The sequence below is a fragment of the Dendrobates tinctorius genome, unplaced genomic scaffold (assembly GCF_039654945.1).
Source record: "Dendrobates tinctorius isolate UK_male_01 unplaced genomic scaffold, ASM3965494v1 ptg000203l, whole genome shotgun sequence".
Classification (NCBI taxonomy): domain Eukaryota; kingdom Metazoa; phylum Chordata; class Amphibia; order Anura; family Dendrobatidae; genus Dendrobates; species Dendrobates tinctorius.
The window spans coordinates 13,960,983-14,249,340 of record NW_027361870.1 but is presented as its reverse complement, the minus strand read 5'-3'; the positions used below and the strand labels follow the sequence as shown (position 1 = coordinate 14,249,340).

The 288,358-nt window shown below is 43.6% G+C and overlaps 1 protein-coding gene across 4 annotated transcripts; it reads left to right on the top strand.

Moving 5' to 3' along the window:
- The first annotated feature begins 101,374 nt into the window (after positions 1–101,374).
- On the top strand, positions 101,375–266,810 carry LOC141057281 (serine palmitoyltransferase 3-like). 4 transcript variants are annotated; one of them, XM_073553823.1, is made up of 12 exons: positions 101,375–101,485; positions 188,212–188,406; positions 195,713–195,867; positions 207,800–207,948; positions 215,764–215,888; positions 218,689–218,782; positions 225,470–225,575; positions 226,934–227,153; positions 243,391–243,517; positions 244,258–244,393; positions 263,197–263,326; positions 266,414–266,810. In XM_073553823.1, exons 2-12 carry the CDS (start codon positions 188,350–188,352, stop codon positions 266,525–266,527), a joined length of 1,413 nt encoding a protein of 470 aa, XP_073409924.1. In that variant the 5' UTR covers positions 101,375–101,485; positions 188,212–188,349; the 3' UTR covers positions 266,528–266,810. The 4 variants fall into 4 exon arrangements, with proteins under 4 accessions (XP_073409924.1, XP_073409926.1, XP_073409925.1 ...); XM_073553825.1 differs by lacking the exon at positions 101,375–101,485 and adding an exon at positions 101,678–101,696; XM_073553824.1 differs by lacking the exon at positions 101,375–101,485 and adding an exon at positions 127,766–127,892.
- The last annotated feature ends 21,548 nt before the right edge of the window (positions 266,811–288,358 follow it).

Sequence of the window (288,358 nt, the reverse complement as noted above, 5' to 3'; positions counted from 1 at the left end):
GACCCCCTAGGTGATCAAAATTCCTCTCTCCCCCTTACCCTTTCAGCTTTGATAATTGCAGGTCGGGAGCGTGGATCTGTGGAGGCGTATGTGGACTCGGGTGCTGCTGGTAATTTCATCCGCCAGGAGGAGGTTGATAAACTCCGGATCCCGGTGAATGTATTGAGGAACCCTCGTGCTATTTCCTCCGTTGATGGTAAACCTTTACCCGGACTCATCACCACGGTTACCGTCGAAGTAGACCTTCAAATCGGAGCACTCCACCTCGAGAGGATAGCCTTTTATGTCCTGCCACAACTAGCCCATGCTGTTCTTCTAGGGCTACCCTGGCTCAGACGGCACGAGCCGGTGATTGACTGGCGCTCTGGGGAAGTTCTCCGTTGGGGGCACTCCTGCCAGGAGCACTGCCTACGGGCTCTCACTCATCCCCGTCCATGCTCGAAGCCTGCCGACCTTCCGGGTCTACCCGCACCCTATCACACGTATGCTGATGTGTTCAGCAAAAAGGAGGCGGACTCCTTACCACCTCATCGCTCCTATGACTGCCCTATCGACCTGGTCCCCGGAGCCACCCCTCCCAGAGGGAGAACTTATCCTCTATCCCCAGCAGAGACCACGGCTATGACGGAATACATACAGGAGAATCTGGCCAAGGGGTTCATCCGGAAATCCTCGTCCCCTGCGGGCGCAGGTTTCTTCTTCTTTCGGAAGAAAGATGGGTCCCTGCGACCCTGTATTGATTACCGGGGCCTGAACAACATCACTGTTAAAAACCGGTACCCGCTCCCGCTGATTCCAGAACTCTTCGACCGGCTGAGGGGGGCCAGAATCTTCACGAAGTTGGATCTGCGGGGAGCTTACAACTTAATCCGAATCCGAGCGGGGGACGAGTGGAAGACGGCCTTCAATACTCGGGACGGCCATTATGAATACTTGGTCATGCCGTTCGGTCTCTGCAATGCTCCGGCGGTGTTTCAGGAATTCGTAAATGAGGTATTCCGGGACCTACTCTATTCCTGCGTGGTGGTGTATTTGGATGATATCCTCGTTTTCTCGGCCGATCTCTCCTCCCATCGGAGAAGTGTACGCATGGTCCTGCAGCGCCTTCGAGAAAATCGTCTTTACGCCAAGATTGAGAAGTGCCTCTTTGAGCAAACAGCGTTACCTTTCTTGGGATATATCATCACGGATTCCGGCCTTAAGATGGATCCGGAGAAGCTGTCCGCGGTACTCCAGTGGCCTCGTCCAGTTGGCATAAAGGCCATCCAGCGTTTCCTCGGCTTCGCTAACTATTACCGACAGTTTGTACCCCACTTTTCTACAGTTACCAAGCCCATCACGGTCCTGACCCGTAAGGGGACGAAGTCTAACGACTGGTCTACCGAAGCCGAGGACGCCTTCCTTGCCCTGAAACGCTCGTTTGCCTCTGCTCCGATCCTACACCGCCCAGTGGCCAGTAGGCCCTTCATCCTGGAAGTTGATGCCTCCTCCACTGGAGCTGGGGCGGTCCTTTCCCAACAGGCTCCATCCGGACGTCTAGTCCCCTGCGGGTTCTTCTCCAAATCCTTTTCTCCTGCGGAGTGCAACTACTCCATTGGGGACCGGGAATTGTTGGCCATTAAGATGGCGCTGGAGGAATGGCGATATCTGCTCGAAGGGGCAGTGCATCCCTTTACTATCTTCACGGACCACAAGAACTTGGCCTACCTGCAATCTGCCCAGAGACTCAACTCCAGACAAGCCAGGTGGGCCCTGTATTTTTCCCGTTTTGAGTTTAAGCTCCACTTCCGGCCCGGCAGTAAGAACATCAAAGCTGATGCGCTTTCCAGGTCTTTGCAGCCACCTGAAAAGGAGGAGGATCCATCATATATTATCGAGCCGGCTAAAGTTATCTCCGTGGCCCCTGTGAGATTCTCTACTCTTCCGCCTGGCAAAACCTTCGTTCCTTCGAACAAACGTCTGGAAGTGCTGCGCTGGGGACATTCCTCCAAGGTTGCTGGGCACGTTGGGATTAAGAAGACCCTTTTGCTTCTCTCCCGGTATTACTGGTGGCCCTCTCTCCACCAGGACGCAAAGGACTTTGTAGCCTCCTGCAGGACCTGTGCTCAGAACAAGGTTCCAAGGACTCTGCCCTCCGGTCTCCTTCATCCGTTGCCTGTGCCAGAGGCCCCTTGGCAGCAAATCGCCATGGATTTTGTGACTGATCTGCCTCGCTCTGCTGGATGTACTACCATCTTAGTCGTCGCAGACCGCTTCTCCAAGATGGCCCACTTCATTCCCTTGTCCGGACTGCCATCTGCTCCGAAGTTGGCCGAGATCTTTATCCACCAGGTTTTCAGGCTGCATGGTCTTCCTCTACGAATCGTGACCGATCGAGGGGTCCAGTTTACCTCCCGATTCTGGAGGGCTCTCTGTCGGCTCCTGGGCACGTCTCTCGACTTCTCCTCAGCGTATCATCCACAAACCAATGGCCAAGTGGAACGGATTAATCAAATTCTGACTACCTACTTATGCCACTTTTCTAACGCCCATCAGGATAATTGGGTCTCACTCCTACCTTGGGCAGAATTCGCTCATAATAATCATCCCAGCGAATCAACGTCCAAGACGCCGTTCTTTGTGGTAACTGGGCTAAATCCTGGGGTTCCGTTGCCCTTTTCCGCATCGTCTGGAGTTCCTGCAGCAGATACTCTCGCCAAGGAATTTTCGCAAATTTGGAGGGAGACCAGGGAGGCGCTCGAGGTAGCCAGCATCCGAATTAAGAAACACGCAGACAAGAGACGAAGGGATCTACCCCCGTACCATCCCGGGGACAAAGTCTGGCTTTCTACCAAACATATCCGCCTAAAAGTCCCTGCTTACAAGTTAAGTCCTCGATACATCGGGCCTTTTGAAGTACTTGGGCGCATTAACGAAGTAGCCTACAAATTGAGGTTGCCGGCATCGCTCCGGGTCCCTAACGCCTTCCATATCTCGCTCCTTAAACCTGTAGTTTTGAATCGGTTCCAACCAACCTCCATGTCCCCTCCTTCGCCAATTTGTTCGGACGATGTCTTTGAAGTAAAGGACATTTTGGCCATGAAAAGGGTCAAGGGTAAAACTCTTTTTCTTATCGACTGGAAGGGTTTTGGTCCAGAGGAGAGGTCCTGGGAGCCCCGAGAGAATGTCGATGCCCCCCTTATCATGAAAAGATTCCTGACCAACCTCAGAAGGGGAGGACATATGGGGGGGGTACTGTGACATCGGCGGCCGTGCCCGCCGATGCCCCTTCAGCGGCGGTGCCCGCCGCAGCGTCCCCTCACCTGCGCCCTCCTGTCCACGCGCACTTCCGCTCTGCTGCGGGTAACCGCGCCGGCCTTAGGCCGCGCACGCGCGTTCCCCCGCTCTCTTCTGCTAGTAGGGGGCGTCGCTGAGGGGCGGGTCTGTAGGACGTACTTCCGGGTTCTGGATATATCAGGCGTCCGCTCTATTCTGAGGGCGCCTGGTGATTGTGTGTGACTTCCTGCACCCATCGGCCCATACCTACTCTAGTGAATCCTGCCTATCCTTTTGCTGTTTTCCCTGTGTGCTCTGTGGCCTGCTCCACTTCCGTCTGTCTGTCTCTGCCCTGTTCCCCCTCTCTGATCCTTCCCCTGTGGACTCCTGGCCAGTATTTTCCGCTATCCCATCCTGCTATCCTTGTTCTGCCTGCCTGTCCATCGAGCCGTCCCTCCTGGCACCGGCTGTCGCGGTTCTGCCCCCTGCGGTCCAGCCCCTAACGATCCCTGTACAGGGGTCGGTCTTCACCAGGTGCGCTCGGCCCAGGGGCTCCTGATCCACGACCCAGAGGGTCCACTCTTGGACGTATTAGACCAGAATTGTCACATACACCCTAATTCAAATTCTGTTTGGCATTAATTCCCGGTATCTCCCATGTGTCCAGGTGGTGGTTTGTGTGCATGTAAATTTGGTGTTAGTCAGGATGCCTTAACCCCCCTTCATGTTTCAGGTGGTGAGTCCTCATATCGTGATGGGACACTTTCAATGACTCACCAGGGGGAGAATGTAACACCTGCACATGGAAATTTCAGAGCAGCTATACTGGAGCTTACAGACACCAAGAAGAGTTTTGCAGCGGCTGTTAAACAGGGACCTACAGACATTAACCATTTTTCCCATGAGCGGCAGTGGACTACAATTCCCAGGGTCCCTTGTTTCAGTCAGATGACACGGCTTGGAAGGACAGAGGGAGAGAAAGTGGATTGGAGAAGGAGGGACTTGGGGGAGGGTGCTGGGGAGAAAGTGAAAGTAAATGTTCAGAGGAGAGAGAGCGTGGCAGCTTGCTATGAGAGACAGAGCGGTGTGGATCTACATTCCTCTACGCTGCAGAGTGTGGCGGCCACCGCTGAGATACCCGCGCTGCTGGAGAGTGCAAAGATCTGGAGAGTTCTGCCGACACTCCCACGCATAAAGGCCTAAATCCTGCCGCCCCAGCTGGTGTCCAGAGAATCCTCTGACCGTTTGAGACACACAGTGACTGCCCTTCTGAGACTTGTGGTTCTACCAGTGCTATTTACAGTGAGTACACTACAACCCAGACTATTGACAGTAATATTCATCTAAGTGCACCCACGGTTTTACTTTGCACGCCAACATCCGTGGCAACTGGGCCCCAACGTTTGGACTGAGTTAATACAAAAGAGGGGGAACCTGCTACGTTATATTTGCAGGGTTGGAGTAGAAGTAGACTGTGATTTGTATATGACTTTTATAGAGCACCGTTAATTGTATTGTATGTTATTCCTTTAAACCCACCTCAATTCTGCTGTATAGCAATAAATCTGTTAAACGGTTTTACTCCTGTTCCCTGAGTGTGTGTACTGAGCTGTGGCAGAGGTTTCCCGAATCAGCCCCTGGCAGAAGATAGCTGTCCTTCTGCAGCCCCAGAGAGAGAGCTCCAATCAAGATTTGGGTGGAGGCACAGCGCCTTAGAGACGTGAGACGCCCCATAACACCCAGTGTATCGTGGTAGCCCTAAAGGGGTGTTACACAGAGAAACTAAAATAAAGGCACTGACAATCCTGTTACATGTCAGATATTTGTTCTATCATCATGATATCCATAATTTTTTTGGGAAAAAATATATCTGCATTATTTTGTCTGCCAATTTTACTGGAATTATCCTCGGATGCTTCTGTGGATTCTGTGATTCTCTTCTCTTCACTGTTGCTGTCTGTATGTGCGATTTCTCATTCTTGCTACTGAAGAATTTGCTGTAGATTCTTTTCCTCGCTCTCTATACCAGAAGCAACCCATGTGGTCTCTCCACTTTAAAATTTCTAAGTTAACTCCATAATAATTTTCTCTGCTGGTTCCAGTTGCTCTGCTGGTAACTTTAACACAGAGAAAGAAGTGAATAGTAGAAATAATGGATGAAGCACTGAACTAGCTGCAGCCGGGAGGAGTATGCTGCTGCAGCAACAGAACTACCAACTACAGATCAAGCGATCTTTAATATAATATACTACATGCTCAGAGGTGTATCTAAGTTTTCAGGCACAAGAATTCAGTTTGGCGCCCCCCCTCAGGCACATATGCAATTTGCACACTTAGTCGTGTTCAATGAAAAACTGAGAAAAGCAAAAGAGAAGCTTGTAGTCACGAAACAGCGTAAGTATGAAAATCGCATATGAGGGAAGCGACCATGGGATGGCTACTGGAACTTGCAGAGCTGAATCCTGCCAGTGAGGATATTACATGCTGTTAGGATTGGCTGCAGGGCTTCATTTTATAATTAGAATGAAGCCCTGCAGCCACTATAAGTGGCTGAAGTCTTCTGAATTCTCACAGTGCAAGCACTACACACTTTTAGGATTCTCCCTTGCACAAGTATGTGACTTGTATACTTCTGGCAACTAGAGTTGAGCGACTTTAGTCGGATCGGGTTTCATGAAACAAAATTTGTTTCAGAAGAAACTGGTCCGACTAGGGCAAAAAAAAGTCAGCGTTTCGTGCGAAACCCGACCCCAATGCACGTCAATGGGAAATAAAAGTCGGCATTGAGCGGATGACATTCATCCACTCAATGCCGACTTTTATTCCCCATTGACTTGCATTGGGGTCGGGTTTCGGACGAAACTCCGACTTTTTTTTGCCCTAGTCGGACCAGTTTCATCTGAAACAAATTTTGTTTCATGAAACCCGATCCGACTAAAGTCGCTCAACTCTAGTGCTCATGTTACGGTTCTGCAGCACAGGACTAGAGTAGAAGGGGAAAAACTGACCCTACACTGCGACTAGGCTGATGCCCTACGATGGAGTGGGGGCCCATTCCTTGTGAATAGACCCACTGTTCGATCCTAGGCTAAACTCAAGCGAAGACCTATAAATAGGGGGAAGGGGGTCCCTGTAAAATCTAAGGACTGGGTGCAAAAACGGATCACCTCCTAATAGAAGACACAGAGAAGGCTGCAGAAACAAACTGAAAACAGAAACTAAGACTAACAGAACCAGAGGTCCCAGAACTGCACTAAATAAACACACAGACGGCAAAGCAAAGCCAAACTTCAAGCGGATTAACACTGTTGTCCAGCAAGGAATGAGAGACAGATGCAGGTTAATAAAGGGTGATACAATCACCTGACCTAAGACAAACCCAGCACCAGGGGAAAAAGACCAGCAGCCAGAACACTACAAGAAAATGGCAGATAGTCACAAACTGAACATATTCTAACCGCCCAGCCTCACTCAATTCATTTTCATTGAGTGAGGCCACGCGCATCTAGTCTGCACATGACCACATGCATGCAAATCACCGGCACCAGAGAATCCTGACAGCCTACAATGAGCACTGTGAGAATTCAGTAGTCTGCAGTTACATAGAATGACTGCAGACTCATCATAAACTTGGACAACTCCTTTAATATTTTAACATAAACAAAAATATGAGAACTAGTCAGTATCACAAAAAAGACATTAACGTTCGGGTACCTTATAGATGCCGTTGTCTCTGGAGTTGTTCTCTTTCTTTTCTTCTTCATCTTGTCCATGACCCATGAGTATTCTCCTTCACAGCCTTCGCTGCAGACTTCCATCTTCTCCAGTTATGTGCAGCACATCCCCACACGACGCCCTTAAAAATAGCAGTGTCATTATGATGCTCTCAATTAAAAATATTTGCCCTACACTGAGCCCCTGAATAAATAATTGCCCCTCACTATATTCCCTGAACAAAATATGACCCCACGCTGTCCCTTTCATGGTACATGCTCTCCACACTGATCCCTCCTTTTCATAGTCGGCTCAGAGAACTGTCAACTCCCAGTCCAGGGGCAGCAGAATGTAGGAGCCGGGGAAGACACTTCGGACCTCCGCATTAGGCAGCCCGACTTTGCCCCTGTGCCAGCTGCACCTTGGCACCTGCCCCGGCTGCCCCAAACCCTAGATATGCCTCTGCATCCACTACACTTTTTTAGGGTATGTTACTATAATTAATACACCAATATTTCTGAAGAAAAACATTTGGGGACACTGAAGGTACAGTGTTGGGCACAAATGAGGTTAAGACAGGAACAGAATTGGAGGTCCACCAGAATGGAGAATTGAAAAAATAAGCAGAGGAGATAAACTTCTTCCGAAATTTACTAGCTTTGCTCAATTTTGCTAAATTAAATTTTTAGTGAATTGATTTGCAGAGAATAAAACAAATCTAAAGCTTCCATTTGTTCTGAAATGCATGTGTGATTGGATAGCAGCAGCACTATAACCACACTGGTCTAGCAATTGTAAGTTTGTCACAGAGACTGCCGTGTTCCTGCCCTTGAAGGCAACAATCGCGCAAAGTGAATAGTGTCATGCGTTTTTGTACATGTATTGTGATATGTGAAATGTAAACTGTGTCATGCAGTTTTTAGGACTGTAATGTAAATCATGCATAGTAATTAGGTAATGCTTCTGATTTACAAGTAATAGAAAACCAAAGAGAAATGGACCCCAGAGCTAAATAACATACTCAGTAAGTTTTATTATGAAATTAAATAACAAATATAGATTCAATAGAGACAAAAGAAAAATTAAACTACAACAGAAGGCGACACCTAAGTGCCACGTGAGAGCAGGGGAATAGTAAGAAGTCTATCTGTAAGCCTAAGCAAAATGAATTAAAACAGATATTTTGGTAATAGTTTTAAAAACACAAAAAATAGTAAGATCAAAATTCAAGGTGAATACTTAGTGTTAAGAAAGTTATATTTTAGCTTGTTATATAAAAGAAGTATATCGTCTCAGTGACATAATAAGCAGTATGTATAACCACACTGGGTGGCACTCATAGCAAGCTGGCCCTGCCAACCATAGAGGTCTCCCAGAGACCTCAGGTTGTCATGCTGGCACACCGGTGACCCGCGATCATGTGATGCGGGTCACTGGTGTGCGTTTTTTCCAGTGCGCTTGCCAGAAGCGCTTGTTAAATGCCACTGTCAGCATTTGACTTCGGCATTTAACAAGTTAATTGCCATGGGTGGATCGCAATTCCACCCGCGGCTATTGTGGGCACATGTCAGCTGTTCAAAACAGCTGACATGTCCCAGGAAAAATGCGGGCTCACCGCCAGAGTCCACATCAAAGGGAGGGAGTCCAACCTTGGCATACTGTTATGCCCGATGTCAGAAAGGGGTTAAGATCTAAAACCTTGGTCAAAGTTATCTGAGCACACAAATCTCCAAAAGTGCCCAAACTTTTGCATGGGCCCATTTTCATTTTTGTAATTTTTAAAATATAAAATATGTCAATATATTTTTTTTGTCTAAAATACAAAGGAAATGTGACATCTTTAACATTCATCCACTCAATGCCGACTTTTATTCCCCATTGACTTGCATTGGGGTCGGGTTTCGGACGAAACTCCGACTTTTTTTGCCCTAGTTGGACCAGTTTCATCTGAAACAAATTTTGTTTCATGAAACCCCATCCAACTAAAGTCGCTCAACTCTAGCTGCAAGGCTTTATGCGGAATCCCGCCTGGCCACACCCAAGGTTATATCAGCCCTCTTCAGCTAATGCAATCTTTTGTAATGTGTAAAATGTCGGCAGCATCTTTAGACTATTCACTAGAGTTGAGCGACTTTAGTCAGATCAGGTTTCATGAAGCAAAATTTGTCATCCGCTCAATGCCGTCTTTTATTTCCCATTGACGTGCATTGGGGGTCGGGTTTCGCACGAAACTCCGACTTTTTTTGCCCTAGTCAGACCAGTTTCATCGGAAACAAATTTTGTTTCATGAAACCCGATCCAACTAAAGTCGCTCAACTCTACTATTCACGCAAAGCAAATTGCATACTGTTCACATTTTTCAGGATCAGCAAATTCCTAAAAAAAAATCATCAATAATTAGATATACATTAAAACGTTTTGAACATCTCTCTTACGAAGCCCAAAAATCTTTAGACACAAGTTGTGGATGAAAAAAGTTTCTATGGTGGTTTGGACCAAATGGAAAAAAACTCGAAAAGTGAACAACGCCAATCAGATCAGCTGCCACCTCTGAATCACTGGAATTAACTGCAGTGTATTAACTCATATGGTCTTCAGAGCAACTGTGTAGAATTGATATGTTCCTGTGCTTGACTGCTTGACACTTGAACACAGGAAGAATCCACAACACTGAGTCCTAAAACAATACACAAAGCAGGATTGAGCAGTGACATTACTCCTACGAAGCATCAGTTATTTTATGAACAGCCATGGGACATTATGATATATCATAAACCCCAGAAAGTTAAGACTTTGATGACTTGTCAATAAAAGAAAAAATGTGGACTAATGTATGCAAATTGACCACCGAAGATCAATTTGATAAAATATTAATAATCTATGTATTAAAAATGGCATTGTATCGTATACAGTACACAAATGGTCTAATACACAAGTCACTAGCATAAATTTTATTTTTTTGGATATTTAAGTGAGAAATTATGAATAAAATTCACAATCACGACACATTTATTGTCATGTGCGATAATGTTATTAGCATACTCCAAGCTTACCCACTCATTTTAGAACATGTGAAACGGAATTGTAGCATAACAAGCATTATGTGCTAAGAATTTTGCCATTTTTTACTAGAATCCCAGGACACATGGGAACTCTAATATTAACAAATCTGAACAATTAGAATTCTTATATTAACTGAAGATCATTATACTTCAAGGAGTGCAGATTGGAACATGCTTAGTGCTTATTAGACTGGGATCTTCTGTGCAAAAAAAGATCCCATTGGGGTTTACATTTTACAAGTACAAATAACTAGACACAAAGTTTAAAATAAATATGTTCAAAAGTTTACACAAGTTCAGGGCTTTTTTATACTGGCATGCCTAAAAAAATCACTAAAAGTCACAATTACAACTGTAGATCAGATGAAGCAGATATTGCCCAACCAGCATAAAATCTTACAATGCAAGTTTTCTCCTTTGGCTAATTGAGCCGAGTCTCCATGGGGTTAAACTAATAGCTGTGCTGTTTGCTCCGAGCAAGAAAAAAAGAGTATGCAATAAATTTGTGTGGATAAGGCAAATTATTGCTGAACTGAGAAGGTTTGTGAAATTTGCTCAGAGTCTGCAGACATGGAAAAAGGAAAGAAAAGGGTTCGGAAAGGGTTGAAAATGCAATTTTAAGTATAACATACAGTGGGGAAAATAAGTATTTGATGCACTGACAATTTTGCAAGTTTTCCCACCTACAAAGAGTGGAGAGGTCTGTACAGTAATTTTTATCATAGGTACACTTCGAACACGAGAGATAGAATCTAAAAATTAAAAACAGAGAATCACATTGTATGATTTTTAAATAATTAAATTGCATTTTATTGCCTGAAATAAGTATTTACTCACCTACAAACAATCAAAAATTCTGGCTCTCACAGACCTGTTTGTTTTTCTCTTTGAAGCCCATCTACTCTGCACTCATTACCTGTATTGCACCTGTTTGAACTTGTTACCTGTATAAAAAACACCTGTCCACACACTGAATCAATCACACTCCATCCTCTCCACCATGGCCAAGACCAAAGAACTGTCTTAGTACACCGGGGACCAAATTGTAGACCTGCACAAGGCTGGGATGAGCTACAGGGTGATAAGCAAGTAGCTTGATGAGATGGTAACAACTGTTGGCACAATTATTAGAAAATTGAAGAAACACAAGATAACTGTTAATCTTCCTGGCTCTGGGGCTCTATTCAAGAGTTCACCTCGTGGAGTAAGGATGAGTCTGAGAAAGATCAGGAATCAGCCCAGAACTACATGGGAAGACCTGGTCAAAGACCTGAAGAAAGCAGGAACCACGGTCTCAAACATTATCATTAGTTGAACTATGCCATCATGGATTAAAATCCTTTACGGCACGCAAGGTCCTCCTGCTCATGCTAGTACACATCCAGGCCCCTTTGACGTTCACCAATGACCATCTGGATGATCCATTGTAGGCATGGGAGAAGGTCCTTCAACCAAAAGAAAAGCTTTTTGAATCAACTCCACTCGCCGTGTTTGGAGGAAGAAGAACGATGAATACAACCCAAAGAACACCGTCCCAACAGTGAAGCATTGTGGGGGAAACATCATACTTTGGGGGTGCTTTTCTTCAAAGGGGACAGGACGGCAGTACCATATTGAAGGTAGGATGGATGGAGTCATGTATAGCAAGATTTTGGCCAACAACCTGAATCCCTCTGTAAGAGCATTGAAGATAGGGCGTGTCTGGGTCTTCCAGCATGACAATGACCTGAAACACACAGCCAGGGCAACTATGGAGTAAGAAGCTCTGTAAGAAGCATTTCAAGGTCCTGGAGTGACCTACCAAACCTTCAGACCTGAACCCAATAGTAAATATTTGGAGGGAGCTGAAACTCAATGTTGCCCTGCAACATCCCCAAAACCTGAAAAATCTGGAGAAGATCTGTATGAAGGAGTGGGCCAAAATCCCTGCTGTAGTGTGTACAAATTTGGTCAAGAGCTTCAGGAAACGTCTGACCTCTGCAATTGCAAACAAAGATTTCTGTACCAAATATTAAGTTCTGTTTTTCTATTGTATAAAATATTTATTTCATGAAATAAAATGCAAAATAATTATGTAAAAATCATACAATTTTCTGGATTTTTTTAAGATTCTGTCTTTCACAGTTGAAGTGTACCTATGATAAAAATGACAGATCTCTCCATTCTTTGTAGGTGGGAAAACTTGCAAAATTGGCAGTGTATCAAATACGCATTTTCCCCACTGTACATGACAAAGTTTTGTGCATTCACAAACAAATAATATATAAATATAATTGCAGCTAAGCTTTGATATATTATAGTTATCAACAAAAATATTCTGTATTTTTACATGGAATTAATTCATAAAAATTAGAAATGGAAATGGCACTATTAAAATTTTAATTTAAAGAACTGCTAGAGTAAAGTAACAATGAGAAATACAGTGAGATAACTAAGATACTGTTTATTACACTAAATACTGAAGAGACAAAGCATGAATCAAGAATTTTAGCTGTCTGGAATTCCACATTTCCATTAATAATAATAATAGGGAAAGGTGGTGGTAAAGATGGTTCTGATGAGGCCATATATTTTTTGAGAAGAGATTGATGAAAAACATTATAAATTTTAAAAGTAGGAGGTAGAGGAAGGCAAAATGCCAATGGGTTGACGAAGGCCACAATCTTATAAGGACCAATTAACCTGGGACCTAGTTTCCAAGAAGGAACTTTCAACTTAATATTAATTGAGGACAGCCACACCAAATCATCCACACACAGGTCTGGACCCGGCAAGTGCTTCCGACCAGCCATACGCTTATATTTCGACCTCATCCTCCTTAAATTATTAAGAACCCCGCGCCATAGCGATGTAATAGATGATCAAAACAGTTCCTCCTCAGGTACTCCAGAAGAATGATTACTATTGAAGGTGCAAAATTGAGGATGAATTCCATATGCCCCCAAAAACGGAGACTTGCCAGTTTATTCATGACAATGCTTTTTTACAGTGAACTCAGCAAGAAATAAATATGAGACCCACTCCTCCTGATTTTCAGGCACAAAGGATATAAGATGTGTCTCAAGATACTGGTTCAATCGCTCGGTTTAACCATTAGACGGTGGATGAAAATGAAATATGAATCCCTAACAGAGCATAAAATGCTTTCCAAAATGTAGTAGTAAATTGAACCCCCCAGGCAGGAACAATATCATATGGAATCCCATGCAATTTCACGATCTCCTTAATAAAAACTTGGACCAAGGTCCCCCTGAGCCTCTACGATCTCCTTCCGTTCTGGACATATAGTAGCAATAACTATTCCTTTCTGTAATATGGGAACCGGCTTGCAATAACTTTCTCCCCTCGGAAAACAATGAGACAATGCATCCGCCTTAATGTTCTTATCCTCCGGCCTATAAGTCACAAAAAAATTGAATCCGATAAACAACAATGACCATCTTGCCTGTCTAGGTGTCAAAAGTTTAGCTTATTCCACATACAATAGATTTATATGATTGATAAGTACAAAGAACTGAGGGCACAACAAAACAAGTGATGGGTTGAAGAATATGATACATTTTATTTGAGAACAAGCAAACAACATACAGTAATTATAAAAAGCCAACAAAGGCTGAAAATGACCACCAAAAAATCCGTGTAAGGACTGCAATCCTTCTCCAATGTGCTTGCTAGAAAAAATACAGAATAATGAAACTTTGATTCGTTCATCCACCTTTTCACCTGAGTTAGCTACGATTTTGGTGGCGATACGCGTTGGGTCTCTCATTTCTACTCCATGTACCATGTTGCACATATGTTTCACAATATTCTACTTTATTTCATTATGAGGTTGTTGGCTTTTTGATTCCTTACCCTTTTGCTATATCATGCTTAATTTTGCATTTGTACTTATATTTTTGTAGTCTATTTCTGACTCTGGCCTTATATTGATTTGATTCAGCAACTTTGTTTTTGCTGATTTGCACATCCATTTACTCTTCATGTATTTCATTGCCACTATTTGCATCTAATTGATTTAGGCTACACAGTAAGCTTACCTGTTTATGTGTTTTGATTGCATAAGACAGTGTATAATTCTATTTTTGCTACCTCAACTTATTACTTATTTTGCACATCGCCTCTTGTGGGCTCTTGCATATGGATGGCATTCATCAGAAGGTTATTGTTATCATCATCTTGAGTAATACATTTGTGATGTGATTTCATTATGAAGGTTCCAGGGTCATAGATTTTTTCATCATTTTTGCTCATTTGCACATTGCCTTTTTCATGTCAAATAGCAGTTATAAGAAGGCTACTTTTCAAGGATATTGTATTTTTTTATTCTCATGACAACTCATTCATTGTTGTGTATTTTTCCTAGCAAGCACATTGGAGGAGGACTGTCAGTCCTTACACCAATTTTTTGGTGGTAATTTTCAGCCTTTGTTGGCTTATTAATTATTTTTATAATTATGTTGTTTGCTTGTTCATAAATAAAACGTATTATATTTTACAACTGGTGATCCTGATTATTACATAAACACTTTTTTTTTTCTGTTGCATGGTTGGTTATGACAATGACCGGATGAACTACCCCCTTCAGAAAATGATGCCATTCCTCAAAGGCCAACTTTATTGCCAGAAATTTCCTATTACCAATGTCATAGTTCTTCTCAGCAGAGGACAATTTCTTGGAGAAGTATGCACACAGACACCATTTTCTTGAAGATGAACCCTGATACAATTCACCCCCAACCCCCATCTCCAATGCATCAACCTCCACAATGATAGGCTGAGTGACATCAGGCTGTATAAGCATCGGAGCAGAAGCTAAACATCTCTTCACGGTAGCAAATGCCTCACAGGCCGGACTGTATCATTTAGAAAAGTACATGCCTTTCCTGGTAATATCCGTCAGTAGGTTGACCACTGCAAAAAAATCCTCGATGAACTTAAGGTAGTAATTAGAAAAACCCAAAAACCAGTGTAAAGTTTTAAATTTTCAGGAAGTTTCCAATCTAGTACTGCCCGGACTTTCGCAGGATCCATGCAAAAACTGGTGGATGAGAATAAATACCCCAGAAAAAGGATCTAATGAATCGAAAACATACATTTTTCTGATTTGACATATAATTAATTTTCCCTGAGAATTTGTAAAACCTGCCTGACATGATGTGACTTGAGGTCCCATGCATAAATCAATATGTCCAAATAGACTACCACAAATCTACTTGCCAGAGGAAAGAAAATGTTGTTAAAAAAGTGCTGAAAATCTGAGGGAGCACTGGTCAACCCAAATGACATAACGAGATTTTCGTAGTCCCTCTTGTGTATTAAAAACTTTCTTCCACTCATCCCCTACCTTAAAAGAATGATATTATAGGCCCCCCCTAAGGTCCAGTTTTGAAAACCACAAAGTCTGTGATGATCTGATTAAAGAAATCTGGAATGAGAAGGAGAGGTTGCAGATCCCGAACAGTGATCCGATTTAGTTATCAGAAATCCAAGCAGGGGTGTAACCCCCATCGTTTTTCTTAACAAAGAAAAACCCTGCTGCAACTGGAGATACAGTTAGGTCCATATATATTTGGACAGAGACAACATTTTTCTAATTTTGGTTCTAGACATTACCACAATGAATTTTAAACAAATCAATTCAGATGCAGTTGAAGTTCAGACTATCAGCTTTCATTTGAGGGTATCCACATTAAAATTGGATGAAGGGTTTTGGAGATTCAGCTCCTTAACCTGTGCCACCCTGTTTTTAAAGGGACCAAAAGTAATTGGACAATTGACTCCAAGGCTATTTTATGGACGGGTGTGGGCAATCCCTTCGTTATGTCATTCTCAATTAAGCAGATAAAAGGCCTGGAGTTGATTTGAGGTGTGGTGCTTGCATTTGGAAGGTTTTGCTGTGAAGGAAACATGCGGTCAAAGGAGCTCTCCATGCAGGTGAAACAAGCCATCCTTAAGCTGCAAAAACAGAAAAAACCCATCCGAGAAATTGCTACAACATTAGGAGTGGCAAAATCTACAGTTTGGTACTTCCTGAGAAAGAAAGCAAGCTCTGGTGAACTCATCAATGCAAATAGACCTGGGTGCCCACGGAAGACAACAGTGGTGGATGATCGCAGAATAATCTCCATGGTGAAGAGAAACCTGTTATGAATGAGTCACCGAGGAGTTAAAAACAAAAAGCAAGCTAAGCCCAGAAAACCGGAGAGGTTGGTAACTAGCGGATTGCAGACCCCTGATCCTATCCACAACAACTAGCAGTAGCCGTGGAGTGTGCCTACGGTGGTCCTAGATGCCTCGTCATGGCCGGAGAACTAAATAAGCCTAAAGAAAGAAAGGGAAAATCTAAACTGCCCCAGAGCAGACCCCAAAGCAATAGACAGCCCCCAACATGTATTGTCGGTGAAACAAGATGAAAACACAGACAAAGGTAGAAAGATAGGCTGAGCAAACGATGGGGCCCTCACTAACTAGAAAGGACAGGAAAGAAAAGCTGTTGTCTGCAATCACGCAAAAACCCTGCCAAAAAGAATGTCCAACACGTCTGATAGAAAAAGGCCCTGAAGTCGCTAGACTTCAAATCACTATATCAGCACTCAGGTATATTCTGAAGCCAGAGCAAAAGAGATCAACTAATCAGAGTCAAAAATGGGGATTCAGCCCAGTCCCAGCCAGGGCTGGCTACACACAAAAACTAAGTAAACCAGACAAAAACTCATATGAACAATAGCAGAGAAAACTTAGCTTTAGGAAGGCAGGAACCAAACTGGAAACCAGGAGCCACAGTCAGGAAAAATCACCAGCAAGAAACTAGGGAGTCGGCTGCCTTAAATTCAATCAGAATCTCCTGATGTCCAATCGCAGTCCTCCTCCTCAGGTGGCCGGTCTCTGCCATTTAGATCAGCTTCATTACCTCCCTTCACCAACAGAGGGAGTCCAGATAGAGAACTCACTACTCCTCTGTCAGCACAGCCAGCTCCATAACCCTTACCAGAAGCCAGAGGCAAACCCGAAAATGAGCTCACAACAGAAACCCTTTCACAACAGCCAAGCAAGTGAACAACACTCTCCAGGAGGTAGGCGTATCAATATCCAAATCTACCATAAAGAGAAGACTGTATGAAAGTAAATACAGAGGGTTCACTGCACGGTGCAAGCCACTCATAAGCATCAAGAACAAAAAGACTAGACTGAACTTTGCTAAAAAACATCTAAAAAAGCCAGCACAGTTCTGGAAGAACATTCTTTGGACAGATGAAACCAAGATCAACCTCTACCAGAATGATGGAAAGAGAAAAGTATGGTGAAGGCGTGGTACAGCTTATGATCCAAAGCATACCACGTCATCTGTAAGACACGGCAGAGGCAGTGTGATGGCATGGGCATGCATGGCTGCCAGTGGCACTGGGTCACTAGTGTTAATTAATGATGTGACACAGGACAGAATGAATTCTGAGGTATTCAGAGCCATACTGTGAGCTCAGCTCCATCCAAATGCAGCCAAACTGATTGGTCGTCGTTTCATACTACAGATGGACAATGACCCAAAACTAGTGTTGAGTGATACCTTCCGATATCGGGAAATATCAGATCGGATTGGATCGGACCGATACCCCAAAAATATCAGATATCGCAGATTCCGATATCGGAAACACATGCAAGTCAATTGGGCACAAATATCGGAATGAAAATAAACCCTTTCTTTCCTTGCACATCCAGTTCGGGAGGGGGGAAGAGTGTTGGCAGTGCGTGGGCAAAGACTGTGCGTGTGTGTGTGCAGGCGGGGTCTGTACAGGCCTCTCGGGGGTCTGTGCGGGCCTGCCAGGGGTCTGTGCGGGCCTGCCGGGGGTCTGTGCGGGCCTGCCGGGGGTCTGTGCGGGCCTGCCGGGAGTCTGTGCAGGCTGCCGGGGGTCTGTGCAGGCCTGCCGGTGGTCTGTACGGCCTGCTGGGGGTCTTGCGGGCTGCCGAGGGTCTGTGCAGGCCTGCCAGGTGTTTGTGCAGGCTGCCGGGGGTCTGTGCGGGCATGCCGGTGGTCTGTGCAGGCTGCCGGGGGTCTGTGCAGGCCTGCCGGGGGTTGTGTGTGTATGCAGGCATCATCCGATGGGACTACAAGTCCCATCGGGCTATGCTTGCTACAATGACAGTGATTGACACATTAGCCAATGATGGGACAGTAGTAGTCCCATCATCCGGCTAATGTGTTGAATGTAAAAAAAAAAAACATACATACTACATATATACAACATTCATACAACATACATACATACATACTACATACTACATACATACTTCATACAAACTACATTCATACAACATACATACTACATACATACTACGTATATACTACATTCATACAACATACATACATACTACATACATACTACATATATACTACATTCTTACAACATACATACATACTACATAATACATACACTCACTGGCCACTTTATTAGGTACACCATGCTAGTAAGGGGTTGGACCCCCTTTTGCCTTCAGAACTGCCTCAATTCTTCGTGGCAGAGATTCAACAAGGTGCTGGAAGCATTCCTCAGAGATTTTGGACCATATTGACATGATGGCATCACACAGTTGGCGCAGATTTGTCGGCTGCACATCCCTGATGCGAATCTCCCGTTCCACCACATCCCAAAGATGCTCTATTGGATTGAGATCTGGTGACTGAGGAGGCCATTTGAGTACAGTAAACTCATTGTCATGTTCAAGAAACCAATCTGAGATGATTCGAGCTTTATGACATGGCGCATTATCCTGCTGAAAGTAGCCATCAGATGTTGGGTACATTGTGGTCATAAAGGGATGGACATGGTCAGCAACAATACTCAGGTAGGCTGTGGCGTTGCAACGATGCTCAATTGGTACCAAGGGGCCCAAAGAGTGCCCAGAAAAAATTCCCCACACCATGACACCACCACCACCAGCCTGAACCGTTGATACAAGGCAGGATGGATCCATGCTTTCATGTTGTTTACGCCAAATTCTGACCCTACCATCCGAATGTCGCAGCAGAAATCGAGACTCATCAGACCAGGCAACGTTTTTCCAATCTTCTACTGTCCAATTTCGATGAGCTTGTGCAAATTGTAGCCTCAGTTTCCTGTTCTTAGCTGAGAGGAGTGCTACCCAGTGTGGTCTTCTGCTGCTGTAGCCCATCTGCCTCAAAGTTCGACGCACTGTGCGTTCAGAGATGCTCTTCTGCCTACCTTGGTTGTAACGGGTGGCAATTTGAGTCACTGTTGCCTTTCTATCAGCTCGAACCAGTCTGCCCATTCTCCTCTGACCTCTGGCATCAACATGGCATTTCCGGCCACAGAACTGCCGCTCACTGGATTTTTTTTCTTTTTCGGACCATTCTCTGTAAACCCTAGAGATGGTTGTGCGTGAAAATCCCAGTAGATCAGCAGTTTCTGAAATTCTCAGACCAGCCCATCTGGCACCAACAATCATGCCACGTTCAAAGGCACTCAAATCACCTTTCTTCCCCATACTGATGCTCGGTTTGAACTGCAGGAGATTGTCTTGACCATGTCTACATGCCTAAATGCACTGAGTTGCTGCCATGTGATTGGCTGATTAGAAATTAAGTCTTAACACACAGTTGGACAGGTGTACCTAATAAAGTGGCCAGTGAGTGTACATACTACATATATACTACATTCATACAACATACATACATACTACATACATACTACATATATATACTACATTCATACAACATACATACATACTACATACATACTACATTCATACAACATACATACATACTACATACATACTACATATATACTACATTCATACAACATACATACATACTACATAATACATACTACATATATACTACATTCATACAACATACATACATACTACATACATACTACATTCATACAACATGCATACATACTACATACATACTACATTCATACAACATACATACATACTACATACATACTTCATATATACTACATTCATACAACATACATACTACATATATACTACATTCATACAACATACATACATACTACGTATATACTACATTCATACATACATATATAGTACATGCTACATACATACTACATACATAAAACATGCTACAGACATACAACATACATACTACATACATACTACATACATACTGCATACTACATACAATACATTCATACAATACATACATATAGACATACAGTACATATAACATAGAGTACATACTCACCATCACTTGTCACTTTGATTCCCGAAGCCAGTGTCATCTGTAAAAAATATTAAAATAACAAACAACCAATATACTCCCTGATCCGCAGAAATCCACTAGTGTCCCTCGACGATCTCCCGTGGAGAACAGCAGCATCAGCTGATGCCACCGCTCTCTAGGGGCTCCAGGAATACAATGACAGGAGGTAGGTATCCTCCCGCACTGTATTCCTCTGCCACTGTAAAAAAATAGTCCCTAGTCTCACTTTTGGCATTGCTGTGTGAGAAAGTTCCCACGCAGCTTTTGCCATAAAGTGAGACCAGTGAACTATAGTAACCTCTCAGTGATGCACTGCAGGAGATCGCCGTGGGACACTCGTGGATTTCTGCGGATCAGGGAGTATATTGGTTGTTTGTTATTTTAATATTTTTTACAGTGAGATGACACTGGCTTCGGGGATCAAAGTGACAAGTGATGGTGAGTATGTACTCTATGTTATATGTACTGTATGTCTATATGTATGTATTGTATGAATGTATTGTATGTAGTATGTATGTAGTATGTATGTTGTATGTATGTAGCATGTTGTATGTAGTAAGTATGTAGTATTTAGTATGTATGTATGTTGTATGAATGTAGCATATATGTAGTATGTATGTAGTATGTATGTATGTTGTATGAATGTAGTATGTATGTAGTATGTAGTATGTATGGGTTTTTTTTACATTCAACACATTAGCCGGATGATGGGACTACTACTGTCCCAACATTGGCTAATGTGTCAATCACTGTCATTGTAGCAGGCATAGCCCGATGGGACTTGTAGTCCCATCGGACGATGCCTGCACACACACACAACCCCCGGCAGGCCCGCACAGATCCCCGGTAGCCTGCACAGACCCCCGGCAGGCCCGTACAGACCCCCGTCAGGCCCGCACAGACCCCCGGCAGCCCCCACAGACCCCGGCAGGCCCGCACAGACCCCCGGCAGCCCACACAGACCCCCGGCAGGCCCGTGCAGACCCCTGGCAGCCCGCACAGACCTCCGGCAGGCCCGCACAGACCCCCGGCAGCCCGCACAGACCCCCGGCAGGCCCGCACAGACCCCCAGGCAGCCCGCACAGACCCCCGGCAGGCCCGTACAGACCCCTGGCAAGCCCGCACAGACGTCCGGCAGCCCGCACAGACCCCCGGCAGGCCCGTACAGACCCCTGGCAGCCCGCACAGACCTCCGGCAGGCCCGTACAGACCCCCAGCAGGCCCGTACAGACCCCCGGCAGCCCGCACAGACCCCCAGCAGGCCCGCAAAGGCCCCCGGCAGCCCGCATAGACCCCCGGCAGGCCCGTACAGACCCCTGGCAAGCCCGCACAGACCTCCAGCAGCCCGCACAGACCCCCGGCAGGCCCGTACAGACCCCCGGCAGGCCCGCACAGACCCCCGGCAGGCCCGCACAGACCGCGCATCATGATAACATCATTTCAGCAGCCAATCACAGCCATGCCATTAGTTAACATGGCTAACACAACTGGCTCATTGCATTATGGGAACTTCCGATTCCGGTATTCGATATTGTAAAAATATCGGAACTCGGTATCGGAACTCCGATACAGCGAATATCGGCCGATACCCGATATTTGCAGTATCGGAATGCTCAACACTACCCAAAACATAAAGCCTAAGCAACCCAGGAGTTTATTAAAGCAAATAAGTGAATGGCTAAGTCAGTCACCTGATCTCAACCCAATTGAGCATGCATTTCACTTGTTAAAGACTAAACTTCAGACAGAAAGGCCCACAAACAAACAGCAACTGAAAACCACCACAGTGAAGGCCTGGCAGAGCATCAAAAAGGAGGAAACAGCGTCTGGGGATGTCCATGAGTTCAAGACTTCAGGCAGTCATTGCCAACAAAGGGTTTTCAACCAAGTACTAGAAATGAACAGTTTATTAACAATTATTTAATCTGTCCAATTACTTTTGGTCCCTTTAAAAACAGGTGGCACATGTTAAGGAGCTGAAACTCCTAAACCCTTTATCCAATTTTAATGTGGATACCCTCAAATGAAAGCTGAAAGTCTGAACTTCAACTGCATCTGTATTGTTTTGTTTAAAATACATTGTGGTAATGTCTAGAACCAAAATTAGAAAAATGTTGTCTCTGTCCAGATATATATGGACCTGACTAAGGTGTTACAGGCTGGTGAAACGCACCAAATAAATAAAGATGAAATAATATATGAGGTGCGTTCGCAGCCCGGGCCCACCGTGCAGAGGTGACTAACTGCAGCTAAACAATGAGGGAACGGTTTGTAGGAGAAAGCCGGACACCGGTGGATAACCACTGACCCAGTCAATAAGATGGAAGTTCCTGACTCCCCTGTTCTGAGAACACATCCTCAAAATCAGACAGGTATTTCCGCAGAGACCTGGTGGCAACCCTGGCCATACGGGTATTCCTGCAGTGCCTTTGACAGCACTCACTCCACCTTACTATCTCCTGAGACTGCCAGTCCACCATGAGATTGTGTAACATCAGCCAAAGTAGTCCTAGAACCAGAGGGGAGGGAAAGCCCTTTAGCACATAACTATCGATAGACTGAGTGCATGGCCCCTACTTGCAGACGTATATCTCGAACGGCCTGAGTAAAATGACTTAAAGAATCTATAGCTGTTATTGTTATAGCCGAGCAGGTCTTCATTACTTCTATTCCTGGGTATTCACTCCTTGGTGCTACAAGGTATGACAAACTACTAACGGGAGATCCAATTATTTGAGGCATTTCATGATCTATTTTTTTCAATGTATTGCACGTATTTATTAGACCCTTTGGGTTCGGGTACCTGAGCAGTAAGTGAACCCAAACCCTGACCCCATTCACTTGACTGAGGGGCCCGAACATCCAGGAATTGCCCAGAGGCAGTGGGTTCTAAGCCTGAAGTTGATGGAATGGACTGAACATGAAAATCTATTGCTTACTGTAGTCTATCTATAGTATATCAATATATTGATAGGAGTCCTCTGATGCTCGGTAGCAATTTAGCAGTTTTCATAGTTAAAAATGAAGGCAATAATATTTTAATGTATCCACTCTATTATCATCATTAAATATGTCTCATATTGAGTTAGTCGTTATTAGGAGAAACGCTTCTCTTTGCATAAATATACAGTGCATTAATTGTCTGCCCATTTCAAATTAAATTAAGAGACCATTGTTAAATTTTATCTATATTCAATGCTTTATGGAAAATCTAACTGAACAATTCAAGACTTTACAATAATATATACAGTATATAATATAATCATTAAGCGTGTCCAATAGGTGTATAAATTATTTGTTTATGTAGACATTCTTTTTATTACCGTACCAATTGCATATTTGAGAATATAAGCAGTTTGAGTTTAGGACACTGCGTTTGTTTCTTAAGCAATATTTCAATCTCAGTAAGATACGGCATATTATTAAAGGGGTTTTCTCAATGTCACAAATGACTAAACCTGCAAAGTGCTTGTAAAAACAACTCGGCCTTATAAATCTTGTATATGCTCAAGAATGGAGGCATTTTTAAGTTTACTGTTTACTGCCCATTGCATTCACAAGAAGAAGAAAGTTCATTCGGCACACCGGCATAAATGAAAAAAACTTTATTAGGCTAATATGCCATATTAAAATGCAAAAAACACTGACGCATTTCTGGTGCACAAAGGCACCCTTAGTCATAGGTGCTGACCTATGACTTAGGGTGCCTTTGTGCGCCAGAAACGCGTCAGGTGTTTTTTGCATTTTAATATGGCATATTAGCCTAATAAAGTTTTTTTCATTTATGCCGGTGTGCCGAACGAACTTTCTTCTTCTTGTGGATATCTGCTGTGCTCACCAGCGAATTCGTGCACACACCTGTGGATTAATGAACTCAGCCTAAAGTGGTTTTCATTTGGATGCGATGCAAGCTCCCAGTCCTCCCTCTCCTGCCCATTGCATTAGTTGCATCCTAGGCAAGCAGCAAAGCGCTCACAAGCTCTTCCCAAACTAGCTTGTAAGCGCTTTGGGGAAACTGGCCAGATTCCTGGATTTGGCCAGTCTCAGTGCCATTGCACACCTCCTATGCTACAGAAACACAGCTGCCTCTAATTTCAGCATCATAGAGAGCACAATTTGGACAAGCATCTGAACCATGCCACGGGTCACCGCTTCCCAGAAATCAGCAAGACAGAAGGCAGGGGAGCAGTGATGATTTGATGTACAACTCTTTAATCCCTTTCTGATGGGATAGTATGTCAGCGGTCAGAGTAAAAAGTGCAATCCCACACTGGTTTTTTGCTTGGCTTTTTTGCTAGGTTCACTAAATGCTAAAACTGATCTGCCATTATGATTCTCCAGGTCATTACGAGTTCATAGACACCAAACATGTCTATGTGCTCTTTTATGTAAGTGGTGAAAAGAAAATCCAAAATTTGCTAAAAAAAAAAAAATAAATAAATAAATAAATTGCAATTTTCCGAGACCTGTAGCATCTCCATTTTTCATGATCTGGGGTTGGGTGAGGGCTCATTTTTTGCGTGCCAGGCTGACGTTTTTAATTATACCACTTTTGTGCAAGTATGTTCTTTTGATCGCCCGTTATTGCATTTTAATGCAATGTTGCGGCGACCAAAAAAGCGTAATTCTTGCATTTGGAATTTTTTTCTCACTATGCCATTTAGCGATCGGGTTAATGCTTTTTTTTATTGATCGATCAGGCGATTCTAAACTCAGCGATACCAAATATGTGTATGTGTGATTTTTTTTATTGCTTTATTTTGACTGGGGCGAAAGGGGGATGAATTGAACTTTTAGTTTTTTAGTTTTTTAACACTTTTTTTTTAACTTTTGGCATGCTTCAATAGCCATGACAGTGTGGCAAACACCACTTCTGATCAGCGGTAAAAGCATCACCGCCAGTCAGACAGCCACGGTTCCCACGCTGTCAAAACACAGCGTGGGCCCACAGCTGTGATCGAAGGTATAAAGTTTACCTCCGGTCACTGGTGTCAGCTGATGGGACTACTGCTACCATCAGTTGACACCTGGTGCTGCTAATTACAGCGGAGCAGGCGGCAGCTGATGGGAGTATTCATCAGCCGTCACCTGTGCTGTAAATAATTAAAAAAAAAAAAAAAAAACAGCGTGGGTTCCCCTGTATTTTTGATAACCAGCCAGGTAAAACTCACAGCTGGGGGATGCAACCCTCAGCTGTTAGCTTCAACAAGGCTGGTTATCAAGAATTGAGGGGTCCCAACACAGATTTTATAAAATATTTAAATAAATAATATAAAAAAAGTCATGGGTCCCCCCCATTTTTGACATCCAGCCAAGCTAAAGCAGACAGCGGGGGCCTGATATTCTGAGGCTGGCAAGGGGGCATGTATATTGCCCCCACAGCCTAAAAATAGCAGCATGAAGCTGCCCAGAAAAGTGCGGTTCATATTTGTGGGGTTGATGTCACCTGACGGTCGTTCTGTTGCACACTGTAATCCATAAGACTTTTTCTCACTGTGCTAGCAGTCATCTCACTGAGCTTACCACAGATCATTGGCCCGGCTGGGAATGCAGCCTCAGTGACCAGCGGTAACCTCAATTACGTCACCACTACTTCCTGATGCTGTGCTCGGGTCAGCTCATTTCCCAGTGGTTCTCAGCCTGGACGGTTGCATCTTGGCACCATTCAGGTTGAAAACTGTTTATCCCCCAGACATGGATTACGGCGTGGGACAGAGCAACAGACAGGTGAGGGATATTGTTGGTTTTTATTTTTATTTTATTACAGGAGATGAGGGATTCAATGGAAGGGGCATTAGATGAGTTTTACTGTTTGTTATTTTTAAAAAAAATTAAAGTTTGTTTAGTTTTATATTAAATAAAATACTTTAGTCTGGCTGTGTCTTTATTTACCACACAACTATAGGTTTAATAATGTATAGGTGTCTTATAGATGCCTCTCCATTACTAATTTATGGGCTTGATGTCACCGGACAATACAAAGGTGACATCAACCCCACAAATATGAATCCCACTTGCCACCGCTACGCGGCAAGTGGAAAGAGCCAGGCAAAGTGCCAGAACCTTTTCTGGGTGGCTGCGGGCTGCTATTTTTAGGCTGGGGGGGCAATTTACATGGCCCCTTATTAGCCTGAGAATACCAGCCCCCAGGTGTTTGCTTTAGCTTGGCTGGATGTCAAAAATGGGGGGACCTCACTTCATTTTTTAAATTATTTATCTAAATAATTTAAAAAAATCAGAGCAGGCACCCTTCTATCCTTGATAACCAGCCTTATTGAAGTGGACAGGTCAGGGTTGCAGCCCCCAGCTGTCAGTTTTGCCTGGCTATTTGCCAAAAATACAGGGGAACCCACGCCATTTTTTTTTAAATTATTTATTTATATCAGCTGACACCAGTGACAGGAGGTAAACTTTATACCTCCGATCACAGCTGCGGGCTAATGCTGTCATTTGACAGCATGGGAACTGCGGCTGTCTGACCAGCAATGATGATTTTACCGCTGTTCGGACACACGACAAACACCTGGTGTTCGGTGGGCCGAATTTGAACAGTAAGGCTAGCGTCACACTAGAGAGAAATACGGACGAGTGAGAGGTGCTAAAACCACGCATTGCACACCGACTAATGTTTCTCTATGGGGCAGTTCCCATCAGCCGTATATTTCTCGGCTGTATTTTACGGGCTGAGAAAATCACAGCATGCTGCGGTTGTCAGCGTATTCCTCCAAAAATACACCAATGCAAGTCAATGGGGGCGATAAAAATACGGATTACAAAAGGACCAGATGTGTGACTTGCGAGAAATACGCACCGGTGTCCTTTAACAAAAGCCGGCAATTCATTTTGCGATACAGTAAAATCACAGTAAAATCACACTGACATGTTTAATAAAGAAACAAAAGAATAGATATATACACATAATATACACATAATATATATATATATATATATATATATATATAGTCAAAAAAAGAAAGAGAAATGCCAAGAGTGTGCAAAGCCATAATCAAAGCAAAAGGTGGCTACTTTGAAGAATGTAGAATATAAGACATACAGTATCTTCAGTTGTTTTACACTTTTTTTTGTTGATTATATAATTCCACATGTGTTAATTCATAGTTTTGATGCCTTCAGAGTGAATCTACAATTTTCATAGTCATGAAAATAAAGAAAACTCTTTGAATGAGGTGTGTCCAAACTTTTGGTCTGTACTATATATATATATATATATATATATATATATATATATACACGTCATTGAGACACACATATTATCTAAGTAATTTAAAAAATCAGAGCAGACACCCTTCTATATTTCATAGAGTTCTACATAGCAGAATTGCCACTAAATCAATTGCCGGCTTCTGTAAAATCATTCCAAAACCCGACATACAGTAAACCATTTCATTTCATTTACTTTTTTTATATGTCTTTGACTAATAATTAGATTAGGGCATGTGTGTAAAATTTGGAACATCTAGGTGTTAAATTAAGGGGTTAATTCGTTGAAAAAAAATGTGTGGGCTCCCGTGGTAAATTCTCAACCAGAGAGGGAAAGCCAGTGAGTGAGGGCAGATATTAATAGCCTTGAGAGGGACCATTGTTTTTGGCCCCCCTGGCTACAAAAATCTGCCCCCAGACACCCCAGAAAAGGCGCATCTATAAGATGGCACTTAGCCTCTCTATTCCCATTGCCCTGTAGTGATGGCTAATGGGTTAATAATAATGGGTTAATGTCACCTTGCTATTGGAAGGTGACATTAAGCCGGATTAATAATGGAGAGGTATCAATAAGACACCTATCCATTAGTTACCCTAGACTAGTAAAGGGTTAAAAAACCACACAAAAATTCTTTTAATGAAATAAAGACACCAAGTTTTTGACCAAATTTTTTCCTCTGCTAATCCAAAAAAAATCAACGGTCCTATAAAAAAATAAAACAAAAAAGCAACAATATACATACCTCTTCGCTGGTCAGTCAGGTCCCCCGCTGCAATCGATCAGAAGGAGTTAACTGGTTTACAACGGGACCGGTGCTAATGCAACCAGCCCGTTGTAAACCACTGCCAGAATAAATTGGTTCATCTCTGCGCAGCCTCCCCGGCTGACCGGAGATGAACTAATGAGCGTGGGGAAGTTTCTGAACTTTTTCCCACACTCATCAGTTCACCTCAGGTCAGCCAGGGACGTCAGTGAGGCTGTGCGGACTCCCAGCAAACCGGAGATCGCCTTGTCGTTGGCTGCTAGGCATGCATGAATTAGCCAAATTATGTGCTAAGTATCTCCATTTTTTCTTATTATCTAGAGCAGTAATGCTATTCATATATCATACATTTTATATTTTCATATTTATTTGCTTTAGCACTACAGAGTGCAATTTTTTATTTGATAGTTAGGTTCGTACCACCGCCAGATATATTACTCCACTGAGGGACTGGAGTACATTTTTAACAAAATATAAACCACCAAAATTGCATAAATTTACATGAATTAGACAGGCTGCCTTAGCCATGCCTCATCCTTTCCATGGTCCACCCATTTTGGCAAACCTGAAAATTTTAAAGGGAATCTGTCACCTGGTTTTGACAGGCTATTTAAATGAGGTCTGTCCAGTTAACTAGGCCACGGAACACAGCAAAATACTTCTGGGGCTTAGTTAACCGGCTCATGCGCAGTAAGGCTTTTCGGCTTTGCCCGCAGTTGGGCAAAGCATACTGCGTGTGCACGAGCCAAGAATGCTTAGCGCACGCGCGAAAGATGGCGGACACCTACTCCTATTCATGAAAAAACTGCGGACGGCGGCCAAGGATTGTGAGGCGGCAAAAATCCTAAACACCGCCCATCGGACCGGACAGACCTCATTTAAATAGCCCGCCAAAACCAGGTGACAGATTCCCTTTAAAGGTGTACACAAGGACTAGAATTTATACATACTCTTGTAAATGTCCAAGTTTGCTTTTTATGGTTAAAAACCCTTAGTTTACACTATTTTAGAGCACTTTGCAGAAGATTCAGGCCACTTTTTGAGATAAGAAACAACTTGACTTGCAAATTTATATATATACTATCCATCTGCACACTGTGATTAATGAATACATGAACTACAATATCACTATAAACATTAAAAATGTAATTTACTTAGCATTTTTTGATCGAAGAACACAAAAGACATCCAACAACGTCAAGGTGTACCTAAATAAGGATGAACCCTATCACTTACCATATGTTCTATGTCTCCATGTGCCAAACCAGACATTATCTGAATGTGGAATGAAAGAAACCCAGAATATTTATAGCATATTTATGCACCTGTACATTATACTAAAGGTGTGCGGGCCCTATTTATTTGCTTTTGTTTTGTTTGTTTTTTGTTGAATAACTTATAAATTATGACATTTTTAAAACCTATTTAAATAGTGTGGAATTATTATTTTTTTTGTGCTAAATAATGTATATGGTTTTCTCTTTTTCTTTTCTTGACCTCATGTTACTTCTACAGTATTACTTAGAAAAGCTAGTATTCTGTAAATCATTTTACTTGCAAGCTTAATGATTTGATGTCATTGTGAAGTCCTCCAGAGCCTTCTCTATTGTCAACTATTTGCAGTATTGGGTCATAAATATATGAGAACACTATCAATTATATATTGTTCATCTGACTTATGCACAATTGCCCTTTATGCCCTGTTCTCTACCAGAAAAACTCCCCAGATGTCAGATATGTAGAACAACTTGAAAGCTTCAAAGATCCAACAATGGACCATGCACTAAAACTCTAGTTGTTAAAGTGCTGTAGTTATGAGATGCCATATTTTCCATAATTTTCATGCTTAGGGATTATCTTTATGTTCAAAAATCCATTAGTTCTCTTTAATTAGTTTTATGACTATTTGGCCTCTAATATTACAAATATCTATATATTTAAAGCTGAGTGTATGTATGTGTGTGTATGTTCTAAGCCATGCTCACTCCACATAGCCTCGCCCACTCTGCATAGCCACACTCACTCCACATGCAAAGCCCTGTCCACACAGCCCACGTTGTTAGCGCACACAGGCGGACACACATTCACATCAAAAGCCACCCTGCAAAACTCATTGGTTGCGATGTCCCTGCGAGCTACAATCCCCAACTTCAGAGTATTAGTGTGCAGCAGGCACAGGCCACATCTTGCTCCATCGTGTCTAGAATGGAGTTGCTCCTGTAAGGCATGACATCAAGGGAAAAGGAGGAGCCTCATGGATTACACTGCTGTGCTCATAACAGGATGTTGCTGTGTGGTTCTGCAGAAGAAGTAGGCTGTGTATACGATACGCTTTATTGCAATTAGTGCAATTTCTCTCGGGATCAATTGTTTCCACTTGTATATGGAAGAGGAGTGTGAGGTGCTGCCGGAGGAGGCAACTATAAAAGAAAAGCTGTGCTGCAGAAAAATGCATAAAAGAGGAGTGTGAGGTGCAGGAGGAGGCTATGTAAAAACCAGGAGCATGAGGTGCAGGAGGAATAAGGCCCCTTAACTGCCGCCGTTAAAAGTCGTATCGGCAGTCATTAGGGGCTAATATTGTGTTAAAAAATATTGCTTCAACAAAATGGCGCCGGTGGTGTTCCATGTACCAGTGCGGGAGCGTTGCTATGTTCAACAGCGACAATTTCTTTTTCTTCTGCACGTTTCCACACTGGTCCTCGGACGACAGTGGGCTATCATTTGGTTAATTTGTGTTGCAAATCTGTAGTGTTGAATATATGATGTGAAATGTTTTTATGTGCAACATAATCATTATAATTTGTTATAACTAACCACAGTTGGTTACTATGCCCAGGCAACGCCGGGCTCTTCAGCTAGTTGATAATAAAAGCAAAACTACAGTTAAAACCCAAAGTTCTAGTCTACATATCATGCTGCCAACCTTCCCATCCACACCTCATGCTTGGTCATCATTTGTAATCTGGCCATATGTTTTCTTGTTATGGGCTCCAACCGATAAAAATCATATTATCCTTTACAGTATATGACATAAAATAAGAAGGGTCAGAACTGTACACAAAGGCATCCACAGTAAAACACATGGCATAACCTCTCTAAAAGATGATTAAAAGAAGATAATTTACATAGAGTTGGTGCACAAAACCACAGTTCCTGACAGTAGGAGCGAAAGACCCGATGCTTGTTTTTTGTTTCTCACTCCAAGGCATTGTAAAAGAGAAAGTCGTAAAACGGAGAGAGAGAAGAGCTGGAAAAAAAATAATTGGGTTGTTCAACAAGTGGTTTCAAAGTGGCTGCAGACTACAGCATGTTGGCTTACTCATGAATAGTGTTGAGCATTCCGATACCGCAAGTATCGGGTATCGGCCGATACTTGCTGTATCGGAATTCCGATACCGACTTCCGATATTTTTTCAATATCGGAATTCGGCATCGGAATCGGAAGTTCAGTTGATTGACGGCCTGACGTCATCATGATGCGCGGTGTGTGCGCATCATGATGCGCCGTCATTTCGGGCCTTCCGGGGGTCTCTGCCGGCCTGCCGGGGGGCTGTGCCGGCCTGCCGGGGGGCTGTGTGGACTGCCCGGGGTCTGTACCGGCCTGCCGGGGGGCTGTGCCGGCCTGCCGGTGGTCTGTGCACCCTGTGGGGGTCTGTACCGGCCTGCCGGGGGGCTGTGCCGGCCTGCCGGGGGGCTGTGCTGATGTCCGGGGGTCTGTGCAAGCATCGTCCGATGGGACTACAAGTCCCATCGGGCGATGCCTGCTACCATGACAGTGATTGACACATTAGCCAATGATGGGACAGTAGTAGTCCCATCATCCGGCTAATGTGTTAAATGTTAAAAAAAAAAAAAAAAAATACTACATACATACTACATGCATGCTACATACATACTACATGCTACATACATACTACATATATACTACATACATACTACATACATGCTACATACATACTACATGCATGCTACATACATACTACATATATACTACATACATACTACATACATACTGCATGCTACATACATACTACATACATACTACATACATACTACATGCATGCTACATACATACTGCATGCTACATACATACCACATACATACTACATATATACTACATGCATGCTACATACATACTACATATATACTACATGCATGCTACATACATACTACATGCTACATGCATGCTACATACATACTACATACATACTACATGCTACATACATACCACATATATACTACATACATACAATACATTCATACAATACATACATAGACATACAGTACATATAACATAGAGTAACATACTTACCAATACTTGTCACATTGTTCCCCGAAGCCATTGTCGTCTACGGAATAAATATTAACATAACAAACCACAAAAATACTCACCCACGATCCGAAGCAGTCCACGAGTGTGTCCCACGACGATCTTGGGTAGAGAACTGCAGCATCAGATGATGCTGCCGTTCTCTACGGGCTGCAGGAATCCAATGACGGAAGGTAGGTATCCTTCCGCACTGTATTCCTCCGCCACTTAAAAAAAAAAGTCCCTAGTCTCACTTTATGCCATTGCTGTGTGGGAAATTCCCACACAGCAATGGCATAAAGTGAGACTAGGGACTTTTTTTTTTTAAGTGGCGGAGGAATACAGTGCGGAAGGATACCTACCTTCCGTCATTGGATTCCTGCAGCCCGTAGAGAACGGCAGCATCATCTGATGCTGCAGTTCTCTACCCAAGATCGTCGTGGGACACACTCGTGGACTGCTTCGGATCGTGGGTGAGTATTTTTGTGGTTTGTTATGTTAATATTTATTCCGTAGACGACAATGGCTTCGGGGAACAATGTGACAAGTATTGGTAAGTATGTTACTCTATGTTATATGTACTGTATGTCTATGTATGTATTGTATGAATGTATTGTATGTATGTAGTATATATGTGGTATGTATGTAGCATGTAGTATGTATGTAGTATGTATGTAGCATGCATGTAGCATGTAGTATGTATGTAGCATGCATGTAGTATATATGTAGTATGTATGTAGCATGCATGTAGTATATATGTAGTATGTATGTAGCATGTAGTATGTATGTAGCATGTAGTATGTATGTAGCATGCATGTAGTATATATGTGTTATGTATGTAGCATGTAGCATGCATGTAGCATGCATGTAGTATGTATGTAGTATGTATGTAGCATGCATGTAGCATGTAGTATGTATGTAGCATGCATGTAGTATATATGTAGTATGTATGTAGCATGCATGTAGTATATATGTAGTATGTATGTAGCATGTAGTATGTATGTAGCATGTAGTATGTATGTAGTATGTATGTAGTATGTATGTGGTATGTATGTGGTATGTAGTATGTATGTAGCATGCATGTAGTATATATGTAGTATGTATGTAGCATGCAGTATATATGTAGTATGTATGTAGTATATATGTGGTATGTATGTAGCATGTAGTATGTATGTAGCATGCATGTAGTATATATGTAGTTTGTATGTGGTATGTATGTAGCATGTAGTATGTATGTAGCATGCATGTAGTATATATGTAGTATGTATGTAGTATGTATGTGGTATGTATGTAGCATGCAGTATGTATGTAGCATGCATGTAGTATATATGTAGTATGTATGTAGCATGTATGTAGTATGTAGTATGAATGTAGCATGTATGTAGTATGCATGTTGTATGTATGTAGCATGTAATTTTTTTTTTTTTTTTTTTTCCTTTAACACATTAGCCGGATGATGGGACTACTACTGTCCCATCATTGGCTAATGTGTCAATCACTGTCATGGTAGCAGGCATCGCCCGATGGGACTTGTAGTCCCATCGGACGATGCCTGCACAGACCCCCGGAGCCTGCACAGCCCCCCGGCAGGCCGGCACAGCCCCCCGGAGCCGGCACAGCCCCCCGGCAGGCCGGCACAGCCCCCCGGAGCCTGCACAGACCACCGGCAGGCCGGCACAGACCACCGGAGCCTGCACAGACCCCCTGGCAGGCCGGCACAGCCCCCCGAAAGGCCCGTACAGACCCCAGAGAGGCTGTACAAGGGCAGGAAAGGGTTTTTCTTATTCCGATACCGGAAGTCCCATAGACTTGAATGGGACTTCCGGTATCGGAATCGGCGATACCGATACTTTTTTTAAAGATCGGCCGATACCATCCGATACGATACTTTGAAGTATCGGACGGTATCGCTCAACTCTACTCATGAACCTATTAAATTATCAAAATCCTTATACAATATGGTAAATATATGACTATTGTAACAGCAAAGTTCACAATTAAACCCTTCATGACCGTGGCTATTTTTCACTTCAATTTTTTCCTATTCTTCTTCCAATAAACATTTGTCTACAGAAAAATAGCAAAGAGTTAGGGTGTGTGCACACGCTGCGGATTCTGCTGCGGTTCTGCAGCGGATTTGGCCCTGCGGATCCGCAGCAGTTTCTGCTGCGGTGTACAGTACCATTATTCCCTATGGGAAATGAAAACCGCAATGCGGATGCTGCGGAATTTTCCGTGCGGATTTTCTGCGGTTTCTAAACCGCATAAAGAATTGACATGTCAATTCTTTCTGTAGATTCCGCAGCGGTTTACCATCTCCTCCATTGTGGAGATGGTAAAACCGCAGGATAGTCCGCAGATAAACCGCAGGTCTTTTAACCTCCGGATTTATCTGCGGATTTTGAAAATCCGCGAGGATTTTTGCAGCGTGTGCACTAGGGTGACCACAAAAAATCAATGTCGGAATCTTGTCCGTCTGGACCCCACAAAACGATTCCCCTTTCCAGATATTGAGATAGCCAAAATTTGAGCTCGATCAAACGACGTTAACCCGTGCCGCTCGTCGCTCAAACTTTGAAAAAAATACAAATTGAGGTATTTTAAGATTTAGGTATTTTGCATAGTCTGTTAGACTATAAAGAATGTGACAACAACATTGCAGAAATAGCCCTGACCAAATTTTTGAACCATTTGTGGTATTTGAATGCAGAGTTGGTGGGATTATCGTTTTTTGATCCCACCATTACAGACAATGAAAAGTTGTTAATGGCTAATAAATTGCTCAGTAGCACAGATGAACCATCAGAGCACACTAGGGTTGTAAATCCAAAAGTTAGGAAAGAAAAATTAAAAGAGGTAGGAAGTAACCGACTTTAACGACCTTCTGACAAAAGATGAAGAACAAAAGCAATATGTCCTGCAAGTTGTAAGCAAATGCCGAGCATTATATTCTGACGTTTCAAAAACTACTTTAACAAAAGCTCTAGAATAGATTAGATAACTATGTAAAATTATCAACTCATGTAGATACAGGAAAGATGTATATCTTTGTACCGTGTTAGCCAGTGGATAGAAAAATATTCAGGATTGAGAGTCCTCAGTAGTTGATACCTTTTAATGGCTAACTGAAAAGATGGTAACACATTGCAAGCTTTCGAGACTACTCAGGTCTCTTCATCAGGCTAGACTAATACAAAATCTGAAGTCACATATTTATGCACAATACAGCCTAGAAAAAATGCAATAGATAAGACAAGTGACGTGAAGCAGAACTATCAATATGGGAGAGGGAAAAACATAAATATAAACATTGGACCAGTTCATAGATAAGGAGTCCGGATGTTTTATGGTCCTCTGATTGGGGTCTAGTTTTAGAAGGAAATTCCTTAATTGATGTAAAAAGACATAAATCCATGCGACACATTCATTCCAGCACTGAGAGTGTCAAAGTTCGTCATAAATTTGTACTCCCAAACTCGTCTCTCTCTCTGAGAATTGAAGTTACCTTTCAATACCAATAATTTCATATCCACGCTGCTGTGATCAGGGATACAGAAATGTTTTGCCACAGGTAGATCCATTCTTTTTTCTCTTATTGTGTGACGATGAGCATTCATCCTGTATCCCTGATCACAGCAGCGTGGATATGAAATTACTGGTATTGAAAGGTAACTTCAATTCTCAGAGAGAGAGACGAGTTTGGGAGTACAAATTTATGACGAACTTTGACACTCTCAGTGCTGGAATGAATGTGTCGCATGGATTTATGTCTTTTTACATCAATTAAGGAATTTCCTTCTAAAACTAGACCCCAATCAGAGGACCATAAAACATCCGGACTCCTTATCTATGAACTGGTCCAATGTTTACATTTATGTTTTTCCCTCTCCCATATTGATAGTTCTGCTTCACGTCACTTGTCTTATCTATTGCATTTTTTCTAGGCTGTATTGTGCATAAATATGTGACTTCAGATTTTGTATTAGTCTAGCCTAATGAAGAGACCTGAGTAGTCTCGAAAGCTTGCAATGTGTTACCATCTTTTCAGTTAGCCATTAAAAGGTATCAACTACTGAGGACTCTCAATCCTGAATATTTTTCCAACTCATGTAGGTTAGCGTGCTCTGATGGTTCATCTGTGCTACTGAGCAATTTATTAGCCATTAACAACTTTTCATTGTCTGTAATGGTGGGATCAAAAAACGATAATCCCACCAACTCTGCATTCAAATACCACAAATGGTTCGAAAATTTGGTCAGGGCTATTTCTGCAATGTTGTTGTCACATTCTTTATAGTCTAACAGACTATGCAAAATACCTAAATCTTAAAATACCTCAATTTGGATTTTTTCAAACTTTGAGCGACGAGCGGCACGGGTTAACGTCGTTTGATCGAGCTCAAATTTTGGCTCTCTCAATATCTGGAAAGGGGAATCGTTTTGTGGGGTCCAGACGAACAAGATTCTGACATTTCCCCCCCCCCATATGAGATCCGGTCACCCTAGTGTGCACACAGCCTTATGGCTCATCATTCCAGAGATAAAGAAACCAAAATTTCCTACTCATCCTATCAATAAATTGTATTTTTTTTTAATTAAATTTTTAGGAACTGGTGCGAAAAATGTAAATATTCTTTTCAATTTAAGTTTAAGTGCTTTCTAATTGGTTTAAAAAAGGTTTTAATGCTTTATAGATGGAAAAACCATGTAGTTTTCTGCATTCCTTTTAACATTTGACAATTTGCTAACTTTAGAGCCTGCAGATTGCCATTGTGTGTTATTGTACAGTCGTTAATCAACAGTTGCACTTAGAGCCATTATACAACGTTATTGTCACAGAAACGGTATTACATATTCAAACTAATAATAATGCAAATTTCTGTTCCTTTTTACAGCCAGCACTCATGCAATTTTGACCACCTATGGAGAGAAAGAAATAAAAATTGTAGGGGAATTTTAATATACGGCAACCATTAGAGATGATGAAATCTTTTAAAATTCAAATTCACCAGGTTCGGTGAATTTAAAAAAAAAAAAATTGCAGGTACTCCTACTGGCCTGAAAAGATATGTACAGTATAAGCTCTGATGTCTTTTACGATTGTATCAAACCCCTTTTTAATCTCTCTAATGCAAACACAGCAAAATAATGTCAAAGTAATGTCAAAGTAACCTCATCATAGAAGTGATTTTTCATCATTATCATTGCTGTCCGCAATGGGGCTCATTATATAATTTTTCTATCAGTATGTCTTGGGAGTATAGGAGGAAACCAGAGAACCCGTAGAAAACCCACGCAAACACAGGGGAACATACAAACTACTTGCAGATGTTGTCCTTGGTAGGATTTTAACCCAGAACCTCAGGTGTGCAAAGCCACATTGCCAACCACTGAGCCACCGAACTGCTACTGTATGGATGTAACATGTGATTAGGATGTGACATTGTATGTCAGATGTACAGAAAAAGAATATTTGCAACACATACCATATTTTTTGGACCATAAGACGCACTTTTTTCCCCAAAATTTTAGGGGAAAATGGGGGTACGTCTTATGGTCAGAATATACTTACAAATCTTGTGGTGGTGGCGGTCCGATGGCGGTGGTCCCGATGCAGCCTCCCTTCCCAGGCTGGCATGGCTGTGGTGCGGCGGTGGCGGTGCTCTCTGGTGCGGCAGTGGCGGGGCTCTGTGGTAGGGCGGCAGTGGCTCTGTGTTCCGTGGGGCTTCGCCGGCATTTTGTCACAGCCCGGAAGCCCCCACCTCTCCGTTGCTGCCATGTGGTGGCCTCTGGGAAAATGTTCACTGGGAGGCAGCGCATGCTCAGATTCAGATGTTGGGACGAGATCTCGTTGCTGAGATTTTAATCTGAGTATGCGCCGCCCCGGCGGCCATTTTCCCAGATGGCACTGCATGGCAGCAACGGAGCTGCGGGGTCTTCCGGGCTTTGACGAAATGCCGCCGGAGCCCCCATGCAGCATAGAGAGCCACTGCCGCCCCAGCACAGAGTGCTGCCGCCCCAGCACAGAACACAGCCACCCCACAGAGCACAACCACCCCACAGAGCACAACAGCCCCACAGAGCACAACAGCCCCACAGAGCACAACCACCCCACAGAGTACAACCACCCCACAGAGCACAACCACCGCACCAGCCTGGGATGGGATTTCCCGGAGGACACCGTACCAGCCTGGACCACCGAATGACTCCTGTGACCACTCCTCCAACTGTGATCCCTTCCCTGGTAAGCTGAATTCGGACTATAAGACGGACCCCCATTTTACATGTTATTCTTTTTTTCCCTGTTTTCCGTCTGAAAATTTTGGGTGCGTCTTATGGTCCGGTGCATCTTATAGTCCAAAAAATACGGTATACTTTGTGAGGTAGTCAGTCACAGTTATGTCGGGATTTTGCGGAATTTTCTTTTGTATTAAAAAAAATTATAATTTCCCCCTTTATAAAAACAATTGTAAAAGAAATCCATATATGCAAATATGAATGAATTATATCAAATCTATTTTTAAAATATGAAGATGTAAACGCTTTATTTCTTTAGTGATTTTTTTTATATTTTTATCTCCCATATCTATCATAATCCATCGCCTGAGAGCAATAAGAATGTAATTGTTCATTTTCCATAATGCATTATTTTGAACATTGCTCGAATAACAGTTTTAGCTAAAGTAAGAGTACAGTACATCCATCTAAGAAAGCAGGCTTTGCAGTTTATTCTTGAAGGAATACAAATGCGAAACTACAAGAAGCAAATTTATTTTACCATTGGTCCCAGCGATTTTTGTCTTTGAAAAGAGGTTTTAGCTGATATTACTTTTCTTTTCATGTTTGATACACTGATCTCAGGCCATTTAAAGAGGGAAAAAAATACAATAGGAAATAAACAGACCCTTTATTTCATTTTTTAGTTATATCTATTTCTGTAAAAACAAAGTAATAGCCATTACAACTCCTGTTTGACAATTTCGTATAGTTAAAGATTGACATGTTACTTACTTTAACTACTGAAGGGATTTAATCACAAACAGCACCACTGCTGTCTGCAATACCAAGCACTGCCCAAGAACAATAGTGGTGCTATTTCTGAACATAAAGGAGATTTATTTATTCAAATTTTGATAAGAAAAATAGTATTATCTTTCCGACAAATAATATTGGTCTAACTTAGGGCCCCGTCACACATAGCGACTCACCAGCGATCCCGACAATGATATCAACTTGTCAGGATCGTTGGTGTGTCGCTACATGATCGCTGGTGAGCTGCCAAACAGGCAGCTTCACCAGTGACGATGAGCGCTGGCATGACTGTGTACCTTAGTTACCAGCGCGCGGACGCAGGGAGCTGGTAACCAAGGTAAACAGCGGGTTTCTAAGTGCTTCCCAGCGCTTAGAGACCCGATGTTTACCTCGGTTATCAGCTCCCTGTATCAGCGCGCTGGTAACTAAGGTACACAGAGGGTTTCTAAGCGCTGCGGGACACTTAGAAACCCGCTGTTTACCTTGGTTACAAGCTCCTGCTCGCTGATCGCTGGTCTCCCGCCTGCCACACGTGATGCGTGCTGGCCAGCGGGAGACCAGCGACCAAAAAAATGTCCTGGCCATTCCAGCACGATCAGCGATACCCAGCAGGGGGGCCGGTCGCTGATAGGTGTCACACACAGCGATCTCGCTGGTGAGATCGCTGTGTGTGATGGGGGCTTTAGGCGTCTGCGAAAGGCATTACAGTTATCACTGTTCCCAGGTACGGGGTGCTGAATTAAACTCATCATTGTCTCCTGGTTTACCTGCGATCAGTGAGACCAGGCAACACTAATGAGACTTATAGTCAGCATCCTCTGTGTAGTGCGTACTAAATAAATAAATGTAAAAAAGGCATGAGGTCTCCCATATTTTTGCTAAGCAGCTGAGAGAAAGCTGACAGCAGGGGGCTGATGTTCATATTCTGTGAAGGGGACAATAGCCATAAAAGTTCCCTGGCTATTAATATCAGATCACAACTGTTTGCTTAGCCTTTACTGATTATTATAGAGGGGACCCCAAAAAAATTCTGTGGGGTTCAACTATAGTTACTACCAAACAAGGGCTAAACAGTCAGCAGTGGGCTAATATTAATAGTGTCACACTGCTGCTATGCAAGCTCCACTAGATGGCAATAGAGTGGAGGGAGGACTTCACACAGCAAGTGCAGACCTGCAGTGCAGCAGCAAGGCTGCCACCTGGTGGCAGCAGAATAGTCAAACAAACAAGCCGAGTCGATATTAGTCTGTAGTGCAGTGCCAAAGGAATAAACAAACACAGAGTCAGAAGCAAGCCAAATGGGTCAGTATCGGTCAGGAGCAGATATGCCAAAGGCAAGAGACAAAGACCCGGTCAAGGTCCAAGCCGAGTCAGATACCAGGGAGTTCTAAACATGAAAGGGAAATGCCGAGTTGGGACGGGGAGTGGGGACAAACAAACACACGGGCAAAGTCAGCAACAGCAGGAGGACAAATGAGGGCACTACCAGAGTCAGATGCTCACTCTGTAAGCAGAAAATATAACTGACATGGCCTGCAGGTTGCAGCAGGAAGAAATAGCAAACCTGAATCCAAAATGAGGCCAGGCAAAGTTAACCCTTGACATGATCAGCCCAGGAAAAGGGCAGACAGGACTCAAAACCCAGACTAGATCAAGATAAATAGCCTAGGAAGGGGTCAAGGATATTGGCCCCCTCCCAGACTAAGAACAACAGCCCCCATCCATCCCAGAAATGGCGATAACCTTAATAATGTTACTGATGATCACATGCCACTGCATTTTCAAATTCAGCTCAGTGTGTTCTGGTTGGCATGGTGAGCGGTCGCATCACTGATGTGAGCGGTCGCATCACTGATGTGACCGCTCGCATCACTGATGTGACCGCTCACCAAAAATCCAGGTCATCATGGGACATGGGCATTAATGGATTATCAGTGGAAAAGTCAAAACTCACTTCACGTCTTATGTCACCACGAGTGTGAGAAAGTTCTCACTCTCGCGGTGTCATCAGAAAGGTCCTGGGAGATCACAGACAATGAACTTACTTCACCTATCTGACTTCAGATAGGTGATGTGAGCTCATTGTCTGTGATCTCTCAGGACCTTTCTGGTGACACAGCGAGAGTGAGAACTTTCTCATACTCGCAGTGATGTAAGACAGGTATATAGGCGTTCACTCCGAGACACTGGGCAGCGATAGCAGATGCTGCTCAGTGTCTCTGCTGGATGACAGGCTGTTTGGTCACTTTATGCAGCCTGCCATCTAGATGTAGCAAAGCTAGACCTGTCATGGGACAAATGAATTATCTTCTCTGCGGACAGGTAAGGAATATTGTTGCTATTTTAATTCTTTTGCAGGGTACAATGGCATCTCTGAAATGGGTGATGTTGTAAGTATGGTTTAATTAAGATTTGTTAAAGGAGTCTGTGCCATTCTTTCAATTAAAGGACTTTTTTCTAGATGTGTGTGTTTTTATACAATATGACTATGGGGTTAGTAATGGGGGTATTTTATAGACACCTCTCCATTACTAACCTCTGGGCTTGATGTCACCTGAAAATATAAAGGTGACATCAACTCCCCCAACTATTACCCCACTTGCCATCACTACAGGGCAAGTGGGAAGATGCACCTTCTCTGGGGTGGCTGAGAGCTGATGTTTTTAGCCTGGGGGAAAAGTATCCATGGCCCCTTCCTAGGCTATTAATATCAGCCCGAAGCTGTCTGCCCAGCTTTTGCTGGTTAATAATTATAGGGGGACCTTACGTCATATTTTTTTAGATCTCCCATATTAATAGCCAGTAAAGGCTAAGTACACAGCTGTGAGCTGATTTTAGCAGCCTGGGAAGCTCCATGGGTATTACCCCCTTTCCAGGCTATAAACATCTACCCCAGCTGTCAGCTTTCACTCTGCATGGTAAGAAAATTAGGCAGGAGCCCACACCATTTTTTTCAGAGAAATAATCTTTTAATAATTAAATACATGTAAAGTAAGCTGCACATGCACTGTGCTAATTATATATGTCACTGACATCTGTATAACTATCTATTCTATGTGTATATACTGTATGTATTCTATCTCTTCTATCCTGTTGGGTCCTGCTGTGATTTTACTGTACGTGGCTGCTGTATTGCTGGCTTATCTATCTATCTATCTATCTATCTATCTATCTATCTATCTATCTAAATGTGTGTGTTTTGAAGAATATTTATTTTGAAAATGATGTGTAAACCACATAGAGCATTGCTCTATGCAAAAGCTCATGTTAAAATTGCATTGCAATTGGCTGTAAAGCGGATGCTAGGTGTCAAAAATCGGATTGGACTCACATGAAAAACGCATGACACTTGCATTACACTTATCCGACTTTGCAGGAACGAAATCAGACCAATTTTAACATACAGTCATGGCCAAAAGTTTTGAGAATGACACAAATATTAATTTTTACAAAGTCTACGGCTTCATTTTTTCTAATGGCAATTTGCATATACTCCAGAATGTTATAAAGAGTGATCAGCTTAACAGCAATTACTTGCAAAGTCAATATTTGCCTAGAAAATTAACTTTATCCCCCAAAACACATTTCAACATCATTGCAGCCCTGCCTTAAAAGGACCAGCTAACATCATTTCAGTGATTGCTCCATTAACACAGGTGTGGGTGTTGATGAGGACAGGGCTGGAGATCAATCTGTCATGATTAAGTAAGAATGACACCACTGGACACTTTAAAAGGAGGCTGGTGCTTGGCATCATTGTTTCTCTTCTGTTAACCATGGTTATCTCTAAAGAAACACGTGCAGTCATCATTGCACTGCACAAAAATGGCCTAACAGGGAAGAGTATCGCAGCTAGAAAGATTGCACCTCAGTCAACAATCTATCGCATCATCAAGAACTTCAAGGAGAGAGGTTCCCTTGTTGCCAAAAAGGCTCCAGGGCGCCCAAGAAAGACCAGAAAGTGCCAGGACCGTCTCTTAAAAGTGTTTCAGCTGCGGGATATGGCTACCAGCAGTGCAGAGCTTGCTCAGGAATGGCAGCAGGCAGGTGTGAGTGCATCTGCACGCACTGTGAGGCGGAGACTCTTGGAGCAAGGCCTGGTCTCAAGGAGGGCAGCAAAGAAGCCACTTCTCTCCAGAAAAAACATCATGGACAGACTGATATTCTGCAAGAGGTACAGGGAGTGGACTGCTGAGGACTGGGGTAAAGTCATTTTCTCTGAGGAATCCCCTTTTCGATTGTTTGGGACATCTGGAAAACGGCTTATACGGAGAAGACCAGGTGAGCGCTACCACCAGTCTTGTCTCATGCCAACTGTCAAGCATCCTGAAACCATTCATGTGTGGGGTTGCTTCTCAGCCAAGGGAATGGGCTCTCTCTCAGTCTTGCCTAAAAACACAACCATGAATAAAGAATGGTACCAGAATGTCCTCCAAGAGCAACTTCTCCCAACCGTCCAAGAGCAGTTTGGCGATCAACAATGCCTTTTTCAACATGATGGAGCACCTTGCCATAAAGCAAAGGTGATAACTAAATGGCTCAGGGAACAAAACATAGAGATTTTGGGACCATGGCCTGGAAACTCCCCAGATCTTAATCCCATTGAGAACTTGTGGTCAATCATCAAGAGACGGATGGACAAACAAAAACCTTCAAATTCAGACAAAATAAAAGCATTGATTTTGCAAGAATAGACTGTTATCAGTCAGGATTTGATCCAGAAGTTGATTGAGAGCATGCCAGGGAGAATTGCTGAGGTCCTGAAGAAGAAGGGTCAACACTGCAAATATTGACTTGCTGCATTAACTCATTCTGTCAATATAACCTTTTGTTACTCATAATATGATTGCAATTATATTTCTGTATGTGATAAAAACATCTGACAAACACACATAGAAACCAGAGGCCAGCAGATCATGTGAAAATATAATATTTGTGTCATTCTCAAAACTTTTGGCCATGACTGTAACTAGTGTGACTCCAGCCTAAATCACCAGTGCAGGTAAAAGGAGCATGATGGAGAAATTGATGCTATGAGAAGAAAGAAGCATTTTTTTCTGTTACAAGATACAAAATGACAAAGATTCTTATCTTCCATTGCAATCCTGATTTATGAAAAAAAATGTTTTCACTATTTAAATGCATTTGCATAATGATATGAATAAATCAGTAGCATTTAAGTATATAATGCAGATGAGATTTAAGGTGACTGGTGTTATGTTCTTTTGCTAGGAACTTACTATGTGAATGTTGTAATTTTTGTATTCAGCATCTCTCCTATAATGCTGGCTGTAAATGTCAATAATAATGATCATGTATTGTGAATAAGAAGTTTTGAACAAAGCATCACTTCATGATTTCCAGCATTTCTTTATAGCATGTGGCATAATTGTTGTTACGCTCCTGCTTTTTCTAATTACATTGCAGCTTCTTTGACAGATGGGAGAAAAGCATCAAATTGCCATAAACATCCAGGAAACATGGTGCATTGTCTATCCTCCCACACTGTGTCAGGTTATGTGTCTGAACCATGGTCATTCAGCAGTACAGATAGAAATTCCAATCACTCTGTGTTATTAGATTTTCTCTAATAAACAATTAATCTCCTCTGATTAAATTTATTGATCTAACTGCCCAGTGAGCACCATGCTATCATTAAAACGTTGACCAAAGTCCCAGCACTAATTGAAGTTTCCCAAAAATAGCTGCTTGTACTTTCATAAGAATGTTTTCAATTTCATTAGGCCTGGTAACACACTATATTGTTTAGAGCGTGTAAAGGAGAGTAGGAGCTACCCCCTTGTTTTAGATTATTCACACATGGTCCTTAGCTATACGTTTAGTAATATTGTGCACTCTACCTTCCTGTGACAATCTATATTATTTATTTCTTCTTTTATGAACAGCTCACAATCATCCAGGATCCAGCGGCAAGGTCCCAATTAGTGGAGCTGTCCAAGGAGGTCGGGGCCATTACTGAAGTAGGAGATGGCGACTGCTACTGATATGATTCTATACTGGGAAGAGGAAGGAGCTCTGCCTCTAGCTCCTACCTCCTTCCGTCTACACAGAATGTCATCAGTAGCAACTGCCATCTCATATCAGTAGTGGGAAAGTCTGTCTTCACTGAATACAGATTTTACAGTAACAATTGCGAATTTTGATAATGACTGATCAATTCTAGCAGAAAAAGAAGCCGATTTCTCTGATAAGGGATATTGCAAAGTTGCATATTTTCACGTGTTATTGGTCTAAGAAATAAAAATTAAAATAACGTTTTCTCATTAAGCATACTTTAAATATATATCATGCTTCAAGTGTTAAAAATAATATAAAAAATTACATGTGGCGTCACACACAAATGACCATGTGTCATGACACAGCTGTCGGATGACAAGGGCTCCTTCCCTGTCCCTAACACTATATGGGTGGCCTACCTCACCCTACTCCCTGGGATACTTCTGAAGGTGAAAATTCTGGGGCATCCACCCTTGCCTTATCTCCTCAGTTAGCCCTCCGTCTGTTCTCTTCCCCAACCCAGGGAAGAGAGGCGCTACTGTGCACCGTAGTACACCAACCCAACAAACAAGGCAAAACAAACAAGGGTTAACAGAAAACTCCAGGCATACAAAATATTCACTCAGATATAACAGAGGAATGCACCAGGGCATGGAGGTAGGGGAATAAACCAAAATACCGAAGGATAGGTAAATACCACACATACAAACCAAGCAATAGTCACTGATAACTCCTCCAACTCTCCTCATATGAACTCCTCTCCCTCCACTAGCCATGCAGCAAATGCTAGCTCTGACAAGGATTTGTAACAGAGCCCAGATTATAAAGGGTATAGGAGTGGCTAACCGAGCTCAGGGATTTCCAACATGGCCGATAAACCTTTGTTCTGCCAGAAGGAATAAACACATGTAAAATGAAAGAGAAGTGCTTCTTCTCAGCGCCGAAGTAGGAGCAATCAGACACTGTGGTCTTCTGGCTCCACACTGTCGTGGTAACCCCATGACATCATGATATACCATTAGTACAATCCTTATAAATTAATGAATAGTAGAGATGCTTGTTGAAATAAAATAATGATAGCAAAGGAAAAAACAATGATTTATCATCATATTGCTGAACAAAAGTGGAAAATAAAAAAATTCAGGCGAAAATAGCATTTTTGTGGGGAAAATTTAATTTCTTTTATTTTCAAGGCTCAATATTATAAAGTTTTGTGAAGCATGTGGTCAATCAAAGTTCTCACCACACATTTAAATACATTCCTTGAGGGGTCTAATTTTCAAAATGGGGTCACTTGTGGGGGTGTTCCATTGTTTAGGCACATCAGGGGCTCTCTAAATGGGATATGGCATTCGCTAATGATTCCAGCAAATTTTGCACTCAAAAAGTCAAATGACACTCCTTCCTTTCTGAGCCCTGTCGTGCACCCACACAGTAATTTTCTCCCTTATATGCCCTTATATGTGGTATCCGAACACTCAGGAGAAATTGCAAAATTTGTATCGTGCAAGTTCTCCTGCTACCCTTATGAAAATGCAAAATTTGGGGCTAAAATCATTTTTGTTGAAAAAAATTTGCTTATTGTCACAGCTCAACATTTTAAACTTCTGTGAAGTACCTGGGGGTTCAATATGCTCACCATACATCTAGATAAGTACTCTGAAGGGTCTAGTTTCCAAAATAGTGTCACCTTTGGGGAATTTTCACCGCTTAGGCATATCAGAGGCACTCCAAACACAACATGGTGTTCGTTAATTGTTCCAGGAAATTTTAGTCAAATGTTGCTTCTTATGGTACCGTTACACCTAGCGATGCACCAGCAATCCCGACCAGCGATATGACACGGCCAGGATCGCTGGTACATCGCTAGGTGGTTGCTAGTGAGCTGCCAAACAGGCAGATCTCACCAGCGACATAGCGGTGGTCGGGGATCGCTACTTACCTGTCAGACGCGGCGATCCTGCGTCCTCCCGCCCAGCTCCACGCGTCGCTCGTCAGCGATACAGGAAGCGCCGCAGGAAGCTGACGACGAGAAATGGCCCAGGAGCTTCTCGCGCGATCAGCAATAACCAGCGGGGGAGCCGGTCGGAGGTAAGTATCACATGCAGCGATATCGCTAGCAATATCGCTGCAATGTCACAAAATCGGAGACTTTACAGCGATATTGCTAGCGATATCGCAGTGTGTAATGGGGGCTTTTCTTCTGAGCTCTGTCATGTGCTCAAATAGTGGTTTTCCCTCACATAAAAGGTATCAGCATGATCAGGAGAGATTGCACAAAAAAATTGCAATCCATTTTATCTTGTTAACCTTGTAAAATAAAAAAGTTGGGTCTAAAGACAAATTTTTTTGTGAAAGAAAGTTAAATGTTCCTCTTTTTCAGCATTCCAAAAATTCCAGTGAAGCATCTGAAGCGTTAATAAACTTCTTGAATGTGGGTTTGAGAACCTTAAGGGGTGCAGTTTTTAGAATAGTGTCACTTTTGGGTATTTTCTATCATATAGACCTCTCAAAGTCACTTCAAATGTAAGGTGATCTCTAAAATCAATTGTTTTGCAAATTTAGCTGTTAAAATGAGAAATCGCTGTTCAAATTTTTACCCTTATAACTTCCTAATGAAAAAAATTTTGTTTAAAAAATTGTGCTGATTTAAAGTAGACATGTGAAATGTTAATTATTAAATATTTTGTGTGAGCCATGGTATCAATAAAATAGTCAGCTCGGCACAAAAAAATAAGCCCTCACTCAGCCTAAGATCCCGAAAAAGGGAGACGCTACAGGTCTCAGAAAATGGCGCCATTTTAAAAAAAAAAATTTAAAATTTTTTTACAAATGTTGGATTTTTTTTTCACCACTAAAATAAAAAAGAACCCATACATTTTTTACTACCTATGATCTAGTAATGAGTGGAGAATCATAATGGTAGGTCAGTTTCAGCATTTAGTAAACATGGTTAAAAAAAATAATTGTGGAATTGCACTTTTTTTTTGCAATTTCACTCTACTTTTATTTTTTGCCCATTTTCCAGTACACTATTTGGTAAAATTAATGGAGTTGTTCAAAAGTACAACTCGTCCCCAAAAAACAAGCCCTCACACGTCCATATTGATGGAAAAATAAAAAAAAGTCATGGCTCTGGGAAGAAGAAGGGCAAAAAACAAAAAAACTCTGACAGGTATACCACATATGAAACCCTAAAAGAACTGTGGCTATGATACAAGCGTTAAAGTGTTTCTTTGATATTTTAAAAACTACTACAGCTAGCTATGGAGTCTTTGAACAGAGCAAAAAGTTGAAGACCATATATACCCATAATTGCTCCAAACTGTGCTATACTGTTATGGGAAACTAAATAAAATCTTCTGTAAATGAGACCAAGCAAAAGGTGAAGAAATTCTGAATAGACGGGGATTATCTTCATTGACTCACTGTAACAAAACACTTTCTATGTATGAAAAGGATTTTCTCCAACCTCGATCCGCAGAAAGGGCGAGTTATATTTACATGGGAATTCAGCAAGGACCAGGTCAGTGCATCGAGGATTTAACCAGATTATTGTTCCCTTTATGTCAAAGGAAAGAAGTAGCCTTAACTGCAACGTGCTAAGAAAAAATTGAAAATCGCAGAGCAGAGGTGAAGCTATCGACTAAAGACTTCAATGTCTGAAATTTCAATGCGGAAAGTTTCTAGTTCTGCAGTCACTGTACGACGATTTTCTATAGAGACATTTAATACTTGACTGATATATCTGATTATCTTGAGAAAGAGTTCACGTGTTAATATGGATGTTATTAAGTTTACATCATTTTTCTTTAATTCTGACATTTGATAATTAAACAGTAGCCCAACCTGTGTCGATATAGCTAGATTCGACCACTGTGATTCAAAAGCATGGAATCGAATCTTAATATCTTTCTGCAGGAATTCATACACTTTTTTTTGTTTTTTTTTGTAAAAGTAAATTTTTTTATTGAAAATGAATTAAAAACATGGTAATGGTATTATTTCTGTTACCAATTCAAAATACCAATTTACAATTTGTCATTAACATTCTGCATTATGGCAAAACTCATTTTAAAAGTCAATTCTGACATTAAAAAAGAAAAATAGCTTGTGTTGCCATTTTCAGAGATCCATATTGTTTTCAATTTTTGGTCGATGGGGCTTGTTGTTTGCGCTTTGAGCCATCAATTTCATTGATACCATTTTGATCGGCTCGTATTGCAATTTCTTTGAAGTGTTTTGGCAGCCTGAAAAAACGAAATTCTGGTGTTTTGATTTTGTCTCATTATGCCATTTACAAATTGGATAAATAAGTCTTAAATTTTGATAAATCACACTTTTCCAGACGTAGCAATTACATATGTGTAATTTGTTAATGTTTTATTCATTTATTTTTTTTCAGATTTTTAATAACTTTTTTTTTACTGTATTTGTTAGTCCCCTTAGGCGACTTGAACTTGCGGTTATCCGATTGCTTGTACTATTTACAGCAATACCACAGTATTCTTATATATGGCAAAAAAATCATCATCTATGAATGCCAGTCAGATGCATAGAATGATGGTGCACTCACTGTAAATGATCCTGTCAGAAATTGATAGCAGGATCTAGCAGTTTAACAGATGTGGGAGGAGCTGTGCTCCATGTGTGGCTGTTAGAGGCAGATGATGACTGAATATCACTGACATCATCTGTCAACAAAGATGTGAAATCAGTTCCTAAGCTCGCATCAATGTCAGGCAGCCTGCATATGACGTACCAGCATGTCATATGTCAGTTAGGGGTCAATGGACTCACACCGCAAGTAAATAAAAATTGGTAAAATCATGCATAAAATAGCACAACAATTGTTTACTTGGTTATCAAGAGTTATTTTACCATAATTTATGTGTTTTATTGTAAAAATGCCATACAACTTTACTGTGATTTAAAGTGCCAGAGAAACTTTTTTATTGCCATCCCCCCCCCCGTTAGCCAACAGTAATATATATACATTGAGTGGCTTAACCCTTTAAGGTCCCATTAACTTTTGTTTTGCTTGTTAGTTTTCATTTTCATCTCAACAACCTTCCAAGACCCGTAACACTTTTGCTTTTCCAACAACATAGACCTATGAGGGCTTGTTTAAAAAAAATATTTTGCTTACAGTGATTATTGTGTCATAAAAATGAGTTAGAGTGATTACACAATACCAAACTTGCATCAATTTTTTTCTATTTAAATGAAAAACAAAAAAATTCTGAATTTTGTAAAAAAAATGTTTTGCATTATTTTGCCATTTTCTAAGCTTCTACAATATTAATAGCTGTGGCCGGATCTCAGCTGGCATCATCTATGAGACACAGAGCAAGGCTCTCATAGGCTTACATTAAAGGGAACCAGACGGGTGATACGTGCTGCCAATATTGTGGACATCAAGTACTGTATGAGCCACTGGCTGTAAGATCAAAGATTTGTTTGACTCATCTTTTAATAGCTGCTGGGGATCAAGCTGCGGTATTGACTACTCATACAGGCGGCTCCCCGGTGGCTTCTTTCCGCCCATGAACAGTGACTGGAAAACCTCTGCCTACATAAGCAGAGGCCTGTTAGTCCCTGTCAGTGGATGGGGAGACTCAGCTGTACGACTAGTATACAGTGCAGCTCAGTCCCCAGCAGCTATTAAAAGTATATTTATAGTTTTTTGACTGCTTGAATGGATATACAAGTAGACTGCGCATGCATGAGTCTCTCTAGTCATTTTATGGGAGTTGCGGAAATTGATCTCAGTGGGAAAGAAATCAGCAAAGCACAATTAGCTGAAAAGGTCCTTCACCTCCCACCTTTGCTACAAGAAGAATGTTGGTATATATCTGCCACATAATTAGATGTCCCTGAGATTTATGTAGCCCAGATAAAAGAGGAGGATATAGTTGCCTCTTAAGGCCCTTTTACATTTAGCGATGTACCAGCGATCCGACCAGCGATACGACCCGGTCAGGATCGCTGTTGCATCGCTAAATGATCGCTAGTGAGCTTCCACACAGGAAGATCTCACAGCGACGCAGCGGACGATACTCACCTTTCACACACAGCGATCCAGACGTCCTGCCGCTCGCGTCCAGCGTCGCTCGTCTCACACAGCAGGAAGCCCAGCAGGAAGCAGGCGATGAGAAATGGAGCCGCGCAATCAGCGACAGCCAGCGGGGGAGCCGGTCGGAGGTAAGTATCACACATAGCGATATCGCTAGCAATATCGCTATAAGGTCACAAAATGAGTGACGTTTTAGCGATATTGCTAGCGATATCGCTATGTGTAAAACCCCCTTAAGGGATTAGTCGGAAGAAGGAAATATAGCTATTTGTAAAGCATTACTATTCTTAATAGAGGAAGCTGCCCTAAAGGTTAATATGAGCTTGTCACCACATACTGTGTATAAATAGCGATGGCCACAAGCACATGGAGGAGAAGGCTGTGTCAAGGGTTTGTTTCTAGCCTCTTTCTGATTCTCCATGTTACACAGGAATCCATCTTACATCTTTTCATGCACCAATACATCGAGCATGAAGTAAGGCAACAGCACAAATCTGTGTTTTCCTGGTGGACATTCCCAGTCTCCCCAGACAGTGATATGTCTCATTTCAGGAGCAGGAAGCCTCATACAGCTGTCTCAATATTAGGACTGTAGAGAGCCCTGACTTCAGTCTCTCTTTCTTAAATGTTCAGAGTTAATATCGCTACATTAGGATGGATATAAGATACTTTGATTTTCATTTCTTTAAAGGACATATTGTACAGCAACACAGCAGGAAAGTTATAAATTTGAGTCTTTTAGACCGATTACTTCATCTATGGGTCGGCTACATTTGCTCCCCTGCTGCGTTTGAATGGTTATTACTGCTGATTATTATTTTGCATCTACCTACTATCACTGCCTGAAAAAGTTAGTAGTACGTAAATCTCAGCAATTTTACTATTTACTTAATTAGGTATTTCTCCAGTTCAAAGCACTGATTCTCCACACCATTAACTTGTCACAATACCAGAGGATACTGCCATTAGAAAGGAATTTCATATAAGTAGATGCATCCCGTTCTTATTAGAGTGAAAAAGCTAAATATACCATAGCTATCTGCATACCTGAATATCAGGAGAAAATGACACCAACACTGCCACTTTTATGAGACAATAAGGAATTAGTGTGCCAAACTAAAAATATATAGAAGGGGTTTTTAAGAGAGGTCATCATTTTTATGGCTACAGTTTTCCTCCTACTATAGATGAACTGATTATTATTATGTCTGAGAGAAATGGAATTGTATTTCTTCTGCCTTCGTACAAATGACTAATGACTAGAGATGAGCGGATCTTTTAAAATTTGAATTCACTAAATTTTCTCCCAAAATTTGTTTTGTGTCAAATAAATTTGTGCAAATCTCAATACTAGAAAGCATGTAATTACTTGGAAAATACATGTTGGGGAGAGAAGACAGAGGGATCCCTGCAGACCATAAGAGCTTACACTTTACAGGAGTCAGAGCGGTATGACTCTGCTGACCATAAGAGCTTACACTCTACGGGAGCGAGAGAGAGAACCTTGCTGACAATCAGAGTTTACACTTTATAGGAAAGAGAGACTTACCCAGTGATTCTGGAGAAGGAAAACGACTCAGCACTCCTCACTGTGCTCTGCTGTAAGCCACTGATCTGTGATGGCCCAGGTACTAGCGACCACTGCACAAGGTATGATAGTCTGGTAGATGTCATAGCTGCAGAGAATTATGGGGAGGGCAACGAAAAATGACATTAGCCTGCTATCTGATCCATCAGCAGTTTGCAAAATGGTGCCACGCAAATTCATTGTTTTTTTTTTTGTGAACCACATATCTCAAAATGTTTGCGTGATACAACAAATATCAGGAAATTTGACTCGTAGTCTGTCTTGTGGGGATCAATCCACTCATCTCTACTAATGACCATAGAAAGGTCTTGAAATGACTGTCAAAATGACTCCATTAAAAGAATTATCAGAAGCCCATTTAAAAACACTATGAAAACCAACCGGTATATCCAATACACAAAAGTGAACAGAGCATGTTAATAACTGTGGTGGTCTAATTTAGTTAAGAAGAAAAGGGGTAAGTAATCTAAAATAAACATTTAAAAACAGCTGCAAATGTGGCAAAGTGAATAATGAAAATGTACTTACCCTTTCTTCTCCCAGCAAATCCAGCACTGACTATCTGGTTGGCCGCCCAGTCTTTGAGTTGATGTATACTGTTTTATGTAGCCATAAAAATGAAATGATGGCACTGGCATCCTGACAGTATCAATATAATACTGAATCATTGGCCAAGATACCCTAGTAAATGGATTTGAGAGCACTTAAGTCTCAAAACGTTGGTAAACCAGTCCGTCAAGCCCATTGTTCATTTGTCTGGGAAAATTGAGAGAGCGAATTATATTAAGAATTGCCAAAACTAAACTGCTGTCAAATAGTGCTGCCTCTTCTCTTGATCTCTGGAGACACTATATTGAAGGCTAAAGGGGTGAAGGTCCCCTGTGAGGTGTGAACTGGATCTTCTCTTTTTAAGCATGTTGTGCTGATTGTATTGTCTTTCTTTGTACAGAGCTAAAGTAAAGGCCCTTTTACATTTAGCGATGCACCAGCGATCCAACCAGCGATCCGACCCGGTCAGGATCGCTGGTGCATCGCTAAATGATCGCTAGTGAGCTTTCATACAGAAAGATCTCACAGCGATGCAGCAGCGACGCAGCGCACGATACTTACCATTCACACACAGCGATCCTGCGTCCTCCCGCCCGCCTCCACGCGTCGCTGGACGTCACAGCAGGAAGTCTCAGCAGGAAGCGCCCGACGAGAAATGGAGCCGGACATTCTCGCGCGATCAGCGATGGACAGCGGGGGAGCCGGTCGTTGGTAAGTATCACACATAGCAATATCGCTAGCAATATCGCTATAACGTCACAAAACCAGTGACGTTTTAGCGATATTGCTAGCGATATTGCTTAGTGTAAAACCCCCTTAACTCAAGTGAGTTAAAACATATCTATCTTTGTGATCATCTGTTACCTATTGACCTATTGGACTTTGCTTGAATTTGATTTCAAGGGTTAGTTTACACGAGCATGAACAATGACAGATGCGATCGTAACTGACGACAAGCAAACAATGTCGCCAACTGTTTATACAGGATAAGATTCGTGAATTAAATGGCTGAATAGCGATCTAATTACATCATAGCAACAAACATTGTGCAGTGTTCACACAAGCAGATAATATAGAGTGTAGGGGTGTTCAGAGTTCAAATCCCATAAGTTCTTCTATACAGTATTTTTCAAATATATTAATTCATAAAGTATTGTCCAATTATTTCCGTATATAATGTACAAAGAATATTTAATCAAATTAAAATGTTCGATAATTTCATGGTTTTATATGGATTGGACAGTAGCATTTGCAATAATAACACTGAACAATATGACACAAAAACATATTTGTTCCATGCTCCAACTGCAACGGAACAATTATCTCAGAACACAATCAATCAGTGAAAGCCATACCAATTTAGAATTAGTATTTCCACTCTGTCCTTTTTACTCGTCAAATGACCGTTTTTATAGACATCATTCATTCCCTCAACCAATTCACATTACACAATTATGATGAACGATGGCTTAACATTAGAATCTGAAGGATTAACAGCCAGTGTAAATGCGCTTTCAGTTTTTGACTGAAATTTTTTACAATGTTTATCAAGAATTCTTTTTTTGCAATAGCAAATATAACTAGATGGGCATTTCCTGAAGGAAATACATGGTGCTTGAACAGCGCTGCCAGCTTTACAGCAGTGTATCAGGTGTCGACTCTAAAGAAAGTAAAGTTAGAATATGAATGTTGTGTATAACCACTTTGGCACATTTGGCACCTCAGTAGCCACTTTGGCCACTTGTTAGCCAGTTTGGCACATTCGGCACCTCGGTAGCCACTTTGGCCACTTGGTAGCCACTTTGGCACATTCAGCACCTTGGTAGCCACTTTGGCCACTTGGTAGCCACTTTGGCACTTTCGGCACCTTTGTAGCCACTTTGGCCACTTGGTAGCCACTTTGGCACATTCGGGACCTCGGTAGCCACTTTGGCCACTTCGTAGCCACTTGGTAGCCACTTTGGCACAATCAGCAACTCGGTAGTCACTTTGGCACTTTCGGCACCTCGTTAGCCACTTTGGCCACTTGGTAGCCACTTTGGCACTTCCGGCACCTCAGTAGCCACTTTGGCCACTTGGCAGCCACTTTGGCCACTTGGTAGCCACTTTGGCACATTCGGCACCTCGGTAGCCACTTTGGCCACTTGGTAGCCACTTTAGCCATGTTGACACATGCTGCCACTCTGCCTCGGGGGCCACTTTGGCGCTCCGAGCCCCTCAGGGGCCACTTTGGCACACTGGGCTTCTAAAGCCACTTTGGCGTCCGACTGCAGTTTTTAAATTAATCAGATCGACTCCAAAAATACACAGCACACCTGTCCCCACTGAAGGCTTCGAAACGCCGCCTGAACGGGGTCTCTGCACTGAGCGGTTTGGGCCGCACTAATTGCAGAAAACACGGAGAAGTAGAATAATAACTAGATGTGTATTTCCTGAAGGAAGTACAGACAGTGCTTTGAAATGGTGCCTGGGCTGCCCCTTTATGAGAGACTTGCCTGCTGCCCCTGCAAGACTTTCAACTCTGGATCCGTTTTAACTGTGGGTGCCTCTCAGGGGCCACTTTGGCCTGTGGGGCCCTTCAGGGTCTGATTTGGAGGGTGGGGCCCCTCAGGATCCGATTCAGTGGCCTGGGCTCCTCATGGCTTGAATTAGTGGACGGGATCCCTCAGGGTCTGATTTTGTGGCGGGGGCCCCTCAGGGTCCAATTTTGTGGCCGGGGCCCCTCAGGGTCTGATTTTGTGGGCAGGGCCCCCGAGTCCGATTTGGAGGCTGGGGTGGCTCAGCCTCCGATTTGGAGGCCGGGGTGGCTCAGCCTCCGATTTGGAGGCCGGGGTTGCTCAGCCTCCGATTTGGAGACCGGGGTGGCTCAGCCTCTGATTTGGAGGCCAGGGTGGCTCAGCCTCCGATTTGGAGGCCGGGGTGGCTCAGCCTCCGATTTGGAGGCCGGGGTGGCTCAGCCTCCGATTTGGAGGCCGGGGTGGCTCAGCCTCCGATTTGGAGGCCGGGGTGGCTCAGCCTCCGATTTGGAGGCCGGGGTGGCTCAGCCTCCGATTTGGAGGCCGGGGTGGCTCAGCCTCCGATTTGGAGGCCGGGGTGGCTCAGCCTCCGATTTGGAGGCTGGGGTCGCTCAGGCTCTGATTTGAAGGCCGGGGTGGCTCAGCCTCCGATTTGGAGGCCGGGGTCAATCAGCCTCCGATTTGGAGCCTGGGGTCACTCAGCTTTTGATTTGGCGCGCCGGCCCTTTAAGACTCATTTTGGTGCACTGGGCTTCTAAATCCACTTTGGCGCACATTCTCTCTCAGGGACATGTGTCATGTGATGAAGCTAGATTTGCATTTGTGCTTTGGGTTTCGCTTTAAGAGCTGATATTATCTGGCAGAAACTGAGTCCTTGTGGGGTCATGTAAAGTTCATAAGCGTCGGCATAGTAACTGGGTGTGCCTGCGCATATCAATGAGCTTAACTGCCGCAACTGGTCCTCAAATTTGAATGGCCTCACAACTGCCCCATGAATTCCTATGGCAAAATTTTCTCATTGAAATGCATTGAGACAGTGCATTCCAATGACGGGAAAAAAAAATTTTCAAACGCAAATTGCGCAAAAACTACAAATCTGATCGACACGAAAAATACTTAGCACACCACTCGTGGACGCTGGCTTTGAAACGACACCTCAACGGAGTCTGTGCGTGTAGCGGTTCGGGCCACATTAATTGCGGGGAGAAGAAGTTACATGATAGTGCTTTCTTCAAAGCACTATAATAATCAACTGGAGGTTATTTTCTTCACACCAAATAATATTTGTGATACAAGTAGGATTCTGTTCTGCATAAAACAATTTTGAATGGAATACCATTTTGTGACAAAGGATACGTTTTGTATAATAGAATAGCATTTTATGGTGCAGAATGATATGGAGTAGTAACTTCTTAGGGAATAGCATGATAAGAAAAGCCAAAAAGACTTACTTTACAAAGAAATCATAGAAATGAATGAATCTCCAAAAATTCTAGTTTTGAACACAAGATTTAATTTTTGAATTTCATGAAGAAGAAAAGCGCTGTTGGAGCGCTTCTACGGCCGTTGACAGCCTATCCACACTCTTTCTAGTCACGATCACAACTTGACATGTTATTCATGTGTCAATAAAGCAGCAAAAATTTATCACAATGAGTGCGACCCTTTTATTCTTCATGAAATTCAAGATTTGAGCACTACGAGGTCAAGCACCGGGGAACCACGGTGTATTCCTTCTGCCTGCCACATACTGCCAGCTAAAACACGGTAACAGCGGTGCCATCCGCTTTCTCTAATATTGAGACAAGATTCAATTTGTCCAGAGACTCCAGAATAAAATTAATCCAACTTGCCATTGTCCCAAAATTCATGCTTTATGCCATAGGGTCTCTATAGTTCCAAAATCACAATAAATGGAGAGAAAAGGGGTTAAAAACAATGGCTTTTTACGCACCCGTTGTAAACCCACCCTTCACCTATCCTTGCCATTGCATCTCCCCAGTCCTCCACATAAGTCTCACTGAGACCTGTGATTTGCATCAAGCCATCACTTGTAGTACCCCAGCATTACCAGATCTTTTGGCTGTGCCTTTCAGAGCTCAGATGTCACAGGGTTACAGGGTGGAGCTAGAAGTCCTTAGCGTCTGATTGCTCCTACTCTGATGCTGAGAACAAGATCTTCTCCTTTATTTTAAATGTGTTTATTTCTTCTGGTAGAACAGGGGTTAATTGGCCATGTTGGAAATCCCTGTGCTCACAGCTGTGCTCGGTTAGCCACTCCTTTCCCCTTTATAGTCTGGGCTCTGTTACAAATCCTTGTAAGAGCTAGCATTTACTGCATGGCTATTGGTGGGAGAGGAGTTAATATGAGGAGAGTTGGAGGAGTTATCTGCGACTGTTGCTTGGTTTGTATGAGTGGTAATTCCCTATCCTTCTCTATTTTGGTTTATTCCCCTAAATGCCCACCCCGGTACATTCCTTACTATATGTGAGTGAATATTTTTTAACAGGAAAGATCCAGCTCAACGATTAAGTGAAAAAAAATTCTTCTTTACTCACTTGAAGTGCTCAACAGAGGATAAAAACATCAACATAAGAAGTTACATTATGAATTACATCAACTTGTTTCTGGTGACTAAGCACCCTTAATCATGAATATTTTTTATTCCTGGAGTTTTCTGCTAACCCTTGTTTGTGTTGCCTTGTTTGTCAGGCTGGTGTACTATGGTGTACAGTAGTGCCCCCTCTTCCTTGGGTGGGGGAAGAGAACAGAGGGCTAACTCAGGAGATAAGGCAAGGGTGGAGGCCCCGGCATCTTCACCTTCAGAAGTATCCCAGGGAGCAGGGCGAGCTAGGGCGCCCCCTAGTGTTAGGGACAGGGAAGGAGCCCTTGGCCCAGGGTCACTCGACAGCTTTGTCGTGACATCAGGGCTCATGTGTAGACCATTGCAGAGGATTGGGAAGCTGCGACAGTTTAAGTACAGGTGATCAAGGTCCACAAAACAAGTTAGTGACTGGTCACGATTTAATGGATTCTCGCAAATTGAATATCAAAATTTTTAGCTTCATCAAAATCTGAAATTTTGAGGGAAGTTTTAAGTAATCTTTGGGAAATTTATAATAAATTTGATTCATAGCAAATTGATTCACTTAATATCTTGCAGTTATGATTCAAAAGAAGATAAAAGGCCACATGAAGCCAAAGCCAATTTTCTTCATCTAAAAGAAAAATTTCCTTCCCAACTCAAAATATGGTCTTCTATCTATAAAATTTTTGTGACAACTATAATTCTTTTACCATATTTTGTATTTAGCAAATGCATTTTTATTGCAAAAAATTCTATGCCTTATTACTTTTTTTGCTATATTACAAAACTAATGTGAAGTCTAAAAGACTCCTTCAGATCATAGTTTTACAATTTGGACAATGTCTTCTTAAATGCTATATTATTCTGAGTAACATTTAAAAAAACATATACTCACCCACCACACCAGTACCATACTATGTCATGTGAGCGCTGCAGCCGATCAGAAGCCGCCAATGGGCTGCAGTGCTCCCACATTCACCTGATTCTCAATCTTCATCTGAGGAAAGTGTTAGAACAGAAGATGATTATCGGCCACTGATCATCTGCAGTGCTCGTGTGACACAACAATGTCTCGTGAGCCTGTCGGCGCTGAAGAAGCGCCAGTGTAAGAGGTGAATGTGAGGCCGAGGCCACAATTGCGAGAAACTCGCACAAGTCTCGCACGTCAATACCCGGCACTGCCGCCGGCACTCGGGACCGGAGCATTCAGCTGCATAGAAATACATGCAGCTGAACGCTCCAATCCAAGTGCCGGCGGCAGTGCCGAATATTGACGTGCGAGTCTCGTGCAAGTTTCTCACAAGTGTGATACCGGCCCCAGGGTTTTTTGCACAAGTCTCGCACGTCAATACCCGGCACTGCCGCCGGCACTCGGGACCGGAGCATTCAGCTGCAAAGAAATACATGCAGCTGAACGCTCCGATCTAAGTGCCGGCGGCAGTGCCGAGTAATGACGTGCGAGACTCGTGCAAGTTTCTCAGAAGTGTGACACCGACCTAAGGGTTTTTGATTTTACTTGGGTCAACACAGCATTTAAGAAGGAGGTTGCCCACTACTTTTAACAAATAATTATACTCCATGTATTTACACATACAGGAACATTATAAAATGTTAGCCACTTCCCGATAATAACCATATTTATAATATGTGGTTGAATTAGTAACAGCTGGAAAATGTTGCAATTGAAAACACCTTCATGCTGCCAGCGACGATTTAAGACAAACTTTAGAAAAGCAAAATCAATTGTGCTAAGAATAGGCAGAGACACTGCCAAGAATGACTGATGTGTTTTTAAGATCGACTTGACTCCTGCTTTACATTATTGTCTACATCTTACATGCCAATTAAAAGTGGAAGAGACAGAAGACGCTGTGTTCCACTTCCCAAAGATCCTTACATCATAATTTACAGCGGCAGCATTCATTACAATACAGTGCGGACTATTAATCATTAATGCCTATTTGCCCCTAATAGTGAGTGATTTATGGAAAGCTCACTTCATTTATATTTACGTGGAAGTAGTCAGTGGTGCAGTGTACATTTGTTAAGTAGTTGTTATTTGCTATAAATTGCAATGTACATGTCTGTTCCATATGGACCTTCCTCTTGAGAAATGAAAGGTTGCCTAAATGACTTTTGTCTTTAATGAATTGTGTAGGTCAACATTCTGTTATGGAAATTGTAGCTTATGTCTCATTTATGCTGATTGTTTCAAGCAATATGGAAGCTTTTAATTCTATTTAATTTCAAAATGTTGACAAGATACTATTTTGGAAATGATAAAGATTGATTCTGAGTCTTAAAAGAAAGACTTAGCTACAACCAATAATGTAATAAATAGGAAGATCAAATATGCTAAATCAGAGGGATAACATTGAGGCTATGGGCCCACGTAGCGTTTTAAAACGCACAATGAAAACCGGACTCCTTCCCAGAAATTGCGCGTTTTTTTCCGTGCGATTTCACCGCGATTTTACCGCAATTCTGTTTGCGATTTTGTGGCGATTTTCTCAAGCACTTTCCAAGCGATTTGAAGCATCGCTTGGAAAGTGATTGACAGGTTGGTCACACTCGTCAAACATAGTGTTTGACAAGTGTGACCAGCTTTTTACTATTGAGGCCGCCTATGCGGCCTCAATAGTAAAAGATAAAATGTTAAAAATGATAAAAAAAAATAAAAAATTGGGGTATATTTACCTTCCGGCGTCCTGCGCTGCCATCCCGGGCCTCAGTGCAGTAAGTGTTACACCGCTGCTAGGTAATGACAGACAAGCAATATGGCGGTATAATGTGCACGGGTTAGACTTCACCCGAAGTGCGCAAAGCGGGCTCTGTTCACACACAGAAGCGCCGCAACATAAACATACAAAAACGCTGAGCCTGTTAGTGTCACAGACCTTTGGGAAATGCACACACGGTATCTGGTCACAGGAGCAGGACCCAAGGCAGAGGAGCTGCATCCGTCTAGACCTACCGTGTGTGCGGAGTCGCTACTGCGGATGCCACTGAGGAATGCAACTGCAGCGCAGCGTAGGACACGGCCGCTAGTCGACAAAGCTAGGAAGCAGGTGCAATGTCGGACGCTAGAGTAGAGGTGCGGTGTGCACAATGGCCTAAGGCTTGCCACTGACTGGCACTGACTGCTGCACTAATTCCCTATCCACATGCGTAATATCAGAGGGAAGGGGTTTCAAATGAGTCAGTCACCAGAGTCATACATCCGTCACCATTCACACATTTAGCTTGAAAAGTCTATACTAGCGCATGGCTGAACGGTCATGCGTGCCTTTTATAGCCGTGTGGGACCTTCCAGATCTCCGAGATGGACCAATGAGATCTGGAGCACGACCGGGGCACATGACTCCCGATCTCCAATTGGAGATCGTCTCGTGTGCAAGCCCAGTAGGAGCACAGAGGAACTTAGTCTCGGGAGCGGTCTGCTGCAAAGTAATCTTCTCTGCAGTAGATAGACAGCAGGAGACTGCAAAATGTGAGGCTATGGATTCCTGCAGAGCAAACACAGAAACCAGATGCCTAACACTAGTCATCTGTGCTTTCTAATCAAGCATGTCCCTAAGCCAGGAGGTCAGACCTGTTTGTCATACATCTCATACACTGAAAAACCTGGTCTAAGAGATTATGGAACTTACTCTTTTTACTGCAGGGTTGATCCCTGAGGATTGGTCATTATCATGCAGGGAAAATAAGTACAATCCCCCAGATAAACTACGATAATGGCCACTTGGACCCAAAAAAGTTAAACATAAAAGCATGCCCATGTATTTTTTTTATTAATTGTGTGTATTGTCATGGCTCAGTTTGAAGATTCAATCCACTGACATGTTGTTGCATGGTCAGTTCCATAGTCTGCTGATCTTTGCCTTTTATTCCTTGTAACAATGCTGATGTTTCCAATTGTCTTTGTTCCCACTTCTTGATTTGCTCCTCTATGGGTGATTTCCATTTTCCTGTTTTGATCTGCCCTATCACATGCTGGGTTGGCTTTTATATGTTCACCCTTCATGTTACTTCCTTGCTGGCTATACATCTAGGTGGACTTGAGTTTAGGAGTTCCAGCCTTTCAGCTAAGGGGCTTACCTTGCATGATAAACACCAACTGAATTCCTGCAATGAGTTTATTTGTTTTCCTTCCCAGTTCCTCTTCCTTTCACCTCTTTAGGTTTCAGGGAAGTTATACTTGTTCAGTTTACTTTTGGCTCTTCTTATCTTTTCCTCTCTACCCTATTTGAACATGTTTTGATTTTCTCACCCTGGGTTTTGAATGTTCCTGCACTTTCCTCTCCTTTTGCTAGCAGTGTTTTGTGGCCTCCCCTCTGGTTACTCAGGAGGTAGAAGAAATCCCTCAATGCTATTTTAAGGAGCCAGATGCGAGGTGATGTGTTGAGTTGTGTGGCTAGGTTATTTCTTGTCAGTACAGGGACCATTTGGGTGTGGTGTCTCTCTGTGGTAAGTCTTCCATTTTTCTGTTACCCATGAGTGAGTGTGCATGTAATGTATTGAAACTGTATTAATATCGTCCCCTACCACTGCTCACTCCAGTGTCCAGGGTTATTCTTCTCTGATTCTCAGTGACATCACCTCAGTTATGATCAGCTGACTCACTCTATGTGTGAGCCGAAAGCCTTTGAAGGCTTGTTCTGATGCTCCATAGATTTTCATTGTAAAAGCCAGTTCTCATCTGTCCATTTTTCCTCAGCTCTAACTGCACTAAGGAAACATTTTCAGCATGCTGCGATAGGATGCAAGAATCAGATTGCACTCACCAATGAAAGTCAATGGGTGCAAGAAAAAAATCGGATGGCACACGGACCTTGCATGTGCTGCCTGATTTTAATGCATACATCTCAAAATAACCTTTCATTCTATCAGCGAAATACAGAAAGTTCACAGCCCAAACCATCAGAATAGAATAGATAAAATAGATACATAGTATAGATATATAGAATAGATGCGACAAATGTCCTGTAAATATTTAATCTCACAAGCCCCCTACATATAATAAACTAGCACCCTTGCCCTTTGAAGCCTTAAAGTACAAGCCCGCAACCGCCCCAGAATTGGTGCAGCACATTATATGCTCCAATTCTGGCACTTTGCCAAGCTCTTCCCGATTGCCACCACACCAGGGCAATCAGGAAGATCCAAGTACAGTGCTAGAATTGGCACATTTAATGTGGTGCGCCAATTCTGGGGAGACTGCGGGCTTGTACTACTAATAGCAGTTGGGGTTGATGACAGCTGTAACTTGTCAAAAATCACAGCTGCCATCAACTCCTGGGATAAGTAATGGAGAGGAGTCTATCAGACACACCCATTACTAAACCCGTGTTTAAAAATGAAAAGATACATACAGAAAAAAAGTTTATTTGAATAACACTCCCCCACATATTCCTTGGTTCATCAAGATATTTAAAAAAAAAAGCCACGCAGGTCACCCGTAGTCCACCAAATCCGCTGTAGTCCACAAATGGATACCTGGAAAAACATGCACAGGACATCAGAGTCCCAGTGACGTCTTCCAGCTTCATCGAGACTCTGCCATGGCCAAAGGTGAAGTGGTAGTGCAGGGACATCAGCCCGTTGGTCCGCCCAGTGAACTTGCCAGCTTCTTGGATTAGGTGAATATATGATGCTTTCTATTTCCTTAAAACTATGGTATGGGAGAGGGTCATCTCCTACATTTTAGAGGCTACTGTGGGGAGCCCTCAAAGTGTGCGGGTCATTATACAGCATGGTAGCTAATGTGGTGGATCTCATACAGCATGGGGGCTAATGTGAAAGCCATGATATGGTGTGGTAACTAATGAACGGGGTCCTCATACAGTATGGATCTTAATGTGGGGGCCATCATATTTTGTGGTAACTAATGTGGGGAACCTCTTAGGGTATGGAGGCAAATATGGGGGTCATCATATGGTGTGGGAACTAATGTGAGGGCCCTCATACAGTATGCAGGTTCATGTGGAGGCCATCATATGGTGTGGGAACTAATGTGAGGGCCCTCATACAGTATGCAGGTTCATGTGGAGGCCATCATATGGTGTGGAAACTATTGTGGGGGCCCTCATACAGTATGCAAGTTAATGTGGAGGCCATTATATGATATGGAGACTATAGTGGGTGGCTCTCATACATTATGGGGGCTAATGTCAAAGATGCACATGGAGCATTATGGGCTATTATCATTTTCTAGGGGCAAAACATTGTCACTTTTCTAGGGCACTTGCACAGGGCATTAATATTTTCTAGGGAGCAATGTTACCATCTAGAGGCACAAAGGAGGCATTTTACTATGTAAGGGGCACAGTAATGGGCATCATTACGTAGGGCAATAAGAAGAGCACTATTTTTGTGCCACACAGCAGACTCATATGACAGCAGCTCAGTACTGGGGTATCAGCAGGATGAGGAGGTTGTGCAGGTTCGGAATGGTTGGGAACGAAGCTTGAAATCTGAGAAGTCAAATGTGTCTTTGTTGTAATTGCTGTAGATAAGTCTGAGCTGGAAAAGTTGTCAATTCGGTATGGGCCAGATGGAAAAGACGAGAATAGTGGCCAACTCCATCAGAAAGAACGTCAGCTGTAAGTCATTATCTGTAACTGTACTGTAATCTTTTAACATGTTCTGCAGGACTGGTATCTATCACTATATGGACACCATTTAGCGGTAATATCAGTGTTGGTCTTAGTAAAAAAAAATATTTTCAGTAATAGCATACTCATCTTCTAAGGTTCCCCTATACCAACTATAAGGGTCCACCACCATAGCTGTAATCAGGATTAGGGGCCCACTCAGAGGTTTCACCCCCCCCTTAGCTGAACCCCTAACTATGCCACTAATACTGAGTCCAGTTTTCAAACTGAAAACTTTGATGAAAGGTCCTCTTTAAGAGAGAGCAGTGACAAGTTGTACCTGTTTCCCTTTGTAACAGATGAAAAAGCATCCAAATGCAGAAATATTATTTGTCTAACATACAGGAAAGATATATATCTTTGTACCGTGTTAGCCAGTAGATTGTCTAAAAGGAATTCATAATGCTTTTTTGTTTAATGCATTGTTACATCTATGTAGATACTTTCATCATTTCGAGCAGACATCGATTTTTCAAATGCTTGTACACTTTAGCAGAGCAAGTGTAAAATGAATCCCACTATCTGCGCCTGTAAATCATGTCCTAATTGCTGTAATTACTGCATATTTTACCTGTCCAGATAGCACGGTTATTAGCTAATCACAGTATGATAGTTCTATCTTTGCTCCCATTTATTTTTTCATCCTTCTACTTACCATAAAAGTCTTCAAGCCAAGCAATTAGGTCATATCACACGTTCCCATTTTTCGGATCTGATTGGCATTGAGAGTGCAGATTAGAAAAATAATTGACATTTGACAATCTCCTCTGAACTTTTGCAAAATTTTGTCAAATTTAATATGATCCCCCATTGCTAAAAGCAACTATTTCTGGAGACATGTCTTGTGGCATTGCTCGTGGCTCGGTTCCTCGGATTTTGTTTTCTTCGTCAGAAGTTTGTTAATGAAGAAAAAGTGAAAGCTGAGAAGAGAGATCATGTCAACTCCGGGCCTAGATGAATAGGAGTAGAATAAAGCAGTGAAAGCTGCAACTGGAAAACACATTTACATTTTCACACTATGTTTCTGATGCTTTTGACAATGCTGGGCTTTCAGGGCTTTGAGGTGCAATGTGTGATGCTGATTGTCAAAAAACACCACAGGGGATCAAAGCAGAAACCCGTTGCATGAGCAGACATCTTGTACACTTTTAACTCCTGATTATCAACAAAGATAAGGCATGAGTTAATATTTGCACTTTTATATGGAGAACATTGAAAATAGAAAAGCAACAATACAACGTTTTATAAAATAGCAAGCTAAAGTTAGGAATGCGTGGTCAACAAGACCCAACACGATAGAGGAATATAATGGAAAGGTGAATATGGCACAATTCTGAGATTTAGATGCATTTAATTTATTGTGAATAAATGTCCAAAAATGGATACAATTGCTCAAAGCCAACGCATTACAGCAAACCTAAGAAAAACACAAAATTTGAGCTTGGTTTGAGTTGATACACATGCAGCGTATAAATGCATGTTGACATTGGCCATAAAACCTGCAAAAGACAAAGTGAGCAAAAACCCTGCTGTAACTAAATAAGTAAAAGCAAAAGTGCATCTAATTAATACAGAGTTTTTAGTGATACTGTTTTTGATCAAAAGTAGCATGAAAGCCATCCCACCACGACACAGTAGCTCTGTTCGGGATAGTCCTACACCAGTCTGGGGAAGCCTTTATGTTTTATGGCCAATGTCAACATGCATTTATATGCTGCATTTGTATCAACTCAAACCAAGCTCAAATTTTGTGTTTTTCTTTGTATTTTTTGCATTCTGTGCAAGCTGGGGTGTGGCCTCCCTCTCCTGAGCTGGAAATTGTATATAAGGCTTCCCCAGACTGGTGTCTACTGTTTGGGACCTAGTCCTTTTGTCTGCCCTTGTTCACACATTGAGGTCAATTTTGACCCAAGGCAAGGTTTTTAATATTAGACAGTGTAGGACTATCCCGAACAGAGTTACCGTGTCGTGGTGGGATGGCTTTCATGCTACTTTTGATCAAAAACAGTATCACTAAAAACTCTGTATTAATTAGATGCACTTTTGCTTTTACTTATTTAGTTGCAGCAGGGTTTTTGCTCACTTTGTCTTTTGCAGGTATTACAGCAAACCTGTCACATCATTTATCCCTGCCTAACTGCCCCCAATATCCTACAGGTCATGCAATGTTCATCACTAACATTTTGTTCTCAAATTAAACATCCCGGCATACAAGGAAATAAAACTCTTGTAATCTTTACTCAATTTCCCACAAGATCCTGGCCTTCAGTTATATGGGTGGCACTGCATATTGTTTCAGTCATGATCCTCTGGACAGTAGTCACATTTAACGCAGTGTGATTGATGGCCTAGACTTCCCTGTCGTCATGTCAATCACTGACGAAATCCCGCTCTCGAGTGTTGGCAACCAGCTACCTGAGCATCTGATAGTCTGTGCACAGGAGCGGGATTTCTGCGGCAATTGTCATGACATTAGTGCAGTCCAGCCCATCAATTAAACTGTGTTGGTCATGATTACCGTACAGAAGACCATGACTGAAACAATATGCAGCACCACCCATATGACTAAAAGCCAGGGTTTGGTAGGCAGTTGAGCAGAGCTCAATAGTGTTTTTTTTACTTGTATATTGGGACATTTAGCTTGCTACCAACATGTTAGTGATGCATATTGCATGAACTTTAAGTCGTTGGTGGAAGTTTAGTAGGGAATGGGATAGATATCCTTCCTAATATTGTGTAGGCCCCAACAACTTAGAACCTTACATCATGCATTCCACAAGCTATCTAAAGGTCTTGATAAAGACCTTACGTCAAAACGCGTAGATCTGTGCTTCCATGCAGTGTTGCCAGACATTATGTGCCTGAGAATATTTTAATCAAGGCATAGACTAGTTCTTGATGTGCCGTCAGTTTTTTCTGTCATTTGTATGTTAGCTTTCTGACTAGAGTTGAGCGATACCGTCCGATACTTCAAAGTATCGGATCGGAATGGATCGGCCGATCTTAAAAAAAAGTATCGGTATCGCCGATTCCGATACCGGAAGTCCCATTCAAGTCTATGGGACTTCCGGTATCGGAATAAGAAAAACCCTGTTTTTCCCTTGTACAGCCTCTCTGGGGTCTGTACAGGCCTTTCGGGGGGCTGTGCCGGCCTGCCAGGGGGTCTGTGCAGGCTCCGGTGGTCTGTGCCGGCCTGCCGGGGGGCTGTGCCGGCCTGCGGGGGGGGGCTGTGCAGGCTCCGGTGGGCTGTGCCGGCCTGCCGGGGGGCTGTGCCAGCCTGCCGGTGGTCTGTGCAGGCTCCGGTGGGCTGTGCCGGCCTGCCGGGGGGCTGTGCCGGCCTGCCGGGGGGCTGTGCAGGCTTCGGGGGTCTGTGCAGGCATCGTCCGATGGGACTACAAGTCCCATCGGGCGATGCCTGCTACCATGACAGTGATTGACACATTAGCCAATGATGGGACAGTAGTAGTCCCATCATCCGGCTAATGTGTTGAATGTAAAAAAAAAAAAAAAAATTACATGCTACATACATGCTACATTCATACTACATACAAGCTACATTCATACTACATATATACTACATGCAACATACATACTACATATATACTACATGCATGCAACATGCATACTACATATATACTACATGCTACATACATACTACATATATGCTACATATATACTACATGCATGCTACATACATACTGCATGCTACATACATACTACATATATACTACATGCATGCTACATACATACTACATATATACTACATACATACTATATGCTACATACATACCACATACATACTACATACATACTACATACATACTACATGCTACATACATACTACATATATACTACATGCATGCTACATACATACTACATGCTACATATATACTACATGCTACATACATACTACATACATGCTACATACATACTACATGCATGCTACATACATACTACATACATACTACATGCATGCTACATACATACTACATGCTACATACATACTACATATATACTACATGCATGCTACATACATACTACATGCTACATATATACTACATGCTACATACATACTACATGCATGCTACATACATACTACATACATACTACATGCATGCTACATACATACTACATGCTACATACATACCACATACATACTACATATATACTACATGCATGCTACATACATACTGCATGCTACATGCATGCTACATACATACTACATACATACTACATGCTACATACATACCACATATATACTACATACATACTACATACAATACATTCATACAATACATACATAGACATACAGTACATATAACATAGAGTAACATACTTACCAATACTTGTCACATTGTTCCCCGAAGCCATTGTCTTTTAAAGGAATAAATATTAACATAACAAACCACAAAAATACTCACCCACGATCCGAAGCAGTCCACGAGTATGTCCCACGACGATCTTGGGTAGAGAACTGCGGCATCAGCTGATGCCGCCGTTCTCTACGGGCTGCAGGAATCCAATGACGGAAGGTAGGTATCCTTCCGCACTGTATCCCTCCGCCACTTAAAAAAAAAAAAAGTCCCTAGTCTCACTTTATGCCATTGCTGCATGGGAAATTCCCACACAGCAATGGCATAAAGTGAGACTAGGGACTTTTTTTTTTTTTTAAGTGGCAGAGGAATACAGTGCGGAAGGATACCTACCTTCCGTCATTGGATTCCTGCAGCCCGTAGAGAACGGCGGCATCAGCTGATGCCGCAGTTCTCTACCCAAGATCGTCGTGGGACACACTCGTGGACTGCTTCGGATCGTGGGTGAGTATTTTTGTGGTTTGTTATGTTAATATTTATTCCTTTAAAAGACAATAGCTTCGGGGAACAATGTGACAAGTATTGGTAAGTATGTTACTCTATGTTATATGTACTGTATGTCTATGTATGTATTGTATGAATGTATTGTATGTAGTATGTATGTAGTATATATGTGGTATGTATGTAGCATGTAGTATGTATGTAGCATGCATGTAGCATGCATGTAGCATGCAGTATGTATGTAGCATGCATGTAGTATATATGTAGTATGTATGTGGTATGTATGTAGCATGTAGTATGTATGTAGCATGCATGTAGTATGTATGTAGTATGTATGTAGTATGTATGTAGCATGCATGTAGTATGTATGTAGTATGTATGTAGCATGTAGTATGTATGTAGCATGCAGTATATATGTAGTATGTATGTAGCATGTAGTATGTATGTAGCATGCATGTAGTATGTATGTAGTATGTATGTAGTATGTATGTAGCATGTATGTAGCATGTATGTAGCATGTATGTAGCATGTAGTATGTATGTAGCATGCATGTAGTATATGTGTTATGTATGTAGCATGCATGTAGTATGTATGTAGTATGCATGTAGTATGTATGTAGTATATATGTGGTATGTATGTAGTATGTATGTAGCATGCAGTATGTATGTAGCATGCATGTAGTATATATGTAGTATGTATGTAGTATGTATGTAGCATGCATGTAGTATGTATGTAGCATGCATGTAGTATGTATGTAGCATGCATGTAGTATGTATGTAGTATGTATGTAGTATATATGTAGTATGTATGTAGCATGTAGTATGTATGTAGTATGTATGTAGCATGTATGTAGTATGTATGTAGCATGTAGTATGTATGTAGCATGCATGTAGTATATATGTTATGTATGTAGCATGCATGTAGTATGTATGTAGTATGTATGTAGCATGCATGTAGTATGTATGTAGTATATATGTGGTATGTATGTAGTATGTATGTAGCATGCAGTATGCATGTAGCATGCATGTAGTATATATGTAGTATGTATGTAGCATGTAGTATGTATGTAGCATGCATGTAGTATATATATATATATAGACCCCCGGAAGGCCCGAAATGACGGCGCATCATGATGCGCACACACCGCGCATCATGATGACGTCAGGCTGTCAATCAACTTTGAACTTCCGATTCCGATGCCGACTTCCGATATTGAAAAAATATCGGAAGTCTGTATCGGAATTTCGATACAGCAAGTATCGGCCGATACCCGATACTTGCGGTATCGGAATGCTCAACACTATTTCTGACTGAGCACTCGGCCCTTCATCAAGCTGTAATTTTAATTACATCCAATCACATTTTGGTTCCTATCTTCCTATAAATATATGCTTTACCATGTTATTAGCCAGAGGTTAGTTCACACTAGGCAGTTAGAATAGGGACCCGTTCAATGAGATCACCTTGACGTTGGTGAATGGGCTCACATCTTTTGGTCAAATTTTGTGCTAAGTAGCTCATGTTTTTTCTAGATTACAAAAGCCATTATGCTATTCGTATTTCACATATTTCATATTTGATATGCCTTGATGCAATTGAGTGCAACCATTTCCTTATTTGATATGTAAGCTGTTTTTTGGTATGCACCTATTCAGACTAGTTCTTGATGTGCCGTCAGTTTTTTCTGTCATTTGAGAATATTTTAATGCCATTTTGACAATAAATATTTGTTTTTAACTGTCACCCGACATCGCTGGATCCTTCCATTTTTTTGTACTCCTATATTATATAGAGTCATTACAGAGTTAGCTATTTCACATGTTTATTTCTGTTAATGTTGATGATTATGGCTTACAGCCAATGAAAACCCAAAAGTCATTATCTTCGCAAACTAGAATATATTATAATAGCAGCTTGAAAAATCATTTTAAATTCCGAAATGTTGGCCTACTGAAATGTACTGTATGTTCAGTAAATGCACTCAATACTTGGTTGGGGCTAATTTTGCATCAATTACTGCATCAATGCGGCTTGGTATGTATGGAGGCAATCAGCCTGTGACACTGCTGAGGTGTTATGGAAGCCTAGGTTGCTTTGATTGTTGGGTCTGGTGTCTCTCATCTTCCTCTTGACAATACACAGATTCTATATGGGATTATGGTCAGGTGAGTTTGCTGGCCAATCAAGCACAGTGATACTGTTGTTTGTAAACCAGATATTGGTGCTTTTGGCAGTGTGGACAGGTGCTAAAGGCCCTTTTACATTTAGCGATGCACCAGCGATCCGACCAGCGATCCGACCCGGTCAGGATCGCTGGTGCATCGCTAAATGATCGCTAGTGAGCTTTCACACAGAAAGATCTCACAGCGATGCAGCAGCGACGCAGCACACGATACTCACCTTTCACACACAGTGATGAAGACGTCCTCCCGCCCGCCTCCACACGTCGCTCGTCGTCACAGCAGGAAGCCTCAACAGGAAGCAGACGACGAGAAATGGAGCCGCCCGATCTCGCGCGATCAGCGATGGACAGCGGGGGAGCCGGTCGGAGGTAAGTATCACACATAGCGATATCGCTAGCAATATCGCTATAACGTCACAAAACCAGTGATGTTTTAGCAATATTGCTAGCGATATCGCTATGTGTAAAACCCCCTTAAGTCCTGCTGGAGAATCAAATTTCCATCTCCATAAAGCTTGTCGGCAGAGGGAAGCATGAAGTGCTCTAAAATTTCCTGGCAGACAGCTGCGCTGACTTTGGTCTTGATTAAACACAGTGCACCTATACCAGCAGATGACATGGCTCCCCAAACCATCACTGATCGTGGAAACTTCACACTAGACCTCAAGCAGCTTTGATTGTGGCCTCAACACTCTTCCTCCATACTTTGGGACCTTGATTTCCAAATGAAATGCAAAATTTACTTTCATCTGAAAACAACACCTTGGACCACTGAGCAACAGTCCAGTTTTTTTTTCTCATTGGCCCAGGTAAGACACTTCTGGCGTTGTCTATTGGTCATGAGTGGCCTGACACAAGGAATGCGACACTTGTAGCCCATGTCCTGGATACATCTGTGTGGTGGCTCTTGAAGCAATGACTTCAGCAGCAGTCCACTCCTTGTGAATCTCCCCCAAATTTTTGAAAGGCCTTTTCTTAACAATCCTTTCAAGGCTGCGGTTATCCCGGCTGCTTGTGCATCTTTTTCTACCATGCTTTTGCCTTCCACTCAACTTTCCATTAATATGCTTGGATACAGCACTCTGAACAGCCAGCTTATTTAGCAATGACCTTTTGTGGCTTACCCTCCTTGTGGAGTGTGTCAATGACTGCCTTGTGGACATCTGTCAAGTCAGCAGTCAGCAGTCTTCCCCATGATTGTGGAGCCTACTGAAACAGACTAAGTGACCTTTTTAAACACTTAGGAAGCCTTTGCAGGTGTTTTTGTTAATTATTCTACTTTACTGAGATAATGACTTTTGGGCTTTCATTGGCTGTCAGCCATAATCATCAACATTAACAGAAATAAACACATGAAATAGATCACTCTGTCTTTAATGACTCTATATAATATATGAGTTTCACTTTTTGCATTGAAGAACTGAAATAAATTACGGGAACTTTTTGATGATATTCTAATTTTGTGAGAAGCACCTGTAAATGATTTATGCATCATGCTTTTTCAATTGTTACAATAAACTGTAGGTGTGATTTTACATTAGCACTTCCATAACACATAAGGCTTTAAACCCAAATTTGCTGACTAATTAAATTAAACTCACTCATATAGTTAGTGTTAAGCCCCCGTCACACACAGTGATCTCGCTAGCGAGATTGCTGCTGAGTCACAAGTTTTGTGACGCAACAGCGATCTCACCAGCGAGATCACTGTGTGTGACACCTATCAGCAACTGGCCCTCTGCCGGGTATTGCTGTTGAAATGTCTGAACATTTTTGGGGTCGCTGGTCTCCCGCTTGCCAGCACGCACCGCTGCGTGTGACAGGCGGGAGACCAGCGAGCAGGAGCTGGTAGCTAAGGTACACATCGGGTTTCTAAGGGGGCGCGCTGTGCCTAGAAACCCGATGTGTACCTTAGTTACCAGCGCGCTGATGCAGGGAGCTGATAACCAAGGTACACATCAGGTTTCTAAGTGCTGCGCACCCCTTAGAAACCTGACATGGACTTTGGTTACCAGCTCCCTGCATCAGCGCGCTGGTAACTAAGATACACTGTGGGTAACTAAGCAATGTGCGTTGCTTGTTACCCGCGTGTCGCTGGTCCTGATCGCTGGTGAAGCTGCCTGTTTGACAGCTCACCAGCGATCAAATAGCGACTCACCAGTGATCCTGACAAGGTGATACCATTGTCGGGATCGCTGGTGAGTCGCTATGTGTGACGGGGCCCTTACATTATAAATAGTAATAGAACAGATTCCATCCAGAAAACTGAGTGCAACATGTTAGTTTTATGTCTTCACGTTATTTATTACTTTGTACAGTAGAAGATTTCCGTAATATTTACTGTATATGTGTTTGTATTTGTTTTTTGACACTGCGTTTTTTGTCCCAGTTTTGTTATGTATTATATAATGTCGTTTAGTTTTTTACACTTTCTGGTATAAAGGTTTAACAAAACGCAGTGGAAATGTACTAAAAAACACATGCATTTTTCACCTATTTTCCACACATAATGCAATTCTATGGAGAAAATCCACTCATAAAGCTCATCTTACCCACAAGAGAAATTGACATGTTGCAGATTTCCAGTACACAATGCAGGTCACTGAAGACAGCCTTAAAAAAAAGCACAAAGGGCATGAGATTTCTATACATCTCATCCACTTTCCTGGATTTGTAGGATGCTGGATTAGCGAAAATACACAGCATCAAAATCTCATCATGGGAACTTAAAAGGGTGGTCTGAAGTCTGAAACATAAAATGTTCTTTCTACATATCTATTTTTACACCCTAAACACTTTTTAATTTGCTTTATTATAAAATAAACTATATTTATCCGTTTACTGCTAATCCGAAAATGTGAATTTTTTACTTCCCTTCTTGTGTTGTTTCGTTTGAGAGGAGTCTGAAACAGGACATCACAGTAGGCTGGGACTGCATTTACTTTCCCACCGAGTCTATCATCCCTCCTGGAACAGGACATCACAGTAGGCTGGGACTGCACTTACTTCCCCACTGAGTCTATCATGCCTCCTGCAATAGAACATCACAGTAGGCTGGGACTGCACTTACTTCCCCACTGAGTCTATCATGCCTCCTGCAACAGGACATCATAGTAGGCTGGGACTGCACTTACTTCCCCACTGAGTCTATCATCCCTCCTGCAACAGGACATCACAGTAGGCTGGGACTGCACTTACTTCCCCTCTGAGTCTATCATCCCTCCTGGAACAGGACATCACAGTAGGCTGGGACTGCACTTACTTCCCCTCTGAGTTTATCATCCCTCCTCAGGGCCGCCATCAGGGAATTACTGCCCTTACTACTGTATGGGGCCCCATGAACAGTAGCAAAAAGAGGGGCCCGGATGCGCTGGCAGCCCGGGCCCTCCTCTCTTGATCCTGCTGTTTGGGCTACAGTTGTAATAGTTCATGGCCGCTGCAAGTCAGATACATAACAACACTGCGGTGATTTAAAGATAAACCTACAGTGTTGTTAGTGAATGCGGCAGCCAGAAATCGGTGCTGTACCTTTAGGCTGTGTGCCCACGTAGCGATTTTTAAGCGTCTTTGCTGCGATTTTCGGCGTGAAAACGCTGCGAAAACATTTACAAATCATGTACAGAACGCCCCCCCATGCATTCCTATGGCATTCCGCAAATGCTGTGCTAATGCTGCGCTTTTTTCCGCGGCAGAATCGCATCGCTGAAAAAATTGCAGCATGGTGATTCTTTTGAGCGGAATCGCAAAGAATTGCCGCGATTCCGTACCCATAGGAATGCATGAGAATCGCTTACTTCCCGCATGTGGCTATGCCCACCATGTGGGAAGTTAAGCGTCTCATGTGCAGTTGGTACCCACAGTGTGGAGGAGAGGAGACTGTCCTCCAGGCCCTGGGTACCATACCACTGTAAAAAAAAGAATAAAAAATAAAAAAATCGGGGTATATTTACCTTCCGGAGTCACGCGCTGCATTCCCGGGCCTCAGCGTTCCCAGCAATGCCTTGCGGCAAGGTGCTGTGATGACGTGGTCTCGCGAGATCGCTATAGCAAAGCGAGACCAACATAATCACAGGTCTCGCAAGGCATTACTGGGAACGCTGAAGCCAGGAATGCAGCGCGTGACGCCGGAAGGTAAATATACCCCGATTTTTTAATTTTTTTTAGCATTTTAACATTCTATCTTTTACTATTGATGCCGCATAGGCAGCCTCAATAGTAAAAAGCTGGTCACACGTGTCAAACACTATGTTTGCCGAGAGTGACCAACCTGTCAATCACTTTCCAAGCGATGCTTCAAATCGCTTGGAAAGTGCTTGAATATCTCACGCGAAAATCGCAGCAAAATCGCGAACATAATCGCGGTAAAATCGCGGTGAAATCGCGCAGAAAAAAACACGCGATTTCTGGGAAGGAGTCCGGTTTTTAGTGTCCGGAATAAAACACTACGTGGGTACATAGCCTTAAAGCGGCAGCAGCAGGACCAAGTGCATCATGGTCCGGATCCTGGTCAGGTGACAGGCTGCATGCTCTTCTTCATTCTCGAGCAGAGCAGCAACATGTCACATTTCTGGGAGGCAGAAGATGCTGAAGTCGGCGATGAGGCAGAGGATGCGGGCAGTGTGTGAGGACTTGGAGGAAGTTGCAGAGGGGAGTAAGGTGAGGAGATGGCAATCTGCTGATGTGAGTGAGAAGTTGGGAATCTGCTGAGGTGAGGAGATGGGAGGCAGCTGAGGTGAGGAGATGGGAGGCTGCTGAGGTGAGGAGATGGGAAGCTGCTGAGGTGAGGAGATGGGAAGCTGCTGAGGTGAGGAGATGGGAAGCTGCTGAGGTGAGGAGATGGGAGGCTGCTGAGGTGAGGAGATGGGAGGCTGCTGATGTGAGTTAGAAGTTGGGAATCTGCTGAGGTGAGGAGATGGGAGGCTGCTGAGGTGAGGAGATGGGAAGCTGCTGAGGTGAGGAGATGGGAAGCTGCTGAGGAGAGGAGATGGGAGGCTGCTGAGGATGCTGAGGAGCGGAGATGGGAGGCTGCTGAGGAGAAGAGATGGGAGGCTGCTGAGGAGAGGAGATGGGAGGCTGCTGAGGAGAGGAGATGGGAGGCTGCTGAGGTGTGGAAATGGGAGGCTGCTGAAGAGAGGAGATGAGAGGCTGCTGAGGAGAGGAGATGGGAGGCTGCTGAGGAGAGGAGATGGGAGGCTGCTGAGGAGAGGAGACGGGAGGCTGCTGAGGAGAGGAGACGGGAGGCTGATGAGGAGAGGAGATGGGAGGCTGCTGAGGAGAGGAGATGGGAGGCTGCTGAGGAGAGGAGATGGGAGGCTGCTGAGGAGAGGAGATGGGAGACTGCTGAGGAGAGGAGATGGGAGGCTGCTGAGGTGAGGAGATGGGAGGCTGCTGAAGAGAGGAGATGGGAGGCTGCTGAGGAGAGAAGATGGGAGGCTGCTGAGGAGAGGATATGGGAGGCTGCTGAGGAGAGGAGATGGGAGGCTGCTGAGGTGTGGAGATGGGAGGCTGCTGAGGTGAGGAGATGGGAAGCTGCTGAGGTGAGGAGAAGGGAGGCTGCTGAGGTGAGGAGATCGGAGGCTGCTGAGGTGAGGAGATGGGAGGCTGCTGAGGTGTGGAGAAGGGAGGCTGCTGAGGTGTGGAGATGGAAGGCTGCTGAGGTGAGGAGATGGGAGGCTGCTGAGGTGAGGAGATGGGAGGCTGCTGAGGTGAGGAGATGGGAGGCTGCTGAGGTGAGGAGATGGGAGGCTGCTGAGGTGAGGAGATGGGAGGCTGCTGAGGTGAGGAGATGGGAGGCTGCTGAGGTGTGGAGATGGGAGGCTGCTGAGGTGTGGAGATGGGAGGCTGCTGAGGTGTGGAGATGGGAGGCTGCTGAAACGATCAAAAAAATTCTAGAATTCCACTTTTTTTTTCAATTTCACCACACTTTGAATTTGTTTCCCTTTTTCCTGTACACTATTTGATAAAGCCAGTCATGTCATTCAAAAGTACAACTCGTTCTGCAAAAAACAAGCCCTCACATGGCCATATTGATGGAAAAATAAAAAGTGGGTATATATGACTGGGAAACATCTTTATTTGGGAAATTGTTCTGCGCTCGCACTGCGGGGCATGGACTGGGCGCCGATCTCCTGGCCTGCATCCTCATACATGCTGTGAGTCTGCTGAGTTCTAGTCAGGAGACCCGCAGCCTGTCCATGCACTGTGGTCCGAGCGCAGATCGATATCCACCGACAGCTTCATACATGTACAGAAAACCGAATACAATAATCTGCAATCAGAAATACAGATTATAAAAAAAAGTCACAATCTGGTTTCAATTATTTAAAAAAAATGTATGTGACTCATTTCCTTATAGAAAAAGAAATATACCTAAAAAGAGTATTGGGTATTTTAACAAATGCTTAATAGGTTACAGTACAGTAGACCTCGGCCAAAAGAGTTTACCTTGTTGTTGTGGCGGCAATTCTTTTGGCCAGAACAAAAGCTGATGGCTATATGTATGAGCTGGGAAATGTTAATGTGTGATTGGTGAGGATGTGGTGCAGAAGTGGAGTTTTTCCAAGAGTGGGCGGTCGGACTCTGGAAGATTTGAGGGGTGGAGGCAGGGCTGGGGTGGAGCCTGGACGGAGTCTCAAGGGGGCCCAAAAGTTTTTACTTATGGCAGCCCTGTCCCTCCTGGAACAGGATGTCATAGTAGGCTGGGACTGCACTTACTTTCCCACTGAGTCTATCATCCCTCCTGGAACAGGACATCACAGTAGGCTGGGACTGCACTTACTTTCCCACTGAGTCTATCATCCCTCCTTGAACAGGACATCACAGTAGGCTGGGACTGCACTCACTTTCCCACCGAGTCTATCATCCCTCCTTGAACAGGACATCACAGTAGGCTGGGACTGCACTCACTTTCCCACCGAGTCTATCATCCCTCCTTGAACAGGACATCACAGTAGGCTGGGACTGCACTCACTTTCCCACTGAGTCTATCATTCCTCCTGGAACAGGACATCACAGTAGGCTGGGACTGCACTTACTTGCCCACTGAGTCTATCATCCCTCCTTGAACAGGACATCACAGTAGGCTGGGACTGCACTTACTTCCCCACTGAGTCTATCATCCCTCCTGGAACAGGATGTCATTAGGGGGCAGCGCTGCATTTATTTGTCTCCAACAAAACGTCACAAGAAGTGAAGTAAAAAAAACACATTTAGTGATTAGCAGGATAGCGAGAAGTGTAGTGCACTTTGTAATAAAGCTAATTACTAAAGTGATTACAGTGTGACAATAGATATTTAGTAAGGTAATTTTAGGTGCCAGACCATCCCTATAACCTTAATGTTTTGGAAAAATTGATGACAATCACCATGAAAGGTACACTGTCTGACATTTTATTCTTTTGACATATATGCATAAGGCCTCATTCACCAGTCTGTGTTGCACATTTTTTTTCCTGGATACAACACGTACCCATTATAATCTATATTGCCATTCATCTGTCTGTGTTTTTTCACAGACCGTGTGACCATGCAAAACATATACAGACGTGTCCATTTTTTTCAGGCAGCACAGGTGAAAAGGGCCAAAACAGGTCTATGTGTCCATGCAGGGTCGTGCTGGGCAGAGGGAATTGACCCTAGGGGCCCACCCTACAGCTATAAGAAAATGCCCGTTAGCCGTTATCCCCATCATAGTGGAGCATTGACTGTAGAAAACAGGGGGCTCTTGGACATCTACTCTGCGCCACCATAACTGGGATGTACAATTATGTTAGTTTACATTAATGGGTTCTTTGATGCAAACCAAACCACAGCTTAGGTAGGAAACCTGTCTGACCGGAAGATGGGGCACTTTTATCCCCATTTTATTACTATTTTAAAATGGAGGTTGGTGGGATGTCTGATCGCAGCTCCATTCATCCCCTTTGGGGAATTCTAAAAAAAATCAAGTACAGCCACTTAGGGAACGAATGGATCAGTGTTTGAGTCGTAAATGCCGCTTCATACTAATGGGGATAAAAGTTGCACATTCTTCAGATCTGTGCAGGTCCCAGAAGTCGGATACCCACCATTCAATAACTTACCACTTTAGTCAGTATTTTCCATCAGTATTTGTAAGCCAAAACCAGGAGTGGAACAATCAGAGGAAAAGTGTAATGAAACACGTCACCACTTCTGGATTTATCACCCATTTCTGGTTTTGGTTTACAGATACTGATGTAAAATACTGACCAAATACTGAGCGTGTGAACATGGCCTTAGGATAGGTGATTACTTGCTTTCACCATAGAACCCCAGTCCGTGAATAACACATACAGAACAGGGTTGCATGCGTGTGCTATCCACGTGCTGTACATATTTAACATTGCAAAGTACAGGAAAAGCTTTGTCATTTATTTATTTATCCATCTATGAAAAAACTCTGAGTGATGATAAAAACGGACACACGGATGGCACACTGATGGTAAAACCGGATACACGGATGGCACACTGATGGTAAAACCGGATACACGGATTCCATACTGATGGTAAAACTGGATACACAGATGACATACTGATGGTAAAACTGTATACACAGATGACATACTGATGGTAAAACCGGATACATGGATGGGACACTGATGGTAAAACCGGATACACGGATAACATACTGATGTTAAAACTGGATACACGGATGGCACACTGATGGTAAAACCGGATACACGGATAACATACTGATGGTAAAACCGGATACATGGATGTCACACTGATGGTAAAACCGGATACACGGATGACACACTGATGGTAAAATCGGATACACGGATGGCACACTGATGGTAAAACCGGATACACGGATGACACACTGATGGTAAAACCGGATACACGGATAACATACTGATGGTAAAAACAGGTACACGGATGGCACACTGATGGTAAAACTGGATAAACGGATGGCACACTGATGGTAAAACCGGATACACGGATGACACACTGATGGTAAAACCGGATACACGGATGGCACACTGATGGTAAAACCGGATACACGGATGACACACTGATGGTAAAACCGGATACACGGATGGCACACTGATGGTAAAACCGGATACACGGATGACACACTGATGGTAAAACCGGATACACGGATAACATACTGATGGTAAAAACAGGTACACGGATGGCACACTGATGGTAAAACTGGATAAACGGATGGCACACTGATGGTAAAACCGGATACACGGATGACACACTGATGGTAAAACCGGATACACGGATGGCACACTGATGGTAAAACCGGATACACGGATGACACACTGATGGTAAAACCGGATACACGGATAACATACTGATGGAAAAAACAGGTACACGGATGGCACACTGATGGTAAAACTGTATAAACGGATGGCACACTGATGGTAAAACCGGATACACGGATGACACACTGATGGTAAAACCGGATACACGGATGGCACACTGATGGTAAAACCGGATACACGGATGACACACTGATGGTAAAACCGGATACACGGATAACATACTGATGGTAAAAACAGGTACACGGATGGCACACTGATGGTAAAACTGGATAAACGGATGGCACACTGATGGTATAACCAGAAACACGAATGTCACACTGATGATAAAAAAAGAGATACAGGGATGTCACACTGATGATAAAAAAAAGAGATACACGGATGGCACACTGATGGTAAAACCGGACACACAGATGACATACTGATGGTAAAACTGGATACACGGATGGCACACTGATGGTAAAACTGGATACACGGATGGCACACTGATGGTAAAATCGGATACACGGATAACATACTGATGGCAAAACCGGATACACGGATGACACACTGATGGTAAAACCGGATACACGGATGGCACGCTGATGGTAAAACCGGATACACGGATGACACACTGATGGTAAAACCGGATACACGGATAACATACTGATGGTAAAAACAGGTACACGGATGGCACACTGATAATAAAAAAAGAGATACACGGATGTCACACTGATGGTGGAAACGGATACACGGATGGCACACTGATGATAAAAAAAGAGATACACGGATGACACCCTGATGGTAAAACAGATACACGGATGACACACTGATGGTAAATCAGATACACGGATGGCACACTGATCCAAAACACTAATGAGTCCAGTACCATATTTTCATGTTTAAACACAGAAAGAATCAACAGGACAAAGTTTATAAAAAACAAGGAAAAGAAACAAACTAAAGGTTTATATTTATTGGTGACATTCAAATACAAAAACTGACTGGTCTTTAAGATAAAAGGGAAGATGGTGGTCGGTTTCCTTTAAGCAGCAGCTAGAGCCACTCACAGCTCTTTTATGAAGTATAATTTTATTTTACATTTTGTAGCCAATAAATTATTCACGGTGCATTCTCGCGCTCTTAAAACCTTCCCTAGGAGCAGATTAGAAGAGGCGCTTACAGAGGTCACATTTATTGGCATTTAACTAAAAATATAGCACGGTGTGAGTGATAAAGTTATACAAGAAATAAAAAAATGATAAAATCTGAGGCGAGAGGTTGAAGGGATTATGTAACATAGTTAACGTCACTTTAAAAGATTAGCTCTGAGGCTATGACTCATGAACCACACAAAAAGTAAATGTTTCACTATAAAATGAATGGGCCATTTAAAGGAAGAATAAAATGATAGCTTATTCAGAATATATCTGACTTATGTTCAGTAGATGGAGATATTTTGCGGTGTCATAAACATTAGACATATCTGTCAGTTTCCTGAATGGGGCATTTTAAAAACTTCACGGAGCCTCAGAGCGAAAATAAATCCGTTTGAGCGCATTCAATTGAAACACAAAGAATAAAGTTCATGACTTTATATCAAGTCTTATTGTTGTTCAGTTTAACTTTCTGATACTTTTAGTGATGTGATGACCATTAAGTACACTGCTGCGTCGTACAAACAGCCAGGCCATTGCCACCAATGAGTAAATGAAAAAAAAATCATTTTCAAGGCACAAATTTAGGCAGTAAAAAGGCAGCAAACATTAAAAATATAGGCAGGGCATACAAGAGATAATTTATCAAGACTGGTGAATGCCTAGTAATGAAAATTGCACTTGGGAGTAAGGAATATGGGACCATGTATTATAATTAATCAGCTATCATGTGAGAATTGGGTGGCAAATTATAACATTCCTGCCTTGTACACCAAGGTCCCAAAGGGTGCACTGGAGTAAAATTCATCAAGAGGCGTGATTCTCCTAATTAATTTGTCCATCTTTGAGCTGCTATAATGGGCTGAAGTACATTTCAGTTGACTTGAAAATTACACTTGTTTTGTAAATTATGTTGGATTTGCTGACCAGAGCTGCCGTAAATATGCCAAAAAAAATGCGAAATGTTTTGCGAAGCTACAAAATTTGGTGACATTTCAAACAGTTTTACGCCAGATTTATTTCGAAAACTGTTTAATGACTTAGTAACATAGTAACATAGTTATTAAGGTTGAAGGGAGACTTTAAGTCCATCTAGTTCAACCCATATCCTATCCTAACTTGCCCTAACATGTTGATCCAGAGGAAGGCAAAAAAAACCCATGTGGCAACAGTAAGCTTCACATTGGGGAAAAAATTCCTTCCCGACTCCACATACGGCAATCAGACTAGCCCCCTGGATCAACGCAATATTAAGGAAACTAGTGTATATAACCTTTAATATTATACTTTTCAAGAAAAGCATCCAGTCCCTTCTTAAATTTTAGTAGGGAATCACTCATTACAACATCATATGGCAGAGAGTTCCATAGTCTCACTGCTCTTACAGTAAAGAATCCGCGTCTTGGGTCGCAAAACTGTTTAGGCCTCGACTTATGCAACGATGCTGCAAAGGTTCACTGTAGTGGCAACTGCCATGCTGAATACAGCTTCCCACTTAAAGTTAATTTGTCAGCAAGTTTTTGCTATGTAATCTCAGGGCAGAATGATGTACGGGATGAGACACTGATTTCAGGGATGTATCACCTATTAAACTGTTTGTTGTTGTTTCAATACAATGAATATTTGAGCAGCAGGAGTGTCACAATGTGACATGACCCAACGGGTGGTCGGTCAGCAGATGGCACAACACACATACAACAGAATTGTATTGGGGAGAGGAAGGCCCTACTGATAGGGAAATGGGGGATGGTCACCACCTGAGCTCAAACCTGAGCCTGTCCCTGCACTCCCCTAATGCCCTAAGTGGGTCCGTCCCCCCACCGCCATCAGGATACCTCATCCCTTGCTGTCACCTCACACTGCCCTGGTTAGTGCACTGGCCGGCAAGGGGCGCTAGCCTCACCACTGCAGATAGTACACACAGGAGACAGTGACAAACATGAAAGGGGACGAGGAAAAAACACACTTAGCTTCCAGACACCATTGCCAAGCTCCACACCGCAGATAGCACAGGAACAGGAATCCAAACAACAGAAGTGGCTGACATCAGAGAGCTGCACCTGCAAAGGCTGGTCTCCAGAGAGAAACTCTATCACCAACAGTCAGCTTATGCATCAGGTGACCTTTTGGTCACCACCCACATCAGCTGACCCACCAGCACTGCAGTTACACCAGATTGCCAGTGGGAAAAAAATGACATTAACCCCCGATTGTTGTGAGTTGATTTTCCCCTTCATTACTGAGGCCCGAGGAACTCCCTCTTCTGGTAAAGAAAGGTAGTGAGCCTGATTGTCAAACACCTGAGGCTGATGATTGTGACTGGCTGAGTGGAGTTACGGACTGGATATAATGCTGCCGACACCCTTCTGCCCTGCGGGTGATTTCTCTGTGGGATCCTTGGAGACCAGTCTGAATTCCTGCTTCTCCAAAGCTAAGTTTGCTGCTCGGCCTTTTGCTTTTGTGCTTTGACTTTGTTTTTGCTTTGTTTTTCTGGATTTCTGCCATTCCCTGCTGGGGTGTGCTGAATTCATTTAGCTCTGTCTTCTGAAAATACCTGAGTGCTGATTCAGTTTTTGAAGCCTAGCTGCTTCAGGGCCTTTTTCATATCAGCTGGTTGGCTTATGTCTTTGATAGGGTTTTGGCAGATTGCAGACAGCAGCCTTCCTGTCCTTTCCTATCTAGGTAGTTTTGGGGCCCCGTCTTTGCTCAGTCTATCTTTCTGTCTGTGTTAGTATTTTCATCTTGCTTCACCGTCATTATATGTTGGGGGCTGCCTATTGCTTTGGGGTCTGCTCTGGGGCAGTTTAGATTTCCCCTTTCTTTCTTTAGGCCTATGTATTTCTCCGGCTGTGATCGAGGGGTCTAGGGCATCGTAGGAACCCCCCACGGCTACTGCTAGTTGTGTTGATAGGTTCAGGGGTCTGCAATCTGATAGTTGCCAACTTCTCTGGTTTTCTGGACTTAGCTTGTATTTCTGCTTTTGCCTCCTACGGTGACTCATTCATAACACCCGATGGTCTGAAAGGAAAAAAGCTACTTTTAAAACAGAGAGGAACCAGAGCTGCCATGAATCTAATTGATCGTGACAAGGAGATTATCACTGCCTGGACTGGTGCCTGCATGAGACCTGGTCCGACCACGCCCCCAGCTCTGATTAGCAGCTTCCAGACAGTAGATTATGTACACAGAAAGCTGTTGTGTGGGCGGGGTTATCTTTCTCAGCTCTGCTAGATACTACTTCTAAGGCCACCGTCACACTAGAGAGAAATACGAGCGAGTGAGAGGCGTTAAAAAAATGCATTGCACACGGACTAATGATTCTCTATGGGGAAAGAAAGAACAGAGAAAGAGAGAAAAGAAAGAACAGAGAGAGAGAAAGAATGAGGGGAAGAAAGAGAACAGAGAGAGAAAGAAAGAACAGAGAGAGAGAAAGGAAGAACAAAGAGAGAAAGAAAAAGCAGAGAGAAAAAGAAAGATTAGAGAGAAAGAAAGAGGGGAAAGAAAGAACAGTGAGAGAGAGATAAAGGAAGAGGGGAAAGAAAGAAATAACAGAGAGAAAGAAAGTACAGAGAGAGAAAGTACAGAGAGAGAAAGAAAGAACAGAGAGAGAGAGAAAGAGAGGAAGGAAAGAACAGAGAGAGAGAGAAAGAAAAAAAGAAAGATTAGACTGAGAAAGAAAGAAAGATTCTATAAAGATACTATAGCAGCCCAGCTCCCATTGTAGTGCCCACCTGAGCCTCCCGATGCAGGATATATCATGATCCTCTCACATGGCCAGCATCCCCGAGTCCAAGGCGATCCCGCTGTCCTCGCTGTCGGAGGACACGGTGATGGATCTGAAGCATTCCCTGAAGTGCCTCCATGGTTCCGTCATAATCTACTCCCGAAATTACCTAATTTCTGGTCAGCTTCTAGCACGTCACTTCCGGTGGAACGTCATATGCGAATTTTAAAGTGCTCCTCTGGGCTTCGCCGTGTAATCCTGTGTCCACGGGAAAAGTAAGCTTCAGGCCGGGGCAGAGGGGCAGACGCTCTCTCAAAATCGGAACTGTCACGCTGGGAGGTATGGATGCTCCCCACCATACACCTTGTACACGTATGGCTCCACACACCTCATACACACACGGTTCTGCTTTTTATGCCTCGTACACACACGGCTCCGCTCTGTACACCTCGCACACACACGGCTCCACTCAGTACACACATAGCTCCACTCCGTAAACCTCGTACACATGCGGCTCTGCTCTGTACACCTTTTACACACGTGGCCACGCTTTGTACACCTTGTACATACATGGCTACACTCCGTAAACCTTGCACACATGTGGCTTTGCTCCATACACCTCGTGCAAACGCGGTTCTACTCCATACACATGTGGCTCCACTCCGTACACACATGGCTCTGCTCCGCTTCATATACACACAGCTCTCCTCCGTACACTTCATACACACAGGGCTCCGTTTTGTACGCCCCATATACACACAGCTCCACTCCGTATCCGTGCAACCCTTACACACACGGCTCCGCTCCGTACACACGCGGCTCCGCTCCTTACACCTCGTACACATGTGGCTCCGCTCCGTACACCTCGTACACATGCGGCTCCACTCAGTACACACATGGCTCCACTCTGTAAACCTCGTACACATGCGGCTCTGCTCCGTACACCTTTTACACACATTGCCACATTCTGTACACCTTGTACACACATGGCTCCACTCTGTAAACCTTTTAAATATACGGCTTTGCTCTGTACACCTTGTGCACCTGCGGCTCCACTCCATACACACGCGGCTCCACTCCGTACACCCCGTACACACACTGCTCTGCTCCGTACACACGCAGCTCTGCTCTGTACACCTTGCACACACACGGCTCCACTCAGTACACACATGGCTCCACTCCATAAACCTCATACACATGCAACTCTGCTCCGTACACCTTTTACACACGTGGCCACGCTCTGCACACCTTGTACACACATGGCTCCACTCAGTAAACCTTGTACACATGCGACTTTGCTCCGTACACCTCGCACACACGCGGCTCCGCTCCATACACACGCGGATCCACTCCGTATACACACAGCTCTGCTATATACACCTCGTACACACAGCTCCGCTCCATACACATGCGGCTCCACTCCGTACACTTCATACACGCAGCTCCGCACATCTCATGCACATGCGGCTTCGCTCCGTACACCTCGTACACACGCGGCTCCGCTCTGTACACCTGGTACACACGCGGCTCTGCTCCGTACACCCCGTACACACACGGCACTGCTACATCCACCCTGTAAACGTCTCCTGACCTCCCACAGAAACTTCCCTTCATCCAGCATGGCAGAGTCCTGCATACACTGAGAGGCCCCTGATCATGTGACCTTGACTCCTCCCCTCCTGTGACCTCATCACAGGTCCTGTGGCAGAGAAAATATAGCGTGGCAGAGAAAATATAGCATGGCAGAGCAGGGAGATGATCAATTCTCCTTGCTCTGCCACAGATACAGTTACAGGCAGCAGCGTAGCCCGGGTGGGCACCCCCTCTGCCCCCCCGGTAGCTACGCTACTGTTTCACACTGTCACACACAAACACAATGAGTGACTCACCATCACCGCAAACAGCATTGCAGGAGCATGGCGTCGGCACCACATTATCTGGTTGCAGGGGGCGGCGCCACTCTGCCGCCCTCTGTCTTCAGAGCCTGAGCGCCGCCTGAGCGGAATTCTCACAGTGACTCATGGATGTTGTGGCCCTGGGCACATGACTATGTGAAATGTTAGGAATATTGCTTGGCACATTTCCCAAAGATTAAAGTCCATTTTCCCTTCACATTGCAGTTGAGAATGCATACCTCCCAACTTTTGAAGAAGGGAAAGAGGGACAAAGGCTGCAGTGCGCACAGTGCACCATGGAAAAATTTAGGCCACACCCAGACCACACCCATTTCACAACTATTCACACCCATGTCCACGCCCCAACCACACCCATTTAGCACTGCTGATCACACTGACTGGTACTGAGGGCACAGTGGCTAGCATTATGGGTACTGTGGCTGGCATTATGGGCACAGTGGCTGGTACTGTTGGCACACTGACTGGTACTGAGGAAAAGAAAGAACAGAGAGAGAGAAAAAAGAAAATAGTGAGAAAGAAAGAAGGGAAAAAAGAACAGAGAGACAGAAAGAGAGGGGAAAGAAAGAGAGAACAGAGAAAGAGAAAGAAAGAGGGGAAGAAAGAAGAAAGAGAGAGAGGTAAAGAAAGAGAGAAAGAAAGAAAAGAGAAAGAGAAAGAAAGAGGGGACAGAAAAAAGAACAGAGAGAGAAAGAAAGAGAAAGAAAGAACAGAGAGAGAAAGAAAGAGGGGAAAGAAAGAGAACAGACAGAGAAAGAAAGAACAGAGAAAAAGAAAGGAAGAAGAGAGAGAGAAAGAACAGAGCGAAAGAAAGAACAAGAGAGAAAGAGAAAGAAAGAGGGGAAAGAAAGACAAGAGAGAGAGAAAGAAAGAACAGAGAGAGAAAAAAAGAGGGGAAAGAAAGACCAGAGAGAGAGAGAGAAACAAAGAGAACAGAGAGAGAGAAAGAACAGAAAGAAAGGAAGAATGGAGAAAGAAAGAACAGAGAGAAAAAGAAAGATGAGAGAGAAAGATTAGAGAGAGAAAGAAAGAGGGGAAAGAAAGAGAAAGAAAGAACAGAGCAAAAGAAAGAATAGAGAAAGAGAAAGAGGGGAAAGAAAGAACAGAGATAGAGAGAAAGAAAGAGAAAGAATGAAAGAATAGAGAGAAAGAACGAGGGGACAGAAAAAAAACCACAGAGAGAGAGAAAAAAAGAAAGAGGGGAAATAAAGAACACACAGAGAGAGAAAGAAAGAACAGAGGGAGAAAAAGAACAGAGAGAAAGAGAGAACAGAGAAACAAAGAGAGAAAGGTTAGAGAGAGAAAGAAAGAGGGGAAAGAAAGAAAGAACAGAGAGAGAGAAAGAAAGAAAGAGGGGAAAGAAAGAAAGAACAGAGAGATAGAGAAAGAAAGAAAAAGAAAGAAGAGAGAGAAAGAAAGAGAGAAAGAAAGAACAGAGAGAGAGGAAAGAAAGAACGGAGAGAGAGAAAGAAAGAACACAGAGAGAGAGAGGAAAGAAAGAACAGAGAGAAAGCGGGGAAAAAAAGAGAACAGAGAGAAATAAAGAACAGAGATTGAGAGAAAGAAAGAACAAAGAGAGAGAAAGGGAGAACGGAGAGAGAAAGATTAGAACGAGAAAGAAAGAGGGGAAGGAAAGAACAGAGCGAAAGAAAGAACAGAGAGAGAGAAAGGAAGAGGGGAAAGAAAGAAGAGAGAGAGAAAAAAACAAAGAGAAAGAAATAAAGATTATATAAAGATAATATAGCAGCCCGGATCACATTTTAGTGCCCACCTAATTCTCTTGATGCAGGACATATCATGATTCGCTCACATGACCAACATCCCCCAGTCCAAGACGATCGCGCTGTCGGAGGAGGACACAGTGATGGATCTGAAGCATTCCCTGAAGTGCCTCCATGGTTCCGTCACAATCTCCTCCTGAAATTACCTCATTTCCGGTCAACTTCCAGCACGTCATTTCCGGTGGAACATCACTTGCGAATTTTAAAGTGCTCCTCAGGGCTCTGCCATGTACTCCTGTGTCTGCGGGAAACGTAACCTCCCGGCCAGGGCAGTGGGGCAGACTCAAAATCGAGACTGTCCTGCTGGATTTGAGACAGTTGGAAAGTATAAATGCTCCCCACCATGCACCTTGTACACACATTGCTCTGCACACCTCATACACACACGGCTCCGCTCCGTACACCTCGCGCACACACGGCTCCACTACGTAAACCTCGTACACATGCGGCTCTGCTCTGTAAACTTGTATACATGCGGCCATGCTCTGTACACCTTGAACACACATGGCTCCTCTTCGTAAACCTTGTACACATGCAGCTTTGCTCCATACACCTCGTACACAAGCGGTTCCACTCCGTACACATGCGGCTCCACTCTGTACACCCCGTACACACACAGCTCAGCTCAGTACACTTCGTACACACAGGGTTCCATTTTGTACGCCCCGCACACACGTGGCTCTGCTCCGTACAATCCATACACACATGGCTCCGCTCCATACACATGCGGATCCACTCGGTACACCCCGTACACACATGGCTCGGCTCAGCACACTTTGTACACACAGGGCTCCATTCCGTACACATGGCTCCGCTCCGTACACACACGGCTCCGCTCCGACGTACACACACGGCTCCGCTCCGTACACCTCGTACACACACGGCTCCGCTCCGACGAACACACACGGCTCCGCTCCGTACACCTAGTACATACATGGCTCCGCTCTGTACACACATTGCTCCATTCCATACACACACGGCTCTGCTACATCCTCCCTGTAAACCCCTCTTGACCCCACACATAAACTTCACTCATCCAGCACCATGACAACCAGCACAGAAGAGTCCTGCACACACTGAGGCCCCTGATCACCGCAGCCCCTCACAGCCTGCAATGAACGCTAGGCTGTAATTAGTTCTCTTCTCTGTGCGCACAGGACCTGTGATGAGGTCTCAGGAGGCGAGGAGTCAGGAGTCACATATGATCATTTATGCGTATTATGGCCTTACAATACGGTCCGTATTTTTATACATTGTGTGTGACTCCAGCCTAAAATCTCTGATTGTATCACAATGACTGCACCCAGTAAAATAAGTGATACATCAATGGAATCGGAGTCTCTTTTCATACATTACGATGCTCTCAAAATAGGTTGCAAAAACCTGGTGACAGATTCTGTTTAACGGATATACTGTAAGGCTATGTGTGGATTCTGCAGCGGATCCGCAGCGTTTCTGGCCCTGCGGGTCCGCAGCAGTTTCTGCTGCGTTGTACAGTACCAATGGTAAACTGAAAAACGCTGTGCACATGCTGCGGATTGTTCCGCTGGTTACAATCCGCAGCATGTCAATTGTTTGTGCGGAATCCACTGCGGTTTCACATCTCCTCGATTGTAGAGGTGTGAAACCGCAGCCTAAACCGCAGGTAAACCGCAGGTCTTTTTGACCTGCGGTTTTTCCAAAATCCGCGCGGAAAAATCCGCACCACGGAAAACTATGTGTGCACATAGCCTAAATGTCTTTTAATCTTCCTCATGCAAAATGTGAATATATATGTGTAAATAGTGAGTGAGATGATTGATCTTAATTATGTGAAATGGTTTTTCTATATTCATAAGAAGGGAACAATGAATTCATTTAGGCTTCAAATGAAGCACTGCCTTTAAAGAAGCTGTACTTCCAGATTTACCTCCACACTTGCCCTAGAGTTGGAGCTCAGCAATTTGAAATAAATGAAGTTAAGCTACAAAATTAATTTACTAAAATATGGTGGGTAAGTGTACATGTAAGTACTAATGCCTTGAGGGCAAAAATAAACTACAACTTCTGTGGCGCCCCTGAGGGTTCAGTCGCCACAGAGGTACTGCACCTCTTCCTGAGGTGTGGTACCCCACCATCCAGGTAAGTGGAGACACCTGACCACACTCCAACACCTGCATCCCACACAACATAGTAGTGTAGCAAAGCAGCCTTTGGAGGCTCCCTGCTTGGAACACGAAGCGTGCTGGGAGGCGGGTGGAGTTTAGTTTGCGCTCAAAAGAGCGGGAAGAGTGTAGGATTTAGTCATTCGGGCAGTCAGTCTGTCACAGGAGTCTGTGAGAGGAGATCCCCGGAGTAGGATAGATAGAAGGAAGTGTTGCAGCCGACCTCAGTGACCTGGGTCTGCTGGCACAGGAAAGGAACATTAATAGAAAGCCTGACTCGCCATAAGAAGGAAAGGATTTATACGGAACCTAAGGAGAATAGGAGGACTAAGGATCAGGGTTGGAAGAGAGAACCCTTCCCAAGTTCTAAGCGCAAGGCCGGGGTCCGGTCCCCGAGGTTGTATGGATACTAATGGTTCTGCAGCAGACACCGGAGGAAAAGAAGTTGTCACCACTTTATTCCCACACAAGACTTGGGGGCACAACAGCAAGGAGAGTGAGCCGGGACTTAGTAGCAAGGAGTCCCCGAAGCAGGCTACAGCTGTCTGCAGTACAAGTAGAGTTCATAGGAACATCTGACAGGAGGAACTCCAGTGTAACTCAGTACTGAGAGTACTTCACTAAAGGCGCTAATAGGGAGACGTTCAGCAAAGGCACATGATGGCGGAATGTTGGAAAGGAGTACTTCATCTTGCCTGGAAGTTGGCTGAGCTCCTGACCCGGAGGACACGGCACGGATGTGGGCTCTTGTACCACAACAAACTGTGAGTAAAGCATTGGAACTACATGCCCTTGTGTCCTCCGCTTATTCCTGCGTCAACCTGCCCGGTACTGCTACATCCCCCTGCACCTGACACTACACCATCTACGTGTCACTTCACCTACTCTGCCCTGGGACTAGACTACAGCCCTGCCCGTGGAGGGCTATAAAATCATTGCTGCACCACACCATCAGTCCCAGAGGATCTGTCTGCAGCGTCGGCTTAACATCTTCATTGCCGAACACCACAGGTGGCATCACGACTCATTCATTCATAAACTCTAATCATCATAAGCACACTGAACATTCTCCTTTTACAATGGGCGCCCAGGGCCACGGGCCGGGTCCCAGCTGCCGTGACATCTCCCATTGAAGCTCATCGGGCCCGGTACCGAGTACCCCGCCAGTCCTGGGAGGGTGACCCACTTCCATCCCTCGTAAAACTGAACAACTCTTTACCAGACAATAATAAAACTAAAATAAAATTTCTCCTATTTGCAGGTTAAAATAAAAAAAGAAGCCTACCTAGTAATATAGGAGAACTTTAGGCTGCGTTCACACGTCGCTTTTTTTAGCGTTTTCCCGGCGGTTTTTAACTCACGTTTTTGCCGTGAAAACACAAAAAAACAGCATCCCATGCATTCCTATGGGATTCCGCAATGCTGTGCTAATGCTGCGGATTTTCCTGCGGCGGAATCGCATCGCGGAAAAATAGGCAGCATGCTCATTAATTTTGTGGAATCGCGGGGATTCCACCCACATAGGAATGCATTGTTCTGCTTACTTTCCGCATGTGGCTGTGCCCACCATGCAAAAAGTAAGCAGAACATTTGCGGATGGTACCCAGGGGTTGAAGGAGAGGAGACTCTCCTCCAGGCTGTGAGTACCATATTGGTCTCGCGATACTGTAGCGGGCTCTATTCCTTGCGAGATCGCTACAGCATCGTGAGACCGCGACGTCATCAAAGGTCTCGCAGGGCATTACTGGGAATGGGAGCATTGCGGAGGTCTGGGGACGCTGCGCGGGACGCCGGAAGGTGAATATAACCCGATTTTTTATTTTTTGTACTAATTTTAACATTAGATCTTTTTACTACCGATGCTACATAGGCAGCCTCAATAGTAAAAAGTTGGTCACACTCGTCAAACACTATGTTTGACGAGTGTGACCAACCTGTCAATCAGTTCTCCAAGCGATGCTGTAGATTGCTTGGAAAACGCTAGCATTCTGCAAGTTATTACGCTTGCAAATTGCTAGTTTTTCCGCGGGAAAATCAGGGGAATTTAAAATGTGATTTTCCCGCGGAATGGAATTCCTGAATTCCCGTGGAGGTTATCACAGGAATTCCGCAACGTGTGCACATACCCTTACTGCTACTGATAAACTATCATATGTACAACCCCTGGCAAAAATTATGGAGTCACTGGCTTTGGAGGATGTTCATTCAGTTGTTTAATTTTGTAGAAAAAAACCAGATCACAGACATGGCACAAAACTAAAGTCAATTCAAACGGCAATTTTCTGGCGTTAAGAAACACTAAAAGAGATCAAGAACAAAAAATGTGGTAGTCAGTAATGGTTACTTTTTTAAACCAAGCATAGGGGAAAAATTATGGAATCACTCAATTCTGAGGAAAAAATTATGGAATCATGAAAACAAACTAAGGCCGGAGTCACACTGGCGAGGAATACGGGAGAGTGAGAGGCGCAAAAAGCACGCATTAGACACGGACCAATGATTCTCTATGGGGTCCTTCGCACCAGCCGTATATTTCTCATCCGTATCCTACGCTCCGTGCCACTCGCAGCATGCTGCGATTGTCAGCGTACTACGCCCGTAGTACGCCAATGCAAGTCTATGGGTGCGCAAAAAATACGGATTACACACGGACCACACATGTGACTTGCGAGAAATACGCACCAGGTATCTTTTAGAAACCCTGTCATAGGGCTCCATTATATGTCCATTTTGCAAGCCTGCGAGAAAATCTCGCCATACGGATGCCATACGGATTGCATACGGATGCTGACATGCGCAAAATACGCGACCACACCTTGATTACGGATGACATACAGAGCACTGTTTCGGGGCCATTCATCCGTATTACGCATGTAAAATACTGACCGTATATTGCGCTGGTTAGTGTGTCTCCAGCCTAACAAAAAAACACTCCAACACATCACTAGTATTTTGTTGCACCACCTCTGGCTTTCATAACAGCTTGCAGTCTCTAAGGCATGGACTTAATGAGTGCCAAACAGTACTCTTCATCAATCTGGCTCCAACTTTCTCTGATTTACACAGCTTTATCAGGGGAAGAAAAGGAGCAAAAAAGCTACTTCATTCAACAAAACCTGTGGACCGGTGTGGAACTGTTTTTGAACTCATCTGTGGAGCACTTTCGTACTAATGAATATGCAACCTGGGCCAGTCTCACACATACGTGTTTCACCATCCATATTTGGACCGTGATGCACAGATTGGCTGTGGGATGCTTAGTAGGGGTTAGGAGACTCGTGCTTTTCAAGTGTTTCACATCAGAAAACTTTTTTTTTTTGAGGGGGGGGCGGGGGGGAGTTTTTCTTTTCCTGATGTGTTTCCTGAGGCAGTTTGAGGAGTTTCAAAGCATTTTGACAGATATTTTTCCTAAACCGTTTTTTACACCTTTTGATTTGACATTGCATAGTTGGGAGTGGATTCTATCAAGAGTTCATTTTAAAAAAAAGTCACATGCACCTTCTTTTTTTCCAACCACGTGTTTTTCAGAACCTGATGAGGAAAAACTGCTTAACAATACTCTACATATGAAAAGTAAAGAGCATTAACATTGACATGAAGAGCATATCTAAATGATTTTATGGTGTTTTTGTAAATAGATCCACTCCATAAAATTCTGTCTACACACAGCCTAATGCCCCCATTCACTTGTCAGTGATTTTCATCGATAGGACAAATAGCGGATTACAGTCTGTGTGTATGTTCATACTGTATGTCCATTTTAATTTTGTGGACCAATTGTGAATGAAAAAAAGGAGCTGTGCCTGATATTGATCCAATTTGTTGTTTTAAGTCACTGGATGCCATCTGTATTGTTGCATCCTCTAGCCGTCCTTGATTTACTGTCTGTCGCGGTTTCATCACACTTACTGTGGCCTAGGGATGTTATGAGGGACAGATCAGCCGCCCAATGGGATCTGGAGTGTGCTGGACTGTCAGTTTTGTGAATGACAGTCAAGTCATCTGTAATGTATAATAATTAGATCTGTCTCTTTAAGCAAGCCAGACTTATGGGACTTGGAGGGTGGAGACAAGAGGGATGAGAAGGAAAGTTTCAGTTTCACTTCTGGTAGCATGGGAATGCAACTGTTATGCTGTGTGCTGGAGGACGAAGAATAAAACATATCTAAAGTTTAATACCTTGAATTCTTCATAACGTGTGGATATTACAACTGGCGACGAGGATGGGATATAATCACCTACTGCTGTGAATACGGACTCTATTTTACCGCTTCACATGCCAGCACCACTGAGAGACTCTATCATGGCTGACTACTTGCACACATTCCCACAGTTTGATATGACCGATGTCATTAATCTCTCCCATAACTGGAGAAAATGGCTAAACAGATTTGAGAATTTCCTAGAAGCCATGGACATAAAGGAGGAGAAAAGAAAGAGAGCTTTGCTCCTGCATTGTGCAGGCACAGGAGTCTATGACATATACAGTACGTTACCTGCAGCAGAAACAGACACATACGGCAACTGCACTAAAGCTCTCACTGGCAACTTCAACCCCAAACAGAACATCAGATATGAAAGATATAAATTCAGGATTGCCAAGCAGCTTCCAGAAGAGTCCATAGACACTTATGTCACACGGCTGAAAGAGTTAGCACATGGATGTGCCTTTACAGATGTAGATGATGAAATCCTAACTCAAATAATTGTCACCTGCTCGTCTAATAACCTAAGGCGTAAGGCTCTGCAGCAGGATATCTCTCTACATGATTTGCTCAAAATGGCCCGTGCTATAGAAATAGCAGATCATCAGGCTACCGTAATGGAGAATGGGGATAAATTACATGTGCATAATCTCAAACAGAAAAATTTACCAGACAAACAAGCCCAGAAACAGAAGAAATGTTATAGATGTGGACAGGATTTCCCTCACCACCAGAACAAATGTCCAGCTATGGGACAAACCTGCAGTAAATGTGGAAAAGGGAATCATTTTGCAGCTGTTTGCAAATCAGCGCACTACAAACCTCCGCTGCCTATGACAAAATCTGCAGATGTAAAAGTGATAAATCAGGACACAGAAGAAATGTCTGCAACTGAGAACTATGTGTTCACTACCTCTGTCACTGGTTCAGTACAGTCTCCCTGTGTTACACTCTCAATCTGCAACACTGACATTACCTTTACAATAGATACAGGAGCTTCAGTGGATATCATAGATGGCACTACATATGAACAATTGAAAACAAGGCCAGTCTTACAACAAGTGCAGACTAAAATCTTTCCTTATGGATCTAAAACACCTCTAGCTATAATGGGACAATTTGATGCTGAAATTAGATATAAAGAAAACAGGCAGAAAACCACTTTCCACACATTACAAGGATTGGGAGGCTGTCTTCTCAGCTATCACACTGCCTTGGAGCTAGGGCTCATCCAGATTATTCATACCATAACGGACCCTGCGGATATGATGTACAAACTATGGTGAACAGCTTTCCCTCCCTATTTAGTGGTTTGGGAAAACTAAAGGACTCTCAAGTACACCTTTATGTGGATGACAATGTTCGTCCAGTAGCCCAGCCTCACAGGCGTATTCCATTTCACCTGAGACAGAAGGTAGAAAAGGAACTCCAATTGCTCATGGATGAGGACGTTATTGAAACTGTTACTGGTCCCACTCCGTGGGTCTCTCCACTTGTGGTAGTTCCAAAACCAAAGACTCCTGATCAAGTGAGACTGTGTGTTGACATGCGCCTGCCCAACACCGCTATCCAGAGGGAAAGACATATCTCACCTACGATTGATGACATTATTCATTTATTAAATGGAGCCACCGTCTTTTCAAAACTCGACCTCAATAAGGGATATCATCAATTAGAACTGAGTCCAGAGTCCCGATATTTGACCACATTTTCCACGCATGTGGGCCTCAGAAGATACAAAAGATTGACTTTTGGAGTCTGCTCAGCAGCAGAAATTTTTCAGGATGCAATAAGGAGTGTCATTCAACACATCCCAAATGCCTTTAATTACAGTGATGACATATTGGTTTTTGGTAAAACTCAAGCTGAGCATAATCGTGCTCTATATGCTATCTTCGAATGCCTGCTTTCTGCTGGACTCACTTTAAACAAAGAGAAGTGCGAGCTTGACAAGGGTTCATTAGAATTCTATGGTCACATCTTCTCGGCAAAAGGAGTACAACCAGACCCCAAGAAAGTGGAAGCTATCAGAACAGCCTCAATTCCACAGGATGCCAGTGAAGTGCGTTCTTTCCTTGGAATGGCAAGTTACTGTGCTAGATATATTCCGAATTTTTCAACAATCAGCAATCCACTACGGGAACTTACAAAACAAAGTTGTATTTTTCAATGGTCTCAAGGCTGTCAGGCCTCTTTTGAAACAATTAAAAATGAACTCTGCTCGACAACCACTATGGCTTATTTTGATCCAGCTCTTCGAACTGAACTGATTGTGGACGCCAGTCCCGTGGGACTGGGTGCTATTCTAGCGCAGTACAAGGATAACAATCAAAATCCTCACATCATTTCTTATGCAAGTAAGAGCTTAACAAACACTGAAAGAAAATATTCTCAACCTGAAAAAGAAAGCTTGGCAGTTGTCTGGGGATGTGAACACTTTCACTTATTTCTCTATGGAGCTCCCTTCACCATTGTCACAGATCATCAAGCACTTCTTACAATTTTTGGAAATCCCAGAGCTAAAATGCCTGCACGAATTGAACGATGGGGCCTACGTCTACAGGACTACAACTATAAAATTGTTCACAAACCTGGAAAATACAGCAATCCGGCTGATTATCTTTCAAGACATCCTACTAATGATGATATACCTGTGCATTCCTCCATTGAAGAATACCTACGTTTTGTTACAGATCATGCCATGCCAAAAGCACTTTCTCTTGATCAATTTATAAATGAAACAACAAAAGACAAGACACTCTGTGCCCTAATACAAATCATCCAAAATCGAAGGTGGCATGAAATTCAAAAAGAAAAATTTCCTGATTCTGAGATCGATCTGAAAGAGTTAAAACTATTCTCAAACGTACGTGAGGAATTATCAGTCACTGAAGAACACCTCATTCTTCGAGGTACCAAACTAGTTGTACCTAAGACTTTGCGTAACTTAGTCATACAGATAGCACATGAAGGTCATTTAGGAATTGTTGGCACAAAGAAATTACTCAGAGAAAAAGTGTGGTTCCCAAATATGGATCACTTGGTGGAAGAAAAGATTAGACGCTGTTCTACTTGTCAATTAATCAGTCCATCATCAAACTTAGAGCCATTACAAATGTCTCCATTACCCACTGCTGTCTGGGAGGAAGTGGCAGTCGATATATATGGACCATTGCCAAATGGCCAATACATTCTCGTAACAATTGATGAATATTCTCGATATCCTGTCATTTCATTTATCTCTTCAACATCTGCTAATAATGTCATACCAGAGCTGGACGACATTTTCTCGGCATATGGTATTCCAAGAGTGGTCAAAACAGACAATGGACCTCCATTCAATGGACATGTGTTTACACAATTTTCTGAATACTTGGGATTCAATCACAGGAAAATCACACCTTGCTGGCCGCAAGCTAATGGAATTGTGGAACGTTTTATGCGCACTCTGGGGAAGCGTATCAAGGCAGCGAGTCTGGAGCACATCCCACTGAAACAGTCATTATACAAATTCATGCGTAATTACCGCAATACGCCACACTCCACTACTAATGCTGCTCCAGCGCATTTAATGTTTAGCAGAACCCTGCGTATACGTCTCCCTGATGTAACCAGCCATCCCCGACCGAGTGACTCCTCAGTGAGATCCACAGATTTCTCCAACAAACAAGCCATGAAATGTTATGCAGACAGAAGGCGAAGGACACAGTCAAGTGCCATCGAAAGAGGGGATGTCGTGGTGGTACGTCAAAGACCAACCAACAAGACCTCACCTGTATATGGTCCTGCAAAATATTATGTTACCAAAAGGAAAGGCAGCATGATCACAGCTGAACGAGATGGACACTCCATAACGCGAAATTCTTCATATTTTAAAGTCATACCGCAGAATGATGACAATGAACTCTCTTTGGTGGAAGATTTGGTATCCGATGGTGGAGAGGACCAACAAGAGGTAGCTGGTCCATCAACAATGAACCCTCTCAATGAGCCCAGACGTTATCCTACACGAGAGAGAAGAGCTCCATCGAGTCTTATTGAAGAAGTGTATCTACAGTTTTGTTTGTTTTGTTTTTTTTTTTGTTTGTGGTTTGTTTCTCTGGTTTTAGAATTGAACAAATAAGACAAAACGGACATATGATTTCTTTGGATGTTTTCATGTTGTTGCATTTATCAGTAATATAGATTATTTATAAAAAAAAAAAAAAAAAAAAAAAGGGATGATGTAATGTATAATAATTAGATCTGTCTCTTTAAGCAAGCCAGACTTATGGGACTTGGGGGGTGGAGACAAGAGGGATGAGAAGGAAAGTTTCAGTTTCACTTCTGGTAGCATGGGAATGCAACTGTTATGCTGTGTGCTGGAGGACAAAGAATAAAACATATCTAAAGTTTAATACCTTGAATTCTTCATAATGTGTGGACATTACATCATCCAATCTGATACTGTGGTGTCCTGCGCTGTGAGCATTTTGATTGACAACCCTGCTGCTCAATCAGGTCTAGCCTGCAGGCATTTCCCCAGGTGCCTCCAATCCTCAAATGATTTGCAAGGTATTTAGCTGGCTTGCTGTGTGCAGCAGCTTGTCAGTTGAAGCTTTGCTTTAGTTAGGTGTGGGTGCTTGCCTTGTGTCTGACTTCTGATCTTGGTGATCATCTTGATTTGTTGTGGATTATCCCTTCTGCTTTGGATGCTCTCTGACTTCAGGTATCTGACCCCAGACTTGGCCTCTGACTATCTGTTTTTTGTGCTCCCTGGTTTTAACATACCCTCCTGGCATTTGACCCCATACTGTTACCTGACTAAGCCTTTCTCTTACTCCTCTGTATAACAAGCCCTCCTGGTATCAGACCTCGGATTTCCTGACTAACCTGTCTCACGGCTTACCTGTGAGTAGCAAATCAGCGTCATCTAATGGGTAAGAAAAACTTGGAACCTGTTTTTTCTTTTGCGCATGGATGTCACACTCATAGTAGGAATGGAAAAACAGACCCCAAAACTGATGCAAATTAGATAGAAAATAGAAATAAAAATTGATCAATTTTTCTCATATGTCAAAAAACTAAATAAAAAACGTGTGAATGAGCTCTAAGGCTAAGGGCAGAAGAAACAACCCTGATGCTGTTATGTAGTTTTGAAGGTGTATCAGCTGTTCTGCAAAATCATGGATCTATTTAGCAGCATCATTCCACTTGAGACTTTGATCTCAATTACATGACCATGTGCGTTGCGGAGCACAATGCAAGTCCTTATGCGCAATGTGCTGGGAGGTTTTGCATGTTCCATTTATGTATCACTCCATTTCCTTCTCTAGAACTAATGAAGTCTAATATATATCGAATTGAATGGAGCATAAGGTCATTCTATTCAAGCATCATCTTTTTGAAACAAACACCATTGTACCCTACATGAAAATATGTGCTTGAGATCTTATTCCGTTGCTACACACAGACATTAGGCATGCGAGGGTTTCAATTAATAAGCGCCCCATGTTTCTTTTTTTCTGTTGAATCCAACAATAATGGAGAAAAATGACATACGCTCTTCTATGAATGGCCTTTCACAGCTCTGTAAAAATTGAAGCTGCAACATGTATGAGCCCTTATATGTGACTAATTCCCTAATTGAATGCTGTTTTGTTGGTATAATTGAAATAAACATCTTATAATTACATACACCTTAATGATCTGCTATGGATAGAACTGTTATAGAACTGTTGCACTTGCCTATGATGTTTTATGAAATCCCATGAATGAAAATTGTTTACTCCTACTACCGCATGGAAAGTCGATAACGTAGGGCGAATGGCACATTTATGGTTCTTATTGCAGTACAGTAATGCAGTTTTTGTGGGGGGGGGGGGGTTGTGCCTTTTTTAAAAAGTAGACATATATAAAAAACCAAAAACAAAACAAATATCCTGGAATAAAAAAGTAAAAAAATATATTGCAAAAATTGCATGAAGGTAGTAATAATAATAAGGGTATTTAGTTAACATAATTTTGATCAAAATAATGTAGAAGCCATCCCGCCACGTCAAGGCAACCCCGTGGGACAGTCCTAACTCTTGTATTTAAAACCTTTCCACTTGTCAAGTGACGTAAATGTGAACAAGGACAGAGGGACTGAACCACCAGTAATAGTATAGGCCAGACAGGATGGATTTTCCAACTCAGAAACAGGGCGGTCACACCCTTATATGCACAGAATGCACAATGAAACAAATGAGAAACTGGGTCTGAGCAGAAAAAGTAAGTTAATGTGCATGCAAAATGTAATTGCATTTGAACACATGACCTTTACACAGAGAAAACCAAAAACAAAACACAAAACAAATATCCTGGAATAAAGTAAAAAATATATTGCAAAAATTGCATGAAGGTAGTAATAATAATAAGGGTATTTAGTTAACATAATTTTGGCTTCTACATTATTTTGATCAAAATTATGTTAACTAAATACCCTTATTATTATTACTACCTTCGTGCAATTTTTGCAATAAATTTTTTACTTTTTTATTCCAGGATATTTGTTTTGTGTTTTGTTTTTGGTTTTCTCTGTGTAAAGGTCATGTGTTCATATGCAATTACACTTTGCATGCACATTAACTTACTTTTTCTGCTCAGACCCAGTTTCTCATTTGTTTCATTGTGCATTCTGTGCATTCTGTGCATATAAGGGTGTGACCGCCCTGTTTCTGAGTTGGAAAATCCATCCTGTCTGGCCTATACTATTACTGGTGGTTCAGTCCCTCTGTCCTTGTTCACATTTACGTCACTTGACAAGTGGAAAGGTTTTAAATACAAGAGTTAGGACTGTCCCACAAGGGTTGCCGTGACGTGGCGGGATGGCTTCTACATTATTTTGATCAAAATTATGTTAACTAAATACCCTTATTATTATTACTACCTTCATGCAATTTTTGCAATATATTTTTTACTTTTTTATTCCAGGATATTTGTTTTGTGTTGTTTTTTGGTTTTCTCTGTGTAAAGGTCATGTGTTCATATGCAATTACATTTGGCATGCACATTAACTTACCTTTTCTGCTCAGACCCAGTTTCTAAAAAGTAGACATATGTAAATGGAAACTGTCAGCAGAGTTTTGTTCTGTAATCTGAGAGGTGCATGATGTAGGGGCAGAGAAAATGATTGCGGAAAGTGTCACTGAACTGCTTGGTGTAGTTTGGATACAATCCCTGTTCTCTCTGTGGTCAATATAGAAGTGGCCAGATTGCTGAGTTGGGCAATATGCATTGTCAGAAAGCTACCAGTCAGTGATGGAGGCGATATTACACAGATTAGCCTGACTGGCCAGCACATGAGACCTAGTCCTGCAATGAAATCTCCTGCTTCATCCTACAATGATTGTATTAAAATACACAGCCTAACAAGTGACATATCACTGGAATCAGGGTTTCTGCCCCTACATTATGCTGCTCTCAGATTAACTAGCAAAAATCTACTTAAAGGTTTCCTTTAATGAAAGCAGGCATGGTCAACCCCTATGTAGCAACATGTGCTACAATATATAGAAGAAAACTGGAGTAAGATATAACAGAAATATACATGTCATTTCTGGGGCACAAACAGGTCAAAGATGCATGCACCTCTAAAAAGCATTGACACCCCTTACTTTATGAAATGATAAATTTCCCCCAATATCTGTTAATATTGTATAGGCCAAAAATTTAACAAGGCAGCATTTAAAAAAAAAAAAATCCAGTGAAAAGGTGGATTCATTGCTTTCAAAGTCTACGCTAAGCAATAAATCTATTTTTTACTTGATTTTTTTGGATTACTGCTCTGTTCTTTTATTTGCTTATTATTCTAATACTAGATGGAGGCTCGATTCTATCACATCGGGAGGGAAGTGATGTCATGATGGGGGCAGGTTTTGCAGCATTGAGAATCTCTCCCCATGTGCTCACCCACCTATCCACTCTCTTTCCCCATGTGCTGACTTCTCCCGTCTGTGCTCTCTTCTTTGTCCAATCTACCCCATGTGCTATTCCCCTTGTCTGCTGTCTCTCTCCTTCCTGTGGTGCTGTGTTCTCCCCTCATGTGCTGTCCTGTTTGAGCTGTCTCCCCCCTGTGTTCTGTCTCTCTCGCCCCTGTGCGCTCTCTCTCTCCCCCTACAGTATGTGTGTGGTGTAACGGTGTTCCGCTGGTTGTACAGCGCAAGAGGCTGATACCACCAGCAGTTTCCATATTGAGACACCCATCACTTGGGTGTTCCAATTTGGCAGTCGGTTAACTTCCACCGCTTGCAATTCCGGGATCTTGACACATCTGGATGGAACAGGATGTGAAGACATTATAAGGTAATTGTAGATTAGATATTTGAGTTAATCATGTGGATGCCTGCACCTATCTAACTTGGATTTGTTTACAGTGTTTCCCATTATCTCTATTTTTTTGTATATACTGTATAATAGCAAAACACAAGTGTAGACTTGAATAAGAAATGCATGCCTTCAATAATTTTGTTAAATTTATGTCCAAAAGCTAGGGCTTTTCACTTCCCAAATTCAGAATTTTTTTTTCTTAAACTTTTTGCCTACTGTAGTCATATGATGCAGACTTTGCTATTTCAGTGTATTACAGTGTCAAGGACAAACTCCAATTAATATGTTGTACAGTTAAATCTTTACCTTCAATCAATATGTGCTGATGCTAGAAGGCCTGAAAATGAAAAGTGATCTGTAGTAAATGTCTTGCACATATAAGAATGGAGAAGGAAAAAAGGAAAGAAAAGAGGGAGACTACAGTAGAGCCTCTGATATCAGCAGTAACTTTTTAATTCATTCATTGTAAGTAAAGATTTGAATATTGTAAGGAATTGATATTCTAATAGTATATTATTATACTTACATGTATAGCGCCATCATATTCCATAGCGCTTTACAGAAGTTATCACCACTGCCCTAATTTGGGCTACTGTAAGTCTAAATCAAATTCCCTATCAGTATGTTTTTGTATTATATATATTATTTTGTATTATAACATGAATACATTATACTTAAAGGGGTTGTTTACTACTCGAACAAGCCCTTCATAAATACCAAATTCCCCCTTGTTATATAAAAATACTCTATACTCACCTCCTGTACTGACGCCATTCCTGTGATGTCAGCTCCGGTTCTCCGAAGGCTCTCATAAGCCCTGCACCCAGTCAGTGGCCGCTATTGGGGGGCTACACACTCACTTCATTTGGACCTCTGAGGTTCATCCAAGGGAAGTGATCACACAGCAGCCCAATGGCAGCAGCTGATTGGCTGCAGGGCTCACTTACATGGCAAAGGTATGGGAGGTGAGCATTTTGGTAATTTAAATTACAAGGGAGAATAAGGTATTTGTGAAGGGGGTTGTCTGAGAAGTGGATAACCCCTTTAAAGAGGACCTGTCACCTTGCAGCATGTCTTGGCTCCTGCGCAGACGTACTGATCTGCCCTATTGAGGGCAGAGTAAAGTGATGCAGTGTGCAGGCGCTGTACCTCTCTGACCTTGCCTAGCGCCTGCACACTGCTTTACTTGGTTCTGCCCTCAACAGGGCAGATCAGAGTGTAGGGGAGGTGGACTGATGTATGGAGCTGTCTGCAGTGGGAAGGTAAAGGTATAGAGTGACTGTTGTATTTATAGATGGAAGACAGCTGAAGTAATGGAGATGGGTGCAATACTGAAGTTTGGGCACAAGATGGGAGTAGAGAGAGTGGTGAGCAGAGGACTTAAAATCAGCTTATGGCTAAGGAACCGCACAAGTCATGGGGGCTGGGGTTATAGGAACTCTGGGAGGAATCCTCAAGGAGGGGGATAAAAGGCAGGTAGAGAGTTCTAGAAGCGTTCAGTCCAGGGAGAGGAGCTGAGGAGAAGAGTAGACGTGAGGCTGAAGCTCCAGAAGGGACTGACATCTGAGACAGGGGGTGACCCTGACAGGAGAAGCCGCAGACGGAGAGACAGTGGAAGCCGCAGACAGAGAGGCAAGAGAGGCCGCAGACTGAGAGATCCTGTGTGTACCACAAGATGGACGGACTTGGGCAGGGGAAGCGATGTAGTAGATAGGCCTAGGGCAGCTGCAGTGAAAGAGCCGCAAGGGCCGTCATACAGAAGTAAGAAGGAAGTGAAGGTACCCAGGCCTGTGTGCGGAGAGTGTCTAGCTGCTGCTGTATGTTTCTGTGGTCGTCAAGAGGACGGCCAATAAAGAGGACCTGTTGGACGCATTTCTGTCTCCGTCTCAGTCTGTTCACGGCGAAGAAAGGGGTCACCCCCCAGTCGGCTCATGTTCCTACATTTGGCGTAGTCGGCAGGATCAGTGCCGCAAATACATCATCTTCTGCGGTAAGCCTGCTCCGAAGAACCAAAGGACCCCAAGCTGTACGGGTTGAAGACTTTTCCCTGTGAAATACAAAAATTGAACTGTGTCCAGGATTGCTGGTTTCCATCAGGCGGATCCGGAGCAGAAAAGGGCCTTGTCAAAATGGCTGTGGCATTTCAGCGCCAAAAAGAAGCACAGGATTTTGCAGCCACATTGGACAATCTGGGACTATGTCGCACCCACCCCTTGGGGGAGTTGCCTAAATCTGCAGACAGCCGCCCCCTGATGCTGGACCCTGGAAGATGGGTGGAGAGGCCAATCCACGCCCCACCCAAGAACGGGAGTGGCCCAGGTAGAGAGACTGGGTGCGGCTGCTTGGCGCCATTGATCTTCTGGAACTCGGACAAGATGCGACGCTGCAGCTGCAGTGGCCTCGGGCGCCTGGAATGGAGATGGCATCAGGAGGTTAAGTCCCGTTGAGAGACCTGTCCCTGTGAGCCGCTCTCGTTACCTCGGATGCCTGCCAGGGAAGAGGAGCAAATCCGGACCTGCTGGAACAGCCGCTGGAGGAATTGTCACAGAACCTCCCTGCGGAGCCTCCGGGCCTGGAGGCTGGCCCTGCCGGACGGTGGGGTGAAGATCACCGGCTGCGGGAGGAGCAGCGGGATGGCCTGTCGGGAGCTGCGGCGCCGGGGAAGATGAGCATTCCGGCGGCACCGCGGGTGGCTCTCGCCACTCAGCCTCCCTGCGTGGCCGCCCGACCTCCAGTGACCCCGGTTCCTGATGGCTCTGTGGCCTCCGCCGGGCTGATCACCACTTCCACCCGTGGCCTCAAGCCACACCGCCCGGCGGTTCATCAGCCCGCATCACCGGTGCGGAACCTAACCTCGGCCTCCCCTGCTGCGTGCCATCCAGCAGCGGCGGCCTGCCCATCGAGGCCTGCTGCCATTTCAGCCCCGCTCCAGAACACCGCGGCGGTCGAGCCGTTGGCCTCCGCAGCCTACTCACCGGCCACCGCAGCTCCATCCTCGGCTGCGGCCTACCCCATGGCTGCTGTTACGTCATCCCTGGCCTTGAATGCGGCTGACTTCTCAGTGACCGAGGCCGCCTCTGCTCTGGCTGTGACTCTGGTTGCGGCCTGCTCCCCAATGCCGGCGGCCATCTCTATGCTGCTTCAGGCTCCGGTTTCGGCCTACTCACCGGAACTCGCGGCCATCTCTACCCCTCGCCTGGCCCCAGCTGCAACTGGTCTGCCGGCATCAGCGGCCGCCTCTGCCTCGTTCTCGACCTACCCGCTGGACTCTGCGGCCAACATCGGACCCTCCGCTTGGGTTGCGGAGGTCATAGAGCAGAAGAAGGCCAAAGAGCGGGAAGTGTGGGCACTGTTGCGTGAGAGGGGGAAGCAGCCATGCCTACCCCTCGATCATATGGCCGGCTTGTGCACACCAACACCGTGAAAGGCTGTGGGTTCATCCTGGACCTCACCACCGGCCACAAGGTCTACCTCAATGTAACCTCCATCAGACATGGGCGAGCTCTGCGGGAGGGAGACCTGGTCTCCTATTACAAAGAATATTGCCCCCGCAGGTACTATGCGGTGGTAGTTATCACTTACCCTGAGGGGTATGAACCCCCATAAAAGTGAAGAGGACTCCTGGATCTCGGGCATCAGGGACACTCGGGGCCCAGAGACACTTCAAGCATCCCGGGAACTCCATGGCTGTGGGGTTCCATGCTGATTGGCGAGACATCGACTGCCAGGAGGTGACCCGGAGTATCTTTTTCAAAGGACTGCCGGGACTGTTGTGCGCTGTTGCACATCCTGGGGACAGTTCGACGTCCCCGAAACGAGTAGATTTGGCCCGCTCCTGTTATGGCAGGGATGCAAATAGGGGGTGCGCTATAAAAAGGAAGGGGGAGCACCTATGTTTATGTCCTACTTGAAAAAAGATGATGTTATGTTCTTACATAAAAAAAATGCAAAACACAAAGAAAACTTGATTATAATAGTATTAAACATGGCATAGTTAAAACTATAGATAGGTGTTGAAATGTCATACATATTAAAACCAAAAAAATGCTGAAAATTGTTCAACAGGTCCCGGGTACTAAGTGTGAAGAGAAACGCCCACCATGACTTATTTACTTTGAAAGGACAAAGACGAATGAGTAGAAACAGACAGTGGGTCCTAGGTCAGGTCCCCAGTACCACTAACACCCCAAAAGGAAAGGAGGAAGCCTGACGACGACCTGGTAGGTTAGGACCTCGGTCATAGCGCTCCAAATGGTAGAAAGTTACAGAAGCGGAGAAAAGTGGGATTTACACACCTGTAGAGTAGTCCGGATGGACCTAACCCAACCTGAAGGTATTGTCAAGGTGGCGTACGCGCTGGCGAGTAAGCCGTAAGCTACTGGGAGCATGATCACTTCCGGTTTGGTTCAGCCACTGCGTATTGCGGGCCTGGCTCAACAACCGGTCCGACAAAAGAAGGTGGGGAAGTTTCAGAACGGAAAAGAGGGGAACAGGATTATTGAGGATGACAATGGTTAAAGGAAGGTGGAGTGTAGGGGAGGTGGACTGACGTACGGACCTGTCTGCAGTGGGAAGGTAAAGGTATAGAGTGACTGTTGTATTTATAGATGGGAGACAGCTGAAGTAATGGAGATGGGTGCAATACTGAAGTTTGGGCACAAGATGGGAGTAGAGAGAGTGGTGAGCAGAGGACTTAACATCAGCTTATGGCTAAGGAACCGCACAAGTCATGGGTGGCGGGGTTATAGGAACTCTGGGAGGAATCCTCAAGGAGGGGGATAAAAGGCAGGAAGAGAGTTCTAGAAGTGTTCAGTCCAGGGAGAGGAGCTGAGGAGAAGAGTAGATGTGAGGCTGAAGTTCCAGAAGGGACTGACATCTGAGACAGTCAGGGGGGTGACCCTGACAGGAGAAGCCGCAGACAGAGAGACAAGAGAAGCTGCAGACTGAGAGAGCCTGTGTGTACCACAAGACAGACGGACTCGGGCCGGCGAAGCGCTGTAGTAGATAGGCCTAGGGCAGGTGCAGTCAAAGAGTCGCGAGGGCCGTCATACAGAAGTAAGAAGGAAGTGAAGGTACTTGGGCCTGTGTGCAGAGAGTGTCTAGCTGCTGCTGTATGTTGCTGCGGTCGTCAAGAGGACGGCCAATAAAGAAGACCTGTTGGATGCATTTCTGTCTCCGTCTCAGTCTGTTCACGGCGAAAAAAGGGGTCACACCCGGGTCAACTCACGTTCCTACAAGTACGCCTGCGCAAGAGCTACAACTTGAATCAAGGAAGATGATGACATTGCATGAAGATGGGAGGTGCCAGACCCGGACCTGTGACGCTCATCGAACCAGACCACCCCCGGGTAAGTTTTATAAAACTTGTTTTTCTTATCTTTCAGGTTAAATCGGGGGCTTATCTACAGCATTATAGAGTGCTGTAGATAAGCCCCGAAAGGCAGTGGCTGCAGCTTATAGCTGAAAAAAGAGGTGACAGGTTCCCTTTAAGCCCATATCTGCAGATTAATAGCGTTTTTTAACATGACGGGTCCCCTTTAAGGAAGTTGTTTGCTTTAACTTTTCATTTGTTAATTTCTTTTGTAAATGTACATATTTAGGATACTAGTAAAAATAAAAAAGCACACTCACCTTCTGTGGAGGCTGCTTTTCAGCAATGTTGGTGTCATTGTTCCTGGAGGGTGATGTCACTTATTGTGTCATGTGAGGGTGATGTCACTTATTGTGTCATATGCTGGCTGCAGCCAATGAGTGGTCATGCGTCAGCTGCAGCCTTTATTATTTCATCAGAGGGAACATCCACCCTGATTGAATATTGATGAGCGGTCAGTGACAAATAACCGCTCATTTACTGCAGCCTGCACATAGCACAATAAGTCCCTTCACTCTCCGGAAACAGTGAAGTCGACATTGTTGGAATGGCAACGCTGCAGTAGGTGAGAATACACTGTTTATATTTTAATTAGGGTCCCGAATTAATCTACCTTGGGTTGTCCAGTAGTGGACAACCTCTTTAAAAGGGTTGTCCATGTTTGACACGAAAGTGGGCAGTCACTCTATGCAACTGTAGACTTGTGAATCCTCACAATTCGTGCTGTCGCGAGTCTCTAGTGTCGGTACAAGGAGTGGGCAGTCTTGTGACCGCATGTACGTGATATCCATACTCCCAGCCACACTTTGACTAGACGTGCACCACTCACACAAGTGAATGGAGCTAGACTGCACACGTCTAGTGAGAATGTGGCCGGAAGTATGTATGTCGTATACATGCAGTCTCATGACCTTCCACTACCGGCACCAGAAAATACTGGCACAAGTCTACAGTCAGAGGCAATGACACAATGAAGGAACAATAGTGCTTAACTAGTTTTGTGCCTCTTCATTCTATTATGGGTAGCTCAGAGCTGGAACTATATAGAGACTTTTCATGGGAATTTTGGTATATGGCCGTTACTATCCCTGTTGCATTATTAAAAGTTATGGGCCCAGTCATCATTTACAATTTATTGGAGTAACTTTTTTCTCTTGTAGTATTCGCTGACACTTTTTGCGCCTAATTCTTCAAAATGGTGCTAGAGACTCATGAATTTAGAGAAAAATTCAAAATGTCTTTTATTTTTGTCTTTACCTAGTTTTTGGGACCTTTTTAGCACCAAAACTCACAAATCCTTTAAAAAATAGTAAAAATGCGTCAAATTGAAAACTCTGTCTGAAACTTTACACCAGACAGGTACTGGACTGAGATGTGCCAAAAAAACAGCGAAATGTTATAAAAGTCACATTTCATAAATCTGTCTAAAACATCTTGTCTAGGAAAAATAAAAATGAAATCCCAATGAATCATATGTGGGGGCTTTTACGTCACTTTCCTTTTTTTGTCTTGTGGTATTAGTTGCCTTTTTGGCACCAAGTTAATCAAAATTGCACCCTAAATAAATGAATCAGAGGAGAGTCAAAAATTGACTTTCGCCCTGTTTTAACCCTTTTTGAAACCTTTGGCGCCAACTGGTGCCAACTGTTAGCTCCAAAATTCTCCAAAAATTGCAGCAATATTTTGGCGTGCAAAACACCTGGAAATGTTAGATTCCGCCACAAATTGGAAAAAAAAAAAAAAAAAACAGGCAAGTGCATATACAATAGACTTAGAAAAAGACGCAAGTAGAATATTGAATTGGGGGCAAACAAAACGAAGAGGCAAAAATTAGACAAAATAAGACAGAAAACAGACACAAAGACATAATGGATGTATCGGGGCCAAAGACTTAAAGAAAGACAACTTAAAAGAGGAGCAAAACGTGCAGAGAATAAGGAACAAATACTAAAGCCACTAAAAAGTAGCAAATTACTACAGAAAAGTTAAGAAACAACTATGAGGAATTGGGGCCTGCGAATATATTTACCCATGGGCTTAATCATTAACATTTAAAAAGGTAAATTTAGTCTTGTGCTTAATTAGCCAAATAATTTAAGCAATAGAATCTTTCAAAGAGATTAGTTTTTCTTTCCTTTTCCATTTTCTTTCTGTCAAAATAACCTTGTTTTAAGATAATGAGCAGATATTTGGTTTTTCACCTCCTTTAATTGAGCAGAATTGGACCGTACAATGACCTCCATGTTACACGCCTGCTAGCCACAAGAGGTCACTAGTTGCTCAGTTGTCTTCTTGTGAATCAGGCCAAGCAACATAACAGAACTTTAATTAATGCACTAATGAATCCAATAACCCAAGCTATGGTAGAAAAAAAAATTGAATAAACTAAAGCTAATAGATCATAGTTAAAGGAAATAGCAATAGCGAGCAATAAATATCTTGTGCAAATGTAGCAACTTGTATTTTGTACAAAATGGCAATTAATTGCTCATTAATTAACGCAGCTTGGATTCGCTCTGCCCCAACATCCCATCCCAGAACAAATGCTCACTTACATGTCAGTTTTTGTTATACATGTCCTGTCCATTTTTTTAATTTATTTATGGACAACACAAATTCATTAAATTGGTATATTGAAATTATTGTTCTATTTTTTGTGGACCATCAGAGTGATGTTCGTTTTTTTATCTCATTTGTGGATCAAGGTCGTCCATTCAAGTAAATAGGATTGTGAAAAATAATGAATATCGCTTGGATGCTTCCCATGTGTCATTCGAGTGCTATCCATTTCTCACATTCACCCCTTAAGAACCTGGGGTATTTTCGTTTTTGCATTTTCGTTTTTTGCTCCCCTTCTTCCCAGAGCCATAACTCTTTTATTGCTCCTTCAGTATGGCCATGTGAGGGCTTGTTTTTCGCGGAACGAGTTTTACTTTTGAACGACACCATTGTTTTTACCATATCGTGTACTAGAAAATGGGGGATAAAATTCTATCTGCGGTGAAATTGAAAAAAAAAAGTGCAATTCCATAATTGTTTTTTTTTTACTTTGCTCACTAAATACTAAAACTGACCTGCCATTATGATTCCCCAGGTCATTATGAGTTCGTAGACACCAAACATTTATAAATTATTTTTTTATTTAAGTGGTGGAAAAAAAATTCAAAGTTTGTAAAGAAAAAAAATGGCGCCATTTTCCAAGACCCGTAGCGTCTCCATTTTTCTGGATCTGGGGCTGGGTGAGAGCTTATTTTTTGCATGCTGAGCTGACATTTTTATTGATACCATTTTGGGATAAATCCAAAGTTTGAACGCCCGTTATTGCATTTTATTGCAATGTTGCTGCGACCCCAATATTTAATTCTGTAGTTTTGATTTTGTTTTTCTCTTTCTTTTTATATTTTGATAGATCTAGCAATTGTGAATGCAGCGATACCAAATATGTGTATTTTTTAATGTTTTATTTTGAATGAGGCAAAGGGGGGTGGTTTGAGCTTTTATATTTTTTTTAAGAAACTTTTTTTTTTAACCTTTTACTTGCTTCAATAGTCTTCATGGGAGACTAGAAGCTGCGATCATCTGATCGCTTGTAGTGTTGAGCGAGTAAACTCTGCTCGGGTGTCCTTCGAGTATTTTGTCGTGCTCGGAGATTTAGTTTTCGTCGTCTCAGCTGTATGATTTGTGGCTGCTGGACAGCCTGAATACATGTGAGGATTGCCTGTTTGTTAGGGAGTCCCCACATGTATTCAGGCTGTCTAGCAGCCGCAAATCAAGCAGCTCCGTCAACACAAACTAAATCTCCGAGCACGCCAAAATACTCGGAGGACACCCGAGCATGCTCGGGAAAAAATGAGCAACGAGTATACTCGCTCATCACTAATCGCTTGGCTACACATAGCAGGGCTTCAGCCCCGCTGAACAGGGGTGCCAATGGGCAGAGGTAAGACGGGCATCCGGTTTGTGCAAGTTACATGCTGTCAGAGATTGACAAGCGGCATTTAACTAGATAACAGTGGCCGGCGTATCGCAATTCCACCCATAGCTGTTAGGGGCACGTGACAGCTGATCAGATCAGCTGTCGTGTGCCGGAAAAGGTAACATATTTACATGTCATTCAGGGGTTAATAAGAGAAGCCTGATTCTTTTTTTTTTGTAGGAGAGTAATGGGTAACATGTGGACTGTAAAAACTGACACAAAGAACAAAAAGAGATCCAAACACCATGAAAAATAAGGTACATGTATGAGAGGGGAAAAAAACACTCATGAATTTGTGTATGTCAGGTGTGCCAATACTCCTTTAAAAACATCAACAATGGAGCTCTTTTTTTTAGCTACTTATTAGATTACTAACCAAGCATATACATAAAAAATATAATGTTCAATAGCAACATTTCTATTCCTCCGATTCCTCAACCTTTGTCCCCACAACACCAACAACAAAAAAAGGCGGCGTTGTAGTAGGGATCAGAGCACAAAAACGAAATCAAAAAGGGTCACACCTCCAATCATTGAAAGCCAAAGGGGGACGTATTAAGCCACTTAGGCTGGTTTCACACTTGCGTTTTTTTCCGCGGTATTTTAGCGCTAAATAGCGCATGCGGGTTTTTTTCCTATACTTTGCATGGGATGCGCTTATGTGCGCATACACATGCGTTTGTACGCGTTTTTCCGCGCATGCGTTTTTTTGCGGTATGCGGTCGGGCGCACAAAATGCAACCTGTTGCATTTTTTGGGGGGTCCGACTTGCCTCAAAAAAACGCATGAGCGCGCAATGCGTTTTTTTACAGCAAGACACCCATTATAAGTCTATGGTGAGCATATGTGCGCATTGGCATGCTTATGTATGCGTTTTTTTGCACATGCGTTTTTTTTTTTTACCATTAGTTTAGACAATGGAATTTAGGGGTTTGGGTTAGAGTTAGGGTTAGTTAGGGTTAGGGTCAGGGTTAGGGTTAGGATCAGGGTTAGGGTTAGGATCAGGGTATGGTTTGGTTAAGGGTTAGGGTTAGGGTCAGGGTCAGGGTTAGGGTTAGGGTCAGGGTATGGTTTGGGTTAGGGTTAGGGTCAGGGTTAGGATCAGGGTATGGTTTGGTTAAGGGTTAGGGTTAGGGTTAGGGTCAGGGTTAGGGTTAGGGTCAGGGTCAGGGTATGGTTTGGTTAAGGGTCAGGGTTAGGATCAGGGTATGGTTTGGTTAAGGGTTAGGGTCAGGGTTAGGGTCAGGGTTAGGGTCAGGGTCAGGGTTAGGGTCAGGGTATGGTTTGGTTAAGGGTCAGGGTCAGGGTCAGGGTTAGGGTTAGGGTTAGTAAAGTCATGGTTTGGGTTAGTGTGAGGGGCCACCTAATGTTGGAAAAAAACGCAAACGTGGTAAAAACGCACTAAAAACGCATACAAACACATAAAAACGCTGCGTTTTTTTCATGCATGCTCATAAAAATGCTTGAAAAAAAACGCAGCATCTGTATGCGTTTGTATGCGTTTTTTCAATGCGTTTTTTTGCGGGAAAAACGCGCTGCAAAAAAAAGCAAGTGTGAAACTAGCCTTACAATGTAATAGTGACCTTGCTGAAGTTCAATAATGTTTTCACCCAGTGCACAGCCCCTTTCATCATAAACAGTTTGATGGTCCTCAGTCCTCACACATTATGATGCAGTCACACAGTGTAATGGTCCCTACAGTACTCCAACACAGTATGAGGGTCACCAGTGTCGGAATGGGGTGCAAAGGGTCCACCAGTAACATTGACTTTGGGGCCCACTTTTCACCTGTATACAAATATTACACTACCCTCATTCACAAATTTAACTACGGTATATCTATATAATAATAAACTGGGTAGTTTGGTTAATGAATGATGAGATGCTGCTTTTTTCTCTACAGAGTAAGTCAAGAGAATTATGCCAAGTATTATCCATATAGTGGGATTGGGGACCCAGATCTGCACAGGGGCCCACCCAGGTATTCCCCTCTTACCCTGTGGCCAGTCCGAACCTGAGGGCCACCACAGCCAACTCGCCATACTGAAACCCACACAAACACACACTATTATGGTCCTTACAGCACTCACACACACAGTATTATGCCTCACACACACTCAGACACACGATATGATAGACCTTACAGACACCCAAAAAACACAATCTGTCCCAGCTCTATCATGGTTTTCCTCAGCAACTCTCCATACAGCTTCTGCTTCTCTCTCCCACCCAGGGCCCAGGATGCCTTCAAAGCTCTAGCAGTTATCTGGATTAACTGACCTTAATGTCTAAAGTAATGACGGATTGTCGTTTCTCTTTACTTAGTTGAGTGGTTTTTGACAGATTTTAGCTGAAAACAGTTATGGAATAGGACTCGGCACTGTATGGAAATACGTACAAACACTGACTCTGCAAAATACCCGCTGAGGGTCGCCTTCACTTTCTGAAGGCCGGTGACTCTACAAATGAACTCTTGATCAAGCATCTCTGCTTATTGAAAGCCATTCCAGGTGATTACCTGATGAAGGTACTTGAGAGAATGCCAAAGGTACATAAAGCTGTCATCAAAATAAAAAGGGGAACTTTGAGAAAGTAAAAGTTTAACACATAGTCTGGGTTGTTTCACGTTTCTATACTAGTTGTTTCCATGCATGTGTGGCGCCCCTGAGGCTCAGTCGCCACAGAGGTACTGCACCTCCTCCTGAGGTGTGGTGCCCCACCATCCAGGTAAGTTGGAGGCTCCTGACCACACTCCAACACTCGCACCCCACACAACACAGTAGTTCAGCAAAGCCACATTGTGGCTCCTTGCTTAGAGAGTAGCAGAGCACCTTTGGTGGCTCCCTGCTTGGAACACGAAACATGCTGGGAGGTGGGTGGAGTTGAGAATATATAAAAGAGTGGGAAGGTTTAGAATTTCAGTCAGTTCGAGGTCAGGAGAGGAAGCTACTCAGAGAGGAGTGGGGAAAGAAGATCCCTGAGAGAGGGATGGAGGAAGGAGGTGCTGCAGCAGACCTGAGTGACCTGGGTCACGGGAAAGGAAAGAAGGAGAAAGACATTGAACTGAAACCTGATCTTCCATAAGAGAGAGAGATTAGAACGGAACGAAGGAGTAAAAGGGAACATAGAGGACGTGGGTTAGAGGAAGAACCCTGCCTAGAAGTTCTAAGCGCAAGGCCGGGGCCCGGTCCCCAAGGTTGTATGGACACTAATGGTTCTGCAGCAGACACCAGTGGAGTAGTGGGCTGTAAATGCACTACTCCCATCTAAGACTTGGGGGCACAACAGCAACTTGGATAGTGAGCCGGGACTCAGGAGTAGGGAGTCCCCGAAGCAGGCTACAGCTGTCTGTCGTACAAGTAGAGTTCGTGGGAACATCTGTCAGGAGGCACTCCAGTGTAACTCAGTACTGGGAGTACTTCACACTTAAAGGCGCTATAGAGGAGACGTTCAGAAAGGCACATGTTGGCGGAGCGTTGGAAGGGAGCATTCCATCTGACCTGGAGGTTGATTGAGTCTCTGACCCGGAGGACACAGTACGGAGGCAGGCACCTGTGTGTACTACAGACTGTGAGTAAAGCTTTGGAACTGCAAGCCCTGGTGTCCTCCATTCATTCTTGCGCCAACACATCCAGCCCCGCTACATCTGGGTACCAGCTTCTACACCGCTTGTGCCTCTCCTCTTCCCCCACATCTACACTGCCCTGGGGCTACAGCTCCACCTGTGGGGAGCTTCACCATCTTGGCTGCAACACACCACCAGCCTCAGAGGATCTGCATGCAGCGTCGGCCTAACATCTCACTTGACGAACACCACAGGTGGTGTCACGAACTATTCATTCAAATCATTACATTCCCCCATTACTTGGTGGCCCAGGGCCACGGACCGGGTCCCCGCTGCTGTGACACATCCCGCTGATACCAGCCCGCTACCGAGTACCCCACAGCCCTGGGAGGGCGACCCACATGCTTCTTTATGTATTTGCTGCCTACGGTATGATTGTACAATGAACACATTTCAATAAGGACAAGGAAACCCATTGCATTATCAGTTGCGTCCAAACTTTTATATCGTACTGTACAACTGTATTACAGCAAAGGTATGTGACTGACCTACTGTGAAACTGCAACTACATATAACCCTATGACAAATGTTGCAACTAATATCTTGTGCAGCTGTTACGGACTACACACAAGGTTGCTTTCACATCTGGGCCTGCATTTCTGTTTTATTTAAACTTTAGAGCGATAAAAATTAAAATAACTTTAAGGGGATATCTGGGACTACCTTCCTGCCTGTTGTGCCCAACACCATTCTCCACCAGCACTGAGCTGTCACAGACTTCCGCTGCTGTCACATCAACAGAGCAGTGGTTTCTTTTCCTGTTGACAGGGCAGGACTATTGATGTCATGCTGATTGACAGCCATATCCCTGCTGGCTGTCAGCATGATGCCAGTAGTCCCACCCTGTCAACAGGAGGAGAAATCACTGCTCTGTTGAAAGGGAGCAATTGAATCTCTGGCAGGAGCAGTCAGTGACCGACATCAGGAACAAAAGTCAGGTAGTTGCCTCTGCTCACAACTACATTGCTGTTGGTCCTGATTGCTTAGGCACATTTTTTATAAAAGTCTTGAATATCTCCTTTAAGTGCTGAATCCATCATTTAATAGACACCCACAGAACCCCACCAGATTTCTATCATGATGTCTGCTGTGCTATTTTACCTTATTTAATGAAAACTATGATGGATGCTCCTAACAGTCTCCAACGCCAATTTCAACAAAAAGGGGTTGTCCACTACTAGGACAACCCCTCATAGATCTAAATTTTTTTCCCCTATAAAATAAAAATAGCTATACTCACCTCCCATGTTGGTGCCATTCCAGCGGTGTCAGCACTAGCCATCTTTGGGCTCCCATGCTGTTGTTATGACACATATCCCCAGCACCCAATCAGCACCGATGTCACTGTCTCCACATTCGGAGCCCGCGGCTGTTCTCTCACTTCCTCTTCATGTTCAATTTGACAGGAGGCAGGGACAGTGACGTCAGCGCTGATTAGGTGCTGAGGTCACATGTCACAAAAACAGCACAGGAGCTCCGGGGAGAGCGAGTGTTGACAACTGCGAAAGGTGCCAGCACAGGAGATAAGTATAAGCTTTGCTATTTTATCGGGGCCAAGTGTGGGGTATTAGAAGAAGTTGTCCAAGAAGTGGACAACTTCTTTAAGGCCAATATGTGAAATGGGAAGATGAAGTGGATGAGAACTTGCAAACTTGAAGGAGAGTTATTGAGTAATTTCAAGTACTCAGTTTCTGTGATTGCGAGAGTGTAGCTAAGTCTACATTGATTGTGATTGTTTGATTGTCTTGGTGAGAATAGAAAAAAACAGCAAAATTATGCTCAATATCAGAGGTATCAATATCAGAACCTCTCTCTGGTTCTGGGGCGGCTATTTAATGTTGGTAGTTCCTGGGTTTGGTGTAGTTGATTCTTCCGTGTACTTGGTTAGTGGTTGCTGACCCAGGATACCCATCTGTAACTGTTGTGCCTCTGTGCGTTTGTGCTTTGCTGTGTATGGGTTTGTCTCCTGACTTTTGCCTCTGTGTTCTGCTCTGTACTGCCCTGTCCTTCTTGGTTCTCTGACCCCTTGGCTAGTCCCGGTTTACTCTATGTCTTATCTCTAGGTACCTCACTCTCGTTTAGCTTTTGACCCTCGGCTCTCCACTGACTACGTTTATGTGCTATACCCTGTACTCCGCGCTCTCAACTGCTCTCCTTGTCGTCATACGCGGTGACTCCGCCCCCTGCTATCACATGACTGCTGAGTCCCAGGTCCTGTGCGCACTGCTTAGTCTCAGGTCCTGTGCGCACTTCGTGCCTTGTTCTTCCACTCCCTGCGCTAGGTCCCATGCCCCCTGATAGCGACCCCTAGGCTGCCTCTGTGACACCATTGGTGTCATTGTAGTAAGCCATAAAAGTTTGAATTGTGGTTTCTGACTGCTGAGGGTCCACTGATCCCAATGACAGGTTACCAGCAAAGAGATAACTTTGTCACTCGGCTTTTTAAATCTAGAAGGGTATCATGAAAACTCAGCCAATTTTCCACCCAAGTCCCCCATTTTCACAATAAATGGTCCTGCCAACAGTCAAAATACACTATTCTGGATTTTTGCCCTATTTAATAGAAATTTGCAGGCATAATACTAAGGGAGAAAGGGCATAATGCAAGGTAAACAGGGTGAATCTACCAAGTGGCCTAGGACTCTGTGTCAAAGGAGGCTCAAGGTACAGGACAAAGGCCTCTGTGAAATGGCTCTTAGTGACAGAGCCATTTTGCAGCTTAATGACCAGGCCAATTTTTACAATTCTGACCACTGTCACTTTATCAGGTTATAACTCTGGAACACTTTAGTGGACCCCGCTGATTCTGAGAATGTTTTTTCGTGACATATTTTACTTCATGTAAGTGGTAAAATTTCTTCTATATGACTTGTGTTTAGTTATGAAAAAAAATATGGTGAAAATTGTGCAATTTTCAAACTTTAAATTTTTATGCCCTTAAATTAGAGAGATATGTCACACAAATTTCTTAATAAATAACATTTTCCACATGTCTACTTTACATCAGCACAATTGTGGAAACAAATTTTTTTTTGTTAAGAAGTTATAAGGGTTAAAAGCTGAACAGCGATTTCTCATTTTTACAACAAAATTTACAAAAAAAAATTTTTTTAGGGACCACATCATATTTAAAGTCATTTTGAGGGGTGTACATGACAGAAAATACCCAAAAGTGACACCACTCTAAAAACTGGACCCCTCAAGGTGCTCAAAACCACATTCAAAAAGTTAATTAACCCTTTATGTGCTTCACAGGAACTGAAGCAATGTGGAAGGAAAAAATTATCATTTAACTTTTTGCAAAAAATTTACTTCAGAACCAATTTTTTTATTTTCACAAGTGTTAAAAGAGAAACTGAACAACAAAATGTGTTACTCAATTTCTCCTGAATACGCCAATACCCCATATGTGGGGGTAAACCACTTTTTGGGCGCATGGCAGATCTCGCAAGGGATGGAGCGCCGTTTGATTTTTTTCAACGCAGAATTGTCTGGAATTGAGATCGGACGCCATGTTGCGTTTGGAGAGCCCCTGATGTGCCTAAACAGTGGAAACCCAAAACAAGGGATCTCATTTTGGAAACTAGACCCCTTAAGGAACTTATCTAGATGTGTGGTGAGTACTTTGAACCCCCAAGTGCTTCACAGAAATTTATAACGCAGAGCAGTGAAAATAAAAAAATCATTTTTTTTCCTCCAAAATCATTTTTTAGCCGTCTATTTATTACTTTTACAAGGCTAACAGGAGAAATTGGACTACAAAAGTTGTTGTGCAATTTGTTCTGAGTACAACGATACCCCATATGTGGGGGGAACCACTGTTTGGGCGCATGGGAGAGCTCGGAAGGGAAAGGGAGCCATTTTGGAATGCAGACTTTGATGGAATGTTCTGCGGGCGTCATGTTGCATTTGCAGAGCCCCTGATGTGCCTAAACAGTAGAAACCCCCCACAAGTGAACCCATTTTGGAAACTAGAGCCCCCAAGGAGCTTATCTAGATGTGTGGTGAGCACTTTGAAACCCCAAGTGCTTCACAGAAGTTTATAACGCAGAGCCGTGAAAATAAAAAAATATCTTTTTCCCACAAAAGTGATTTTTTTTAGCCCCCAATTTTTTTATTTTCCCAATGGTAACAGTAGAAATTAGACCCCCAAAGTTGGCAAATAGTGGAAACCCCTCAATTCTCGCTCCAACCCTAACCCCAACACACCCCTAACCCTAATGCCATCACCTAACGCGAATCCCAAACCTAACCCTAATGCCAAACCCTAATCATAAACCTAATCTCAGCCCTAACCCTAATCTTAACCCTAATTCCAACCCTAACCCTAATTCCAACCCTAACTCTAATTCTAACCCTAATTCTAACCTTAACCCTAATGGAAAAATGAAAATAAATTTCCCTAAGGGGATGATAAAGGGTGGGGTTATTTACTATTTTTTTTATTTTGATCACTGTGATATGGTTTATCACAGTGATTAAAATGTACATTGAATGAATGAATGAATGGAATCTGCAGGCCGACAGATTCGGCGGGCGCACTGCGCATGCACACACCATTTTCTTCCCGGACCAAGATGGCGGCGCCCACCGGAGGAGGCAGGAGGGCCCAAGGACCACAAGGACAACCAGGAGGTACTGGGGGGATCGGGGACCTTATTTCTCTCTCCTCTGATGTACGATCACCATCAGAGGAGAGAAAATGAAAGGAAAATCGCACCTTTTTTTGCAGTCGCAGTTATACGGTTAATAACGGTGATCGCAAAAGCGGGGTCAGTAAAAACCAACCTGAATCATGTTCTCTGGGGGTCTCATCTACCCCCGGCAGCCGAGACCCCGGAGAAAATCTGACTCTGGGGGCGCTATACACTTTCTCCACAGCACCGATAATTAACGGCACTGTGGTTTAAGTACTATTAACTACCGCTGTTAAAACAGAGCATAATCCTAACTGTGTGTATATTGCACGTTATTAGGAGTCGGAAAATGGTAGTCAAATAAAGTGACTGCAGAAATTCATACATGTCCCAGAAAACTCCTTTAAACATTGGAATAAAAGAACAGCTGTTGGTACCAGCGCTCTCCTCCTTCCTTCCACTCTATGCTCATCACGACATGTGGGCAGCAAGTGCCAGTAACATGCAGCAAGTGACAGACAAAAGTACCACCCTTTTTAATATTTTGCCTTTGTCTAAGATGGGACTACCAGCCTACTGCCAAGGCACACGGAGACGGTAGGATGTAAAGCAGTCACTATGGCTGCTGGGGTTATCGTTTCGCCAATGCTTTGGGGATCTATGCCCGCCATGCGGAGAGTTGCAGTGGCATAGCTGGGAGAGGCAAGCAAAGAATGCCTTCTAGGTGCTGGATGCTAGAAGAACTGCCAAGAGGAATTTATATACAGGGTGAGGAAAATCTTTCTAGTTGAAGGAAATCCTAGCTACAAACCAGAATTTACAGAAATAATCATATAATCTCATGTGTAGCAGAGATATAAGTTAATATGCTTTAATGCATATTGTGCACCTTAGTAAAATATTAGTCAATGAATGCTACTCTGCTGACCGAGACAGATTAAAGTCCATTGAGAATGAAACATTATATTGTACAATTTCACAGGTTATCATGGATTAATGATTGAATATGAAGTCCAATAAATCTGATGTTTTATTGATCTGTTCCAAGAAGGTCAAACAATTGCAGCTAACAGCGGCTTACATTAACAGCACATTTAGCTGTAACCTGCACCTTTCTTAAGCGGTCTGGTCAATGTACAATTTTGGCACTGATGATGAAATATGTTTTAAGGAAGTTCTTGCTAGGAAGTGCAATTAAGAGAGGTGTAAAAGGATCTTTTATGTGATATATGTCTGTTGTAATCTTTATCTTAATAGATAACTATTATGTAAACAGAATATAATTCAATGGAACACCATTTTTACCCCTTGGAGTTTCTTTCTTTCTTTCTCTTTCTTTCTTTCTTTCTTTCTTTCTCCATCAGCATAACTGTATAAGGGCTTGTTTATAGTGGGACATATCATAGTTTTGAAAAACACCATTCATATTAGCTTATAATGTACTCATAAACAGGGTGGAATTAAAAGAAAACTACACACCCAATAAATTTCCATGCAACTTTGCTCTACGACAGGGTTCCCCAACTCCAGTCCTCAAGGCCCACATCAGATCATGTTTTCAGGATTTCCTAAGTATTGCTCAGGTGATAATTGCTTCACCTGAGCAATACAAAGGAAATCCTGAAAACATGATCTGTTGGTGGGCCTTGAGGACTGGAGTTGGGGAACCCCACTCTACGAGACAGTAAATTTTGTATGTCCACAACCCATATAGTTTGCTTAATTTTTTTTTTACTGATTAAAAAATAACATTTACAAAAACTTGGCTTAAGTCGCCATGTTTTTTATTTTTCATGTGTGAATGCCTGCTTTTTGTGTGACAAGCTGTTGTTTTCTTTAGTATCTCTATGGGATTTTTTAAATTAAATTTTTGGCCAAAAACAGCAATTCTGCCGGCTTTTATGTGCTTAGGTGTTTACTAGGGATGAGCGAGTATACTCGATAGGATTCGGTACTCGGCGAGTAATGCAGTACTCGTGGTACTTGAATCCTGGCGAGTATTTCACTACTCGCCGCGCAATATTCGGCACAGCCCAGCACAGTCCCCGCACAGCCCGGCACAGCCCCGCACAGTACCTGCACAGCCCAGCACAGTCCCCACAAAGGCCAGCACAGTTCCTGCACAGCCCAGCACAGTCCTTGCACAGCCCCGCACAGTCCCCGCACAGTCCCCGCACAGCCCAGCACAGTCCCCGCACAGCCCAGCACAGTCCCCGCACAGTACCTGCACAGCCCAGCACAGTCCCCGCACAGTATCTGCACAGTCCCGCACAGCCCGGCACAGTCCCGCACAGTCCCGCACAGCCCAGCACAGTCCCCGCACAGTACCTGCACAGCCCAGCACAGTCCCCGCACAGTATCTGCACAGCCCGGCACAGTCCCGCACAGCCCAGCACAGTCCCCGCACAGTACCTGCACAGTCCAGCACAGTCCCCGCAAAGGCAGCACAGTCCCTGCACAGTACCTGCACAGCCCAGCACAGTCCAGAATAGCCCCGCACACACACACAGCCCATGACTCGCATTTCCCATAGACTTGCATTGGACTCGTTACGAGTACCCGAGTATTAGGAGCTACTCGTAATGAGTACAGCAAGTCCGAGTATTTCACTACTCGCTCATCCCTAGTGTTTACCATTTTGGATAACTATTTTGATAATTTATTAGATAAGACAATTATGGATGCGACAATAACAAATGTGGTAATTTTGTGAAAAAAATTACATTTCTCTATTTACAGTTTGGGAAAAGAGGGGTGATTTAAAGTTTTGTCTTTTAAATAATTTTATTATAAGTCCAAGTAAGAGACTTAAACATGTTTGCTTTGTTGCTTTTGTACCAATGCAATCCCATAGCATTGCAATCTACTGTACAACTATTGATCTTCTGTTCATAGGTGTACAAACATGGCAAACATAGTGGCCAACAATAGGCCTCCAGGTGCCATGACATTGCATTGGCGCACCCGTGAATGCATTGTGGAGAGCTGGGGGAAATAATGGGTGAAAGAAGAGGCGCCCTCCCTTCTTTATGAAAATATCTGAAATCTATCGAAAACCTTAAAAATATTTTAATCCTACAGGGGCCTATTAGCTGCAAATTTTTTGTTTTTAAGGTGTATAATAAGAGAACATGAGCTCCACAATTTGTTACGCAATTTGTCACATACACAACGATACCCCCGAACTACTGTTAGCCACAGGGTAGGGCTCAGAAGACAAAAGCGGCATTTGACTTTTGGAACACAATTTTGCTGGAATAGTTTGTGGACCCCATTTACTGAGACCCTAGGGTGCTAGAAAAGCAGAAAAGGGGAAGTAATTTTGGAAAGTAAACCCTTTAATTACTTCCCCTTTTCTGCTTTTCTAGCACCCTAGGGTCTCTGTAAATGGGGTCCACAAACTATTCCAGCAAAATTGTGTTCCACAGAAAATAATATACAGTGGATGTTACAGAGTGAAAACTGCAAATATGTCAGCTTAGAGCCCAATACAATGTGTTTATGGAGACACGAACAACATTAATTTTAAAGTGGGTTCTTCCCACTAAAGCAATACAAAACATGTGTATGCTAACTGCAGTTTAGGCACAATATGGGGCTCAGAAGGAAGGGGACATTTGGATTTGGGAGTAAAGATTTCTCAGGATTTTATTTTTAGGGGGATCCATACTGTATTTCCAGAGTCGTTGATCTACCTGTGATATGGAAGTACATTATTTTTACATTGACAATTGATGGTTCTGGGGGAGGGTTTTTTTTTTTTAGATGAAATGTAATTTTTGCTGGTATCATTTTTGAGGTACACAACGCTTTTGATTTCTTTCAAAGCTATGCTCACATTTATGGTATTCTGTGCTTTACACATAATACTTACAATGGGGTTTCTATCTAGATTCCCAAAAAATGAGATGCAGATGAAACTACTCATGGAACCATTCACTATAATGAGGCATATGGAGTAACTTTGAACTCATTCTGTCCTCTGTTGCCGCAGTGTCCCGTCTTTTTAGCCATCCACTGTTTGGTGGTTGACCACACTTTTGTGCACTAAAAATACAGACACCGTCAGAGATCGAACTGTGTCCAAGGTGTCACCATCTACCTTCCTACTGCGAATGGAAGTAGGCATTTTGTCTGAATTGCATTTTTGTGGGGATATAGACTTGAAACCCCGAGGTAAGAGCCCCTTTGTCTTCCATCGCTGCCTACTTGGGACTCTTCTGAAGCTCAGGAATAGGGTTCACGTACACTTGTATGAGAGAATCATCGGATGATATGCGCAAATGACCCCCGGCACAAACTCTACTGTGAGAGTGAGCCGAGTGCCATTTAACTGTGATCAAATTCTCTATCATGTGAGAATCGAATCACAGGTACGGAGAAGATCAAGAATTTAACTTCTACATCTTCTCCATTGTGTGACTCGCTGTATATCGGACTGCATTCAGAAGACATCGGAGTGCAGTCTGATGTTTTGTACACACCTGTATGGATGCACAATGGCTGATATACAGTATGTACAGATAGTTTGCAGACCCCTATAAATTTTTCACTCTTTATTTCATTGCGGCCATTTGGCAAATTCAAAAAAGTTCATTTTTTTTCTCATTAATGTACACTCTGCACCCCATCTTGCCTGAAAAAACAGAAATGTAGAAATTTTTGCAAATTTATTAAAAAAGAAAACTGAACTATCACATGATGCAGGGGTGGCATTTATGCACATGTAATCTAAGTACATGTATCAAAGTACTTCTGGCAGTTATAACATGGATGAATGTGACACGCATCTCTATTCTCTTCATACAGGTAACCAGCTTTTCCAATCTCTGCTCTGAATCCACTCCTGTGTCTCCATTCAATGTCAGCAAGCAGTTAATCCTGAATGCTATCTATGTGTTTTCAACTCTGCAAGCTTATATCTGGTAACCAGCTTTTCCAATCTCTGCTCTGAATCCACTCCTGTGTCTCCATTCAATGTCAGCAAGCAGTTAATCCTGAATGCTATCTATGTGTTTTCAACTCTGCAAGCTTATATCTGGTAACCAGCTTTTCCAATCTCTGCTCTGAATCCACTCCTGTGTCTCCATTCAATGTCAGCAAGCAGTTAATCCTGAATGCTATCTATGTGTTTTCAACTCTGCAAGCTTATATCTGGTATATAGTTTTTTTCAACTTACTCTGCTTGTCCCCTTATGTTGTGAGGTCCAGAAACTTTTCAAAGTGCTTTATGATCCATGTAGTGTTGGACATGTGTTTATTTGACCACAACATTTTATTGGGTCCTGGTGTCTCAATTTAGTGTGATTGATTAACGAGCAGAGAGGGCCACAAAAAAAAAAACAAAAAAAAACTTAGCCTTAACCTCCTATATATTCAGACCTAGCTAGGGGGAGCATTTATGCAGGGGTGGCATTTATGCACATGTAATCTAAGTACATGTATCAAAGTGCTTCTGGCAGTTATAACATGGCAGTTGGGCAGGAGACAGGTAAGACATTTATATACTTCTACTCCCTGTACATTTGGGGTGCAACAAATATATACCATATGCATTTGTGTAATTTATATCCTGGCCGCTGCATTCACACACATCCACCGCCCTGGCATTAACTCTCCACACTCCATCCATATTGGCCCCTCACTTCTTTCCTCTCCTATGTACAGCACTCATGCTCTTTTCACATTGTTAAATTGCACAGATCCAGCCAGTCCCACCATTCAACACCAGAGACGCTCTCACAAATCACTTAACCATCTGCTCACTCTTTCTATCCTCCTTCTCCTAGTTGCAGGAGACATTGCTCCCAACCCTGGTCCCCCATGTTATAGAAAGTCAAACCTCCCCACTGCTACACTCAGAAACCCCTCTAATCTGATTAATATTCCCTGCATGCCATCTGTCTCTCTTAATTGTGCACTTTGGAATTCTCGCTCAGTGTGTAACAAACTCTCCTTCATTCATGACTTCTTCCTTTCTAATTCTCTTAACCTCCTGGCTCTTACTGAAACCTGGATCCAGCAGTCGGATACTACCGCTGCTGCTGCTCTTTCATACGGGGGACTACACTTCTCTCATACCCCAAGATCAGACAATAGAGCTGGTGGAGGCGTTGGTCTGCTCCTATCACCAAAATGTACCTTTCAGGTTATCCCTCAAGTACCCTCACTTGTCTTCCCTTCTTTTGAGGTCCATGCCGTCAGACTCTACACCCCCTTCTCCATGCGAGTGGCGGTGGTGTATCGTCCTCCCGGCCCCTCCCATCAGTTCCTGGATCATTTTGCCACTTGGCTTCCACATTTTCTCTCCTGTGACATCCCTACCCTCATCATGGGAGATTTCAACATCCCCATTGCTCTTCCCCTCTCCCCATCTGCTACTCACCTTTTATCTCTAACCTCCTCATTTGGCCTTTCGCAGCTTACTAATTCTCCAACGCATGAAGACGGAAACTCCCTCGACTTGGTCTTCTCTCGGCTTTGTGCAGTGGATGATTTTGCAAACTCCCCTCTCCCGCTCTCTGACCACAATCTTCTTTCATTCTCTATAAAGAACTGCCAGGCTGCTCAGGTCACCCCCACTGTCCAGACTTATAGAAACATACAGGCCATTAACACCCAGAAACTTCTGAAGAACTTGCAGTCTTCATTGGCCCCTATCTCCTCCCTCTCATGTCCTGATTCTGCATTGAAGCATTACAATGAAACACTTCAAAGTGCCCTGGATGAATTTGCACCCCCTATAAATAGAACACCACAACGCAGACGGCGACAACCCTGGCACACGGTGCAAACACGTTTCCTGCAGCGGTGCTCCAGGTGCGCCGAACGTCTGTGGAGAAAATCCAATCTACACGAAGATTTCATCCACTTTAAGTTTATGCTTAGAACATACAACACTGCCCTTCACCTCTCCAAACAAACCTATTTCAACACCCTCATCATCTCACTGTCCAATAACCCGAAACGTCTCTTTGACACTTTTCATTCTCTACTCAATCCAAGAGTACAGGCCCCAACCACGGAGCTCCGAGCTGACGATCTGGCCAATTACTTCAAAGAAAAAATTGACCAGATCCGACAGGAAATTATCTCCAAATCCCCTCATACCATGCACTGTCCTCCCTCCCCCACTGCATCTAACTCACTCTCTGATTTTGAACCAGTCACAGAAGAAGAAGTAAGCAGGCTCCTTGCATCTTCTCGCCCAACTACTTGCACCAGTGACCCATTTCCGTCACATCTCCTCCAGTCCCTTTCCCCTGCTGTCACCCCTCACCTAACTAAAATATTTAACCTCTCTCTTCTGGTATTTTTCCCTCCTCATTTAAGCATGCCATCATACATCCACTACTTAAAAAACCATCCCTCGACCAAAACTGTGCCGCTAACTATAGACCTGTCTCTAATCTTCCCTTCATCTCTAAACTCCTGGAACGCCTGGTCCACTCCCGTCTTATCTGCTATCTCTCAGAAAACTCTCTTCTCGACCCTCTCCAATCCGGTTTCCGCTCTTTACACTCCACTGAAACTGCCCTCACTAAAGTCTCTAATGATCTGCTAACAGCTAAATCAAATGGTCATTACTCCATGCTAATTCTCTTGGATCTCTCTGCAGCATTCGACACTGTGGATCATCAGCTCCTCCTCACTATGCTCCATTCCATTGGCCTCAAGGACACCGTTCTCTCCTGGTTCTCCTCCTATCTCTCCGACCGCACCTTTACTGTTTCTTTTGCCGGTTCCTCCTCCTCTCACCTTCCCCTTACTGTTGGGGTTCCTCAAGGATCGGTTCTAGGCCCCCTCCTCTTCTCCTTGTACACTGCCCCTATTGGTCAAACAATCAGTAGATTTGGTTTCCAGTACCATCTCTATGCTGATGACACCCAATTATACGCTTCTTCTCCTGACATCACGCCAGCCTTTCTAGAAAACACTGGCGATTGTCTAAACGCTGTGTCTAATATCATGTCCTCACTATATCTGAAACTGAACCTGTCAAAGACTGAACTCCTTGTGTTTCCTCCCGCTACTAATGTACCTACACCCGACATTGCCATTTCCGTGTGTGGTTCCACTATTACTCCCCAGCAACATGCCCGCTGTCTTGGGGTCATACTTGATTCCGAGCTTTCCTTTGCCCCCCACATTCGATCACTGGCTCGCTCTTGTCATCTGCACCTCAAAAACATTTCTAGAATTCGACCTTTTCTTACTTTTGACTCTGCAAAAACTCTTACTGTTTCTCTTATTCATTCTCGTCTCGACTATTGTAACTCTCTTCTAATCTGTCTCCCTCTTACCAAACTCTCCCCTCTCCAATCTGTCTTGAATGCTGCAGCCAGGATCATATTCCTCACCAATCGTTACACCGATGCCTCTACCTTGTGCCAGTCATTACACTGGCTACCCATCCACTCCAGAATTCAGTATAAACTTATTACCCTCACCCACAAAGCCCTCCATGGCTCAGCACCACCCTATATCTCCTCCCTTGTTTCAGTATACCACCCTACCCGCGCCCTCCGTTCTGCTGATGACCTGAGGTTAGTATCCTCAATAGTCAGAACCTCCCACTCCCGTCTCCAAGACTTTACACGTGCCGCGCCAATTCTTTGGAATGCACTTCCCAGGTCAATACGATTAGTCCCCAATCCCCACAATTTTAAGCGTGTCCTGAAAACGCATTTATTCAGACTGGCCTATCGCCTCAACACATTAACCTAACCTATCCCTGTGTGGCAGAGCCAAAAGTTTTACCATAACCAGGTTCCCAGCATCATGTTCCCACATGCTTTATGCATCCATTAGCCCTCTGTCTGTACTGTTACACACTTAACATTATGGCTGGTCCATACAATCAGGGCAACTGTTACCACCCACCTTTCGTGTCTACCTCTTTCCTCATAGACTGTCTGTACAAATCCCCTCTGAAATGTAAAGTGCTGCGGAATATGTCGGCGCTATAAAAATAAAATTTATTATTATTATTTATTATGGTCATAAGTATTGTGACCCTTTGCTCAGACACTCATATTTAAGTTACATGCTGTCCATTTCCTTGTGATCCTCCTTGAGATGGTTCTACTCCTTCATTGGAGTCCAGCTGTGTTTAAATAAACTGATAGGACTTGATTTGTAAAGGCACACACCTGTCTATATAAGACCTCACAGCTCACAGTGCTTGTCAGACCAAATGAAAATCATGAGGGTCAAAGGAACTGGCCAAGGAGCTCAGAGACAGATCTGGCCAAGGTTACAAAAGAATTTCTCCTGTACTCAAGGTTCCTAAGAGCACAGTGGAATCCATAATCCTTAAATGGAAGAAGTTTGGGACCACCAGAAGTCTTCTTAGACAAACTGAGCAATCATGGAAGAAGAGCCTTGGTGAGAGAAATAAAGAAGAATGCCAAGATCACTGTGGCTGAGCATCACAGATACAGTAGGGAGATGGGAGAAAGTTCCACAAAGTCAACTATCACTGCAGCCATCCACTGGTTGGGCCTTTATGACAGAGTAGCCCGACGGAAGCCTCTCCTCAGTGCAAGACATATGAAAGCCCGCATAGAGTTTGCTAAAAAAACACATGAAGGACTCCCAGACTATGAGAAATAAGATTCTCTGGTCTGATGAGACGAAGATAGAACTTTTTGGTGATAATTCTAAGCGGTATGTGTGGAGAAAACCAGGCACTGCTCATCACCTGTCCAATAAAATCCCAACCGTGAAACATGGTGGTTACAGCATCATGTTATGAGGGTGTTTTTCAGCTGCAGAGACAGGATGACTGGTTGCAATTGAAGGAAACATGAATGCGGCCAAGTACAGAGATATTCTGGATGAAAACCTCTTCCAGAGTGCTTTGGACCTCAGACTTTGCCGAAGGTTCACCTTCCAACAAGACAATGACCCTAAGCACACAGATAAAATAACAGAGGAGTGGCTTCAGGACAACTCTGTGTGACCATTCTTGACTGGCCCAGCCAGAGCCCTGACCTAAACCCAATTGAGCATCTCTGGAGAGACCGTTGTCCACCAACGTTCACCATCCAACCTGACGGAACTGGAGAGGATCTGCAAGGAAGAATGGCAGAGCATCCCTAAATCCAGGTGTGAAAAACTTGTTGCATCATTCCCAAGAAGACTCATGACTTTTCTAGCTCAAAAAGGTGCTTCTTCTCAATAATGAGCAAAGGGTCTGAATACTTATGACTAGGGTTGAGGGAAACGGGTCGGTCAAATTTAAAAGTCGGCGACTTTCGCTGAAGTCGGGTTTCATGAAACAAAACCCGACCATAGCGTGAGGTCGGCCACGAGGACAGCGACCCGAGCGCCAAAGTCGCGTTTCAAAAGATGCTTCTGGGTCGCCCTCCCAGGGCCATGGGATACTCGGTACCGGGCCGGTGTCGGTGGGATGTGTCACAGCAACGGTGACCCGGTCCGTGGCCCTGGGCACCCAATTAATAGGGGGAGTTTGAATGGTGGTGGAATGTAGTTAGATAAATAGTTCGTGACGCCACCTGTGGTGTTCGGCAAGTGAGGTGTTAGGCCAACGCTGCATGCAGATCCTCTGGGACTGATGGTGGGTTTCAGCCAAGATGGTGTAACTCCCCACAGGTGGAGCTATAGTCCCAGGGCAGTGTAGATGCTGGTACCCAGATGTAGCGGTACCCGGTATGTTGTCGCAGGAATGAATGGAGGACACCAGGGCTTGTAGTTCTAAAGCTTTACTCAGTCTGTAGTACACACAGGTGCCTGCCTCCATGCCGTATCCTCCGGGTTAGGGACTCAGTCAACCTCCAGGCAAGATGGAAAGCTCCCTTCCAACACTCCGCCAACATGTGCCTTTCTGAAAGTCTCCTCTATAGCGCCTTTAAGTGTGAAGTACTCCCAGTACTGAGTTACACTGGAGTGCCTCCTGACAGATATTCCCAAGAACTCTACTTGTACGGCAGACAGCTGTAGCCTGCTTCGGGGACTCCTTACTCCTGAGTCCCGGCTCACTATCCAAGTTGCTGTTGTGCCCCCAAGTCTTAGATGGGAGTAGTGCATTTACAGCCCACTACTCCACCGATGTCTGCTGCAGAACCATTAGTGTCCATACAACCTCGGGGACCGGGCCCCGGCCTTGCGCTTAGAATTTCTAGGCAGGGTTCTTCCTCTAACCCACGTCCTCTGTGTTCCCTTTTACTCCTACATTCCATACTTGTCTTTCTTTCTTATGGAAGCACAGGCTCCAGTTCAATGTCTTTCTCCTTCTTTCCTTTCCCGTGCCAGCTGGCTCAGATCACTGAGGCAGCTGCAGCACTCCTTCCTCCATCCCTCTTCCAGGGATCTCCTTTCCTCACTCCTCTCTGAGTGACTTCCTCCCTCAGACTGACCTCTAATTCTAAACCTCCCCGCTCTTTTATGTATTCTCAAGTCCACCCGCCTCCCAGCACGTTTCGTGTTCCAAGCAGGGAGCCACCAAAGGTGCTCTGCTACACTCCAAGCAGGGAGCCGCAATGTGGCTTTGCTGAACTACTCTGTTGTGTGGGGTGCGAGTGTTGGAGCGTGGTCAGGAGCCCCCAACTTACCTGGATGGTGGGGCACCACACCTCAGGAGGAGGTGCAGTACCTCTGTGGTGGCTGAGACTCAGGGGCGCCGCACTACCAGTGCCCTTTTTCAGCCAATGATGGAGGCCGCACACTGTGGGCAACGCGATGACATAGGCATCGGTCACCACCATCTTTGAGAAGGGCATGCAAGTGATTGGCTGGCTTTGTGTGGCGTCACAGGGGCTATAAAAGGGCGTGCACACCGACCGCCATCTTACTTCTGCCGATCTTAGCATTAGGGAGAGGTTTCTGCTGCTGATTCAGAATAAGGGAGAGCATTAGGCAGGGAAGAAGAACCAAAAAACTGCTTCTGCTGTTAGCGATTTCCACTGTACAGCACAACAGTTTGTGTGCAGTGACAGGGGAGGATATATTTTTGTGCATCAGCTCTGTTGGTTATTAGGCTGCCTTATAAGGCTCCCTGATAGCTGCATTGCTGTTTGCACACTGCTGAGTACTGAAGGAGATAGCAGAAGAAATTTTTGAACCCCTCTCCATAATCTTTGAAAATTCTTGGAGAACAGGAGAAGTGCCAGAGGACTGGAGAAGAGCAAATGTTGTTCCTATCTTCAAAAAGGGGAAGAAGGTGGACCCAGGCAACTATAGGCCGGTGAGTCTGACTTCTATACCAGGAAAGATCTTTGAACAAATTATTAAACAACATGTATGTCAATACCTGGATAAGAATGAAGTGATTAAACAGAGCCAGCATGGGTTTGTAACTAATAAGTCATGTCAGACTAACTTAATTTCCTTCTATGATGGTATCACTGATTGGGTGAATCAAGGAAATGCTGTAGATATAGTATATCTTGACTTCAGCAAAGCATTTGACAAAGTCTCTCATACAATCCTTATTGAAAAAATGACTAAGTTTGGAATGGACAAGGCAACTGTTAGGTGGATTCATAACTGGCTTAGTGATCGGACCCAAAGAGTGGTCGTAAATGGCTGCACATCCAGTTGGAAGAATGTCTCAAGTGGGGAACCACAGGGCTCTGTCCTGGGCCCTGTATTGTTCAACATCTTTATCAACAATTTAGATCAAGGAATTGAGGGTAAACTGATTAAATTTGCTGATGACACAAAGCTAGGAGGGATAGCTAATACTAGAGAAGAGAGAGAGAGGATTCAAAAAGATTTAAATAAACTGGAGAAGTGGGCAGCAACTAACAGAATGGTTTTTAACAGGGAGAAATGCAAAGTACTACATCTGGGCAATAAAAATGAAAAAGCATATATAGAATGGGAGGAATAGGGCTAAGTGACAGCACATGTGAAAAAGACTTGGGTATACTAATAGATCACAGACTGAATATGAGTCAACAGTGTGATGCAGCAGCAAAAAAGGCAAATGCAATTCTAGGATGTTTTAACAGAAGCATGCAGTCTAGATCACGTGAAGTCATTATTTCCCTCTACTCCTCTTTGGTCAGACCTCATCTGGAATATTGTGTCCAGTTTTGGGCACCACATTTTAAAAAATACATCAACAAACTGGAGCAAGTTCAGAAAAGAGCGACCAGAATGGTGACCGGTCTGCAACCCTGTCTTATGAGGAAAGGTTGCAGGATTTGGGAATGTTTAGTTTGCAAAAGAGAAGACTGAGAGGAGACTTAATAGCTGTCTACAAATATCTAAAGGGCTGTCACATTGTAGAAGGATCAACTTTATTCTCATTTGCACAAGGAAAGACTAGAAGCAATGGGATGAAACTGAATGGGAGGAGACACAGATTAGATATTAGAAAAAACTTTTTGACAGAGTGATCAATGAGTGGAACAGGCTGCCACGAGAAGTGGTGAGTTCTCCTTCAATGGAAGTCTTCAAACAGAGGCTGGACAGACATCTGACTGGGATGATTTAGCGAATCCTGCTTTGAGCAGGGGGTTGGACCAGATGGCCCAGGAGGTCCCTTCCAACTCTACGATTCTATGATTCAATTTCAGCCTGTTACATTGAGGTGTAATCTCCACTGGGCCTGAGACAATAGTTCAGCGTCCTCAAATCTCTAGTGAGATTCAAATTCTCACCAATACTAGATACACCCTCCACCTTGTCATACACCATTCAATTTAAGCCTGTTACATTGAGGTGTAATCTCTACTGGGCCTGAGACAATAGTTCAGCATCCTCAAATCTCTAGTGAGATTCAAATTCTCACCAATACTATATACACCTTCTACCTTGTTTTACAGTACCATATAGCTGGTGGTATTTTGGGTACATTTTCACAAAAATGAGGAAGTATGGTGGAAGAGGCGGTGGAAGTGGGTGGGGGTTGCCAGCTGGTCCTGATGGTGGTGGTGTTGGTGGTGCATCTGTTGGTAGTGGCAAAAGCACAATAGCACCTAAGGCAGGAGGTGTTGAGCCTGCGTCATCATCTGGCTCCACAAGGCCTCGAAGGCTCCCTTTTCTGGGAGTAAGTAAACCGCTTTCAAAGCCAGAGCTTCAGGAACAAGTTTTGGCTTACATTGCTGACACAGCCTCTAGCTCTCTCGCCTCCTCTTCTGAAGTTTCAAAAAATAAAAGCACCGAGTCATCAGTGGAGGCTCCTGGTCAGGAACAACACCTTTCCTTGTGTCCTAAACCCCTACCAAAAGTGAAGGATGCGGCAGGCCACACTACAGATTACTCCATGGAGCTCTTTTCACATACCATGCCTGGGTTATCAAGTCAAATCGTGAATTCCCCAGTCGAAGATGAATCTGACATGGAGTGCACTGATGCACAGCCACTGCTAGATTTATCTGCTGGTACATTCACTCAGAGCACTACATTGTCCTCGCAGTGTACTGAGGCAGAATCAGACCCTGATGAAACTCAGGTGCCCCTTCCCGCATACTATACCACCATACACGGTGACACAGAGGAAGGTGCACATGACATTGAAGAGGAGGTGATGGATGACCCAGTTGTTGACCCAGATTGGCATGAAACCCGACTCGACCTGAAAAAAGGCAAAGTCGCTCATCTCTACTTATGACCATATGATATTTCAGTTTTTCTTTGTTAATAAATTTGCAAAAATGTCAAGATGGGGTGCAGAGTGTACATTAATGAGGAAAAAAATGAACTTTTTTGAATTTAACAAATGGCCGCAATGAAACAAAGAGTGAAAAATTTAAAGGGGTCAGAATACTTTCCGTACCCACTGTAACAGCCAAATCTGCACAATAATATGGCGCTCCTTCATTTCTGAGCTTTGCCCTGTACATGAAAAGTATTTCCCAATTTCATGTAGAGCATTGGTGCACTCAGGAGGAATTGCACAAAAGACTGACAGGTTTATGTTTTCCTATTAGCCCTTAGAAAAATTACAAACTTGGGGATAAAACAACATGTTAGTGGTAAAAATGTAATTATTCTTTCTTTTCCATCCAATGGTAAAAATTCTGGTAGGCACATGTGGTGGCAACATGCTGACTATACCCCTAGAAAAATTCATTGGGGGTACTGTTTGTAAAATTAGGTCACTTATGGGGGGTTTCTGTTGTTCTGGCACCTCAGGGTCTCTGCCAATGTGATAGCATCCTCAAATTTTTACAGCAAAGTCTGAATTCCAATTTAGCTCTTCTTCCCTTCTGAGCCTTGTACTGTGCCTCAAAAGTAGTTTTCGACCACAGATGGAGTATTGGAATGCTCAGCAGAAATTGCACAGCAAATTTTGGGTCCATTTTCTCCTGCTATCCTTGTGAAAATCTTGAACTGAAGCAACATTTTTGTGGTAAAAAATATACATTTTTTTTTTTTATTTTCACAGTTCAATGTTGTAAAATTCTGTAACGCACCTGTGGGTTCAAGTTGCTCACCACACATCCAGATAAACTCCTTGAGGGATCTAGTTTCCAAAATGTGGGGGAGGTTGCACATCAAGGACTCTCCAAATGCGACATGACACCTGCAGATCATTCCATCTAATATATAGTATATGCTCCAGTTCGCCACTCCTTCCTTTCTGAGCACTGCCATGCACCCAAAAACTAGCTTTCTGTTATATATGGGATAGCTGTAAACTCATGAGAAATTGCACAACACATTTTGGACTCTATTTTCTCCTGTTACCCTTGTTTAAAGATGTTCATCACACATCTAGATACATTCCTTAAGGGGTGTAGTTTCCAAAATGCGGTCACTTGTGGGGGGTTGCCATTGTTCGGCCACATCCGGGACTCTCCAAACACGGCATGGCTTTCGATCTCAATTACAGCTATTTTTGTGCTCAAAAAGTCAAATGGTGCTGCTTTCCTTCCGAGTCATGCACCCAAACAGTAGTTTTCCCCCACATATTGGGTATCAGCTTTCTCAGAAGAAATTGCACAACAAATTTTGGAGTCCATTTTCTCCTGTTATGTTTAAAAAAAATATATATATATTAGGGGCTAAAGTAACATTTTTATGGAAAAGAAGTAAAATGTTAAGACTAAAAGGTTAAAAATGGTGAAATTTTCAAAATTTTGACCAAATTTTCTATATTTTTACAATTAAACACAAGTTATATCGAACAAATTTTACCACTATCATGAAGTACAATGTGTCACGAGAAGACAATCTCTTCAAGCATTCCAGAGGTATCATCTCATAAATTGACACTGGTAAGAATTGTAAAATTCGGCCTGGTCATGAAGGCGAAAACAGACTTGGGGTAATAAGGTTATGCTTTTGTTTTTTTTATATTTTTAAAATCTTTTTTTACTTTTCACTGTACTTGTTGGAGATGTTAACCTGCGATCATCTGATCGCTCGTTCTATATACAGCAATACCACAGTATTAGTGAAAGGGCTTATACTCACATGCGCGAGTCTCACACGTCAATATCCGGCACTGCCAGCGGCACTCGGATCGGTGTGTTCAGCTGCATAGAAATACAGGAAGCTGAATGCTCCGATCCAAGTGCCGGCGGCAGTGCCAGGTATTGACGTGCGAGACTTGTCCGAGTTTCCCGCATGTGAGCATGAGCCCATATAGTGAAAATCACAGTCTGCTTTGAAGCTCGGCCACAGGCTGGGCTCCAAGTAAGCTCTGCGATGACAAGCATGAACGTTTTCAAGGCATCTTCTGCTGTCATAGCAAGACATTGATGACATGTGATCACGTAACAGGCGCATCAATGGGCTAATTGAATGATGTGACCTCTGTGGGTGAGTGCCTTGAAGGTAAAGATCCACTTATAAGGCTACTTTCACAACACCGTATAAGTGCTGTGGAAAACGCTAACATCGGATGGACAGCAGTAGAACCAATATTATTGAATTGGACTGTTCAGATGACAGCTTATATTTATAGACCTTATAAAAGCGGATGCCATACAGATGACCATAGAAATGAAAAACTGTCTATTTTTTCTGGATGAAAATCAAAAATTTTTATACGCTCATATGAAATTGGCCATAGATGATAATAGACTTTACAATACGTAAACCTGTTCTATGGTTTCTTATCACAGCAAAATGTGCAAACATTTCTAATTATTTAATGCAATTTTCTTTTACGATCTAGAAACATAATTTACTGTTAAACATTTTCTTATTTTCTATATTTTCTCTGCCTGTGTAATGTCAGCTCTAAAATGTTTATTGGACTTGGTTTCATTAAAATGTCATTTACTGTGATCTTGACCTCCATTTTAGAATGGTAATTTTGCACTTATGCAAAATTTTACTTATTATTTTACAATATCATATAATTATAATTATCCAGTGACCAAAAAAAAAGCATTGTTTGCATGTCAGAAGCAAACACAATTGTGTAATTGCTTTGGTTTACGGTACATTTAAACGTAAATGCTCTTTTTTTTTTTTTTTTCACCTTTTTCACCTAAAGTTAAAACATTAAGAGTAAAACTTTATTAAAGGGAACCTGTCAGCAGGATTTTGCTCAGTAACCTACAGACAGTGTCAGGTCGGCGCCATTATACCATTATACTGATTACAATGGTTCCATGGTTGATGAAATCCGTCTTGTGATTGCTGTTTAATCTGTATTTGCAGTTTTCAGTTAATGAGATTCTTGTGCTCCGGGGTGGCCTGTGGGTGGGGCTCTGCTTACATATGCATCTTTATGAGCTTATGCCTCCAATTTTACATACTGTAAAGAATATTGTGGGGTAAAAAAAAATAACGCTGATCGAAATGGTGCCGGCGTCAGTGCTTGCGCTGTAGCATGATACAATGGCTAATATGCATATATTCATTTATGATTTAGTCATATAATATTGTGGAGAGAAAAAAAAATATCTTCATCAAAATGGCAGCACCTCGCAGTAGCTTGTATCACATTCCAATAGATGCTACTGTGCAAGCTCCTATGTGGCACCCCAGGAGAGTCCAGTCGCCACAGAGATACTGCATCTCACCCAGAGGTGTGGTATCCCACTCCCGAGGTGAGGTGGAGGCACCTCACAGGACTCTAACACCTGTGTCCAACACACCCAACACACACACCCTTTAGCAGCAGAGCATTTGGATGTACCCTATGAGAGGAGGATCTCAACTCTGCCTGGGTAGTGAAAAGGTGTTAGGAGGTGGGTGGAGCTAGTGAATGAGAGTGGGAGAACAGTGTGTCTGAGAGACGTGAGGAGGAAGTGAAAATGGAAAGACGTGAGTGAAGCAGCTCCTGGTGAGATGAGCTGCTGGGAAGGAAAAGACTGAAGGAAGCTCCCTGAAGAGGGAAGGGATTGTAGAGGCATGGTACAGTGACCATACTGTCCGTGGGGCTCAATCCACGCCAGCTGACGTCGGGTGGTGGAAACGGTCACAGTATAGGGACTGGCCCTATAACTAGTGGAGTGAACAACAGACTCAGCTAGGCAAAACAGAGGCTCCGAGCATTGCAATTGCTTGTAGCCAAATCCATAAATACATTGCTGAAACGCAGACACATAGGATCCAGGGACCTAGAGGTTATGCCCGACAAGATCCGAGTCTGCTGGCTTGGGGCACTGTTTGTGACGGTGCTAGACAAGAGGGAGGAAATCAGCACAGTGAGTTGGGCAGGAAAGGCATACACTGGAGGGAGTCCTGGAAAGGTGTTCTCCATCTATCTGGGAGTTTGCTGTACCCCTGACCTGGAGGGCGCAGTACCAAATGGGCATCTGTGCGTACCAGAACTGTGAGTAAAGCTTTGTAACTGCACCCAGCGATGTCTTCTGCATTCTTCCTGCGTCACATTCTCAGCACTGCTACATCCCTTGCCTAACACTACATCACCACCATCTCCCTCAACATCTTACATCTGCCCTGGGACCAAGCTCTGCCTGTGGAGAGCTATTCCAACTCTGCTGCATCACACCATCAGTCCCAGAGGATCTGAACTGCAGCGTCGGCTAACACGATTATTGCCGAGTACCACAGGTGGCATCACTAACTTATCTACACATAGACTTTATTCCTCATCAATCCTTATTCTTAATGGACACTCAGGGCCACAGGCCGGGTCACTGCTGCTGTGACACATTCCTTTAAGACACCGACCCGGTACCGAGTAACACATGGCCCTGGGGGTGCTCCAACTTGCCGTCGCGAACTTTACTTCAAACCCCGGTATCACTGGGTCCTGTGTGCCAGAGATTTGACTGAACTGAGAAATAACAAACCAAAATGTGCAAAGGATCAGATTTATTGGACTGTGATTTGGACTGTAAAGATGGCTGCAATGGCGATCCCATGAGTTGTGCAGTAAGGTGTGCCATCATGGGCGGTACCCAAGAAAGAGTGCGAAGCACCATGAACCTACCCTGTCTGTATTTTTATGCTATTGCATCATGGCCGCCACCCGGAGAGGTCCGCATCCTAGCCTGGAATGGCGGGAAAGGAAAGAGGCACCGCCCATGGGGGGTGGAGAAAGGCCCCGCAGCGGGAAACAGAGCAGAAGAGAATACAGAGCACCAGGAAGATGCCATGGTGAGCAGTGAGCGGAGGCTTGCTGGGCGCGGGGTGGAAGCAGAAGGCTCCCCTAGCCAGGAAGATAGAGGCTCCAACCGGTCGTCTGCAACAGATCTGGCGCTCTGAAAGGAGAGGTTGAGGAGCTGCAGACGCAACTAACAGCGGTGTCGCAATGGAAGGAGTCCGGAGAAATGCAGGTAACAGGCAATGACATCACTGCTGTAGCCAATGACATCCAGCTGGAGCCCCTGACACCCCCACCTACCCAGAACACACCAGCCACACAGACACCAATGGTGGAATCGATGATCCTGGTGCTATGCAATGTGCCCATGACCAGGGATGGTCCTGTGCTTGCACAGCCATCAAAGAAGCAGTAAAAGAACAAGTAAACATGACTGTAAAAAGTTAACTCCAGGTGGATTTCTGGCAAAATGTTCCCTAAGTTGCTTCCATAAAAATAAAGAATAAAAACTGAGAGATCATGAACGCTGAGTGATCCGGACACTCCATTTGTATATAGTTCAGCACCTATTCAGGTGCTCCTTATTGGTTTTACACATGCCTTTTAAAATGCAAAGGTTTCATCACTGCACAACAACTACAGACCTGAAGAAAAACCCGTTAGGTGAGGCCGAAGATGAGGTCTAAAGGGGAGACCAGTTAAGTCTTGCAGCCCACCCAAGACCAATGTTGGAGGTTTTGAGCGGATCCTCCATACAGCACAAAAGGACATTAAAAGATACCCTGGCTGGGATAGTATCTGCCAATTACCTCAAATGATGACAGCTTTGATTGTAACTAATAAAAATGTTATTATGCTTGTAATATTATGCCATGTATAGGTTGTTTTATAAATGTAAAATGTGTATTGATATTGTATAAGGCTATTGAAAAATTACAGTATAGCATTTGTAGAACATAGGAAATGATAGGTATTAGTAGCAGGTACCACTTGATGTGTGATATGACTGTTATGTAGGAACTGGAAGCACTTTTTGTAAAATATGTTATAAAAGTTGTAATGCCTAATAGTAAATAGGGACAGCATAGTTGCAGGGACAAGGTGTCCAGACTGGTGGCGAACCACTTAGCAACAATAAAACATTAATATTGTTTTTTCTAAGTTATTATGAACTTATTTTCTTCACATTATTTGAGGTCTGAAGGCACTGTTTTTTTTATTTTGGCCATTTTTCTTTGTCAGAAAAAAATACAAAATTTATTGCTTAGAAATTGACATGATGTCAAAAATTTATAGGCTAAAAGAACAATTTACATTTTACTCAAAAATATACCTATAAAGATAAAAATCAGACAAACTGAACATTTGAAAGTGGTCTTTTAATTTTTGCCAGAGCTTTACAGTAAACAATCTGGAAGGATCGCCATACATCATGATATGGAGCACCGTCTTTTTTTAGAGACTCATAATGAAGAAAGGTGAGGTTAGATAGTGTAGGTAGTGCTTTCATTGCCGGAAAAGTCAAAAAAGTGTCGTCTGGAAATAAGTGATCTATTAGATGGGATGCTTCCAGTTCACCTTGCTCACTATATGTGTTAGGTATCTCCAAGTCAGGGTCTAACAAATCTGATACTTGCGTAAGATGGGAGAGAGAAGGGGAAAGAAAGTCTGCAAACAGTTGCCAGCATTCTGCAGTAGCGCTGGTGAGTGAGTTGCGGAACGTTCTTTTGGAGAGTTTAGAGGGGCAGAAAATACTATTGCACAAAGTGGTATGGGGGACATGTGTTCCTCTAAGTAGAGCCAAAACTATCCATCTGTTTTCCTGACGCAATCCATTGTTCTGGTGAATATTGCAGCTTGATAATATGCAAGTATATTAGGATGTCCCATTCCCCCCTTACCCTTGAGAAGTTAGGGTATGTGAGTTGAGTCTTGGTCTATGTTTATTCCAAATGTAACTGAAAAAGAAGGAGTTAACCTTACAGATGTATGACTTCAGTATTGGGATAGGAAGCATATAGAATAAGTAAATGAACTTAGGTAGATGTACACTTTTTATTAAATTTTTCCTACCTATCCAAGAGAGATAGGGAGCCTTACATAATTTGCTAAGTTCAACTACTTTTGGCAAGCGTGGTTTATAGTTTAGGTTAAAGAGGTCTTTGGGGGATTTGCTAATATTAATACCTATATATGAGATATGGTTGGTGGGTCATCTGAATGGAAATTGGCTCTCACAATTCTTAATAGCTTGAGCAGACACATTTATTCCTAGAGCCTCTGATTTGGACAAGTTTATTTTAAAGTTGGACAACGAGCCATATCTCTCTAAAATCTGCAAGATAGCTGGAATTCCCTTATCTGGCTGTGATGTTATGACTAATAGATCATCGGCGAAGGCCACGGCTTTATGGTGTGTCCCATGAGATTCATCCCTCTATGTATTGACGTTGCCTAATAGCTTGTATTAGTGGCTCAATTACTATCACAAATAAAAGGGAAGGTAGTTGGCAGCGCTGTCTTGTACCATTACAGAAGTTGAATTAATTAGTAAGAGAATTATTGAGTTTGACTCTAGCCGTGGATTGGGTGTACATTCGGAGTATTACTTTTAAGTTAGGAGAAAAGAGGAAGGATCTGAGCGTCTCCTGTAAGAAAGTCCGGTCCACCCTATCAAAAGCTTTCTCCGCATCTTTGCCAATAAACATCAGCGGGAGTTTATGGATGTCTGTATATTGTGCCAGATGGAGGATCCGTAGGGCATTGTCCTTCCCCTCTCTCCCTTTTATGAAACCTGTCTGATCTGGTGATATACTGTAAGTAGTGGTAAATATTCCGCAATGCGTTTTGCCAGCATACTGTCATATACTTTAGGGTCCACATTCAATAGAGATATTGGTCTATAATTACTACCGCATTCCGGGTCCTTACCCTCCGTATGAATGAGAGAAATATGGGCTTCAAGGGATTGTGGGGAGAAAGTGCTGCCTCGAAGGAGTGCATTTGCACATATCGAGGAGGTGAGGTTGAAGTGTCTTTGAGAAAGTTTTGTAATACGCAATAGATGAGCCATCTCGGCCTGGGGCCTTCCCTGATGGGCTGTTTGCTATGGTGGACTCGAGTTGCCCCAGGTTAAACAGTTTGGAAAAGGCTATCTGATGTTCCATTGACAGTTTAGGGAGGTTGAGTTCTGACAAGGGACTGAATATCCACCCGTTTTCTCACTTTTTCCACTTTCTGAGACGCCCAGACATTTTCTTCTTAGCCTGGATAATCCATTTAGCCATTTATATGTAAAGCAGGTAAATTGGATGCAGCAACACAGAGGTGCAGAGCCAGGGTTAACAGGGGTTTGGTTTAATTAATACAGGAAGGATTCTACTCGCAGGGAGCAAAAGGAGTTAAACAGATTTTAAGCTAAAGAACAGGGTAACTTAAGGCAATGGTTTTTGCATGTATCTGTTTCACTTATGGTGAGTCCGATGCTGATCACTTCTCCAAAGATGAAAGTTGAAAGCCGGCTGATGCCGGTGTTGTGGTCTTCAGACTTCCCCTCCCAACAGATCTGTGTGAACTCTACTGGCAGCAACGGGTGGTCACCTGTCTGACTTGCTGAGCCCCTAGCCTATAACGCTGCCCTCCGCAGCCAGGAGCTTTTCACAAAAATCTCCCGCTTGGCACGCTCTGCGGGCAGGAGTCTCGTGCCTGAATCTCCTGCTCGACGCGCTTTGTTCAGCACGCCCGCCAACGTTCCCCCGTCCTTCCTGCACTCCTTGCGTCCTGCTACCGTGTGGACTAAAGCTACCTGCGGCGCACACCAGGTCTCCGTTCTCACTACTCCCTGGTAGGAACTCTCCCTTGCTTCCCGCGCAAAGCCTCTTTTCTCCTCTCTTACCACGCTCCTTCTCTGCAGGTCTTGGGTCCTCTCCGTCCTCCATTTCCCCCCCTCCTGCAACAATGGGCGTAGCCCCAGCAGTTCCAGACTCGATGCCTTGTTGGTACCCACAGCCCAGTCTTCTCCCTTACATATATATGGGCAGTCGGACTTAAGGTATTTTCCCATGTTTAGAGGTTACACTGTGTTACCAAGGTTTTGTCCCTCGGACAGTTTTGAGTGTTCCTGATATATTTTTTTTCATGCTCATTTCAGAAATGACTTCAGATTTTACATATCAAGTAAGGTTTTAGAGAAATGATACAAAACATTATAATATTCTGCTATAATTCTAAAAGCTGCCCGACTATGTACAAGAATAAACCACTACTATAATACTGCTCCTATGTACAAGAATATAACTACTATAATACTGCTCCTATGTACAAGAATATAACTACTATAATACTGCTCCTATGTACAAGAATATAACTATAATACTGCCACTATGTACAAGAATATAACTACTATAATACTGCCCCTATGTACAAGAATATAACTACTATAATACTGTCCCCTATGTACAAGAATATAACTACTATAATACTGCTCCCTATGTACAATAATATAACTACTATAATACTGCCCCTATGTACAAGAATATAACCACTATAATACTGCTCCTATGTACAAGAATATAACTACTATAATACTGCTCCTATGTACAAGAATATAACTACTATAATACTGCTCCTATGTACAAGAATAAACCACTACTATAATACTGCCACTATGTACAAGAATATAACTACTATAATACTGCTCCTATGTACAAGAATATAACTACTATAATACTGCTCCTATTTACAAGAATATAACTACTATAGTACTGCTCCTATGTACAAGAATATAACTATAATACTGCCACTATGTACAAGAATATAACTATTATAATACTGCTCCTATGTACAAGAATATAACTACTATAATACTGTCCCCTATGTACAAGAATATAACTATTATAATACTGCCCCTATGTACAAGAATATAACTACTATAATACTGCTCCCTATGTACAAGAATATAACTACTATAATACTGCCCCTATGTACAAGAATATAACCACTATAATACTGCTCCTATGTACAAGAATATAACTACTATAATACTGCTCCTATGTACAAGAATATAACTACTATAATACTGCTCCTATGTACAAGAATAAACCACTACTATAATACTGCCACTATGCACAAGAATATAACTACTATAATACTGCTCCTATGTACAAGAATATAACTACTATAATACTGCTCCTATGTACAAGAATATAACTACTATAGTACTGCTCCTATGTACAAGAATATAACTATAATACTGCCACTATGTACAAGAATATAACTATTATAATACTGCTCCTATGTACAAGAATATAACTACTATAATACTGTCCCCTATGTACAAGAATATAACTACTATAATACTGCCCCCTATGTACAATAATATAACTACTATAATACTGCCCCTATGTACAAGAATATAACTACTATAATACTGCCCCTATGTACAAGAATAAAAGTACTATAATACTGCTCCTATGTACAAGAATAAACCACTACTATAATACTGCCACTATGTACAAGAATATAACTACTATAATACTGCTCCTATGTACAAGACTATAACTACTATAATACTGCTCCTATGTACAAGAATAGAACTACTATAATACTGCTCCTATGTACAAGAATATAACTACTATAATACTGCTCCTATGTACAAGAATAAACCACTACTATAATACTGCCACTATGTACAAGAATATAACTACTATAATACTGCTCCTATGTACAAGAATATAACTACTATAATACTGCCCCTATGTACAAGACTATAACTACTATAATACTGCTCCTATGTACAAGAATATAACTACTATAATACTGCTCCTATGTACAAGAATATAACTACTATAATACTGCTCCTATGTACAAGAATAAACCACTACTATAATACTGCCACTATGTACAAGAATATAACTACTATAATACTGCTCCTATGTACAAGAATATAACTACTATAATACTGCTCCTATGTACAAGAATATAACTACTATAATACTGCTCCTATGTACAAGAATATAACTACTACAATACTGCTCCCATGTACAAGAATATAACTACAATAATACTGCCCCTATGTACAAGAATATAACTACTATAATACTGCCACTATGTACAAGAATATAACTACTATAATACTGCCACTATGTACAAGAATATAACTACTATAATACTGCTCCTATGTACAAGAATATAACTACTATAATACTGCTCCTATGTACAAGAATATAACTACTATAACACTGCTCCTATGTACAAGAATATAACTACTATAATACTGCTCCTATGTACAAGAATAAACCACTACTATAATACTGCCACTATGTACAAGAATATAACTACTATAATACTGCTCCTATGTACAAGAATATAAGTACTATAATACTGCTCCTATGTACAAGAATAAACCACTACTATAATACTGCCACTATGTACAAGAATATAACTACTATAATACTGCTCCTATGTACAAGAATATAAGTACTATAATACTGCTCCTATGTACAAGAATAAACCACTACTATAATACTGCCACTATGTACAAGACTATAACTACTATAATACTGCTCCTATGTACAAGACTATAACTACTATAATACTGCTCCTATGTACAAGAATATAACTACTATAATACTGCTCCTATGTACAAGAATATAACTACTATAATACTGCTCCTATGTACAAGAATAAACCACTACTATAATACTGCCACTATGTACAAGAATATAACTACTATAATACTGCTCCTATGTACAAGAATATAACTACTATAATACTGCTCCTATGTACAAGAATAAACCACTACTATAATACTGCCACTATGTACAAGAATATAACTACTATAATACTGCTCCTATGTACAAGACTATAACTACTATAATACTGCTCCTATGTACAAGAATATAACTACTATAATACTGCTCCTATGTACAAGAATATAACTACTATAATACTGCTCCTATGTACAAGAATAAACCACTACTATAATACTGCCACTATGTACAAGAATATAACTACTATAATACTGCTCCTATGTACAAGAATATAACTACTATAATACTGCTCCTATGTACAAGAATATAACTACTATAATACTGCCACTATGTACAAGAATATAACTACTATAATACTGCTCCTATGTACAAGAATATAACTACTATAATACTGCCACTATGTACAAGAATATAACTACTATAATACTGCTCCTATGTACAAGAATATAACTACTATAATACTGCTCCTATGTACAAGAATATAACTACTATAATACTGCTCCTATGTACAAGAATATAACTACTATAATACTGCTCCTATGTACAAGACTATAACTACTATAATACTGCTCCTATGTACAAGACTATAACTACTATAATACTGCTCCTATGTACAAGAATATAACTACTATAATACTGCTCCTATGTACAAGAATATAACTACTACAATACTGCTCCCATGTACAAGAATATAACTACAATAATACTGCCCCTATGTACAAGAATATAACTACTATAATACTGCCACTATGTACAAGAATATAACTACTATAATACTGCTCCTATGTACAAGAATATAACTACTATAATACTGCTCCTATGTACAAGAATATAACTACTATAACACTGCTCCTATGTACAAGAATATAACTACTATAATACTGCCACTATGTACAAGAATATAACTACTATAATACTGCTCCTATGTACAAGAATATAACTACTATAATACTGCCACTATGTACAAGAATATAACTACTATAATACTGCTCCTATGTACAAGAATATAACTACTATAATACTGCTCCTATGTACAAGAATAAACCACTACTATAATACTGCCACTATGTACAAGAATATAACTACTATAATACTGCCCCTATGTACAAGAATATAAGTACTATAATACTGCTCCTATGTACAAGAATAAACCACTACTATAATACTGCCACTATGTACAAGAATATAACTACTATAATACTGCTCCTATGTACAAGAATATAACTACTATAATACTGCTCCTATGTACAAGAATATAACTACTATAATACTGCTCCTATGTACAAGACTATAACTACTATAACACTGCTCCTATGTACAAGAATATAACTACTATAATACTGCTCCTATGTACAAGAATATAACTACTATAATACTGCTCCTATGTACAAGAATATAACTACTATAATACTGCCCCTATGTACAAGAATATAAGTACTATAATACTGCTCCTATGTACAAGAATAAACCACTACTATAATACTGCCACTATGTACAAGAATATAACTACTATAATACTGCTCCTATGTACAAGAATATAACTACTATAATACTGCTCCTATGTACAAGAATATAACTACTATAATACTGCTCCTATGTACAAGACTATAACTACTATAATACTGCTCCTATGTACAAGAATATAACTACTATAACACTGCTCCTATGTACAAGAATATAACTACTATAATACTGCTCCTATGTACAAGAATATAACTACTATAATACTGCTCCTATGTACAAGAATATAACTACTATAATACTGCTCCTATGTACAAGAATATAACTACTATAATACGGCTCCTATGTACAAGAATATAACTACTATAATACTGCTCCTATGTACAAGAATATAACTACTATAATACTGCTCCTATGTACAAGAATATAACTACTATAATACTGCTCCTATGTACAAGAATATAACTACTATAATACTGCTCCTATGTACAAGAATATAACTACTATAATACGGCTCCTATGTGCAGGAATACAATAAATATAACACTGCCATTATGTACATGAATATAGCTACTATAATTCTGCTCCTAAGTGAAAGAATAAAACGACTATAATACTGCCTCCTGTGTTCAAGAATATAACTACTATAATACTGCCCCCTATGTACAAGAATATAACTACTATAATACTGCCTCCTGTGTTCAAGAATATAACTACTATAATACTGCTCCTATGTACAAGAATATAACTACTATAATACTGCCACTATGTACAAGAATATAACTACTATAATACTGCTCCTATGTACAAGAATATAACTACTATAATACTGCTCCTATGTACAAGAATAAACCACTACTATAATACTGCCACTATGTACAAGAATATAACTACTATAATACTGCTCCTATGTACAAGAATATAAGTACTATAATACTGCTCCTATGTACAAGAATAAACCACTACTATAATACTGCCACTATGTACAAGAATATAACTACTATAATACTGCTCCTATGTACAAGACTATAACTACTATAATACTGCTCCTATGTACAAGAATATAACTACTATAATACTGCTCCTATGTACAAGAATATAACTACTACAATACTGCTCCCATGTACAAGAATATAACTACAATAATACTGCCCCTATGTACAAGAATATAACTACTATAATACTGCTTCTATATATAAGAATATAACTACTATAATACTGCCACTATGTACAAGAATATAACTACTATAATACTGCCACTATGTACAAGAATATAACTACTATAATACTGCCACTATGTACAAGAATATAACTACTATAATACTGCTCCTATGTACAAGAATATAACTACTATAACACTGCTCCTATGTACAAGAATATAACTACTATAATACTGCTCCTATGTACAAGAATATAACTACTTTAATACTGCTCCTATGTACAAGAATATAACTACTTTAATACTGCTCCTATGTACAAGAATATACCTACTATAATACTGCTCCTATGTACAAGAATATAACTACTATAATACTGCCCCCTATGTACAAGAATATAACTACTATAATACTGCCCCCTATGTACAAGAATATAACTACTATAATACTGCTCCTATGTACAAGAATATAACTACTATAATACGGCTCCTATGTGCAGGAATACAACAAATATAACACTGCCATTATGTACATGAATATAGCTACTATAATTCTGCTCCTAAGTGAAAGAATAAAATGACTATAATACTGCCTCCTGTGTTCAAGAATATAACTACTATAATACTGCCCCCTATGTACAAGAATATAACTACTATAATACTGCCTCCTGTGTTCAAGAATATAACTACTATAATACTGCCACTATGTACAAGAATATAACTACTATAATACTGCTCCTAAGTGAAAGAATATAACTACTATAATACTAAATAACATTGTATGATTTTTACATAATTAACTTACACTTTATTTCATGCAATAAGTGATATAATAGAAAAACAGAACTTAATATTTAGTACAGAAACCTTTGCTTACAATTACAGAGGTCAGACGCTTCCTGTAGTTCTTGACCTACTCCTCCATACAGATCTTCTCCAGATCTCTCAGTTTTCGGGGCTGTCATTGAGCAAATTGGAGTTTCAGCTCCCTCCAAACATTTTCTATTGGGTTCAGGTCTAAAGACTGGCTAAGGCTGGTTTCACAATAGCGTTTTTTAGCGCTGCGCTTCATGCGTGTCCATGCACATGCGTCCTGTGCCCCTATCTTTAACATGGGGGCACATGGTCGTATGCGTTTTCGTGCACATGCGTTTTTTGTAGTGCGCGCCCAGGCACGCCAGATGCAAACTGTTGCATTTTTGGTCCGTCCAACCTGCCTCAAAAAAACGCATGCGCATGCTTGCGCACGGAATGCGCAAAAAAATCACATTAGTCTATGGGAACGCAGGCGTGCGCATGGACATGCGCATGCCTGCATTTTAAATCGCATGCGTTTTAAGAGTTAACATGGCTAGAAACTGGTTAAAACGCATGCGCCTAAAAAAGCAAACGCATACAAAACGCATGATGCGTTTTTTGCATGCGATTCTATTGCGCACGAAGCACAGCGCTAAACGCTAGTGTGAAACTAGCCTAAGCCACGCCAGGACCTTGAAATGCTTCTTACAGAGCCACTCTGAATAATGGATCCCATGTGGCGCTCCATACAGAATAATGGACCTAATATAAAGCTCATAATGTAGACTATAAACTGTTGTTTCTTAAAAACCTTACGTGATACAGACGTCTGGAGCACATATTAGTGTTCAGCATATCAAAATCTATGAGATGCAAATTTTCTCAGGGGACCAGAACTTCCCTGAAATTTGTTGCGCAGTGTCATTATTATACAAAGGATAGGTGGGGTTTCATCTACTAGGATGCCCATTGATCTGGAGAACAGGGCTCCTATACATGTCCCCTTAAGGCTAGGTGTAGATGACCGGTTACTCCCCATCTGACAAAAACGGTCTGATTATGCTAACCAGACTCTGATCAGAGTGTGATCAGGGTCTGATCAAAGTGGGATCCGATTTTCTCGAAGGTGGGGAGGAAAAAAAAAAGTTTCTCCGCCTTCTCCATTATTTCAGTCCTTTAAAATCGGACAGCAGTCTGATGTCATCTGAGTGCAGTCCCATTATTTTTCACGGATCCATAGACATAAATTGTGGCGTGCCGTCTGATTCTCCGAGACAAATCATTCATTCATGCTGCAATTTTTTTTCCTTGGCCATTCGGCGTGAAGAAAAAATTTGGCATGTACAGTGCACGACCCCATAGAATAACATGGGCATGAGCGCAATCTGTCAAAACCAAGGATAGCACTCGTTCGATTAAATCCTGGTCACCCAGACAAGAAGCCAAAAAACACAACCTACAGATTATACTAGTGGTGAGCTGCAAAAAAGAGAACAAACATTGTGGAAATTCATCTACTAATAACCATACCAGGCTAAGAGACTCCAATGTTTTCTGATAGATGAGAATCCAGGTCTGCCAATCTGCAGACTTCATCTACAGGAGGGAAATATGTTGTATTGTGCAATGTAATGTTTTCGGGATAACTTTTTTCTTTTACACACTGGTGTTTTTGATGCATTTTTAAAGAATGCTGATTACGGGTCTTACTGCCAGTTATGGTTCCAGAGTTCCACTTCCTTATGGCTGGGCTGTATGCCAAGCTAACATTTGTAAATAGCAGTGCCAGGTACTGGGCAGCCCAGGCAAACAGGCTGAATGTTGATTTGCTAAGGTACAGATGGCAGTTGCTGGTTCACTACCGGTGAAGACAGTTGTGATAAGTCTCGAGACTAGCGAGGATATATAAAGCAAAGATGACAATGTCCAGAGTCTAGCACAGGAATAATCCAGACTGACAAGCAATCATTCCGGCTGAGGAGGGCCAGGAGAATGGCAAAGACAGATCAGCTCATAAAGGTAACATAGTTCTAAACTAATCCTACCTGTTAAGTTTTTATTATGCTTGATAAAAATTATTTTGGATAAAATGTAGCAATGCTACATTAAGTGTATATGGTCAGTCATAGCACATCTCCTTAACCTTATGCCTCTGCAGCCAATTTTTAATTCTTCTATTTACGTTTTTCCCTCTTTCTTTCCAAAAACCATAACTTTGCTATTTTTCTGTTTACATAGCAGTATAAAGGCTTAAGATTTTTTTCTGTTTTTTTGTTTTTTGAGGGGATGCGTTGTAGTTTTGAAAGACATCATTCATTGATTTTTGGGTTTTGATTTTATGGTATTCATTGCGTGGTAAAAATGACCCGGACACATGATTCTCCAGATCAGTATGATTATGGCGATACCAAACTTGTATAGTTTTTTTTTCTATTTAAGTGTTGAAAACAACTCAGAAGTTGGCAAAATAAAAAATGGTGTCATGTTCCTCCATCTTTCGAGACCCATTTTTTCAATATTTTGGTCAATGGTGCTGTGTGAGGAATTGTTCTTTTCTATGGTGAGATCGTGGTTTGATTGATACCAGTTTGAAGTATGTATAATGTTTTTTACACTTTTGTTAGAGACTTAGTGTCCAGTGCTAAACTCCGAACATGGACTTCGAAAAAGACAGAGAGAGAGAATTTTTCAGCTCCAAAGTTCGGGTCCACATTGTTTTCAATGGAGCTTGGGTTCGAGTTCGGATAGAGTTCTAGTACTCAAACCGAACTTTGGACTAAAGTTTGGGTCGGGTACCAGAGCCCGAAGTTCCATGGGCGAGCACATCCCTAGTGGTAACCAAAAAACCATAATTCTAGCATTTTGATTTTTTTTTACCTTTATGTGCTTAGCATACGGGTTGATTAAATATTAATTTTGATAGTTCAGACTTATGTGGACACAGCAATACCAAATACCCAATATGCTTTTTTTTTCTTTTTTTTACATTTCTTTATTTTCTGTTAAGGCAAAATGCAGTGATTTGAATGTTTATACTTTTTTAAACTTCTTTTTTTTTCAATTTTTCCTTAAATTTTTAGTCTCCTTAAAACACCATGCCAACGTTTTGTTTCAGCAATGGAGTGGCACTTTAAATGTAAGCCCCCTGCCCCCGTTCTTATACTCGCCTTCCAGCGGCTTCACCTTTTACCGACGCTGCTCCGGTCCCACAGCGCCATCATGTGCCCATAACTTCTGACTGTTCAGAAGTCTGAAATTACGTCACAAGAGCTCAATGCAAGTCTGTGAGAGCCAGAACGAATCTCTCCTAGAGCTGTATTGAAAAGTGACCTCTGGTTCACTCCATGAAACACTGGAGCTGCCGGCAGGTCACTTTTTGCCGGAGACCAACATGAGCAATGCTTGAAAAGGATAATTTGTTGGCAGGTGATTATGAGGCAGGGGGCAGGGTCATTACATTTAAAGCATCACTCCAACAGTACAATAAAAAATGCTGGAGTGGTGCTTTAATTCTTGACCCTCCAAGCATTTGATTGCTAGTTATATTGCATATTATAGGGAAAATTGGGGACACGTTTGAAGCTCTGGCTTTGGCTGAGCTTCCCAGGAGTACCAAGATGACAGCAACAGTGATCTTCAGCTGGCCCCTGACTGCCAGAGTAGTCCATTGGTGTCCTGCAATGGTGCTGCAGGGGGTTATCAACCACTCCATTTAAATATTTTTGGCAGAGATTGACAGTGTCATCTAAAGGGTTACTAGCAGCAGTCGTAGCTCAGCTGTGGATAGATGATAACTTGTTTTTTTACTGAAGGACCCCTTCAAAATCTAATTAAAATGTGCATATTTTCAGACCCACACAGACAGCACACTGATCCAAAAGACCAGAGAGGAGGAGGGCCTTCACAAATCCTATTTTATAAGGAATACCTGTGCCTTATTTAATAGACTTGGTAGTCTGTTGCCGTGGGATGTTCACAATTCCATTTGAATGCGGCATAGCGCAGCCAATGGGCGGAGCCTATCAAATGGGGAGGAGCCTTCTATCTGCACGATTTAACATAGGATAGTAACATAGTAACATAGTTATTAAGGTTGAAGGGAGACTTTAAGTCCATCTAGTTCAACCCATATCCTATCCTAACTTGCCCTAACATGTTGATCCAGAGGAAGGCAAAAAAAACCCATGTGGCAACAGTAAGCTTCACATTGGGGAAAAAAATTCCTTCCCGACTCCACATACGGCAATCAGACTAGCTCCCTGGATCAACACAATATTAAGGAGACTAGTGTATATACCCTGTAATATTATACTTTTCAAGAAAGGCATCCAGTCCCTTCTTAAATTTTAGTAGTGAATCACTCATTACAACATCATATGGCAGAGAGTTCCATAGTCTCACTGCTCTTACAGTAAAGAATCTGCGTCTGTGAGTATGCTTAAACCTTCTTTCCTCCAGACGTAGAGGATGCCCCCTTGTCCCCGTCACAGGTCTAAGAGTAAAAAGATCATTAGAAAGGTCTTTGTATTGTCCCCGCATATATTTATACATTGTAATAAGATCACCCCTAAGCCTTCGATTCTCCAAACTAAATAACCCCAAGTGTAATAACCTGTCTTGGTATTGCAGACCCCCTAGTTCCCTAATAACCTTGGTCGCTCTTCTCTGCACCCGCTCCAGTTCAGCTATGTCTTTCTTATACACCGGAGACCAGAACTGTACACAGTATTCTAAGTGTGGTCGCACTAGTGACTTATATAGAGGTAAAATTATGTTCTCCTCATGAGCATCTATGCCTCTTTTAATGCATCCCATTATTTTATTTGCCTTTGCAGCAGCTGCTTGACTCTGGCCACTAAATGTGAGCTTGTCGTCCACCCATACACCCAGGTCTTTTTCAGTGACTGTTTTGCCCAGTGTTTTACAATTAAGCACATAATTATACAACTTGTTCGTTCTACCCAAGTGCATGACCTTACATTTTTCCCAATTAAAGCTCATTTGCCATTTATCAGCCCAAGCTTCTAGTTTACATAAATCCTCCTGTAATATAAAATTGTCCTCCTCTGTATTAATTACCCTGCAGAGTTTAGTGTCATCTGCAAATATTGAAATTCTACTCTCTATGCCCCCTACAAGGTCATTAATAAATATGTTAAAAAGAAGCGGGCCCAAAACTGACCCCTGTGGTACCCCACTGCTAACCGTGACCCAGTCCGAGTGTGCTCCATTAATAACCACCCTTTGTTTCCTATCCCTGAGCCAGCTCTTAACCCACCTACACATATTTTCCCCTATCCCCATTGTTCTCATTTTATGTATCAACCTTTTGTGTGGCACCGTATCAAAAGCTTTTGAAAAGTCCATGTACACCACGTCCACTGCATTCCCTTGGTCCAGTCCGGAACTTACCTCTTCATAAAAGCTTATCAGATTAGTCTGACAGGAACGGTCTCTTGTAAACCCATGTTGATATTGGGTCATGAGGTTATTCTTCTCCAGATACTCCAGTATAGTATCTCTTAGAAAACCCTCCAGGATTTTACCCACAGTTGAGGTTAAACTTACTGGCCTATAATTTCCAAGTTCAGTTTTTGTCCCCTTTTTGAATATTGGCACCACATTTGCTATACGCCAGTCCTGTGGTACAGACCCTGTTATTATGGAATCTTTAAAGATTAAAAATAGTGGTCTATCTATGACTGTGCTTAATTCCTGCAGTACTCGGGGGTGTATCCCATCCGGGCCCGGGGATTTGTCAATTTTAGTGATTTGTAGACGCCGCCGTACTTCCTGCTGGGTTAAGCAGGTGACATTTAATGGAGAATTTTTAACCCTGATCATGTTATCCGTCATGGGATTTTCTTGTGTAAATACTGTTGAAAAAAAGTCATTTAGCATATTGGCTTTTTCCTCATCCTCATCCACCATTTCATCCAGGCTATTTTTAAGGGGGCCAACACTATCATTTTTTAGCTTCTTACTATTTATGTAGTTAAAGAATATTTTGGGATTATTTTTACTTTCTCTGGCAATGAGTCTCTCTGTCTCAATCTTTGCTGTCTTGATTTGCTTTTTACAGAATTTATTTAATCTTCTGTATTTAGTTAATGCCTCATCACTACCTACTTGCTTTAATTCTCTAAATGCTTTATTTTTATCTCTTATTGCGCCCCTTACAGCTCTATTTAGCCATAGTGGTTTCCTCCTATTTCTCGCATGTTTATTCCCATACGGTATATATTGTGCACAGGTCCTATTCAGGATGCTAATAAACGTCTCCCATTTTCTTTGTGTATTTTTATGTCTCAGGATATCGTCCCAGTTAATTGCACCAAGATCATCTCTCATCCGTTGGAAATTTGCCTTCCTGAAGTTTAGTGTCCTTGTAACCCCTCTACTACACATCTTATTAAAGGATACATGAAAACTTATTAATTTGTGATCACTATTAACCAAGTGACCCTCAACCCTTACATTTGATATGCGGTCTGGCCTGATGGTTAATATTAGGTCTAGCAGTGCCCCCCCTCTTGTTGGGTCCTGAACCAGTTGTGAAAGGTAATTGTCTCTCATCGTTGTCAGAAACCTATTACCTTTGCTGGAACTGCAGGTTTTGGTTCCCCAATGTATTTCAGGGTAGTTGAAGTCCCCCATAATAATGACTTCTCCTTGAGTCGCTGCTTCATCTATTTGCTTTATGAGGATATTCTCTGTAGCTTCCATTATTTTTGGAGATTTATAACAAACCCCTATCAGTAATTTATTATTTTTCCCCCCTCCCCTTATCTCCACCCACAGGGACTCTACATTTTCATTAGATTCATATATATTATCACGAAGGATGGGTTTTAAGGATGATTTTACATATAAACACATGCCTCCCCCTCGCTTATTTGTACGGTCATTTCTGAACAGACTATAGCCCTGTAAATTAACAGCCCAGTCATGGCTCTCATCCAGCCATGTCTCAGATATCCCCACCATGTCATAATTATGTTCAAACAACATTAACTCCAATTCCTCCATTTTGTTGGCGAGACTTCTGGCATTAGTATACATGCACTTTATGTATCTCTCTGTACCTCTATTCTTTCTTAAATTATTAACTGTTCTAACCCCACCCCCCATGCCACCTCCACCCCCAATGTCATTATTTGAGCCCAGGTCTCTATCTGCACTGTCTTCCCCTCCTATAAAAGGAATACCCTCCCCCCCATCCCTAGTTTAAACACTCCTCCAACCTTCTAGCCATTTTCTCCCCCAGCACAGCTGCACCCTCCCCATTGAGGTGCAGCCCGTCCCTAGCGTAGAACCTGTAGCCAACTGAGAAGTCGGCCCAGTTCTGCAGGAACCCAAACCCCTCCTTCCTACACCAATTCCTGAGCCACTTATTAACCTCCCTAATCTCCCGTTGCCTCTCTGGCGTGGCACGTGGTACAGGAAGTATTTCCGAAAATACCACCTTGGAGGTCCTTGCTTTAAGCTTACAGCCTAATTCCCTGAAATCATCTTTAAGGACCTTCCACCTACCTCTAACTTTGTCATTTGTGCCAATGTGCACCATGACCGCTGGATCCTCTCCAGCCCCTCCCAGTAATCTGTCAACCCGATCAGCGATGTGTCGGACTCGAGCGCCAGGTAGGCAGCACACCGTTCGACGATCCCTGTCTTTGTGACAGATTGCCCTATCTGTTCCCCTAATAATTGAGTCTCCCACTACCAGAACCTGTCTGGCCTGCCCTGCTCTCCTATTTCCCCCCTTACTGGAGCAGACACTCCTCCGGCTTTCAGAGGACATGCCTTGCTGCAGCAGTGCTACTCCTGCACTAACACTCCCCTCATCTGCCAACTTAGCAAACTTATTGGGGTGTGCCAGATCAGGACTAGCCTCCCTGGTGCTCTTCCCTCTACCCCGCCTTCTAACTGTCACCCAGCTAGCTGCTTCATTGTCCTGCAGCTCCAACCTAGCATCCCCCCCTCCTCATCTATCCCATTGAGCGTCTGCTCAGTGAGCAGAAGACTCCTTTCCATATTGTCTATGGATCTCAGTGTTGCCAGCTGCACATTTAGATCCAGTATCTGGGCTTCCAAATGCACAACGTGCTCACATCTTGCACAGCAGTATGCACCCTCGACCGGCTGTTCAAGGATTTCATACATGCGGCAAGACGTGCACTGGATGGCATTGGCAATAGTGGAGCACATCCTAATGGGGATTGCACCAGACAATAAGATAAGCAAAAATAAATTAATTAAAAAAAAAAAAAAAAGTATTAATATAACAGCAATTCAGCAAGACCTCCCTTGGAAACTCCCTGAATCTAAAGTCACTGAATTTCAAGTCACACACTTACCACAGTTCGCACTTACACTCAGGTCACACTCAGCTCGTTCACACTCGCTCAGGAAGAAGATTTAAGAGTTTTTTTTTTTTCCCCTTTTACCAGCACACCACCTTGCTGCTCAATGCACTTCCAAAAGGAGTTGAGCCCCAACCAGCTGCCCCTTATAAACCCTTAATTACTGTATGAACTCCCACCCTTAATTAACCCCTTGTGAATATAGTTACACCTCAAGATTTAAATGCAATATAGTTTACCCTTAAAAACACAGATAGTAAAATAAGAGATTAACCCTGAAGAGAGAAAATATAGGTTAAACAATCCCCCAAAGCCCCGAAAAAATTGAACAGGTAGAAAGCACTCAGCAACTTACAATTCAGCAACTCACACAGGTATTTGTTAAAGGTTTTCCAAATACCTCTTCACTGAATTTCAAGTCACACACTTACCACAGTTCGCACTTACACTCAGGTCACACTCAGCTCGTTCACACTCGCTCAGGAAGAAGATTTAAAAGAGTTTTTTGTTTTTTTTTCCCCTTTTACCAGCACACCACCTTGCTGCTCAATGCACTTCCAAAAGGATGTCGTAATTATTTATATTACTGTGGTTGCTTTACTGGTAAGCTTATGATGTGGTTTGTCGAGTGATAACTGTACACATGCTGAGTGTGTTGCGCTTCTGTAATATCCACTGCATGGAGCCCCATAATGTATAGATAGCTGTTCAGTGGTTCAGCAGGGAGCTATCTCTTCCGACTCCTCCTTACACAGGGGGTGCTTGTACTGATAAGCGCTCCTGAGTTCTCTATGAGAGACATTGACTGGCTCCTCTAGCTGTGGGATCTCATAAATAACAACAAAATGATCATATGTCCAAAATCGGAAATGTCAGATGCTTATCATCATCTGTCAGGAGTCAATTGGACCTCTTCCACAGATTGTCAGCCGATCCCGCTGATAAATGAGGTTCATATGATGTTAGTTTAATGTGTACAGGAGCCTTATAACACTTTTCTTCCCCTCATACAGTCCCCTCACACTTTTTGTCCACCCTATTGTCTCCTCACACTAGTCCTCCCATACTTTGCCCTCACAATTTTCTCCTCTTATGCTGTCATCCCCCACTTTTTTTTTGACTTACACACTTTCCCCATACTGTCCCCTCATATTTTTCTCTCTCCTCCTTTAGCTTCATTGAAGAGCTTACCTTATTGTCGACTGTCCTCCTCCTCTGCGGCACAAGAGTGACAGCAGTGTGATCACGCGATCATTACCTGATTACGCTGCTGACATCGCCCTGACAAAATGCTGAAAAGACCCTAGAACAAATGATTTCAGAGAGCTGAAAAATAGTCAGAATTGAGAGTCCTCAGTGGTTGATACCTTTTAATGGCTAACTGAAATGCGGAGAGCTGGTGATTTTTATTTTCTCTTAACCAGCTGTCAACTTGATAACTGGCTTGGAGAATGGGTGAATCCCACTCCCAGGAGGCAACACAATGCTGTTGCCTTGCAGACATTTCAGGCAGCTAGATTAGACAGCCGAGCGGTGTAGATCACCTTCTCCCCCTACATACTCCCAAATTAGAGACCAATGCATGGGTGCGATGTTCTTGTGTGACATGAGCGCTAGGCTTGCCTGAAATATGTGCAACGTGCTCATACAATGTGAGTGATGTGCTCACATGAGGCATGCACTGTCTGTGTGATAAGTCTGATAGGTGCACTGTGCACTTGTGCGACATGCGAGCGGTGCTTGCCCAAAGTGTGCAACATGTGTTGTTGCATAATGCGTTACTTAAGGAGCACGCCCGTGCACGGTTCTCACACAGGGGGACTTTGCTCTCAGTGTCCACCCCTGTGTGCACTTAGTATGTAAATTAGGATTTCTAATCTAGAATTTCAAAAGTTAATGCTCTACGTTGTTTATTAGCTTCACTTAATATGTGACAGAGTAGCAGGTGACTCCATAACAGGTGAATCACTACAGCCATTCTCTTCCACATGGTGGATAATGAGAAAAGTGTCTAAATAAAGAATGAGAGAAATACAATACAAATAAAATGATTATCTTACCCAAGCAGCAAATTTTCTGTCTGTTTCTGTAGAGATTCTGGCTAACAAAGACCAGCGTTCACAGCACCATTGACACTGATTCAATCAGGTAGTTTCTGTCTGTCTACTGTGAGAGCGAGGAAGGAGAATGTTTAACCCCCTTCATGACATATAACATACATTTATATCATATGTCGTGTCCCTGACTGTGAGACGGGCTCACAAGCCGAGCCTGCATCTTCTCCTGGCTGTTTAACAGCTGCAGGTGGAGTGGAGTGGAGCCCGTGGCTAATAACCTGTTAAATGCCATTGTCATTTCACGCTCCCATCGACGCACCCGTGATGTGATCATGGGGCACCAATTGGTTGCCGTCATAGACCTCTGTGCTGTAATGATGATGCTCCTGAGAAAGCCAGCGTTTCGCTGGTGTTCATAGGAGATTTTGTTTTTCACCTTGCATGGCAGTGCTTAATCACTGCTTTGTATAGTATTAGTGTTCAGGTGATCCCAGCTTCAAGTCTCTTAAAGGGACTAAAAAATACAGTAAGAAGCGGAAAAAAGTTTTAAAAAATACAAGTTCAAATTACTAGCCTTTTGCCCCAATAAAAATAGAACAAGTAAAAAAAAGCACATATTTGGTATCGCTGCGTTTGCAACAGTCCGAACTATCAACTATAAAATAAATTAATTTGATCTGTAAACAACATAAGAAAAAAAATCTAAACCCCAGAATTATGTTTTTTTAATAGGCGATCAAAACATGGTATCTACTCTACTCTGAAATGGTAGCAGTAAAAACATCAGCTAAGGACACAAAAACAGACCTCCACACAATCCCAAATCTTGAACATTTGGGTCTCGGAAAAGGGCGATACAAGCAATATTTTTTTGATATTACAAAATTTCCAAATTTATTTTCACCTCTTAAATAAGAAATAAAACTATACATCTTTGGTATCTGTGTAATTGGACTGACCTGGAGAATCATATTGCCAGGTCATTTGTACTGTACAGTGAATCTGGTAAATAAAAAATTTAAAAAACAATTGTGGAATTGCACTTTGTGTTCAATTCAGTTTGAATTGTTTCCCGCTTTCTTAGTGCACCACAGGATAAAATGATTGGTGTCATTCAAAATTGACTGTAGCATGATGGCATCACATTGATTGTTCAGGAATGAGATATTAGGACCTATCCATAGGATAGTTTGTAAGGGTGTGTTTAGTTTTATAGTGCGTGCCACCAACAACATCCTCCAGTCTGTATGGGGGACAGGGTTCCCCAGACAGAGAGGTGCGGACAATAAAACACAGGAGACAGTCCAATGACGAAAACTAAAACAAGACATTAAAGGGAATGTGTCACTTCAGGCATACAGGTTGTAGAATGCTGAGGAGAGTGATGCCTGTATGTCTCATATCAGATGCCTTGTTGTTGAGAAATCATCTTTTATCAGTTCATAAAGAAATCATTTGATTTCTTCCAGGTTTTGGGGAGGACGGTGCCCGGAAGATAACTCTGCCTCCAGAGCTCCATTTATATAAAGAGATAAAATATGATTTGTCAACAAGATATCTGATATGAGACACACAAATAGGACTTTTTCAGGATTCTGTAACCTGTATGGCCATATTAATAGTTTAGATAGGTCAAATGTGGTGACAGATTCACTTTAAAGGGAATCTGTCACCATGACAATGCTGTCCAATCTGCAGGCATTATATTATGGAGCAGCGAGAGATGAGCAGATTGATATTTAGTTTTCTGAGACAATATTCAGTATAACCTTTCATCATTTACACCCCTTACTCTTTTGAGGATTTGTAGTCCAGTGCACGGTCCTACACATAGGAAAGATAAAATAGTCCCGGATAGCCCTTTGAAAGAAGCATTCCCAATAACTTTTTTTTACTCCAAATCTGTGTATATGTGTATGTAGTGTCAGTATGTTAGTATACTCACCTACTGATGTCTTATCCGGTAGTCATTGCCATTTTTCTCCTTGGTGACATCACCGCTCTTGCTCTATTTGTGTCTTTTAGGGGCAGACAGACGGCTGCATCGCAATCATCAGACTGACTTCCAGCTCTCCTGACCTGAGTGTGACAGCAGCATAGAAATACATCACGCTGACAAGCTCAGGTCAGGAGAGGTGCCGGGCCAGACCGTGCACTGCGATGCGATCTATGCAAGAGAAATAAGACCGCATATCTGCTTCCTTACCATGTAAGTCTATGTTTCCTCGTTCTGAAGCTCCATAGACTGACATTGTAAAAGCCTCTTCTGAGTCATGCAGGGTGTAGTGTGACCCATAGAGTCTGCAGAGAGATGGTGTCACCAAGAAGAGGAGCAGAAAGGCACTGGACGGCAGGTGAGTATATTAGAGTATATTAACACACTCATACTACACCTCACTACATACAGATATACAAAGATTTAGGCCGGAGTCACATTAGCGATTAAATCTGACGAATGCAATGCGGGAAAAAAAAAAAAAAAAAAAAAAAAAAAAATCGCATTGCATTCGTCTCAATGTTAATCTATGGTGCTGCTCCCATCATGCGCTTTTTTATCGGATCCGTTCCTCGGACCGAGACAATCGCAGCATGCTGCGATTGTCACCCATTTTCGGATCGGATTCGCCAATGCAAGTCTATGGATGCGATTAAAAATCGCATTGAAAATGCACCCCACATGTGACTTGCGATTAAATCGCAAGACTTCTCCAGGTCAACAGGAAAGAGCATCAGGCATTGGCATTGGATGTCAATTTGATGCTTAGATGCGAATAAAATCGGTTCCTCGCTGGAAAATGGGATGACAGACGGATCCCTGGGCAAGAATTCTTTGGGCGATTTCGTACCGTTAAAATCGAACCGATTTTTTATTTGTTGTGTGTGACTCCAGCCTTATTGGAAAAAACGTTAATGGGAGTACTTCTTTAAAGTCAGTCATCTGGTTGGGTTGGAGCGTTCCTGGGTGGTACTGGTGGTGGGATGTAAATGTCCTTATACTACTAATATTGCTGGAAAATATATTATTGTTGCTCTATCTTTTTACCGAAAAGCAGAAATGACAGTCTATTCACTTTGCTTTCAGTGCTCTCTTCATAGCGCTCTCAGCAACATGTTGACTATCAGCAGCACTCCATCGGTTCCCTCTCACCCATGGGTAGTTCTTTCTTATGTGTCTCACTTCTCATTTGCCTCCCTTCTGTGGCACTGATTTTGTCTCTTCATGTTTTCAGCCTCAGAGCCTCTTCTCACACAGGCCTTATGGGAAGTTGACCTTTATGAAATTACTTCACTTGCATAGCAGACTCAGCTCTTCATTTTGCAGTCTTGTCTCACTGAACAACTTGGTTTCATTCTCCTGCCGACACTGCTCTCTACTGTGGGATTTGTCTACTTTACTCATTATCGGGCTTAGGTCACAGTCAGATGGCTGTATAACATGGACAACGATCGCATCGCAATGCTCGGACTGACAGTCAGCTCTCCTGACCCGAGCGAGACAGCATGTATTTCTATGCAGCTGTCCTGCTCGGGTCAGGAGAGCCGCCGGCCAGTCCATACACTGTGATGTGATCATCGTCCATGTTACATGGCCATCTGAATGCGAACTTAGACTTTGAAAATTCCACAGAAGCAATTGCTTGTCTGGAAGTCTAGTGGCCCTCTATCAGACAAGTGTGCACGTCCCCCACTTAACTGTATTGCAGGCTACTCAATGAGCATGAAGCTCTGACTTGCTCACATGCTATCTCCGACTGATGGAAAATAGAAGAATTTATATCACCTGTCGTGCTCAATGTGTCCTAACACTGACCCCCCTATGCCCTACCTAACCCATCTGTCAAGTGCTTCAATAACTCATTGCAATCACATATTCATCCAGGCAATGCATACCTCACTGATATAGAGTACCACTTCAGACAGTTTCTTAGGCATTCCATGAGTATGTACAGAGATAATGACCCAGGCTACACCAGATGGAACACATCCCTAAAATTTCCCAAAGTATGCATCTGTTTTTCGGAGAGTACTCTCTCTCCTAAAAAACAGACTCACACACAGGGCCGGACTGGGACAAAAAAGCAGCCCTGCCATGCAAACTATAACACTCCTCACCCCAATCAGTTAATTTTGCTTTACTTTGTCGTGCCCCTCACTCTCCTAAAAGGAGATATTTGAAGAGCCACATGTGAATGGCGCCACAGTGCGTATGATCGACCACAGCTGCATTTACATGGTGCTCCGATTTTCAGGATCATGGAAGTCCCAGCAGTCGGATCTCCAGCAGCTGGAAAGTTATCCCCTATCCAGAGGAGAGGGGATTACTTGGGATAATCCATTTAAACAGCTTTTCCAATATTTTATTTGGCCATAGTAATATTGAAAATAATAAACCAGCATTGACCCTTCCAAAGTCCAATGTCACCTCTTCGACAACAGGACAGGAGAAGTGGTATTGTGCAGTGCATACAGGGCCGGCTCCAGATTTCTGTGGGCGCCAGGTGAAAGTCTCAGTGAGCTTCTTTAACACATACCACAATTCATAATGTACAGATACAGCAAAGAAATATAGGTATAGAATGCCAAAGATTTCACTTCTTACATTACATGAGTGATAACTATTGTATATTCTACAATAGGTCATAAATCAGACAGTATAGTCCTCAATACAGTATTCTGGGCACCACATAACTCCCCATACAGAATAATGAACCCTATATATTGCTTCATACAGTATAATGAGCCCCATACATTGTTCCATACAGAATAATGAGCCCCATATATTGCTCCATACAGTATTATGGGCACCACATAGCCCTCCACACATTATAATGAACCCCATATATTGCTCCATACAGTATAATGAGCCCCATATATTGCTCCATACAGAATAATAAGCCCCATATATTGCTCCATACAGTATTATGGGCACCACATAGTGCTCCATACAGAACATGCCCCATATATTGCTACATACAGAATAATGAGCCCCATATATTGCCCCATACAGTATAATGAGCCCCATATATTTCTCCATACAGTATTATGGGTACCACATAGCCCTCCATACAGAATAATGGGCCCCATATATTTCTCCATACAGAATAATAAGCCCCATATATTGCTCCATACAGTATTATGGGCACCACATAGTCCTCCATACAATAATGTGGGCACCATATAGCTCTCCATACAGAATAACATGCCCCATATATTGCTCCATACAGTAATGAGCCCCATATATTGCTCCACACAGTATTTTAGGTACTGTCATGCTCGCCATGTCCGCCATGTCTGTTTTGCCTCATGACCCCATGGAGCGGTGTGCACGCGCATCTCATGTCTGCTATCCTGCTTGTTCCCTAGAGCAGTGTGCACACTCACCTCATGACTGTTGAGCTGCGGGATGCCTGCGTTTCTGCTCTGCCTTCTGTGATTGTCTCGTCATGTCTAGAACCCCTGATCCATGTGTCCTTCCTATGTTCCAGCAGAGGCTGGTTCTGCATTCATCTCTGCATGTCTGGAACTCTGATCATGTGACCTGCCTAGGTTTCAGCACTGGTTCTGCAATCATCCCTGCATGTCTGGAATCCTGATCATGTGACTGCTCCCTGTGATCCTGGAGGAACTGAACTGGAAGTTCTCCCCTGGTTCTGACCCGGAAGTGGAGGTGCTATGCCCTATATCAGACCACCCCTTCCTATGCTCAGGGCCTGAGTATTGTGTTGCTTCCCTGCATGGCTGCTTGGTCTGCTGGGTCACTCCCTCTATTCTGTGCCCTTGCAATTTGCTCTGTCGTGCATCTCTGCACACGCTCCGTGCTCATACTCTGTCTCTTGTCCCATGCCATGTCTTATGTTTACAAGCAAGAAAGAAAAAAAAAACAGTGCATAGACGTCCAATGTAATGAAAAAGTCACATTTATTGAAAAACACAGGTTAAAAATTGGCACAATGACAGGCAAGGGGTGACACAAAAAGAACAAACTGGCTGTAATGATCACGTGTGACTGGACACAGCGCCTCCAGCAGGGCGAATTTATGACACACGTCATCCTGGATACAGCGCCTCCAGCAGGGCGAATTTAAACAATAATGGGACGTGCAGCCGGATATACCGCCTCCAGCTGGCGAATTTAAGAAATACACGTAAAACTGGATACCCCACCTCCAGCTGGCGAATTTAAATAATAAGGGTAAACACAGGGAACAATTACAGTGGTGGGCCCTGCGATAGGGAATGGGGGACGTGGAGACCTCCTAAGCTCCCCTGAGCCAGTGTCCCTGCACTCCTCACATTCCCTATACAGGCTCCTCGCCTGTCGCCGCACGCGTGCCTTAATACCCTAGCAAGCCCTAAACCTAAACCCTAACTAGGGAATAGGTCGGTGCGGAGACTAATCCCACCACTGCACTAGAACACACATAAGGAAAGTCACAAACAGGGGAAAAAGAAAACTTAGCTCTCTCTGTGCTAAAGCTCCAGCACAGAGTCCAGCGACCGACTGCAGCCTTCCTCCTGAATAGCTGCCAAGAACTCCCTTCTGTGACTCCTTCCACACCAGGACTCAGATTGAGCTGAGCACTCTCTTCAGCTCCTTCCACCACCAAGGTTGGTTGCAAATGAACAACTAACACCAACCGTGATTGAAAACCCCTGGCTGTCCTTTATAGAGCCTAACACCTGTCATGTAATTAACGTGCACATTAACCTAAAACTAAAGCTAAGGTGCGATACCACTCACCACCACCGGGGACAGTCAAGACACCCTGAACCTGACAAAGTAAAAAAAAGTTCACTTTGTCAATTTAATACCGCCAGATCCAACACTGGATCATGACACTGGCCTGCTACTTTTTATGTGCTGTGGCCATTTGATTCTGACAATTAGTCATCAGTTAAAGGAATTTAACCATTTCTACCCACTCTACCAAGTATTATAACATACAATTTTGGATATTAGGGTTTTGCAGACCCTGTGTACCTTCCTGCTCTGGTTCTTTTTGTGTCACCCCTTGCCTGTCATTGTGCCAATTTTTAACCTGTGTTTTTCAATAAAAATCATGTGACTTTTTCATTACATTGGACGTCTATGCACTGTTTTTTTTCTTTCTTGCTTGTATCTATTTGCAGTGTGTCCTACACTGATTTGCTATGGGCTGATCTTAATGCTTGTTATGTTTTGAATTTATTTACAAATACTACATGATGCTATTTTGTCTCAGCCCTGTGGTCTGTCATTTATGCTTGTCTTATGTTTGTACGTTGTGCCATGTTCGTCCTTGTCCTGCTTTGACTTGTAGTCCTTCTGTTTTTCTCTGCCTTGCCTGTTTCTGCCATGTCTTGCCTTCGCTATGCTCTGCCTTGTTCCTCTCTATGGTCTCTGTCTTTGCTTGCTCTGCCTCGCTCTCTCCTATGGTGCTCTGAAGTGCTCCCTGGCACACGCACCATTCCTCCTCTCTTACTTTTGGTGCTCTTTTCCATATCTAGTTCCAAGGCTCTGCCTTGGCCCGGCTCTGGGCTCTGGCCTACGCTCCGCTGCTAGCTCTGTTCTTGTTCTGTTCTTGCTCCGTGTTTCTGCCTATGCTTCCGTTCCTGGTTCCGTACTCTGCCTAAGCTCTGCCTGTTTTCTTGTCTGGTCTTCCCTTGCTGCTTCGTGTGCTCTTTGCATGCTCCTGGCCTTCCTAGCCTCCTGTTTGTGCCTCAGCCGTGCCCACCCTAGCCGTGCCCGCCTGCTTGTGCCTTAGCCGTGCTTGTCGGTCAGTGACAGCTGTGTCGCCTGCCATGTCTCAGCCAGGTTCGCTGGAGTCTTGCCCGTCTGTCAGTGTCACAGTCCGATCAGCTAGGCAGTGCCCCAGCCATGCTTTCTGTGCTCCCTTGCACCTCACACTGTTTCTGCACTGCGCTCTACTTGCTCTCTAAAACACGCACAGGCCCTCGCCTGCTCCCTGGCATTCCTCCCCGTGCTTCTGTAAAAGTACGCGCAGGTCTTGCCATATACCGTCGTGCCCTCTTGCACGCATAGGTCCTAACCCTGTCCTTGTACCTGACCCTGGCGTGCCTCTCTGCACGCGCAGGACTCTGCCTCGCCTGACCCTGGCGTGCCTCTCTGCATGCGCAGGAGTCTGCCTCGCCTGACCCTGGCGTGCCTCTCTGCACGCGCAGGACTCTGTCTCGTCTCTCCCTAGCGTGTCCCTCTACACGCTCAGGTCTCCGTCCTTGTTTGTATTGTACCTGTCCCTGGCGTGTCCCTCTACACGCGCAGGCCTCCGTCCTTGTACCTGTCCCAGGCGTATCACATAGCTGCAACCCTGCCTCGTATCCTGGTTTGCCTGCCAGATTCCCGAAACCTGCCGACTGCTGCCAGAGGACCGGAACCAGATGACTGTTGAGAGGAATAGAGGCCGCTATCTGCAGACCGGATATAACTTCAAGAGAAATGTGCTGTCTTCCAGGTGCAAAAATTAAAGATGTGTCTGACAGGATATCAGGACTCTTCAGACCTACAGATGACTACCCATTCCTGCTACTACATGTGGGGACAAATGACACCGCAAGAAACGTCCTGGAAACCATCTGCAGAGACTTTGAAGACTTAGGCAAGAAAGTGAAAGAACTGGGAGCGCAGGTGGTCTTCTCTTCCATCCTCCCAGTGGATGGCCATGGAACAAGGAGGTGGAATAAGATTCTGCAGGTGAACAACTGGCTACGTCGATGGTGCCGTCAGCAACGATTTGGATTTCTGGATCACGGAGTGAATTACTTATACGATGGACTACTTGCTAGAGATGGGGTGCACCTTACGAAGACTGGAAAGCATGTATTTCGAAGTCGCCTTGCTACACTTGTAAGGAGAGCTTTAAACTAGAACAACATGGGAAGGGAAGCAAAAGACCAGAAAAAGCAATACACCTGACAAATGCTATTGAGAACTCTGCTATTAGAAGTGGAAAGGAAGAACAAAGACGAAAGAATCTAATTAATAAAAATATTGGAGAAAGAGAAACCAATCACAAACTAAAATGTTTCTATACTAATGCACAAAGCATGGGCAACAAACAAGGAGAATTGGAACTACTAACACAGGAAAAGAAATATGATGTCATTGGAATCACTGAAACTTGGTGGGACAATACACATGATTGGAATACAAGACTAGAAGGATACAACTTATTTGCAAGAAACAGACTTGATAAACGAGGAGGGGGTGTCGCATTGTATGTTAGAAACACGTATATCTGCACAGAGATTGAAGCTTCAGAGACTGGGAGTTCTGTGGAAACTGTTTGGGTAAGAATACAAGGACAGAACAATGGAAAGGACACCATTGTAGGCATTTACTACAGGCCGCCTGTGCAAGCTGAAGATATGGATGAACTCTTTATGCATCAAATGGCCAAGTTCTCCAAAAAATATGACATAGTTGTCATGGGAGATTTCAACTATCCAGACATTTGTTGGGAATCTCTCTCAGGCAAAACTAACAGGTCAAGGAAATTCTTATCCTCTCTTGCTGACAACTTTATCTTCCAAAAGGTAGGGGAGAAAACAAGGGGAACTGCTACCTTGGATCTAATCCTTATAAACAGGGAGGAAATGGTTGAGGAGTTAGAAGTGGCTGGAACCCTAGGAGGTAGCGACCATGCTATTTTAGAATTTTGGATAACTAGAGGCGGAAGACCTGTGAAGACTCAGACGTCAAGGTTAGATTTCAGAAAGGCAGATTTTAAGGGATTCAGAAAGATAATTGGAGGGATCCAATGGCTGGATATCCTTAAAGACAAAAATGTCCAGGAAGGATGGGAAATCTTGAAAAATGAAATTCTCAAAGCACAGTTGTTAACAATTCCAAAAAGAGGGAAGAATAGGAAGCATTTAAGGAAACCAGGATGGATGAACACAGAACTTAAGCACATGCTAAAAAGGAAGAAAAAAATGTTTATAAAATGGAAAGAGGGAGGCATATCTAAAGAAGAATATAATGCTGTCTGCAGAACCTGCAGGGCACAAATCAGATTTTCTAAAGCTGAAAATGAATTGAGGCTTGCAAGAGATGTCAAAAGCAATAATAAAGGATTTTGGGGATATGTCAAAAGTAAAAGAAAAGTCAAAGATGCTATAGGATTTTTACAGGATGAAAATGATGAAATGGTAAGACAGGATGTTGAGAAGGCTGAACTTTTAAATTCCTATTTTGCATCTGTTTTCTCTCAGAAAGGAAATGTAACATCAACTGTTATTCACTGTCCTATTAAGGGAATAGAAGAATCCAGGATATCTATAAACAGAATGATAGTGAGGAAACACTTAGCTAACCTAAATGAATTCAAGTCTCCAGGTCCAGGTGAATTACACCCCAGAGTACTGAAGGAGATAGCAGAAGAAATTTTTGAACCCCTCTCCATAATCTTTGAAAATTCTTGGAGAACAGGAGAAGTGCCAGAAGACTGGAGAAGAGCAAATGTTGTTCCTATCTTCAAAAAGGGGAAGAAGGTGGACCCAGGCAACTATAGGCCGGTGAGTCTGACTTCTATACCAGGAAAGATCTTTGAACAAATTATTAAACAACATGTATGTCAATACCTGGATAAGAATGAAGTGATCAAACAGAGTCAGCATGGGTTTGTAACTAATAAGTCATGTCAGACTAACTTAATTTCCTTCTATGACGGTATCACTGATTGGGTGGATCAAGGAAATGCTGTAGATATAGTATATCTTGACTTCAGCAAAGCATTTGACAAAGTCTCTCATACAATCCTTATTGAAAAAATGACTAAGTATGGAATGGACAAGGCAACTGTTAGGTGGATTCATAACTGGCTTAGTGATCGGACCCAAAGAGTGGTCGTAAATGGCTGCACATCCAGTTGGAAGAATGTCTCAAGTGGGGTACCACAGGGCTCTGTCCTGGGCCCTGTATTGTTCAACATCTTTATCAACGATTTAGATGAAGGAATTGAGGGTAAACTGATTAAATTTGCTGATGACACAAAGCTAGGAGGGATAGCTAATACTAGAGAAGAGAGAGAGAGGATTCAAAAAGATTTAAATAAACTGGAGAAGTGGGCAGCAACTAACAGAATGGTTTTTAACAGGGACAAATGCAAAGTACTACATCTGGGCAATAAAAATGAAAAAAGCATATACAGAATGGGAGGAATAGGGCTAAGTGACAGCACATGTGAAAAAGACTTGGGTATACTAATAGATCACAGACTGAATATGAGTCAACAGTGTGATGCAGCAGCAAAAAAGGCAAATGCAATTCTAGGATGTATTAACAGAAGCATACAGTCTAGATCACGTGAAGTCATTATTTCCCTCTACTCCTCTTTGGTCAGACCTCATCTGGAATATTGTGTCCAGTTTTGGGCACCACATTTTAAAAAAGACATTAACAAACTGGAGCAAGTTCAGAAAAGAGCGACCAGAATGGTGACCGGTCTGCAAACCCTGTCTTATGAGGAAAGGTTGCATGATTTGGGAATGTTTAGTTTGCAAAAGAGAAGACTGAGAGGAGACTTAATAGCTGTCTACAAATATCTAAAGGGTTGTCACATTGTAGAAGGATCAACTTTATTCTCATTTGCACAAGGAAAGACTAGAAGCAATGGGATGAAACTGAATGGGAGGAGACACAGATTAGATATAAGAAAAAACTTTTTGACAGTTAGAGTGATCAATGAGTGGAACAGGCTGCCACGAGAAGTGGTGAGTTCTCCTTCAATGGAAGTCTTCAAACAGAGGCTGGACAGACATCTGACTGGGATGATTTAGCGAATCCTGCTTTGAGCAGGGGGTTGGACCAGATGGCCCAGGAGGTCCCTTCCAACTCTACGATTCTATGATTCTATGACTGCGGCCTGATGTCCGGAACTGATGTCCGCAGCCTGATGCCTGGATCCTGTCGGTCGTTGCCAGTAGTCCAGAGTCCGATGCCATCGCACCCTGCCTTGGACCCTGGCGTGTCTCCTAAGCGCGCACCCTGCCTTGGACCCTGGTGTGTCTCCTAAGCACGCACCCTGTCTTGGACTCTGGCGTGTCCTAGCATGCATCCCTCCTATGAACCCTGGTGTGATCCCTAACACGTACCCTGCCTTGGACCCTGGTATGTTTTCTAGCACGTGTTATGCCTGGAACATTTGGCGTGCCCTTGCACTCACCTTGCAGTGTTTCACTGTTTGTGCCCTGCACCTGATTCCCTGTTTATGCCTTGCACCTGAATAAAGTGTGAAACCACGTTTGCTGAAGAAACTCTGTGACTTCGCTTTATGTTTGGTATCCTGTCCGTCCTGTTGCCAGACACTCAATAGTATCTCCTTGAGCTGGCCGTCTGGTTCAGCTGCCATGGTGGCTCACCCCCTAGGTCTTGCCCCTGACACTCCCTGTATAGCGGGTGGCTCTTCACTAGGTCAGCTCGCCTTAGGTGGGTGGGTGCCATGGCCCAGAGGGTCCATTCATTCAAGAAAAATGACTCAGCGTAAGCTGACGCTCGTCACAGGTACCATATTGTGCTCCATACAGTATAATGAGCCCCATATATTGCTCCATGAGCCCCATATATTGCTCCATATAGTATAATGAGCACCATGTAATGTTCCCTACTGAATAATGATCCTCATATATTGCTTCATGCAGTATAATGAGCCCCATATAATGCTCTAAACAGTATAATGAGCCCCATATAATACTCCATACAGTTAAAATGAGCCCTATATATTGCTCCAAACAGAATGGGCCCCATATTTGTCTCCATATGAGGCTCCCTATATATTGGGCCCCATCTGATGCTCCATATATACTGGGCCCCATATGATGATCCATATATACTGGGCCCCATATGATGCTCCAATATATAATGGGCCCCATATGATGCTCCAGGGTATGATGGGCCCCATATATTGCTCAAAACATTAAGAAAAAAAAACTGAAATCCTCACCTCTCCTTGCTGGTCGCTGCTCTGCTCTGAACTCCTAAACTTTGGTGTCTTCCAGCTCTCTGCACTGTGACTGTTCAGGCAGAGGGAGCACAGACGTGACATCATTGTACCCTCTGACCTGAAACGTCACAGTCAGAAGATGCCACAGCGGAGGAGCGGGAAGAGGTAAGTATCGCAAGTGCCGGGGCCCTGAGCAAGTGGGGAGGGGTGGACTCTTTATTAGCCCATGTGGCAACATTTCAGTTCCACAGCAGAGAAAGGTTATGTTATGGATCTGAAACGTTGCCACATGGGTTAATAAAGAGTCCGACACTTTTTTCAAAACTTATCGGAGGATAGGAGAAGTATATACAGCTCCACAATATATACTGTGTTAAGGAATATTGAGTGGAGCTGTGTATATAATATATAGTGTAGAGATAAAGACAGCATTATACTATATACTATATTATGTTGCATATATCATATAGGTGAGTGCTGTATATAGATTATATAGGTGATACTGTGACTGGTGTGTATAGGTGCAGTATCACCTATGTAACCTATCTACAGCAGTATCACCCATAAATTGTATTTATAAGTCACAGAATCCCCTATATAATGTATATAGACTGCTGTATATACATTATATAGGTGATACTGTGAGTATACACAGATTTAGCAGCCAGTATCACCTATATAATGTATATACAGTATACAGGTGATTGTACAGCACTTGCACTTACATAAAACAAAGTTTCCATATTGGGACTCACCCAGGTCCCTGAGATGGGGAGGATGAACAGCTGAGGTGCGTCCATCGTTTGGCGTGCACTCTGTTCAGGCAGAGGGAGCACAGACGTGACATCATTGTACCCTCTGACCTGAAACGTCACAGTCAGAAGATGCCACAGCGGAGGAGCGGGAAGAGGTAAGTATCGCAAGTGCCGGGGCCCTGAGCAAGTGGGGAGGGGTGGACTCTTTATTAGCCCATGTGGCAACATTTCAGTTCCACAGCAGAGAAAGGTTATGTTATGGATCTGAAACGTTGCCACATGGGTTAATAAAGAGTCCGACACTTTTTTCAAAACTTATCGGAGGATAGGAGAAGTATATACAGCTCCACAATATATACTGTGTTAAGGAATATTGAGTGGAGCTGTGTATATCACCTTGCAGGTCCCTGGCTTGGACAGTGAGTAGAGCAGGAAACAAAAAAAAAGGGGGATATACAGCACTCGCAGGGACAGGCATCGTCGGGGAGGCACATAGATCACCACGGAGACACAGAAATCACAGGAGGGCACATAGTTGGAGGGCACAGAGATCACGGAGGGGCACATAGCTGGGGGGCACATAGCTGGAGGGGACAGAGATCGCAGAGATCACAAGGGAGCACAAATATCACAGGGGGGCACATAGGGGGCACAGGAATCACAGGGTGTCACATAGCTGGGGCCACAGAGATCACAAGGGGTCACATAGCTGGGGCCACAGAGATCACACGGGGGCACATAGCTGGGGCCACAGAGACCACGGGGGGCACAAAGCTGGGGCCAGAAAGATCATGGTGGGCACATAGCTGGGGCCATAAAGGTCACGGGGGGGCACATAGCTGGAGCCACAGAGATCACGGGGGGCACATAGCTGGAGCCAGAGAGATCACGGGGGGCACATAGCTAGGGTCACAGAGATCACGGGGGGGCACAGAGCTGGAGCTAGAGAGATCACAGTGGGGCACATAGCTGGATCCAGAGAGATCACAGAGGGGCACATAACTGGAGGGCACAGAAATCACAGGAGGAACAGAGATCATGAGGGGCACATAGCTGGGGGGCACAGGGATCATAGGGCAACATATAGCTATGGGGCACAGATCACAGGGGGCACATAGCTGGAGCCACAGAGATCACAGGAGGGCACATAACTGGGGCCAAAGAGATAACAAGGGGGCACATAACTGGGGCCACAGAAATCACGGGGGGCACACAGCTGGAGCTAGAGAGATCACAGTGGGGCACATAGCTGGATCCAGAGAGATCACAAAGCGGCACATAGCTGGAGCCACAGAGATAACAGGGGGGCATGTAGCTGGAGACAGATCACAGGGGGGCATGTAGCAGGGGCCACAGAGATCACAGGGGGCATGTAGCTGGGGCCACAGAGATCACAGGGGGGCACATAGCTGGAGCCACAGAGATCACAGGGGGCACATAGCTGGATCCAGAGAGATCACAGGGGGGCATGTAGCTGGGACCAGAGAGATCACAGGGGGGCACATAGCTGGGGCCATAGAGGTCACAGGGGGCACATAGCTGGAGCCACAGAGATCACGAGGGCACATAGTTGGAGCCACAGAGATCTCGGGGGGCACATAGCTGGAGCCTGAGAGATCACAGGGGGGCATGTAACTGGGGCCACAGAGCTCACAGGGGGCATGTAGCTGGGGCCACAGAGATCACAGGGGGACACATAGCTGGAGCCACAGAGATCACGGGGGGGCACATGGCTGGAGCCACAGAGATCACGGGGGGCACATAGCTGGAGCCACAGAGATCACAGGGGGCACATAGCTGGGACCAGAGAGATCACAGGGGGGCACATAGCTAGGGCCACAGAGATCACAGGGGGGAACATAACTGGAGGGCACAGAAATCACGGGAGGAACAGAGATCATGGGGGGCACATAGTTGGGGGACACAAGGATCATAGGGGGACATATAGCTATGGGGCACAGATCACAGGGGGCACATGGCTGGGGCCACAGAGATCACAGGGGGGGCACATAGCTGGGGCCAGAGAGATCACAGGGGGGCATGTAACTGGGGCCACAGAGATCACAGGGGGCATGTAGCTGGGGCCACAGAGATCACAGGGGGCACATAGCTGGAGCCACAGAGATCACAGGAGGGCACATGGCTGAAGCCACAGAGATCACGGGGGGCACGTAGCTGGAGCCAGAGAGAAAACTTGGTTTTCCGTCTCCATACGCTGTAATTCTAAATAAATAACAAAAGACTGACTGGCACATCCATTTTTGTGCTAAAGCATGTCAATGTGAAATATATGAAATATGAATAGCAATATGGCTTCTGAATATTAGGAAAATATGAGACGCTTTGCACGAAATTTGGCCAAATCTTGCCTGCCCATCAACCAACGTCAAGGTGGTCCCAAAAACTGATGGGTCCCTAACCATGTGAATTAGCTGGGTCCAATCTTGCAAGTGCAATGCGAGAAACTTGCACGAGTCTCTCGAACCAATACCCAGCACTGCCATCGTCACTCGGGAGCGGAGTGTGCGGCTGCAAGTATTTCTATGCAGCTAAACGCTCCGGTCCGAGTGTTGGCGGCAGTGCCGGGTATTAATGCGAGTTTCTCACATTACACTCGCAAGTGTGACCCCGGGATTAGGCTGATGTCTGAATTCCTGGGTGAATGTGGACACCTCTCTCAGCAAAGCCTGCATTTACAGGTAGGTAGGAACCTGCTGTAATGAAAATCACCACATGTTGAAGGGCGGAGTGCTCGGAGAGTAAGTTAACATACAAATAACAAAAGATTGACTGGCACATCCAAGCTAGTCTGAATAGGTGCCTACAAGGAGCATCTACCTCCATATACAATGTACAAAAAAGGTTGCACTCTATCGTGCTAAAGCATGTCAATGTGAAATATAGGTATCGGCTGATTGGTGAATGTGCTCAATGTCAAATTCCTTCCTAACTATTATTATTATTATTATTATTATTATTATTATCATTAAATGACCTTTGGCTCAATGTCGAGCCATGGCAACTTGATGGTTGAACAATCTGTAGGAACACCTAAATAGGTCCACCAGGGTCTTTAAACCTGAAACCAAAATAGGTCCACCAGGGTCTTCTCCACTCATATTCTGATTGCATCAAGCCATCGGGTTGCTGATCTTCCTCTTCACCTTGTTCCTTCTATTCTTCTGTCCATGATGTTCTTCTCCAGTGATTACTCTCTTCAAATACAATACGATACACGTTATTGATCCCGAGGGAAATTGTGGTATATGATGTGTTCAAACAAGACGTAGCATGGTGTTCCTTGCTTCGATTGACCTGTCTGACTTCATTTGTTCCAAGATTGATTTGTTTGTTCTTCTTGCCATTCATGGTATTGATAACATCTTTTTCCAGCACCAGATTTCAAAGGAATTGATTCTTCTTCTGTTTTGTTTCTTTATCTTAGCTGTATTTTATCTTTATTTATCATTTTCATTTCTTCACCAATCTAAGGGTCCTGTTTCACTTAGCGACGCACCAGCGATCCCGACAACAATACGACCTGGGAGGGATCGCTGGTGCGTCGCTACATGGTCGCTAGTAAGCTGCCAAACAGGCAGATCTCTTCAATGACGCACCAGCGATCCCAACAACGATACGACCTGGTAAGGATCGCTGGTGCGTTGTCACACAGCAGCTATTCTGAACGATTCCAGCCGGTGTCCCTGAGTTTATCCGTCGCCAACGAGTTCGCTCGTCAGCGTGAAACACAGCGATGCATGCTGGCCAGTGGGACACCGGCGAAAAAATGGCCCAGGACATTCGAGCACGATCAGCGATATCCAGCAGGGGCGGTCGCCGCTATGTGTCACATGTAGTGAGATCGCAGGCGAGATTGCTGTTGCATCACAAAATTGGTGACGTATCAGCGATCTTGCTAGCGATCTCGCTATGTGAGACGGGGCCTTAATATTGATGATTTATCCTAAAAGCTCCCATACACATTATACAAATGTCGGCTGAACCATCAGCTGATATTGGCAGGCTCGAGCAACAGATTAATATGTATGAGGGCCTCCTTAGTCTCCTCAGATGGATGATGTCAGGGAACATAAGGATCTGGTATTTCCAATTGCGGACTAATGACTCTTTTGTTCTCGGTGAAATAAGCCACAGTTGGGGTAGCCTGTCAAGGGCGCTCTCATAGAGATCAAAGAGGCTCTTGGCAAAGTGAGCACTCTTGTGTATGGAGGAGTCGAAAGAGAGGTAGCTGCTGGCCAAATCACCATTTTGGCCAACAGCCATCTATTGTGTATGAAACCCTTAAGCCTAAATTCCCAAGTTGATCTTTTGGTAAGTTTTTGATGTTGCAGATTTTCTTCAACATTTCTGCACCTATTAAGTAAAATAGGTTACTTGTTTTTTTTTTCCGAAAATAAGCAGCTTGGAAAACTCACCAAAAACTCATCGTGGGCACACAGCCTATTAAGAGCAGTGTAGGTTATCAATATCTCTGTACTAGAGATAAATAAATTCTCTATTTTTTGCTAGAAGATTTGTATAAACTGAGTCTGTGACCGGGCTGCAACTCCACTGTATCTGTATCATAGACAGTGATAAACTTAGTGATGAGAAAGTAGAGTTGTGGAACATAAGCAGCTTGGCTATGTAAGGAAAGGCACTAGATACCGTACATGATCTGATTGCTCACACACTGCTGAAAAAAATCTGCAGCGGAAAATGCAAATTTAAAATCTGCATCACGACAATGTTTGAATGCATCCAGTGTAATCTGCAAGTCAGTGAGATATATGCATGTAGCACGGATTTTCTGCAGGTCAGCAGCAGAATCCACACTGTAAACCTTGCCTGTGTGAACGTGCCCTAAAAAGAGTTGTTTGAGATTAGCTAGATAAGTCCAAAGTAAGGGCCCCGTCACACATAGCAATCTCGCTAGCGAGATCGCTGCTGAGTCACAACTTTTGTGACACAACAGCGATCTCACCAGCGAGATCGCTGTGTGTGACAGCGATCAGCGACCAACCTCCCTGCCGGTATCGCTGATCGCTGCAAGAAACCTCTGGACATTTTTTTCGTCGCTGATCTCCCGCTGGCCAGCACGCATCACTGCGTGTTACAGGCTTGAGACCAGCGATCAGCTGTAAAATAATAAAAAGAAAAAAAAAATTTTGTTATTCTCACCTTCCGACGTCCCGCGCAGTCTTCCCGCCTCTCTCCACGCTCCCGGTCCCAGTAATCCTTTGCAAGAATGACCGCGAGACTTCGCGATCCCGCGAGAACAGACGTCATTGCGGTAATTCTCGCAAAGGATTACTGGGACCGGAGCGTGGAGAGAGGCGGGAATGCTTCGCGGGACGTCGGAAGGTGAGAATAACAATATTTTTTATTTTAATTCTATTTTTGACATGAATATGGCATCAGCGGTAACGAACACAGCGATGCTGCGCGCGCGGCGTCGCTGTGCTAATTGCTGGTGAAGCTGTCTGTGTGACAGCTCACCAGCGATCACATAGCGACTTACCAGCGATCCTGACACGTTGATATCGTTGTCGGAATCGCTGTTAAGTCTCTATGTGTGACTCCAGCTTAGGCCTCTTTCACACATCAGGTTTTCGCCGTCAGGCGCGATCCGTCGCTTTTGACAGAAACCGGATCCGGCGAAATGCAATGCCGGATCCGGTTTCCCCCCCATTGACTTGCATTTGCGCCGGATCGCGCCGGATGGCCATGCGTTTCATCCGGTTTTCGCCGGATCCGGCAATGTGTCGCAATGTGTCGCGATCCGGCGTCTGGAAAAAACGTCTACTGTAACGTTTTTTGTCTCCGGCGAAAAAGCCGGACACGCCGGATCCGGCGCGTCCGGCTTTTTCACACAAAGAAAGCCTATGAGCGCCGCAATGCGCCGGATCCGGCGAAAGCCGGATCCGGTGGCCGGATCCGGTTTTTTTGGTCTGAGCATGCTCAGTAGCTCTGCCCACAGGAGATATATAAAAGCAAGACAATGGGACCCTCAGCCACACCCAACATGCCACCCAAGACAGCAACCAGGCGCAGGAGAAGGCAGCAGACATCTGCAGCAGCAGCACCATCAGCAACACCCCAAATGGAGCAGCATGCTGAACGGGAGGGGAGTCCAGAAGCAGATGAGAGACGGTAATTATCAAATCCCCCATTCCTCCAAACTAGGGCCATGGAATATCAAGATATTCATTGGCCCTTTGTTTCTCTTTATTCAACAGCCGCCAAAGAGATGCAGCAGCAGCACCATCAGCACCACCCCAAATGGAGCAGCATGCTGAACGGGAGGGGAGTCCAGAAGCAGATGAGAGACGGTAATTATCAAATCCCCCATTCCTCCAAACTAGGGCCATGGAATATCAAGATATTCATTGGCCCTTTGTTTCTCTTTATTCAACAGCCGCCAAAGAGATGCAGCAGCAGCAGCAGCAGAAATGGCATCACTGGCAGCAGCAATACCCACAGCCATGGAGTCTGGCCATCAACAGGACAGCACATCTTCTTCTGGGAGCCCTCCCTCGCATCGTCAGCGTTTGACGGTAAGTTTTTATTTCCAAAATCCATCATCTCTGTAATATATGTCTATTCATTGCCTTTTATTTCAAAACAGGAATCACAAGATGAAGAGGAGCTCCCAGAAGAAGAAGGAAGGGGTGGACAGACGCTTGGAGTGGGCTCACAATTCGTAAGTTTTTTGCATCAAACGCAGAAACACAACATCACACTACACACAACACATAGAAAACAATGTTCTGCAGACCACACACAGCAAACAAATGCCTACATCCAAAGACATAACATTTTTTGTTTTCTTCTCTAGTCTTCCCAATCTGGTGCTCGGCCAAGAGGTCCTCGCAGTGCCTCCCAGGGTCGTCGGCGACAGCAACGCGGCGGTCACCAGCGTGTAAGTATAAATATTTTTGCTTTGTTTTTTTGCACTTTTTATTTCATTTCTTTTGTGGAGGCTAATTATGTTATTTTTGTCTTTTTCTTTAACAGCCTTCACAGCGTGCTCCCGACTCTGACGGTGAGGATGGAGGGATTGATGTGGACCGCCTCATCGATCTCGTCAGAGAAAGGGAGCCGCTCTGGAATATGGCTGACCGCCGCCACGCTGACCTGATCATTACCCGACGACTCTGGGAGGAAATCTGTTCTCTCCTTGTGGGCCGCTGGGAGGACCTCGAAGCTCGGGACCAGATTAAAGAGCGTAAGTATATACAGTAACGGTTGCTTGATGTAAACCAGTGTTTCCCGAACTCCAGTCCTCGTGGTCCCCACGGATCATGTGTTCAGGATTTCTATTTACTATTGAAATCCTGAAAACATGACCCCTGGGGACCATGAGGACTGGAGTTTGTGAAACACTGATGTTGTATACTAACCACTCCTTTCTCGTTTCAGGGAACAGAATTGTGAATCGGTGGCGGTCTGTGAGGGATCGTTTCAAGAAGGAGTTCAATAAAGAGATGCGGGCCCCGAGTGGATCTGGAGGACGCAGGAGCAAGTACAAGTACGCACAAGCCCTGTCGTTCCTCCGGGAAAAAATGCTCACCAGAAGGTAAATATTACACACCACATGTGAAAAAGATGTAACTTTTTTTTTTCAGCCAGGGCCATACCATGTCAGTATTTTAATTGTTTTTTTTTCTCTTTATTCCACAGCACGGTGAGCAGCACTCGGGAGCCTGCACGATTGGACCCTTCTGAGGCGATCCCTGAGGAGACCGGCACCGAGGGACACTTCGACCGCCCCGGTACATCTGCACCTTCCCTGCCTTCCCACACATTCGACCCATCTGTCCCATCCACCAGCACAGGAGCATCGTGGCCGCCTACATTACATGAAGCTGCTGGTGAGGAGATCGCTTTCCCTTTACCCCACCCTTCTGCCCCTGCCGCCTCTAGTACACCTGCGGGTACTGGGCGGCAGCGGCAGAGGGGTCAGGAAAAGAGTTATGCGCAAGAGTTATTGCATCTGAATGCATCTTTCCAGAACTGTCTCAAAGTCTTGTCAGAGCAAATCTCCGCAGGCTTTCAGCAGATCAACTCCAGCATTCTGGAGGTGAAGACACTTCTGCAAACCATGCATTCAGAAGCAAGATCTTCGCCAAACCACACCTTTTTCAGGTCTGTTGTGGAGCGCATGGAAACGCTCTCTCCTGCCCAGCAGATGCATGTAATGCATTCGTGCCACGGTGCTCTACAGCAGGTTACCTCCCAACCTCCTCCTCCCACCACTGTAGTTCCTCCACCTGCACCCCCTCCAGCCACTTTCCATCCTCCCCCTCCTATTACATCTGCACCCCCTCCAGCCACTTTTCATCCTCCCCCTCCTACTACATACCAGCAACCTGCCCAGTACCAGCAACCTCACCAGTACCAGCAACCTCCCCAGTACCAGTCATCTCCCCACTTCCAGCAACCTGCCCCGTACCAAACTCCTTCCCCGTACCAAACTCCTTCCCCATACAACTTTCCATCAACATCATCTGCTCCTACAGTCCCTGCCCAACCCTCCACTCCACCACCCACCACCTCTTCTGCTTCCCACATGTCCACCCATTCTGTAGTTTTTTCCACACCTTCACCTCTAACTGTTCCTTCCCCACCACGATCCCAGTCCTCTCTCCACACACCCAGTGTCGAAGTGTCCCGCAGCCCCTCCAGCAGTATTTCCACCCCACAATACACAGAATTGTAATGTGTGTTTTTTAATAAAAATGCCCATTGGGTTTAAAACCTTTATTAAAAAAGTTTTTTGCACTTTAAAAAATTAAAAAAAAAAAAAAAAAATTTAAATAAAAGTTAAATTATCGTTTCACAATGGTTGTCTGTCTTTTCTTTCTGCGGCGAACTATGTTTAAAAAAAAGGTTAAATACAGGGTATTTCAAAGGTAAAAAGGTATTCAAAACCAGGTATATAACTGTGGGTAAATTTTAGCTTTTTGCCACAGTTGTGTTCCTGGTTGTGTTTGAAGCAAAGTATTTCACCTAAAAAGTTGTGTTTATTGTTGGTGATTTCCTAACAATGTACACAACTTTTGTTAAAAGGTGAAATACTTTGCATAAAACACAACCAGGTACACACCTGTGGCCTAAAGCTAAAAATAGTAAGACCATGACAAGATAGCCAACTTTGGTTGGCAAAGGTATATACTGTTGGTCCAGAAGGTACACAAGTTTGGTTAGGGCACAAATCTTTCACACTCTGTCATCCTGCCAGTGTACTCTGCCTTGAGGGGCCACAAGGGTCAATTTTAAAAACCGGATCCGGCGTAATCCGTCGAAAAAACGGATAGAAAAACGGATGAACCGGATGAGACGGATCCGGTTTTGTCTGTCAAGAACAAGACGGATCCGGCAGAAAACCGGATCCGGCACATCAGGTTTTACAAAACATTTGCCGGATCCGGCATTCCGGCACGACGCCGGATCGCGCCTGACGCCGAAAACCTGATGTGTGAAAGTAGCCTTAAGCTAATACTTCACAGCAGCTCAGCAGCTGCAATCACATGACTTGATGTCACCATCAAGTGATAAAACTTTTGGCCTTTGACTTGATAGTAAGATTCTTGGAAGCCAAGAATACTGGACCAAATTGAAACTTGGAAATCATTTGTAAAAGGCATATTTTTATACAAGGGTTTTATATTGCAGTTTTATTTTTATAGTCCACTTTATTGGATTTTTAGAAAGTTGATCTACTGCTGGACAACCTTTTATGGCTTCATACATGTACAGTTGTGGCCAAAAGTATTGACACCCCTGCAATTTTGTCAGATAATACTCAGTTTCTTCCTTAAAATGATTGCAAACACAAATTCTTTGGTATTATTATCTTCATTTAATTTGTCTTAAATGAAAAAACACAAAAGAGAATGAAGCAAAAAGCAAAACATTGATCATTTCACACAAAACTCCAAAAATGGGCCAGACCAAAGTATTGGCACCCTAGGCCTAATACTTGGTTGCACAACCTTTAGCCAAAATAACTGCGACCAACCGCTTCCGGTAACCATCAATGAGTTTCCTACAATGCTCTGCTGGAATTTTAGACCATTCTTCTTTGGCAAACTGCTCCAGGTCTCTGATATTTGAAGGGTGCCTTCTCCAAACTGCCATTTTTAGATCTCTCCACAGGTGTTCTATGGGATTCAGGTCTGGACTCATTGCTGGCCACCTTAGAAGTCTCCAGTGCTTTCTCTCAAACCATTTTCTAGTGCTTTTTGAAGTGTGTTTTGGGTCATTGTCCTGCTGGAAGACCCATGACCTCTGCGGGAGACCCAGCTTTCTCACACTGGGCCCTACATTATGCTGCAAAATTTGTTGGTAGTCTTCAGACTTCATAATGCCATGCACACGGTCAAGTTGTCCAGTGCCAGAGTCAGCAAAGCAACCCCAAAACATCAGGGAACCTCCACCATGTTTGACTGTAGGGACCGTGTTCTTTTCTTTGAATGCCTCTTTTTTTCTCCTGTAAACTCTATGTTGATGCCTTTGCCCAAAAAGCTGTATTTTTGTCTCATCTGACCAGAGAACATTCTTCCAAAACGTTTTAGGCTTTTTCAGGTAAGTTTTGGCAAACTCCAGCCTTGCTTTTTTATGTCTCGGGGTAAGAAGTGGGGTCTTCCTGGGTCTCCCACCATACAGTCCCTTTTCATTCAGACGCCGACGGATAGTACAGATTGACACTGTTGTACCCTCAGACTGCAGAGCAGCTTGAACTTGTTTGGATGTTAGTCGAGGTTCTTTATCCAACATCCGCACAATCTTGCGTTGAAATCTCTTGTCAATTTTTCTTTTCCATCCACATCTAGGGAGGTTAGCCACAGTGCCATGGGCTTTAAACTTCTTGATGACACTGCGCACGGTAGACACAGGAACATTCAGGTCTTTGGAGATGGACTTGTAGCCTTGAGATTGCTCATGCTTCCTCACAATTTGGTTTCTCAAGTCCTCAGACAGTTCTTTGGTCTTCTTTCTTTTCTCCATGCTCAATATGGTACACACAAGGACACAGGACAGAGACTGAGTCAACTTTAATCCATGTCAACTGGCTGCAAGTGTGATTTAGTTATTGCCAACACCTGTTAGGTGCCACAGGTAAGTTACAGATGCTGTTAATTACACTATTTAGAGAAGCATCACATGATTTTTCGAACAGTACCAATACTTTTGTCCACCCTCTTTTTTATGTTTGGTGTGGAATTATATCCAATTTGGCTTTAGGACAATTCTTTTTGTGTTTTTTCATTTAAGACAAATTAAATGAAGATAATAACAACAAAGAATTTGTGTTTGCAATAATTTTCAGGAAGAAACTGAGTATTGTCTGACAAAATTGCAGGAGTGTCAATTCTTTTGGCCACAAGTGTATGTACATATACTGAATATCAAACTTCTTTTAAGTCTTCTCTGCCATGACAAAATGAATCTGCCAATTAGTGCTCATCCTATGAACAGCATACATATGGCATATTTCATGTTTTACCAATATGAATCATAGAATATTCAATGAACAGCCTTCATCAGGATCAGAGCAAGAGAGCTCCAGTTTCTATAGAGTCCTTATACTGTAATTAGTTCATTGTGTATGCTATTTGGTGTCACCATCAAGAAACATAAATGATTACCTCTCATAAATGATGAGCTGGAAGCGTGGTTCCATACTCCTTGTGTGTGATATGTGCATGTTTTTATCCTATAGCAGCAGAATGGACCAGTCAATGACAGATTATACAAGAAAGAATACAAGGAGTCATTTGAAGAAGCCCCATTGTACATTCCTGTGCTCACCTACCTTGGTTATGGCATTCTAATTTTATTCGGCTACTTACGGGATTTCATGAGAAGGTGGGGATTAGAACAATGCCACATGGCCGAAGAAAGAGAAGAACAAAAAGTAAGAATACTTTTAGTTTATTAGACAATAGTATAAGTACAGATAGTCCAAATTTTGAAATTTAATTTTTACAATGTTTCGGCCAATTTGGTTATCCAAGTTGCAACCTACCTGGACCTTCATTATGTCATTTAGGTGGGAGATCTAAAATTATATAGAAGCAAAGAGGTGAGATACTGCTGGTAACCTAATAATTTACTTGTCTTTAACTCCTTTAGCCCCAAGCCTGTTTTCACCTTCATGACCAAGCCAAATTTTACAATTCTGACCAGTGTCACTTTTAGTCATAATAACTCTTGAACACTTGAACGGATCCCACTGATTCTGATAATGTTTTTTCAAGACATATTGTGCTTTATGTTAGTGTTAAAATTTGTTTGAAATAACTTGCTTATATTTGTGAAAAAATTGGAAATTTGGCAAAAATTTAGAAAATTTTGCAATGTTCAAAATTTTTAAGCCCATAAAGCAGAAATATATGCCACACAAAAGATTTGAAATAGAATTTCCCACAAGTCTACTTTACATCAGTACAATTTTTGAAACATCATTTTATTTGTTAGGTAGTTGGAAGGGTTAAAAAATGCCCAGCGATTTCTTGTTTTTCTCACAAAATTTTCAAAGCCATTTATTTTTAGGGACCACATCACATTTTAAGTGTCTTGGGGGGCATATATGATAGAAAATACCAAAAAGAGCCACCATTCTAAAATCTGCACCCCTCAAGGTGCTCAAAATTACATTAAAAACGTTTATTAACCCTTCAGGTACTTCACAGGAACTAAAGCAATATGGAAGAAAAAAATGAACATTTAACGTTTTCCACAAAAAATTTACATTAGACCCAATTTTTTATTTTCATAAGGGTAACAAGAGAAAATGGACCCCAGAATGTGTTCTGCAATTCCTTCTGAGTATGCAGATACCCTATAGTCAGGGCTAGGAAGGGAAGGAGCACTATTTGACTTTTTGAATGCAAAATTGTCTGCAATTGAGAGCGGACATCATTTCACATTTGAAGAGCCCCTGATGTGCCTAAACAGTGGAAATCCCACTCAATTATCCCATTTTGGAAACTAAACCCCTCAAGGAATGGATCTAGATGTGTGGTGAGCACCTTCAACCCTCATATGCTTCACACAGGTTTGTAATGTAAAGCCGTGAACATAAAAAAATCAAATTTTTCCGACAAAAATGTTTTTTCAACTGCAAATTTGGTCTTTTTACAAGGGTAATAGGAAAAACTGGAACCCAAAATTTGTTGTTCAATTTCTCCTGACTACGCAGATACTCTATAAGTTGGGAAAACTACTGTTTGGGTGCACGTCAGGGCTCAGAAAAGGGGGGACATTTTGGAATGCAGACTTTGATAAAATGGTCTGCGGGTGTCATGTTGCGTTTGGAGAGCCCCTCATGTGCCTAAATAGTGGAAAGCCCCCCAAAAGTGACACCATTTTGTAAACTAGACCCCTTGAGGAGTTTTTCTAGATGTGTAATGAGCATCGTGAACCTCCAGGTGCAGAATTTTGCAACGTTAATCTGTGAAAATGAAGAATAATTATTTTTCTCACAAACATGTTGTTTTAATTCCAAATTTTTCATTTTCACAATGATAGCAGGAGAAAATGGAGCCCTAAATTTGTTGTGCAATTTCCCTGAGTACACTGATACCTCATAAGTGGTTAAAAACTACTTTTAAGGCACGGTGCAAAGCTCAGAAGGAAAAGTGCCATATTGGAGTTCAAATTTTGCTGGAATGGTTTGAGGGTGCTCTGTCACATTGGCAAAGCCCCTGAAGTGCCAGAACAGCACAAGCCCCCCATAAGTGACCTCATTTTACAAACTACTTGCCAATGATTTCATCTAGAGGTGTAGTGCTCATATTGACACCACATGCGCCTCACAGAATTTTATACCATTGGGCAGTGAAGAAAAAATAATTAAATTTATACCATCAAAATTTAGTTTTAGCCCCAAATTTTACATTTTCACACAGGGAAATGGGCAAAAATGGCACCAAAATGTGTCCCACAATTTCTGCTGAATGTAGAAATATCCCATATGTGACTGTACAGTAATGCTTAGACACATGGCGAGACACGGGAGGGATGGAGCGCTATTTGCCTCCTGGAGCACAGTTTTCTAGAATAGTTTGTGAACTCCATATACAGAGCCTTTAAGTGCTAAAAGAGCATAATTCCCCCTCAAGTGACCCTATTTTGGAAATTACACCCCTTTGGGAATTTATCTACAGGTGTTGTGTGACGTTTTTGACCCCATAGCTGTTTTCCAGAAACAAACAGCAGTGGATTTTGCTGAGTGAAAATCACTAACTGCCAGTGTAATGCCCAGTACATTGTAGAGCCCAGTACGCTGTATTGCCCAGTTAATGGTTCTGGATACATGCACCCGTAAATTAAGAGGGCTCTTATCGCTACAAAAATGTCAAACGTGGACATTAAACGTACTTTTGGCATACTGGGGCTAAGAAGGGAGGGGGCATTTGAATTTGTGAGCGAAGACTTAGCTGAATTTCTTTTTGGGAGCGAGGAGCCACTTAGCTTTTCCAGAGCCTTTGTACTATCAGTTACATGGAAGCACCCTATATTTCCATTAACAGATGATGAACCTGAGTGGGGAATTGCTTTTTTGTGGATTGATTTGAAGCTTTTGTTGGGAACATCTTACGTAACCATTTTGATCACATTAATCCTACTCTCTATGCTGAGCACTTACTTTGGAGTTTTCATCTAAATTTCCGAAGTGATGTGATTCACATGACACCCCCGAGGTATCCATTCGCTATGAGGCAGTAGAGTTTCTATGGACTCCATCAGGCCTCTGTTCTTCTTTGTTTTTCTTTTCAGAAGTGCATAAAACTATGGTGGACGGTGCTTTTTTGGATGACTAAAATGATGGACATCGTCCAATCATAGGCCAGACAGGCTCCACAGTGTTCCCATCTGCCTCATTATAGGGAATATTCTGCCAGGGGTTCAGACTGAATCACGTATTTCACAGATTTACACGGAAACCCCAATGTAAGTGTAATACAAGGGGCATCGGGGTGGTAGTCAGGACCCAGCTCACCCACTAAACATAGTTTATATTCACCCCGGCCCCTTGTACAAGTAACATGGGATGGATAGGCTCTTTTCTCAGGTGCAGTTACCTTCTCTCCCTGTGCCACAGCAGTCGAGACGATAGATGATCCAGGGACACACTGTACTCCAACGGCGAAAATTACCTTTATTGAACAGTAGTGGAATGGAGTAAAGGCAAGAGTACAATACTGGTTTTCCTATTCTTTCCCTTTTCCGTTCTCCCACCGCAAACACAGCAGTTGCAGTAGTCCAAGATAAGAGGAATTCCACGTGCCGGGCGGAGCCCTACAGAAGTGGGGGCCTTTCTGGCAAATCATAATGCCCATATTGCAAGTCTCACTCTGAGTGTTCAGTCCTTAATTCAGGGCAGCAGTTCCCTCCCATCCTGGAGGCCTGGCAATGCCCTTTGTCCACATGCAACTGTCCTGTCTGAGGTCCCAGGCAGTTCTGGAGGGAAAACCTGCAGCTTCCTGTATCATGGCAGCTGCTGCAGGTCCAGCCGCCAACATTAACTAATTCTTTCCCTGATCATACTAACAGTAGTTAAAGGGAAATTGCCCACATAACAGGAATAACAAGGCATCATAGATAAACATTGCAAACATTGCAATAAGAAACATACACTATATACACATACAGTATATACTGTATATATATATAGGGAAACGTCACTGATATAGCTTCATGTTACAGGGCAAATGCAGAAATAACACGACATATGCAGTGCATCATGTGGCAGTACATAGCATAGTATCACAACAGTACAATATGATAGGGAACATAACACATATTTACATGAGATGTACGGGGGCCACACAGAAGGGGAAGAGAGTGCATTTAAAGCGACCTGCCACCCCCATACATAAGCGCTCAACGTAGTGCGCAGGATAAATGCGAGCCGAGCCTTACTGCAATCTTTGGGAGACAGAATGATCAAATCAACAGCAAGAGATGAATTGGTTTAATTTATTTTTTCCACCATTCCTCTTGCAGTATAAGTGATTAGACGAATTTATATTTCTGGTCAGTGCAATTGCAGCGATACCAGATTTATATGGTGTTTTTTTGGTTTGGCTGCTGTCACACACTAAAAAAACTTTTTATTGCAAATTTTTTTCATATTTCATCCAGCAGAGACATGTGAGAGCTTATTTTTTGTGGGACGAGATGAAGTTTTTATTAGTACCATTCTCAGGCACATACAACTTTTTGATCGCTTTCTTTTCTAATATTTGGAAGGCAGAATAAACAAAAAACAGCAATTCCTAAATTTTTTTATGGCGTTCCATGAGTGGTAAAATTGATAAGGCAGCTTTATTCTTTGGGTCAGTATGATTACAGCAACAACACATGTATATGGGTTTTTTATGTTTTGTTGCTTCTACACAATAAAAACTATTTTATAGAAAAAATTATTTTTGCATCACTTTATTCCGAGAGCTATAGCTTTTTTATTTTTCTATTTATAGGGCTGTATTGCAGCTTGATTTTTGGGGGACAAGATGATGTTTTCCGTGATGCCATTTTTATTTATATTTGTTGTTTTGACCATGTTTCATCCCACTTTTTTTCAGCGATATGATGAAAAAGCATTTTTTTTGTCCTGTTTTTGTTTTTTTTTAACGGTGTTCACTGAAGGGGTTAACTAGTGGGACAGTTTTATGGGGCAGGGGTTTTGTTTACATAAAAATACACATTTTTGAGTACAATTACAATATATTTTTATTTTGTGATTTAAAAAACATTTTTACAATTTTCTTTAGCTTTTTTTTTTACTTTGGCCTTCTTTGGGACTTTCACTTCCATGTGCCTGATAGCTGTTATAAACCATTACAATGCACAAGCATTGCATTGGTTTGTAATCGTCAGTGCTGCACTGACACAAGCCAGTTAAACCATGCTCTGCTCATGGTCTAAAGGGCTTTCTGTAGCCAGATGACCAGAATGTCTTCATGATGACATTGGGTCACCTTGGCAACGATCGGGCCCCCTCGATGATGTCGCGGGGGCGCTGATCGAAGGGAAGAGGGACAGGGAGTCTCCACGTGAACAGTATACAGTTGTGGCCAAAAGTATTCACACCCCTGCAATTCTGTCAGATAATACTCAGTTTCTTCCTGAAAATGATTGCAAACACAAATTCTTTGGTATTATCTTCATTTAATTTGTCTTAAATGAAAAAACAGAAAAGAGAATGAAGCAAAAAGCAAAACATTGATCATTTCACACAAAACTTCACAACCTTTAGCCAAAATAACTGCGACCAACCGCTTCCGGTAACCATCAATGAGTTTCTTACAATGCTCTGCTGGAATTTTAGACCATTCTTCTTTGGCAAACTGCTCCAGGTCCCTGATATTTGAAGGGTGCCTTCTCCAAACTGCCATTTTTAGATCTCTCCACAGGTGTTCTATGGGATTCAGGTCTGGACTCATTGCTGGCCACCTTAGAAGTCTCCAGTGCTTTCTCTCAAACCATTTTCTAGTGCTTTTTGAAGTGTGTTTTGGGTCATTGTCCTGCTGGAAGACCCATGACCTCTGAGGGAGACCCAGCTTTCTCACACTGGGCCCTACATTATGCTGCAAAATTTGTTGGTAGTCTTCAGACTTCATAATGCCATGCACACAATCAAGCAGTCCAGTGCCAGAGGCAGCAAAGCAACCCCAAAACATCAGGGAACCTCCGCCATGTTTGACTGTAGGGACCATGTTCTTTTCTTTGAATGCCTCTTTTTTTCTCCTGTAAACTCTATGTTGATGCCTTTGCCCAAAAAGCTCTACTTTTGTCTCATCTGACCAGAGAACATTCTTCCAAAACGTTTTAGACTTTTTCAGGTAAGTTTTGGCAAACTCCAGCCTGGCTTTTTTATGTCTCGGGGGTAAGAAGTGGGGTCTTCCTGGGTCTCCCACCATACAGTCCCTTTTCATTCAGACGCCGACGGATAGTACGAGTTGACACTGTTGTACCCTCAGACTGCAGGGCAGCTTGAACTTGTTTGGATGTTAGTCGAGGTTCTTTATCCAACATCCGCACAATCTTGCATTGAAATCTCTTGCCAATTTTTCTTTTCCGTCCACATCTAGGGAGGTTAGCCACAGTGCCATGGGCTTTAACCTTCTTGATGACACTGCACACGGTAGACGCAGGAACATTCAGGTCTTTGGAGATGGACTTGTAGCCTTGAGATTGCTCATGCTTCCTCACAATTTGGTTTCTCAAGTCCTCAGACAGTTCTTTGGTCTTCTTTCTTTTCTCCATGCTCAATGTGGTACACACAAGGACACAGGACAGAGGTTGAGTCAACTTTAATCAATGTCAACTGGCTGCAAGTGTGATTTAGTTATTGCCAACACCTGTTAGGTGCCACAGGTAAGTTACAGGTGCTGTTAATTACACAAATTAGAGAAGCATCACATGATTTTTCGAACAGTGCCAATACTTTTGTCCACCCTCTTTTTTATGTTTGGTGTGGAATTATATCCAATTTGGCTTTAGGACAATTCCTTTTGTGCTTTTTCATTTAAGACAAATTAAATGAAGATAATAATACCAAAGAATTTGTATTTGCAATCATTTTCAGGAAGAAACTGAGTATTATCAGACAGAATTGCAGGGGTGTCAATACTTTTGGCCACAACTGTATAACTGGAACCCAAGCAAGTTTGCTAGCATGTATCTGGTGGGTGCCGATCCTGCTGGTGCATTCAGCAAATGTAGGAAAAGGAAAGGATATGGTTCCGGCACACCGACCAGTTAAAATGAAAAAAGTTTATTTGGACATGATTAAAAATAAAATAATAAAAACAACTTTACGTGTTTCTGGTGCAACAGTGAGACTTTAGTCATAGTCATAGCCACCCCTATAGATGTATGCATTCTCCATTCCTGCCCTTGACCAGATACGGAGTGGATAAGGCTGTGTTGCTCTTGGGAAGTTCCTGCTTGGATGACTAGTCCAGTAGGCTGTAAAAAAATATATGTTTGCCATGTTTAGTTGGCTCCTAGGTATAGACAGACAAATTTAGGGACAACCTCTCATTCTCTGCAGCTTTATTCTAGAGAACATGTTTTGTATGCAGAAAACAGGACTTTCTAGTACAGAATATCCAGAGCCATTACTGAGTGTGTAGCATACAACATTCAAAAGTCGAAACGGGAGTTTAAAACGTATTGAAGCATCACCCCATTGTTGTGTTTTGAAGGATTTTGTGCCTCTTTACCAAGACTTTGAAAATTTCTACACAAGAAATATCTACATGCGCCTCCGAGATGCTTTTAATCGACCCATATGCAGTGTCCCAGGGCCTCAGTTTCACCTAATGGAGCGAGTAACTGATGACTACAACTGGACCTACAGGTAACCATTCTGCTGCTTCTCTTTTTAATAAGCTTCAGTTCATTCCGATTCATTTATTTTCGTGCATGGCTGATATTAGTGAAGAAAGCCGCCATCAGGGAGAATGGTTGCTCTTTCTATTTCCCACATTCTGTGTTAGGGCAATTTCAAATATAGATTATTTTTACAGAACATAAAAATGCATATTGGTTATCACTTTTTTGGATTCGAATTTAATCTTTGTTTCAGTTTTTATAATCAGTATTTCATCTGTGATTTTTCACAAAAACATTGCAAAGCTTCTACAGTATTATCCAATGCAAAGTTAATCACGGACAGCACATGGGCTGCTCACTGATGCTATATGTTTCCACAGACTCATGGAATTGAATGGCTAATTTTGATTCATGACAGATATGAAGAATAGACAAAATCGCCTACACACGGTCCGCAAACAAATATGTACATATGTGTAAGGCGGTCAGGGCGGTAATCGTGGCAATGAGCTGTAGTGTTCCCACACCCTGGTGTCCCACAAATGAAGCATAATGTGCCTTCTACTGTATGTGCAACGTGGGCAACAGAGCACTCACGTTAATTGCTGGAGTCCCCTCTGCTTCTATCATTCCATCTTCAGCTCCATGGGTCTCACAAACAACTCCATAGACAGTGTCCATTCTTAACAGGTTAACTTTACTTATCAGTAGGGTTTTTAGTACGGATGCAGCACAGTGCATACAGAGTGACATTTCTAGGGCTTTCCCTGTCTTCCTAGCAATCCCTGGTCTTCCTGGACAATCCCTGTCCAGTCTTGGCAATCACTGCTCTTACTGGACAATCCCTGTCCCGTCCGTGCCTTTAGGCCCACCAGCTTCCTCCCATTCCCCTCATCCGGTTTCAAAGGAAAAAGTAAAACTCCAGCCATCTCAGCTTCGCCTAGTCTCGACCCCGGATCCTTTTTGGAACGGTTGCCATTTAAGGCCTGTTTCACACATCAGTTTTTGTGTTCATTCAAAATCCGCTAAAATGGCGGATAGCGGATCCGTTCCTGTACTGACCACAACGTTTGTCACCGGACCGTTATTTTAATGGATCCGTCAAAGGAAGAATTTTAAAGGAACCGCTGCCTGGGGAAGGGGAGAGAGAGAGAGAATTTTTCAGCCGCCAGAAGAGAGTTTAGGGTTAAATTTCCAGCTGAGTGAAGTCTTTCGGCCATGCGCAGTGAGAAGTGCGGATCCTGCCGCCCGAAAAAACGTTGCATGGTCCATTCGGGCATGTCGGCGGACGTCAAAATTTTGGCGGATCTGCAAAAAAATGGATCCAACGGATGGCAATCTGTCAAGATCCGCCGGTAATGCAACTCAATGGGAAAAAACGGATCCGCCAAGAAAAATGGCGGATCCGTTTTTTTTGCAAAATGGCGGATTTTGACTGATGGACAAAAACGGATATGTGAAACAGGCCTAAGCTGGTGACTGTCTGCATGACACTCAGCTTGGGGCCCCTTCTTGCTGAAGCAACCTTATCCCCATGGCTATCAGACTATCCTTGTTCACTGCAGCACCTCAACTAACTCTAAACCAGGAAGTCCCTCACTACATCCCACTGCTCTGTACTGCACCATCTGTAACCCCTCCCAGCTGGAAAACCCCTAATGCTAACTATGCTATTCTAACACTCCAATTCCCTATCTCTAGTATGCCCCTATTATTCTTCTATGCTACTGCTAACTATTATTCTATCCCTAATTCTGTACATAATATATATCAACTACATTCACATTGCAGTAAATGAACACATTTACATTTATACTGTAAACACTATGGCACCGCATATAATATATGTGAACAATGTCCAAAGAGGGGGAGGCATATGACTGCCTCCATCACCTCCTTACATATGAATAGCACCATAATTTATGAAAGTTCCATTTCCTACCCATGAAATCCACGGACAGAACAAATGCATAACTCATGAACTGAATAAGGCCTTAGTTTCCCATACAGTACTGTTAGAAAACTTTACAAATATGTAAAACAATCTCCAAGAATATTTATACACCTGCCCAAAACTATCCACTTGAGATCTGAAGTCTAGTCACCATTTTCTCTTGTATAATGTACACTGCTCAAAAAAATAAAGCGAACAATAAAATAGTGGATCGCCCGCCAGGGCAGTGGGGATACTCAGTACCGGGCCACTTCTTAAAGGGGAAGTGTCACAGCAGCAGTGACCCGGTCCATGGCCCTGGGCGTCCAATAAAAGGGATAGTGAAAAAGGGATAATGAATTGTTCGTGACGCCACCTGTGGTATTCGGTCAGGGGACTGACGCTGCTATGCAGATCCTCTGGGATGGTGACAGGGCAGTGTGGCGCCCCTGAGGCTCAGCCGCCACAGAGGTACTGCACTTCCTCCTGTGGTTTTATAGCCCCTGTGACACCACACAAAGCCAGCCAATCACTTGCATGCCCTTCTCAAAGATGGTGGTGACCGATGCCTATGTCATCGCGTTGCCCACAGTGTGCGTCCTCCATCATTGGCTGAAAAAGGTGCTGGAAGTGCGGCGCCCCTGAGGCTCAGCCACCACAGAGGTACTGCACCTCCTCCTGAGGTGTGGTGCCCCACCATCCAGGTAAGTTGGGGGCTCCTTACCACGCTCCAACACTCGCACCCCACACAACAGAGTAGTTCAGCAAAGCCACATTGTGGCTCCCTGCTTGGAGTGTAGCAGAGCACCTTTGGTGGCTCCCTGCTTGGAACACGAAACGTGCTGGGAGGCGGGTGGACTTGAGAATACATAAAAGAGTGGGGAGGTTTAGAATTAGAGGCCAGTCTGAGGGAGGAAGTCACTCAGAGAGGAGTGAGGAAAGGAGATCCCTGGAAGAGGGATGGAGGAAGGAGTGCTGCAGCTGCCTCAGTGATCTGAGCCAGCTGGCACGGGAAAGGAAAGAAGGAGAAAGACATTGAACTGAAGCCTGAGCTTCCATAAGAAAGAAAGACAAGTATGGAACGTAGGAGTAAAAGGGAACACAGAGGACGTGGGTTAGAGGAAGAACCCTGCCTAGAAGTTCTAAGCGCAAGGCCGGGGCCCGGTCCCCGAGGTTGTATGGACTGTTGTGATTTCATTTTTCCCTTCACCATTGAGGTCTGATGAACTCCCTCCTCTGGTGAAGGAAGGTAGTGAGACTGATTACCAAACACCTGGGCAGCTAGATGATGACTGGGTGGCTGGAATTGAGGACTGGATATAAGGCTGCCAACGCCCTTCTTCTTGGCTGGTGATTTTCCTGCTGGATTCTTGGAGACCAGTCTGATTCCTGCATCTCAAAGCTAAGTTTTTCTGCTCTGCTTTGTACTTTTTAGTTTTGTTTTTGTTTTGCCTTGTTTTTTGGGAGCTCTGCCATCCCCGGCCGGGAGTGAGCTGAATTCCATTTTTGTCTCTGATCTGTTTATATTTTGCTCTGTCTTCAGAATATACCTGAGTGCTGATATAGTCTTTTGAAGCCTAGCGACTTCAGGGCCTGTTTTACCTATCAGTCGGTTGGCTCATTTTGATAGGGTTTTTGCGGATGGCAGACAGCAGCTTTCCTATCCTGTCCTATGTAGTTAGCTTGGGCCCCATCATTTGCTCAACCTATCTTTCTATCTGTGTTAGTGTTTTCATCTTGCTTCACCGTCATTATATGTTGGGGGCTGCCTATTGCTTTTGGGTCTGCTCTGGGGCAGTTTAGTTTTTCCCCTTTCTGTCTTTAGGCTATATAGTTCTCCGGCTGTGATGGAGGGGTCTAGGGAACCGTAGGAACCCCCCACGGCTACTGCTAGTTGTTGTGGATAGGTTCAGGGGTCTGCAATCCGATAGCTGCCAACCTCTCTGGTTTTTCTGGACTTAGCTGGTATTTTGTTTTTCCTCCTTCGGTGACGCATCATAACAGAATCACCAGCCATACCGTAGATCCTAGGGTACTCAATAGCAGGAGAGAATTGTTAAAAAAAAAATTCTGACACTTTTTTTTTTCTTTTTGTGTGCATATTTTTTCCTCTATATCTCTGAGGCCGTAGGGGGAATTTTTCTCTCAATGGAGATGAAGCAATTGTCTGATCGTGTGGAGCAGCTCGCTGCTGAAGTGCGGGGAATTTCCGCCTATCTTGCTCATTCACATGCTGCTGAACCAAAGATTCCTTCTCCTGATGTATTTTTGGGGGATCGGTCTAAATTCTTGAATTTCAAGAATAATTGTAAATTATTTTTTGCCTTGAAGCCTAACTCGTCGGGGAACTCCGCGCAGCAGGTTAAAATTGTCATATCTTTGCTGCGCGGCGATCTCCAGGATTGGGCGTTTTCTTTGAAACCTGATGATCCTATTCTGAATAATGTGAACGCATTTTTTTCAAGCCTTGGGGTTGTTGTATGATGAACCTAATGCTATTGATCAGGCTGAAAAGACCCTGTTGGCATTAAGCCAGGGTCGGGATTCGGCAGAGTTGTATTGTCAAAAATTCCGAAATTGGGCGGTCCTTACTACCTGGAATGATGGTGCCTTGGCAGCCCTCTTTCGGAAGGGTTTGTCAGAAACTGTAAAAGATACTATGGTGGGATTTCCTGTTCCCTCTGGTCTTGACGATTCTATGTCATTAGCCATTCAGGTGGATCGGCGTTTACGTGAACGCAAAACTACACGAGAGAAGTTACCACCTCTTGAACAAATGCCTGAACCTATGCAATGTGATAGAGTTTTGTCTAGGGCGCAACATCAGGAGTTCAGAAGGCGTAATAACCTGTGTTTTTTTTGTGGAGATGCCTCGCATATTATTTCTGTCTGCCCTAAACGAGAGAAACATTGTGCACACACGTTTTCTGTGGGTGGTGTTCAACCTAAGTTTCTTTTGGCAATTACTCTGATCTGCTCCCTGTCCACATTTTCCGCCAAGGCTTTTGTGGATTCTGGAGCAGCTCTGAACCTGATGGACTTGGATTTTGCTAAACGTTGTGGATTTCCTATGACACCTCTGCGGACGCCTATCCCTTTGAGGGGTATTGATGCTACTCCTTTGGCGAAGAATAAACCTCAGTTTTGGACCCAGGTGGTAATGCGGGTCGCCCCAGACCATCAAGAAAATTGCAGATTTTTGGTGTTGCATAATTTGCATGATACCATTGTTCTGGGGTTTCCCTGGTTGCAAATCCATAATCCAGTTCTGGATTGGAAATCTTTGTCTGTGGTGAGTTGGGGTTGTCGGTGTGCCCTTAGTGAGGCTCCTGTTTTCTCCACCTCTCCCCAGTCACATGATGTTCCTGACTATTTGGCTGACTTTTATGATGTATTTAGTGAGAATGAGTCTGCGTCTTGCATCCTCATAGGAGTTATGACTGTGCTATTGAGCTGAACCCGGGGTGTAAATTCCCCAAGGGTCGGCTTTTCAATTTATCTGTACCCGAGCATGAGGCTATGCGATCCTATATTAAGGAGGCATTGGAGAAGGGTCATATTAGACCATCCTCTTCACCCTTAGTTGCTGGGTTTTTTTTCGTGGCTAAAAAGGATGGTTCATTAAGGCCTTGTATTGACTATCGTGCCCTCAACAAAATTACTGTTAAATATCAGTATCCGTTACCCCTGATCTCTGATCTATTCTCCAGAGTTAAAGGTGCTTGCTGGTTTACCAAGCTTGACCTCAGGGGGGAGTATAATCTTATTCGCATTAAGCATGGGGATGAATGGAAGACGGCGTTTAATACTCCGGAGGGACATTTTGAGTACCTGGTGATGCCTTTTGGGCTCACTAATGCCCCATCTGTCTTCCAGTGCTTCATGAACGGTATTTTCCGAGACTTTGTCGATAAATTTTTGATTATCTATCTGGATGATATTTTGATCTTCTCCAAGATTTGGGACTCTCATGTGGAACATGTTCGGACTGTGTTCCGGATTTTGAGGGAGAATTCCCTGTATGTCAAGGGATCGAAATGCCTTTTTGGGGTTCAGAGGATTTCATTTTTGGGATTTATTTTGTCTCCGTCAACTATTGAAATGGACCCGGCCAAGGTACAAGCCATTTATGATTGGGTTCAGCCCACTTCTTTGAAGGCCCTCCAGAAGTTTTTGGGTTTTGCTAATTTTTATTCGAAATTTATAGCTAATTTTTCTGGTATTGCCAAGCCATTGACGGATTTGTCTAGGAAGGGTGCTGATGTGCTGAATTGGTCTCCGGAGGCTGTTTCTTCCTTTCAGGAGCTGAAGCGAAGATTCACTTCTGCTCCGGTTTTGCGGCAACCTGATGTCTCACTCCCGTTTCTGGTGGAGGTGGATGCTTCTGAGATTGGTGCAGGAGCGGTGTTGTCCCAAAAAGATCCTGTGATATCTAAAATGAATCCTTGTGCTTTCTTTTCCCGAAAGTTCTCCCCATCCGAACGTAACTATGATGTGGGGAATCGGGAACTGTTGGCCATGAAATGGGCATTTGAGGAGTGGAGACATTGGTTGGAGGGAGCCAAACACCAAGTCGTGGTCCTTACTGACCACAAGAATTTGATTTACCTGGAGTCGGCCAAGCGCTTGAATCTTAGACAGGCTAGGTGGGCCTTGTTTTTCACACGTTTTGATTTTGTGGTCTCTTTTCTTCCGGGCACTAAGAATGTCAAGGCAGACGCCCTCTCTAGGAGTTTCCTTGCTGATTCTCCTGTTGTGACTAAGCCTGCTACCATCTTAGGCAAGGGGGTAGTTCTTTCTGCCATCTCGCCCGATTTGAGACGTGCTCTGGAAGAGTTTCAGGAGGACAAACCTGAGCGTTGTCCCAGTGGAAAGTTGTATGTTCCTGACCAATGGAGGAAGAGAGTGATGTCTGAAGTTCATTGCTCTGCATTGGCTGGTCATCCAGGTATTTTTGGTACTAGAGATCTGGTGAGTCGATCTTTTTGGTGGCCCGTCTTGTCTCGTGATGTCAGGAATTTTGTGCAGTCCTGTGGGACTTGCTCCCGGTCTAAACCTTGCTCTCGCTCTAGTGGCTTGTTGATGCCTTTGCCGGTGCCCAGGAGGCCATGGACCCATATTTCAATGGATTTTATCTCTGATATGCCTGTCTCTCAGAGAATGACTGTTATTTGGGTGATTTGTGATAGATTCTCTAAGATGGTCCATCTTGTACCACTCCCTAAGTTGCCATCTTCCTCTGAGTTGGTGCCCTTGTTTTTGCAACAGGTGGTTCGCTTGCACGGGATTCCTGAGAACATTGTATCTGACAGAGGAGTTCAGTTTGTGTCTAGATTTTGGAGGACTTTCTGTTCCAAGCTGGGAATTCAGTTGTCCTTCTCCTCTGTGTTTCACCCTCAGACCAATGGGCAGACGGAGAGAACAAACCAGACTTTGGAGTCGTATTTAAGATGTTTTATTTCTGCCGATCAGGATGATTGGGTTTCATTTTTGCCCTTGGCCGAATTTGCTTTAAATAATAGAGCTAGTTCTGCCACTTTGATGTCACCTTTTTTTTGTAACTTTGGTTTTCACCCTCGATTTTCTTCAGGGCAGGTGGAGCCTTCTGCCTGCCCAGGTGTTGACACTGTGGTGGAGAGAATGCACCAGATCTGGGACCAAGTAGTGGATAAGTTGTCTCTCTCCCAGGAAAAGGCCCAGCGGTTTTCCAACCGGCGTAGGACCGTTGGTACCCAGTTTAAGGTGGGTGATGTGGTTTGGTTGTCATCAAAAAATATCGCTATGAAGGTGGCTTCTCCTAAGTTTAAGCCTAGATTTATTGGACCTTACAAGATTTTGGAGATTATTAATCCGGTCTCTTTTCGGTTGGCTCTTCCTGTCACATTTAAAATTCATAATGTGTTTCATAAGTCCTTGTTGAAGAGGTTTGTTGAACCAGTAGTTCCTGTGGTGGCACCTCCTGACCCTATATTGGTTGAAGGTAACATGGAATATGAGGTAGAGAAGATACTGGATTCCCGTCTGGCTAGACAGAGACTCCAGTATTTGGTTAAGTGGAAGGGTTATGGTCAGGAGGATAATTCCTGAGTCTCTGCCTCTGATATTCATGCCGAAAGATTGGTGCGTGCCTTTCATCGGGCTCACCCGGATCGCCCTGGTGGCATGGATGAGGGTTCAGTGACCCCTCCTCAAGGGGGAGGTACTGTTGTGAGTTCATTTTTCCCTTCACCATTGAGGTCTGATGAACTCCCTACTCTGGTGAAGGAAGGTAGTGAGACTGATTACCAAACACCTGGGCAGCTAGATGATGACTGGGTGGCTGGAATTGAGGACTGGATATAAGGCTGCCGACGCCCTTCTTCCTGGCTGGTGATTTTCCTGCTGGATTCTTGGAGACCAGTCTGATTCCTGCATCTCAAAGCTAAGTTTTTCTGCTCTGCTTTGTACTTTTCAGTTTTGTTTTTGTTTTGCCTTGTTTTTTGGGAGTTCTGCCATCCCCGGCCGGGGGTGAGCTGAATTCCATTTTTGTCTCTGATCTGTTTATATTTTGCTCTGTCTTCAGAATATACCTGAGTGCTGATATAGTCTTTTGAAGCCTAGCGACTTCAGGGCCTGTTTTTCCTATCAGTCGGTTGGCTCATTTTGATAGGGTTTTTGCGGATGGCAGACAGCAGCTTTCCTATCCTGTCCTATGTAGTTAGCTTGGGCCCCATCATTTGCTCAACCTATCTTTCTATCTGTGTTAGTGTTTTCATCTTGTTTCACCGTCATTATATGTTGGGGGCTGCCTATTGCTTTGGGGTCTGCTCTGGGGCAGTTTAGTTTTTCCCCTTTCTGTCTTTAGGCTATATAGTTCTCCGGCTGTGATTGAGGGGTCTAGGGCACCGTAGGAACCCCCCATGGCTACTGCTAGTTGTTGTGGATAGGTTCAGGGGTCTGCAATCCGATAGCTGCCAACCTCTCTGGTTTTTCTGGACTTAGCTGGTATTTTGTTTTTTTCTCCTTCGGTGACTCATGATAACAATGGACACTAATGGTTCTGCAGCAGACACCGGTGGAGTAGTGGGCTGTAAATGCACTACTCCCATCTAAGACTTGGGGGCACAACAGCAACTTGGATAGTGAGCCGGGACTCAGGAGTAAGGAGTCCCCGAAGCAGGCTACAGCTGTCTGCCGTACAAGTAGAGTTCTTGGGAACATCAGTCAGGAGGCACTCCAGTGTAACTCAGTGCTAGGAGTACTTCACACTTAAAGGCGCTATAGAGGAGATGTTCAGAAAGGCACATGTTGGCGGAGTGTTGGAAGGGAGCATTCCATCTTGCCTGGAGGTTGACTGAGTCCCTGACCTTGAGGACACGGCACGGAGGCAGGCACCTGTGTGTACTACAGACTGTGAGTAAAGCTTTGGAACTACAAGCATTGGTGTCCTCCATTCATTCCACCACCATTCAAGCTCCCCCTATTAATTGGGCACCCAGGGCCATGGGCTGGGTCACCGCTGCTGTGACACATCCCGCCGACACCGGCCCGGTACCGAGTACCCCATGGCCCTGGGAGGGCGACCCAGCAGCAGAGATGGTTGAGCTCTCCACAGGTAGAGCTGTATCCCAAGACAGTTTGGATGTAGATGTTAAAGGTGAGGTTGGTGAATATGGTGCAGGGCAGGTGATGCAGGAATGATTCAGAAGACACAGCAGGGTGCAGTTTCCTTTACCTTTTACTGAGCAATGCAGGTACAGTCCGGGGCTCAGGTTACAGATGGTTCTGGACCCAGTCAGCCAGGAAGCAATTTGGTAATTTTCCTAGTCAGGTGGGCTGTGAGGCCATCCTTTCTAGCACTGTTCTCTGAGGTACTTGCTGTAAACTCTCTTCAAGTCCCTCTATCTGTCAGTCTGATGCTTAGGTAGAACTTCACTCGCATGACAGACAGCTGGAGCCTGCTTCAGGGGTCACTCCTGTCTGGCGTCTCCGGCTCACACGTGCTGCTGTGTCATCGAGTATCAGTAGGGGACAGAGGATCTGCAGTCTTCTTCCCTCCGGATTCTACTGCCGGGGCATTAGTACCCACACAGCCTCGGGCTCCAGTGCCCGGTCACTGGCGCTCAAGCCTGGAATGAGCTCAGATGGAGCTCCTATCCCCATCTCCTCTTCACACATCCTCTCTCAACCTTGTTCAGGCTCTAACTCTCTCTACTAACTTCCTCCTTCTGACCAGAGAGAGCAGCTCCCCTGAAGTCGGGTTTAGCAGGAACTGTGCTGTATGCTGGAACTACCTGGTAAGGCGATTCCTTCTTTGCTTCCAGGCATGACCTCATTCCCCCCTGCAGGGAGGCAAGGCCATTGTGGCAACCAAACTCCTGGGGTGCCACAATAGCACATCCTAGATATCCCTGAATGAAATATTCCAGTTGCAAATCTTTATTGATTACATAGTGGAATGCATTGAGAAGAATAAAAATGATCAATATAAATCAAAATTAATATCCCATGGAGGTCTGCATTTGGAATGATACTCAAAATCAAAGTGAAAAATTAAATTATAGGCTGATACAACTTTAGTGGAAATGCCTCAAGACAAGGAAATGTTGCTCAGTATTGTGTGTGACCTCCACGTGCCTGTTTGATCTCTCTACAACACCTAGGCATGGTCCTGATGAGGTGGCAGATGTTCTCTTGAGGGATCTCCTCCCAGACCTGGATTAAAGCATCAGTCAGCTCCTGAACAGCATGTGGTGCAATATGGCTTTGTTCTTTGGACGAGACATGATGTCCCAGATGTGCTCGATTAGATTTAGGTCTGGGAAGCGGGCACGCCAGTCCATAGCATCAATGCCTTCATCATACGGGAACTGCTGTCACACTTTAGCCACATGAGGCCTAGCATTGTCATGCATCAGAAGGAGCCCAGTGCACCTGCAAATGGTCTCACAATGGGTCTGATAATCTCATCATACTACCTAATGGCAGTCAAGATACCACTGGATAGCACATGGAGGGCTGTACGGCCCTCCAAAGAAATGCCTGCACACATCATTACTGAGCCACTGCCAAACTGGTCATGCTGGTGGATGTTGCAGGCAGCAAAATATTCTCCACAGTGTTTCCAGACTCTGTTATGTCTGTCACTTGTGCTCAGTGTGAACCTGCTCTCATCTGTGAAGAGCACAGTGTGCCAATGTTGAATCTGTCAATGTTGGTGATCTTTGACAAATGTCAATTGCCCTGCATGGTATTGGGCTGTAAGCACAACACTCACTTGCGACTTTCAGGCCCTCATGCCAACCTCATGGAGTCTTTGTGACAGTTTGAGCAGATACATGAATGTTAGTGGTCTGCTGGAGGTTATTTTGCAGGGCTTTGGCTCTGCTCCTCCTGCTCCTCTTTGCACAAAGGAGGAGGTAGCGGTCCTGCTGCTGGGTTGTTGCCCACCTATTGTCTCCTCCACATCTCCTGGTGTACTGGTATCTGCTTCATGCTCTGGACACTGTGCTGACAAGCACAGCTACCTTTCTTGCCACAGTTCGCATTGATGTGCCATCCTGGATGAGCTGCATTACCTGATCAACTTCTGTGGATTGTACTGTAGACAACGCCTCATGCTACTGTACCTCTAGGGGGGTGAGCAATGACAAAATGTAAAAGTGACCAAAGCAACAGCCAAAAAGGATGAGAACAGAGAAATGGTCTGTGGTGACCATGTGCAGAACCACTCATTTATAGGAGATGTTTTGATAATTGCTTTTAATTTCTAACTCTTGGCTGTTCCATTTGAACAGCAGCAGGATAAATTGATTCACAATCGGTGTTGCTTCATAACTGCACAGGTTTATTTCATAGAAGTGTGATTGACTTGGAGTTACATTGCTTGTTTAAGTGTTCCCTATATTTTTTTGAGCAGTGTACCTTTGAGATAGAAGTGACTATACAGGAGAATGTTAATTCAATGTGGCAATCCTCAGGCCGTACTTGTCTGTTGGAGTGCACAGCTCCTGTCATGCTAATTAAAGGTTTGGTTTGATCGTAGGTACACTGGAAAAGTCATTAAGGATGTGATAAACATGGGATCCTACAACTACCTGGGTTTCGCAGAAAATAATGAAGAGTCCTTGGACGCAGTGAAGAATGTATTAGAGAGATATGGTGCTGGGGTGTGCAGTACCAGAAATGAAATGGGTAAGTAGAGTTACACTTGAATGCACACTCAGGCCAGTTTCACATGTCAAGTTTTAACAGTCCGAGCATGGATCACAATGACTAGGTCAGCCTCAAGACCTGAACTCAACTGGCTCATATGTGCCAATAAGGCTGGCGATTTAGTGCCAGGATATCTATGACCTGTCTGGACATAGTGCTCCGTACTTAGTGAATTTTGGACATGTGAATTCAGTGTTAGGCTACCCAAACTTTTTACAATGCTTTTACATTTGTTTATAAGGCATATTTTAAATTGTTTTTTGGTGTGTTATTTTTTTAAACCATACGTTTTAGCGCCTGTTTTTTATTACTTAGTTACGCTTTTAACAATACAAGTCATGTGATTCCTTCCCCTCATGAAAAAAAAGACACAAACTCAAAAAATACATGTGAATGGGAAAATGCCATCAAGAAAGCAACATATTTTATTTGACATTTTACTATTGACTCCCAGCAAACATTTGGTTGTATTGTTGGTCACATGATATAACTGCAAAATGAATGCTACTGTATGTGAAGGAAAAAAATATACATCAAAGTAAAATGTGGCCCTCTTTCCTACTAAATTGTCAGTGATAATTTTAAACCAAATATGTTATGCTTCGGAGTAATATTGGACTGGGTAATATTGGGCCCACCAGAAGACTTGATTCTTAGGGTCCACATCTCATCTATACCAAACCAATGCATTATCATTAAATGGGATTTCAAGGACCAAGGATAGCTTTCGTCAGGCACTGTATCTTCAGGTATTTGTTTTGAGCATGTCTCATTTCCCTGGAAGACCTGGAGTTAAAACGGTCACGTCAGGTTATGAATCACACAGGTCTTCTTTAAAGATGATGTGACTTGTGTCCCATATTAAATGGATTTAGTTTCCTCTGGTGCTGAAGGGTCTTTCTATGCTAGTCAGAAACATGCAGCTCCATTTCAGCTGCTTTTGATCTGATCATTAATTACCTCTTCCTAAAAAAACTGTTCAGACCTTCTTGTCCCTGCCGGTGAAAGATTCATCTTTCTGTGCTTTGGTCTAAAGCTAAGTGGCTGGAGTGGAGTTGAGGTAGTAGTGGTCTGTGGTTTGCCATAGTATGTGTGTTTTTATCTCCTGGTCCATGTTCCCAATTAATTTATTCCTCCCTGTCCCTATCCTCCTCCATATTGTTGGTTAGTGCTTTTGTATGATAGAGGTTTTCTGTTCTGTGATCCCTGTTTTGTCTTTGTGTCTTGTTTACCTTACATTTTTGTCCCATGCCTCATGGTCTGGAGGAGGGGACAGATCAGGGTTTAATGGGAGCATAATAAGATCTTAGACTCAGGCCTCTCTACCTTCAGAAGTACTCCCGAAACAGGGATAGTTAGGATCCCAGTCCCAGGGAGATTTGGTGATATGGGGGGGCTGCATTATATTCTGTGATGGGGTTGCATTATACTATATGAGGGTGGCTGCATTATACCCTATGACGGTGCTACATTATATTCTATGGTGGGAACTGTGTTATACCTTATGAGGGGGTCGCATTATATTTTGTGGGGTGCTGCATTATATTCTATGAGGGGGGCTGCATTATATTCTGTGAGGGGGGCTACATTATATTCTGTGAGGGAGGCAACATTATATTCTATGAGGGGGCTAAATTATATTCTATGAGGTGGCTACCCTATATTCTATGAGGGGGCTACCCCGCTATGATTCTACCCCAACCCCTGCTACATAATTAAGACGTGTACTACCTTATATTATACCCTAATATTAGCGTGTTTTACCACACAATTGGTGGTCTTGTATTTATTTCTATGTAGCTACATAGTGGGCCCCAAGAATGATTTTCTCTGGTGGGACAAGGTGCTCCAGTCTGACGCTGACTGAGACTCTACTGTATACATCGCATAGGATGCACTGAGACTGCTCTATACATTACATAGGATACAGAAGTCTGCTGTATACTTGGAAAAGAATAATGTTACACACGCAGGTGGGGCACGTGGTTTTTCGGTCCATTGTGCCACAAGGCCAGACTTACCTAGGAGAGGTGTAGCTAAGCGGCTACCAGGTGTTATTTTGAGCTCCTGATGATGGAGTAAGGCTTGGCTTTGGTTTGTCACCAGGTACCACTACTAGGCAGTCCCCAGTACTGCAGATGCTGACCCCAGGGGTCAGGTACACAGATACGGATAGGACTAGGGCTCTATTCAGACTACTAGGTTCAGGATCTTCTGCAGTATATGGTTACTGACATGGAGTCTCAAACAAAGCTGATTTGGAGACTGGTTGTAGCAGTCCAAAAATACAGGGTACTTGGATAGGCACACATTCAGACACACAGGTCTTAGATACTGATTCAGGGACTGGCCACAGGTGGACTGGGGGATGAGAACTAAAACCTTTGACTTTAGATTCAGGACTGGCTGTAGCAGGACCATGGACTTCAGGTTCAGGACTGGCCACACCAGCACCAGGGACTTTGGGTTCAGGACTGGCCATACCAGAACCAAGGACTTTGGGTTCAGGACTGGCCACACAAGGACTAGGGACATCAGGTTCAAGACTAGCCACACAAGGACCAGGGACTACGGGTTCAGGACACTGGACACACCAGGATCAGGGAACCTCACAACTCACTAAGAGACCACCTTACCCAGTAATGTTTCACTGTGTTGATTGGCACCTCTCTATAAGGGAAGGTGACTTGTGGGGAAAAAAGTGTTTAGTCAGCCACCAATTGTTGTCCCACTTAAAAAGATGATAGAGGCTTGTAATTGACATCATAGGTAGACCACAACTATGAGAGTCAAAATGAGAAAACAAATCCAGAAAATCACCTTGTCTGATTTGGCAAGATTTATTTTTAAAATGATGGTGGAAAATAAGTATCTGGTCATCAACAAAAGTCCATCTCAATATTTTATTATATATCCTTTGTTGGCAATGACAGAGGTTAAACATTTTCTGTAAGTCTTCACAAGGTTGGCACACACTGTTGGTGGTTTGTTGACCCGTTCCTCCATGCAGATCACAGCAGTGATGATTTAGGCCTGTCGCTGGGCAACACGGACTTTCAAATCCATCCAAAGGTTTTCTATAGAGTTGAGATCTGGAGACTGGCTAGGCCACTCCAGGACCTTCATGTGCTTCTTACGAAGCCACTCCTTCATTGCCCTGGTGGTGTGCTTGAGATCATTATCATGCTGAAAAACCATCCACTTTTCATCTTCAATGCCCTTGCTGATGGAAGGAGGTTTGCACTCAACATCTCAGGATACATGGTCCCATTCATTCTTTCATGTAGCCGTGTACGGATTAGTCGTCCTGGTCCCTTTGCAGAGAAATAGCCCCAAAGCATGAGGTTGCCTTCCGCATGCTTCAGAGTAGGTATGGTGTTCTTTGGATGCAACTCAGCATTCTGTCTCCTCCAAACACAACATGTTTTGTTTATACGAATCAGTTCAACAGACCATATGTGTTAGGCGTCGGGTACCTGCAGCGGCACGGCAGGAATCCAGGGCCTCGCATTCTGCGAGGATCAAAGCACAAGATAGCATGACAGTACCAAAGGGTTAGGCAGAATGGATAGTCAGGACGTAGCAATAGATCAGAAAACCAGAACGGGCAATAGATGGTACAATAGGGACAAACTGTAACAGAGTAACGATAGCCAAGCCAGAAGGTCAGAACCGGAAAAGACAATAATACCAAAATGAGAGATGGAGTACAGAGTGAGGGGACAGACCGGGTCATACACGGGAAGCAAACAAGCAATGCAGTGCACACGCACACCAGGGGTGTCAGACACAATCAGAACAACAGTATAGCTGACAGAGAACCCTGGTAAAAAGTGAGTATAAATACCCCTCCCATATCCAGAAAGAGGCCACGTACACTTAACCCTGTGAGTGCAGGGCAAGAACACTGTCCAACCATGACATCACGGTTTTCCGAGTCATCTGTCGGGACATCAGACTTGTCTTCAGACGAGTCTGAGGTCAATGCCATTGTGGGACGCAGGGTGGTACGTGGCAAAAAACGTTATTTGGTGGATTGGAAGGCTCAGGGGGGAGGGGGCCCTAAGAGGGGGGGTAATGTTAGGTGTCAGGTTCCTGCAGCGGCACAGCAGGAATCCAGGGCCTCGCATTCTGCGGTCTCCCATTCTCCATCCACCGTAGGGGAGCTTGCTCAGCGGCCCGTCATTCCCAACGCTCTACCCTTTGGGTCAGCAATAGCAATGCAGGCTGCTCAGCAGCAAACCGCTCCAAAGGCTAAGTCCTTCCGTCGCTCCTCTGAGCATGCTCACGAGATGATCTCCCATTGGAGATCGGGAGTCACATGCACAGGTCCTTCTCCAGATCTGATTGGTCCATCTCAGGGATCTGGAAGCTTCCGGAAGATCCTGGCTATAAAAGGTTTGCATGGCCGCTCGGCCATGCGCTAGTATAGACTCCAGTTGCTAACTGTGTGAATGATGAAGGATGTATGGACTTGCAAATGACTGATTAAGATCCCATCCCTCTGATATTATGAGTGTGTATAGGGAACTAGTGATAGTCAGCGCCAGTCAGTGGCAAGCTACAGGCCACAATACGCATCCTCCACAGTGCTAGCGTCCGACGGTGCACCTGCTAACGGGCATTGTCGTATAGCGGCAGTGTCTGTCGCCGCGCTGCAGTCAGCAGCTCTTCTTGGCGTCCGCTGTTGCGACGCCGCACACATGGTAGTTCTAGACGGACGTGGACTCTGTATCTTGGGCCAAGTCCTGTGACCATATACCGTGCGTGCATTCCGCTGAGTCCTGTGACGTCAACAGGCTCAGTCCTTGAATTTAATGCCTTGGCATCTCTGTGAAGGAACAGAGACCGCCCAGCGCACTCCAGGTGACATTCAACCCGCATGCGTTATACCGCCATTACATAGCAGCAGTGTAACACCTTCTGCACGGTGGACCCCAGGCAGCGAACGCACTTATTATTATTTAGTGCTGTGAGAATCATGTGGGAATAGTGGATGAGGGCAGGTATATCTCGCCCAGATTCCTTTCCTATGTGGCCTAGTCTGGTCAGTATCGCACCTGCTTGCTAATGAATAATGGGAGGTGGATATAAAAGGATGCCAGGTGGTTGTGTGAGTGTCTCAGCCTGGGAACACAGAGAGCCTGTCTGTGTGAGAGACACACGTGAGTGAAAGCAGTGCCCACTGCAACTGTGGTTTGGCTGGACAGGAGAAGCCCGCCAGTTGGTAGTTAGGTTGTCCATTGTTTAGTTAGTGCCGGACAGGCAAGGATTTGTTTTATGTTTTATTTCCTTTTGCAATGCTTTCACCGTTAATAAACCTGACCCAGTGTCAGTTATACCCGACTCCCAGCTCTGCGCCTGAGTTCACGCTGAATGCACGTGACCTTTGACCCCAGCAAAGGCGATCCCGGAGTGTTTTATCACAGTGCGTTCCGCAGTCCCTAACATTATGACATTCTCCAAAACTCTTCTAGATAATCCAAATGCTCTCTAGTAAACTTCAGATGGGCCTGGACATGTACTGGCTTAAGCAGAGGGACACATCTGGCACTGCAGTATCTGAGTCCCTGGCGGCATAGTGTGTTACTGATGGTAGCCTTTGTTACGGTGGTCCCAGCTCTATGCAGGTCATTCACTAGGTCCCCCCGTGTGGTTCTGGGATTTTTGCTCACCGTTCTTGTGATCATTTTGACCCCACGGGGTGTTGTGGTCTACCTATGATGTCAATTACAGGCCTCCCTCACCTTTTTAAGTGTTAGAACTTGCACAATTGGTGGCTGACTAAATACTTTTTTCCCCACTGTATATACAAGATGCCTCCTAGCTATTGGCTGGGAGCCATCTTGCAGGTGTACTCTGTTACTAAATGCATCCCAACCATTGGCTGTGGGCATTTTACTAGCTGCACATGCTGCCCCTTTTAGAGCAGGGGAGCAAACGCGCACTAGGCGCGCTGCCGTGAAGTGCGGCATACCACAGCCAAAGACAGGGAGGATGCCGGGGGCTGCTCAGATGGGGCAGTGAGTATGTTGGCATCCCTGCATGGAGTGGGAAGGGGAACCATACAAGGGTGCTGGTAATATAGTTACAGATACACACAGACTGCTATGTACATCACATAGGATAGACCGATACTGCTGTTTATGCATCACATAGGATACACTGAGACTACTGTTTCGTCATGGTTTGCTCAGCTTGTGGGATTAGGCAGTTCAGAGGTTGATCTGGACAGCCTCACTCTGAGATTCTGGGAGGCTTTTTATAGCCTCATTGTGGGCTCATTCCTCATCGCTTATACTCAGACCCTTGGCCGAGTGTGTGTAACCCTAGTGTGCTTTGTGCCTGTGCTACTTTATGCTTGTTTTGCTTTGATCTGTTCTGTCCCTGTTACGAGTTCTGTCTGTCCCTCTTGTACTGTGCTGCTATCTCCGTGTATGACTCATTGCTTACGTTCTCACTATTCTCTGCTCGCCCCTCTGGTACCACGCCGCCCTCTCCGTGTATTACCCCCTGTTTGTCTGACCTGAGTTCCCCTTGCCTCTATTCCAGGATTCCTGTAGTAGAATCCTACAATCATCTCCCGCAGTGGGATGCTAACCCTCGCCCCCTATGGTCACATGATCATAGGTCCTTGTACTTCTTACTACCTTCAGCGTCGCAGGTCCTGTCTGCCTGAACTTTCCCTGTAGTATCGGACCCCGGGCCCTCCCGCAGTGGGGGTGAGTCACCCTGCTCAGCCGTGGCAGTTCGCCGGCGCTGACAGGATCTTGATATGTTTACATCACATGGGTTACACTGAGACTGCTGTATATACAGTTGTGGCCAAAAGTATTGACACCCCTGCAATTCTGTCAGATAATACTCAGTTTCTTCCTGAAAATGATTGCAAACACAAATTCTTTGGTATTATTATCTTCATTTAATTTGTCTTAATGAAAAAACACAAAAGAGAATGAAGCAAAAAGCAAAACATTGATCATTTCACACAACTCCAAAAATGGGCCAGACAAAAGTATTGGCACCCTCAGCCTAATACTTGGTTGCACAACCTTTAGCCAAAATAACTGCGACCAACCGCTTCCGGTAACCATCAATGAGTTTCTTACAATGCTCTGCTCAAATTTTAGACCATTCCTCTTTGGCAAACTGTTCCAGGTCCCTGATATTTGAAGGGTGCCTTCTCCAAACTGCCATTTTTAGAACAGTGCCAATACTTTTGTCCACCCTCTTTTTTATGTTTGATGTGGAATTATATCCAATATGGCTTTAGGACAATTCTTTTTGTGTTTTTTCATTTAAGACAAATTAAATGAAGATAATAATACCAAAGAATTTGTGTTTGCCATCATTTTCAGGAAGAAACTGAGTATTATCTGACAGAATTGCAGGGGTGTCAATACTTTTGGCCACAACTGTACATCACATAGGAGGCATTTAATAAGCTGTATGCATCAGGATACTCTGATGCTATGTTGTATACATCAGGGGACAGAAGCTTTATGTCACTGATCTACTGTATTTATGACTGCTGTTAGGAGCAAGAGAAAAATGATGATACTTTGACATTATGGGGAACATAGTCTGCATATCAGTGGAAAAGAAGGAATCAAGATAAGAGACAATCCAGAGATGACACATCAAGTAAATCACGTATACAGAGGGCATACATAAAAAAAATTCTCTATATTATTACCTAATAATTTCCTATGCTGCACTACATAAGCAAAAAATAATTTTAAAAGACGTATCTTAATTTTCTGCTGTTGACATATAGCTTTTAATCTGTTTCAGGGCACATGGATAAAATACAAGAACTGGAAGACTTGCTTGCAGAGTTTCTAAACGTAGACACAGCAATGGTTTGCAGCATGGGCTTTGCCACAAATTCAACAAATATTCCTGCTCTAGTTGAAAAGGTTGTGACATTCAGATCAGTTATTACCATGTCTGTTAATAACAGCATAAGTTATCCAGATTTGTATGTAACAGTAAAAAACAATAATTGTAATGCAATTAAAAGTTAAGACAATTAATACTAAGTAATAATTCTGCAAATACAACTAAAGGTATTCTGCAAAAGTTATCAAGTTTCCACTCTATAGGCAATCATTTTTGGACTTGCTAGTGTCGCTCTACCAGGAACCTACCGATCACCAGAATGTAGGACGCAGCACATCTAACATTGTCACACCCATAGACAATGTATGAAGTGCCAAGGTGTATGTGTGGCAAGATGCTCCATGCTGCTTTTTTCTGCTGAGATCGTAGAATGGGGAGAACCAGGGGGACATTAGTGGTGAATGAGGATCGCATTGCTGATCACATTCAAACAATCCCTCACTACTTCCAAGTTCACGCTCAGTGCAGCAAAACAACCATACTTCTCATCTGTCATATCCTCCCTGTCTTTCAATCCTAAACAGCTATTCAACACTTTCAATTCTCTTCTCCGTTCCCCAGCACCCCCTCTCTCTCCTCTCATCTCAGCTCAAGACTTTGCCTAATTATTCAAGCAGAAGATTGATAACATCAGACAAAGCTTTTGCCTAAAATCCACAGCCCCTCCTCATAACTACTCAACCCTCCTCCTCCACAACCTGCTTGTCCCCATTACGGAAGATCAACTTTCCTGTTTACTCTACAAATCACATCTCACTATCTGTGAACTTGACCAAATTCTGTCCCACCTCATCCCAAACCTCACCACAGTCTTCATCCTAACCCTAACCCATCTCTTCAACCTGTCACTAACAACTGGTGTTTTCCCCTCATGCATCAAAATTGCCTTGATCAGACCCATCATCAAAAAGCCCTCCCTTGACCCATACTCTCTGTCCAGCTATCGCCCTATATCACTTCTCCCCTATGCCTCAAAACTACTGTAACAACACATCCATTTTGAACTGTCCTCCCACCTCTCCTCCTGTTACCTCTTTGATCACTTACAATCTGGCTTCCGATCACACCATTCCACTGAAACTGCCCTGACTAAATCCGCCAATGACCTACTAACTGCCAAATCTAAGCCACACTACTGTGCTCCTCCTCCTGGACTTGTCATCTGCTTTCAACACAGTGGAGCAATCGCTCTTACTACAGATTTTCTCATCTCTTGGCATCATAGACCTGGTCCTATCCTTGATCTCTTCATACCTAACAGACGGGATAGTCAGCATCTCCCATTTACACACCACCTCCTCATCTCACCCCTTATCTGTCGGTGTCCACCAAGTTTCAATTCAAGGACCCCTGCTCTTCTCCATCTAGACCGTCAGCCTAGGACAGCTCATACAGCCCCAAGAGTTCCAGTATCACCTCTATGCTGATGACACACAGATCTACCTCTCTGGACCTGATATCACCTCCCTACTATCCAGAATCCCACAATGTCAGTCCGCTATTTCATTTTTCTTCTCTGCTAGATTTCTAAAACGTAACATGAATAAAACAGAATTCATCATATTTCCACCTTCTCACTCATTCCCCTCAACAGACCTATCCATCAAAGTCAATGACTGCCCACTCTCCCCAGTCCCACAAGCTCGCTGCCTCAGGGTAACTCTTGACTCTAATCTCTCCTTCAAGCCACACATCCAAGCCCTTTCCACTTCCTGCTGGCTCTAACTCAAAAATGTCTCCCAGATCTGCACTTTCCTCAACCAAGATTATGCAGAAATACTAGTGCATGCCCTCATCATCTTCCGCCTTGACTATTGCAACCTCCTGCTTTGTGGCCTCCCCTCTATCACTCTCACACCCCTCCAATCTATCCTAAACACTGCTTCCCGACTAATCTACCCGTCCCCCTGCTATTCCCTGTCTCTTCACTGGCTCCCCTTTGTCCAGAGACTCCAGTTCAAATCCATAACCTTGGCATACAAAGCCATCCAGAACCTGTCTCCTCCATAGATCTGTGACCTAGTCAAAATCTCCTTCTCTACTCTCCTCTTATCTCTTTCCACAATCGCACACAAGACTCTTCCTGAGCATCCCCCATACTATAGAACTCTCTACCCCAACACATCAGACTCGCACCTATGGTGGAAACCTTCAAAAGGAACCTGAAGATATTCTTCTTCTGACAAGCATACAACCTGCAGTAACCCTCGTTCCACCATACTGCTGCATGACCAACTCTATCGTCATCTACTGTATCTTCACCCATCCCTGGTAGCTTGTGAGCCCTTGGTGGCAGGGTCCTCTCTCCTCCTATACCAGACCGTGACTGAATTTATTCAAGATTATTGTACTTTTTTTATGTATGCTCCTTTTCACATGTAAAGCACGATGGAATAAATGGCGCTATAATATTAAATAATAATAATAATGGGTGTTGTACAACCTATCTAAAAATGATCACCTATCCAGTGGATAGGTGACAATTTTTGGAGACTAAAATACCACTTCAAGGTACCACGCAAACATTTAGAGATTTATCATTGTCTGGGATTAATTAATCTTGCAGCGACTATTATTTTAAAATTGCAGAGCATGCCCATAGTGCTTCATTTTAGGGGAGAGATTGCTTGACAAACTATAAATTCAAATGTACATTGGTCGAAGAACCTGTGTTATTTCCACAATTGTTGCACAACCAAGACTCACTATGTGGTGAGATGTGTAACTATAGAGGTTACAGGGGTTGTAGTTGCCTTTAATAATATAATAATAATAATAATATTTATATATATATTGTTATATACTGTATATTTACAGGGCTGTCTTATCCTTAGTGATGAATTAAACCACACCTCTCTGATTCTTGGAGCAAGACTTTCTGGAGCTACCATTCGAGTTTTCCAACACAACAGTAAGTGTCAGGGACAGAGAAGAGAGGTCAGCGCTGTAACTTCTGTACAGTGATGAGTGACCTGCATCTTCTTGGTGAGTAGCATTTCCTATGCTGGACCTCTGCACTGTATACTAGTTACCAAGTATCAGATATGCTTGCACGATTTGGCTGCTGCAGTAGATCCATTAATTGTCTATAGGAAAGATGTATATCTTTGTACCGTGTTAGCCAGTAGATAGAAAAATATTCAGAATTGAGAGTCCTCAGTGGTTGATACCTTTTAATGGCTAACTGAAAAGATGGTAACACATTGCAAGCTTTCGAGACTACTCAGGTCTCTTCATCAGGCTAGCCTAATACAAAATCTAAAGAATCACATATTTATGCACAACACAGCACAGAAATAATGCATTAGATAAGACAAGTGACATGAAGCAGAACTATCATTATGGGAGAGGGAGAAACATAAATATTGGACCAGTTCATAGATAAGGAGTCTGGATCACAACACATTAGGAGACCCCAATCAGAGGACAATAAAACATCCGGACTCCTTATCTATGAACTGGTCCAATAGTTATGTTTCTCCCTCTCCCATATTGATAGTTCTGCTTCACGTCACTTGTCTCATCTATTGCATTTTTTCTGTGCTGTATTGTGCATAAATATGTGACTCTTCAGATTTTGTTTTAGTCTAGCCTGATGAAGAGACCTGAGTAGTCTCGAAAGCTTGCAATGTGTTACCATCTTTTCAGTTAGCCATTAAAAGGTATCAACCACTGAGGACTCTCAATTCTGAATATTTTTCATTAATTGTCTATGTATTCTTATTACAATGTTTTTTCTCCATTAAGATGTATTTTACTTACTAGTAGCTAGGTGTATTAGTGAAGCTGAATTGTAGCACAGATACATATGGAGCAAACTTTAACTTACCACTTACAATATCATGATGGAACAAAAATTTTCACTTACTTATGCTGAGGATATCTTAACAAAACTAGAAAACCTCTGAAACCGTTATATCATAGTGGTGCAAACATTTTCAAAGTCTTATGCTATGGATAACTTAAAGAGAACCTGTCATGTAAGAAAATACACTATTAACCAGCAGATATGGGGTTCATCTGCATGTAAATAGCATTCAGAATCAGAACCTGCCAGACGACCGCACTGAGAGCCTCGCTGCTGGGAGAAAATTAACTTGCATCCTCCCGGCATGTTCAAGTTTTTAGTCATAGAGGCGGGCTGCACTATCATTCAGAACATAGTGAGCGGCAGCTGATACCACGCCCCACCACTGACTGAAAGCTGGCTCATCATTAAAGCAGGCTATCAGTCAGTGATGGGGATGCGGTTATAGCCGCTCCTCACTACACACGTGGTCAAAATTGTTGGTACCCCTCGCTTAATGACAGAAAAACCCACAATAGTGACAGAAATAACTTGAATCTGACAAAAGTAATAATAGATAAAAAATCTATGAAAATGAACAAATGAAAGTCAGACATTGCTTTTCAACCATGCCTCCACAGTATTTAAAAAAAAATAAAACTCATGAAATTGGCCTGGACAGAAATGATGGTACCCTTAACTTAATATTTTGCTGCACAACCATTTGAGGCAATCACTGCAATCAAACAATTCCTGTAACTGTCAATGAGACTTCTGCACCTCTCAACAGGTATTTTGGCCCATTCCCAAGAGCAAACTGCTCCAGTGGTCTCGTGTTTGAAGGTTGCCTTTTCCAGACGGCATGTTTCAGCTCTTTCCAAAGATGCTCAATAGGATTTAGGTCATGGTTTATAGAAGGCCACTTCAGAATAGTCCAATGTTTTCCTCTTAGCTATTCTTGGGTGTTTTTTAGCTGTGTGTTTTGGGTCATTATCCTGTTGCAAGACCCATGACCTGTGACTGAGATCAAGCTTTCTGACACTAGGCAGCACATTTCTCTCTAGAATCCCTTGATAGTATTGAGATTTCATTGGACCCTGCACAGATTCTAGACACCCTGTGCCAGATGCAGCAAAGCAGCCCCAGAACATAACAGATCCTCCTCCATGTTTCACAGTAGGGACAGTGTTCTTTTTTTGATATGCTTCATTTTTCCGTCTGTGAATATAGAGCTGATGTGCCTTGCCAAAAAGTTCCATTTTTGTCTCATCTGTCCATACGACATTCTCCCAGAAGCTTTGTGACTTATCAACAAGTAGTTTAGTAAATTCCAGTCTGGCTTTTTTAGGATTTTTTTTCAACAATGGTGTCCTCCTTGGTCATCTCCCATGAAGTCCACTTTGGCTCATACAACGACGGATGGTGCGATCTGACACTGATGTTCCTTGAGCTTGAAGTTCACATTTAATCTGTTTAGAAGTTTTTCTGGGCTCTTTTGTTACCATTCATGTTATCAGTCTCTTTGATTTGTCATCAATTTTCCTCCTGCAGCCACGTCCAGGGAGGTTGGCTACAGTCCCATGGAGCTTCAATTTCTGAATAATATGTGCAACTGTAATCCACTGCTTGGAGATGGTCTTATAACTTTTACCTTTAACATGTTTGTCTATAATTTTCTTTCTAATCTCCTGAGACAACTCTTTCCTTCGCTTCCTCTGGTCCATGTTGAGTGTGATACACATCATGTCACCAAACAGCACAGTGAGTATCTGTAGCCCTCTATACAGGCCCACTCACTGATTCCAAGATTGTAGACACTTGTGATGCTAATTAGTCGACACACCTTGATTTAACATATCCCTTTTGTCACATTATTTTCAGGGGTACCATCATTTCTGTCTAGGCCTATTTCATGAGTTTTATTTTTTTTTTTAATTCTGTGGAAGCATGGATGAAAAGAGATGTCTGACTTTCATTTGTTCATTTTCATAGATTTTTTTATTTATTATTATTTTTGTCAGATTCAAGGTATTACTGTCACCATTGTGGGCTTTTCTGTCATGGGTACCAACAAATTTGATCACGTGTATACATACTGAGCAATGACTGAAGCAGCGCCGGCTGCCTCTACTAGCAGAATCCAAGCATACACAGTTAGGGCCGGCATCTCAATCATGCTTGCACCTTAAAAAGTCAGTCTTCAGGAGAACACCACTCATGGAAAGCAGGAAAGGCGGAAGGCAGGTGAACTATGCACGCCTGAAGATTGATCTTGATAACAACCCATTATAGGGATTATCTGGTTTAGACAACCTTATGACAGACTGGACTTTTGCCTTTGGGCAGGTGATTGTGTAATGAGACACATGGAAAATGAAGACGTGTACATGGCCCATGGTAGTCTGTTAATAGACACTAGACTTCTTACTGCAATTGCTGTGATGCCTTATGATACAGTATGACATGTCCCCAGAGGCGTAGCTAGGGTTTCAGCTTAGGGGGGGAGGTGAAAAATCTGAGTGGGCCCCTAACCGGTAACCCTGATTACAACTCAGGTTGGCACACTCTAGTCATGAGTATAGGGGAACCTCATTAGATGACCGCGCTGTAACTGAAACAAATCTCTATACAAAAAACAATACTGATATTACCGCCATATGGTGACCTCATAGTGGTAGATGCCAGTCCTGCAGAATCGAGTTTACTATACAGTTACAGATGATAACTTACAGGTGACGTTCTTTCTGATAATCGTTCACTTTTGCATCTTACTCAGACCAACATGACGACTCCTCCAGCCAGGACTCATCTGCAGAGATTACAACAATGACACATCTGAATTCTCGCATTTCCAGCCCAGTACACATCTATCTCCAACGTGCACAAACTACTCACCCCAATACTGAGCCGCTGCTGCCGTATGTGTCCCTACTATTGTACCTGCTGTGTGGTACTAAAGCAGAGCTCCTCTAACTGCCTCACATAATAATGCCACCACTGTGCCCTATACATAGCAGAATGCCCTTACAATAGCTCCCATACTGTATATAACCCCCAGTTTGACAGACCCTACAGTAACTCCCACACTGTATATAGGCCCCCATACTGTATGATGGCCCCCACAGTAGCTTTTAAACTGTACTGTATAATGACCCCTACATTTGCTCCCATGCTGTACAATGACCCCCGCATTAGCTCATCAGCTGTGTAATGGCCCCCACATTAACTCCTATACTCTATAATGACCCCTGCATTAGCTCCCATACTGTATAATGACCCCTGCATACACTGGCCCCACATTAGCTCCTATACTCTATAATGACCCCTGCATTAGCTCCCATACTGTATAATGACCCCTGCATATACTGGCCCCACATTAGCTCCTATACTCTATAATGACCCCTGCATACGCTCCCATACTGTATAATGACCCCTGCATATACTGGCCCCACATTAGCTCCTATACTCTATAATGACCCCTGCATACGCTCCCATACTGTATAATGACCCCTGCATATACTGGCCCCACATTAGCTCCTATACTCTATAATGACCCCTGCATTAGCTCCCATACTGTATAATGACCCCTGCATATACTGGCCCCACATTAGCTCCTATACTCTATAATGACCCCTGCATACGCTCCCATACTGTATAATGACCCCTGCATATACTGGCCCCACATTAGCTCCTATACTCTATAATGACCCCTGCATACGCTCCCATACTGTATAATGACCCCTGCATATACTGGCCCCACATTAGCTCCTATACTCTATAATGACCCCTGCATACGCTCCCATACTGTATAATGACCCCTGCATATACTGGCCCCACATTAGCTCCTATACTCTATAATGACCCCTGCATACGCTCCCATACTGTATAATGACCCCTGCATACACTGGCCCCACATTAGCTCCTATACTCTATAATGACCCCTGCATTAGCTCCCATACTGTATAATGACCCCTGCATATACTGGCCCCACATTAGCTCCTATACTCTATAATGACCCCTGCATACGCTCCCATACTGTATAATGACCCCTGCATACACTGGCCCCACATTAGATCCTATACACTATAATGACCCCTGCATTAGCTCCCATACTGTATAATGACCCCTGCATACACTGGCCCCACATTAGCTCCTATACTCTATAATGACCCCTGCATTAGCTCTCACGCTGTATATCGACTCTCGCATTAGCTCATCCATTGTACAATGACCCCCGAATTAGCTCTAGCACTGTATAATGGCCCCCGTTGTAGCTCCCATTCCTTTGATTCTGGTCTCTGTCGGTCCCTGTCTGTGGCTACAACTTGCACAGCACTGATATATAAGACAAAGAACCAAATAGAAGAAAATAGACACAGATAGTGGGTGCATATAGAGGCCGGTGTATGGGTATAGCTCCCAGAATGTACCCAGGTGACCCTAAAAGAAATACTCTTGTCTGGACAAGTCCCCAAAGAGGGAACCGGAAAGAAAGATGGAATTAAAAGAGAGGGAGGTAATATATTACTCATATAAAGAAGAAGCTGTGCCCACTTGTATGTCTTCTCTTTTATTCCCTTTTCTGCCTTTGGGGGGGCGTCTTGTCCAGACTGAGTATACGTTCAGAGGTCTATATGTGAACATCTATACGCACCTACTAGCTGTTTGTATTTTCTTCTATTTGGCTCTTTATCATATATATATTCATCATCAACTTTGTGGGATTATTTTTTGTAATAAAAAGTTATATACCGTAATTGGGTTTTCATGCTTGCCACCCTGGATTTACAATGAGATGATAGGACCCTCACCCCGGCTACAGGACCAAGTCACAGGGTGTGTGTGTATATACTGTATATGTAGAGAGATATTTGAAATATACGGCTGCCAAACATTCCAGGCATTTACCGATCTTCAATATAGCAGCAAAAAAATGAAGTTTTGGTTCTCCTGGAAAAAGGTTCTCGGTAGAACCGAAACATTGCTGAGCCCCAATGAGCTATTAAAACACTATTTTTTAATTTTGTTAATGGTGCTCTGCCTTCATTTTTTTGCTACTATAGATTTTTACTTTTACCTGTGTATATATTATATTTACAGTATATGTATATGAAGAGGGAAAGTCACATATTCTTCTCTGTGCTGTCCTGCAGCCGAGGTGACGTCTATTAGGGCAGAACATGATACTGACCTCTCATGTCAGTGGCTCTGAGGCACAAGGGGATTTATGGCAGCTGATTTGCACTGACAGAGACGCCTTCTGAGCTGTATAAAAGTTCAAGCAGCCGCCACAAATCTACTGTGCCTCAGATACAGGACCACAAACAATAAACCATCCAGGACTTGTCAGGAGGGGAGCAGTGTCCTGCCCCTCATCACTGCACAGACACCTCAGGGCCCCCGAGTTCTTACTCACACTCTCACAGCATGGTGTCTTGCTCTGACATAGTGATGTCTCTCCTGCAGACACACAGGGAGCAGTGTGGGCATGTCTACAGTTTGCTGAAGGAAGCTTAAAGGTATAGGGTCCCTGCACTATACAGAGAAGCTTAACTTCATCAGTGAGCACACGCTGACATGGTTAACAGTAGCAGAAGCTCTGGGTGTGGGTGGGCCCCCTCAGAGCAAGAGGCCCGGGCAACCGCCCCCTTTGCCCCCCTGCTAGCTACGCTACTGCATGTCCCCTCTAAATACGCTTTCACAAATAAATTGGCACAAGCATTGTACTAAAAACAAACAATAATATGGAGAGGCATGATGGTTCAACCTGTTTTTGTCTGTTTTCAAAGTATATATTTTTTATATGTGAAGATATGGGGAATCTGGAAAAATTATTGCGGGAAGCAATAGTGAAGGGTCAGCCACGCACTCGCAGAGCCTGGAAGAAAATTCTCATTATTGTTGAAGGAATTTACAGGTAAAATATTATGTGACAAATTCAGATGTGTTTGCTTGTGTTTCCCAACAGTTTCATGTGTCATGAAAGATTTTATCTTGTACTTATTATGAATAGAGAATATTACAGGGAACCTATCATGTCCGGTAATGTTATTAACCTACAGTTATAGGGTTAATCTGCACATTAATAGCATTATGAAGGTGCAAAACCTGGGAGAAAATGAGCTTTTTTCCTTCCAGGACCTGCCAGTTTTTAGTCATGCAGGCGTGCCGTTGTGGCTTTATTCATCGCTCACTATACTGTGAGTGGTGGCTGTGATTACGCCATGCCACATTAACTGACAGCTCACTCAGGTCTGACAGCAGCATTATCATGTCTGCATCGGGGTGCTTCATTCTATGCACCCATCGGAGCCTCTCTGGCATGAATGCCGGGTGCCAATGTGTTTCGATAACAGATGGGGGTCTGTTGAACACCTTCGTGGCTATCATTACGGAGCTCCTTTCTAAACCAGCCTGTGGCGGGTCTTCAAAGTAGACTGTGATTTTTACTATGTGCAGCAATACTGTGGTATTTCTATGTATAGTACAAGCAATCAGACGATCCCAGGTTCAAGTCCTCTAAGAGGACTAATAAATAAGGTAAATAGTACAAAAAAAAAAGTTTTGAAATAAAATTAAAAAAAATCTAAATTAAATTACTCCCCCCATTAAAAATAAAGATAACACAAAAAAAATTAATAAGTTAATCATCGTATATAGAGAATAATTCAAAAGACCATAATTGAGGGTTTTTTGGTTGCTGCAAAACTTCAAAAAATGCTGTAAAAAGTTATGAAAATGCCATATATATCCCAAAATGGTATCAATAGAAATGTCATCTCGCCCAGGAAAAGCAAAACTCACAAAACTCTATGGAATGAAAAATAGAATCTTTTTCACCACTAAATTAATAGAAAAAAACTGGACAGGCTTTTTATCGTCGTAATGTTGAGGAGAAACATATTGCCAGATCATTTTTCCACTCAATGTATGCCGTAAAAACAATTCCAAAAAAGCAATATCAAAATTGCTTTTTTTTTTTGCAATTTCACTCACTTGGAATTTTTTTTTTCAGTACACTATGTGGTAAAATGAATGTTGTCATTCAAAAGTTCAACTCATCTCACAAAAAAAAAAAGTCCTCACATGTCTATGTGGATAGAAAAAATTTAAAAAAATGATAGCTCTTGGAAGAAGGGGAAGAAAAAAGCAAAAACGCAAAAAAAAATTCACATTGGCCGTGTCGGGTACGGGTTTATGTTTAACACAAACATTATATGAACTTTAGTATATTTAACTCTAACATAATATTGAAAAATGTGCTTCATTTTCCAGCATGGAAGGATCTATCATCCGTCTTCCAGAAATAATAGCGTTAAAAAAGAAGTACAGAGCTTACTTATATGTCGACGAAGCGCACAGTATTGGAGCAGTGGGGTCCACAGGTCGAGGTGTGGTGGAATACTTTGGAGTGAACCCTGCGGATATCGATGTGATGATGGGAACATTTACCAAGAGCTTTAATGCTATAGGAGGGTATATTGCTGGAAGAAGGGTAAGTTCATTGGCTATAAAACTAAAATATAATAAGGGCTATATTCACATGCAATGTGGATTTTGTAGAGGAAGCGAAGCAAAGCAAAATCAACATAAAAAAAGTATTCAAAGAGTATTGGAAGCATTTTTTATCTGGATTTTGAAATTGATACTGCACAAAATCTATGTGAAAAAGACCCTAACCTAACTGCTGTGATCACTTATGCACAAAGAATACTTCTAATACCAGGAAGTCTTTTGTTTATTTGTGTGCAGCTTTTTAACATTTGTTTTTATCGCGTTTGGAGGCTGCAGTTTTTTGTCTCTTTTTGATATGTCATGCTTTAAATAAAGCTATTTGTTTTTTACATTTCCTAGTATTTGGCTTTGACAATACTTTATTGACACACTTAGGACGGAGTCACACTTGTGAGCAGGGACGGGCGGGCCAGGTGGCAGGCAGGCAAAAGCCCGCCGGGCCGCTCCCCCAGCAGCTGTGCAGGGCCGGCCGCCTGATGGCCCTGCACAGTGTACTGCGTGCGGACGTGTCTGCTGTTCTGTGATGTGATGCGGCCGGCAGCAGACACGGCCGTCGGCCGCGTACTCGTGCAGAAAGGATATAATGTCAGTGCCAGCGGCGGCGCTCAGCATGAGAGCTCATCCAGCTCCTGCACACAGCTGCGGTCTGCGCCTTAAGAGACGCCTATGACGGGCACGCAGGTGGCGCGATGACGTCATTGTCTCGCGCCGCTCTAGTCTCTACAGGCCAGAAGAGGACACAGAGGCCGCGGTGCCGGGAATCAGGAAGAAGGTGAGTATAAACCTTATTATTTTAATATCAATGGGATGAGCGGCCATCATACTATAAATATGGGGGGAAACTGCGGCCATCCTGTATATATGGGGGGAAACTGCGGCCATCCTACTACTGTATATATGGGGGGAAACTGCGGCCATCCTACTACTGTATATATGGGGGGAAACTGCAGCCATCCTACTACTGTATATATGGGGGGAAACTGCGGCCATTCTACTACTGCATATATGGGGAGAAACTGCGGCCATCCTACTACTGTATATATGGGGGGAAACTGCGGCCATCCTACTACTGTATATATGGGGGGAAACTGCGGCCATTCTACTACTGTATATATGGGGAGAAACTGCGGCCATCCTACTACTGTATATATGGGGAGAAACTGCGGCCATTCTACTACTGTATATATGGGGGGAAACTGCGGCCATCCTACTACTGTATATATGGGGAGAAACTCCGGCCATTCTACTACTGTATATATGGGGAGAAACTGCGGCCATTCTACTACTGTATATATGGGGAGAAACTGCGGCCATTCTACTACTGTATATATGGGGAGAAACTCCGGCCATTCTACTACTGTATATATGGGGAGAAACTGCGGCCATTCTACTACTGTATATATGGGGAGAAACTGCGGCCATCCTACTACTGTATATATGGGGAGAAACTCCGGCCATTCTACTACTGTATATATGGGGAGAAACTGCGGCCATTCTACTACTGTATATATGGGGAGAAACTGCGGCCATCCTACTACTGTATATATGGAGGGAAACTGCGGCGATTCTACTACTGTATATATGGAGGGAAACTGCGGCCATCCTACTACTGTATATATGGGGAGAAACTCCGGCCATTCTACTACTGTATATATGGGGAGAAACTGCGGCCATTCTACTACTGTATATATGGGGGGAAACTGCGGCCATTCTACTACTGTATATATGGGGAGAAACTGCGGCCATTCTACTACTGTATATATGGGGAGAAACTGCGGCCATTCTACGACTGTATATATGGGGGGAAACTGCGGCCATCCTACTGTATATATGGGGGGGGGAAACTGCGGCCATCCTATTACAGTATATATGGGGGGGGGAAACTGCGGCCATCCTATTACAGTATATATGGGGGGGGGAAACTGCGGCCATCCTATTACAGTATATATGGGGGGAAAATGCAGCCATCCTACTACTGTATATATGGGGAGAAACTGCGGCCATCCTACTACAGTATATATGGGGGGAAATTGCGGCCATCTTACTGTATATATGGGGGAAAACTGCAGCCATTATACTGTATATATGGGAGGGAAACTGCAGCCATCCTACTGTATATATGGGGGGGAAACTGCGACCATCATACTGTATATATGAATGGGCTGAGGGGCCATCATACTGTATATATGAGTGAACTGGGGCCACCTTATTATATACATTCGGGAACTGGAGCCATTCTACTATATATATAGGAACTGGGGTCATCACATATATGGGGTGAGCGGGGGATATCTTACTATGTATATGGGGAGAACTGGTGCCTTCACACTATATATATTTATAATATATATATTGGGCTGTGGGACCATCATACTTTATATATGAGGGAACGGGTCATCATACTATATATATATATGGGGGAACTGGGACCATCCTACTATATGCACGGGGGCAACTGGGGCCAGCAAACTATTTATTTGGTGCAGTGGAGACCTTTATACTATATATACAGGGCAGTGGGGCCATCGTACTATACAGTTGAAACCAGAAGTTTCCATACACTATATAAAAAGGCACATATGACCTAAAATGGGAAAGGTTTATTCTGATTTCATGTCAGATAGAGAAAAACATGCAGATTTGTATTTTTATAAAGTATATAGTGGATATAAACTTCTGGTTTCAACTGTTTATACATAGGGGCAGTGGGGATTTCATACTATATACAGGGAGCAGTGGGGACCTTCATACTATATTTAGGGGCAATGGGAACATTTTATTTTATATAGGGGCTATGTAGCCATTTTACTATCTATAGGGAGATCTTGGGTCCTCAATGTATAATAAAGGGCTTTGGGGACCTGTTGTGAGTTCATTTTCCCCTTCATTACTGAGGCCCGAGGAACTCCCTCTTCTGGTAAAGAAAGGTAGTGAGCCTGATTATCAAACACCTGAGGCTGATGATGATGACTGGCTGAGTGGAGTTACTGACTGGATATAAGGCTGCCGACGCCCTTCTGCCCTGCGAGTGATTTCTCTGTGGGATCCTTGGAGACCAGTCTGAATTCCTGCTCCTCTAAAGCTAAGTTTGCTGCTCGGCCTTTTGCTTTTGTGCTTTGACTTTGTTTTGCTTTGTTTTTCTGGATTTCTGCCATTCCCTGCTGGGGTGTGCTGAATTCATTTAGCTCTGTCTTCTGAAAATACCTGAGTGCTGATTTAGTTTTTGAAGCCTAGCTGCTTCAGGGCCTTTTTCATATCAGCTTGTTGGCTTATGTCTTTGATAGGGTTTTGGCAGATTGCAGACAGCAGCCTTCCTGTCCTTTCCTATCTAGGTAGTTTTGGGCCCCGTCTTTGCTCAGTCTATCTTTCTGTCTGTGTTAGTATTTTCATCTTGCTTCACCGTCATTATATGTTGGGGGCTGCCTATTGCTTTGGGGTCTGCTCTGGGGCAGTTTAGATTTCCGCTTTCTTTCTTTAGGCCTATGTATTTCTCCGGCTGTGATCGAGGGGTCTAGGGCATCGTAGGAACCCCCCACGGCTACTGCTAGTTGTGTTGATAGGTTCAGGGGTCTGCAATCTGATAGTTGCCAACTTCTCTGGTTTTCTGGACTTAGCTTGTATTTCTGCTTTTGCCTCCTACGGTGACTCATTCATAACAGAATCACCCGCCATACCGCAGATTCTAGGGTACTCAATAGCAGGAAAGAATTGTTAAAAGAAAAAAAAAAAAGTGTATATTTTTTCCTCTATATCTCTGAGGCCGTAGGGGGAATTTTTTTTTTTCTCTCAATGGAGATAAATCAATTGTCTGATCGTGTGGAGCAGCTCGCTGCGGAAGTGCGGGGAATTTCCGCCTACCTTGCTCATTCACATGCTGCTGAACCAAAGATTCCTACACCTGATGTATTTTTTGGGGATCGGTCTAAATTTTTGAATTTCAAAAATAATTGTAAATTATTTTTTGCCTTGAAGCCTAACTCGTCAGGGAGCTCCACGCAGCAGGTTAAAATTGTCATCTCTTTGCAGCGTGGCGATCCCCAGGATTGGGCGTTTTCTTTGAAACCAGATGATCCTATTCTGACTAATGTGAACGCATTCTTTCAAGCTTTGGGGTTGTTGTATGATGAACCTAATGCCATTGATCAGGCTGAAAAGACCCTGCTGGCATTGAGCCAGGGTCGTGATTCTGCAGAATTGTACTGTCAAAAATTCCGAAAGTGGGCAGTACTTACTACCTGGAATGATAATGCCTTGGCTGCTCTCTTTCGGAAGGGGTTGTCAGAAGCAGTAAAAGATACTATGGTGGGATTTCCTGTTCCCTCTGGTCTTGACGATTCTATGTCATTAGCCATTCAGGTTGATCGGCGTTTGCGCAAACGCAAAGCTGCACGAGAGGTGTTGCCACCTGTTGAACAAATGTCTGAACCTATGCAATGTGATAGAGTTTTTTCCAGAGAGCAGCATCAGGAGTTCAGAAGGCGTAATAAGTTGTGTTTTTTCTGTGGAGATGCCTCGCATATTATTTCTGTCTGTCCTAAACGAGAGAAACGCTTTGCACACACGTTTTCTGTTGGGGGTGTTCAACCTAAGTTTCTTCTGGCTATTACTCTGATCTGCTCCCTGTCCACATTTTCCGCCAAGGCTTTTGTGGATTCGGGAGCAGCCCTAAACCTAATGGACTTGGATTTTGCTAAACGTTGTGGATTTCCGATGACACCTCTGCAGACGCCTATCCCTTTGAGGGGGATTGATGCTACTCCTTTGGCTAAAAATAAACCCCAGTTTTGGACCCAGGTGGTAATGCGGGTCGCCCCAGACCATCAAGAAAATTGCAGATTTTTGGTGTTGCATAATCTGCATGATACCATTGTTCTGGGGTTTCCCTGGTTACAGATTCATAATCCAGTTTTGGATTGGAAATCTGTGTCTGTGGTGAGTTGGGGTTGTCGGTGTGCCTTTAGTGAGGCTCCGGTGTTTTCCACCTCTCCTCAGTCGCATGATGTTCCTGACTATTTGGCGGACTTTTATGATGTATTTAGTGAGAATGAGTCTGCGTCTCTGCCTCCTCATAGGAGTTATGACTGTGCAATTGAACTGAGCCCGGGGTGTAAATTTCCCAAGGGTCTGCTCTTCAATTTATCTGTACCCGAGCACGAGGCTATGCGATCCTATATTAAGGAGGCGTTGGAGAAGGGTCATATTAGACCATCCTCGTCACCCTTAGGTGCCGGGTTTTTTTTTGTAGCCAAAAAGGATGGATCATTAAGACCTTGTATTGATTATCGTGCCCTCAACAAAATTACTGTTAAATATCAGTATCCGTTACCCCTGATTTCTGATCTATTCTCCAGAGTTAAAGGTGCTTGCTGGTTTACCAAGCTTGACCTCAGGGGGGCGTATAATCTTATTCGCATTAAGCATGGGGATGAATGGAAGACGGCGTTTAATACTCCGGAGGGACATTTTGAGTACCTGGTGATGCCTTTTGGGCTCACTAATGCCCCTTCTGTCTTCCAGTGCTTCATGAACGATATTTTCCGAGATTTTGTCGATAAATTTTTGATTATCTATCTGGATGATATTTTGATCTTCTCCAAGGATTGGGATTCTCATGTGGAACATATTCGGACTGTGTTCCGGATCTTGAGGGAGAATTCCCTGTATGTCAAAGGATCTAAATGCCTTTTTGGAGTACAGAGGATTTCTTTTTTGGGATTTATTTTGTCCCCGTCAACTATTGAAATGGACCCGGCCAAGGTACAGGCCATTTACGATTGGGTTCAGCCCACTTCTTTGAAGGCCCTCCAGAAGTTTTTGGGTTTTGCTAATTTTTATCGGAAATTTATAGCAAAATTTTCTAGTATTGCCAAGCCATTGACTGATTTGACTAAGAAGGGTGCTGATGTGTTGAATTGGTCTCCGGAGGTTGTTTCTTCCTTTCAGGAGCTGAAGCGAAGATTCACCTCCGCCCCGGTTTTGCGGCAACCTGATGTCTCACTTCCATTCCAGGTAGAGGTGGATGCTTCTGAGATTGGTGCAGGAGCTGTTTTGTCCCAAAAGGATCCTGTAACATCTAAAATGAATCCCTGTGCTTTCTTTTCCCGAAAGTTTTCTCCATCTGAACGTAACTATGATGAGGGGAATAGGGAACTGTTGGCCATGAAATGGGCATTTGAGGAGTGGAGACATTGGTTGGAGGGAGCTAAGCATCAAGTCGTGGTCCTCACTGACCACAAGAATTTGATTTACCTAGAGTCGGCTAAGCGCTTGAACCCTAGACAGGCTAGGTGGGCCTTGTTTTTTACACGTTTTGATTTTGTGGTTTCTTTTCTTCCTGGAACAAAGAATGTCAAGGCAGACGCCCTCTATAGGAGCTTCTTTGCTGATTCTCCTGTGGTGACCAAGCCTGCTACCATCTTAGGCGAAGGGGTAGTTCTTTCTGCCATCTCGCCCGATTTGAGACGTGCTCTGGAAGAGTTCCAGGAGGACAAACCTGAGCGTTGTCCCAGTGGAAAGTTGTATGTTCCTGACCAGTGGAAGAAGAGAGTGATGTCTGAAGTTCATTGCTCTGCTTTGGTTGGTCATCCAGGTATTTTTGGTACTAGAGATCTGGTGAGTCGGTTTTTTTGGTGGCCCTCCTTGTCTCGTGATGTCAGGAATTTTGTGCAGTCCTGTGGAACGTGCTCCCGGTCTAAATCGTGTTCTCGCTCTAGTGGGTTGTTGATGCCTTTGCCTGTCCCCAAGAGGCCATGGACCCATATTTCAATGGATTTCATCTCTGATATGCCTGTCTCTCAGAGGATGACTGTTATTTGGGTGATTTGTGATAGGTTCTCTAAGATGGTTCATCTTGTACCACTCCCTAAGTTGCCATCTTCCTCTGAGTTGGTGCCCCTGTTTTTACAACAGGTGGTTCGTTTGCACGGGATTCCTGAGAACATTGTATCTGACAGAGGAGTCCAGTTTGTGTCTAGATTTTGGAGAACTTTCTGTTCCAGGCTGGGAATTCAGTTGTCCTTCTCCTCTGCTTTTCACCCTCAGACCAATGGGCAGACAGAGAGAACAAACCAGACCTTGGAGTCATATTTGAGATGTTTTATTTCTGCTGATCAGGATGATTGGGTTTCATTTTTGCCCTTGGCCGAATTTGCTTTAAATAATAGAGCTAGTTCTGCCACTTTGATGTCACCTTTTTTTTGTAACTTTGGGTTTCATCCTCGATTTTCTTCAGGGCAGGTGGAGCCCTCTGCCTGCCCAGGTGTTGACACTGTGGTGGAGAGAATGCACCAGATCTGGGACCAAGTGGTGGATAAGTTATCTCTCTCCCAGGAAAAGGCCCAGCGGTTTTCCAACCGACATAGGACCATTGGTCCTCAGTTTAAGGTTGGTGATATGGTGTGGTTATCATCAAAACATATTGCTATGAAGGTGGCTTCTCCTAAGTTTAAGCCTAGATTTATTGGACCTTACAAGATTGTGGAGATTATTAATCCGGTCTCTTTTCGTTTGGCTCTTCCTGTCACATTTAAAATCCATAATGTGTTCCATAAATTCATGCCAAAAGATTGGTGCGTGCCTTTCATCGGGCTCACCCTGATCGCCCTGGTGGCGTAGTTGAGGGTTCGGTGACCCCTCCTCAAGGGGGAGGTACTGTTGTGAGTTCATTTTCCCCTTCATTACTGAGGCCCGAGGAACTCCCTCTTCTGGTAAAGAAAGGTAGTGAGCCTGATTATCAAACACCTGAGGCTGATGATGATGACTGGCTGAGTGGAGTTACTGACTGGATATAAGGCTGCCGACGCCCTTCTGCCCTGCGGGTGATTTCTCTGTGGGATCCTTGGAGACCAGTCTGAATTCCTGCTCCTCTAAAGCTAAGTTTGCTGCTCGGCCTTTTGCTTTTGTGCTTTGACTTTGTTTTGCTTTGTTTTTCTGGATTTCTAGCATTCCCTGCTGGGGTGTGCTGAATTCATTTAGCTCTGTCTTCTGAAAATACCTGAGTGCTGATTTAGTTTTTGAAGCCTAGCTGATTCAGGGCCTTTTTCATATCAGCTTGTTGGCTTATGTCTCTGATAGGGTTTTGGCAGATTGCAGACAGCAGCCTTCCTGTCCTTTCCTATCTAGGTAGTTTTGGGCCCCGTCTTTGCTCAGTCTATCTTTCTGTCTGTGTTAGTATTTTCATCTTGCTTCACCGTCATTATATGTTGGGGGCTGCCTATTGCTTTGGGGTCTGCTCTGGGGCAGTTTAGATTTCCGCTTTCTTTCTTTAGGCCTATGTATTTCTCCGGCTGTGATCGAGGGGTCTAGGGCATCGTAGGAACCCCCCACGGCTACTGCTAGTTGTGTTGATAGGTTCAGGGGTCTGCAATCTGATAGTTGCCAACTTCTCTGGTTTTCTGGACTTAGCTTGTATTTCTGTTTTTGCCTCCTACGGTGACTCATTCATAACAGGGACCATTGTATTTTGTTTTTTTGGTATGTAGGGCCATCATTCTGTATATTCAGAGCTTTGTGGGCACTCAGAGGACATTATTTGTTATAAATGGGGACATTGTTAGCTTTGATAGGGGCACTCAGGTTCCATTATTTTTTTCTTAGGGCTTGGTTCTGCTCCCATATCTCTGTAGTAAACTTGGTTCTCCTCCCATATCGCTGTAGTAAATTCCGTTCTGCTCCTATACTTCTGTAGTAAGCTTGGTTCTGCTCCTATATCTCTGTAGCAAGCTCAGTTCTGCTCACATATCTCTATAGTAAGCTCCGTTCTGTTCCCATATCTCTGTAGTAAGCTCCGCTCTGCTCCTATACTTCTGTGGTAAGCTTGGTTCTGCTCCCATATTTCTGTAGTAAGCTCAGGTCTGCTCCCATAGCTCTATAGTAAGCTCCGTTTTGCTCCCATATCTCTGTAGTAAGCTCTATTCTGCTCCCATATCTCTGTAGTAAGCTCCATTCTGCTACCATATCTCTGTAGTAAGCTCCGTATTGCTCCTATATTTCTGTAGTAAGCTCGGTTCTGCTCCCATATCTTTGCAGTAAGCTCGGTTCTGCTCCCATATCTGTAGTAAGCTTGGTTCTGCTCCGATATCTCTGTAGTAAGCTTGGTTCTGCTCCCATATCTCTGTAGTAAGCTTGGTTCTGCTCCCATATCTCTGTAATAAGCTCGGTTCTGCTCCCATATCTCTGTAGTAAGCTCGGTTCTGTTCCCATATCTCTGTAGTAAGCTCGATTCTGCTCCCATATCTCTGCAGCAAGCTCGGTTCTGCTCCGATATCTCTGTAGTAAGCTTGGTTCTGCTCCCATATCTCTGTAGTAAGCTTGGTTCTGCTCCCATATCTCTGTAGTAAGCTTGGTTCTGTTCCCATATCTCTGGAGTAAGCTCCGTTCTGCTCCCATATCTCTGTAGTAAGCTTGGTTCTGCTCCCATATCTCTGTAGTAAGCTTGGTTCTGTTCCCATATCTCTGTGGTAAGCTCCGTTCTGCTCCCATATCTCTGTAGTAAGCTTGGTTCTGTTCCCTTATCTCTGTAGTAAGCTCCGTTCTGCTCCCATATCTCTGCAGTAAGCTCAGTTCTGTTCCCATATCTCCGTAGTAAGCTTGGTTCTGCTCCCATAGCTCTGCGGTAAGCTTGGTTCTGCTCCCATATCTCTGTGGTAAGCTTGGTTCTGCTCCCATATCTCTGTAGTAAGCTTGGTTCTGCTCCCAAATCTCTGTGGTAAGCTTGGTTCTGCTCCAAATCTCTGTAGGAAGCTCGGTTCTGCTCCCTTATCTTTGTAATAAGCTTGGTTCTGCTCCCATACCGCTGTAGTAAGCTCAGTTCTGCTCTCATATCTCAGTAGTAAGCTCAGCTTTGCACCCATATATCTGTAGTGCGCTCCGTTCTGCTCTCATATCTCTGGAGTATTCTCCATTCTGATCTATATCTCTGTAGTAAGCTTAGTTCTACTCCCATAGCTCTATAGTAAGCTCCGTTCTGTTCCCATATCTCTGTAGCAAGCTCCGTTCTGTTCCTGTACTTCTGTAGTAAGCTTGGTTCTGCTCCCATATCTTTGCAGTAAGCTCTGTTCTGCTCCCATATCTCTGTAGTAAGCTCTGTTCTGCTCTCATATCTCTGTAGTAAGCTCGGTTCTGCTCCCATAGCTCTGTAGTAAGCAACCACAACTGGAGGGCCACTGCCTTGTGATTGCCCCCAGGCTGAAAAGTGCTAGCCAGCCCCTGCTTGTGAGTGTGATGCGAGAAACCTGCGCAAGTCTCTCGCATCAATACCCGGCAGCAGCCGGCATTCAGACCGAAGTGTGCAGCTGTATGTATTTCTATGCAGCCGCACATTCCGGTCTTGAGTGCCGGGTATTTATGCGAGAGACTTGCGCAAGTTTCTCGCATCACACTCGCAAGTGAGACCCCGGCCTCAAGTGCAGATTACATGCGTTTTTATGTGTTTTCGCTGCGGAAACACATTAAAAACACATGTGCGTTTATTACCTGCGGAATTTCCGCACTTAATGGAAGTCTATAGGGAAATCCCTGACAGAAAATTCAGCATACCCGCAGGAGAAAGTTACATGTTGCGGATTTAAAACACGCACTGAAGGTCAGTTTACGCAGTGTTAAAAAGAAGCGCAGTGGGTGTGAGATTTCTAAAAATCCCTTCCACTTTGCTGGAACTGTAAGATGCTGCATTTTGCTATAAACCCAATATTAAAAAGTTTATGGCTCTCATAATATGATAAAAGGATTTGGGGGGGGAGCTCTTTTTTTTAATTATTTGAATTATTTTTCCCCATTGTATGGTAAATTGAAAGGTGCCAATCAAAAATACAAATTGTCCCACAAAAAATAAAACCTCTGATTACGGCTGTGTAGATGGAGAAATAAAAACGTTCAGATGTTGAAAGGCAGAAAGGAAATAATGGAATACAAAAAATAATGACTGTATTGCTAAAGAGTTAATCAGACATTTCCAGGAGGAAAAATTCAGAGCTCTAATAAAGATTAGCCAGAATTGGTTTTTTTTCTATTTATTTTTTTTATAAGCGATACAAGTATTTATTAAACCAGGCATATTAGGAGTGTTGTCCTAAAATTATTCTGATAAATCTACACAGTGTTCATTGGCTTATTTCTACAATCATTATAAACCATTAATAATCGTGGACATCAGAAAGCTGCTGCTGAATCATCAGTTCTCTATTCTAAGGCTGGAGTCACACTAACCTGCGCAAAATACGGTCCGTAGTTTACTTGCGTAATACGGATGAATGACCACTAAATAGTGCTCCGTAGGTCATCCGTAAGCAAGGTGAGGTTGCGTATTTTGCGCATGTGTGCATCCGTATGTAATCCGTGTGGCATCCGTATGCAATCCGTATGGCGAGATTTTCTCGCAGCCTTGCAAAATGGACATTTAACGGTTTTGAGGCATGCAAACAATTTAAATCATTAGCCTGCACCCTATTTAGACACTCAGAAACAGGTGGATGCCTACATTCTGTACATTTGTCACCTTGCTTTCACGAGGTGTGTTGGTGTTCTTTGTGCAGCATGGCAGAGGGTCTGCGATTCAATACAACTGAGCAGGTTCTCTTTACCTGGCTTTTGTCACGGCGCTTTGGGCAACCATATCCTGTGATAGTGGATCCGCGGAGGAGGAGACGCATGTGGGTCCATCCACTTTTGAGGCAACGACTCACAAGAGGGCATTTTCACCGCCTCTATTCTTCTCTGCGGGAGCATCCGGATAAATTTTACCAGTACTGTCGCATGAGCATTGCCACATTTGATCGACTCTTGGAGACAGTGCGCCCTAGGATAACCTTTCAGGACACATGGATGCGCAAAGCCATATCTGCAGAGGAGCGACTTCTACTCACAATACGGTATGTACTACACAACCACATTCTCTATATTCCTAATGTGTGTGCTAAATTATGTTTTTTGGCCTTCTTGGACAAAGTTGAATGCCATCATCTTACTCCAAATATGAATCACCTGACACAGCAGAATGTTACATCTAATATGTCCAGCATATCACTTAGTCATTGTGCCACCAAATATGTGTGTGTTCTTCTCTATCATTTCCTAACGAGTTTGGTCGGCATGTAACTGATTTTTTTTTTACTTTAGCCATTCTAAACTTTACTATTTCTGTTGTTCTACAGCTTCCTGTCCACTGGCCTGTCTTATGCCGCCCTCCACCATGAGTTTCTCATAGGAAAATCAACCATTTCAGACATAGTGAGGTCTACATGTGCACAAATCTGGACAAGACTCCATCAAGTGGTCATGCCCGAGCCCAGGATGGAAGACTGGTTAAGGATATCAAGGGAGTTTGAGGAGGACTGCCAGTTTCAAAATTGTATTGGGGCCCTGGATGGCAAACATATCAGGGTGCGTAAGCCGCCGAACTCAGGCTCCCAATTCTTCAATTATAAACAATACTTTTCTGTTGTATTGTTGGCTCTGGCCGACCCTCAATACAAGTTTATAATTGTTGACATTGGGGCCTATGGAAGGACAGGAGACTCTAGAGTCTTCAATACTTCCATAATGGCTCGGCGGCTACGCACCAACCAGTGGGATCTACCACCACCACGCCAGCTATCAGGCTCCCCCGAGCAATCAGTCTCTTATGTCCTTGTGGCAGATGAGGCCTTTCAGTTATCGCGCAATGTCATGAGGCCATATCCCCGGCGCAACCTTTACCACAGGCGCAGAATTTTTAACTTGCGCCTATCACGTGCTAGGCGACTGGTGGAGTGTTCCTTTGGGATTCTTTGTGCCAAATGGCGAGTACTCCAGTCTGCCATTCAGTTGAGTGAGCAAAATGTGAATGAAGTTGTGAAAGCCTGTGTTGTTCTGCATAACTTCACCAGGATACATGATTGTTCCTCCTCTGATGGTGTTGTGCGTAGGCCGGACAATGTGCGCAGGGTGAGACCACCTATGAACCCTCAACGTAGACCGCTCTCTGGCCTCAAAGTGCGTGATATTTTCACTAATTACTTTATCTCACCTGAGGGGGCAACTTCTTGGCAAGAGCATGCTGTGTCTATGTTATAATTTTTTGCTTTAAGTGTGTCAAAATATATATTACTCAAGCCTTTATGATTCTATGAGTGTTTCAGTGCATTGGTTGGTGTCTGTTAGTATTTGGGAGGGATTGTGAAAAATCACACAGAGACGTTAAGTAGAGTAGACAAATATTTAGTTTTGCCTTTTTTTTTTTTTTTTCGCTTAAAGGCAAACATAATTTTGCCATAAGACAAATTTGGCAATGGCCAAAATGACCCTTTGTGCCTTCTTTAACTTGTTGTAAAATGAACATTACAGAACAAAACAGCCACAAACATTAGGCAAAAAAAACATTGCTGCATCACTAGATTAACCTAGATTTGCCAACAAAAGGTGAGCTCCATCACCAAAATAAAGGCAACGAGATAACACTCACATTTCCACATAATGTTAGCCAAACATAGAAAGATTCCACCATGACAGGCAAGGCTCCCTCACAGCTTTCACACAGATATTACCTGTCTGTAGACCAGACAATATTTAAGCATACTATACCAGAAAGGATGAAAATACAAAACTCACTTGTTAAGACATAGAGAAAGTGGGTTATTCTGAATGCTTGTCGCCTAGAAATTTTGTACTAGAGATTGCTAACAAAAAAGGTGACTACTTAACTAAGGCGAGCACGCCTTTCCTATGCGTTAGCAAGTGAGTAGTGTATTTTCATCCTTTCAGTTCACAGCATAGCGCATTTAAAGATTCTCTTTTCTACACACATGTAATATCTGTCTGAAAGGCGTGAGGTAGCGTTGCCTGTCATGATGGATTGTTTCATATGTTTGGAAAACATTGTTTAAAAATGTGAATGTTAAATTATATTATAAATGTTGGTGAAGGAGAACACCTGTTTTTACATTTAGATTAGGAGCACCAGTTACATCTGACTGGACATCTCCAACCATCAGAATCATAAATCCTCATATGTTGGGGAAGGGGAACGTGGAAGAACAGCCTGTGGGTGCTGCTGGACATTGTGGCCAACATCGCCCTGTGTGGGGCCATACTGTTGCCCATGATGCTGGAATTGTCCAGCCTCCTGGGACTGTTGGGGATACTGGCCAGAGTACTGATGATGGTGAGGGGCTTCTTGTTGGCTCTGGTAGGCCCGTTGCTCATACACACCAAGATAGCCAGATCGTCCCGAACCAGGTTGGGACCAGCCTCCAACACTGGGTGGGTACAAGTGGCCATATTGGTGGGGTTGGGTTGAGGAAGACATTTGGTGCTGCGGTATAGACGGTTGGGTAGGGGGAGGAAGGGGTTGAGGTGTTGGCCCACGTATTAGGGGCTGTTCAGACCCTGCTTGAGCAAGCATCTGTGTAGATGGTCTCATGCGCATTAAATTTCGTGGTGAGAGCTGCCACCTCTCCAGAAATTCAAAAACCTCATATGGGGTATTAGGGTAGTGCTTGCATCAAGCAGGATCTGAATACATCCCCTAATACGGAGCCTGACCTCACGGGTAAGGGCACGGAGATAAAGGGTGAGGCTACGTGCATAGGCCTCCTCACCATCATCTGTTGTTACTCTGGACAAATAATTTAGCACCCCTGTGTCCACATTGGTCCTGCTCTCTTGAAGAGTGACCTGGCGCCTTCTTCTTGTTCGCCGTGATGCTACAGCAGCCTGTGGGGAGGACCTGATCTGGGCAGTTGGGCTGCTGCTCAAGTTGCCCGGCTCTTCCAGGATGGGTGAGGTGGCAGCAGCAGACCGTCCTGGTGGTGTGATGTGTAGGGCAGCCATTGTGTGGTCTTGTGATGCCTCATCTTCAGCCATCCTTCTTGTAGGGGGAGAAGATGGGCCAGCCACCTCATCCCCTACAGGATCTATAATGGGCTCTGCCTCTGAGGCCGTTCCTCGATCCATAAGGTTGGATTGAGTTCTGTTATGAAATAGAACAGAGGCAAAAATACATCAATATTTTTGTCCCTGTAAAGTATTTGTGTAATGTATTTGTGTAATGTGATGTGAGCTATGTACTTATGGTCTCAGAGCCATAATTGGGGCGAGGAAGTTCAGCCGGTCATAGTATATATATTTTCTCTTCACATGCCCAGCATCCCCACTCCTGGACCGCTGCTGGCGTTCCCGGCGGAACTGGTCCCGGATGCTTTACCAGCGTTTCATCACATCTTCCACTGCAATGTGACAGGAAAGATTGTCAAAATCACATATTTGAGAGGTCACATTTTCTAACAGTAGTCTAGGCATGGGGCCTTCTGGGGTGTGCTTTCTACCCATGGTGGCATATGTAATTGGGCCGATACACAGGGTCTCATTAGCTACACTGAAACTAATTTTATTGGCTAGGAGGATGAGGAGCTTGTGGCCTAACCCCTAATTATGGCTGTGTGAAGCCACGTGTCACATCCAATGTAACGGCCTCATGAGGCTAAGAAAACTACATGCCCAGGAAGGGGGGTGCTGATTGTAGAATCATTTTTAAGCGCGCGCTAAGGTTAATGATGTTTTTATGGTTGCACTTACGAATTTTATGCTGCTCATCACGTGGTCTGTCACCAAAGTCATGGTACATCTGGCGACAGATGCATAATTTGCATCGCGTGGGTCCCATATTTCGGGACGCTCCTGCACCAGCACAATGAGCATCTCAACATTAATATATGTGGACGCCATGCTGCTGCTGTACTCCGTGGAGGTGTACTTCCTGGATGTCTGGAGTGCTTTTTGAGCTCATTTGCATGTCTAGGCTTCCTGATGATGGATTGGCCCATTTCCTGTCACCAGCCAAAAGACCTGCGTATTGCTCGCAGGTCACACGTGTGTTCGGTGTGTAATCCGTATTTTTTGCGCACCCATTGACTTGCATTGGCGTACTACGGGCGTAGTACGCTGACAATCGCAGCATGCTGCGATTGGCACGGAGCATAGGATACGGATGAGAAATATACGCCTGGTGCAAGTGACCCCATTGAAAATCATTTGTCCGTGTGTAATGCGTGTTTTTTGCGCCTCTCACGCGCCCGTATTCCTCGCGAGTGTGACTCCGCCTTAACTCATCTATACATACGTGTATGACATACCCCAATGGGCATAGTATTTATAGTAGATATTTTATGATGGATGTTATTAATAAGTAGCCCAACAAAGAACATAAATGCAAAATAATTCTGTGAATGGAATTTCATCTCTAGGATCTTGTGGATCACTTACGAAACCACTCGTACAGCGCATTTTATGCAGCATCTATGTCTCCACCAATAGCTGAGCAGATTATAAAGGTCATAAAGTGCATCATGGGACGTGACGAAACACGGATAGGTACCGCATTATTTGTTTTTCTGCTTTTTATATGGATGTTTTTCTTTACTACTCATTATTTATCGAGCTCTACCATATTTGCAGTGAGACAGTGAGAATTCACTAGTTCTAAGGGCAGGTGCAGACGACTGTATTATTGGTCCCAGTGCCATCCGAAAAAACATCGGGCAAGACCCAGACCAATGTTACGCTATGGGGCCATCCACATGTCCAGTTTTTTCCTCAGACAAAGCCATTTCAGGGAAAAAAGCTACTGCATGCTTGATTTCACTCAGCCATGCAAGTTAATCAGTCCATGTAACATATCGGACTTCACTCGAACAACATATGAGTGTAGTCGGGTTTCCATGGACTGACAGAATGGAGAAGATGGAGAATTTTTTTTCTCCATCTTCTCCTCATCCAAGAGAATTGGATCACACTATAATCACACTCTGATCAAAGTCTGATCAGAGATTAATCAGAATGTCATTTGCATAGTTGATCTGATTTTCTCGGTTGACAAAAAAAATACACTTATCTGCATTTAGCCTTAGTGGGGCTCATAAGTTATCAGCTATCCACTGAAGAAGTAATAACTGTTAGATTGGTGTGGACCTGCACCCATCACCAGGATGGGGACTTGGAAACCCATTGTGATATACACCGCCGCAATGCAATGTAAAGAGCATAACATATACTGGGCTGTAGAATTTTTTTGTTAATGTATTTTATGGTAATGATGGCTGTAAACCCCATAGGCCAGCAAAGAGTGAGTCAACTTGCAGAGAACACCAGATACTTCAGACAGAAATTACATGACATGAATTTAATCACTTATGGGAATGAAGACTCGCCTGTTGTCCCTGTGCTCATGTACATGCCAAGCAAAGTAGGGTAAGTACTACATGTAATAAGTAAACTAAGCTCCCAATGATCAGCTCATTATGGGACATAATAATACATAACAAGAGATGAGCGAATATTTCAGTGTTCGGTTCGGATTATGATCAAAGAATTTGCAATATTCGCTGACTAATTCGCTGAATATTCGCTGAACATTACTGCCATTCACGTCAATGGGAGGCAAAGGCAAATGCATGCACAGCACCTTATAATGGCCCCAAATGTGGCCAAAACACATCAAATGAGGGGCAGACACCAGGAAAGTGGCCTCAATTCACCCACAGTACAGATTTTAGCATGGCACTGCAGCAATCAGCCAGGCATGAGGTATCGGGGTCTGGGACAGTATTTACAGCTTTCAATTGAACGTCACAATAAGACGAGGTGGGTGACAGATCGGTGTAGGGCCCCTTTGCTGGGAGCCCTGATACCACATGCAACACCTCTACCTGCTTTCATGCTGAGCCACACTCAGGTGGCACAAATATCAGTTTTGTAGACTACAATTGTCAGAAAAATTTAAGAATAGCAACGAGAGAAGTTGAGTCCAAGGAAGTGGAGGCCTGACTGTTTTGAAGGCCTACTGCTACAGTCAACACGCATGAAGGAGACCCAACCAGGAGTGTTCACATTTCCAAAAATTATTGGCAGACACCACCAAAGTCGCATCAATTTCACCACAGAAAAATACTATAATAGCGACCAACAGTTCTTCCACTACACCCAATCCAGTAGATGAACACCCAACCAGGAGTGTTCACATTTAACCCCTTTCTGACCTTGGATGTACTATTCCGTCCACGTGACCATGGATGGAATAGTACAGTTGTGGCCAAAAGTATTGACACCCCTGCAATTCTGTCAGATAATACTCAGTTTCTTCCTGAAAATGATTGCAAACACAAATTCTTTGGTATTATTATCTTCATTTAATTTGTCTTAAATGAAAAAACACAAAAAGAATTGTCCTAAAGCCAAATTGGATATAATTCCACACCAAACAAAAAAAAGAGGGTGGACAAAAGTATTGGCACTGTTCGAAAAATCATGTGATGCTTCTCTAATTTGTGTAATTAACAGCACTTGTAACTTACCTGTGGCACCTAACTGTTGGCAATAACTAAATCACACTTGCAGCCAGTTGACATGGATTAAAGTTGACCCAACCTCTGTCCTGTGTCCTTCTGTGTACCACATTGAGCATGGAGAAAAGAAAGAAGACCAAAGAACTGTCTGAGGACTTGAGAAACCAAATTGCAAGGAAGCATGAGCAATCTCAAGGCTACAAGTCCATCTCCAAAGACCTGAATGTTCCTGTGTCTACCGTGCGCAGTGTCATCAAGAAGTTTAAAGCCCATGGCACTATGGCTAACCTCCCTAGATGTGGACGGAAAAGAAAAATTGACAAGCGATTTCAGCGCAAGATTGTGCGGATGTTGGATAAAGAACCTCGACTAACATCCAAACAAGTTCAAGCTGCCCTGCAGTCCGAGGGTACAACAGTGTCAACCCGTACTATCCGTCGGCATCTGAATGAAAAGGGACTGTATGGTAGGAGACCCAGGAAGACCCCACTTCTTACCCCAAGGCATAAAAAAAGCCAGGCTGGAGTTTGCCAAAACTTACCTGAAAAAGCCTAAAATGTTTTGGAAGCATGTTCTCTGGTCAGATGAGACAAAAGTAGAGCTTTTTGGGCAAAGGCATCAACATAGAGTTTACAGGAGAAAAAAAGAGGCATTCAAAGAAAAGAACACGGTCCCTACAGTCAAACATGGCGGAGGTTCCCTGATGTTTTGGGGTTGCTTTGCTGCCTCTGGCACTGGACTGCTTGACCGTGTGCATGGCATTATGAAGTCTGAAGACTACCAACAAATTTTGTAGCATAATGTAGGGCCCAGTGTGAGAAAGCTGGGTCTCCCTCAGAGGTCATGGGTCTTCCAGCAGGACAATGACCCAAAACACACTTCAAAAAGCACTAGAAAATGGTTTGAGAGAAAGCATTGGAGACTTCTAAGGTGGCCAGCAATGAGTCCAGACCTGAATCCCATAGAACACCTGTGGAGAGGTCTAAAAATGGCAGTTTGGAGAAGGCAACCTTCAAATATCAGGGACCTGGAGCAGTTTGCCAAAGAAGAATGGTCTAAAATTCCAGCAGAGCATTGTAAAACTCATTGATGGTTGCCGGAAGCGGTTGGTCGCAGTCATTTTGGCTAAAGGTTGTGCAACCAATTATTAGGCTGAGGGTGCCAATACTTTTGTCTGGCCCATTTTTGTAGTTTTGTGTGAAATGATCAATGTTTTGCTTTTTGCTTCATTCTCTTTTGTGTTTTTTCATTTAAGACAAATTAAATGAAGATAATAATACCAAAGAATTTCTGTTTGCAATCATTTTCAGGAAGAAACTGAGTATTATCTGACAGAATTGCAGGGGTGTCAATACTTTTGGCCACAACTGTACGTCATAAGCGATCAGCCGTGCCCACGGGGGGAGCACGGCTGATCGCTGCTGGGAGTCAGCTGATTCTCACAGCTGACACCTAGTACTAAGTGCCAGGAGCGGTCATGGACTGCTTCTGGCACTTTAACCTGGCACACTGCGATCAAACATGATCGCAGCATTCCGGGAGCAGGCAGTGGGGCTGTCAGCTCTGACAGCCCCTCTACCTTTGGATCAGAGACCTCGCAGCATGACACGGGGTCCCGATCGCTCCCATGGTAACCCGATGTAGTCATGACGACATCCGGGTTACCAGAGCTCAAAGACTTCCTGTCATGCGCAGTGCATGTCAGGAAGTTTCTCATGTCCGTGTGCATGGAATGCAGCACTGACAGCTTATATGGCCTGCAGATCTGCATGCCATAAAAGCGATCAGCCTGCACAAAAGGAGTGTCCCATAGTGGGACACAGTGTAAATGTTAGAATTAAATAAAAAAAACTTTTTTAAAATAAATAGTAAAATTAGTTAAAAAATAATAATAAAAAAAATCAATATTCAATCAATAAATAAATATTTAAGTTTAAAAAATCTAAACAATAAATGTACACATATTTAGTATCGCCACGTCTGTTAAGACCCAACCTATAAACCTGTCCCACTATTTAACCCCTTTAGTGAACATCATTAAAAAAAGTCTAAAAAATAATGCTTTATCATTATACCGCCGAACAAAAAGTGGAATAACACATGATAAAAAAGACGGATATAAATAAACGTGGTACCACTGAAATAGTCATCTTGTCCCGCAAAAAACAAGCCACCATACAGCTCCATCACCAGAAAAATAAAAAAGTTATAGCTCTAAGAATAAAGCGATGCAAAAATAATTATTTTTTCTATAAAACAGTTTTTATTGTATAAAAGCGACCAAAACATAAAACAATGATATAAATGAGGTATCGCTGTCATCGTACTGACTCGAAGAAAAAAACTGCTTTAACAATTTTACCACACATGGAACTGTATAAATGCTCCCACCCCAAAAAAAAAAAAAATTAATTAATTGCTGGTTTTTGTTCATTCTGTCTCCCAAAAATCTGAATAAAAAGCGATTAAAAAATGTTATGTGCCCGAAAATGGTACCAATAAAAACATCAACTCGTCCCGCAAAAAACAAGACCTCACATGACTCTGTGGGCCAAAATATGGAAAAATTATAGCTCTCAAATTGTGGTGATGCAAAAACTACTTTTTCCAATAAAAAGTATCTTTTAGGCTGTGTGCCCATGATGCGTTTTGTTAAGCGTTTCCGCAGCGTTTGAGCCGGCTCAGACGCTGCAGAAATGCTTAAAAGATGCATCAAATTAATTAGCATGCGTTTTTGGCTTTTTGTGCCAATGCATGCGTTTTTAACCGCTCAGGAATCGCTTAGTGGCTAAAAACGCAGCATGCTCATTAATTCCCGCATTGCTGAGCGTTTTTAGCCATCCCTAATGATCCTCTCATGTCAAAAAAACGCGTAAAAAATGCGTAAAAAATCGCGCAAAAAAACGCGCGTCTTTTTCCGCGCGTTTTCTGGGAAGGGAATCCTTTTCCTGAGCGTTTAAAAACGCTGGCGTGGGCACATAGCCTTAGGGTGTGACAGGTGCCAAACATAATGGTATGTGGGTCGCCCTCCCAGGGCTGTGGGGTACTCGGTACCAGGCCGATATCAGCGGGACATGTCACGGCAGCGGGGACCCGGTCCGTGGCTCTGGGCGCCCAAGTAATAGGGGAGAATGAATGGTGGAATGTAGTTAGTTGAATGAATAGTTTGTGACGCCACCTGTGGTGTTCGGCAATTGAGATGTTAAGCCAACGCTGCATGCAGATCCACTGGGACTGATGGTATGGTGCAGCAAAGATGTAAAAGCTCCCCACAGGTGAAGCTGTAGTCCCAGGGCAGTGTAAAAGGAGATGAGAGTTGGGAGACGTGGATGGTGCAGAAATGTAGCAGTGCTGAGGGTGTTGGCGCTGGAATGAGTGGAGGACACCAGGGCTTATAGTTCCAAAGCTTTACTCACAGTCTGTAGTACACACAGGTGCCTGCCTCCGTGCTGTTCTCTGGGTCAGGGACTCAGTCAACTTCCAGGCAAGATAGAATCCTCCCTTCCAACGCTCCGCCAACATGTGCCTTTGTGAACGTCTCCTCTATAGCGCCTTTAAGTGAAGTACTCCTAGTACTGAGTTACACTGGAGTTCCTCCTAACAGATGTTCCCGGGGACTCCTTGCTCCTAAGTCCCGGCTCACTATCAATGTTGCTGTTGTGCCCTCAAGTCTTATATGGGAGTAGTGCATTTACAGCCCACTACTCCACCGGTGTCTGCTGTAGGACCCATAGTATCCATTCAACCACGGGGACTGGGCCCCGACCTTGCACTCAGAACTTCTAGGTAGGATTCTCCTCTAACCCACGTCCTCTGTTCCCTTTTACTCCTACATTCCGTACTAGCCTTTCCTTCTTATGGAAGATCAGGTTTCTGTTCAATGTCTTTCTCCTTCTTTCCTTTCCCGTCCCAGCAGACCCAGGTCACTGATCTGCTGCAGCACCTCCTTCCTCCATCCCTCTCTCAGGAATCCTCACTTCTCACTCACTGACTTGACTGACTGACTTGACAGAAATCCTAAACCTTCCCATTCCTTTATGTATTCAAACTCCACCCGCCTCCCAGCACGTTTCATGTTCCAAGCAGGGAGCCACCAAAGGTGCTCTGCTACACTCCAAACAGGGAGCCGCAATGTGGCTTTGCTACACTACTTTGTGATGATGGGTGCAGGTGTTGGAGCGTGGTCAGGAGCCTCCAACCTACCTGGATGGTGGGGTACCACACCTCAGGAGGAGGTGCAGTACCTCTGTGGCAACTGAATCCTCAGGGGCGCCACACTTGTGCACACGTTGCGGATTTGGCTGCGGATTTTTCCGCGCAGATTTTGCTAAATCCGCAGGTAAAATGACCTGCGTTTTACCTGCGGATATAGTGCAGATTTTGTGTGGATTTCGCCTGCGTTTTTACACCTGTGGATTCCTATAATGGAAGAGGTGTAAAAATGCTGCGGATTCCGTATAAAGAATTGACATGCTGCAGAAAATAAACCGCAGCAAATCTGCGTGGAATTTTCTGCAGCATATGCACAGCAGATTTAGTTTTCCATAGGTTTACATGGTACTGTACACCGCATGGAAAACTGCTGCGGATCCGCAAGGCCAAATCCACAGCCAAATCCATAACGTGTGCACATACCCTCAAAACCCGCTATAAAAACTCGCTATAAATAGTAAATCAAACCCCCCTTTATCACCACATTAGTTAGGGAAAAATAATAAAATTGTATTTATTTCCATTTTCCCATTAGGGTTGGGGTTAGGGATAGAGTTGGGGTTAGAGTTAGGGTTGGGGCTAAAGTTAGGGTTGGGACTAAAGTTAGGTTTATGGTTGGGGCTAAGGTTAGGGTTGGGGCTAAAGTTAGGGTTAGGGTTGAGATTAGGGTTAGGGGTGTGTTAGGGTTAGGTTTGTGGTTAGGGATATGGTTAGGGTTGGGATTAGGGTTAGGGGTGTGTTGGGGTTAGGGTTGGAGTTAGAATTGGGGGGGTTTCCATTGCTTAGGCACATAAGGGGCTCTCTGAATGTGACATGCGTCTGATCTAAATTCCAGCCAATTCTGCGTTGAAAAAGTCAAACAGTGCTCCTTCCCGTCCGAGCTCTGCCATGTGCCCAAACATTGGTTTACCCCCACATATGGGGTATTAGCATACTCAGGACAAATTGCACAACATCTCTTGGGTTCCAATTGCTCCTGTTACCCTTGTGAAAATAAAGAATTGGGGCAAAAAGATCATTTTTGTGAAAAAAAAGATTTTTTATTTTTACTGCTCTACATTATAAACTTTGATGAAGCACTTAGGGTTCAAAGTGTTCACCACACATCTAGATAAGTTCCTTGGGGGTCTGCTTTGTGGTGTCACTTGTGGGGGTTTTCCACTGTTTAGACTCATCATGGGCTCTCCAAATGCAACATGACGTCCGATCTCAATTCCAACCAATTTTGCATTGAAAAGTCAAATGGCTCTCCTTCCCTTCAGAGCTCTGCCATGCACCCAAACAGTGGTTACCTGCATGTATGGGCTATCAGCGTACTCAGGACAAATTGTACAACTTTTGGAGTCCAATTTCTCCTATTATCCTTGGTAAAATAAAACAAATTGGATCTGAAGTAATTTTTTTTGTGAAAAAAGTTAAATGTTCATTTTTTTAAACATTCCAAAAATTCCTATGAAGCACCTGAAGGGTTAATAAACTTCTTGAATGTGGTTTTGCGCACCTTCTGGGGTGCAGTTTTTAGAATGGTGTTACTTTTGGGTAGTTTCTCTTATATAGACTCCTCAAAGTGACTTCAAATGTGAGGTGGTCCATAAAAAAATGGTGTTGTAAAAATGAGAAATCGCTGGTCAACTTTTATCCCTTATAACTTCCTAACCAAAAAAATTTTGGTTCCAAAATTGTGGTGATGTAAAGTAAGCATGTGGGAAATGTTACTTATTAAGTATTTCGTAAGACATATTTCTCTGTTTTAAGGGCATGAAAATTCACATTTGGAAAATTGCAAAATTTTCAACAATTTCGCCACATTTCTGTTTTTTTTGACAAATAAGCGCAAGTTATATCAATGAAACTTTGCCACTAACATGAAGTACAATATGTCACGAGAAAACAAAGTCAGAATCACCGGGATCCAGGGAAGCATTCCAGAGTTATTAACGCATAAAGGGACAGTGGTCAGAATTGTAAAAATTGGCCTGGTCATTAACATGCAAACCACCCTTGGGGTTAAAGGGGTTAAACAAATGAGGACCTTACACCACAGAAGTGGCATCAATTTCACCACAGTAGTAATAGTATAATGGGGAGCGACAGTTCTTCCACTAAACCCAACCAAGCAGATTGACACCTAACCAAGACTGTTCAAATTTCCAAAAAGTATTGGCAGGCACCACAAAAGTGGCATCAATTTCACCACAGTAGAAATATTTTTTGTGGCCTATGGATCAAGCCTCCATAACACACTAGATGCTACAAACTATTTTAAAGTCCAGTTCCTTACTGTATGATGTTCTTAACAAAATAATTTTTTGTGGCCTTTGGATCAGGCCTCTACAGCTTAATTTCAACAAAACCAAATGACAAAGTGCGATACGGCGGGTTGTCTAACTTTTTACAACTTAAAAATTATTTAATGTGCCTTAGGTCTGCAGACAGGTTCATATCACCGCCACAAAATGACAACATGGGATACAGCAGGCTGCTTCACATTTAGCAACAGAAAAAAAAATATATATTATTTAATGTGCCTTAGGTCTGCAGACAGTTTTATTTCATCACAGCACTAAATGACAAATTGGGATACATCAGGCTGTTTCACATTTAGCGAATGAAAAAATATTAATTAGAATGCTATACTTGTGCATGGAGCACAGTAGACGCAGTGCACAACACGAGCCTTGCTGGCTTTCTTCGTGGACCTCAGTAATGTCCAAAAAAGAAAAAAATGCTGGAAGGTAAATTTAACAGCCACACTAGATAGTAGCTAGCTACACTATCTGACTGATATACAACCGCCTAATTAACTAGCTAAAATCTTGCAGTTAACGGTGCCAGCATCAGGAGCAAGCAGCCTCTCTACACTATAAGGCTGTGTGCACACGCTGCGGATTCCGCTGCGTTTCCGCAGCGGTTTTGGCCGCTGCGGACACGCAGCAGTTTTAGCTGCGGTGTACAGTACCATTCATTTGAATGGGAAAAAAAAAACGCTGTGCCGACGCTGCGGAAAAAACCGCGTGGATTTGCTGCGGTTTTGAATCCGCAGAAAGAATTGCATGTCAATTCTTTCTGCGGAAACCGCTGCGGGTTCCTATCTCCACCATTGTGGAGATAGTGAATCCGCAGGACCAAACCGCAGGCAAAACCGCAGATAATCCGCAGGTCTTTGGACCTGCGGATTATCTGCGGTTTTTGCAAAATCCGTGCGGATTAATCCGCAGCGGAATCCGCAGCGTGTGCACACAGCCTTACAGTGTCAAAATGGCACTAAAACAAGATGTCCGCTATTTTTATGGAGAGGGACATTTGATTTGAGCAGCCAATGACACAAGCTGTTGTGTCAGGACATTGTGGGTGTTTCCTGCGCCCTGATTGGCTAGCCGCAATGTGCACACATAAAGTTAGGGGGAAAAAATGACTGCTTACAAGAACGCCACGCCTCTGAGCTCTGTATACCCTCTCCCCTCATCAAACACGTGCCAAACACTCATGATACACCACCATTATCATTGCTAAAGTGCTGAAAATCCTTTTGTGGCAGCGCAAATATTTTCCCGCATTTTTTACCGAATGTTACGGATTTTTTTTTTCCGATTTTGTAAAATTTGCTTGCGTTTCCGATCACGAATCTGAATGTGCCATATTCGTGCTGAATTTATGTTTGGTGATCGTTTTCCGAACATATTCGCTCATCACTATACATAACCCCCACTTCTGTGATGACTACTTGCCTGCCGGTGCCTACACTAATTTCTGTACCCATGCAATCCATCAGAACATAGTAATGCCACCAACTCAGACAACCATAATATTGGCCTGGTACAAAGAATGATTCAAAATCCTATTCACCATCCTCAATACAATGCAAAATTAAATATTTACTAGCAATAAAAATAAATCTAACCCTATTTGATGCTTACAGTGGGTACGGAAAGTATTTAGACCTCTTTAAATTTTTCATTGTTTGTCTCATTGCAGCCATTTGGTAAATTCAAAAAAGTTCATTTTTTTCTCATTAACCCCTTCACCCCCAAGGGTGGTTTGCACGTTCATGACCGGGCCAATTTTTACAATTCTGACCACTGTACCTTTATGAGGTCATAACTCTGGAACGCTTCCATTGATCCCGGTGATTCTGACATTGTTTTCTCGTGACATATTGTACTTCATGTTAGTGGTAAAATTTTATTCAAATAACTTGCGTTTATTTGTGAAAAAATTGGAAATTTGGCAAAAATTTTGAAAATTTCGCAATTTTCCAACTTTGAATTTTTATGCCCTTAAATCACAGAGATACGGCACACAAAAAAACTTGATAAGTAACATTTCCCACATGTTTACTTTACATCAGCACAATTTTGCAACCAAAATTTTTTTTTGTTAGGAAGTTATAAGGGTTAAAAGTTGACCAGCGATTTCTCATTTTTACAACACCATTTTATTTTTAGGACCACATCACATTTGAAGCCACTTTGAGGGGTCTATATGATAGAAAATACCCAAAAGTGACACCATTCTAAAAACTGAACCCCTTAAGGTGCTCAAAACCACATTCAAGAAGTTTATTAACCCATTAGGTGCGTCACAGGAATTTTTTTGAATATTTAAAAAGAAATCTAACTTTTTTTCACAAAAAAAATACTTCAGGTTCAATTTTTTTTATTTTACCAAGGGTAACAGGAGAAATTGGACTGCAAAAGTTATTGTGCAATTTGTCCTGAGTACGCTGATACCTGATTTGTGGGGGGGAACGACCGTTTCGGCGCATGGCAGAGCTCAGAATGGAAGGAGCGCCGTTTGACTTTTCAATGCAAAATTGGCTGGAATTCAGATCGGACGCCATGTCACGTTTGGAGAGTCCCTGATGTACCTAAACAGTGGAAACCCCCTACAAGTGACCCCATTTTGGAAACTAGACCCCCCAAGGAACTTATCTAGATATGTGGTGAGAACTTTGAACCCACAAGGGCTTTACAGAAGTTTATAACGTACAGCGGTACAATTAAAAAATCATATTTTTTCCACAAAAATGATCTTTTCACCCCAATTTTTATTTTCCCAAGGGTAACAGGACCCTAAAAGTTATTGTGCAATTTGTCCTGAGTACGCTGATACCCCACATGTGGGGGTAAACCACTATTTGGGCGCATGGCAGAGCTCGGAAGAGAAGCAATGCCATTTGACGTTTTTGGCTGGAATTGAGATCGGACACCATGTCGCGTTTGGAAAACTCCTGATGTACCAAAACAGTGGAAACCCCCCACAAATGACACCATTTTGGAAACTAGACCCCCTAAGGAACTTATCTAGATGTGTGGTGAGCACTTTGACCCCCCCAGTGCTTCACAGAAGTTTATAATGCCCGGGCGTGAAAATAAATAATTCGTATTTTTTCCACAAACATGATCTTTTAGTCACCATTTTTTTATTTTCCAAAGGGTACCAGGAGAAATTGGACCCCAAAAGTTGTTGTCCAATTTGTCCTGAGTATGCTGATACCCCATATGTGGGAGAAAACTACTGTATGTGCACACGTCGGAGCTCGGAAGGGAAGTAGTGACGTTTTGGAATGCAGACTTTGATGGAATGGTCTGCGGGTGTCATGTTGCCTTTGGAGAGCCCCTAATTTACCTAAACAGTGGAAACCCCCCACAAATGACACCATTTTGTAAACTAGACCCCCCAAGGAACTTATCTAGATGTGTGGTGAGCACTTTGAACCCCCCAGTGCTTCACAGAAGTTTATAACGCCCGGGCGTGAAAATAAAAAATTCGTATTTTTTCCACAAACATGATCTTTTAGTCACCATTTTTTTATTTTCCCAAGGGTACCAGGAGAAATTGGACCCCAAAAGTTGTTGTCCAATTTGTCCTGAGTATGCTGCTTCCCCATATGTGGGTGAAAACTACTGTATGGGCACACGTCGGGGTTCGGAAGGGAAGTAGTGACGTTTTGGTATGCAGACTTTGATGGAATGGTCTGCGAGTGTCATGTTGCCTTTGGAGAGCCCCTAATGTACCTAAACAGTGGAAACCCCCCACAAATGACCCCATTTTGAAAACTAGACACACTAAGGAAATTATCTAGATGTGAGGTGAGCACTTTGAACCCCCAAGGGCTTCACAGAAGTTTATAATGCCAGGGCATGAAAATAAAAAAATGGTATTTTTTCCAGAAACATGATCAATTAGTCCCCAATTTTTTCATTTTCCCAAGGGTAACAGGAGAAATTGGACCCCAAAAGTTGTTGTCCAATTTGGCCTGAGTACGCTGACACCCCATATGTGGGAGAAAACTACTGTATGGACACACGTCGGGGCTCGGAAGGGAAGCAGTGACGTTTTGGAATGCAGACTTTGATGGAATGGTCTGCGGGTGTCATGTGCGTTCGGAGAGCCCCTGATGTACCTAAACTATTGAAACTCCCCACAAGTGACCCCATTTTGGACACTAGACCCCCCACGGAACTTATCTAGATGTGTGGTGAGCACTTTGAACCCCCAAGTGCTTCACAGAAGTTTATAACACTCGGACGTGAAAATAAAAAAATCATTTTTTTCCACAAAAATGATATTTTTGCCCCCAATTTTTTATTTTCCTAAGGGTAACAGGAGAAATTGGGCCCCAAAAATTGTTTTGCAATTTGTCCTGAGTAGGCTGATACCCTACATGTGGGGGTAAAACACTGTTTGGGCGCATGGCAGAGCTTGGAAGGGAAGGAGCACCATTTGACTTTTTCAACTCAGAATTGGCTGGAATTGAGATCAGACGCCATGTTGCATTTGGAGAGCCCCTGATGTGCCCAAACAGTGGAAACCCCCAATTATAACTCCAACCCTAACCCCAACACACCCCTAACCCTAATCTGAGCCCTAACCCTAGCCCTAACCCTAGCCCTAGCCCTAACCCTAGCCCTAACCCTAACCCTAGCCCTAACCCTAGCCCTAACCCTAAGGCTGTGTGCACACGCTGCGGATTTTGCTGCAGTTCCGCAGCGGTTTTGGCTGCTGCGGACCCCAGTACCATGATTCCCTATGGGAATCAAAAACCGCAGTGCAGACGGTGCGGAATTTTCCGCGCGGATTATCTGCGGTTTTCAATCCGCAGAAAGAATTGACATGTCAATTCTTTCTGCGGATTCTCCTGCGGTTTGCCATCTCCTCTAATGAGGAGATGAAAAACCGCAGGACAAAACCGCAGAGCAATCTGCAGGTAAAACCGCAGGTCTTTTGACCTGTGGTTTCACCTGCGGATTTTACAAAATCCGCTCGGATGAATCCGCACCTAATCCGCAGCGTGTGCACACAGCCTTACCCTAACGGGAAAATGGAGATAGAGACTTTTTTTTTTTTGTTTTATTATTTTTCCCTAACTAAGGAGGTGATAACGGGGGGTTTGATTTACTATTTATGGCGGTTTTTATGTTTGGCGGCTGTCACACGCTAAAAGACGCTTTTTATTGTAAAATAGTTTTTGCATCACCACATTTTGAGAGCTATAATTTTTCCGTATTTTGACCCACTGAGTCATGTGAGGTCTTATTTTTTGCGGGACGAGTTGACGTTTTTATTGGTACCATTTTCGGGCATGTGACCTTTTTTGATCGCTTTTTATTCCTATTTTTGGGACGCAGAATGAACAAAAACCAGCGTTTCATGAATTTCTTTTGGGGGGCTGCGTTTACACCGTTCCGCGTGCGGTAAAATTGATAAAGCGGTTTTATTCTTCGGGTCAGTACGGTTACAGCGATACCTCATTTAGGTCGTTTTTTTATGTTTTTGTCGGTTTTATGCAATGAAAACTATTTTATATAAAAAATAATTATTTTTGCATCGCTTTATTCTGTGAGCTATAACTTTTTTATTTTTTCGCTGATGATGCTGTGTGGCAGCTCGTTTTTTGCGGGACAAGATGACGTTTTCAGCGGTACCATGGATATTTATATGCGTCTTTTTGATCGCGCGATATTACACTTTTTGTTTGGCGGTATGATAATAAATCATTATTTTTTGCTTCGTTTTTTATTTTTATTTTTTAAGGGGTTCGCTAAAAGGGTTAACTAATGGGACAGTTTTATAGGGCGGGTCATTACGGACGCGGCGATACCTAATATGTGTACTTTTATTGTTTGTTTTTTTTATTATTTTCAAAAAATGAATTTATTGGGGAATATTTTTTTTTTTTTTTTACTAATTTATTTGGCGATTTTTTTTAATTTATTTTTACATGTTTTTTTAATTTTTTTTTTACTTTATTACATAGTCCCAGGTGGGACATCACTGTCCTGTGACAGATCGCTGATCTGTCACATCACAGATCACTGTGACAGATCAGCAATCTGTCACAGGCATTGAAGCAGACTTCCTCTTGCCTGCGCTTTGCAGGCACTGAGGAAGCCAGCTTCCTCAGGTCCCCGAAGGCCCCCGTCGCCATCTTGGATTCGGGGGCCTGGAGGATAGGAGCCCCCCGCAGCAGCGCTGCACATTGCGCTGCCATGGGGGGCTCAGGGAAGCACGGAGGGAGCCCCCTCCCTGCCGATGCTTCCCTTTAACTCCCGGTACACCGCGATCATGTTTGATCGCGGTGTGCAAGGGGTTAACGTGTCGGGGGCGGTCCGTGACCGCCCCTGACCCATAGTGCCGGGTGTCAGCTGTGATAATCAGCTGACACCCGGCCGCGATCAGCGGCGCTCACCACGTGGGCGCCGCTGATCGCGGTAGACGTACTATCCCGTCCACGGTCATACGGGCCCGGGTACCGTGGACGGGATAGTATGTCGGATGTCAGGAAGGGGTTAATGTACACTCTGCACCCCATCTTGACTGAAAAAAATACAGAAATGTAGAAATTTTTGCAAATTTATTAAAAAACAACAGAAATATCACATGGTCATAAGTATTCAGACCCTTTGCTCATACACTCATGTTTAAGTCACATGCTATTCATTTCCTTGTGATCCTCCTTGAGATGGTTCTACTCCTTCATTGGAGTCCAGCTGTGTGTAATTAAACTGATAGGACTTGATTTGTAAAGGCACACACCTGTGAATCATGAGGTCAAAAGAACTGGCCAAGGAGCTCAGAGACAGAATTGTGGCAAGGCACAGATCTGACCATGGCTACAAAAGAATTTCTGCAGTACTCAAGGTTCCTAAGAGCACAGTGGCCGCCATAATCCTTAAATGGAAAAAGTTTGGGACCACCAGAAGTCTTCCTAGACCTGGCCGTCCAGCCAAACTGAGCAATCGTGGGAGAAGAGCTTTGGTGAGAGAGGTAAAGAAGAACCCCAAGATCACTGTGGCTGAGCTCCACAGATGCAGTAGGGAGATGGGAGAAAGCTCCACAAGGTCAACTATCACTGCTGCCCTCCACCAGTCGGGCTTTTATGGCAGAGTGACCCGACGGAAGCCTCTCCTCAGTTCAAGACATATGAAAGCTTGCATAGAGTTTGCTAAAAAACACATGAAGGACTCCCAGACTATGAGAAATAAGATAATCTGGTCTGATGAGACGAAGATGGAATTATCACAAAAAAGTTCTAAGTGGTATGTGTGGAGAACCAGGCACTGCTCATCACCTGCCCAATACAATCCCAACAGTGAAACATGGTGGTGGCAGCATCATGCTATGAGGGTGTTTTTCAGCTGCAGGGACAGGACGACTAGTTGCAATTGAAGTAAACATGAATGCGGCCAAGTACAGAGATATCCTGGATGAAAACCTCTTCCAGAGTGCTCTGAACCTCAGACTTTGCCAAAGGTTCACCTTCCAACAAGACAATGACCCTAAGCACACAGCTAAAATAACAAAACAGTGGCTTCAGAACAACTCTGTGACCATTCTTGACTGGCCCAGCCAGAGCCCTGACCTAAACCCAATGGAGCATCTCTGGAGAGACCTGAAAATGGCTGTCCACTAACGTTCACCATCCAACCTGATGGAACTGCAGAGGATCTGTAAGGAAGAATGGCAGAGGATTCCCAAATCCAGGTACGAAAAGTTTGTTGCATCATTCCCAAGAAGACTCATGGCTGTACTAGCTCAAAAGGGTGCTTCAACTCAATACTTAGCAAAGGGTCTGAATACTTATGACCATGTGATATTTCAATTTTTCTTTTTTAATTTGCAAAAATGTCTACATTTCTGTTTTTTTACGTCAAGATGGGTTGCAGAATGTACATTGAGAGAAAAAAATTGAATTTACCAAATGGCTGAAATGAAACAAAGAGTGAAAAAATGTAAAAGGGGTCTGAATACTTTCCATACCCACTGTACTTCTATAGCCATAGCATTGACACAGTGATAATTTACATGGTTTGCTAACAAAGACTTTTGTAAATTGTATTGGGATACGCCAAACAACTCAGTGCTGTAGGCATGTTCCCAGTATGATTTATAGGATTTAGTGTCATGTGCAGTCATACAGCAGCAACGTGTGACTTAGCTAAAGTAAACATAGTGTGGGTACATAGAAAATACTAAAATACTTCGAAGATTTGGTGCATATGGATGTAAGGCGAGGTGTTGTCTCTTAGGGACTCTCCTCTATGATAAGAAAACGAAAGTCGCTTTTTAAAGGAAACTTGTCACTTGATTCATGCTGCACGGACCGCGCCAGTGTGAATCATACACTGGATCCTTCATTCTAATAATTTATGTTTTTCTCTGAAATGAGGTGGGATTTCGGCTATCAACTGGAGACTTGTTAATTGCTTTGAATACCTCAGACCATCACCGATCACCATGACGGGTACTTAAATCCTCTGTTCTTTAGTTGTACCACCTCTTCTTCTGGGGCATGCACCCTGCTGTTCCATTCTATAGGCCCCGTCTCACATAGCAATATCGTTAGCGAGATCGCTGATGCGTCACCGATTTTGTGACCCAACCGCGATCTCGCCAGCGATCTCGCTACATGTGACACAGACCCCCCGCAGGATATCGCTGATTGTGCTTGAATGTCCTGGGCCATTTTTCATCATCGGCGTCCCGCTGGCCAGCATGCATCGCTGTGTTTGACGCCAACGAGCAACCTCGTTGGTGACACAGAACTCAGGGACACAGGCTGGAATCGTTCAGAAAAGCTGCTGTGTGACAACGCAGCAGGTCGTATTGTTGTCGGGATCGCTGGTGCGTTGCTGAAGAGATCTGCCTGTTTGGCAGCTTACTAGCGACCATGTAGCAACGCATCAGCGATCCTTACCAGGTTGTATCGTTGTTGGGATCGCTGGTGCGTCACTATGTGAAACGGGACCCTTAGTCTCCAAGTCTATTGCACTTGAAAGCTCTGCAAGGAATAGGTGACTAGTCAGAAAAGGCCGGTTCCTGAGCATGTCTGCTCAGCTAGGTTGATCAGTCTCTCCTTATGTGTATATTTAGGGAGGGACCTTCTAGCTGAGCAGGTGAGAAAAGTCTGGAAGGGACATATCTCTTGGACCAGTCATCTTGTCCCCGGATGCGTTTTCATCTATGTTTTTCTCCAAAAGGCTCCTTCATTTCAGAATGTAATGTAGATGTTTAGAATGAAGGAGTTGGAATCTGATTCATGCTGCCATTGTTCACGCAGCATGTAACCCGCTGAAAGTTTCCTTTTAAGGCCAGGGTCACACTTGCGAGTGCAATGGGAGAAACTCACGCAAATTTCTTGAATCAATACCCGGCACTGTTGCCGGCACTTGGACTGGAGCGTTCAGCTGCCTAGAAATACAAGCAGCCTCACGATCCGGTCCCGAGTGCCGGCCGCAGAACCGGGTATTGATGCAAGAGACTCGGCGTGAGTTTCTCGCATTGCACTCGCAAGTGTGACCCCGGCCTAAGAACATTTATCATTGTTAATTATGTATCTGCAAGGATTGGTGCTAGCATTAGGAAAGCTAAATCAATTACAGGGGTTGGACAAAATATTGGAAACACCTGGAAACATCAACAAAAGTTAGTTTAATATGTTGTAGGTCCACCTTTTGCAGCGATGACAGCCTCAATTCTCAGAGGTATGGATTCATACAAGGTGTGAATTGTTTCCAAAGGAATTTTTGCCCATTCTTCAGTTAAAACACCCTCCGGTTCTTTGAGCGACGATGGCGGCAGAATTCAACGTCTAACTTGGATCTCTAAAATCGACCATAAATGCTCAATAATGTTGAGGTCTGGGGATTGTGGGGGCCAGAGGAGATGCTCAACTTCATTAGAATGTTCCTCGTGCCACGCTTTAATGATTCTAGCTGTATGAATTGGTGCATTATCATCCTGAAAGATGGCTTTCCCCTTTGGGAACAGTGCTTGAACCATAGGATGCACTTGGTCGCCCAAAATGCCCAAATAATCTCGGCTGTTAATTCTTCCATGAAGGGATATCATTGGCCCGGCGGATCTCCACGAAATAGCACCCCACATCATCACAGAACCTCCGCCATGTTTTACGGTTGGGAGAAGGCAGTCTGGATGGAATGCTTCTTTCTGCTGTCTCCAAACGTACACTTAGCTGGAGGTCGGAAATAGGGTAAACGATGATTCGTCTGAGAATATCACATGTTTCCACTGCTCGAGGGACCAATTCTGGAGGTTTCTACACCACTCTAAACGCTTGGAAACATTTGTCATTGAGAGCAGCGGTTTTCTAATTGCAGCTCTTCCGTGGAATCCAGATTTGTGAAGCCCCCGACGAACAGTTTTCGTGGAAACTGGGTTCTGTAGGTGTTCATTCAGCTCAGCAGTGATTTTCGGAGCCGTGGTCTTGCGATCCTCTCTCACAATTCGCTTTAGAGTCCGACGGTCTCTCTCAGTCAACTTCGACTTTCGGCCAGACCTGTGCTTTGCTGCGGATGTTTTTCCTTCTCTTTCAAACACAGTCATTACTTTGGAGACAGTACCTCTTGACACGCCAAGCATTCGGGCACTTTCTGTTACACTAGCGCCTGCCATACGAGCACCAACAATTTGGCCTCTTTAAAAATCTGAGAGGTCTGCCATTGGAATCAGGTTCTCATCAATGTTCTTACAATTCTGCAAAACAAACAGTTAATTTACATACACATAACACAAATAATCAACTGCAAAACATTACCATATGTCACGGTTTGCGTGTTTATAACATGTTCGAAGATTATGATGCCAAAATGTTAAGTGCTTCCATTATTTTGTCCAACCCCTGTAAATCCACTGTTTTTCTTTTTTGTGAAAGCTTGACAAAAAATAGTCAACTTTCTAAACTTACCATTTCACAAGAACCTCATGTAATAGTTCATACCTTCCATAACTAAATTTTTCTATATATGTGCCTGTATGTAGATATGGGATAACGTGAGAGTATTAAAAAAAAAACTCCAAGGTCCACTATACACCCCACTGTCTAGTCATGATTTTGTAAGTCTTTATAAAAATTCCATTTAATCTGTAGTTTTGTGACCACCAATAACGTTGTTGTTTGACTTCCTAAAACAAATTGTTCTCCTGGCAGAGTTAACATCGGAATTTATTTTTCTCTTACGCATCTATCCATAGGGCTTTTGCACGGCACATGCTGAAGAAGAAAATTGGTGTTGTTATCGTTGGTTTTCCAGCTACTCCTATTGCTGAGGCAAGAGTGAGATTTTGCATTTCAGCCGCACATACAAAGGAGATGTTGGACAAGGTGTGTTTTTCAATCTCGAATGTAAAAAATAACAACAATTACCGTATCATTTTTCCTGAAAGATACATGATAAGACCTATTTGATGAACCTGACGTAGATTTAAATAAGTATAAGGGCAGGTGCAGACGACCATATTTTCTCTCATTCTAGAGAATCGGGTCTATTATGCAAATAACGCTCTGATCAAACTCTGATTAGAGTTTCATCACAGTGTCAGTATAGTGCAACCCAATTTACTCAGAGGAGGAGGAGATGGAGGCAAAATGTCTCCGTCTTCTCCATTCTGTGAGTGCATTGAAATCAGACTGTGCTCAGATGACATCCGAGTGCAGTCCAAGGTTTTCCATGGTATCAGACTCGTATGTTTTGTCAGATCTCACACAAACCAAAAATACGCTTTTACTCACCTGCCCTAAGGGTGTGTGCACAAGACGTTTTTTCAGGCAGGTGCAAAGTGTAGCCCTCCTGAAAAAGCACTTAGGAAACACTAAAAAATAAAGAACATATACACTGCAATGTACAGTAAAAGTGACTTGCTGTGCAAATTTTCAGCCATTTCAACTTCTTTTAATCGGCATCAGTTTATCAAAGTTGTAAAGTGAAGACTGTTCAGGTCACTTCTTTTACCCAGACAGCTTTCGCTTGGAAGTCACGTACTACTTTATACATACAAGTAAAAATAAAAACACAACACACCAGTACAGTCGCTGCAAAAAAACAACTGGAAAGACAAGAAAAAAAGACATTACTGAGAAAAAAAACACTGTTTTTCTGAAGCACCTTCTGCTTAAAATAATTGGCAATTTTGGCTGAGTTTAAAAAAATATTGTGTGCACATACCCTTAGTGGGAATGTATTGCTGGACACTGTTGAATAAAGAGGCCCAACCACTTTCTATTACACCTTCATATGTTTGTATTAAAAAAAGGTGAAGGGGCATCATAAAAATTGAATTTGGCATAAAGCTCAATGTAGTTTTGGAAAATGACAATGATACATTAGTAAACCGGCAATACTGTTTAAAGGGAATCTGTCACTCCCTTGGACGTACCTAAGCTATTAATATGGGCATACAGGCACTTGACGACCACTAGACGTCACAGAGTCCTGTGACACCAATTGGAGGCGACAGGTACGCAAATGAAGACCGAAGGCTGAGTTTCCTTCCAGGCACTGGATTAGCATAAAAGAGTTAGGCTGAGTGCAGACAGAGTTTTGAGCCCTGCGGATTTTTCCGTGCAGAATGGAAGAAAACCGCAGGTCAAATGACCTGCATTTTTCCTGCGGATTTCTTCCATTTTTCACACGGTTTTCATGCGGTTTTTGTGCGGTTTTCCATTGCGGTTCTCCCCCTGCGGATTTGGTAACAGGGGAGATAGAAAACCGCACAAAAGAAGTAACATGCTGCGGATTTTGTACCGCAGGAAAACCGCGCGGAAAAATCCGCAGCGTCTGCACAGCGGTTTTTTTTTTTTTCATTCATTTTAAAGGTAATGTACATCACAATGCGGATATGCAACGTTTCTGCGCGGTAAAATCCGCTGCGGAAATGCTGCAAATCTGCATCGTGTGCACATGGCCTAAAAGTGGATTTCTGAAGAACAAGACAGATATGAGGCATGCAGGTATGACTATTTTAAGTTTTTCTAGTACCTGTATGCCCATATTAATAGCTTAAGTATGTCCCGGGGGTGACAGATTCTCTTTAAGCCTGAAACCAGAGGGGCGACACGTGACTCCAGGGCAATCAGGCACTGTGGGTAAGCACTAAACATATGAGATCTATCCAGTCTTCTTTTTTTAGGCAGTCTGTGGCGGTATATTAAGGGCAGGGCCCTAGACATATGAAAAGCCATTGTAATTATTTTCTGTCTATGGTCACTATTGATGGTTTTAATTATAGGATATTTACTATTGTGCCCATATGATAATATTTGCCTATGTATAGCCCTGGTTATATATTATATCACCTAGGGTCACATGTATTTTAACAAATTTATGCAAAATTTATTTACATGTTTTTGTAATCAATAATAAAAATTTTTATAAAATAATTTTTTTTGTATAGCACTCTTTTTTTCTTCTTTGATTAGTATATTTTTGATTGTATCCATAAAACCTTTTGGGCATAGGAAGCTTAAAATTCATTCGGATTAGTGATAATTGAAAACAGATGCTGTTTTACCCATAATTGTCTTTGGACATTATTGGTGTAACCATACTTGCCAGTTCATTGCAATCATCATATAATACAGCAATGTGTATTTACAATTGCTCATTTCGCCTTTCTACTCAGTAAATTATTCTCTTTTTGCTGCTCTACGTACACTGCAGAGAAGACGTGGATTCCAGTCCGCGCTGCCCAAATAATAGATTTCCGAGACGTAGTAACAGTTAAGAAGTGGTTTAATCTATGCGTTTCAGGGAGAATACCACCCCTTCCTCAGGAAAATACCACATATAGCTTCTTAACTGTTACTATGTCTTGGAAATGTATTGTTTGGGCAGCGTGGACTGGAATCCACATCTTCTCTGCAGTGTATTGTATTGTCGGGTCATTGACCGACCTGTGGATCTGCGGCAGCCTTTCCCACATGTGCTTTAACCACCTAATACCAGGTGAGCAGCTTCCTACTTAAAAAGTGCTAACTTACTATCGGATAAGACCCTATTGCGCTTTGTGTCTCCCTTACTTTATCTATTATGCTGCTCTACGTAGAAAGAGAGTCTCATTTCGCTGCTGAAATCTTTCCCTCTTCAACTCCTGACCCAGCTACTCCTCTCCTCCCCTTGCCAGGGACTTTTGCAGTGACTCATGACTCATGCAGGGAAAATTGACCTCCTGTTTCTACTTAGAGGTTAGAAGGATTCAGCTAGTCAGTTTTTAATCATGTGATATCATAGATCTAATGGAAGAGAGAAGAATTATTAATTGGGTAGAAAGGCAAAATGAGCGACTGTCAGTACACAGTGCCATAGAATATGATTATTGCAGTATATTAAGAGGATAAAAACTTTGATGGGAGGAGGAGTGTTTCTTTAACTACACGAGTTTTTTGACACCTTGCTCTATACATGTTTTCCAGGTATTGCATGAGCTGGATAAAATGGGTGACGTTCTAAACGTAAAGCATTCCCGTCACGACAGAGCAAATCGTTCAGTGGTTTATGATGAAACTAACATAGAACTTGAAGATTGACACCAATGCACACTTGAAGTTGCGAAGACCATCTCCAGTGCATATTTTTTTTTAAACTCAGGTCTTTATCCTAAGAAAACTCCAATGCCATTTAATGTAAATATAGAAAGTTTGGATACTCCAATAATGTTTTTAAAGCTGTAACATTTTTCTTAAATAAAGCCAGTATTTTATACAAATAGTACATTGCATACAATTACATTACCGTTACCTTGTGTCTGACCATCCAGGTGTCAACAAATCCTAACGTAACTTATAATACATTTATTATTGTTACTACCAATAGTTTCATAGTTTTTATTATGAAGTAGAAACAGACACAGATCCATCAAGTTCAGACTGAAAACTAGAGATGGATGAATTTATTCCAGTGGAATCGAATTGAACTGGAACTTCACAAAATGCTGCATTCTGGAGAATATGATTTTTCGGGAATTTTCCACCGATGCTCCCTGCCTGTCTTCCGGTCCTCCGCCACAATGCATCTCCTGCCTGGTGTTCACTGTTGGTTGAAGTTTCCAGGCACGAATAGGACCCAGCGTTTACTGAGCAACTCTCCACGGATTGCTCTCAGCTGGAATTACCAGCATAAAGTGAATACAAGGAAGAAAATGTAGCGTTACGGAGGAGCGGCCAGAGATGTGAGCGTTGAGCTGAATATGACCTTTTTTTTTCTTTTTTAAATTTTAGTTTTTTTATGGTCCAGGGTCTGGAGAAACCCCAGAGCATAATAGGGAATATTCAATTTGCGGAGAATAACTTTACTATGAACCAAATTTTCTTGGAAAATCTGCGCGATTTGGTGAATTTGAATTTTGTCACATCCGCTCTTGCTTACTAAAAACGTGATATTTACAATACAATAAAATTATGGAATTTAAAAAAATAGATTTCTATAAAATGGTTCTTGCCTCAACTGTAGATTTTGGTGAATTTACCCAACAGACTGTCGACTGTGTACCGGGCTCATCTCTCCCAGAATACAGTGGGCCGAAGACAAAAAACACGACCAAACGATTTGCCAAGGAACTATTTCTTACAAACAATGGAACCTGAGTTACCCCGACCATGCAAGAATGCAACATAGTTAAATTTCACACACACTTAGCATGGGTCGGCTAGGACCTTTGCGCTGCACAACTGATAGACCCAGGATGTTCTGATGCATTATAACTTTCCTGACCTGAGGTCATGACTAATGCGGTAGCCAAAAATTAACCAAGAGCAAAGGTGTAATTAGATGGGTGCAAGAGGCGGCAGTGGTGCAGCGAAGAGATTCAAAACTTTGACAATTCTCTAAGATTTCAAGTCTGTTAGTCTATATGTATACAAGTTCCTCCTAATGAAGTGAGTAGCTAGCTCCGAATATACAATTCTACTAGCAACCATTGTCTCTAGCTGAGAATCTATGTTCGGCGCCAAACTCTGTCTAAGACTGCGTGCACGCTGCCAGCGGGATCCCTGTGGTAGGGACTGAGCTCAGGACTTACTGACTGTAACCTGATGGGGCCGGCTGATCGTCTGTTCTGCCGTTTAGCTAGGAGGCCAAGAAGTGGATCCTGGACTTGTCACCTGGGGCATAGTTTTAGCCTGATAGGCTAGCTTTTCCTTCATGTCACAGCAGATGCCCTGGGGGGAATCCAACTCTGCATCCAACCATAGATGTCCCCCCAAAGCAATTCTCTCTCTCTAACAGGAGTCACGGGAACAGGTACACGTTTCTCCAGTACTCTGGTCAATTTCTGGAACACAGTGAACTCTATGCTCCAAGGATGGCAATCGATGGTCCTACTCCAGTTATCTCTCGGCTCAAACTGAAAAACACGATAAACTATGTAATAGAGTCTATTCAAGAGGCAAGAGTGACCTCTTGTGGCCAGAGTCCGATATTGCAATAATGTCTATTACCAACTCACATGCCACCTCACTAGAGGTTGGCATCCCTGACAGAACGTTCCAGATCAAATCATCCTGCACATAGCCTTGTGGTTCTTTAATAGACCAAAGCTGTTGACTCCCCCAGTGCATTATCACTGAGGACAGCTACGAATTGGACTGGGGCAGTCGCCTCTTCCTGTATATCATCTCTGAGGGATCCACAGGTTGTGAAATAGTCTCTCTGGGGGGCAATATTACAGCAGATGGGCCCTCAGTCTGCAAAGAAGTGGGTACAAGACCACCAATCAACATCTATTGGTGGGTCCACTCTCCTCGGCTCAGGTTTAGGTGTTGCCTCATTACCGCTGGTTCTTCAAATTGACACCATCGCAGCATGTTGTAGAGATGGAGATTCCTAGTTGGTCCCCACCGATTCCACCTCATACACGGGGATATTGGGTCCCATTCTCCTTTTCACCACATAATGTACTGTCTCCCATCAGTTATCTAACTTCTCAGACTGCTTTTTGACTCGGACTAGCACTCTTTTCCCTGGAGCAAACACTTCCTTCTGTACCGGTCTCTGGTCATGATGTGTAACTGATCACCCACCACTCTGTGCACCATTCAAAAGCACTGCCAGTGCTCCTGGTCCCACGCAGTAGTGGTCTGAGGAGGATCAGCCATAAAATCAGGCATGTGTAGGTCTTCAATCTCCCTACCTGCCTTCCCGAACATCAACATGTGGGGGGAGTATTTGCAGAAGGGTGAGGTTCAAACCTTCACACACACTGTTGCCTTGCTGATGATAGGGTGTCATCCTAGACTGCTCAATACTAAACAAGTAATAAAGTTCCTTCATTAAGGCACCCTGGAAGCACTCCCTGATCCAAATGAATCTACCATGAACACTCAAACAGTTGAATGAAGTGATGAAATACTGCCTCAGTAGCTGATTCTGCAGTCTGGTCTCTAGTAGGTACTGCCACTGTGTATTTAGTCAAATGATCATTCATCACCAAACAATACAATTGTCCCAAACTGGAGTACCCTATTTGCAGATAGTCTATCATGAGTATCTCCAACGGGAGCAGAAATGCAGATGGTCTGAACAGGAGCTCGCTGTTCCAGGCTCCTGCTGAGCCCACATACTTAACATTTTTGTCACGTTTCAATTGCTGTCTTTTCCAGATCTGGGCAGTATATAATTCTATTGAAGTAGGCTTGAATGACATCCATGATGTAAAAGCATGTTCACACTGGCCATAAAAGCAAACAAAACCAAAGGAAAAAAACAATGCGTGCATATACCCTAATGAAAATAAATAAGTAAAAGAGCAAGTGCACTAAATAATTAACATAGGGTAATACTTGGCAAATACTGTTTTGATCAAAAAAGTATAAAGCTGTCCCACCACAGCAAGGTGTACCCATTTGGAACAGTAACTACACGCTCTAGCGTTAAAACCTAACTAGTGTGAATAGTGTCAGAGAGTCTCCGGGTCCCAAATGGATATCTAGCTTAGGCCTCTTTCACACATCAGGTTTTCGCCGTCAGGCGCGATCCGGCGCTTTTGACAAAAACCGGATCCGGCGAAATGCAATGCCGGATCCGGTTTCCCCCCCATTGACTTGCATTAGAGCCGGATCGAGCCGGATGGCCATGCGTTTCATCCGGTTTTCGCCGGATCCGGCAATGTGTCGCGATCCGGCGTCTGGAAAAAACGGCTACTGTAACGTTTTTTGTCTCCGGCGAAAAAGCCGGACACGCCGGATCCGGCGTGTCCGGCTTTTTCACACAATGAAAGCCTATGAGCGCCGCAATGCGCCTGATCCGGTTTTTTTGGTCTGAGCATGCTCAGTAGCTCTGCCCACAAGACATATATAAAAGCAAGACAGTGGGACCCTCAGCCACACCCAACATGCCACCCAAGACAGCAACCAGGCGCAGGAGAAGGCAGGAGACATCTGCAGCAGCACCATCAGCACCACCCCAAATGGAGCAGCATGCTGAACAACGGGAGGGGAGTCCAGCAGCAGATGAGAGACGGTAATTATCAAATCCCCCATTCCTCCAAACTAGAGCCATGGAATATCAAGATATTCATTGGCCCTTTGTTTATCTTTATTCAACAGCCGCCCAATAGATGCAGCAGCAGCAGCAGCAATGGCAGCAGCAGGAACACCACCCACAGCCATGGAGTCTGGCCAGCAGGAAGACAGCACATCTTCTTCTGGGAGCCCTCCCTCGCATCGTCAGCGTTTGACGGTAAGTTTTTATTTCCAAAATCCATCATCTCTGTAATATGTCTATTCGTTGCCTTTTATTTCAAAACAGGAATCACAAGATGAAGAGGAGCTCCCAGAAGAAGAAGGAAGGGGTGGACAGACACTTGGAGTGGGCTCACATTTGGTACGATTTTGGCATCAAATGTTGAAACACAACATCACACTACACACAACACATAGAAAACAATGTTCTGCAGACCACACACAGCAAACAAATGCCTACATCCAAAGACATAACATTTTTTGTTTTCTTCTCTAGTCTTCCCAATCTGGTGCTCGGCCAAGAGGTCCTCGCAGTGCCTTCCAGGGTCGTCGGCAACAGCAACGCGGCGGTCACCAGCGTGTAAGTATAAATATTTTTGCTTTGTTTTTTTGCACTTTTTATTTTATTCCTTTTGTGGAGGCTAATTATGTTATTTTTGTCTTTTTCTTTAACAGCCTTCACAGCGTGCTCCCGAATCTGACGGTGAGGATGGAGGAATCGATGTGGACCACCTCATCGATCTCGTCAGAGAAAGGGAGCCGCTCTGGAATATGGCTGACCGCCGCCACGCTGACCTGATCGTTACCCGACGACTCTGGGGGGAAATCTGTTCGCTCCTTGTGGGCCACTGGAAGGACCTCTATGCTCGGGCCCAGATTAAAGAGCGTAAGTATATACAGTACCGGTTGCTTGATGTAAACCAGTGTTTCCCGAACTCCAGTCCTCGTGGTCCCCACGGATCATGTGTTCAGGATTTCTATTTACTATGGAAATCCTGAAAACATGACCCCTGGGGACCATGAGGAGTGGAGTTTGTGAAACACTGATGTTGTATAGTAACCACTCCTTTCTCGTTTCAGGGAACAGAATTGTGAATCGGTGGTGGTCTGTGAGGGATCGTTTCAAGAAGGAGTTCAATAAAGAGATGCGGGCCCCGAGTGGATCTGGAGGACGCAGGAGCAAGTACAAATACGCACAAGCCCTGTCGTTCCTCCGGGAAACAATGCTCACCAGAAGGTAAATATTACACACATGTGAAAAAAAATGTTAGATGTAACTTTTTTTTTTCAGCCAGGGCCATACCATGTCACTATTTTAATTGGGTTTTTTTCTCTTTCCACAGCACGGTGAGCAGCACTCGGGAGCCTGCACGATTGGACCCTTCTGAGGCGATCCCTGAGGAGACCGGCACCGAGGGACACTTCGACCGCCCCGGTACATCTGCACCTTCCCAGCCTTCCCACACATTCGACCCATCTGTCCCATCCACCAGCACAGGAGCATCGTGGCCGCCTACATTACATGAAGCTGCTGGTGAGGAGATCGCTTTCCCTTTACCCCACCCTTCTGCCCCTGCCACCTCTAGTACACCTGCGGGTACTGGGCGGCAGCGGCAGAGGGGTCAGGAAAAGACTTATGCGCCAGAGTTCTTGCATCTGAATGCATCTTTCCAGAACTGTCTAAAAGTCTTGTCAGAGCAAATCTCCGCAGGCTTTCAGCAGATCAACTCCAGCATTCTGGAGGTGAAGACACTTCTGCAAACCATGCATTCAGAAGCAAGATCTTCGCCAAACCACACCTTTTTCAGGTCTGTTGTGGAGCGCATGGAAACGCTATCTCCTACCCAGCAGATGCATGTAATGCATTCATGCCACGGTGCTCTCCAGCAAGTTACCTCCCACCCTCCTCCTCCCACCACAGTAGTTCCTCCACCTGCACCCCCTCCAGCCACTTTCCATCCTCCCCCTCCTATTACATCTGCACCCCCTCCAGCCACTTTCCATCCTCCCCCTCCTATTACATACCATCCACCTCCCCAGTACCAGCAACCTCCCCAGTACCAGCAACCTCCCCAGTACCAGACATCTCCCCACTTCCAGCAACCTGCCCCGTACCAAACTCCTTCCCTGTACCAAACTCCTTCCCCATACAACTTGCCATCAACATCATCTGCTCCTACAGTCCCTGCCCAACCCTCCACTCCACCGCCTACCACCTCTTCTGCCTCCCACATGTCCACCCATTCTGTAGCTTTTTCCACACCATCACCTCTAACTGTTCCTTCCCCACCACGATCCCAATCCTCTCTCCACACTCCCATTGTCGAAGTGTCCCGCAGCCCCTCCAGCAGTATTTCCACCCCACACTACACAGATTTATGATGTGTTTTGTAATAAAAATGCCCAGTTGGTTTCAAACCTTTATTAAAAAAGTTTTTTTAACTTTAAAAACAGTTTACAAAAAAAAAATATTTTAAATAAAAGTTAAATTATTGTTTACACTGGTTGTCTGTCATTTCTTTCTGCGGCGAAATATGTTTTAAAAAAAGGTTAATTACAGGGTATTTAAAAGGTAAAAAGGTATTCAAAACCAGGTATATAACTGTGGGTAAATTTTAGCTTTTTGCCACAGTTGTGTTCCTGGTTGTGTTTGAAGCAAAGTATTTCACCTAAAAAGTTGTGTTTATTGTTGGTGATTTCCTAACAATGTACACAACTTTTGTTAAAAGGTGAAATACTTTGCATAAAACACAACCAGGTACACACCTGTGGCCTAAAGCTAAAAATAGAGACCATGACAAGATAGCCAACTTTGGTTGGCAAAGGTATATACTGTTGGTACAGAAGGTACACAAGTTTGGTTAAGGGCACAAATCTTTCACACTCTGTCATCCTGCCAGTGTACTCTGCCTTGAGGTGACATAAAGTATAGTGCAAAATTGTCCCTCATTACTGAAACCGTCACAGACCTTCTAGTGGTAATGTCATGGTAATCTTGCAAGGTGGTTTCTTCAGAGGTGTCCTCAATGGAAATGGGTTCCTTGCAGATAACAAAATTGTGGAGTACCACGCAAGCTTTGATCACCTCGTCCACAGTTTCTGTCTTGAGGTTGATCGCAGTCAATAGGACCCGCCATTTGGCTGTCAGAATACCAAAGGTACATTCAACCATTCTTCTTGCTCTTGTGAGGCGGTAATTAAAAATGCGTTTTGTTCTTGTCAATCCTCTGCTAGAGTACGGTTTCAAAAGGTGTTCTGACAGCTGGAAGGCTTCATCCCCTGCACAGACAAATGGCATAGGTGGACCAGATGTTTGCGGCAGCGGTCTAGGTGGTGGGAACTGGAAGGTGTTTCCATACAGTTTACGCCCCATGGCAGACAGTTTGAAAATTTGAGAGTCATTGGAGCGGCCATAGGCCCCAATATCAACAGCAATAAATTTGTATTCCGCGTCAGCGATGGCCATGAGGACAATTGAAAAATATTTCTTGTAATTGAAATATTCCGATCCCGATCCGGCTGGCTTTACAATGCGGATATGTTTCCCGTCCACAGCACCCAAGCAGTTGGGAAAATGACATATCTGTTGAAACTTTTCTGAAATTTCAATCCACCTCTCTGTTGTGGGCTCTGGTAAAAACTCTTCAGCTAAGGAGTCCCACAGTGCACGGCATGTGTACTTCACTATTCCAGATATGGTGGAAATCCCGAGTCTGTACTGGAAATGCAGTGACGAAAGGGATTCTCCAGTTGCAAGAAATCTGTGGGGAATTAAAAAACAATCAATTAGTTTTAAATCACGGCATTACATACCAAAACTCAGCTATAACACTTGGAGTTACAAACTACCACCAACAAGATTGCAGTGAAAGTGTGCTCTGATGCGAGCATATCCAATAAATGTGGCTTACCTTAAAGTCACCATCAGACGCTCTGCGGGTGAAACAGAGAAGTGGCAATAGGTGTCCGCTTTTCTTATGAGGTGTGCAATGCGCTCCACCAAGTAATCAAAATTCTCCATTTTCATCCGAACATATCCAAAAAATGAATCCGGGTTTTGTCGAAGGTCCATGCAGAGTGTAGAATAGACCCCACGCGTCATTCTCTTGGCTGTGATGGGGTGGATCCACAAACGTTGTCTACGATGCCTGATGCGCTGCTGTCTCGCTCTCTCCTTTTCCAGAACAATCACCCTCAAACGATACGCCTCCGCTGTAAAATCCGCCAAATTCTTCAAAATATTTCCAATGACAACATCCATCTTCGCCAGTAACTTGCTCTTCTCTCCAACCTGCACTTTCTCCTCTACAACCTGTCAAAGAAGGGCTGTAGGAACACGCTATATATAGTTTTCCAGTAGCCAATCCCGTTCGGAAGGCCACAAGGGGTGTTTTTAAAAACCGGATCCGGCGTAATCTGTCGAAAAACGGATAGAAAAACGGATGAACCGGATGAGACGGATCCGGTTTTGTCTGTCAAGAACAAGACGGATCCGGCAGAAAACCGGATCCATCACATCCGGTTTTACAAAACATTTGCCGGATCCGGCGTTCCGGCACGACGCCGGATCGCGCCTGACGCCGAAAACCTGATGTGTGAAAGTAGCCTTAAGAGGGACAATATATGAACTACACAGCTCATTAGAAAGGAGGCCATACTCTATTTGTACAGAATACAAAAATACTAGAGAAAAACAAAAAACTGAACTGAAGTAGAATTGAATGATATGCATGATGTTAAAGCATGTTCACACTGGCCATAAAAGCAAACAAAACTAAAGGTTGCTATTTTACTTACTTATTTTCATTAGGGTATATGCACACATTGTTTTTTTCCTTTGGTTTTAGTATATAATTCTATGTAACCACTTATGTCCTGCCTGTAGATGGCACACGTGGTTCGTGGAGCCACTGTTCCACAGGGGCAGACCTGCCCAAGAAGGGGCGTAGCTAAGTGGCTACTTGGTATTCGCTGAAGCCCCTGATGGTGGAGACAGACTGGGCTGCATGTAGCCACCAGGTACTACTCCTAAGCAGGCGCCGTTACTGCAGCTGCTGATCTCAGAGATCAGGTTTTCTGACATGGAGAGGTGTGACCGAGGTCACTGACAGACTGTACAGACAACTTGAACATTGAAGATAGGTTCTTGTTCACACTTGTAGATATCCAGAAACAGATCTGGAGCTAGCAGCACTAGTGACAGGGGCAATGGAAACAGAAGCAGTCACAGGAACACAAACTATACTAGGCTAATGGAACACAGGATACCGAAATAACTGTAACAGACTAACGACAGGAGAACCTGGAAACATAAAGTTGCATATACCAACACCACTAAGACTAAGTTTAGGAGTAGCTCAGGCACCTCCGTATTGGCGAGGGTGGCTTTTATCCAAGATACCTCCCAGTTATTCACTGAGAAACAACTTGCAGGGAGGTATTGTAACTAACTGCTCCCAGCTGACATCTGTAGGCAATTTACTTTCTGCGCGTGCTGCACCTTTAAGAGCAGTGGAGTGCGCGCACGCACATACTAGGCAAGCTGCCGGACCATAGTTCGACACCCACAGAGGAAGAGGAGACAGCTTCTGGGGACGCTGCTGCAGCCAGGGCGGTGAGTAAGCCGGTGTCCCCGCATGTTGAGATGAGTGAAACTATGAAGATGCCATGGCAGATGCTATAAAGTCTTTTCACTCCCAAAATGAGCTCCTCTCTCATGGGCCTCTCAAGCAGCTACTGGACCTTATGACAGTAATTACAACCTCATGGTGTTGCTACAACTCTGACTATAAGAAAATCCTGCAACAAAAAAGGCCCTGAACCACACTCAGTTTACCCCATTGACAAAAGTTTTTTGCCCTCCAAGGACAGCCCTGTCCGCTCCTCAGGCCAGGACCAAATATTGGCCTGGACCTAGTGCTTCACCCTCTGCACAGCTCTGCTTTCATTCTGTGCCCATTCCGACAGGCCACTGCACTTGAATGTACCATGCTCTGGAGGACAGGTAGTAGGCCTATATTGAGGGTCTCAGTGTCCTTGAGTTCATCAATACACCTAGCCGGCGGTCCTATCGGAATCAGGGATAATGCGTCTGCACTTACATTTTCCCTTACTTACCAGAACTTGATACAGTAGTTAGACTTAATCAGCCATGCCATCCACCTCTGTTCTTGTGCCCCCAGTTTTGCATTTTCCCAGTTGACCAAAGAATTGTTGTCCGTCATTACTACCACTTCAGCCCCTGTTAGGAAATCTGCAAATTGTTTGGTCATAGACCGAACCAAAGCTAGTAGATCTAGCCTGATTGATCTATAGTTTGTATGGTTACGCTCTGTATCTCTTAGGAAATGGCTTCCATAGTTGACCACTCTCTCCCACCCTTACTGTACCTGTGATAACACTTCTCCCAGACCATGCAGACTGCCGACTGTGTAAAAGCAGGAATGGAGCATAAATCGGGCACAATCCAGAATCAGTGCGCTGGTTATGGTGGCTTTCACATCCTCAAAGGCCTTACGTTGTTGAAGACCCCACTTAATGGAGCGATTCTTGGACCCTCAAGATGTGCCTCGCCTCAGAGTGTTCATAGGACCGACCAGATGGACGAACTTTGAGATAACCTGCCTATAATATCTCACCAGTCCCAAAAAGGCTCTCACCTCTCGCAATGTTCTTGGCTGAGGCCACTTCTGGATGGTCTCAACTTTGCTGGCAGCTGGCTATACTCCTTCGGGAGTCACCACATGACCCAGGTATTCTATACGGTCTTGGAACAATTGGCATTTCTTGGGCTTGATCTTCAGTCCATGGTCTCAAAGTCGCTGCAGGACTGGCCATAGTTTCTCCAGATGATCCTTTAATGATGTCCCGAACAGCACCACATTGTCCAGGTAGATCAATACAAACTCAAAGATCACCCAGGCAATGTTCCCTTAGCTGCTGAAATGTCCCAGGTGCATTTGAAAGACCAAACGGCAGTCTGTTGAACTCATAGAGTTCTATCGGGAGGATGAACGCCAACTTTACCTTGTCTTTCTCTGCTACTGGAACTTGCCAGTATCCGCTGGCCAAATTGAGGGTGAAGAAGTACTTAGCCCAGCGCAGAGCGGATAGTGATTCTTTGATCCTGGTTAAAGGATAGGCGTCATGTACTGTGTGAGATTTAATTTTCTGTAGTCGACACAGAAGTGGAGGGACTCGTCCTTCTTACATATGTGGCGCCCCTGAGGCTCAGTCGCCACAGAGGTACTGCACCTTCTCCTAAAGTGTAGTGCCCCACCACCTAGGTAAGTTGGGAGCTCCTTTCCACACTCCAACACCTGCACCCACACACAGGATAGTTCAGCAATGGGCCAGATTGTGGCTCCATGCTTAGAGGATAGAAGAGCACCTTTCATGGGTCCTTGCTTCGCAACAAGATATGTGCTGGGAGGTGGGTGGAGTTAGATATAAAAGAGTGGGAAACTTTAGCATTACAGATCAGTTTGAGGTCAGTCGAGTAGGAAGTCACTCAGATAGGAATTAGGATCCCTGGAAGAAGGGATGGAGGAAGGAGTGCTGCTGCTGCCTCAGTGACCTGAGCCAGCTGGTACGGGAAAGGAACAGAAGGAGAAAGACGTAGAACTGCAACCTAAGCTTCCATAAGAGAGAAGGAACAGCGCGGAACGAAGGAGTAGGAGAACATAGAGGAGTTGTGGGTTGGAAGAGGAACCCTGCCTATAGGTTCTCAGCGCAAGGCAGGGGAGTAGTTGGCTGTAAATGCATTACTCCCATCCAAGACTTGGGGCACAACAGCATCTGTATAGGGAGCCGGGACTCAGGAGTAAGGGAGTCCCTGAAGTAAGCTACAGCTGTCTGCCGTACAAGGAAGAGTTGTTAGGAACATCTGACAGGAAGAACTTCAGAGTATCACGGTACTGGAGCTCTTCACACCAAAAGGCGTAATATAGGAGTCGTTCAGGACAGGTACATGTTGGCGGAGTGTTGGAGAGGAGAAGCCTGACTTGCCCGGGAGGTTGATTGAGTCTCTGCCCTGGAGGACACAGTACGGAGGCGGGCACCAGTGTGTACCACGAACTGTGAGTAAAGCTTTGGAACTACAAGCCCTGGTGTCTTCCAGTCATTGTGCACCAACACCGTCAGCACCGCTACATCTGGGTATCATCCTTCACACTACCTGCGCCTATACACTGCCCTGGGGTTACAGCTTCATCTGTGGGGAGCTACACCATCTATGCTGCAACACACCATCAGCCCCAGAGGATCTGCACGCAGCGTTGGCTTAACATCTTGCTTGCCAAACACCACAGGTGGCGTCACAAACTATTTCATCACATAAACTATATCACAAACCACCATTAATTTTGGCGCCCAGGGCCACGGACCGGGTCACTGCTGCTGTGACACATTCCACTGACACCGGCCCGGTACCGAGCACCTCACAGCCCTGGGAGGGCGACCCACATGCACAACTCCATGTGAGCAAAGTGTGAAAACAGGTAAGAAGATATTTTATTTTCATATAATTATAAAGTATATATTAATGCAATTTATATGCTGACACCAAGAGATCACTGAAGACAAGGATCTAATATTCCACTATAATCCATGTCCGTCCTCTAATAATGGATATTTCTGCCCTTTTCTGACTATTGTCTATTCTTAAGATAAAAACAAAATGAACATATTCCCTGCTGTAAGTAAATAAGTAAAAGCAATTGTGAATATAAATAACAAAAAACTAAGAAAACACCGTCCGCATATTAACATTACATTTATATAGCTTCCCATTGCTGGGTGTCCATATTCAGGCCCCGGTCCGGCTCAGCCCTTATTCACATTGACGCCACTTTGGCACATGGTAAGGTTTTAAAACTCGAGGTTAGGACCATCCTGATTTGGGTACACCGTGGTGGGATGGCTTTACCGCTTTTTGATCAATAACAGCGTTTAATAAGTCCCCCATGTTATTTATATGCACTATTGCTTTTGCTTATTTACTAACAGCAGGGTGTATGGTCATTTTGTTTCTATCTTAGATTTTGTCCGTTTATTGGCCAGTGTGAACATGCTGCTATATTTGGCATGCATAAAAAATCATTTTCCAGGTAATTTTTTGGTTAAAGGGAATCTGTCACCCATTTTTAGTGATATCATGTAAAGATATCACCCAATTGTGAGTCCCATAAGGATTCTATCAGGACTTTTGATCCCCCCCGACCCCGCACTTTTGATGCATAAATACCTTTTTTATCTTGGTGGAAATGTATGCAAATCGTCCGATGGGCGGGGCTTATTCGCCTTCTCCCCCCTTCTCAGCTTGCTGAATGTAATCTTCATCTATGAATATCACATATAACGTTGGTTTCCGCGCTTGCGCATTGAAAAGGCCTCCGGCACCTGGGCAGTATGCTTTGCCCAACTGTGGGCGAAGCATATAATCGGTACTGCGCATGCGCCGGTATTTTTCAGCGCGGTCTATGCCCTGGAAGTCTTCACATGCAGGACACATTTCCGGGGCATAGATCATGCTGAGGCGCCATATGCCTGCCACTGATACCAGGACCAATGTGGACACAGGGGTCCTAAACTATCTTTCCAGACTTGTCAATGATGATGGGGAGGAGGCGTACTCACGCAACCTTGCCCGTTATCTTCGTTCCTGTGACGACTCCTGGAGTGGACCCTCTGGGTCGTGACACCAACCCTCCCAGGGCAAGCTGACCTAGTGAAGACCACCCCCTATGCAGGGAGTGTCAGGGGCAAGCCCCAGGGGGTGAGGCACCACGACTGCTGGCACCAGGCGGCCGGCTCACAGGAGACACGAGTGGGTGAGTGTGTCTGCAGGAACGTGTAAAGCGTGGACACGGGAACACGTGGTATACAGAGACTTCGTTCGTCCGGGTGTGAGTGAAGCAGGATGTGTGCAAGGAGCACGTCAGAGCACTGAGTCAGGCAGCAGGTGTGCCAGGAGGAGTACAGGAGCAGGGTGTGTGCCAGAGGGCACAACTGAGCATAAGACAGAGCGCAGGATTGGTACGTGTGCCAGGAGGCACAACAGAGTAAGAGACTGAGTACAGGATCAGAGCATGTGCCAGGAGGCACAACTGAGTATGATACAAAGCACAGGGTCCGAGTGTGTGCCAGGAGGCACAACTGAGTATAAGACAGAGCACGGAAGCAGAGTGTGTGCCAGGAGGCACAACTGAGTATAAGACAGAGCATGGAATCAGAGTGTGTGCCAGGAGGCACAACTGAGTATGAGACAGAGTACAGGATCAGAGCATGTACCAGGAGGCACAACCGAGTATGAGACAGAGTACAGGGTCAGAGACACAGACCTAGGTACGAGAGGAGCGCGTGCACACCCGGCGGGACCCCCGGAGTGACCGCAGCTCCGGAAGAGATGAGGGCGGGACTAGGTGAGCGCGGTGTGACAGTTCCCTTCCCCGTGAGGTGCGGCTACGTGTGGGAGGATCCATTCAGATACTAATTGATGCAAGCACACTCCCCAATACCCCTTATGAGGTGTTTGAGTTTCTGGAGAGGTGGCAGCAGTCACCCAGGAATCTCATGTGTCTTAACCACCACCCCCAAGTGCTTGCTTAATCAGGGTCAGAGGATCCTCCTACACGTGGGCCTACACCTCACCCCCTTCCCCTCCCTACCCAACATTGGCAACATCATTCCCAAATGTCAGGGCATAACCCAGCACACCAATATGGCCACTTGTTCCCAGCCAGTGTTGGAGGCTGGTCCCAATCTGGTTGGGGACGACAAGGCCATTTTGGTGGTTTGGAGTCACGGCCCTACCAGCCCCAACAGAAGAGTTGTCTACAATATCATAGTGCCCAGTATCCACCTCAATCCCATGAGCCGGCCCACTACCTCCATCATGGGCAAGAGTATGCCCCCACACAGGCCGAGGGACAAGTTGGCCAAACTAGCCAGCAGGCAACACAGGCTGGGCTGCCGCATTCTCCACCCCCTACATACCACAATTTATAAGTTTGTTTGTTTTTTTGTGGTTAATGCTGTAATGTACCATTTCCATATTTTGTTCTGTTCAAAGGCTAATTATGGCCATTTTGCAAAATACCATTTGGCTAGAATATGGTTTCACAAGGCCCAAGAAAAAAAAGGCTACATAAAAAGTTAAAAAATTCAATTGTTGGTCTCTTTATCAATGATGCACTTACGTCACGACATGCTGCCATATGCTTACACAGTGATTTACAAACAGAGAAAGCCATAAGGGGTTGTAATATATATATTTTCACAAAGGCAAAAAAAACTAAATATTACAACATAGAAACAGCATGCTCTTGCCATAAAGTTTCCCCCTCAGGTGACATAAAATAATTTGTGTAAATATCACGCACTTTGAGGCAAGAGAGTGGACAACGGGGAGGGTTGACATGTGGTCTCTCCCTGCGCACATTGTCCGTCACACGCACTACACCATCAGAGGCTGAGCAATCATGAATCCTGCTGAAATTATGTAGGATCACACATGGTTTGATTACCTCATTGACATTTTGTTCACTCAGCTGAATGGCTGACTGGAGAACACGCCATTTGCCACAAAGAATGCCAAAGCCACACTCCACCAGTCGCCGAGCACGTGATAGACGCAAGTTAAATATCTTGCGCCGGTGGTCCAGGTTGCGCCGGGAATATGGCCTCATTACATGGTGCAATAATTGAAAGGCCTCATCGGCCACAAGGGCATAAGGGACAGATTGTTGATTTGAGCTTGGTAGCTGCCATGGTGGGGGTAGATCCAACTGTTTGGTGCATAGCCGCCGAAACATAATGGAAGTATTGAAGACTTTAGAGTCTCCCGTTCTTCCATAGGCCCCAATGTCTACAATAATAAACTTGTATTCACTGCCAGCCAGAGCCATCAAAACAATAGAAAAGTATTGCTTATAATTGAAGAATTGCGAGCCTGAATTGGGCGGCTTATGCGCCCGGATATGTTTCACATCCAGGGCCCCAATACAATTTGGAAACTGGCATTGCTCCTCAATGTCCCTTGAGATCTCAACCAGTCTTCCATCCTGGGCTCGGGCATACATGTAGACCTCACTATGCCTAAAATGGTAGATCTTCCAATGAGAAACTCATGATGGGTGCGGCATTCGACAGGCCAGTGGACAGGAAAGGAAGCTGGATAACAACAAAAGGTGAACAAAATGTATGATAAAAATTGCTAAATAATAGCTACATCAATAGAACACAGTATCACTTTAAATTTGTTAAAACACACACCTTTTTCTAAGAATAATGTCTATATGCTATACATTTATACTACACATAATCTGGTATGATATGTACAAGATATCTGGCCATAGATGAGGGCAACAAATGTTAAACAAAGAAGAAAGGAAACATACTTTGGGCGAGACATCATGAACATAGAGAATGTGGTTGAGGAATACATACCGTAATGTAAGTAGAAGTCGCTCCTCAGCAGATATAGCTTTGTGCATCCTGGTGTCCTGAAAGGTGATCCCAGGGTGCACTGTCTCCAACAGTAGATCAAAGGTGTCCAGGCTAATGTGACAATATTGGAAGAATTTTTACGGATGAGTCCACAGAGAAGAATAGAGCAGGTGGAAATGACCTTTTGTGAGGCGTTGCCTCAAAAGTGGATGGACCCACATTCGTCTCCTCCTCTTCGAATCCACAATCACAGGGTATGGATGCCCAAAGCGGCATGACAAAAGCCAGTTGAAGAGAACCTGCTCAGTAGGGTTGAAACTAAGTGTGTGTCATGTTGGCCAAACAACACCAACACACCAAGACAAGGCAAGGTCAAAAATGGACAGATTGGAGGCAGGCACCTGTTACTGAGCCAATAAATAGGGTGTAGGCTGATGATTTAAATAATTTGCAGGCCTTAAAACCTTTAAATGTCCATTTTGCAAGGTGGTGTGAAAATCTCGCCATACAGATTGCATACGGATTACATATGGATGCTTACATGCACAAAATACGCGGCCACACCTTGATTACGGATGACATATTTATCACTATTTAGGGGACATTTCTCTGTATTACGCATGGAAAGTACGGATCGTATTTCTCATCGGTTAGTGTGACCCCAGCCTTAAAAGGAAATGCCAAGTGAGCAAAGGAAATTTTCTGTAATAACTTTGTCGACATGGGAGTGCGAATGTGATCATATTCATAAAGTTATATGTCCTTAATATATAAAATAAATTTATTATTGTTTTCTCAACTCATTCCTATTATCCACATTCACAGAACATGACCGAGGATGCACCTCTTCCTCTAGAACAAAGGATCCTGCTCTCGGCATACCTGCTTTTCTGAGGGCTATGTACATGGATGACAACTTGACTTCTCCTATCGAAGACTATGCCTACAACTCCTGTGAATGTACATCATAAAGGAGAGCTGTCTGCAAGAATTGTCATATAGCCCAGAAGAGCAGCTAATGATACCAACCATTGGCCTACTGCAGAAGAGGAGGAAGAGTGTGCTGAGAAAAGGTTATAAGATAAAAAGAATAAAATTGGCAAAAAAAACCAGAAACCTGCTTCTTTCCTGCTGCCATATCAGGTAGCCATCCTCAGGAACCTCAGTTGCCGAGACTCTACCTGATATTATCTCTGCCACTGCCTGCTAAGTGAGAAAAGTAAAAGGAAACCTATTAGACAATCTGACAACTATGTTGCGAATAATTACAAAGGGAGCTTGTTTTCTCTTTAACTAATAAAATAAACCTGTGTCTCATTAAAGGGAATCTGTCACCTATTTTTTCGTATATAAGCTGCAGCCACCACCATCAGGGGCTTATCTACAGCATCCTGCAATGCTGTAAATAAGCCCGCGATGTAACCTGAAAGATAAGAAAAATGAGTTATATTATACTCACCCGGGGGGTCCGGTCCGGTCCAATGGGTGTCGCGGTTCGGGTCTGGCGCCTGCCATCTTCTAGCGATGACGTCCTCCTCCTTGCTTCTGTCGTGCTCCTGCGCAGGTGTACTATATTTGCCCTGCTGAGGGCAGAGCAAAGTACTGCAGTGCGCAGGTGCTGGGCCTCTGTGACCTCTCCCGGTGCCTGCGCACTGCAGTAGTTTGATCTCCCCTCAACAGGGCAGATAAAGTATGCCTGCGCAGGAGCATGACAGAAGCAAGGTGGAGAACGTCATCGCTAGAAGATGGGAGGCCCCGGACCTGCGACACCCATCGGACCGGACTCCCGGGTGAGTATAATCTAACTTGTTTTTCTTATCTTTCAGGTTACATCGGGGACTTATCTACAGCATTACAGAATGCTGTAGATAAGCCCCTGATGGCAGTGGCTGCAGCTTATATACGAAAAAGTAGGAGACAGATTCCCTTTAAGGGAGGGGTTGAGGACGTAGGTGGAGGCCCTAGAGGAGGTGGAGGAGGCATAACCAGTGGAGAAGTGTTAAATACAGAGGTTTGGATGAACATTATTAAGTTTGTCTTGGGGATTTAAAGACTTGATCATTCAGCAGCCCCTTCCCCACCTGCCCCGGTAGCCATCAGAGTCACCCAGAGCCCAGTCAGCGAGATGTAAGGAAGCCACCTATGCTTGCTCATCCAGGTGTGAATGGTGAAATGCACCCTGTCAGACATAGATTTTTTTCAAGGAATGAGTGATGTTGTTGGCGACATGCTGGTGTAGCACAGGCACAGCTTTCTTAGAGAAGTAATGGTAACTGAGTAACTGGTGCTGGGGGACTGCGATGGCCATCAGCTTTCTGAAACCGTCTGCATTTTAGCGAAGTGAGATTCCCAGACTAATGCATGTTGAACACGCATGTTTCGGTTCATGCATGTAGTAGCTAAATTATTGGAATTTTGTGTCTATTGAGTTGCTTTTTACAAAGTTGGCAGATAACGTGAGTAAAGTGAGTTGGGTCATCCTTTTTGCCATCTGAAAAAGTCCCAGGCTAGGCAACCCTTGCCTCCCTGCAAACTCTAGACCCTCAAACACTGATGGCCACAGCCAGAGTTTTGGCTGAGGATGAATTTATTGTCGTGGTAGCATCACTCCATGTCAGTGAGGTTACATTCAGTTTAAACCAGTGGGCCCCCTCTACGTCATGCTTTGGGACCTGCCATGGCACCGGAGTCCACCGGGGAGTTCTCTGGTGTCCCATGGGCCAATCCAATCCTGTACATAAGGGTAGACCTGTCAACCACCTGGAGCAGCACTGGTAAGAGCCTGACTAGTCTCATCTCCGCCTATGGTCCGTAACCTAATATGTCATATACACTAATAACCTGCAGATATCGGGTTAATCTGCAGGTTAATAGCATTCTAACACCATGCGGCCACTGCACTGATAGCTCTGTTGCCAGCAGGCTCGGGCTTTCCAACATAGGGGCTGCGCCGTCACGGTTTAAGTCAACGCTCTGAGCATAGAGCGCGTCAGCTGTAACTGCACACCTGGCACTGACTGACAGCAGCTAAGCACTACATCTGGCTGTCAGTCAGTGCCTGGTGTGCAATTACAGCTGCCACTTAAAGCGATGACTGAAACCATGCCAGAGCCACTGGTATGACTGGAAGCGGAAGGCTGCCAGGGGGAATAAAGTATATGGGGCCAATTACATATGGAACATCTTATGGGGCCAATTACATATGGAGCAGTATATGAGGCCTATTACATGTGGAGCAGTATATGGGACCCATTACATATGGAGCAGTATATGGGGCCAATTACATATGGCGCAGTGTATGGGGACAACTACATATGGAGCAGAATATGGGGCCAATTACATATGGAGCAGTATATGGGGCCCATTGTATATGGAGCATCTTGTGGGGCCAATTATGAGAACTATATGGGGCCCATTCTGCTTGGAGCATTATATGGTGCCCATCATATACTGTATGGAGCATTATATGGGGCCCATTCTGTATGGAGCAATATATGGGGCCATCATTTACTGTATGGAACATTATATGGGTCTCATTATTCTTTATGGAGCAATATATGTGTCACGTGCATGGTTTGTGGAACCACTGTGCAACTGACCTCGGACAGCCTGGAGGGGCATGAATAAGCGATCACCTGACTATTCATTAGCGCCTCTGATGGCTGATGGTGAGGTTAGACTTGGCTCCCGATGAAGGCCAGGTGCCACTCCAGGGCAGACCAACGGTCACGCAGCAGCTGGACCCGAAGAACAGGCTGGATGAAGCAGTTGGCAGAGCTTGCATCAGAGTGCAGCAGACAGAGTTGGTGTCAGAGACAGGGTTTGAGTCAGAGTGCAGCTGGCAGGAAATGCTTCAGAGTGCAGCAAGCGGGATTTGCTTCAGAGTGCAGCAAGCAGGATCTGCTTCAGAGTGCAACAAGTGGGATTTGCACTTAGAGTACCGCAGGCAGGATATGTACTTATAGTACAGCAGGCAGGATTTGCACTTGTATGCGACCTTACACAACCTAATCAGGAAGGATGCTCAAGCGCCACCCTAGTGGAGAGGAAGCAATATATACATAATGCCTTAAAACCATTGGCTGGGGAGGAAATAGCAAGTGCACGCGCTGGCCCTTTAATTGGACGAGAGAGCGTGTGCGCGTTCCCTTAGAACATGGCCAGAGGCTGGAAGCATATGGAGCATGAGAGGGAGAGGGACCACCTGCAGCATGGGTGAGTGAACTGACACGCCAGGAAGCCCGTGTGGTGCCAACAATATGGGCTTCATTTTTCTGTATGGAGCAATATATGGGGCCCATTATACTGTATGGAGCATTTTATGGGGCCCATTATACTGTATGAAGCATTATATGGGGCTCATTATTCTGTATGGAGCAATATATGGGGCTCATTATTCTGTATGGAGCACTATGTGGTGCCCTTAATACTGTATGGAGGACTATACTGTTTGGTTTCTGAGCTATTTATATCACTCATGTAATGTAAGAAGTGAAATCTTTGGCATTGTACTAGCCCTATATTTCTCTGCTGTATCTGTGCATCATGAATTGTGGTAAGTGTTAAAAGGGCCACTGAGACTCTTTCGCCCAGGGCCCATGAAAACCATGAACCGGCCCTTGGTCCATGAACTGTCTGAGGAAAGAAAATAGCACTGGTAAGTATCACATCACCCTAAGGGCTCATGCAGACGAGCACATAAATCGTTCCTGTGCTGTCCAATTTTTAATCAGATAGCATTCGGACAGTACACTGACCAATGTTATTCAATGGTGCTGTTCAGATGACCGATATTGTTCTCGGTCCAACTGTCCATGAGAAAAGAAATCCCAGCCTGCACTACTTTCTGCGTATATCAGATGAGACTCGCCCATGTACCTCAATGGGTGTGCAAAAAAAACCCAGATCTCACTATGTTCACCTGTGTGGCATCCAATTTTTCCTTTTTGAAATGACACAGGAAATTGGCAAGAATCACAAGAAGTATTTTATGTTAAAAAAAAAGTTTGTTGCACTTCTGTAGCCATGCCAAAGCCACTGGATGTGGAGAGTTTGATTATTTTGGTTCAGGAGAGGCGTATCCTGTAGGATGTGTGGGACCCCTTCAGCAGTGATAAGCATAAAATGGAAGCAGCTTGGTCACAAATTTGTCAGGACCTCTACCCTGAATGTGACATCAGCAGCTCAGATCATAAGTTAACAATATGTAAGTAATTAAAATGTGCCTATAAAAACTTGTATTGGGCTTCCTTTTGGGATCATAAAAAAAAAAAAAACAAAATCCATATGGTAATGAGAAACAATGAATGAGGATGACACCTATCAAACACATAGGATAATCTGTGCTCTTCTTTTTTGCCTCGTGTGCTCAGTGACTCAGCAAGCGCGACCATACGGAAACGCTGCTGACACTATTCACAGCACAGATCTCCCAAGCGGAGTAGTCAACCAACT

Bases quoted from the DNA above. Each gene is read 5' to 3' on its own strand.
- LOC141057281 (XM_073553822.1), top strand. From the start codon at position 154,360: ATGGCAAAGACAGATCAGCTCATAAAG. The intron at 188,407-195,712 runs GTAAGAATACTT...TGTGTTTTGAAG, and splicing joins AAGAAAGAGAAGAACAAAAA to GATTTTGTGCCTCTTTACCA. The intron at 207,949-215,763 runs GTAAGTAGAGTT...AATCTGTTTCAG, and splicing joins CAGTACCAGAAATGAAATGG to GGCACATGGATAAAATACAA.